The sequence below is a fragment of the Canis lupus genome, chromosome 4 (assembly GCF_003254725.2).
Source record: "Canis lupus dingo isolate Sandy chromosome 4, ASM325472v2, whole genome shotgun sequence".
Lineage (NCBI taxonomy): Eukaryota > Metazoa > Chordata > Mammalia > Carnivora > Canidae > Canis > Canis lupus.
Genome location: NC_064246.1, coordinates 57,773,578 through 58,061,935, shown reverse-complemented (window position 1 = coordinate 58,061,935; position 288,358 = coordinate 57,773,578). Strand labels below are relative to the sequence as shown.

Genomic DNA, 288,358 nt, shown 5'->3' with positions numbered 1-288,358 from the left:
GCTCTTTGGACTCATCAACAGACCCTCAGTTTTTCTCAGGGAGCTCTATGTCCAATCCCAAATGTTCAGCCTCCTAGGCTCCTTGGCAGTGCAGGGAGGCCGTGTGACCTGGTTCTGGCCAATGACTTGCAGCAGAGGTCAGTGGCTGGGGCTGCTGGGGGAGCTTGTGGAGGGAGAGAGGCTTTGCCCTTCCTTCTCAGATTGCAGACCTGAGACTAGAAGTGGAGGAGCAGGAGCAGGAAGCTGAACTGGGGAGGCTGACAGAGATGCAGCCACACCATTGATGGCTTCTGCTCTACATCATCCCAAGGTGGCCAGTCTGCTTTGCAATGTGAGATAAAAGCTTTTGGAGTCAAGTTTCTGCTGATTGCAATCCTTTTGTGGATACAGTCCTGCTTCTGGACTTCTTGTTAACAGGAGCCAATTAATCCCTTTATGCTTACGTTCTTCTGGGTTGGGTTTTCTGTTGCTTTCAGAAGAAGAAACCAGATGTCTGGCTCTGAGGAGAGCTCATGGTTATGCAGCAGACAGATAGCCATTTCTTGTGTCTGTGAGATAAGGTGAGCCACAGTCATACCTTTAAGAGAAAGGACATGGGCAGCTCCCGTGGCTCAGCGGTTTAGCGCTGCCTTCAGGCCAGGGCCTGATCCTGGAGACCTGGGATCGAGTCCCACATCGGGCTCCCGGCATGGAGCCTGTTTCTCCCTCTGCCTGTGTCTTTGCCTCCCCTGCCTCTCTCTGTCTCTCTCATTAATAAATAAATTTTTTAAAAAAATAAATAAGAGAAAGGACATGACATTTACGGCAAAGGAGACCCAACCCTCTGGCTCCAGAGACACATCAAAGCAGGCAGAGGAGAGAGGAAGAAAGACACCAGGCACGGAGCAGCCTTAAGGGGAGGAGAAAATTTGTTCCAGCTTTGGAAAAGGGCTGAAACAGTGTCTGGAGCTGCTGTCTGGGTCACAAGCATCATTTTAATGACTCTTCAGCCAAGCTATGTAGGGGAGGCTCCTCCAACTTTCAGCAAACTCTGGCTCTTACTCCTCTGAGGCATGTGAAGAGCTACATTCCTCCAGGGGCTGGGCCTCCTTAGAACTTTTCCTCTTTTCTAGAGAGGGTCAGGGAGGGGATGGGGAAAGAATATGAATTAATATAGAGGTGCCTGGGTGGCTCAGCCTGTTAAGCATCTGACTCTTGGTTTTGGCTCAGATCATGATTTCAGGGTTGTTGAGATTGGGCCCCCATGTCATTTGAGCTCAGCGCTGAGCATGGAGCCTGCTGAAGATTCTCTCTCTCCCTCCCTTCTCCCCTCTGCCCCTCTCTACTCCACTCATGTGCACGCTTGCTCTCCCTCTAAAAAAAGAAAAAAGAAAAAAGAAAAATTTATGTAAGCATCGACAAACTTTGGAATTAAGAAATCTGACTCTAGGGGATCCCTGGGTGGTGCAGCAGTTTGGCGCCTGCCTTTGGCCCAGAGCACGATCCTGGAGACCCGGGATCGAATCCCACATCGGGCTCCCGGCATGGAGCCTGCTTCTCCCTCTGCCTGTGTCTCTGCCTCTCTCTCTCTCTCTCACTGTGTGCCTATCATTAATAAGTAAAATAAAATAAAATAAATTTAAAAAAAATCTGACTCTACGTCCTATTTCTGCACCAAATTGCTAGAGATATTGAACAATGTATTTAATTTTTCTGGGACCCAGTTTCTTCTTATGAAAAATGATCATGAGAATAGTGATCTCATGGAGTTGTTGCAAGGATCAGATGAGCTATTAAAATGTAATAGGAAAGAATTATGTAAGATGTAACCATTGTGCGAGACTGGGTAAAGGGTACATGGGATCTCTGAGTACTGCTGTCTTTTCAACTTCTTGTGAATCCATGGCTAGCTCAAAATAAGAAGTTCTAAAGAGATGTTTTTTGAATTAATAGGAAGAAAAGAAGGAAGAAAGGAAGAGACAAAAATCCACAGGTCCTAGCTGTGGGGTTTTGCAGTTTCCTGGCAGTTAGGCACTAGGAGTGAGGAAATGAGGGAGTTTGATGGGACAGAAATAGAGTTTTGTATTGATTATTAATCAGGTCCCTTTTAATGCTCCTAGATATATGAAGTAAAGATCATAGAGCTTCAAAGTGACTTGTGATGGTGGGACTTTATTTTCTTCCATTGGGACGCTGCACAGATTGTGCCATGTGAAGCTCTGGCATTTTCCAGGGTTATGCTCATGACAGAGGCAGGTCAGCGATGCTGTTGGCCTTTCACTGTCCCAACCCCGCTGTCTGAATGGGCTACCCAGCATGCCCAACCCCCACCAACATTCCTCTCAGAAAGGTGGTCAGAATAGAGACCAAAACAATACCTTCGGCCCCTGGGCCTTTCTAGAACCTTCTCTGAGATAAAGTTTCTCAGGCCCATTAACTCATCCCATCCTTCCTTGGCCTCTGGAACAGATTAGAAGCTTCCTGTGCTGGAGGACAAGGAGAAACCCAAAGAGCTGGGGGTGAGCTAAATAGCTCAGGTCTCCCCAGCAACTTCATGATGCTCCTGGTCTTGAAAGCTTCCTGTTGTCCATTAGGCCAGACAATTCCTCAGCTCCTTTGCCCAGGGGAAAGGTGAGTGACAGCGGGCAGAAAGGCCTTGTGGCTATAGTGCCACTGTATTCAACACAGCAAGCTGTCACAAAGGAGGACCGGCTGCAGACTGCTTGGGCAAGGTCCAGAGACAGTCCAGAGATAGGGGAGGTTGTGAGATGTGCCCCCACAGCTAGGGACAGTACATTTGCAAGTTTTGATGCTCCATTTGGTCATCTTTGCATTGTTGGAGGATGGCCTCACATAGATAGCGTAGGGCAGATAGGGCAGGTGCTCATGGTAAATCTGAGAGATGCGCTAGCGGAAAGTTTGGTATGCACACCTCAGGGCATATTATTCCCTGTGCTAAAATATCTTGGATTAGGGGCGCCTGGGTGGCTCAGTGGGTTAAGCGTCTGCCTTCAGCTCAGGTCATGACCCCAGGGTCCTGGGATAGAGCCCTGCATCAGGACTCCTGCTCAGGGGGGAACCTGCTCCTCCTTCTCCCTCTGCTGCTTCCCTTGTTTGTGCGCTCTCTCTCTCTCTCTCTCTCTCAGATAAATAAATAAAAATCTTATTTAAAAAAAAAAAGACATCTTGAACTAGACATCAAGCAGCTGATGATGGAGCACAAATTTGGGGCAAAGGGTGGTCTGAACGGATGTGATACCTGATTGGCTTCATCCAGGTGATGAAGTGCTCCTGTTCCGTAGTGGTCTGTCCTCTTCACTCCAAGAGCATTAGTGGAAGGCAGTCGTTCTTAGCCTAGAGGTCAAAGTGCAGTCTCCACTGATGCACTGTCTAGGTTCATGTTCTGGTCCACAGCAAGTAACAGTGAGGTCTTGGGTAAATCGAAATTGCAGCTTCCTGGTCCATAAAATGACTTAAAAAAAGAAGAAAGGGGATGCCTGGGTAGTTCAGCAGTTGAGCGTCTGCCTTTGGCTCAGGGCGTTGTTGTGCCCAAGATTGCCAATCCGAGAAACCACCAAGGAGCCGACACACATGCAAACACACGAGGGTTTATTTACAAGCTCGAGCTTGGGTCCAAGTGTACCCAACACAGCGGAGCAGGGACTTGGACCCCGAGTGGGTTTCATCTTAGTTTTAAGGGCTGGTCTAGGGGACCTCCAGAAGGGCTGGAGGAATTTCTCAAGTTCTGTTTACATTATGATATGGGGCTTTCAAGGGCATTGAGCTCTGTTCTTATTCTAATAGGGGCTTCCTGCCCTTGGCTTGGGCTCTGTTCTTATTCTAATATGGGGCTTTCGGGATCCCTGGGTGGCGCAGCGGTTTGGCGCGGGCCTTTGGCCCAGGGCGTGATCCTGGAGACCCGGGATCGAATCCCACGTAGGGCTCCCGGTGCATGGAGCCTGCTTCTCCCTCTGCCTATGTCTCTGCCTCTCTCTCTCTCTCTGTGACTATCATAAATAAATAAAAATTTAAAAAAAAATAATAATAATATGGGGCTTTCTAGGATGTTAAGCTGTAAGCTGTTTTCTTCCTGTAACTGAAGTAAGGTAAAGTTCAGCTCTTATTCACAGGGGCCTGGGATGGCTGTACTTCTGCTAACACTGAACTTAAAGTGGAATGGCCTTAATTTTCTCGGCCTCCACAGTGTGATCCCGGGGTCCTGGGATTGAGTCCCACATCAGGCTTCCTGTGAGGAGCCGGCTTCTTCCTCTGTCTATGTCTCTGTCTCTCTTTCTGTGTCTCTCATGAATGAATGAATGAATCAATCAATCAATCAATCTTAAAAAAGAAGAAGAAGAAGAAGAAGAAAGTATGCCTATCTCTCAGGGTATTCATGAAGTGTAAATGAGATCTTGCATGTCATGTGCTTAACCCACGGCATGGCACATAGGACACATACATTAAATTAAACTATTGCAATTAATGTGGATGAAAAGCATCAGGACAAGTCAGCACATGGCCCTGCCCTGCTGTAAGTTGCTAGTGACTTCAGCTAATCTTCTCAACCTCTCTGGATCCACGCTTCTTCTTCTGAAAAATATAAGAATTGAACCAAAGGTAGGCCCTTCTACTGGAAAGAGCTTGAAAATCTTGCGGAAAGTCTGAGTTCCTCCCAGCTAAGACAGCCCCTGCTTTGAAATGCTGAGTCTTTTTCACTGCCTCAGTAAACTACACTTCCTCTGGGGAACTCCCAACCCAAGAGGAAAGGCTGCTGAATGACAGCTTTTCAAGATATTTGGCAAGGGTGTTGCCAGCTCAGAAGAAACAATGGTCACAATTCTCAGTTCTGAAGGTAACAAGAAGTCCCCTGCCAGTTCCCAGAGAGAAGGCCCTCTGCAAACTCATGGCAAGGGTCAGGGCTTTCATAGAATTTTAGAAGGTCAAAGCTGGAAAAGCTCTTTGGGAGTTTCTAGTTCAGGGGATTTAAGCTGTGTTTTGTGAGTGTATCTGCAGTGCCACAGACTATTACTATTCATCTCATTTTGTATAGCTCAAGCTGTATTTACAACTGTGACTGAAAGACAGCAAAGACACCCGCATTAGTCACCCATTAATTTTGACACATCAGAAACCATAATCCATTAATATATTGTGGCAGATCTGCTGGTTGTCCCCTAAATCTACTCTTCCTTTTTTACCTTTGTTGTAGACTACAGTTGGGTAGGGCCATGGCCACCCAGATTAAAGGCTACACACTCCAGCCTCCCTTGCAGCTAGGTAAGGCTTTGTCATTAAGTTTTGTCAATGGGATGTAAACTGAGGATGTGAGCACTACTTCTAGGGGGTAAAGTGAGAGACTGTGCCCTTCTCATCCCTCTTCTTGTTGGATCTAATGTGGATGTGATGGTGGAGGTCAGTCAGCCATCTTGGGCTCTGGATTAGAAATTTGTGTTGAGGTTGATGGACAAGAGAGAGAAGGAGCCTCGGGTCCTCGACGATCATTGAGCTCTAACCTGTTCACATTGAGCGCCTTACGTGGCTCACCTCAGACTTCATTAACATGAAGGAAACACAAACTTCTATCTTGTTAAACCACTTTTATTTTGAAGTTTTTGTCTTTTGCAACTAAACCTAATTGAACACAGTTGTGTTCTCAGTGACTGACTTTATAACATATTAGTAATATTTTAAGTGTTTACTGAAAGATTCTAGGAAAATATTTTCCACTTGTAACTCCCACTCAGGTCAAGAAGTTTGTAGCCACCCAAATGCCCTTTGTGTGCTTTGACCTAATCCCAACTACCTACTTGCTCCTAAAAGCACCTCTATCCTGACCTTTATAGTAAAAACTTCCATAATTTAATGATGTAATATTACCTTAAAAACACTTTGGTTAAAGACTGCTTTTATCTGTTTTACATGGGATGACTCTTAAGACTGTTTGACAGTAGTCTTCCTCTGATCAGAAAGTTAGAAAATGATTGAGAAAGTCTGACCGTCTCATTTTACAGGGGAAGAATGTAAGGCTCAGGGAGAGGAAAGACCTTTCTAGTATCAATCAGCAAATTAGCGGCAGAGTGAACTAAGACTCAAGTTCTCTCTAACTCTTTAGCATTTCATTTTCTAGTCCTTTCCAGGAGAAAACGACCCTTGATATAAGATACCAGCCTTATCCAGTGACCGAAAGATGGGAAAAGAATGCCAACACAGCCTCTTCTATAGGACGTTCCATCCTCCCACACTGAATCTGGTTCTTTCTGCATAGATCTCAGGGCAGAGAAGCTGTTAAGGAACTTGGCAGTGATTTTTCCTGGATGGCTTTGCCTTTTACCTAAAAAACAAATGTAAAAAATAATAATAATAATAATAAAATAAAATAATAAAAAACAAATGTACCAGCAAAGGTGGGAGTCACAGACAGAGGACACACAACGGAGATGATAATAGTGTGAAGTGGGCATCTCTCCCATGGTGCTGTGTGCACTAAGCCTGACACACAGGAGCCCTAGAGATCACTTTGGAGAAGTATGATGCTGAATCTCTGGGCCCAGCAGTGAGAGGCAGAGATACAGGCTGGAGCAAGCCCGAGCTCTTCTCCCACATTCACTCAGCTGTTCTCACTAGCATGGAGATGCTCCTAACTTAATTCCAGGGGAATCCTTTACATTCATGAAAGTCAGTTATTTTATCTTGTGAAAGATGCCCATTGCACGTTTGCGTAGGACACAGCAGAACCCGATAGCGCCTCATTAGCCAGATTCCACAGCCCTCTCTGTCCTAGATTCTTGGATGGTTTACAGGTAGGCCTGTTGGCTTTCCCATGGACTAGAATTAGCAAGCACCATTTAGTAAAGATGTTGTTACGTGTTCCCTGAAGGGGCAGGGGAGGTTCCAAGGACTCAATGTTTAGGAAACCATGTATACTTTATCTCCTTTTTGAAGAGTCAGGAAGTGCAGTGTTAGCATATTGAAGGCTCTGAGAATTCCCACAGTAAAGCATTTTACTTGATTTTGACTGACTTGCCATTTCCAGGGCTTTTTTTTGACTTTTGGATCTGGTGTTTCACTAGTAGCATCCTGCATAGAACATGTTGGCCAGTGATGCTGCAGCCCCTCTGAAGGATAAAGGATGCATTAATACACATGTATCACACATACCACGTAACTAGAAAATCACCTTTCTGGCCCAGGTAGCCGATCCCTTTGGAAAAGTACTGAATTATCCCATCCTCCTTATAGCCCCAAGAAGCAATTGTGGAACTGACCGAACCCTGCCCAGTCTGGGGTGGGTTCCCGGGGATAGCTGGCGGGGCTTCACCGCCTGGCACCAGGCTTGTTGTACCAAGAGCCCTGGCCAGCCGGCAGCCACCCAGTGTGTGTCTGGGCTTGTTTTTCCTTCCTTTCCCTGCTCATTTTGGAACACAGCTGAATGGCCTCAGTCTCTCAGGCCTACTCCTGGCCAACACTGGACCCCTCGAAGTCTGGCCAACTCCTCTCCCACTGGCCTTGATAAACACCCCCTCCGAGCTGGGAAGCACAGCACTGGCTGTTTTTCTCCCTCATGCACCCCAGGAAGCCTCTCCTGTGCCTGGGCTTTTTTCCCAGACCTTGGCTGCCAACCCATTTTAAACTCATCCTTAGCCCAGTCAGTCACCTGAAGAAAAAGAGACTCACAGAAGGCTCAAGATGAAAGAGTCTTTAATCTTGTGGCTTTCTGAGTTTTGTTTTTAGCAGGAAAGCCTTATTTTCCAAGCAAATTATTATGCAGAATTTACCAGTTTACAGAACAAATAAGCGAGGACATTTATGGAAGACTTGTTTGTTCCCACAAAACTCTAGAAAGAGACAAAATGTCCACTAGTAGGAAGCAGGCTTAATACAATTATATAGAGTCAAACACTAGAATAGACTCAGCCACCTAAAAGTGTGAGGCAACCCTCAACACTAGCAAAAGCCCTAGGAAAAATTCTTATTCCAAATCAACAATATGTGGTTAATAATTTCATTTTAGGACAAACGCGAAGAGAGGTTTTCCAGGACATAGGATTTTAAATGATAAAATCCCAGGCAAAGCCCAAGCCAAAAGATGACTTGGTCACCCTACACTGAAGAGAAATTAAGACTTTATTTTAGAAAGAAAAGCTTATTATGAATTTTAATCCCAGTTTGTTCACAAATGAAATTGAACTAGTATTTATACTATAAATACAAAAGTAAAACTGTGTGGATTGATAAGAAACATAAAACCACCTCGAGATATAATAAGGAAAAAAAGGCAAGGTACAGAACAAGTGTGCCAAGTGTGCTCTCATTTTGTGAGTTTTCTCTTTTTCTCTCTCTTTTCCCCTAAAGGTCAGAGCAAGGGAGCAGTGGAAGATTTATTCATGTAATAAAGTGAAGTTTGTGACTTCTTGTCTACTTCTGTACCATATCATGAGAAAATTGCTGGACTGATTTTTACTAAATTCTAACATGCTTGTGATGGTCTGACTTAAAATATGAGCTGTTCGGCATACGAAAATTTCATGCTAAGGAGCCTGAGGAGGATACTTCAGAAAGATAATCAGTCATTCTCCAGAGAGGTTGACCCTAGTTAATAAGAGAGGCCCATATATTCACCAATTGGGAAAGATACACAGATGGGTTCAGGTCCACTAAAAGAGAAAACAAAGAGTGGTTTCTAGTGAGTGTCCAACATAAAGGGTCATGAGGTAGACTTTCCAAATGGAAGGCTTCAGTGTGTTGGCCTGCTTCCCACATGGGTGAATAGAATTAGACATCCAGGTGTGTAAGTACATGGGTATGTGTGTATATATGGTTCCGAGTGGAGCAGCAATTCCAGACATTAAAGCTTGCATTTGCATACCCCTGAAACTAATAATACACTATATGTTAACTAACTTGAATTTAAATCAAAAAGAAAGAAAGAAAGAAAGAAAGAAAGAAAGAAAGAAAGAAAGAAAAGAAAGGAAGAAAGGAAGAAAGGAAGAAAGGAAGAAAGGAAGAAAGGAAGAAAGAAAGAAAGAAAGAAAGAAAGAAAGAAAGAAAGAAAGAAAGAGAGAAGAAAGGAAAGAAAGAAAAAGCTTGCTTTTGCAGACTACTCCTGCAGATACATATGAAATTGATAATAATCAGGGTCTCCAAGGAGGATCATAGATCTGAAATGAACGGGTATTTATTTATTTTTCATTATATAGCCTTTTGAACTGTTGGCAATATTTTCTATTTTTATATATAAGCTTTTTCTTTTAACTTATGAAATATTTCAAGCATACAAGGAAGGTATAGAGAATAATAAAGTTAATGTCTTTGTTTCTTTTCACTTGTTTGCTATTAAATTGCATATAACATCTTCATCATGGATTTTCAGAGGAGTTTATTTTATTTTATTTTTATTTTTAAAGATTTTATTTATTCATTTGATAGGAAAGAGAGAGTGTGTGCAGGCACAAGTTGTTGGGGAGGAGCAAAGGGAGAGGCAGAGTCCCTGCTAAGCAGGGAGCCTCATTCAGGATTTGATCCCAGGACTCTGAGATTATGACCCCAATCAAAGGCAGATGCCTAACCAACTGAGCCACCCAGGCACCTCAAGTTAATATCTTTGTATTGGGGCACCTGGGTCACTCAGGTGGTTAAGCGTCTGACTTTCTATCTCAGCTCAGGTCTTGATCTCAGGGTTGTGAGTTCAAGCCCCGCATTGGGTTCTATGCTGGGTACAGAGCCTACTTAAAAACAAAACAAAATGAAACAAAAAAACTTTGTGTCTACCTGCTAATTTTTACGAATCTTAATATTGTACCATATATGGTGGTACTGGAAAATCCTAGTTCCCTTCTTGTGTCTTTCTTCTCTACTTTCACACAGAACACTTTGGACACATCCGGTCATCAAGGGAGTAGGGGTGTTGTGTTTTTTGTTTTTTTCCCCCACAGCAAGCAATTCTGTGACACCAGCTGAGTGTCTTACAGTATAACTCAATTCTGACACCATCCTTCTGGAGATAGTGTCAGATCCTACAGGTGAAAGCCTCAGTCGCACAAGACACCCACCCTCCCCACCCCACCCCTGCCTCAGATGCCAGGCCCAAGTAGTACATCTGTTGTAGACCCTCAGCTACCCACAACTTCTAACTTGGCTACAAATTGGAGGTTCTCATTACTCCCTCCCCTTTGGATCTGATTGTTTCCCACAAAAGGGAACGCAGGGAAAAACTTATATTTGTCAATTGCAGGAAATGATAAAGGATGGATTTGAATAGCCAGATGAAGGGATACATAGGGTGAGGGCCAGGAGACTCCTAAGCATAGGCAATTTGGGAGCAGGAGAGTGAGGTTCTTTTCTCGTGGAGTTAAGCAAAGATACAGAAGAAGCTCTCAGGAGTGAAGGGTCCTAACAGGGTTGCCACTGGGGGCTTTTAGGGTTGGTCTTTTATTGAAAGCTAACCAGGGAACTTAAATCCTTTTAACATCTCTATTGATATCACCATTGAACAAGAATTAGCGTTATCACCTTTAAGGGCTTACTTCCTTTTTTAGAGCCTGCTCATTTTTCTTTGTCACAAGTCAATGTTATAATGAGACCTCATCTCTGACACCTAGGACAGGATGGTCTGATTTGTTTCCTTTTTGTTTGTTTGTTTGTTTTTTAACATTTTACTTATTTATTCATGGAGAGATGCACAGAGAGAGGCAGAGACATAGGCAGAGGGAGAAGCAGGCTCCTCCTCACAGGGAGCCTGATGAGGGACTCGATCCAGGACCCGGGATCAGGCCCTGAGCCAACGGCAGACACTCAACCACTGAGCCACCCAGGCATCCCTGATTTGTTTGCTTATTTCTGGTTTCCTCTCACCTCCACATTTTTGGGATTTTTGTGAACCTGATCCCATAGCCCCCTACCTATCTCTCCCTACCTAGCCCTATCTGTCTGTCCCTTACTCACTCCTGTCCCTGTGGAGTTGGGGTGCATCACCTTCCAATACATGGATGTGTATTGAGATACCTGGAACTCACCAACCTGGAGATACCTGGAACTCACCAGGTTCACCAACCTGAACCCCAACTCTTTGGATTTTCTACATGGATGATCATTCATCTGCAAATAGAGACAATTATATTTCTTCCTTCCCAATCTGTGTACCTTTTATTTCCTTTTCTTGCCTTATAGCCCTGCCATCTTTTTCCTGAGGTACTTGCATGTAACCTTAGATGTCCATAGAACATAGCTTAAATCACTGATCTAGATCATGAATTAACACATTTTTCTATGCGGGTCATATGGTCTCTGCTGCAACTCTTCAACTCGGCATGTGCAGTGCAGAAGCAGCTCAGATAACAGACATCTGAGATGAAGGTGTGTCTATACACAATTTAGTGAAAGAAGCTGGTTTATAAAACATCCCTACTAATAAAATGGTTAATGCTTGTCAAATGCCTACTACACGCCAGCTGCTGTAGTAAATGATTTACATGGATTACCTTGTTTAATTCTCAGAACTGCCCTGTGATATAAATGCAATGATCTCTAACTACCTGATGGAGAAACCGTTTATGTCTCCTTATATATACAGTTGACCATGAACAGCATAGGGGTTGGGGCACCGACCCCCTGTGTGCCCCAACCCCTTGTGCGGTTGAGAAAATCTTCGTATAACTCGAAGACTGATTTACTTATTTTAGAGAGAGAGAGCGCAGCAGGAATGGGCAAAGGGAGAGAGAAATTCAAGCCGACTCCATGATAAGCACAAAGACTGTTGCAGGGCTTGATTCCACCACCCCGAGATCAGACCCAAGCTGAAACCAAGTGTCTGATGCTCAACCGACTGTGCCACCCAGGCATCCCAAAAATTTTCATATAACTTTTGACTCTCCACAAACTTAACTACTAATAGTTGACTGTTGACCGGAAGGTTTCACCTCTCCCTCTCCATCCAGCCCTTCCTACCATCTCAATGGCTTTTCTGGCCTCTCTAATTACCAGGAACATAGAGGGAACCACAGCTTCTGTTTAGAGCAAAGGAGGAGTTAGATACCCACAAACGACTGCCTGGGTGAGGGCTATTTCCAAATTGGACCCTGGGAGGGGCAGTGACTGAGCACAGTCAGGGCCAGGTCTGTTGGTGGGTGTGGCCTGACTGGGCAGGCCCAGTCGTTTTACTGAGTGGTAGGATTCAGGGACACGTCCTCAAAAATGTAAATTTTGAGATGCATTGACTGACCGTCTATCACATGCTGGGCACTCTGTGAACATTACCTGTGAATTAGGTGCCACCTAGAGCCACATTTTCCAGATGAAGAGGGATTGAGTAACTTGCCCAGAATCCCTCTGTTTGAGGTACTTGTGCTTTCTCAATTCAGTCCAGCTTTTTCCATGCTGAGCCAGGAACCGTGTGGGCTGACATAGAATCGGTGGGGTTCCAGAACTGCTTGGACTTTTCCATGGTTTCTTAGCTCCCACTATTAAGAAGGCACCAACAAAGAGGCTAGTGACCAGGTGGTCAGATAAGTCCAGCTCTGTCCCTGAGGAAATGCTGAGGAGAGAATTTGGGTTACTCCTCATGAGGTAAGCCAGGGAGGGGCCATAGGGATTAGAAAGGGAAAGCATGTCTCTGAGGAGCCACCACAGGGAACTGTTAGACTGATGGCCTGCATGGCAGGACCAACATGGCCCCAGTCATGAGATGTGCCAGGGATATAAGGATGGGTTCAACACCAGAACCTTCCCTCACAGAGCTGTCCAGGGCAGAGTAAGCTGCTAGTGATGCTCCCTCCTCGGGGTGGTGGGCAGGCCAAGGCTTGGGGCCACGCATCAGAGGGAGTGGACATGGACGTTGGGTTGGATGACCACCTAGTTCTTCTCCTTCCCTAGGATCCTGCAATGATGATGATAGCCAAGCTGAGCACCCTTTGTGTGTGTGCATTATTCACGTCATTCTAAGAAAAAAAGATATCGTTATTATTGTTCCTATTTTACACATAGGAAAACTGAGATCCTGGGCAGTTAAGCAGCTTGCCCAAGTTCACACAGCTGATGAACAGCCAGGCTGGGACTGAACCCGTTTGTCTGCAGAACATGTGTTCATATCCAAGATATGAGATAGAGACTGCTTCTAGCTGTCTGAGGATCTACCTTAGAATAGTATTAGGATTAGAATGCTAGGAACCCATGTTAAGCAGACCAATGGGAGATAGATCTTCTTTCCAGAGACTCTGACATTTTATTTCAAGGCAGTCATGAGATTTGCAGAACTCCCCCATTTTAGGTAGCAGATTAGGAAACTCATCTTGTCCACTTAAACTAAGTAGCCATAGCCCCTAAGGACATGGAAATCTAAAATCAGCCCCGACAGACACTCCCTAGAAATTACAGACTTGAGGTTTTTAAGAGACTGGCACTAATTAAAGGAGAACACAAGAGAGGACCGTGACTCTAACCAACTGCTCACACCCACATGGAGCTATGCTGAGATTTCATTTTTACTTTTTTGTAGCCTGCCATGGTCAAAAGGACGTAGATCGGATGTTTTTCTTTTTCTTTCTTTCTTTTTTTTAAAGATTTTATTTGAGAGAAAGAGAGCACTAGAGAGGGAGAAAGAACAAGTGGGGGTCAGAGGGAGAGAGAGAAGCAGACTCCCTGCTGAGCAGGGCACCCAAGGTGGGGCTTGATCCCAGGACCTGGGATTCATGACCTGAGCCAAAGGCAGACAGACATCCAACCAACTGAGCCACCCAGGTGCCCCATAGATTGGATGTTTATCAAATTTCAGTTTCAAGCTTTAATTGTATAATGGTGAAAATTTTTGTTCAAACAAAAAGCTTCATTTGTGAAATGCTGTCATCAGGCATTTGGCATGTAATGTTCTTCCTTAAGGCTCAGAATAGCCACATGGGGTAGATACTACCATGATCCCCATTTTATAGATGAGGAAACTGAGTTGCACCAAAGAATCAGTATCTTTCCCAAGGCTCCACAGTTACTAGGTAGTGAAGGAAGAATTTGAATCAAGAGCTGCCTAAGTCCAGAGGATGTGGGGCTGGGCTGTAGAAGGAAGCCAAGCTGATAAAACTATCAATTGAGCTGCCTTAGTTCGGGTCTGGGTATTCTGGGTTGGAAGAGTCCAGCCCACTGAGATTCTCTCTTACGCACTGCAGGGCCCTCGGGAAACCATGCCAGCACCAGAGAGCAGTTTCAAAAACTGGAAACAACTCAAATGTCCATCAACAGGTGAATAAATAACCATTCAGGGCTTGTGGTACAGCCATGCAATAGAATACTTACTACTCGGTGTTAAAGAGAAAGGAACTATTGATACCCATATTAACAGATGAATTTCAAACTAATCATGGTGAGTAGGGAAAAAAACAGACAAAAATGAGTATATACTGTATGATTGGGTTTATGTAAAAGTCTAGAGCATTGAAACTGATTCTGGCAGAAAGCAGAATGGTAGTTGCTTGGGGTGGGGAGAGGAGGGGGAGGGATTGCCAAGAGACCTGACGAAACTTTCTGAGGTATCTAATCACTATCTTGATTGCGGTATCAATTCATGAGTGTGTGTTTGTGTCTTTAAAAATCACATATTTGGGACTCCTGGGTAGCTCAGTGGTTGGGCGTCTGTCTTTGGCCCAGGGTGTGATCCTGGAGTCCTGGGATCGAGTCCCGCATCGGGCTCCCTGCATGGAGCCTGCTTCTCCCTCTGCCTGTGTCTCTGCCTCTCTCTCTCTCTCTCTCTCTCTCTCTCTCTCTCTGTCTCTTATATAAATAAATAAAATCTTTTAAAAAATCACACATTTAAAATGTGTGAATTAATTGAATGGAATTATACCTCAGTAAATCTGTTTTTAAAAAAACAGTCAAAAATAAAAATCTTGTATTTAACAGGAGGCTGAGCCAGGAGGTGATTGGCTTAAGCTCACTCAGCTTGTGGAGGGGCTCACTCTGGGGCCCACACCACCGTGAGGGGGGGGGACACAGCCTCACTCAAGTCCAGCCCCCAGGCTCTACCTCCAGCATCTTGAGGGGCAGAGGGCTTCTCTGTAGCTGTGGGCTCTGTCAGCACTGGACAAACCAAGGCTCTGGCCACAAGATGGGTTGTTTGATAGAGGCAAAGCTGCTAGGAGCTTTACCCCATTAGTCCCAGAAACAATGACAATGACAATTATTGGGAACACCCCAGAGGTCACTCTAGGTTGCTGTACTCACAACCAAGGACCTATGACAAAAATATAAGCCTGCTGAAAGGATTAGACCAGGCAATCTCCTCTTCTGAAAGATTAACCCAACAAACATCTACTGTGCACCCAACACACACCAGGGTCTGTCCTCATTCACTGTCTTGTGAGGACCAAATAGGATGGAATGACATTAATATAAGAGCATGACACCCAATAAACACTCCCCAAATGGTGCCTATTACACAGCCATCAAATATTCCCTCAGTGCCTGTTCTGTGCTTGGCCTGTTCTGTGAGGATAGGAAAGACACGTGGACCAAAAGCTTTGTCTTAACACTGAAGCTGGTGGGACAGATGCTGTGAGGGCCAGGAGAAGAAATAAATTACTTCCAGTTGTGGACAGGTTTCATGGAAGCTGTGGTATGTAAGACAGGAAGGAAATTTGTACACGGAGACAGGGTGGTGGTGGAGAGGCAGGCAGAGGAGAACATTTCATTTACCGGGAGCAGCATGAACTGATCTGGCTGCGGGAGGGCTAGGTCAGGCTGGGTCAGGCTGGGTCAGGCTGGGTCAGGCACAGGAAGCCCTGAGAAGTATGTTGACACATGCCCCCCCACCCCCCGCTCCTACCCCCACAGAAACTCCCACCCCACTATGTAAACTCACTTGCTAAAAAAAAAAAAAAAAAAAAAAAAACTCACTTGCTCCATGGACGGCCAGCTGGGCTGCTGGCAGGCTCCTCTGGAGCCTCCAAGAACAGAACCAAGGGACTCAACAAGAAACTCAGGTGGGGGAGGGGGGTGGGAAAGAACTCCAAGGGCCACTTGTCCCAAGCAGCACTGGTGCCTCAATCCTAGGACATTCTGGATGGGCCAGCCAGCCTGAATCAGGTCTCCTGGGAGGCTCTGAGAATGGAAAAAACCCTCAGGTTTATCCTCCCAGAACCCACAGGACGGGTCCTTTTTTTTTTGTTTTTTGTTTGTATATAAACACAATTGATTTTTTATTGAAGTATAGTCACGGGACGGGTCTTAAACTTGTCCTGATGGTTAAACCCAGAGGACACTGCCATCTGGTGGCCAAGGAAGCCAGATACCATGAAGGTTGGGAGCGTCCCTGTGCTGAGGGCCACAATGGCAGAAATGGTTGAGACTTGTTTAATAATTTCATAAGGGGGCCAAAATTATGCTAGCACACAACTTAGAGTTGAAACAACGTCTGACTTCTGGATACCAAGCTCCCTGAGGTGCAGGCATCATCTGGGTGCAGAGGAGGAAACTGTCCTCCGGGGAGATTAGGTTGCTTATCTGAGGTCACAGCTGCAGAGCTGGGTCACATCCAAGCCCAGCAGCGCGGGTCCCCCTCATCAATACCCAAGAAATAGTTAAAGGGTCTCTCAACGTGTGGTACCCAAAACCCTTTTAGAAGGCAAAGAGGGAAAAGCTATTTCTATAAGGAGCCTTTTTCTTTCACTTACAATCATACGGTGAAATTTTCCAGAATCTAAGTGACATGCAATGGCTTCATCTAGACCCGATGGCTAATGGGATGCATACACGTATATTCTTGTGTTTCAAAAATTTGTTTTAACTTCTAATAAGGCACAACCTGCATAACCAAAAGCTCTTTTGAGATACACAGCAATAATTTTTTTAGTAAATTTATTTTTTATTGGTGTTCAATTTACCAACATACAGAATAACACCCAGTGCTCATCCCGACAAGTGCCCCCCTCAGTGCCCACCACCCAGTCACCCCCCCCCCCCGCCCCGGCTCACCTCCCCTTCCACCACCCCTAGTTCGTTTCCCAGAGTTAGGAGTCTCTCATGTTCTGTCTCCCTTTCTGATATTTCCCATTCATTTTTTCTCCTTTCCCCTTTATTCCCTTTCACTATTATTTATATTCCCCAAATGAATGAGACCATATAATGTTTGTCCTTCTCCGATTGACTTACTTCACTCAGCATTATATCCTCCAGTTCCATCCACATGGAAGCAAATGATGGGTATTTGTCGTTTCTAATGGCTGAGGAATATTCCATTGTATACATAAACCACATCTTCTTTATCCATTCATCTTTCGATGGACACCGAGGCTCCTTCCACAGTTTGGGTATTGTGGCCATTGCTGCTAGAAACACTGGGGTGCAGGTGTCCCGGCGTTTCATTGCATCTGTATCTTTGGGGTAAATCCCCAGCAGTGCAATTGCTGGGCTGAAGGGCAGGTCTATTTTTAACTCCTTGAGGAACCTCCACACAGTTTTCCAGAGTGGCTGCACCAGTTCACATTCCCAAAAACAGTGTAAGAGGGTTACCCTTTCTCCACGTCCTCTCCAACATTTGTGGTTTCCTGCCTTGTTAATTTTCCCCATTCTCCCTGGTGTGAGGTGGGATCTCATTGTGGTTTTGATTTGTATTTCCCTGATGGCAAGTGATGCGGAGCATTTTCTCATGTGCTTTTGGCCATGTCTATGTCTTCCTCTGTGAGATTTCTGTTCATGTCTTTTGCCAGTTTCATGATTGGATTGTTTGTTTCTTTGCTGTTGAGTTTAAGAAGTTCTTTATAGATCTTGGAAACTAGCCCTTTATCTGATACATCATTTGCAAATATCTTCTCCCATTCTGTAGGTTGTCTTTTAGTTTTGTTGACTGTATCCTTTGCTGTGCAAAAGCTTCTTATCTTGATGAAGTCCCAATAGTTCATTTTTGCTTTTGTTTCTTTTGCCTTCGTGGATGTATCTTGCAAGAAGTTACTGTGGCCGAGTTCAAAAAGGGTGTTGCCTGTGTTCTCCTCTAGGATTTTGATGGAATCTTGTCTCACATTTAGATCTTTCATCCATTTTGAGTTTATCTTTGTGTATGGTGCAAGAGAGTGGTGTAGTTTCATTCTTCTGCATGTGGATGTCCAATTTTCCCAGCACCATTTATTGAAGAGACTGTCTTTCTTCCAGTGGATAGTCTTTCCTCCTTTATCGAATATTAGTTGACCATAAAGTTCAGGGTCCACTTCTGGATTCTCTATTCTGTTCCATTGATCTATGTGTCTGTTTTTGTGCCAGTACCACACTGTCTTGATGACCACAGCTTTGTAGTACAACCTGAAATCTGGCATTGTGATGCCCCCAGCTATGGTTTTCTTTTTTGAAATTCCCCTGGCTATTCGGGGTCTTTTCTGATTCCACACAAATCTTAAAATAATTTGTTCTAACTCTCTGAAGAAAGTCCATGGTATTTGATAGGGATTGCATTAAACGTGTAAATTGCCCTGGATAGCATTGACATTTTCACAATATTAATTCTTCCAATCCATGAGCTGGAATATTTTTCCATCTCTTTGTGTCTTCCTCAATTTCTTTCAGAAGTGTTCTATAGTTTTTAGGGTATAGATGCTTTACCTCTTTGGTTAGGTTTATTCCTAGGTATCTTATGCTTTTGGGTGCAATTGTAAATGGGATTGACTCCTTAATTTCTTTCTTCAGTCTCAGTGTATAGAAATGCCACTGATTTCTGGGAATTGATTTTGTATCCTGCCACACTACCAAATTGCTGTATGAGTTCTAGCAATCTTGGGGTGGAGGCTTTTGGGTTTTCTATGTAGAGTATCATGTCATTGGCGAAGAGGGAGAGTTTGACTTCTTTGCCAATTTGAATGCCTTTAATGTCTTTTTGTTGTCTGATTGCTGAGGCTAGGACTTCCAGTACTATGTTGAATAGCAGTGGTGAGAGTGGACATCCCTGTCTTTTTCCTGATCTTAGGGGAAAGGCTCCCAGTGCTTCCCCATTGAAAATGATATCTGCTATGGGCTTTTCATAGATGGCTTTTAAGATGTCGAGGAATGTTCCCTCTATCCCTACACTCTGAAGAGTTTTGACCAGGAATGGATGCTGTATTTTGTCAAATGCTTTCTCTGCATCTAATGAGAGGATCATATGGTTCTTGGTTTTTCTCTTGCTGATATGATGAATCACATTGATTGTTTTACGACTGTTCACAGTAAGAATTTTGAAGAGTATAAAAGGGTCCTAAGACAATAAGTTTGAGAATGGCTGGCTTAAAGAAATATATTTCTTTTAATAAAATAAAGCTACACACAGTAAAACATTCCCTTTGTTTTGACATATTAGAATGAACTCTGCAAGACACTAATTTTTAGGCTGACTGGAATTATGTCATTTCTATAGACTGATGGTTAATGAAATACACACAAATGAGTGAATAAAGAATGGTTTACTGTTGGGACGCCTGGGTGGCTCAGTGGCTGGGCGCCTGCCTTTGGCCCAGGACATGATCCTGGAGTCCCAGGATAGAGTCCCACATCAGGGTCCCCACAGGGACCCTGCTTCTCCCTCTGCCTATGTCTCTGCCTCTCTCACGAATCAATAAATAAAATCTTAAAAAAAAATGTTTACTAACTGGTAGGCATGACTTGAGGTGATTTACATGTGTCACCTCATTTAATCCACACACCCACCATTTGCTGTAGATGCTATTGTTACATTTTATGTGTGTGGACACCGAGAAATTACGTGGCCCAGCTGGGAGATAACTGGAGCTTGGACTCTATCCCAAGCAGTCTCCCTTTTACCCACTATTCCAACTGTTATAAGATTTAACATCCCTTAGATGTGATGCACTTGATGACAGACAAGTTTTTCAAGATACTGAAAACAAAGGAGGGGGGGGGGTCACCCATGTGGCCCAACATCTTCACTTTGTAGATAGGAAAAGGAAAGCATGGAGAGGGCAAGTGACTTGCCGGAGATCACAGCCCAAAGAATCAGGATCTGTCAGGCCAGTAGCTCCCAGCTGGGAGCCCTTAGAACTCCAACCTGAGTAAGCACTGTAATTACTCTTTTATTGCAAGTGAGCAAGTAACATCCAGACATTGCAAGAGACGACACCTCCAGCAAAAGTGGCTCAACTTTATTACAGGGAAGCTAGGGAGGAGCGGGGCAAGTGAGGGTCTCTGTCAGGAACAGCCATCGCTGAGCAGGACTGCCAGGCCCCAGGTCTCTCTGGAAGGCAGGAGAGGATCAGCGTCCTGGAAGAGACGAGAAGTCAGGTGGAACAAAAGCACCATCTGCTGTGCACAGGAAGGCATTGCAAAAGCAGCAGGGGTTCACTAAAGGGCAGCTGTGGGAGGTGAAGTGGGAAACCCAGGTGCTAGAGTGGAACTAGCGCCCCGTGTTCAGCCCCACACACTACGCCCACCAAGTCTGTCACGATGGCTGGCACCCACTAATCTCACGCAAGCCAATCTCTGCCAACGCCTTTTTCTGGGGAACTTCCGGGGCTGCTGGGATGATACCCCTTGTCCTGTTTCAATGCACACAGGGGAGGCAATGAACAAAATCACAAGCAAACAAATCTGCCAATGAACAGACAGTCCTGGTGACTTTATTACCCAGAAATGCTCTATCTCTGATTCCCAAACCTGGCATCACATCAGTCATTGGGGAAGTGTCTTTTTTTTTTTTTAATTTTATTTATTTACTCATGAGAGACACACAGAGCAAGAGAGAGAATGAGAGACGGGGGTAGAGACACAGACAGAGGGAGAAGCAGGCTCCATGCAGGGAGCCTGACGTGGGACTCAATCCCGATCCCGGGTCTCCAGGATCACACCCTGAGCTGAGCCACCAGGGCTGCTCCCTGGGGAAGTGTCTTAAAACAGATTGAGATAGATGCAGCAGGGATGGGCAGGGTAGCTGTTTGGCAGGTGATTCTCACCCAGTGCTGCGCATCTGAATCTGCAGGAGCCTTTCCATACTACTCATGCTTGCAGACATGTGCCCAGATTAAATTAGCTGGTATCTAGAAATTGCTTCAAAATAATAGGGGGAGGCGGTGGCATGCATAGATGAAACAGTGATGGCAATGGCTGATCATTGGATCTGGGTGATGGGTACGTGGGGATTCATTTTACTACTTGTATGACTAAAATTTCCAAAATAAAAAAGCAAAGGTAAATAAATCAATTAAAAACTCTTGAGAATTATTCAGCCATAGAAAGGAATAAAGTGCTGATCCAGCTACAGCTTGGATGAATCCTGAAGACATTATGCTAAGTGAAATACTACGGTTCCTTTTATTTTATTTTATTTTTTAAATTTATTTATTTATTTATGATAGTCACACAGAGAGAGAGAGAGGCAGAGACATAGGCAGAGGGAGAAGCAGGCTCCATGCACTGGGAGCCTGACGTGGGATTTGAACTCGGGTCTCCAGGATCGCGCCCTGGGCCAAAGGCAGGGGCCAAAGGCAGGCGCCAAACCGCTGCGCCACCCAGGGATCCCCTATGGTTCCTTTTAAATGAAACATCCAGAAGAGGCAAATCAGAGGCAGAATGCAGATTAGTGGCCCCCAGGGGCTGGGGGGGAGGCAGTGGAGAGTGTCTGCTAAATGGGTTTGGGCCGTTTTTTTTTTGGGAGGGGGGGATAAAGCTTTGAAACCAGAGTTACACAACACCGTGAATGCAGTGAACCCGCTAAATCGTACACTTTAATGGTATGTTATGTGAATTTCACCTCAATAAATTCAAAGACTACTATGAGAAGAAGACACATCCAGTTACACATGGTTTACAACTGGCAGGCAGTACTTTTAGCTGAATAAGATGCACACGCTCAGGCCAGGAGTCTCCAATGCAAGGGGTCTACATTGGGGCTCCCCCGGGTGTTTTGCCCACTCAGAAAGTTCTGTCTCTTCCCTCCCTCCATCCTTTCTTGTGGAGCGCTTATATCAACCACAATCTCACAATCTTACATGGAGACCCAGTATGAAACAGAGCTACTACCTGGGATGGCTGGAGGGGCCCAGAGGGCCACGCATCAGTCTCCTCCAAAACTCCTCAGGGTGCAGGGACCATATGATGATCACTGATCCTCGCATGGTGGTAACATTATCCTCCCTTTGAGCATAATCCTTCCTATTCAGAGGGATTTCACAGGAATCCCCATAAGGAAGGAAAATAGGATAGAGGCTGTGGCCCCATCTTACAGATGAAAGGCCTGAGTCTCCAGGATGTAAGGAGAAGTATCCAAAGTCATAGCGTGACATGAGGACAGAGCTGGAATCAGAATGCCAGAATTCTCATTATTCATCCCAAGCTCACTCCTGATCATGGGCTGTGTCCATGGACGGACAGGGGATCAGGAAAACAGAGGCCTCTGACCCCTCATGATTTGCATGTGACATCACCACATACACAGGACACCGGCACAACCCAGCAGTCAGTTGGGAGAGGAGGGTCTCATGGGCCTGTTCCCAGGGATGAGGACACTGGCCACTACGGATTCCAATTTGGGATGCCCTCATCCTGTCTCTGCCACCCTCCTGGGTGGGGCTTCAGTCAAGGCACTTCCCCCCTTCCCAGGCCTCATGTTTCTCAATGGCATTGAGAGGGCTGATCCACATCAGGGATGTGGCAATCACTGTCATTCAAGCACCAAAAGCACTGCAAGGGCAGTAACAGCTAGGAAAGGCTGTGCCATGAAGGATTCTGAAGCTGGGGTTGTGCAGAGAGGGAAGGAGTGCTGGAGCTTTACATAAGGTCTATCCTGGTTCTGCAACCAACTGATTTTGGCCACCTATAAGCCTCTCTGGATTCTGTACAATTAAAGGATGTGAGGATTTGTTCTGCACCAGTCGGGAGCAGAGGGCATGCTCAGGAAGCTGATAGCAGTTCCAAGCAAGGAGAGAGGCCAAGCTGAATTAGCTGAACCTGGTCAGCACACAGGAGCATGAGGCCCAGGACATAGGTGTCCTTGCAGATGGGACAATTTATCAAAGCACTGCTCAGGCTCATACGCCCTATACTTAAACCCTGTTGGTTATGAGATGCGTTCCCCAAGTCATAAAAGGGACCCTGGGAGACATAACACAGTGCTCTGCGTATTCTCAGGGGGCTGTGAGGATTCCCTGAACTCATGATTTGCATTAGCTAATGAAATATTCTGTCCAAGGGCTGGGGCCTCACCCACCTGCTCCCTTTGGTCCATCATGGGCTCAGGGTCCAGGCCCTCACTACTTGGGGCCGAGGTAGGAAACGGCCTTTCCTGTTTTCTCCAGGGTCTCCAGCAGAATGTCCACGCTGTGCTCAGAGTTGATGCAGACCTTCTTGTTGGGCAGGTCAATGTCAAACTCAACTCCTGCAGGAAAAGGAAGTAGGGTGTGTGGGGAGGAAGCAGAGACCCTCCCAGTTGGGGCAAGAAAGAATGCTGGCTCCAGAATTCTTATTCACAACCACCTTCCCCTTTCCTCCATGCCAGATATCAGCACATTCTTCCTATAAAGGGCCAAAGTCATGTTTTAGGCATTCTGGGGCCAAATGTACTCAGCTACATATTCTTCTCTCTGTGTGTATTGCTTTTACACCCCTTTAAAAATGTTAAAAACCATTCCCAGCGGTACAAAAAAAGAATGTGGGCTAGATTTGGCCCATAGACTATAGTTTGCCAACCCCTGCTTGAGACTGGGGCTTCTTTTAAGTTTTCTCTTCTTTTTAATTTCAAAAGTAACAATACACACCATTGGGGGGAAAAAAAAAAGCAAACATTGCTGAATAAAACTGGAAAGTGGAAGGCCCCCTACTCTCTCCTATCTCCAGAAGTCACTATGAACAGCACAGCATCTACCCAGTCTTTCTCTCAGACAGACAAGTGAAAAGTAATTGTTGTGTGATAATAGAGCAAAATTCGAAGCAGCAACCTCAGTGTCCCTCAGCAGGGGATCGAGTAGATGTATGGGACGTCCACACTGCGGATTATCACACAATGCTACAGTAAACATACTTGAACACATCCTATAAAACTTGTGAAAATATTTCTATACCATGAATTTACAGAATGGAAATTGTGAGCAACCGATGGGCACATTTTAAATGTTGATATTATAAAACCACCCTAAAGGGCTATGTCAATTTCAAGCTTTTCCCTCCCCACAGACCAGTACATGGGAATAGCTAGAGATGCCATCTTGTGGAGACGATGGGATCCAGAGGGAGAGGCCATGATAGGTTCTAGGCCTGGCTTCATCACTGACTTGCTGGATGACCACAAGCCTGCCCAAAATGGGCCTCAGTTTCCCCATCTGTACATGAAGGAATTGGGGGTGGTCAGCACCTGTGATCTATCCGGTTCACACAGGCCATTAGCTGTGATTCCTCAGGCTCAGCACTGCTCATCTAAGGCCCCAACTCAGAAAGCCCTTCTGACCCACCTCAAAAGGCTACCCAAGTAGGGACAGTGGTAAAAGATGGGGCCATCTATCCAAGGTCAAAGGGAGATTCCCCAAACATCAAAGAGCCTTAAAAAGCCCACAGTACAGAATGTCTGAATTTGTACCTAACAGATACTGAGGGAGAAAAAAAAAACATAATGTGTCCTTACACACTGGATTTTTGTCTTTTGGTTCAGAAGTTTCTCCCTCCTTGGCACTTGATGGGATGAGCACCAGGTGTTATATACTATATGTTGGCAAATCAAACTCCAATAAAAAAAATACAAAAAAAAAAAATAGGAAAAGAAAAAGAAGTGTCTCCCTCCGCTTTGGAATAAATATTTTGGCGGCATCATAAACCTGGAAGAAACTCTAGGATCATCTAACCCAGTGGGTTTTAAACTGTGTTGCTTACAGCCCAGACTCCTGGTCGGGTGTTCTCAAGTCATCAAGAGTGAAAGCAGGCCCACCTGCACTCCTCACTTCATCCAGAATGTGCCACTTCATATTGGAGGGGCCCCTGAGCAGTTTTCCTCTTACGGTATCCACGTATCCACGGCAGAAGCTAACATAGGCTGACACGCCCATACCACAGCTGGGGAAATAGGCCCCAGGGAGAAGAGGCTGCAGTCACACGGCAAGCCAGCAGCCAGGTTTTCCCCGCTGCTTCAGACTTTCAAATTAAGATTATGATTTCCATGACTAGAAACCAGCCATTGACTCACTTTGGGCAAGTCACTTCCCCTCCTGGGCTCTGGTGTCAACACTCCCATTCCACAGACGGAAAGGCCAGCTCAGAGATTGAAGTGCTAATGAGATCAAGTCCATGTGGAAGGCCTTTGAAATCTGGGTATTATCTAGGGTTGTTTTTCTTCTTTAAAGATTTTATTTCTAGAAAGAAAGAAAGAAAGAAAGAGAGAAAGAAAGGAAGGAAGGAAGGAAGGAAGGAAGGAAGGAAGGAAGGAAGGAAGGAAGGAAGAAAAAAAAGAAAAAAGAAAAGAAAAGAAAAGAAAAGAAAAGAAAGAAAAGAAAGAAAAGAAAGAAAGAAAGAAAGAAAGAAAGAAAGAAAGAAAGAAAGAAAGAAAGAAAGAAAGAAAGAAAGAAAAGGGGGGGTAGGCCAGGTGGCTCAGCGGTTTAACACCGCTTTCAGCCCAGGGCCTGATCCTGAAGACCTGGAATCAAGTCCCACGTCAGGCTCCCTGCATGGAGCGTGCTTCTCCCTCTGCCTGTGTCTCTGCCTCTCTCTCTGGGGCTCTCATGAATAAATAAATAAAATCTTTATTTTATTTATTTTTTTAAGATTTTATTTATTCATCAGGGAGAGAGAGGCAGAGACACAGGCAGAGGGAGAAGCAGGCTCCCTGCGGGGAACCCAATGTGGGGCTTGATCCCAGCACCCTGGGATCATAACCTGAGCCAAAGGCAAACACTCAACCACTGAGCCACCCAGGTGCCCCCTATCTAGGTTTTTTTTTTTTTTTTTTTTTTAAGATTTTATTTATTTATTCATGAGAGACACACAGAAAGAGAGGGGCAGAGACACAGGCAGAGGGAAAAGCAGGCTCCACACCATGCTGGGAGCCCGATGTGGGACTCAATCCTGGGACTCTAGGATCATGCCCTGGGCCAAAGGCAGGCGCTAAACCGCTGAGCCACCCAGGGATCCCCGCTATCTAGGGTTTTAAAAGTGAAAATCTTAGCACTATCAGAACACTGGTCATATCTCAGTCATTACCTCTCGGAAACCCAGGGCCAGACCTCAGTCTCCCCAGCTGAGAACCAAGGGGGCTGGATGAGAATAATGATTTTCTAAATATGTCCAGAAGAGGTGCTTTAGGAGTTTTGCACATGACTCGAGTCAAAGTTTATTTCTTAAAATATTACAATTTTCTAAATGTTAATAGAAAATGACACTCAAATGTAGCATATGCAAAATTATCACACTGAAGATCACCAACACATTAACTAGTGCTGCCAGGACTCTGAGCTAGACTGTGGCAAATCCCAGCTCTGCCACTTACTGTGTGATCTCAGCTAAGTTGCTTAACCTCTCTGAACTTCAGTTCCTCTTGCTGAGGATGGAGATAGTCCAAGAAGCAACCTAAATGGCTGTGGTGAGGAACAGATGATGTGGTTCACAGAAACCACACCAGGCAGAGTAAAGGGCACATGCTAAGTACTCAATATATATTTTTTTAAGATTTTATTTATTTATTCATAAGAGACACAGAGAAGAGAGGCAGAGACACAGGCAGAGAGAGAAGCAGGCTCCTCATAGGGAGCCTGATGTGGGACTTGATCCCGGACCCTGGGATCACACCCTGAGCAGAAGGCAGACACTCAACCACCAAGCCACCCAGGAATCCCCTACTCAATACATTTTAGTTTTACTGTTATTAGCAGCTTTAACTCAAGCTTCTCCTGATCCATGTCTGCAAGTATTTGAACATGATTTAAGTGCCTCGGCCTCCCCAACCTCACCCCTAACCGAGGGCCACTCACTCACCTCCCAGCTTGTTGAGCACCCGACTGACCGCATTAGAGCATCCTTCACAGGTCATGTCCACAGAGAACTCGTGCTTCTAAAATAAACAAAGGGGACCATAAGCAAGTCCTTCAGCATGACACACACACTCCACCAGCATGCAGGCCCACCTAGAGGCCAAGACAGAAAGCAGAGACAGGGCAAGATCTGGCTGTCATCAGACTCACCAGTAGCTTCTTTCTGAGCCCCACTCTCTTAAACTGGAAAGTGGAGTTAAGTAAGGGTTTCTCCATCTCACAGGTTGTATTGAATGAGATAATCCCAGGACACCTGGGTGGCTCAGTAGTTGAGCATCTGCCTTCAGCTCAGGGCGTGATCCTGGAGTCCCAGGATCAAGCCCCATAATGGGCTCCCCGTGGGGAGCCTGCTTCTTTCTCCCTTTGCCTGTGTCTCTGCCTGTCTGTCTCTCATGAATAAATATTTAAAAATAAATAAATCAATAATAAAAATAAAATGTTGGTGTCTAGTCTGACCTTCAAAATCTTGATTCTTGAGCTACAGGGTTTGTCTCAAGACCACTGATAACTGTGATTTGAGTAGGCCCATGGACTCTGAGCAATGCTGATCTGGTGGTCTTATTTATGCATCAGAAGATCATCTTATGCATTAGAATCATCCAGGAACTTGAGAAAACTACAAGTTCTGATCCACAAGTCTGGGCTGGAGTGTCTATTATGGCTAATAAGTTTCTCTGGCATTCTGATACACAGAGATCACTGTTCTCATCCACATGCTGTCAGAGGCAGCACCCGAGTCCTGGGACGAGAAGGGATGTGCCAGGTCTCCCAGCGGGGTGGAGGCTGGGCCAGTAAGGGAACCCAGACTCCTGGACTCTTCGTACAGGCTCAACATCCTATAGTGTCCAAGGGCCTTAAGGCAAGCTTTGTTGAATTCACTGCTGCGACCCGATACTTGAACAGCGCCTGGCACAGAGTGGGTGCTTACTACATTTTGTTGAGTGAAGAGATGATTGACACAACTGGTTGAGGAACTCTGGGTCCTTCCTTTGCTTTCAGACAAAGGTTTCTATACCAATACATCTATTTTAAAATCTCTGGGGCAGCCCCAGTGGCGCAGCGGTTTGGCACCGCCTGCAGCCTGAGGTGTGATCCTGGGGTCCCAGGATCGAGTCCCACATCAGGCTCCCTGCATGGAGCCTGCTTCTCCCTCTGCCTGTGTCTCTGCCTCTTTCTCTCTGTGTCTATGAATAAATAAATAAAATCTTTAAAGAAATAAAATAAAATAAATAAAATAAAATCTCTGGAAATAAGACCGGCCTCAGTTCCCAACTCTGGCAAGCTGTATGACCATGAGTAAGTTATTCAACCCCTCTTTGCCTTGGTTTCTACATCTGCAAAACGGGGACGAGAGTCCTTTCTCTAGGTTAGTGAGTGGGATGAACATTGTAAGTATGGGAGCCAGCATGCAAGATGGCCCCAGTGACCTCTACCTCCTGATTTATGCCCTTAGGAAATCCCATTCCACAATGTCTCAGGGTTGCTCTGTGTGTCCAGTAGAATATGGCTTAAATTACATCATGTGACTTCTAAGGCCAGGTCACGAAAGACACTGTGGATTTTTCCTGGAATGGCAGAGTTGAGTAATTGTAAGGGACCACATGGTTCATGAAGCCTCAAGCACTTAAAGTATTTACCTGACCCTTTAAGAAAAAGTGTGGTGACTCCTGCTCTAGAATAACCAGCAGACAATCCAGATTTGTCAACAGTTTGCACCTGCATATACCCATCCAAAGCTTTTTTTTAAAGATTTTATTTATTTATTCATGAGACACAGAGAGAGAGAGGCAGGGACATAACAGAGAAAGAAGCAGGCTCCTCGTAGGGAGCCCGATGTGGGACTCGATCCCAGGGCCCTGGGATCATGCGCCCTGAGCCCAAGGCAGACGCTAAACTGCTGAGCCACCCAGGCGTCCCAACCCACCCAAAGCTTTAGAGGGTTTGTAAGACCAATATAAGGCCTAAATCTATTGTGTCTGAGTGCACCTCTGTGCCAAATGCTCAGTATATGGTATTTTAAATTAGTTCTCACTTGGCTTGGAAAGGGAGCTCGAGACCCTATTTTACTCCAAAGGAAATTGAAGTTCCCAGGGGTTCACTGAGCTGCTCACAGTTATGGAGCGAGTCTGTGCTGAGGATATGAACCCAGGCCTTCCTGGCTCGAGGGACATTTTGCTAGTTGTGGAGCAGCCAACAGCACTGCCAGCTGCCACCCTGCGACCCTGCCTCTCAGCAGGAGCTCTGGGAGTGGGACAGCTTGTGAAGAAATGCAAGTTTATGCTGCCCAAGAACCTAAGTCAACAGAATATGTGAAGCTTTCTGCCGCTGCCTACAGAGAGCGGGTCTCCTTTCATCCTCCATAGTACAGAGGTCAGAAACCAGGAAGCGGCGTCTGGGTGGCAAAAGTTACAATTCTGTGCTCTTCCCCTCAGACTTGCACAAGTCAATTTGAGGGTGGTAGAAAATCTACTTCATGGATAGAGTAACCCATTCTTTACAGAGAATCCCAATCCCCTGTTGCCTCAGCCCCTCAGAGCCTCAGACTGGTCTGTCACCTCTAAGACATGTCCTTTAAAGCCATGAAAAAGTCCAGTAAACTGCAATTCTTTAATAGAATCTCAGAACTGGAAGGGCAGAAATGCAGTGGGGTGGCTGTCCAGCCCCCTCCCAGAGAAGGAATTCTCAAATATCCCGGATATTTAATCTTTGACACAATGTCAGTCGGGTTTACTAATACTAATATTTGAATGTGGACTACATGCCAGATATTGTTCTAAACACTTTGTGTGCATTACCTGGTTTAATCACCACAAGGTTCCCATGAGATGGGTGTTATTATCCCTTGACACACAAGGGTTTGAGATTCAGAGGTTAGGGCACTCACTCAGGGTGACACAGCTAGTGAGGAGCCAGGGCCTATACTGAAAATGTCTCCGAAGCCTAAACTTTTAACCACTGTGGTCCTTGTTAAAATGGGATTAACACCTGCCTGCCTGTAGTTCTACACACTTGTCTTTGCTACACGAGAGCTAACATTTCTTGCGAACTAGCAACATCAGTGACTATATGCTACATATTTTACTGGCATTCTTCCAGATAATACTAACAATAGTCCTTTGAGATCACAGCTTTTATCCCCATTTTACAGATGATGAAATCAAGGCACAGAGAGATAAAGCAGCTTGCCCAAGGTCACCCAGCTGGCAAGCAAGGGCACAGATTTTTTCAAAGAGGCCTCTGAGATTCCAAGTTTTTGTCTGAGAAACCTCTCGGGTGACACACTGACCAGTTTTGACCACGGCCCTTGACTAATACCCTCCTTTCTTCAGTTGCTCATCTTGTGATATGGTGCCAAGTACCCTCTTCATTCTGACCATCTGCTCTGGAGGGTCTCTAGCTTGTCAATAGAGTGATCCTCAAGCTGGCCTTTGCTTCACTGCCACCCTCTACAAACACCTGGTGACTATCTCAGTCCCAGGGTGATTAATGTTGTCCTCTTAACATTGCCACAGGCAGATTTGCTCAAGGAGGAGGGCCGATTCTGTTAGGTTCTTTGTCCATACTTGTGTTGTCTGAGGATTTGTCTCAAGGCACCTGGCAAGCCCCAAGGGAAAGGACACCTGAGATGGTTGTGGGTTGGCCCAGGGGGCCACTGGCTTACGTGTCAGCTCCCCAAAGCTAGGCTGCTAAGACACAGGGCATCTGTGGAACACCTCTGGGTATCCCCTTGAATCAGAGCCATAAACTAGGCACTCTGGGGGAAATCGCTCAACACCACATGACCCCAACTAGGATCTACAGGATATACTTGGCATCACAGCTTACTTTCAATCCGGTATAACGACTTTTGTCTGGCATTTATTTCCCAAGTGGTCAGGCCAGAAGAGACTGGGAGCCTGAAGATAAGGGGCTTAATCCTAGCCCTACTCAGTGCCTCAAGGAGACCATGAGTAAGTTACTGGGCTTTTTCCTTTCTTATCTGCAAAAGTCCTGAATTTCTTATCTACAAAATGAGGTCCTGAGCAACCATGTATGTGCATTAAGCCTGAGTGAGCGGCAAAGGCGCCTAAGACCTACTCATTCCTCCCCAAACTCTGTCTTTGAGCAACTGGCAAGTGTGAGCAGGTCCCTTAACCTCCCATGGGCTCATAGGTTCAGGGTCGGAAAGTGATCGGTAGGAAAGGTTAAAAGCACTGTCTCCATTCAGCGTCGCCCAGGGCTGAAGTGAAAATGGGCCAGAGTAGGCAAGAGGAAGGAAAGGAAACCACGGGTCTCTGAAAACGTGCCCCATCCAGGCGGCGACAGCCACCCCACCCCTCCCCCACTCCCCGCTTCTGGCCGGCTCAGCCGACAGGGGCAACAGGGGCAACAGGGGCAAGCGGGGGGAAGGCGCAGGGACTGGCCGTCCCAGTTCCAGTTCGCCACAGGCTCGCTCCCCGGATGAGCTCAGCGACTCGGCCCTTCGCTGGGCCTCAGTTTCCCTCGTCTGTGCTGGGAAGGGCTGGGCTTGTAACCACTGGAGGCCCTGCCGCTCCGATGTCCGGAGGCCTGACTCCTACATCAAGCCCCTTTCGCATCTGGAGGGATTTTCTGGAGGGTCGCGGAAGCCGGGAGTAGACGGGGAGGGAGGGAGCGGGAAGAGAGGCAAGAGCTCCGGCTGCGGCCTGGGCCCGTGAAGAGCGACGTGCGGCCGATGCGCGGTGCAGCCGGGGCGCAGGCGGGGGCCGCGTCTGCGGGGTCGGGAGCGGGCACTCACCGGCATGGCTGTGGATGGCGGGCGGCGGCGGCGGCGGCGAAGCTTCGGCCGGCTCCGAGCGCTGGCGCGGCTGTGTTTCCGGGGCTGGGCGCGGGGGAGGGCCGCCCCCTCCCGCCAGGCCCCGCCCCGCCCGCCAGGCCCCGCCCCGCCCGCCAGGCCCCGCCCCGCCCCGCCCTCCAGGCCCCGCCCCCGCCCGCCAGGCCCCGCCCCGCCCTCCAGGCCCCGCCCCCGCCCCCGCGGGCGGAGAGCCACCTGACTGCCGCTGGCGGCCGCGCCTCCTTTCCCGCGGTAGGGGCCGGGGACTCCCCGCTCGTCCGCCCCGCGCTGGGCCGGCCTCCAAGGCCTACAGGCCATTTTTAGACCACCTGCTTCGTGCCAGGCGAGTATTAGAGGCTGGGAATGCCAGCCCCACCCCCACCCCCCGCAGTGAAGACGACAGACTCCGCCCCTCCCTAAAGGGACAATCCCATTTATTGATGTAAGTGAGTCCCAGCCTTGAGCCAGCACGGTGCTAGGTAGCCAAGATGCACTAGTGAAAAAGACCTCGCCTCCTAGGGAGCCAAGGAAGCAGGCGGTGAAAACGCTGTGTTAGAGGGGCTGTATCGTGGGAGCCGAGGAAGGGTCTCTAACAGACTGGAGTGTGTTGGGGCTTCGGGAAGAAGTAATCTGAGTCAAGAGTGGAGAGCACACGTTCATCTGGTGAAGATGAGCTACTGGGGAAGGAGGGAGGCAGAGGGAACAGCAAGACGGAAGATGAGAGTGGGCTTGAGAGGCAGGCACAGAGAGAGGTGGAGGAGGATATGAGATCCACAGCCTTGGGTGAAGACAGATGAAGGACACTTACAGAGACAGCCATGCGGAGACTCGGAACTTCAGACACACACACACACACACACACCCCTCTCCATACACACGAGCTTGGGGTGAGGGGGCTCTCCCCTTGGAACATCCAAGGAACCTGCCGGAGGGGTCCGGTCTGAGTAGTTTCAAAGATGTCCCTCATCAACAGAACTGCTTGGACATCTTATTAACAACCCAGACTTCTAGGCTTCACCCTAGATTCACTGCCCCTTATTCTCCAGGTATACTTTTAGTCCCCCTCCTCTGCTTGGTTTGGGGAACCACTGGTTGAGGAAAACTATAGTCTTATTACATGAAACTTCTTTAAGAAAGTGTGCTCAGGGATCCCTGGGTGGCGCAGCGGTTTAGCGCCTGCCTTTGGCGCAGGGCGCGATCCTGGAGACCCGGGATCGAATCCCACGTCGGGCTTCTGGTGCATGGAGCCTGCTTCTCCCTCTGCCTGTGTCTCTGCCTCTCTCTCTCTCTCTCTCTCTCTGTGACTATCATAAATAAATAAAAATTAAAAAAAAAAAAGTGTGCTCATGAGATCCCTGGGTGGCGCAGCGGTTTAGCGCCTGCCTTTGGCCCAGGGCGCGATCCTGGAGACCCGGGATCGAATTCCCACGTCGGGCTCCTGGTGCATGGAGCCTGCTTCTCCCTCTGCCTGTGTCTCTCTCTGTGATGTGACTATCATAAATAAATAAAAATTAAAAAAAAGAAAGTGTGCTCATGATTGATTTATTGTCTCACCTCCAATTCATCCTTTTTGTTTGCTCTATGAAGATGAATCTGGACTCTAAATTTTTTTTTTTCCTTTGCCTTCTGGCAGGATGTTAAAACTTCTCAGTAAAAGTTCTGGGAAGACCCTGAAAGGGGAACGGTTTTCCTTCCTGGTTCCAGTGTGCTCACTTGCCAGACCCTTGCAATGTGAGTGGTTGCCCCACGCCCATCTTCTGAGAACGGCTTCCTCAGCACTAGGCTCCTGCTGTGTTCAGGGACCGGCAGCACCTAGCAGCCTAGCACCTTCCTTGTGTCTATCCTTCCTTGTGTACTTTCAATAGCAGAGTGCCTTCGGTGAAGTGCCTCTCTGTAAATAGCTTTTTCCAGCACCCCAGAGGGAAATTTTCCAGCTGGAGGATGGATGTCTAGCAAGTTCCACCAGCCTGGCATCATAGCCATTTCTCTGCCATTCTGTGGGCCACAAGGCCTGGATCTCAGGCTAGCATGGGGCTTGGGGGATTCTTCTCTGTGTAATACTCTATGTTACTATCTTGGCCTTACCAGCAATGGCTGCTCCTTGTATCTGCTGTTTCTATATTCTTTAAAATTCTCTTTACTTCTTACTAGCCAATGCCTCATCACAGACTCATGATTTTTAAACTTTCCTTGTTCCAATTATGGTGTGGTTTCTTTCTCCTGATTAGTACACACTGATACAGGGAGTGACCACAAGCTGCTTGCTTCAGTTTAGGGAAGAGGGTAATGGATCCACCCTTGGCCTAGGTTCAAGGAACACGAAATGGAAGGAATAAATGTAGGCCAGAACCTGTCACTGACTCACACTGGCCCTGAGTGAAGAGGCCCATCTCCAGCATGGTGAGTGGAAGGAGCATGGAAATGACAGCCTGCTATAACAAAATATCACAGACTGGAGGGCTTAAAAAATATTTATTTCTCCCAGTTCTCATAGTTCTGGAGGCTGGAAAGTCCAAGGCCATAGTGCTGGCTGATTCAGTTCTTGGTAAGATTGCTCTTCCTGGCTTGCAGATAGCTGCATTCTCGCCATGTCCTCACATGGCAGGGAGAGCTAGCTCTGGTATCTCCTCCTCCTCTTCTAAGGCCACCAGCCCTATGGAATTAGATCCCAGTCTTATGACCCCATTTAACCTTTATGAACTCTTCAAGGCCCATCTCCAAACACTGTCACCTTGGGGATTAAGGTCTCAATGTGTGGATTTGGAGGGAACACATTTCAGTCCATATAAACCATATAGAGGGCAGCCTGGGTGGCTCAGAGGTTTAGCACCTGCCTCCAGCCCAGGGCCTGATCCTGGAGTCCCAGGATCGAGTCCCACATCGGGCTCCTTGCAGGGACCCTCCTTCTCCCTCTGCCTGTGTCTCTGCCTCTTTCTCTCTCTCCTTGTGTCTCTCATGAAAAAATAAATAAATAAACCATATAGAGCCATAGACACCAGAGTTTGAATTTTAGCCCTATCATTTGCCAGTTGTATAACCTTGGGCAGATCACTTTACCTCTCTAAACCTTAATATCCTCACTTTTAAAACCAGGATAGTTAGGGTGACTATACAATTTTTTATCAAACCTTTTGAGAGTAAAAGGGGTTGCCAGGACAATAGGCATACACCATGACTGTTCCAGGCAAACCAGGACATATGGGTTTCTCAAAGAAAACTATTTTGTGGTATTATTGGGAAGAACATAAATGATACTGTCTACAAACCCCTAGCGCATTACTTGGCACATGATAGGCATCAAAAAATACTAGAATTCTAATTGCTGGAATTGGTCCTGGCCTCCCTGACATGGCTCTTCCCCTACTGGCAAAATGCTCACCCCTTAACCCTTCATACCTCTTTGTGACCTGCCAAGCATTTCCTTAGGTCCAGTGAAGGCAAGGCTCAACATTTTAGTAGCACTGGGCACAACTGTATACTGGGGCACAACTGTGAAAGGGACGGGGGCACTAAAGGAAAGGCAGAGGAAGAGTGAATAGGTCAAAGAATTAGGGAAGAGGGGAGGTGAAGCAGAGAGAGCACAACTTAATGAGAGGCAGCATTACGGAAACGGAAACTCAGTGCACGTGACAAATGAGGAGAGGAAAATGTGCATGATAGTTCCTATACATAATCTGCATACATTCCAGTTATTTACATAACAACTCAGCCTGAAATGAACCACAGCAAATGTTATAGAAGTTATCTGGAATGGATGCAGGATTATAGGCTCTTGATGTACATACTATTTAAAAAATTCCAAACAGCACAGAAGGGTATATGGGGAAAATAAGTCTCCCTCCTACCCTGACTACCCCTTTTTAAACAAAAGGCAGGGCAGCCCGGGTGGCTCAGCGGTTTAGTGTTGCCTTCAGCCCAGGGCCTGATCCTAGATACCTGGGATCAAGTCCCACGTCGGGCTCCCTGCATGGAGCCTGCTTCTCCCTCTGCCTGTGTCTCTGCCTCTCTCTCTCTCTCTGTGTCTCTCATGAATAAATAAATAAAAATCTTAAAAAAATAAAAAGTTAAAAAAATAAAAAGTTAAAAAAATAAAAAGTAAATAAATAAACAAAAGGCATCTATATACAATTTTGCACCTTGCTTTTGTCACTTTACAAAATATTATAGTTTATTCTTTACTTGTGGATATCCCCTTCATTCTTTTTAGTGATACATAATGCTATATAGTATTCAGTTGTACCATAATTTAACTAGTCCTGGGCAGCGCCGGTGGCTCACTGGTTTAGTGCCACCTGCAGCCCAGGGTGTGATCCTGGAGATCCGGGATCGAGTCCCATGTCAGGCTTTCTGAATGGAGCCTGCTTCTCCCTCTGCCTGTGTCCCTGCCTCTCTCTTTCTCTTCTTTGTGTATTCTCATGAATAAATAAATAAAATCTTAAAAAAAAAAGTATAACTAGTCCTTATGGCAGAAACCATTGGTTGGCTAATCCAACCCTCACTCCCAGTCTTTTTATCTTGCTACTGTAAGGACCAGATCCCCAAATACCCTAAATGTTTGCTTTCCCATCCTCCCTTGCAGCCAAGAGTGCCCATATGACATGGCTATGGCCAGTGAGTCAGAAGCAGAATGTTTCTGGAAAGCTCTTGCTTTTTTCACAAGGAAAACAGATATTACTCCTTTCCCCTTCCTGCTGAGAATACTGGCATGGTACCTTGAGTACAACCATGAGGAAAATGCCAAGAGAATTACAGAGATGCTGGTTCTGACTGTGTGCTCACTGAACTAATGCCAGCTGCAGCTTGACTGCAGACTTGTTACATTACAAATATAAGCCCCTCTTATTTCGACTGCTACATAGACTACCTGTTACTTACCCCTGACATATTCTTGATATAGTCTCTCACTGATATACAGGTTGCTTCCAATCTCTTAATGCTAATAATGATGATGTAATGACAGTTCATATACATAGATCTTTGCTTAAATGTTTATGTAGAATAAATTCCTAAGGTGGAATTGCTGTTTGCTTTCAATTTTGATAATGAGATTGCCTCTCAAAGAAGTTTTATGAACTATGCTTTCATATCTTCAGATCTATGTGTGCTACTCTCACCCATTTCCAATATTATTGATTTTTCTTTCTGTTTTTTCCTATTTCTCTTTGCCATGTGTTCTATAATATGTATTAAGAATCTCAGGAGGGACGCCTGGGTGGCTCAACAGATGGGCATCTGCCTTCGGCTCAGGGCGTGAATCTGGAGACCCGGGATCGAGTCCCACATGGGCTCCCTGCATGGAGCCTGCTTCTCCCTCTGCCTGTGTCTCTGCCTCTGTGTGTGTGTGTGTGTGTGTGTGTGTCTCATGAATAAATAAATAAAATCTTTAAAAAAAAAAGAATCTCAGGAAAAAAATTTTTTTGAAAAGCAGATTTCAGGGCAGCCCTGGTGGCTCAGCAGTTTAGCGCCGCCTTCAGGCCAGGGTGTGATCCTGGAGACCTGGGATTGAGGCCCATGTCAGGCTCCCTGCATGGAGCCTGCTTCTCCCTCTGCCTGTGTCTCTGCCTCTCTCTCTTTCTCTCTCTCTCTCTCTCTGTCTCTAATAAATAAAATTAAAAAAAAAAAAAAAAGAAAAGAAAAGAAAGAAAGAAAAGAAAAGAAAAGCAGAATTCAGGAATTCTGAGTTCCAGACTACGCAGGAGTCTTCTTACTGGCCTTGTAAACTTGAGTAAGTAGATTTAGCACTAAACCAGTGGGCTTGGGAAATGAGCCGTTTCCCAGTGTTGTTATGATGATAGGAGTATATAGACTGTAGTCATGTGTAGATGACAAGTTCACAGACAAGTGGTGGGTATCTTCTTTCTGGTATATCCTACCTCTGGACCTCACCCTACTGGAGTGACCCTTTGGCAGATGCTGGGGTCAAGCTCTGCAAAGAAAGGCCTTTGTAGCTGTAGTCTACTCCCTCTGGAATACCAAGTGTCTGTTTTTTGTGTTATAGCAGAGGTACACGCTGGCTGCCTCACTGCTTTATCCATCAAGGAACCTTCAGATTAGGATCAAAGGTTCTGAGCTGAAAAGGCCCTCAGAAAAGCCTATGCATGGGAAGAGAAGGGCTGCCAAGCACAGGTGGCTTGGGGTGCAGGCTTGGTGCAGGCAGCATGGTATCAGGAAGAGTTGCGATTTGGCTGCAGCTGGTCTGCAGACATATTTTATTTAGTTCCTAAAATGCTCAAAATATTTTTTAATTAGTTGACAACATTTATAAACATGGGAGCTTGGTTGCACAACAGTGTGAATATACCTTTAACGCCACAGAATTGCACACTTAAAAATGGTTAAAGTGGTAAATTTTATGTTCTGTATATCTTACAATTTAAAATCTATTTGTAAAATAAATAAATAAATAAATAATAAATAAATAAATAAATAAATAAAATCTATTTGTAGGGCAGCCCTGGTGGTGCAGTGGTTTAGTGCCGCCTGCAGCTCGGGGTGTGATCCTGGGGACCCGGGATTGAGTCCCACGTCAGGCTTCCTGCATGGAGCCTGCTTCTCCCCCTCTGCCTGTGTCTCTGCCTCTCTCTCTCTCTCTCTCTCTCTCTGAATAAATAAATAAACCTTTAAAAATTAAATAAATAAAATCTATTTGTAGCATGACATGTAAGCATAGTTGTACCAATGTTACTTTTCAGTGACCAAGAAAAGCATTTTTTTTTAAGAAAAGCATTTTTATGAAATATATCAATTCCAAATAAAGTTTTAAAAAAGAATAAATTCGGGACACCTGGGTGGCTCAGCAGTTGAGCGTCTGCCTTCAGCTCAGGGCGTGATCCCGATCTGGGGTCCAGTCCTATATGGGGCTCCTTGCCGGGAGCCTACTTCTCCCTCTGCCTGTGTCTCTGCCTCTCTCTCTCTCTCTCTCTCTCTGTCTCTCATGAATAAATAAATAAAATCTTTTTAAAAAAAGAATAAATTCAACTATAGTCTTCTTAGAATATGTTCATTGTATTTTTAGAAGTAAGAACCAAGGGGCACCTGTGTGGCTCAGTTGATTGAATGACCTCTCTTGGTTTGGGCTCATGATCTCAGGGTCTTGAGATGGAGCCCCTAGTCAGGCTGGACATGGAGTCTACTTCAGATTTTCTTCCTCTTCCTCTGCCCCTGCCCTGCCACCTGCTTGCGTATGTGCTCTCTCTCAAATAAATAATCTTTTAAAAAAAGTGAGGACCAGACACTTTTATACCATTAATAAAATGTTAAGAAAGAACACTGAATGATCCAGATTTTGAGTGTCTGGTAAAAAACTGGAAGATCTAGAAACTTATCTGTAACTGGCAAGACAGGCCAGGTAATGCTATAGCAACAAACCATCACAAAACCTTAACGGCTTAAAACAACAGATTTTCTTCTTGTTTATGTCATATGACCATTGCAGGTTGGGCAGTTTGGAGGAGCAGCTCAAGGACCCAGGTTAAGGGAAATTCCCCAAATAGAATGATATTGAATATGGGGGCTGGTGTGGGGAGGGAAGAGCTCAGCAAATAATCACTAGCTCCAAAGACTTCTCTTCCTGGAGGAGAGATGTGTCACATTTGCTCACCTTGTTTTGGCCAAAGCAGAGCATGTGGTCATACCTGTCTATAGGAGGGCAGGACAGTATAATCCTGCCAGGTACTTGGAAGGACTGGAAACAGCTATGTCAGAAAAAAATACAATAAGTCATAAAAATGAAAAGTACAGCATAGGCAATATAGTCAATAATATTGTAATAATGTTGTACGATGCTGAGTGAAATGAGTCAATCGAAGGACAAACGTTATATATTCTCATTCATTTGGGGAATATAAATAATAGTGAAAGGGAATAGAAGGGAAGGGAGAAGAAATGGGTAGGAAATATCAGAAAGGGAGACAGAACATAAAGACTCCTAACTCTGGGAAACAAACTAGGGGTGGTGAAAGGGGAGGAGGGTGGGGGGTGGGGGTGAATGGGTGACGGGCACTGAGGGGGGGCACTTGACGGGATGAGCACTGGGTGTTATTCTGTATGTTGGTAAATTGAACACCAATAAAAAATACATTTATTATTAAAAAAATAATGTTGTATGGTGATAGATGGTGACTACATTTATCATGGGAACACTAATGTATAGAATTGTTTTTTTTTTTTTTAATATTTTTTTTAAGATTTTATTTATTTATTCATGATAGTCACAGAGAGAGAGAGAGAGAGAGAGGCAGAGACACAGGCAGAGGGAGAAGCAGGCTCCATGCACCGGGAGCCTGATGTGGGATTCGATCCCGGGTCTCCAGGATCGCGCCCTGGGCCAAAGGCAGGCACCAAACCGCTGCGCCACCCAGGGATCCCTAATGTATAGAATTGTTGAGTCATTATGTGGTACACCTGAAATCAGTGTAACATTGCCTGTCAACTATATCTCAATTAAAAAAAAAAAAATATATATATATATATATATATATATACAAACGACCACCAAGGACTCTTCAGATAAGGCATGAGCCCTTTGGCCACTGCAGTACTTCTCTAGGCATCAGGGATTTAAAGCTATGTGTAATGAGACACTCTAGACAAACCTGTGTTCAATTCCTAGCTGTGTTGGGCAACAAACCTCTCTGAACCTGAGTTTCTTTCCCTGTAAGATAAAGATAATAATTAGACCTATCTCATAACATTATTGTGAGAAATAAGATAATGTTCATAAAATATTTAGTTCAGTGTCTGACATACAGTAAATACTTAGAAGCCACGCTTATGGTTATGCCAGTTTTTTTTTTTTTTAAATATTTTATTTATTTGTTTATTTATTTATTTATTTAAAATGCGAGAGAGAGAGAGAGAGCAGGGGGAGTGGTAGAGGGAGAGAATCTCAAGCAGACTTTACACTGCATGTGGAGCCTGATGTGGGGCTTGATTTCACACCCTGAGATCATGACCTGAGCTGAAATCAAGAGTCAGATGCTTAACTGACTAAGCCACCCAGGTGCCCCCCAAGTTACTTTTTAAATTACATAATACAAGGAAAGTTTCTTAATGTAAAAATTTTTAAACAATCTAGATAAAGTGAGTTTCCTTCAAATCCTCATTATCACTGTTTTCCACAGAGGAAGTAACTATCAGATTGCTGTACATTCTTTCAGACCTTGTTCTGTGGTTTCACAAACACTAATAAATACATATGCATATATCGTTTTTGGTATTTTTTTAAAGCATGCATGACATACTGTACATAATTTGTAAGATGCTCTTTTTAATAAACTACATGGTCTGGGGATTTATATCTATGTATATTGTAATATATGTTTTTAAAATTTTAAAATCCTGCAGATTTCTAGAATTTGCCATGGTTATCAGAATTCTCAAATCACCTGGAAAGCTGTTTCTGTAGCATTACCTCATGGCATACTTGAGGCCCTGAAATAATTCCAGCCTTTCAGGGATTTCTGAGGAGGCCAAACCCCTTTTCTTACTTTGGGCTATATTCTTCTTCCCTGGGCAGTATTGAGAAGTAGGTAAATGAAGATGAATTTGAAGTCAGAGGGACCTAGTTTCCAACCTCAGCTGTGTGACCTTGGGCTAGTTGCTTACCCTCTCTGAGCCTGTTTCTGAGAAATGAGAAATATATATTTTTTGTGGGCATAAATGACATCATCTTTGTAGAGAATATTCACAAGGTTGCCTGGCTCATGATCAGCATTCCATAGAGTTTCAGGAAGTCCTATGTTTGCAGACAGTCAATGCCAAAAAAGGAGAAATCCAATTAGGCATGCGTTTCTTTTTTTTAAGATTTTATTTCTTTATTCATGAGACAGAGAGAGGAGACAGAAACATAGGCAGAGGGAGAAGTAGGCTCCCCGATGCAGGGTCGATCCCAGAACCTGGGATCATGCCCTGAGCGAAAAGCAGACCCTAACCGCTGAACTATGTAGGCGTCGTTAGGCATGTGTTTCTAAGCCAGTAAAGTGTCTCTTTAGATTTTTGTATGCTAAGGAGCAAAAGTAAAAGATGTTTGTAGTCTGGTAGGCAGGCTGATTAAAACTTTGATGTTCATTTTCAAAATTCCTCATATACCTATAAAAGGATAAGGTGTTTTTTTTTTAAATTTATTTCTATTAAAGATTTTATTTTCAAGTAATCTGCATACCCAAGGTGGGCTCCAACTCACAATCCTGAGATCAAGAGTCTCATGCTCTAGCTCTACGACTGAGCTAGCCAGGTGCCCATATTTTATGTTAATACCAGTGTAGTTAACATATTAGCTTTTGGTCTACAATATAATGATTCACCAAGTCTAGAAATTACTCAGTGCTCATCAAGATAAGTGTACTCTTAATCCCTATCCTGTTTTAAAGATCAAAGTTTCCATATTTGTAGTTCCTATATTTAACATCTGCACTTAACATTGAATTTCTTTTGAAAAATAATACATGCACATGTTAAAAAAAAATTATCAGTACCAAAGTGTACTTTGGATGAATGAAAACTAAGCTGTTCTCTTACAGGGCCCAAGTTCACCTCCCTGTTAGCAATCATTAACAGTTTCTTGTGATCCTTCCAGATGTAACCTATGCATGTACAGCAACACCATCCAGGAATGTGTAGAGATAACTAGAACAATCCAGCATACCTTAATAGAAATAACTGCCCCATGGATTACTGTCCCCCTTTTTTTACTCTTTCCATTATTCTTCACTTTGCAGATTGCTCTGTAACTGTACACATAGACCTGCCTCATTTTCTCTATGGTTGCATGACAGTCCACCATAAGAGTAGTTCCATATAGCTCCATTTTTGGGTTGTTTTCTATCTCTAGTACAAGCAGTGCTGTAATGAATATTATACTAGATCTTTGTTCACAGGTGAGAGTTTAATAAATGCAAAGGCACATATTTTTAAGCATCCTCCATAAATGATTAGCTGTTTGGGGAACACTGCATTGACATTCTTAGGATCATTCCTTACCTAGTAATCCCCCCACATGCCCCTCCCTCTCCCCCATACCCCCACTAAAGTGTGTTTTCTGGGGTTTTGGTCACATTTCTCCCTACCTTGATTCTCATAGCTTTGGGGAGAATTGGCAGAAAGAAGGGTCAAGTAGTGTACAGGAGAGGTATCCAGATTTTGCTTGCCAGTAGAGAGAAAGACCAGCAGGAGGCTGGGGACTCTCCCCTACACGACTCAGGAAGACAGATCAGGGTCTCTCTGAGAGGTTTGGCACTATTGACTTTTTTGGCCAGAAAATCCTTTGTCATGGCAGGGGTGTGGGTGTCTTTCCAGTGCATCTGTGCATCCCTCGCTTCTGCCCACTAGATGCCTGTAGTCCCTCTACCCAGTTGTGACTAAAGCCACAAGTCTCCTGGGGGAAAATCTCCCCTGACTCCCCTGCTTTAGAACCAGTGTTCCACACAATTCATTTGTAGTAAATTACTCACTGAACATTTACTAAGTATCCAGCACCTGAGTGCTGAGGGTTTTTATGATTTTTAAAAAATAATTTATTCACGAGAGATAAAGGCAGAGACCTAGGCAGAAGGAGAAGGACGTTCCCTGTGGAGAGCTGGATGAGGAATTCAATCCCAGGACCAAGCCAAGGGCAGTCACTCAACCACTGAGCCACCCAGACATCCCCAGTTTTTATGATCTGAGTGAGGAAGCTACCACAGAATGTCAACTTGCTCTCTCCTGTGGAAGATAGCAATGGCCACGTGAGGGTTCTTGTCTACCTTCTCCCTCTGGTAATCCAATTCCCCTTCTTTTCTTCCAACCTCCCATTATACAACACAGTACATGGACACAGTCTCATTGTAAAACTTTTGAATAATACATTATCCTCATCACTCTCAACCTGGGGGATTCTCTAGGGGAAATAACTATTGTTTTAAATTTAAAATTCTTCCAATGCATTTACATATTGATTTTAACATACTGAAATCAGGCGTTTTGACATAAATGGGAATTCACTGTATATTTTGTTGAACTTGATTTTTTTTCAGTTAATCCAAATAACAAAAGGAGACCCATCCATATCTGTATAATTCTTCTTTTTAAAACTACTGCATGATATTCTATATTATATGCATATCACTGTGATGTAGTTTTAGAATATAGGTTCATCAACTGGTTAACCAGTTTGTCAATTGATGAGCAATTACATTTTGGTTCATCAACTGGTTAACCAGTTTGTCAATTAATGAGCAATTACGTTTTCAGTTTTTTAAAAATGATTTTATTTGTTTATTCATGAGAGACAGAGAGAGAGAGGCAGAGACACAAGCAGAGGGAGAAGCAGGCTCCATGCAGGGAGCCGGATGTGGGACTTGATCCCAGGATCCCCACCTGAGCCAAAGGCAGAGGCTCAATCACTGGGCCACCCAGGTGCCTCTACATTTTCAGTACTTTCTTTCTTTCTTTCTTTCTTTTTTTTTTTTTTTTACATTTTCAGTTCTTAAGAGTTGTAACAAAGCTGACAATGCTGCAGTTCAACACCCTGATATACACTTCTTATGGAAAAAAAAAAGTGTGGCTATAAAGCAAGAAGTACTATTATTGTTTTGGATGATATACACAATTTTAATAGTTGACTGCCAAATAGCCTTACAAAAATAGCCGTATCACTTAAAATTCCCTCCAAATGTGATCCAAGAATAGCCTTGACTCTATCACAGGCCATCTGGGTTAAATTACTAATCAGCAAATTTAAAGTTTTGCAAATCTCTCATTAGCATTTCAATTTGGAGAGTCTTCTTGTAAAAGGAAATCTCTTTAAGAACCCTTTCAGGGGCTCTGCACTGCCCAACAGAATAAAACTCCGAATTCCTTAGCACAGCTGACCCGATCCTGGTGTGGGGCTGGGGCGGGGGGGGGGGGGGGGGGGTCCTTACTCTAGGAAACTTTAACGGCGTTTCTCCTCCGGGTTGGGTTCCATCCGGTGCCTTCATTGTCCTAGACGCCTGTTCCCCCTCCAGAGGGGGAGGGGGTGGGGGAGGGGGTGGGGGTGGGGGCTCCCGACCCAGCGAAGCGCCCCGGTCGGCCCAACAGGGTGACGAGAGCCGAGGCGGCGCTCAGTTGCTCTCCGGGCCCAGCCCTCGCTAGGAGCTTCCTAAGTGCGGAGTGAGCTGGGGCCACAGGGCAGCGGGACCTGCGGGGCCGGAGGGACGCGCTCGCTGGGTCTCTGGGGCGGCCGCGAGCCCTGTCTGGGGCCGGTCCCCGCGCGGGGAGCTAGAGGGGATGCGCCCGGGTCCCGGCAGGTGGCTGCGGGCGCCCCTTCTCCCCGAGCAGAGGCGCTCCGGGCGCTCCACTCCCAAACTGTCTGCAGAACTTCACGGGAGACCACGAGCCTGGAACGAGAGCCGGCCGGGGCGTCTCTGTCTCCTTACACACCGCTCATGGTGCCCAACAGAGGGCCCAACGAAGCCCCGAGAGACGTGGACAGGACCGGGCTGGCGCGCCGCCGAGCCCCAGCAGAGCTTCGGGAAGCCGCGGGCGGGCGGGCGGGCGGGCGTGCAGGGGTCTGGCAAGCCGCCCCTCGGAGACGCCAGGGCAGCCCCACAGCGCGGCCGATCGGAGGCCGGATGGCAGCGGCGGTGACGCGCAGGATGTTGCACTGAGCCCCGAGCGGGGCGCAGACCTCCCAGGCTGCGGCGCGTCGGCAGCTACGGCCGGGAAGACCTCGGCGAGCGGGGCCCGCGGCCGGCCTGGGCCCCCGGCACTTGCCACCAGCAGCCGGCGGCGCAGACCCGTGTTCTCGGGCTCCGCGGCGGCTCTCACGTGCGACCTCTCCAGCGACCTTAGGAAGGTCCCCTCAACTGTCCCACCGGAGTGCTGACTAATGCTGAGAGCCAGCCAGTGCCCTTAGGCCGCCACATGGAAATTAGAAAAAAAAAAAAAAAAAGTTGCCCTAAGAGGAAGAAAAAAAACCCCAAGCAACGGGAACTTTCGCACTTGGTTTCCCTAGAGCCAAACGGTGCAGAAAAGGCGGGAGAGGGGGACTCAGGGGCTAGACCCAACAAGCGAGGGAAAGAAAGGACAGAGGACTGGAGCCCGGGGCCGGAGCGCCTCGGAACCGTCCCCGGAGGGCACGGCGGCCCTGGGGCTCGGTCTCCTTGGCGCAGTCCCACCCCCGCGTCAATCAGACCCTTCCCGCTTTGCGATTGGCCGGGGGCTCCCTTGGCCTCCCCGGCGCCCACCTCCTAGCTGCTTGGGGTTTACTTCCCCAAAGTACACGGGCCCCACCTTGTGGAGCAACCGCTCCTGCACGGACAACGGATCTCCGCCCAGGGGAAACACATCTTGACGAATGGGAGCGGCCCCACGCATTCATTGGCTGCTCTGGACATCACTCAAAGGACTCCCCGCCCTCCTTTCGACGTCCCGTGAAGTGATTGGCCGCCCTCCGTGCCAATCCGTTACTAGGGAAACGAGATCCTCAGAGTCTCATAGGCAGGAGTCAAAGCCAATCAAGAGCCACGCCTTCACCCCGAGTCAGTGCCCAATCGCTGCTCGAAGAGCGCAGAGGACGCAGTTGGGATTGGTCAGCCGGCTGCTCGACCTGGCCGCAGCAAGTTAGGCTGAGGCACGGTTATATAGACCGGCGACGGAGCACGCGTGTGTGCGGACGCAGTTGCGTGAGGGGATTTCGCCTTCCGCCGTGCCGTGGAGCAGAGCTTGTTCCTCTCCCTCTCAGCCGCGCAGGTACGCCCGGGTGTGGGTGTGGGCGGGGCGGGGCAGGGCGGCCCCGGGGCCGAGACGAGCCGGGGCGCCTGAGAGAGAAGTCCGGGCGGCGGCGGCGGCGGCGCGGTGGTGGTGGTGGTGGCCTCCGCGCGAGGCGTGCGCACCGCCCCCCCCAACGGCCGCAGGCGGGCGCCCGGGCGCGCGGAGTTTCCCCGCCCCCTCCGCGCCGCGCTCTCACCGGTCGGCGCGCGTGGCCGTGTCCGCGTCCGCCGCATGCGCGTGCCACGCCCAACGGTCGCGCGGGCCGGGAGCGAGCGGCGGCCGCCGCCCGGGCCCCAGGGCCGTATCGGGAGCCCGGGGCCCCGCGCGGCCTGCTCGCCGGCCTCTCCCGCTGCCGCGCGCCCGCAGAGTCCCCGCCCCCCCCCGCCCCCGCCCCGCTCCCGGCGAGGGGCTGCGGCCCGGGCCGGCCCGGGAGCGCGAGGAGGCTTGGGCTTGGGAAGCAGAAGTGCTGCTGCTCCCGGGTTTTACAGGGAGTGGAAGGGGGGAGCGGCGAAGGCGCGGAGGATGCGTGGAAGGAGTAACCGCTCTTTTTTCTGAGCCGGGCCCTGTGCTGAGCAACTTGGGTGGCTCTCCTGTACTCCACGGCGGTCCGGCGAGGTAGGTGCGGCGAGTTGCCTTTTTTGCAGTGGATCCGGACGTCCAGAGGCGGAGAGACGCGGTCCCCGGCGCGCCGACGGTAAGGGGCAGGCAGCGGGGGCCCCCGGGCCGCGTGACCGCCGGGCCCCCGGCCTGTTTGCGTCCTGGAGCCGGTGCCCTCGGAGGGAGCACTGGTCCCCGGGGAGGCCAGCGCGGCGGCATCTGTGCTGGGGCCGCTTGTGGGCTTGCAGGGAGGCGCGGCGACAAAGGACACGGAGGGCTTTGGGCTTGCGGTCCGCGTGTGAGCGCACGGCCAGCTGATGGATGCGCCGCCCGCGGAGCTTCCGGAGAAAGGCAGCGCGGAAGTGCCGGCGAGCGCGGCCCGGGCTCCTGCGCAGATTTGTTAACTCGCCCCGCGACGGTGGGAAATCCCCGGCGGCCGCGGGCGTCAGGCTCTGCGCTGACACCTTAGACCTTTTTCGTCTTTTCTTGACCGAGGCAGACTTTTGAGAAAGACCGTCCGTGAGATAGTTCAAAACTTGCTCGTTTTGTCGTTGGACAACATGCGGGGCCGAGCGGGGGGTTTGTTCAGATGGGTGGGTTGAAATGTGAAGTCGGGGTGGAAAGGACGGTGCCCGGCTACAATATGAATTAAGCCTCTGGAGCTTATGCTCGGTGAATTATGAGTGATTGAGGTGTGTGAGGAATCGTGCCCTTGGGGCTAAAGTCGGAATCTTCTGTGGGTGAAAGCCTCTCTACATTCATTTCGTTTGTTTACCGTTTACTGTTCGGCTCCCGCGTGTAGTATATGCGAGTATGGAACACACCTTCAGAGGGGAGCTTATATATTTGCGATTTCTAAAAGCCATTATGCTCCCTGTCTTAATAAAATAGTTACAGGTCCAGACCATTACTTGACATCACAAACGTCTCTACTTGAGGTAAAACTAACAAAAGTTTGGGCATTGGCTCTAATGAATTAATTTTGCTTGGAATGGCTTTCAACCTCTTATTTGTTTTTGTTTTTGTTTTTTTAAATATGTATTTATGATAGTCACAGAGAGAGAGAGAGAGGCAGAGACACAGGCAGAGGGAGAAGCAGGCTCCATGCACTCCCTCTTATTTGTTTTTTAAAGCCTTTAGGATTAGACTTTGAATAAGAATTTTTTGCAGACAGAGGGAACTTTAGCATTTACATCCTCCTCAGCAAACTAAAACACTACAAGGAAGCTTAATATTTGTAAGTGTTTCCATTTACCCGTACTTTCCATGTTTCTTAACAGAAAGTAGCAATAAAGGATCAAAATATTGTATGGTCCAAGTTCTTAATGTTTAGTTGGTATTGCTTTAGACTGTAACATTGTTTTACTTAAAACGTGCCTTCATGTAGCAATTCTAGTTACCTTTATTTAGATGGTCTTAACTATTGAGTTAGCATTTTAGGTTTCAAATTTTAAAACATAATAACATACATTTAAACTGTTAACTTGGAGTCCAGCTAATGGTGTTAGTGCTCAGGGTAAAATAGATTAGGATGACATTTGCTTGTGCCTTAATTGAGGAAGAATTTTGTTTCCCTTTCAGATATTTCTTAGCCTGTTCTTTGCCTCGCCTCCGGCCTCCATTGGGTAGGAATATGAAAACTGGTAATTTACAAATTGGTAGCCCAGTGTCTCTCCATGTATGGATTTATTAAGAACAAATGAAGCAGATTGTAATAATATGAGAGTAGCGTGCCTTCCTTCTTCCCAGCCAAGTCAGGTTACTTCTGTTATTGCTAAATCCTTTCTGTTTAGGCTTTTGTATTTCTGATAGAAAAGTAGGCAGTTCTTTGTTCTTTATTTAACTCACATTAGGTTTGCTGTTCTCAGCTGACAGTCTGCTAAGAGTGCATCAGAAGATTTGGTAATGTTTGTTGCTGACCTATTTTGCAGTAGTTCTTGTAATTTTCATTATTTGACTTGTTATAGTACTTTGAATAGAAAGTAAAGGGTAGAGGTTAGTTTAAGCTTTTTTACCTTTGTGAATTGTATATGGTTCATAGGATGAATAGGGCAATGGCAGGTAAGAAATGAAATTTAATATAAAGCCTCAATTTGTAACTGAAAGCAGTGTTTTTTTTTTTGCCCGTTTAATAAAGTTATCTCTCTGATTTTTTCACATTTTGTAACTCATTTTTTTTAAATGATATTTTAGAATTCGGTTATGCATTGTTCAGCAGATGGGTTTAAAAAATGCCCCCCACCCTTTCAGTTAACAACTAGTGAGAAAAACCTTTAGTTGCAACACTGTCCTTCCAGCATGGAGTTAAATTTAGACTCAGCAATTGTAATCTCACTTGTAGTTGGTGATCACACACTGGTGGTTAATTGGGTTTATTATATTTTTATTTTTTTATTTTTATTATTTATTATTTTTTAAAAAAAGTTTTATTTATGATAGTCACAGATACAGAGAGAGAGAGGCAGAGACACAGGCAGAGGGAGAAGCAGGCTCCATGCACCGGGGGCCCGACGTAGGACCCGATCTCAGGTCTCCAGGATCACGCCCTGGGCCAAAGGCAGGCGCCAAACCGTTGCGCCGCCCAGGGATCCCCTTATTATATTTTTAAATCTCAAAAATCAGCTTTATACTTTTATTGAAGTATTCTTGGACACCCTGTTTGGCTTTGGCCAGAGAAGTTGAATTGCAAGCCAGGTAATACGGTGAAGAGCTAGGAATAATCTCCACACGAAGAGTGGGCTTTATGAAACAAAGTAATTCAAAAAATTTCACAGATTGTGGCCTTAGTAAATGTTTTTAGATGGCTTTGAATGCTAGATTTCTCCTTTTGTTCTCTGGTGGTCCGTCATGTGATATTGTTTAGCTGTTCACCTTGTTGTCTTTCCGTTACTTAATGATAATTTTTTAGAGATTTCTTTATTTTAGAGAGAGAGAGCATGAGCTAGTGAGCTGGTGGGGGCTGGAGAAGGAAAGGGATAGAGGGAGAGAGTGTCACAAGCAGACTCCACAGTGAGTGTGAAGCCCCACTGGGAGCTTGATGTTCCAATCCTGAGATCAAGACTTGACCCAAAACCCTAGAGTCCGATGCTTATTGACTGAGCTACCCAGGTGCCTCAGGTATTTAATAATCATTAAAGTAAATGTTAGAGCTGGTTCAGAAAAAGGGGCCTCCTAGATGGGACACACTTCTGCTTTGTAGGGATGTCATCCTTGGTGGCTGTTAACTTAATTGGCTATGTAACAGTATCATTGTGTGTTTGTATAGCCCTTTTATGTTCTAAAAGTGCTTTTACATAGCTTAGTGTTCTTATCTTTTTACTTATAAAAAGAACAAGCTCTGAAACCCAAATAGTTGTATATTTTGTAGAGCTTGTATATCTAGTAGGGCACTGTAGACTGTTCTATCTTAGCTTTTTCCTTACTCAAAAACGTTTGAAAGTTTCAGAATTTAGAAGGTGTGTGACAAATACTTGACTTTCTAGGCTTTTGTAGGCTATACCTCAAGTATACTCTGGACTCTGAGCTTGCTCTTTGCTTTGTGAGATCTGAAGGGTGGGAAATTCATGTTTTTAGGAATTTGTAGATGAGACAGTAGTATTAATTACAAGATAGTTTTACATTTCAGTCTATGAGACAGAACATAGACTGTTGCCTAATTATAAATCCATCTGACTGGCTTTTAACTTTGGAGTGGGGAATGGATGCTAAAAAACCAAGACAAACTAGTGAATTGTTAAGTTTTTCAGCTCTGTCTTGAAGTTTCTTCTTTTGAGTTTAAGATAGCTAAGAAATTGACATTGAATGAAATACTGTTAACTAAATGATTGCCCTTATTTGGATTTCCTTATTTTTTTTTCTACTAATGTCCTTTTTCTGTATCAGGATCCAATCCAAGATATACCCCCATTGCATTTAGTCCTCCTGTCTCTTTAGTCTCTCTCTGATATGTGACAGTTTCTGTTTTTTGTGATCTTGACCCTTGATCTCAGTTGGGCTACATCATGAGTAAGTAGACTGAGGTTATGAATTTGGGGGAAAGAATACCACAGAGGTGAGACTTAAGTCTTCTTATCACATCAGGGGGACATTAATTTACTGGTTGAATTTAGCCTTGGTAAGTTGAATAAAGTGGTACTTAAAGTCTGCCAGGTTAGGGTTTTTTCTCTTATTTTGTTTATTAAAAACCAGTCCCCAATGCCTGAGTGGCTCAGTTGGTTCAGTTGAGCGTCTGCCTTTTGGCTTGGGTCATGATGTCCATCCAGGTCCTGGGATCTAGCTGGCATCGGGCTCTCTGCTGTGCAGGGAGCCTGCTTCTCCCGCTCCCTCTGCTGCTCCCCCTGCGTGTATGCGCTCTCCTCTGTTGAATAAATAAATAAAAAATATATATTTTAAAGTTTATATATTTAGAAAAAGTCGCCCGGGGGAGGAGGATCTGAATTTGTGGACCTGTATTAGCTGTATATTAAAGCTACCATTGTAATTATTAAGTATTTGGGGGAGACACTTCGAAGCTATTCTAATACTGTTTCTTTAAAGGTTCCCTCCTTTCAGCATTTATTAGTGGATCTTGCTTTTGGCTATTTTTTTTTAAAAGAATTTATGTATTTATTCATGAGAGAGAGAGAATGGCAGAGACACAGGCAGAAGGAGAAGCAGGCTTCATGCAGGAAGCCCGATGTGGGACTTGATCCCAGGACTCCAGCCCTGAGCCAAAGGCAGACGCTGAACCGCTTGTGGCTATTATTTGTAGTGTTTTAATGGTGATTCTTTATTTCCTTTGTTTCTTCTGCCTTTGAAATTCCTCTGTAGGGCAGATTTGTTTCTTCTGTCCAGTTTATTTTATTAAGACTTTATTTTCTTACTCATTAATTTATTTTTTTTAATTTTTTATTTTTTCACTAATTTCTTTATATCACTATGGAGTCATGGATATTTTATTCTTTGGGTTCTTAATCCAATGTTATCTAACTTTGATTTTTTTTTTTTTTTTTACTTATTTAATTGCTCAGATTGTTCCAATTTTGGCCCTTGTGTCCTTTTAGTAGTCCCCTATGCTTTGTGTTTTTTGTTTTTAAAAGCATTTTCTTTATCAGGTACCTAAGGCTCACCTTGTATTTTGCCTTTCCCAGCCCTAGGGTCAACCATTTCTCCAAGGAGCTATCATGAAGAATTTTGAAAGGAAGTGACAGGTGGTAAATGTGAAGAGTTTAGAAAATAGATTGAATAGTAGATCCAGTGATGGTGATAGTGCTCTTGCTTTGAGCATAGACAGTGGCTTTTATATTAGAATTTCTCTAGTTCTGGGACACCTGGATGGCTCAGTGGTTAAGTGTCTGCCTTTGGCTTAGGACGTGATCCTGGAGTCCTGGGATCCAGTCCCATATTGGGCTCACTGCATGAAGCCTGCTCCTCCCTCTGCTTGTGTCTCTGCCTCTCTCTTTGTGTGTCTCATGAACAAATAAAATCTTAAAAAACATGAAATTAAAGTTTCTCTGGTTCTAAGAAAACATTTTGGTTTTTCTTAATACCTAAACCAAATTTCAAATGTTTGAATACATAGCATAAGCTTGCTACAAAATTTATGACAATTTAATATATACTCCTGTCAGTACATAAAAACCTTTGGTGTTTATTTTTTCTTATTGGTCTTTGATAAATTATTAAAATAGGATAAAAAGACCACTTCAATATCCTAGCAGTTAGAATTGACGATTAGCATTTTGCATCACTCTTTTAAGTAGGATTTCTTTTCTTACATAGGTTCCCATTCCACTCTTCTCCTAGGCTGTTTTTGTTGGAATTAAAAATATTTTAGGGGTGCTTGGGTGGCTTAGTCAATTAAGTCTCTACCTTCTGCCCAGGTCATGATCTCAGGGCCTTGGGATCAAGCCTGGCCCCTGGCTCTCTGCTCACTGGGGAGTCTGGTTCTCCCTTTGCCCTTCCCTCACTGCTTGTGCTGACTCTCTCTCTCTCTCTCTCTGAAATAACACTTTATTTTTTTTTAAGATTTAATTTATTTATTCATGAGAGACACGAAGAGAGAGAGAGAGAGACAGAGAGAGAGAGAGACAGACGGAGACACAGGCAGAGGGAGAAGCAGGCTCCATGCAGGGAGCCTGACATGGGACTCGATCTCAGGTCTCCAGGACCATACCCTGGGGTGAAGGCAGTGCTAAACTGCTGAGCTACCCGGGCTGCCCTCTCTCTCTGAAATAAATAAAATCTTAAATTTTTTTAGGGATGCCTGAGTGGCTCTGTGATTGAGCGTTTGCCTTTGGCTCAGGTTGTGATCCTGGGGTCCTTGGATTGAATCCTGCATCAGTCTCCCCACAGCAGCCCGCTTCTCTCTCTGCCTCTCTTTCTGTGTCTCATGAATAAATCTTTAAAAAAATTTTTTAAAAGCTTTTTTAACTGCACATATTTAAAGTGTACAGTAATTTTTGTCACTGTTTATATCTGTGAAACCTTCACTACAATCAATATAGTGAACATACACACCCATCACCCCCAAGTTTTTCCATGCCCCTTTGCATTGTCTCTTTCCTATTTCCTGTCTTTTCTGCCCGGAGGAATTTATTTGCTGTCACTGAAAATTGCATCTTATGCATTTTATGCAATCTGCAGTTTTTATGTAAGTGGTATCCTACAGTATGTGCTTTTGAATTTTTTTCTCCTGTAAGTACACCATAGTTTACTCATCTGCTGGTGGATATTTGGTTTGGTTCTAGCTTTTGGCTGTTTAAAGCTTCCTAAGAAACTGCCTAACTTTTCCAAAGTGGTTGTACCATTTAACATTCTCGCCAGCAGAGTTTTGAGGGTTATACTCTGTATCCTGGCCAATATTAGCATTTAAAATTTTTGTCGTTCTACAGGCAGACCCCGGTGGCGCAGCGGTTTGGCACCGCCTGCAGCCCGAGGTGTGATACCGGAGACCCTGGATCGAGTCCCATGTCAGGCTCCCTGCATGGAGCCTGCTTCTTCCTCTGCCTGTGTCTCTGCCTCTCTCTCTCTGTGTGTCTATGAATAAATAAATAAATAAAATCTTAAAAAAATAAATAAAATTTTTGTCGTTCTAGCAGGTGTAGTGGTACCTCACTGTGGGTTTAATTTGCATTTCTGTGATTACTAATGATTGACATTTTCATGGACTTACTTGGCATTCAGATAGTTTCTTTGGTGGAATGTTTCTTTATTTCTTGCTCATATTTTATAGGATTGGTACTCGGTTTTGATAGTTCTTCGGGAATCCCTGGGTGGCGCAGCGGTTTGGCGCCTGCCTTTGGCCCAGGGCGCGGTCCTGGAGACCCGGGATCGGATCCCACGTCGGGCTCCCTGCATGGAGACTGCTTCTCCCTCTGCCTGTGTCTCTGCTTCTCTCTCTCTCTGTGTGACTATCATAAATAAATAAAAATAAAAAAAAATAATAAAGTAAAACACTTCAAGTTAAATTTTTAAAAAAATTTAGAGAGTGTGAGAATGCATGTACAAACAGTGGGGGAAAGGCAGAAGGACAAGAAGACTCCCTGCCGAGGAGGGAGCCTGACTGGGGCTCTTGGGGCTTTATCTAGGGCTCTGAGATCATGACTTGAACTGAAGTCAGATACTTAACCACTGAGCAACCCAGGCATGCCATTGAGTTAAATTTTAAGATGATGCGATGCGTGAAGGGGGTTCATTTTTTTCTATATCTGAGTGTGTAACTGATCCACCATTTGTTGAACAGAGCTATCCTTTTTCTGTCAGATTATCTGCATTTAATATTGAAAATCCCAATTGTCCGTTTATGTGTGCATATATTTTTCTTTTTTTTTTTTTAAAGATTTTATTTATTCATGAGAGAGAGAGAGAGAGAGAGAGAGAGAGAGGCAGAGACCCAAGCAGAGGGAGAAGCGGGTTCCATGCTGGGAAAACCCAATGCAGACTTGATGCAGACTCCATCCCGGGTGTCCAGGATCACGCCCTGGGCTGAAGGCGGCGCTATACCACTGAGCCACCCGGGCTGCCCTGTGCATATATTTCATAAGTATTCTGTTCCTTGGATCTGTTTGTTTTTACGTCCATACTGTTTTAAAAATAAACGTACCTGTGAACAATATCTGATGTTTCTAAACACGTTTAAAAGCTGTTTTGCAGTACATATTCAGGTGCTGACTTTTCATTTTAATATTGTTTTTGAGATCTCTTTCATGCTGACTTTGACCGCTATAAATAGGATGACTTTGTCTTGGTTTCCCAGGGACAGCCCTAATTCACTCTAGTTAACCTGCTATAATTATAAATATAAATAGTACTGCTTTTCTATCTTATAAGTGCCCCATTTGATGATCTTAGATAAAGGAGGTTTGAGTAATAGGCATAAATGCAACTTAATCCATCCATTTCCCATATGACAGACACATAGGTGATTCTTAGGTTTTAGAAATAGGGTGGCAGTTAATTTCTCAGTTTGTCTTGTGCACATGAGTGACTTGTGTATATATCTAGAAGAGAGTTAATAGATTCATTGGAACATTTTTGATTTCTTTTTAAAGATTTTATTTATGAGAGACAGAGAGGCAGAGACACAGTCAGAGGGAGAAGCAGGCTCCATGCAGGGAGCCTGACATGGGACTCGATCCTGGTCTCCAGGATCATGCCCTGGGCTGAAGGCCACGCTAAACTGTTGAGCCACCCAGACTGCTTGACTGGTATTTTAATACTTCAGGATATGTTCCGTGAGAACTGGTAGGTCTTATTTAAAAAAAAAATTTTTTTTTTAATTTTTAGAGTTTATTTCTAAATATTTAGAGCACTTGTGAGTGTAGGGGTAGGGCAAAGGGGAAGGGAGAAAGAATCTCAAGCAACTCTGTTTAGCAGGAGACCTGGGCTGAACGCAGGATTTTGAGATCATTGACTTTGCCAGAGTAAGCTCTACTATTAAAAATTCAGGTGGATTATGACTGGTCTTCATCATGGTTCCCTGCTTTTGGAACAGAAATAATTACAGCTTTTTAGACTCCGTTAAAGGAAGCACATTTAACGTTCTTGTGAACTTCAGCAAAATTATTGATGGAAACTTCTTTAAAGTTGCCATGCAATCTAGTAACTTGGGGTTAAGTAGGAATTTTTTTTAAAGATTTATTTATTCATGAGAGACACACAGAGAGAGGCAGAGACACAGGCAGAGGGAGAAGCAGGCTCCCGCAGGAGCCCAGTGCGGGACTCGATCCCAGGACTCTGGGATCTCTCCCCAAGCAGAAGGCAAATGGTCAACCGCTGAGTCACCCAGGCATCCCCATGTACTGTACCTTAATCATGCTTTTCATTGTTTGCTCTGAGGGATCCAAGTGCCAACACAAAATGGTATTGTTGGAAAAATGATAGTATTACAGGCAAAAAGTGCATTCCTTCCTAAAATTGGAAAACTATTTTTTTTCTTAATTTTTATTTATTTATGATAGTCACACACAGAGAGAGAGAGAGAGGCAGAGACATAGGCAGAGGGAGAAGCAGGCTCCATGCACCGGGAGCCCGACGTGGGATTCGATCCCGGGTCTCCAGGATCCGGGATCGCGCCCTGTGCCAAAGGCAGGCGCTGAACCGCTGCGCCACCCAGGGATCCCGGAAAACTATTTTTTTTTAAAGATTTTATTTATTTATTCATGAGAGACACAGAGGCAGAGACATAGAGGGAGAAGCAGGCTCTCTGTGAGGAGCCTGATGCAGGACTCCATCCCAGGACTCCAGGATCACGATCTGGGCCCACGGTAGATGCTCAACCACTGAGCCGCCTAGGGGCCCTAAACTTGGAAAACTTAAACAGAAAGTATTCTGATACAATCTTCTAAAAAAGCAAAGTAAATAGATATTTTAAGACCAATTTGAAGGTGAAACTAAGAACTTTTTAGGAGAATGCTTGGCTCTTAGACTTTAGCCCTGAAAGTTGTGAGAAAGTAACCAGATAAAACTTACTGCACTTGAAAAAATTGAAATTGGATCATCCATACCTGCTGCTAGTAAATACACGGAGATGTATTCTCAGATTAGTGTAAGTATCCCACTCATAATAATAAAAATCATAAGAGTGGAGTTAGTTTATTTATGGAATATAAGTCTAAGCAGATTTTAGGGCAGCCCGGGTGGCTTAGTGGTTTGGTGCTGCCTTCGGCCCAGGCCCTGATCCTGGAGACCTGGGATCAAGTCCCACGCCTGGCTCCCTGCACGGAGCCTGCTTCTCCCTCTGCCTGTGTATCTGCCTCTCTCTCCCTGTGTTTCTCATGAATAAATAAAATCTTTAAAAAAAAAAAAAGCCTAAGCAGATTTTAAAGATCTGTTCCATAGAGCTAAAATATGTATGATTGCATACCACTAGTTTTACTGGATGTTGGTGGACCCTTTCTTGCATTTTTTGATTTTGAAAATGATGTATGTTGCCCTTAGGGCATTGTAGCAATACAGAGGTGTATGAATTTTACTGTTTTTAATTGTTCCATAGCATTTCATTATGTAAATTGTATAGAATATAACTTTCTGTAACACTGCAAAAGTACTTTTTATATCTTATGCTTATATGTTTTTCTACCTGTGTTTTTTTTATTTACACCTTTTGTTTTTTAATAATCATTTTTGCATGGACAGTTCACGAGTAATAAAGTTAACCCTTCCTGAAAAGAAAAAGTGATTACTATTCAGTTTTTAGGTTGCTAGTGTTGGGAATAAAGGGAGATGAATGTTTTGACTGTTATTTTCTAGTAGCTTTTCTCAAGGGAAATAACTCCTCTTGGCTTTGATGAGTAAAGATTAAGATTACTTCAGAAATCTTTCAGTTCAGCAAACTTTTTTACCTAGCATAAGACTAAAATAGTGTTGCTTATAAGAAAAGTAAAACTTAAATGCTTTAATTTTTAAAAAGAGCAGGAGTTTTGTTTTTTTTTTTGTAAAGATTTTTATTTATTCATGGGAGACCCACAGAGAGAGAGAGAGAGAGAGAGGCAGAGACACAGGCAAAGGGAGAAGCAGGCTCCATGCAGGGAGCCTGATGTGGGACTTGATCCCGGGTCTCCAGGATCACGCCCTGGGCTGTAGGCGGTGCTAAACCGCTGAGCCTCGAGGGCTGCCCAAGAGCAGGAATTTTTATACATAACAGCACACACATAAGTAAGACCATTGTAGATTCATGATGCATGTTTTAAAAATTAAGATACGTGTACACTGATTAGATTTTACAGTTTGTGCAGTTAAATCCTGTAGGCACGCAGAAAGTCTTCCCTATGTAACATTCATAGGCTGGATTACAACAATCATAAAGTCAGCTTAGAATTTCTCTGAAAAGTTAGTTTTACATTAAGTATTTGGGCTTCTATAATTCAAAGTACTCTGTACAAAAATTCTCAGAATAATCATCCAGTATTTTAGTACTGCTAGCAGAGTTCTTAAGTAGTCTTCTGGGAACAGAAAAGGGTGGGATGTGAAAATGCTTTCTTTAATTAGAGTTAGTTAATAATTAGAGTTAATAGTAACAGCTTACTTTCAGCGCTTGCTACTTATTTTTTTATTTTTAAATATTTTATTTATTTATTCATGAGAGGCACACAGAGAAAGAGACAGAGACACAGGCAGAGGGAGAAGCATGCTCCATGCAGGGAGCCCAATGTGGGACTTGAACCCGGGTCTCCAGGATCACACCCTGGGCTGCCCAGTGCTTGCTATTTAATAGACAGGTTTTGCAGTTATGATTTTGATTTTATGAAAGAACTGGGGTGCATAGAGATTAAGTTACTAGCCCAAGAGCACAGCAAGTGAATGGTATTGGAGATTTTTTTTTTTTTAGGATTTTATTTATTGGGATCCCTGGGTGGCGCAGCGGTTTGGCGCCTGCCTTTGGCCCAGGGCGCGATCCTGGAGACCCGGGATTGAATGCCACATCGGGCTCCCGGTGCATGGAGCCTGCTTCTCCCTCTGCCTGTGTCTCTGCCTCTCTCTGTCTGTGACTATCATTAAAAAAAAAAAAAAAAAAAAAAAATTAAAGATTTTATTTATTAATGAGAGACACAGAGGCAGAGAGAGGGGCAGACAGGAGAAGCAGGCTCCATGCAAGGAGCCTGATACGGGACTGGATCCCAGGACTCTGGGATCATGCCCTGAGCTGAAGGCAGACACTCGGCCTCTGAGCCACCCAGGTGTCCCTTTATTTGAATCTCAGTACTTTCTCAGTATTCTAAAATTGAGCACTCAGTTTTAGATTTGCTTTAGATTTGGATGGTTCAGTGAAAACCGGTAAACTGAAGGTCATGTTTAGTATTTTTTTCCTCAAGCATTTCTTTCTATTTTACTTAGAGACAGTGTGCACAGGGATGTACAAGTGGGGGTGGAAGGAGAGAGAATCTCAAGCCGACCCCTCACTGAGTGGGGAGCATGATATGGGCTTTGCTCTCGATCCTGAGATCATGACTTGAGTCAAAATCAAGAATCCGACTTTTAACCCCCTGAGCTATCCAGGCACCCCTGAAAGCATTTTTTATATAGAATTTTGGAGGCGCAGTTTACAAATAATTAAATTATAGAATTTAAGGATTCAGCTTGAAGAATTTTTGCATCATATATTTATAATCATCATCCCCAAACAGTTGATTTTTTTTTTTAAACAGTTGATCCAAAAAAAAAAGTTGATCCTTAAGATGAGTTTGAACTCTGTGGGTCCACTTGTAGACGGATTTTTTTTTTTTAAATAATACATAACGGTTCTGGAAATGTATTTTCTCTTTATGATTCTCAATGTTTTCATTGCTGTAGCTTGCTTTATTGTAAGAATACAATATATAATACATATAACATACAAAGTTTGTCATTTGTTACTGGTAAGGCTTCTGGTCAGCAGTAGGCTAGTAATAAAGTTTCTGGGTAATCAAAGGTAAACGTGGATTTTCAGCTGTGGTTGGGGTGGGTGTCCATTCCCTTAACTGAGGGGGGGGCGCGGTATTTGAAAATCAACTTTACATACATTTCTCTAACCCCCCCCCCCCCATCCCTCTCAGGAATTTCTGAATTGTAGCACCACTTTTCTTTTGTGTTTTTTCTTAGTCCTTAAAGAAACAGTGTTGTGGCTGTTATCTTAATCTAACTTCTGAAAAACCTGACAAATGGATGATAAAAAATCCATTTTGGTTGTATAAAATTCTAATCTTTTGTGTGAGAATGTAGAACCAAAGAAAACTTTATTCTTTGTCAGACATTCAAGTTTTGGGGCTAGAAAGTTACATAAGAAATGATCTCTATTAAGAAACAATATTTAGGAAGAAGCTTGCATTCTTTTTTTTCAAAATGTTTTATCTGACCATGACTCATGAGGAATTCTTGAAATCTTTGGCTGTTTTAATTTAGAAATCAGTTTTTTTTTTTTTTAAGCAGTGAAACAATCAATATAGTTTCTTTTCAATAAAATGTACATTATTTAGTCCCATGATCCCATGAAATGTTCCTTTTTTTTTTTATGGAGAGGTAATTGACAGGAATATTTTATTTTTTTGACAGGAATATTCTTTTTAAATAGTATTTCCATTTTCCTTTAAATTCATTGGTCCGTATTATAGAAGAGCTGAAAGGAGAGACTTCAGAGCCAGAGCTTCTACTGTAATGGAATTATATGGTGCTTGAAGTGTAAATATGAGCCCTTAGGAGGCTACAAGGGTATTTGAGGCAACACTGATGATTGACGTTAAAAGTTGTAACTTGAGTAGCAGAGTATTGAAAATTTGGTTTCAGCATAGCTATTGCATGTTTCTGAAGTTGAAAATTTCAATCTAAAATAAAGTACCACCTATTTAGAAAAAAATAAAAGATGCTAATTAAGAACCCAAAACATTCAATTATATTAAACCATTAAGCTAATAAAGAAAATTAATGTTGGAAACTTGGTAAATGATGTGGATTTTAGTATTGGCTTCAGAATTAATAACAAATCCACAAACGAGATGAAGTTTGATTTACCATATAAATATTTAGCTTTTCTTTTTTCTTGGTTTTAGGGGGATGACCTGAAATAAAACGTTGATAATGGTGTAACTAAACCAATAATGAACTTTCTTTATTCTTTTAATTTGAATTATGTAGGTAATCTCAACGAGAAAAGAGAAGCTTTAGTCTAGAGGTGGACAATAGATTATAATTTTTCTTACCTTTGATATATAATCTAGAGGATTTTCTTTATTTTGCATGGGGATATTGGATATCAGAAAAGTAGTTGCTAAAAAGATTTTTAGAAATTTGTTATAATGAGACTACTTGGCAGTATCAAAAGATGCAGTTAGGTTGATACTATTGGTCTAGTAATGATGACATTTATAATATTGACTGGGTAAGAAGATGAAACTTGAGAAGCAAGTGCAACTAGAATAGAAAAATAGGGGTTTACTTAATGTGTGCTGTTCCTCTATCCTGTTGTGAAAGTTCTCTTTAAATTGCCTTATATTGGGGATATATTGTATATTTTGGGTAATAGAGGGAAGCAAAACTTTCTGCTCAGCCTCTTACTATGCTAGAAAATATGCAAGTACAACCTAATGGAATGAAAATATTAACGACCAGTTTCTGAGGAATTGGGAGAGAATGGTCTTCTGTGAGATCTGGTGGATGATCACAATGATGGAATCACATTGGATTTTTCCTTTTATTTGAGATTTGGTCAGATGTTAGTGACTTTTGATGAGAGTAGCTAAGCCCTTTTAAGAAAGTAAAAGTTATGTAGGAACTGTAATAAAAAAAAAAAGTGCAGTTGCTCTGGCTTAAATGAAGTAATGGGAAATCTTAAAACTTGAAAACCATAGGCTAGATGACTGTTAAGATCTTCAATGTCGGGATCCCTTGGTGGCTCAGCGGTTTAGTGCTTGCCTGCCGTCCAAGGCATGATCCTGGAGTCCTGGGATCAAGTCCCACATCAGGCTCCCTGCATGGAACCTGTTTCTCCCTCTGCCTGTGTCTCTGTCTGTCTCTCTGTGTGTCTCTCATGAATAAATAAATAAAATCTTTGAAAACAAAAAAAAAGGGGCAGCCCCGGTGGCGCAGCGGTTTAGCGCCGCCTGCAGCCCAGAGCATGATCCTGGAGATCCGGGATTGGGATCGAGTCCCACGTTGGGCTCTCTGTGTGGTGCCTGCTTCTCCCTCTGCCTGTGTCTCTGCCTCTCTCTCTCTCTCTATGAATAAATAAAATAAAATCTTAAAAAAAAAAAAAAAAGATTTTCAATGTCCAACTCTGAAGTTCTCAAAAATTTAGGATCAGTGAGAACATCTGAAATTACTTTTTTTTTTCTTTTTTTTTTTTTGACTATGAGCCATGGAAGAAATAACAGCAATTTCTTGTTCTGCCTTTGAGTACATTAGTTTAGGACTTACGATCCAGATTCCTATTATTGATGTTCTCATAACTGCCTGCCGGTGAACTGCTCTCCATTGTGACTGGGAAGGTGTTCTGTATTGACCTCGTTCCTGTAATCTGGAGAAAATGCAGACCAACCTTGAACTAATTTCTTAGGTTTTGGTGAGATAAGTAGTAAATGGGACACATATTCAAGAATAATGCAGATGTATTAGATAAGGATAAACAAATCTCCACAAATTGTTCATAATTGACCGATCAAATTCATTCTTTCACCCATCCTTTGAGGAAACTGAAATAAAATTTCTTGCCTTTTGTACTGTAATTGATCTGTATATATATTTCTTTGTTTGCTTGTACGTTTAACTTCAGGATGATTTTATCTCCTGAAATGAAAAGTTGGATTGTCTCATACCAATGTCTTTTCAAAAAGTTTTAATTTGATCATAACTGACCATAATTGAGGACTTAGCTGTGTGTTAGTTGCCTTTCTTTTTTTTAAAAATATTTTATTTATTTATTTTTTAAAATTAAAAAAAAATTATTTATGATAGTCACACACACACAGAGAGAGAGAGAGGCAGAGACACAGGCAGAGGGAGAAGCAGGCTCCATGCAGGGAGCCCAATGTGGGATTCGATCCCGGGTCTCCAGGATCACGCCCTGGGCCAAAGGCAGGCGCTAAACTGCTGCGCCACCCAGGGATCCCAGTTGCCGTTCTTAATACTCAAAGATAAGTCATGATTTTGAGGTGTTGAAATTATTTTGTTGAGTAAGAACATTTTGTTTAACTCATTTTCAGATTATTTTTGGTTTCATCATAAACTAAGCATAGAATTTTTAGATTTTGTGGTTTCTCTATTAAAGATACTAAAAATTTTTCTGATTTAGTTTGACTAAAAACGTGATCATATGTTGTCTGTAGGTCAAAACTATATTTATCACCCTTGAATCTAATACTGCCACAAATAAGAATGTTTGGAATCTTAGAACTGGAACACTCTTAATTGGGTTTAAAAATATGGAAATTATGATAAGGTGCATGATGGAAAATGTGTACCTTTCAAGTTCTTATATTCATTCATTATAAAGAAATTGACTGTTGGGAATAATAATCCCCCCCCACCCCAAATTCATCAGATTGCAATAAATTTCAGTAAAAATCTCTCCTGGTGTGTTGTGTGGGTTTTATTTGTTCTTAAAACCAGAACTGTTGACATACCTTGTCTTACTTTGAGTTGATTTTATTTAAATGATTCTGTTTTCTCCCCTGCTACTTTCTTGCCTTGTAAGTTGACTATATTTGACTTTTTTTTTTTTTTTTTTTTCCCCAGGTTGAATTGACCAAAGCAATGGTTATGGAGAAGCCTAGTCCCCTGCTGGTCGGGCGGGAATTTGTGAGACAGTATTATACGCTCCTGAACCAGGCCCCAGACATGCTACACAGGTAAAACTTTTTTAAAAAAATTTTTATCCTGCATCATCTAATGTTTTTTAGCATGTGAGTACTTAGTACTTGATTCTCTTATGCATCATGCATAGTATATGCAAGTATGAAAGTCTCCTTCAGACAGTTGCATATATATTTGCGATTTCCAAAAGCCATTATGCTGTCTTAAAATAGTTGCAGGCCCAGACCATTCATTACTTGACATTACAAATGTCTCTTACTTGAGATAAAACAAAAGTTTTGGCATTGGCTCTTCTAAATTAATTTTGCTTCGAATGGGTTTGCTTGCAGTATTGTTGCATAATAGTGCTTTCTACCTAAGAGCCAGTAAATGATAGCTGCTAAAATTATAATTTTATTTATTTTTTGTTTAGAAGTTATTTTAAAGATTTATTTGTTTGCGAGAGTGATCATGTACTCACACAAGCAGGGGAAGGGCCAAAGGGAGGGGGAGAGAATCTCAAGTAGATTCCCTGCTGAGCATCTAACCCCTGTGAGATGATCCCAACAACCCTGAGATACGACCTGAACTGAAATCAAGAGTTGGACACTTAGCACTGACTGATTGGACTGCCTAAGTGCCCCTAAAATTAGAATTTTAAGTAGAACATACAAATAGAAGGAAATTAGACTAAGTTACCTAGACTTTCACATTATCAGAAAAATAGTGCCTGAAAACATAAAGGAATAGAATTTGTGCTTTTGTTTGTTTTTTTTTGTGCTGTTTTTTGGTGAATCCTGAATATTTGGTATGAATATGTTCCTGTGATAATATTTTTATGTTGATGTGCTTTTAAAAATTGGGGAAGCTTGGGACACCTAGGTGGCTCGATTGGTTGAGTGTCTGCCTTGGGCTCAGGTCATGATCCCAGGGTCCTGGAATCAAGCCCCATGTCGGGTTGGGGAGCCTGCTTCTCCCCCTCCTTGCCTGTGCCTTCTGTCGCTCTCTCTCTCTCTCTCTCTCTCAAATAAATAAAATCTTTTATAAGAAAAAAATGAAGAAACTTTAGTGGAAATATTATAGGCTTGTAAATAAAGTTTTTTTTTAAAGATTTTATTTATTTATTTATGAGAGACACAAAGAGGCAGAGACAGGCAGAGGGGGAGAAGTAGGCTCCCTGTAGATAGTCTGATGCAGGACTCGATCCCAGGACCCCAGGATCACAACCTGAGCCCAAGGCAGATGCTCAACCACGGAGCCACCCTGGTGTCCCATAAATAAAGTTCTTAAACATGGAAAGCTTTACTAAAACCATGTTTACAGATGTTCTTGTATGGACGTGCAAACATTTTAACATACTGTTTTCTTTTTACTTGATAATCTGGGGTCCTCTTATAACGATAGTACATGTATCGCATTCATTTAGTATCCACATAGTTAATTTATAGAGATGTAGCATATATTAATCCTCAGTGATGAGTTTGTCAGTTGCTTCCATTATTTCCTTTAACAGTCTTGCATTATATAGAACTATAAATATGTCTGTGTGGACTTGTTAGAATAATTTTTCTTTCTTTTTTTTAAAGATTTATTTGAGAGAGAGCGAGCATGCTCTTGCGTGCTCCACCCTCTCATGTGCTCTTAGCGACTGTGCCACCCAGATGCCCCTAGAATAATTTGAGATTTTGAAATATATATTTCCTAGACCAGACTCTTTTCCTCTATACTTTGACCAGCTTGTGTATTGGATATCATATGCTTATTGTGTGCAAAAGAAAATTTATAAATATGTTTTTTTGAGTCCTTGCTCTGAAAATACCCCCTTTTTTTTTTTTTTGTAAAAGATTTTATTTATTTATTCATGAAAGACACACAGAGAAGTAGAGACATGCAGAGGGAGAAGCAGGCTCCCCACAAGGATCCTGGCATGGGACCCTATCCTAGGCCTCCAGGATCATACCCCCGGCTGCGCTAAACTGCTGAGCCACCCAGGCTGCCCCTTTGACCTGTTATCTTTTGATCTTTACAAAAACCTTTAGTAAGGCACTGTCACGATAACTTTATTTTGCAGATAAAGATGGTAAGGAGTTAAAAATCTGGTGCTGATAGGACTATTAAGTGATTGAAAAGATTTGAAAAGTTTTCTTATTTTTGTTGTTTTATGTAAAAATTTGATTTTATGCCCTCAGGTTAGATAAGTTTGGAATTTGAAAAGGACTGAGAGTTGAAAGATAGCTAAATGAATTGATATATTTCTTGTCAATATTGATATTAATTGACTCAAAGACCTCTTTTTTCCACATTTTATCTCTGAAGTACAGCTTAGATATACAGGCATATCTTGTTTTGTGTTTTGCTTTATGGTGCTTTGCAGAAACTGCATTTTTTTGCAAGTTAGAGGTTTGTGGCAATCTTACATGGAGTGAGCTTATTGGTGCCATTTTTCCAATAATATTTGCTCACTTTGTGTCTTTGTCACATTTTGGTAATTCTTAGAATATTTCAAGCTTTTACACTATTATATTTATTGGTAATTTATGATCAGTGATCTTTTTTGTTATTATTTTGGGACTCATGCCCATTCATAGAAGACTGAACTCTTTTTTTTTTTTAAAGATTTATTTATTTACTCAGAGAGAGAGAAAGGCAGAGACACAGGCAGAGACAGAAGCAGGCTCCATGCAGGAAGCCCGATGTGGGACTCGATCCTGGGTCTCCAGGATCACACCCCAGGCTGCAGGAGGCGCCAAACCGCTGCACCACCGGGGCTGCCCCTGAACTCTTTTTTTAAAATTATTTTTTATTTTTATTTTTTAAAAAGATTTTTATTTATTCATGAGGGACACAGACAGAGGGAGAAGCAGGCTCTGCACATGGAGCCCGATGTGGGACTTGATCCCCGGACCCGGGATCACTCCCTGAGCTGAAGCCAGACGCTCAACTGCTGGGCCACCCAGGTGTCCCTGAACTCCTTTTTTTTTTTGGTAAAGATTTTACTTATTTGAAAGAGAACAAGAAGGTGAGCACAAGTGGGGAAGGGGTGGGGTTGAGGTAGAAGCAGACTCCCTGCTGAGCAGGGAGCCTGATGCAGGGCTCAGTCCCAGGACCTGATCATGACCTGATTTGAAGGCAGCTGCTTAACTGACTAAGCCACTCAGGTGCCCCAAAACCATGAACTTAATGTTAAATAAAGGTGTATCCTCTGAATTCTCCACTGACAGCTATCCCCCATCTCTACCTTTTTCTTGAAACACAACAATATTGAAATTAGGCCAGTTACTTAACTGTTAAAATGGCTTTTAAGTATTAAGTGAAAGGAATAGACTTTCCTTATAGTAGACTTTCCCTTAACATTAAAAGCTGGAAGTAAGCTTAGTGAGGAGAGAATGTTCAAAGTTGAGATAGGCCAAAAGCTAGGACCACTTAGCTAAGTTGTGAATGTAAAGGAAAAGTTAATGAAAATTAAAGTGCTACTTGAGTGAACAGACAAGTAATAAGCAGAGCAGCCTTCTTATGGTTATGGAGAAAATTTGAGTAGTCTGAATAGAAGAGCAAACAAGCCACAACATTCCATTAAGCCAAAGCCTCATCCAGAGCAAGGCACTTACTACTTACTCTTCGATTCTTTGAAGGCTTACAGAGGTGAAGTTGCAGAAGTAGAGTTTGAGCTAGCAGAGGTCGTTGGTTCATGATATTTAAGGGAAGAAGCTGTCTCCATAAAATAAAAGTGCAAGGTGAAGTAGCAAGTGCTGATGAGAAAGCTGCAGCAAGTTCTCCAGAAGATCTAGCTCAGGTAATTAATGAAGGTGGCTACACTACCCAAAAGATTTTCAGTGTTGATGAAACAGCCTTATATTGGAAGTGGTTTGTGGGAAGATGTCAAAATATCAAGATAAACAGGAGTTGAGAAGAAGTTGATTCAAGACTTGAGTAGAGGAAGTAACTAGAGGTAGAAATAGGAGAACTAGAATAGAAGTGGAGTCTGAGGATGGGATTGAATTGCTGTAGTCTCATGATAAAACTTGAACAGATGAGGAATTCTTATGGATGAGCAAAGAAAGTGGTTTCTTGAGATGGAATCTATTGATGAAGACACTGTGAGGATTATTGAAATAACACCACTAGAGGATATTATGTAGACTAGTTGATAAATTAATGGCAGGGGTTAAGAGGATTAACCCTCAATTTTGAAAGAAGTTCTGTGGGTAAAATGCCATCAAATGGCATCACATACTATAGGGAAATTTTTAGTGAAAGGAAGAGGCAATTGATGGGGGGAAAACTTTATGGTCTTACTTTAAGAATTTGGTACAGCCAATGCCTTCTGCACCCGCCACCCTGATTTGGTCACAGCCAAATGGAGGTAAGACCCCTCCACCAGCAAAAAGATGAGGACTCACTGAAAGCTCAGGTGATGATCAGCATTTTTTTTTTTTTTTTTTTAGCAGTAAGTGTTTTTTAATTAAGATATGTACATTATTTTTATAGAAATACTATTGCACACTTAATAGACTAAGTGTAGTGTAAACATAAATGCACTGGAAAACCAAGAAATCTCTTTTTGACTCTATTGCAAAATTCTCTTGCACTGGTTTGGAACTGAACTTAAAATATCTCTGAGGTATGCCTGAAATGAGAAGTGGATTGGCCAGCAGTACTGATTCAGTGGCTGACATACAGCCTTTTAATAACTTGAAAGTTTTCAGGGTACAACTGGGGTACCCGTGGGCCCCAATCTCCCCACTTTTGTGGGGAACAGGCAGAAACAGGATGTAGAGTGACATGGGGTTCATTTGTGGAAAATTGTGTATCTGTAGTATAGTTATCGAATTGTAATAGCAGTTCTATCTGTGCTGGGGCACTTTTGGTTGTATCTGTCAGGTTTTCCTGATCCAGTATTAAAATGAAAACAAAACATTTGAGGATATAGATGAATTAAAGCTATGCAGAATTAAAGTCTGAAGCTCTTATTGCATCAGCAAAAATTGCTAAAAATTACTCTTAAATTTCACCTGCATGAGTTACTGGGATTTTATTTCATTTCATTTTAATTTAAATAGGCTCCATGACTGGCATGGAGCCCAAGGTAGAGGGCCTGAACTCTTAGGACCCTGAGATCAAGACCTGAGCTAAGATTAAGAGTTGGACTTAAATGACTGAGTCACCCAGGTGCTCCAGTTACTGGGTTTTTAATGGAAACCCCTCAAATACATTCTCAGATATGTAAAAGGATTGGACTCCCCACGCCTGTGGGATGGTATAGATGTCCTCATCTGTATCAAAACTGCCTGTTTGCTTCTTGAGTGAAAATGGGAACTTCTGTTTTTCATTCTGAAGTAGCCTAACTGACAAAATCATCCTACTTTGAAATCTGGAGCTCAACATTTTATAAAATAAGTGTTCTGCCTCATTGACCAAAATCTTTTTTCCATTTGGCAAATACTGAGTGATATAGAGGGGGGAGATCTATGAATGCGTATGCACACAGAAATGAAAAAGAAAATACATTCTTGCTTCTAGGAGTCTGCCAGTGAGGCGGGTAGGTACCAAACATGAAAAATAAGTATCTAATCTAAGGATACTTGATACTGAGAAATAAATTCTCTCTCTGTTTTACAGATTTTATGGAAAGAACTCTTCTTATGTCCATGGGGGATTGGATTCAAATGGAAAGCCAGCAGATGCAGTCTATGGACAGAAAGTAAGCATCCCAAGCTTTCTGTAGGTTGTTACACAGCTAGAAAATAACCCATAAAATTGAGGCAGATACATATTTAATAGATTTACTGTTTAAAGATAAAATTTTTCAATTTCTTTTTTTAGAAATTTTGGTATTCAGAAGCTTCTTGGTAAATATGGTAGCCATTGATAAGCTTTAGGGTGTCACATTTCTTCATTTTGAGTAATGTATTCTGAAGATTTTTTGTTAGGAGATAATTAGTTTTAGTATAGGGATCATTTATTTACTGTAAAACATTTTAGGTATGTCAATTCAGGACAATTTAAAAAAGCTCAAGGTGGTCACTAGGGATAAACTGTTCTAAGGCAAATCAGTACAGGCTGTGTAGTTTGTAATTTAAGCATGCAAGTTATCTCTACCTGTGTTGTGTTGGAAAGTTCTTTGTTGGAGATTGTCTAAATTTTAAGTCATTAACTCTTGCCTTGATTCTTTAGGAGATCCATAGGAAAGTGATGTCACAAAACTTTACCAATTGCCACACTAAGATTCGCCATGTTGATGCTCATGCCACTCTGAATGATGGTGTGGTGGTCCAGGTGATGGGGTTGCTCTCTAATAACAACCAGGCTTTGAGGAGATTCATGCAGACATTTGTCCTTGCTCCTGAGGTATGAAAAAAAGAGACGATGAAAGGTCGTGCATACCTTTTTAGGAACTATTCATTTTGAAATTTCAAACATAAAAGTTGTAGTAATAGTACAGTAGCTCACACATACTCCTTACCTAGAACCACTGCCAACACTTGCCCATACGTTTGTAATTCTTTTTCTCTTTACCTGTCATTTTAATTCAAAACCATTTGAAAATAGGTTGGAGACATCATGCCTAGTCACTGTCATCCTTAGGTATTTCAGTGAGCATTTCATAAGTGTAAGGAATACTTTTTCATAACTACAGTTTTCAAATTCAGGAAGTACTGATATTAATAGAATTAGCAATCTGTAGCCCATATTTAAATTTTGGTGATTGTAACAATAATGTCCTATGTGGTATTTTTTTCCCCTGGTCCAAGAATCAGTCCAGGATTACACATAATATAATATGGTTGTCGTGTCTCTAGTATCCTTTAACCATCAGTAATTCTTTAATTTTATGTTTTTCATGGCACTGACTTTTTTTTTTTTTAAAGATTTTGTTTGTTTATTCATGAGAGAGACAGAGAGACACAGGCAGAGGGAGAAGCAGGCTCCATGCAGGGAGCTGGACAGCTGGACCTGGGACTCAATCCCAGGGTCCTGGGATCACACCCTGGGCTGAAGGTGGCGCTAAACCGCTGAGCCATCCAGCTGCCCGGCACTGACTTTTTTTTTTTTTTTAAGATTTTATTTATTTATTCATGAGAGACACAGAGAGAGAGAGGGGCAGAGACACAGGCAGAGAGAGAAGCAGGCTCCATGCAGGGAGCCCGATGTGGGACTCGATCCCAGGTCTCCAGGATCACACCCTGGGCCAAAGGCAGGCGTTAAACCGCTAAGCCATCCAGGGATCCCCAGGCACTGACTTTTTTGAAGAGCACTGTCAAAGTGTTTCATAGAATATCTCTGTTTGAATTGTCTATTTCCTTGTGATTAGATCTAGGTTATGCACATGTTAGTGTCCTTCAGTGCCCGCCCCACATTAGGAGGGCACTAGATGTCATTTAAGTCTTAGTGTTATTAACATTGATTACACGTTTGCCACTATGAAGTTAGTATTTTTATTTATTAGTAAATACATTGTGGTTCATTTCTTTGAGACTGCAGTTATCTTGTTCTTATTTATTTATTTATTTATTTTTATTTTTTTATTTTTATTTTTTTATTGGTGTGCAATTTACCAACATACAGAATAACCCCCAGTGCCCGTCACCCAATCACTCCCACCCCCCGCCCTCCTCCCCTTCTACCACCCCTAGTTCGTTTCCCAGAGTTAGCAGTCTTTACGTTATGTCTCCCTTTCTGATCTTTCCCACACATTTCTTCTCCCTTCCCTTATATTCCCTTTCACTATTATTTATATTCCCCACATGAATGAGAACATATAATGTTTGTCCTTCTCTGACTGACTTACTTCACTCAGCTATCTCGTTCTTCATCAAACTTTTGTGTATGCTAGTTTTAGCATGATTCTTGCGTAGTCAGCTGCTATTTCTGATGGCTATAAATAGTGATTATCTATTTCTGTCATTTGGTATTCATTAGTTAGCATCTTACTATAAAGTACTCCACCTTCTATCTGCTGTCACTTGTGGAGTTTATTTAATGGATTTAACCCACGATTAACTTAATGACTAAAATATCCCAGATCTGTTAAGTCTGAGCTCCTTCAAGCTGGCTTGTATTTGTCTTGGTGAGGGGAGTAAATTTTTTTTTGTTGCTGTTAAATATTTTATTTATTCACAAGAGACAGATGGGGGGCGGGGGCAGAGACACAGGCAGAGGGAGAAGAAGGCTCCATGCAGGGAGCCTGATATGGGACTTGATCCTGGGACTCCAGGATCACGCCCTGAGCCGACGGCAGAGGCTTAGCCTCTCAGCCACCCAGGCGTTCCAGGGGAGTACTTTTTAACTTCTGTGACACAAGATGTTTCAGGGTCATTTTGGACTCTTCCCTGCTCTAGCCCCGGCCCTGGAATCTGCTGTTTCTTCAAGGAACCCTGGTTCCTTTTAGTTATCATGCTTGTCATGAATGGGTGGTAATTTATGTTGGCAACTATATTTGTACTGTTGATAATTATATTTGTACTGCCTTCCTGACTGGTGCAGACTGAACACATTCAGGATGCCTATCTGCACAAGTGTGTGGAAGTGGCTCAATAGCGGCTTGCTGGCTAGATGTTTTCTCTAGCATTATCTTTAAGATAGTTTTCTGTCCAGAGTAATGAATCTAAAACCCTGTCCTTTTACAGTTTGAATAACTCGATTATCTTTTTGAAAAACTACAGGTTTCATTTTAGTCATAAGTTTCAGAGGATGGCTTAGATTATCTGTAGTATCAAACTTGAGGCACTTCTAACTATATAAAGAATCATGTGGGGATAGGATGACCAGTTATTTCCAGTTTGATTACAGTTCCTTTTACTATTAAAGAGGAAGAATCTGATATTACCGTAATAAGGTGCATTTTTACATGAATTGTCTCAAAGCTAATATTAATACTCAAAGCTGTAAGGTGGTATCGTTTCTTCAGATGAAGACAGTGTTAGAAACTGAATGACTAAAAAACTAAAAAAAAAAAAAAAAAAAAACCTGAATAACTGGTTGTATGCGTCTTCTACCTAGTGTGGGCAAACCTTTTCAGCTATACCACTATTGAGTGCTTTATCAATACTGTTGGATACAGGGAATTAAGGGAATTTTAAATACCTGCTGCAATTGGTAGTATGTATTTATTGTCCAAAAAATGATTTGAGATGTGTGGCATTGTACATACTTAGAGCTTTACCAATGTTTGGATATCCATTTGTTGGTATTTTAAGTAGCACTATATTTGAATGTAGTTTTTAATGGCTGTAATGTAGAGCAGGGTGTTTCATCTTTGGTATAACCATTTTGGGCCAAATAATTCTTTGTTGTGACTGGCTGTTGTGAGCATTGTGGGGTGTTTTAGCAGCATCCCTGCCCTCTTCTCCGTAGTTTCAGTTGCACTCCCCTGTGTGAAAACTGAAATCTCTCCAGACACTGCCAAATGTCTCTGGTGCAGTATTGCCCTTAGTTGAGAACCACTGGTGTAGGGTGATTTGGTTTTTTGAAAGTCTGCTGAATAAATCAAAGTTTTTGTTGCCATTGCAGGGCTCTGTTGCGAATAAGTTCTACGTTCACAATGATATCTTCAGATACCAAGATGAGGTCTTTGGTGGCTTTGTCACTGAGCCTCAGGAGGGTAAGTTACTTGTCTCAATTTTTTTTTTTTTTTTTGAAGGCATCAGGTTGACCTGAAGAGAGTATGGGTTTCTCGAATGTTTTCATTACACTCTGTATTTTCTTCATTAATAACTTCTAATTGTCAAGACGGAGAAAGGGTCTCAGTTTTTAACCTACTTAAGAGCTAACCTGTTTCATGGAAGACCCAAAACTTCTAAGTCATGAGTACATAATTAGTCACTGCAACATGATAATGTATTTTTGCCACAATTTCTTTTTTTTTAAATTTAATTCTTGTATTTCTTTTTTTTTTTTTTTTTTTTTTAGATTTTATTTCTGTATTCATGAGAGAGAGAGAGAGAGAGAGGGCCAGAGACAAAGGCAGAGGGAGAAGCAGGCTCCATGGAGGGAGCCTGATGTGGGAATTGATCCTGGAACTCCAGGATCAAGCCCTGGGCCAAAGGCAGGCACTAAGCCACCCAGGGATCCCTTTGCCACAATTTCCACAGGATATCCTGAAGTTCATATGATACCTGCATTGGAGTCGGGTGCATTATAGAGCTGGAACCCTAAGTTTAAGGAATCAAAATCTTTTGTAATGTGTGTAAACATGCCTGCTCTTTGCTTTAAAGGGAGACAGTATTTTCTGAGGCTGTTTGATGTTTAAATGTTCCTAAGAAATTTAGGAAGTGAAACAAAGGTTAGCCATTGCTTTAGTTGTAAGATGTGCAGAAACACAAACCCATGACGAATTGTCTCTAAACACCAATAATAATTAGTATATTAGTGTTTTCTATATGGCTGATTCTAAGGGCTTTGTATTTGTTGTGTAATACAGCAGGCCTATAGATAAGTACTATTCTCATTTAATGGATTAGAGCACTGAGATGGCAGAGAAATAATTTGCCTGATTATTGTATAGCTAGTTAGGTGGTAGAGCCTGCATTGAATTATGGACAGTATGACCTAGATTCCCATGTTCTTAACCCAAACACTCTCGTAGCCTTAATTCTGTCCTTAAAGCTTTTGCTATAATTTTACCAAATTGCTATAATTGACTTACATTTATATATATATGCTTATTTCATTACTTCTTTTTAAGTGTTTAAATTCCAGTTAGCGTACAGCATAATACTAGTTTCATGTGTATGATATAGGGATTCCATGCTTTAGTACAACACCTGGTGCTTATCACAATAAGTGTATACTCCTTTATCACCCAGCAGGTATTTAACCCACTCCTCCATCCCACCTCATCACTCCACCCACAGTGAGGATTGTGAAAGTGAATATAAAGCTGACCTTTGAACAACATGGGGGTTAGGGGCACTGACACCCTCCTCCCCCCCATAGTAGAAAATTCCCGTATAACTTTTGACTCTCCAAAAACTTAACTATTAATAGCCTACTGTTGACTGGAAACTTTACTGATATATAAACGATCAATTAACACATTTTGTATATGTATTTTATGTACTGTGTTCTTAAAAGTAAGCTAGAGAAAAGGAAATATTAAAATCATAAGGAAGAGAAAATATATTTACAATACTGTATTTATCAAGAAAAATCTGCATATAAGTGGACCTGTATAGTTCAAACCGTCTTCTTCAGGGGTCAGCTATATTTGACAAATAAGCACAAATTCCTTGAAATTTGTTTTCTTATGTAGAATCTGAGGAAGAGGTAGAGGAACCTGAAGAAAGACAGCAGACACCTGAGGTGGTACCTGATGATTCTGGAACTTTCTATGATCAGAGTGTCAGGTAAAGAAAAAATGTGTTCATCTGTCTAAGGCTGCATGAGAATTTGGGTTGTGTTCTCTTTGGTTGGAGGGAGTTACATATTCTCGCAGAATTATCTCAGAATATAAGTTATTTCCTAAAAGAAAGGCTTTTGCTTTTAGTATCTCTGAGCTAACAAAAATGTTGTAACTTGCTGACAGTAGGTGAAAAACAGATTCTGGGACTTCTTATCAAGTATTTAATGTAAGAAGGCATTGCATTAAGTGCTTTGGGGGAAGTACGTTGAAGGACTTATTTAGAGATCAGGCATAAATTGATAGAAATTCAGACATGAATTAAATGGCTTTATTAACTCAAGACAGTAAATGTGTGACTGTCTTAAGCTGCTTTTTTTTCTCTCTACATCCAGAACAGAAATGTTTGATAGGAATAAAAATTAATATTTGTTAGTTGCCACGTAATAATGAAACCTTTGGTGTTAGTATTTAGTGCTTAAAGGATATTTTCATGTATTTCTCAAGCTGTGGTGATGGACAAACCACACCACTCACCTGGGTTGCTGGTTGAGAATAATCTATTGTCTCACCACAGACATGAGCCAAATTAGATTTCAGGGGGAAAACACCTGCCGTGTTAACAAATATGTGATTCGTGTGGAAGTTTTAAGAGCTAGTATTCTGAATCGTAACTATTTTTTTCTTCTAAATTATTTGGGTGATTTCTTTGAGAGGCTTTTTTGATGGTAAAAACTGCATCATATGAAATTTAAGTGCACTGTGTAGTAATGTTTAACTCTATGCACGTAGTTGTGCAACAGATCTCTAGAAGTTTTCATCTTACAAAACTAAAACTATACACATTGAGTAACCTCTCTTCCCCTTCCCCACAGCCTGTCTTTTGTGAGTAAATTGTGAGTTTTTGGGATTGTGACAGAAAATCATGATTTGGTTCATCTTTGATCTGTTTTGATGTGTTTACTTATCAGACTTTAGCAAATCTGATTGCAGTAAGATTTGCTCATTGAGTGCTTCTTCTAAAAAGTCTTGTTTTAATATGCAGATAATGGAACTCCTAGATCTTTTTTTGGAGAGAGGGAGCTATTTTTTTGGTTCAGATATCTATAGTTAATAAAAACTTCGGAATTTCTTGCTAAATCATTTGAGGCATAATGATATTTCTTAAATTTTCCTGTGAAAGCAATGACTTGGAAGAACATTTAGAGGAACCTGTTGCTGAACCAGAACCTGATCCTGAACCAGAACCAGAGCAAGAACCTGTGTCTGAGATCCAAGAGGAAAAGTCTGAGCCAGTATTGGAAGAAACTGCTCCTGAGGATACTCAGAAGAGTTCTTCTCCAGCACCTACGGACATAGCTCAGACAGTACAGGAAGACTTGAGGGTATGCAATGTGTCTTTTTATTCTTACTCTATTTCTGATTTATTTTAAAAAATATCTCTTCCTTTATTAGTGTTTCATTGACTTTCCTAGGTATGTTTTTCAGTTCAGGGAAATTTCTTACATACTGAGCCATACCTCAGATAAGAAGTAAGATGCATATTTTATAAAAGTAACTCCCCTCCCCTCCTAAGGAAACTTTAATACTCTCTCTTTTTTTTTTTTTTTTTTTAAGACCAGAAATTTCAGGTGCTATTTTATTACCATGTCAATAAGCCCTCATTTTAAAAATATTTTATTTCAAATTATGACATGCTTGTTATAACCAACAAGTGATAATATATCTTTTTGAAAAATACTGTGGCATAGCAGACTTTTCTTTTTTCTGAAATCTAATTGAGGATAACCTTAAAGTAGAAGTAGAAACTACTGAAATAATAGCTACTCTTCTAATTAGAATACATGATTTCAAAAGTTTGAAGCTTTTCAGTTATTCCTGAGTCTCATTAGGCTGATGTTAACTGAAATCCCGGAACCTTTACATTTGATGCTCCATGAGGGAATATGTTTTAATGCTTTATTTATGTAGTCAGGATTCTTACATCATTTATCTAACAATTAATTCAAGTGCTTCTGTGCTAGGCATTGTTCTAAGTATGGGAACTATTGGTAAAACAGTTTTTGATCTGTCTCTGGCAGTGATTAGGTGAGTAGGAATGAGAAATGTGAAATAACTTTGCTTGCGGGTAGAAAAGTAGGTTGGCTGGATTAGGAAGGAATGACTAGTTAGGTGGCTATTGTAGTAGTCCTGGAGAGAAAACTGACACCTGGGATTAAGGTTGTGGCAGTGAAGATCTTTATGTAGTAAGTAGCAAGATTTGGTAAATTTGATGTGCATAGATTGAAAAGGTGTTCAGAGTAGTTCTAAAGTTGATGTAATTGGGTTGATGTTTACACATCAGTTGGAGGAATCATAGGAAGATCTGGTTTTGGAGGAGAGAATTTTATTAAACTTTTCATATTTTGCTGGTACTTGATGAGTAAGGGAATTTTAGTACTAAATTTCTAAGGAGGAGAAAAGGAATCTCGAGGTACTTAGAAACTCTATCCTATCTGAAAATGTGGTTCATATGTATGAGAAATCTAATAACTAAGAGCTTTTATATTGTTTTGATATGGTCAAGCCACTAATGTTGTTGTTCCCTTAGACATTTTCTTGGGCATCTGTGACCAGTAAGAACCTTCCACCCAGTGGAGCTGTTCCAGTTACTGGGATACCACCTCATGTTGTTAAAGTACCAGCTTCACAGGTGAGTTTCTAAGTTTGTGTATTAGGCATATTTGCTTGTATTTCATGTAATTTGGTTTCACACAGGTTTAGAGAATGTGGGAGCTGGTGCACAGAGCAGAGTCCAAGGTATTTTTTTAAATAATTTGTGAGAGAATTGTCATTATTTATTTGTCAGAAGAAGGAGTGCAATCTTGCACTGAGCTGGGGTGGGTGTGTAGGGTTGGGGAGGGAGAGGGACAAGCTGACTCTGCTCTGAGCACAGAGTATGACAGGCCTCAATCCCAGGACCGTGAGATCATGACCTGAGCAGAAACCAAGAGTTGGATGCTCAGCTGACTGAGCCACCCAGGTGCCTCTGTCATTTTTCTCTCTTAAACCTTATTGTTAGCGAAGAAACTTTTAAAAGTAAGCTTGCTTTGTTTTTAACGCAGTTGACTTATAAATTTTTCAGCCTCGCCCGGAATCTAAACCTGAATCTCAGATTCCACCACAGAGGCCTCAGAGAGATCAAAGAGTGCGAGAACAGCGGATAAATATTCCTCCCCAGAGGGGCCCCAGACCAAGTAAGAGCTCAGAAGGGTGACTTACCTAGTTTGGGGGAGTTTTAGGTGAGAGCTTGTGTCTTAGGGGTGGTTGATATTTTCTACTTTAAAAAAAATTGTGGAGCTGATGAAATTACCTGGTTTTAGGGGTGGAGAAAAAATTTATTAAATGAAATAGTCACTGAAAATTGTCTTTATCTTTCATTGCTGTTTTTGTTTCTTAAGTCCGTGAAGCTGGTGAGCAAGGTGACGTTGAGCCCCGAAGAATTGTGAGACACCCTGATAGTCACCAACTTTTTATTGGCAATCTACCACATGAAGTTGACAAATCGGAGCTTAAAGATTTTTTTCAAAGTAGGTTATGGAGTTATAAACACTAGATTCATCTAATGCAGTGCTGTCTAATAGAAATAGATGAGCCACATATGTAATTATGTTTTAAGTGGCCACATTTCATTTCTGTTTTTAGTGGTCACATTTTAAAACGTAGAAATGAGGATTTAATTTTAATATTTTATTTAATCCAATGTATCTAAAACATCATTTCAACATAGAAAAATAAGTTATTTTATGTTTTTCCATACTAAGTCCTTTAAGTCCAGTGTTTATTACACTTAAGGCATTTCTTGTTTTGGAATTGATACACTTCCAGTGGTCTGTATCCACGTGACTAGTGGTTATCATTGGATAGTGTATGTATGATATTTAAAGGAAATGTTCTCATACATTGAGAGTCTGTGTTTCACTTCCAGGTTATGGGAATGTGGTGGAGCTACGCATTAACAGTGGCGGGAAATTACCCAATTTTGGTTTTGTTGTGTTTGATGATTCTGAGCCTGTTCAAAAGGTCCTTAGCAACAGGGTAAGCAGTTTTTGATCTTTTTTTTTTTTATTTAAAAAAAAAAAACAAAACAAGACTATCTTGGATCTTGGAATGTATTCATCGTAAAACTGTCTTATAAGTAAAGTAGTATTCACTCCAATGTATTTGGTTAATATATTCATTCCATGGTGATTGGCCATTGTTAAAAGACTTGCCTGGGAGTTTAAAGTAACAAAACTTCTGTCTAACTTAATTTTGAAGACCTTGAATGAAGAGATTGAAATAACTAATAGTTACCAATGCACCGAAATTTATGCAGATTTCTTTTCTTGGTGAGGCCTCTGGTTTAGGAGATGAAATACAATGTACTTCTAGCTGAGTCAGTTTCCCCTGGGCAATTTTGATATAGGACTGTTATCTGGGTTTAACTATGAGGAGCTTCTCCTTTTATTCTATAAGTTGTCTAGGTTTGGAGTCACTCTACCTGGAACCACTTTTATTAACAGAACTCTTCTTACCAGTGCTTTCTAATAATAGAAGGATTTTGTAGAATCAGAATCTTACTATTGTGTAGTTCATAAGGAACCTTTCCCTTTCCCCGTATCTTTTTCTTTTTTTTAAGATTTTATTTATTTGAGAGAGCATGAGCAGGATGAGGAATGAGGGGAGAAGCAAGCTCTGATCTGAGCAGGAAGCCTGACCTGGGGCTCGATCCCAGGACACCAGGACCATGACCTGAGCTGAAGGCAGATGCTTACCCAACTGAGCCACCCAGGCGCACCTCCCCATATCTTTAATTAAGAAAAGATCCTGTCTTGTAGTAGTAGAGAATAACAAAAGTGTAATAATATTACTAATTCACTGAGGTGACTATGGGAGTTAAAAAAAAATCTCACTTTAAAAAAAAATGGAGGTGAACTTCACATAATACAAAATTAAACCATTTTATTTTATTATTTTTTAAAAGATTTATTTATTCATGAGAGACAGAGAGAGAGAGAGAGGCAGAGACCCGACAGGCAGGGTGAGAAGCAGGCTCCTTGCAGGGAGCCCGATGCGGGACTAAATCTCAGATCCTTGGATCACGCCCTGAGCCGAAGGTGCTAAGGCACCCAGGTATCCCAAAATTAAACCATTTTATTTATTTATTTTTTATTTTTTTAAAAATTAAACCATTTTAAAATGTAAAATTTAGTGGCTTTTAATACAGGTTGTGCAACCATCACCTAAGTACACAACATTTTTGTCAAAAGTAAGCCCTTTGTCCATTAAGCAGTCTTTCCTCATACCCTTTCTCTGCAGCCCTTGACAACAACTAATATTTCAGTTTGCTGATTAAAGCTACACGTTTTGTTAACCATGTAATAGAAATTTAGATTATTATTTCCCATGGGTTGTATAGAATCTCTGATGTTCTTTACAGTGTTGATGGCTATACTGTAAAGTTTAATGTTGTGGTCCTAATCTGCACATGTGTATTCTATTCTTTCAAACTATTTAACCACTTTTTATGAAGCTTCTCTTGCAAAGAACACAGAAATGAGGAGAGAACAGTGTCTAGTCTTAGCATAGCCACAGAATATTGAACCTGGAGATGTCCCATTTATGTGTAAATCCATCATTCTGTATGCAGAAAAGATCCAGTGGCCAGCATTTTTGGTACAGGCTTGAATTTATCCTTAGAGGGTAGGATATTCACAGAGGTCCAGAAGAGGTCAGATCTGATAACTGGCTTTTCATTGTCCAAGGTGTGAGGTTTTTTTTTTTTTTCATTTAATGCACATAGATAAACCATTAAGAATTCTTTGAAATAAAATTTCCTCAGAAAGGCGTTGTATGTTACATTTTTCTCATTCAAGTTGCTTCTACCCTTGTGATAACTCACATGTCTTCTGTTGCTACCTATTAAAACATCCCCCCCTCAAATTCTCTCCCCTTATCTTTTAGACCTTACTATGGTTTTGTTTTTCCCATTGTATATAGAATATTTCCTGGAGCAGGGCTTCATATTAATGTGTGTGAAGAGGTTTCTATAGTGTGAATATTAAAGTTATATAAATATTTTTAATATCTTAGTCTTAATGTATTTATTAATGTACAAGTACAAATACGTATTTAATCAGAATTTTAAATGTAAGTTAAAATTGTACAGAGGCCTTCTCCCCCCCCCCCCCCCCCCCCCCCCCAGGCAGGTTTCTTCATGTGTACTTTCATATCTCCCCTTTGTCCTCTGGGATTTCATAAGTAGCTTGCCTTTCCCTCTTCTTACTGTGTTGGCTCCTCTACCATATTCTCTTCAGTAATTCTTATAGCTTCTGTAAGACAGAGGACCATGGTGTTTGACATGCAGTAGTATAGCTTTGTGGTTTAAAGCGTATACTTGCCTGTCAGGATGCCTTTGTTTATATTCTGCTTCCATCGCTTATTCTGTTGTGACCCATGGGTTAGTTCCATAAACTTCCTGGCCCTTGGTTTGCTGGTCTCGGGTGTAATGACAGCTCTCAGGGGTGGCAGTGGACATTAAATGAGATAAGTGTGAAGTATACAGAACACTTCTCTGCATGGTAAGCACTGTTAGATATCTATTTAAAAAATATGTCACTTAGAAAACCAGTGTGTGCCAGTGAGGAGCATAAATTAAAGTCGTTGCTATCTCTAGTAACCCTTTGGTTTCTACTTCAGATCTATTGGGCTAAAAAGAAGGCCCAAGACTTAGTGTGGGTGTGTCTTTTTTCTTTTGCTAAGCTTTGTTATCTTTATTGTCTTCAGTATTTTCCAAAATTTTGTTAAGGCAAATAGCATTTTGTTCCAGTTCTGTTTAGATGAAATTAATGATGGTTTTGAGATGTATATGTAGTTTACGTAAATACTGTGCAGCACAGTCTTTCCACGTTAGGTGATGATGGAAGATATTCTAAACCTTCAAATCCATGGAGAAGGTGGCAATTATATATATTCTGTTTATGTAATTCTGTGGGGAAAATAACAAGTACAATGAGAGTTAGTTGTGCTGCTATGTTAATGTAAATTGTCTTTTTTTTTTTTTTTAAGATTTATTTATTTATTTATTCAGAGAGCAAGAGAGGCAGAGACACAGGCAGAGGGAGAGGCAGGCTCCATGCAGGGAGCCTGACGTGGGACTCGATTCCTGATCTCCAGGATCACACCCTGGGCTTCAGGCGGTGCTAAACCGCTGTGCCACTGGGGCTGCCCTAAATTGTCTTTGTTTGAACTAGCTTGTGTATCTAACTCCCACCTTTCCATGTATTTGTTAATCGGGAGAATTACGTATTCTAACTTGGAAATAAGAACTGAAGTGAGAATGTAGCTGATTTATAAGTTGCTGGTTCTTGATAATAGCTTTGTTTTATCTCTGGTAGTTGGTAGCCCATAAGCACTCTGTTAAGTCTGCTTACCTTGATTCCTACAGCCCATCATGTTCAGAGGTGAGGTCCGCCTGAATGTGGAAGAGAAGAAGACTCGAGCTGCCCGCGAAGGGGACCGGCGAGATAACCGCCTGCGGGGACCAGGAGGCCCTCGAGGTGGGCTGGGTGGTGGAATGCGAGGCCCTTCCCGTGGAGGCATGGTGCAGAAACCCGGATTTGGAGTGGGAAGGGGAATCGCTCCAAGGCAGTGAATTGCTCTTCATTGATCTTCACACAGCTCCTGCAGAATGGTGAATTTCTTACACCAGCGTTTGGTATCCTGGAGTTTGACCCTAGTCTATGATAAACTGCTTAAGTTTGTACAATTTTACTTTTTGTGTTAATGATGTGTGCTCCCTCTCCCGCCCTTCCCTCTCCTCACCTTTTAGTCCTTCACTTCCAATTTTGTGGAATGATATTTTAGGAAAAACAGATTTTTAAAGAAGAGAAAAAGACTGAATTTCCTTGCTTTACTTTTGCATATACAGACTGGATTTTTTTTTTAACAGCCGTTTCCCCAAAGGAATGTGTCTTGCTTATTACTGACATTTGGTATGTTTCATTCATTGGAATATTTCTTATTTTCTATGTGTTGCAAAAGCCTGTGAGAAACACAGGATTTGATAAACATTTGAAGGCAGGAAAAATCCAGATTGTTTGTTCTTTGAGAGTCATGACTACCTTCTGGTGTGTAGAAATTGCCATTGGAAAAATTGACAGTTCTGATTCTTGCTGGTATGGTTAAAAACTGAATAAAAGGTATTAGTAGAGTTTTTTTTTTCTTTTGATATGTGATCACCAAACAATTACAAACTTACTGTTTTTACCATTTAAATTGTGAGATAGGTTTTAAATGTCTAGAATGCAACTGATTGAGATTTCTTTTGAAGTAGAGTTTTTTCATGTTTAATTTGTATTTGTAAAAAAGAAAAAAAAACAAAAACACAAAAAGCCCAAAAAACAAAAAAGAAACCCCAAAATCCAAATAACATAAAACCAGAGCAAAACTGTTGTGCCTTCTATTTATCTTTGATTCCAGCCTTGGCAGTTAAAGGAAAAAAACAAAGTCTAGATTTGTTTTACCAGGTGTAGAGTATGTTGGGATTGAAGAATCCCTCTTTTCACCTAGTATGTCTTCTGTTCATTTGTTACGCCTTATTCTTAAAATTGAGTCTCAAACTGGAATGCCTTTAAGGACAGATATGCTTCTATGGAGGTCCTTTGACCTAAATAGTCCAGCATTTGTATTTTTATTTTGAAATCTGTTCAGAATCCTAATCATAGCCCCATACAAAGGAATATAACTTTATTATTGGACTTTGTGCTCTAGTGTCTGCCCGTTTTTTTTCTTTAAATCATAGCCATATGGTAAATTTTCTATTTTGTTATGGTTCTCTTTTATTGATGGGCATGCAGTGGGTGTTTCTTGGAAATGGCCAATTTTTATTAAAATATTTCTGGAAGAAAAATTAATCTGGCAATATAGACTAATATTCGTTTTACATAGTATGTTAATTTTTTGAGTGCTGTGTGTGAGGTGGGTGAAGGTTTTGTTTACACATTTGTGAAGCAAGCCTTTGATAACTTGTGAAACTAATTGAAGGGCAACAAGGTTGTCAAATTTAACTTATTTATTTTCTTAACAGTATTCATCATTAGGACTGTTTGAGGGTAGAATATGAGTAGAATAGGAATCTTTGTTTTGCTGTTACTGGGAAACTCTACTTTTGCTGAAGGGGTGTAGTCTTAAACTAAAATGAAGTTTGACATTATCGGTTCTCAGTACCTGAAATATTTGAAAATTGGCATATTCTCCTTCATAAAGAAACTTATATAACTGGGTCACAGGGCTGTTTTTGGGTCAGCTTAAATAACTATTTGGTAACCACTTCATTTGACCCAGGCCAGTGATAATTGGAAGAAATTCAGCTTGTACTTTTGTAGCTTATATTAAGCCTGTGGTGGAAATAAAAAATTTAGCTGAAGTTGTTTTTGGAAAAAAAAATACAGTTGCAGTAACAGTAGGGTCATAAATTAAGGATAACCTAGAAGTCATTTTTCACAAGTAAATGCTCATCTATACACCTCACTAGGCATTTTTTTCTTAGTAGTTGAAGGGCACCAGCTGGATGCAGTGATTCTCAGCTCAAGCTGTTGTTACATCCTAGAGAACATTTGGAAATGGATGAGATTTGGGGCAGAGGGAAGAGACAACACGCCTGGCATTTAGTGGATGGGGCCAGCAATGCCAAATGTTGTATAGAAGTGAAGCAAACCCCACTGAGATGGATATTCCTCATTCCCTATAATGCTGCATGGAGGATGGAGGGGTGGACGAGGACAGCCAGAGTGAAGACTCAGTCCTTTGAAAAATAATCTCAGATAAATTAATTAGCAACTAGAAATCTCTTTTCAGGAATTATAGTAACATCTACTGTAGGTAATTGATAATCTCACTTTATTTGTACCCATGTATGCTTTTAAAGAAATATTTGGAGAGGAAGTAACAATGTGTTAGATGCTTCTTGTAACTTTTTGCATAAGCTTAGAAAACAAAAGATTGCTTTAGTAATTTCAAGTCATCAGAATGGGATGGTTGTGGAGTTTTAAATAGCATTGGACTTTACGTCAGATTTAGCATCATGATTAACACTATGAAAAATCCCAGTATCATTGTTTACATTATTGCTGATAAAATAAATATGATAACCTAGTACCTACATACTCATACACGTAGAAAACGAAAATAGGTTAGGACAAGATTTTCTATAGGCAGCATCAGCTCATCACATTCATCTTTTTGGGTTTTAAAATAAGATTCCATCTGTAAGAATGGCCCAGTGTACAGTTATTTTCTGCTGAGCTTTAAATCCTTCACCCATGAGTATTTTAGCTAAGTAAGATTAGTTTGGTTTGATGGTCTTAGTTTTTGAAGGCCTGTTGAAAGTAAGCAGTAGATCTTGGGCCTTAAAAAAATGTATGTTTTCCTTTGTGGTGAGGTTGGGCTTACCTGTGTATTACTACGTTCTCAACTTTTTTTTTTCTTTTTTCTTACGTTCTCAACTTTTTGAGCTTTTGCTGGGAGCGGTGAAGTGGATAATCCAAAAACCATTATTTGGCTTTGGGTGGTGGGTAGGTTACCCCCAGAGTATTAGTTGAACTGCACTTTGGTTTTAGGTTAGAAGCTAATTTTCACAATTAACCCTGTGGATTAGGTGCTATTTTTTCCGAAAGCAATAGATGAATAAGAAATCGCGTCAGAGCAGTTAAATGACTAAGCTTCTAAGTCATCCATGTAGCAAGGAGCGCTGATTGGCCTCCAAACTGATGCTTTTTCTCTAGAACCCTGATGCCTACCTATTTCCATTCAAGTGACATACTGAAGAATAGGACATGGCCATAATAAATTACTACAGTACAGATACAAGCCTGTAACATTCAGAGAAAGGTTAGCATTCTCCATTTCCTTGAAGGTAAACGAGATAAGGAAACAATTGATTTTGCAGGGCTCCTTTTGATTTGTATAGACTGTAGTAACACAGTAACAATGACTTGTTCTTAGGTTATTTTTTCTCATCTGTTTTTTTTTTTTTTCATCTTTTTTTTTAAATACATGTAGGACAACCTTGAAATCTGAATGTGGAAGGTAACTTTTTATAATACCTTAATCCAGGTGGGTTTGTAGCAGTTATGTTTTGTGCTTATAACTGCCATCCTTTGATAGTTTTCTTCATCCCCTTATTTGAAATTCCTTGTAGAGTTTAATAATTTAGTGGGAAACGTGGCACTTTATAGAAAACAATTTGTTGAAATCTATATGGAAATAATCTTCCTATGAGGTTTAAATTTATAGTCCATTGTTTATGCTGAGTGGCTTATTTCTTTTAAGTAAATGATTGCATTTGTCTACTGATCTAAAGATAACTTATTGAAGTTTTATTTTTGTGTTACTTAAAAGAATCTTCAGGAACTGCATACAAACAAGATCATTGTTAACCTTTTGGTTCAGCAATTTTGAACCTTGTGGAAGAAAAAGCAACTTCAACTTTAGTTTGAATATGGGGTTTTAGCTAACAGTGTAATATACTACAGATGGGCAGTGGACAATTAGAGAGAGTCTTCCACAAATGTTTTAGAAACCTTAAAGAATGTATTAGAAACTTAGCAACATTTAGTGTGGGCAGTTGCTGATCAAGTAATGGCCATGTGGCAGTAGATAAGTAAATATTTCTTATTTTAAGGTAATACTTTTGGGATTTGTATTTGTTTACTGTGATATTGAGGTTCTGGGGACCATAGGTAGGCTTGTGAACTCTTAGACTGTATTACAGGAGAAATAGTGGCACATGTGAGATAAAACTTAATTACTTCTTAATAGATACGTTGCTAGCTCAGGATAATGGCTAAAATTAGTCTGCTTTGCTCATGATTTCATGAAACAGTTTCATTATGGCCTGTATGAGTAAAAATCTGATTAGCAATGGTTTAAAAAACCCATACTCAGTTTTGGTTTTGATTATACCTATGTATTGGCTTACAATCAAGCTTGTTTACTTTTTATATGACTTGTTTTGAAAACCTTGGACAGACTCAGCCTCTCCAGTTTCCACTTGAACCGGGTAGGTTTTTTTTTAGTTCCCTACGAGAGGAAAATCGTATTGGAAATCAGTACCACAGTTACTTCCATAGACCGTGTGACCTGGCCAATTATAGAAATCTGTACTCATTTGAGAACTTTGGAATATGGCCAGTGTCACAGATTCCTAAGGGACTTACAGCCATCCAATGTGTCTTGTCTTTTAAAAAAGTAAATTAAGGGATGTTTACCAGAAATTCACTATTGAATTTAACAAGTATTTATTTTTCAGAAACCTGCTTATGGGAAGTTTGCCTGTATTTTTGGTAGTAATTAGACAATTATATCTTGTTTAATCTGGATATAAACAGTTTTAACTATTGCTGTAATTAACCACCTTGGTTACTGATTTTCTCCCCCAAGCTTTGATGTCACCTGTTTGGATTTGATTTAAATTCTTAAATGTTCTTGTGAAGAGTATATTCACTGATTTGGCCCTTTTAAATGAAGACATTATACCAAAAAGCTGGCATAAGGGAGTTTTAGGGGAGAAGAACAGGTCTTGCTTTCTTGAAAGATACAGTGTATGCTTTAGATTATGTAGAACACATCATGTTACAAATAAGTTTATATAGGTAGATGTTAGATTTTGAAGAATGGGTGGATGTGGAACTTAGCTCATGGGATAAGAATCACTTGTGATTTATATGGTGAAAAATTTCTAAGTGAGAAACATAATATTTTAAGTTTTTCTTCTCATTCTGATTATTAACCATAAGAGGCAGGAGAGACTCCTAGAATTCATTGAATCGTAGTTAGTGCTGGAAAAGACTAACATCCCCTTCATTTTTCAAAAGATAGATGGCTCAGAGAATAGATTATTAGCACAGAGTCCCAAATTGGCTTATAGAAGTAACATGGAGCACCTCCAGAGTCACCACTCTGCCCTAGGTTCACAGTAGGAAGCCAGAGATGTTAAAGGTCAAGATGTGGGGAGAAAAGGGAAGGAGCCACATTTTATATGCTTATTCAGTTGCTACTATAGCTCGGTTTTCATACCCAGTTTTTCTCTATTTTCTTAGAACTGTCTTAATGCCCAGTTCTACCAGGGCCTATTGTCTAAGGATATTACCTTGTGCTCCCCTCAGGGATGGGTTTACTACTAGCTGTCAGAAAGCTATTGGGTATCCTAATGTGTTAATAGCTGAAACTCAGCTGTAATTTTCTCCTAAATCCTTCAGCATTTTGCATTCTGTACATTGTGGTGCTTTCCCCCACCTTGTATTGTTATAACTGTAAGCTCCTAAGGGGCAGCAATTTGGTCTTAGGCATGTACCCTGTTCAGTGCCTGGCAGCGCCATGTACATATCAGGGTCCTAATCTTCCTTTCCAGTGATTCTCCCATTCTTCATGGAGGTGATGCTCCAGCCATGATAATAAATTACTTAGGATTTTTCTAATAAGCCTGGCGTTGCTGATTTTGTGGCTTCAAGTGCCTTCTTTCTTCCCTGAAGATAGACTTGCATCTATATCCCCCTTCCCCAACTCTCTTGCCATCGAAATTACTTTTTTCAAGACCCAGTTCAAGAGCATTTTTCTTTTCCCTAAGAGAAAAGATTTGTGATGGGAGTGTGGAACCCCCCCCCCCTTTTGGGGTTAATTTGGCCAGAATTTGAAATGGGGGGCAAATTTATTCTTGTCTGATTCCTTTTTACATTGCCCTTCCTGTTGGAGATTCTGTCCCAACCTTCGTTTGTTAAAAATATGTGTTCGTAGAGCACTTTATACCTTTCTCCTAGCCCATAATTTACCCCTTCAACCTACAATTAGAATGACCTATATCTGTTTTACTACCTTATTAGACCATAAGCTCCTAGAGGAAAAGGACTAGGGGGTTATCCCTGTATTTCACCAGAAGGTACAGTGACTTCCATAAAAAGAATCCTTAAAAGATGACTCATTGAGTTGAATAAATTAACATATTTCTGTTTTCATTCTTACAAGTGAGGCATGCCTTAGAGATAGGACTTAATAAATTGTAGGCACTATGACGATTCATAGTGGAGGGAATTGTTGGGAAATTTTAAGGGGTGGGCAGAGGAGGGAGGAAGTCACTGGTCATTCAGCGGTACTTCCATCCTTGGTCTGGGTGATAGGCCATTTCTTTCTGCACCCAGCCTATCCTAGACACTTCGTTCCTATGCAGGAAAATTTTATGTGCCAACTTTGATTTCTTTTCACAAACTGAACCCATTGTTCTCTCAGTTCATGTCGTCACCCATGCCACATGTCTGCGTCCTCTGCTGCTTTTTTCCTTACTCAAGCTAAGTCCTGTCATTGCTACCTCAAGTCTTTCACATCTCCTCCACACTCAGATAATCTCAGTGGACTCTTGGCTTCTTTTACCTGTTCTGATCCCCCGCCTACCTTATACACAATATTAGGTTCATCTTACTGAAACATAGCTCTGACCATGTATCCCATGTATGTGTTCTATCTCCCCTACTAGACTGTAAGCTCCTTATGGGCAGGATCTGTGTCGGAGTCATCTTTGTATCTCCCATAGTACCTATCAATAAATATTTCTTGAATGAACAACATAAAGCCTTGTCTTAAGTGAAATGATGTTTTCCAGATTAAATGTAGGTTCCTCTCTGAGGTAATCACAGTATTTCAAAAGTTTTTTTTTTTACATATAAAGCGGGTTAAACAGTAACTATGAGTTAACCACAGAGAAAATTTCAGAAAACTTTTAATTTTTTTCCATTGGAATCAGCATGGATATGTGTATATGGATGGTTCAATAAATATATTTTTATATACATGTATCACAGAAATTTTACATTACATTTTCAAACTGCAGAAATAGATTTTTTTAATAAGCCAAAAAATAACTGCCATAACTTTTATGACTTCATGCAAAAATGGAGGTAAATGGAGTAAGGGGTAAAAAGGGAATCGGTTGTTTCAGGTTAAGAGTCCAGTAAGAAGTAAAAATGTTACATTAAGGAAGCGATTGCTTAACACGCTGCTTAAGGTGGTAGCCAAACAAATCCTTAACTGCAGCATTAAGGCCATACCAAGTTTATACATATATACAAAGGAATTTCCATATAAAAGACATACTATCATATTTTCTTCTGGGAAAGGGTGAGGAGCTTTGTAATTCTGACCCAATTTTCCAGGCCAATTAATTGTTTAAGATGTCCCCAGGCTCCTTCTAAATCTCTTCACTTTGGCTAGCTGTCAGTTGCTTTTCTGTGGGCTTGTGACTTTTGTAGTTTCTTATGTGGAAGTATGAATCATCTTGAACCTCTTCCATTATGGGTGATGAAACACTTTGTAGTTTAACTCACACTGCCCAGGCCAGCATATTTTTAAAATCTCCCAAAAGCATTGGAATCACAGTTGGAATTGTGACTTGCAGTTGTTTTACCTGTAACAGACTGACTCCACAGCCAATGCTGGCATTATGACCTGAAGAATTACACAGTTGGTTCTTCGGGGTTAAAATAACTTTTTGAGTAGTTAAAGTTTAATTAATCAAATTGTGAGGTTTCCAGGTAACATTCCTTGGACCTGTTGAAAATTAACACTTTTATCCCTTACATGACATAAACTTAGGTTCCTTTTTGGAAAAAAGGAAGTGTAAAATCATTCACAGGAAAATAACATGGGTTTTGCTCTTCTGTCTGAACATCAACTCAGGCAACTTTTAAGACAAAGGGTAGGTCTTGTGCAAATATCCAAATGTGTGAAATGGGGCAAGTCTAAGGGCAAGTCCTTTGGAGATGACTTCCAGTTAGGCAGAAGTCATCTGCTTTGGCAAGGTTGGGGTAAGACCCTTGAGAGTGCACACTCTGGCTCTATTGGCAGAAACTGGCCCATCTTAGTGGATGAATCTTAAATGAAAAATAAAGGTTACTAAGCTTTAGGTAAATTATGTAAATAAACCCTTTTCCCTTTTGATGGAGCCTTTATTTGATAATGTTCTAACTACTTTGGAATGTTGTAAATCAGTCTAATACTACCTTTTCATTAATGTTGCCTTGGCTTTGGATTGGAAATCACTAGTATTCCTATTTGTCCTATGTTCTCTATGGGCTGTTTTTCAAGTATGGCTCCAACATGTTTACTACAATTATGGCTGCAAGGTACTTCCATCTCCTATGGGTTCCCTGGGGCAGTCAGGGTTGAGAATGAGGTCTCTGGACATGGCCTATCTTGAGAGAACCAAAGAATTGTGGTTTGGAAGCCCTTTTGTTATGCTTGAACAGTTAAGAGAGTGAGCACTCCCCTTTCCAATCATGCACCAACTGCTCTTAATCCAATATGATGCTATTTACATTAACAATAATTTCATCAGGTCTAGATAAAGTGATTTTATTTTAGCCAACAGGTCAGTTTTGATGCTGATCTACACAGTGAGACATGGATGTCCTTTGGCTGTCTTGTTCTTACCTAGAGGGCTTAAAAGTGTTACGGGTTTTGTCTTGGTCACTTTGTGGTTCACTTTGTGTACATTTCAAGTCATTATAGCAGCTTAAGACATGTATTGTGTCCAGCTTTTCAAACATATTTGGAGGCCTCTGAGGTACCAGCTATATTTGTCTTGAAAGTAGAACTTGGCTGTTGAGCTTTTTTTCTCTTTAGATAGCTATTTTATCTGTGCTCAGTATACTAAGTAGCAAGAGGCACCCTTCGGGATTTAATTCATCCCATTTTAACTCTCATTAGTGCTGAAAATATAGTGGATTGAGTACTGGAAGATTGAACCATTAAAGTATGAAGTAATACGAATTTTAAATGCTCTGAAGTGCATTTTGGGACCATCAGTTTTTTAGCTTTCTGCATGGCATTCAGGCATGGGAGCATGCTACACCTTTAAATGAGGTAGAATAAATCTAATGTGGAAACCATGGAGTTTAGCAAACTGCTTATTTGATACTACTTTTCAACAAGATTTGAGGAAGTCTTTCATTTACTAGGGTAGGTAATACTGACCTATTGCCCCACAACATTCTTTCTAAAGATTGCCCAAGAAAGGAAAATGGTTAAGAAAAAAACTACAAGCCAGTGACGTTTTCTTTTTTTTTCTATTCATATCTGACTCTTCCCCTCCCCCCCCTTTTGTCTTTATGGACTTGATCTTATGGTTTGAATAGAGAAGTTCTGTAGGTTGGAAGGAGTCATTTCAGATACAGCTAACTAATAAAAGACATGCTAGACTGTATTTTCCTTCTGTTTACTATTTCAGATCAAAAGGTTAGTAGTATTTGGATCACAAGCTCTCCTTTAGAAACATGTGCATTGTATTAAGTATTGGCTTGATAGTTGACAAAGCTACAACTCTGGAAGTTTTTTCAGAATCACTGTAGAATAGTGAGCTAACTATAGAACTATGACTTTACCATACCTGTGTTATCCCTTTCTGGTGTCTACCTAGCACAACTAAATGCTTAATATTTGGGTTGATTGATGCCCTTGATGTGAATTTCTAGTGGGTACTATATTTGCTTCTGAGATGAAGGAAAAGATCAGTTCTCCCAAAGTAATAAGTACAGGGAAATCTGAATTAGGTTGGAAGTATCAGCTAATGGGAAGAAGATGGAATGAGCTGCTCTGCCCATGAAGGGATACTTTGTTGATTGGTCTTTAAGAACTGTCTTGATCCAGAGTCCTGATCCCTTATTTTATATTTAAGATGGTTATGATGTATTTCAAATCCCATCTTTCCAAACAAGCCTATTGTTATTACACTTTAGCCAAACAGGTCATCACTATACCATGTTTGTAACCCCTTGTTTTTTACCTCCATATTTTTACTCATGTTGTTCCCTTTGCTGGAATACTCTCTCCATCCATCACAGCCTCCTCTTTAAAGTACTTCTCAAATGGCCCATAAGCCTTGAAATGTTCCATGGTTTATTTTCTTCCTGCTCCATGGCACCCTCCTTTCTCCGTTAATATTTTCTGCACCCCATATTAGTGATTATTTTGGCACTTGGATCATCCCCTTCTATGTTGAAAGAAAAAAGGCTGTGTTTCATTCTGATGCTATGCTTTTAAGGTACACTGCCCTGCTATAATAGATTTAATAAACAGGTGGATGGGTGATAGGCAGGTGTAAGGGAGGTTAAAAAGAAAGCTGACAGACTGGAAAGAGCATACATATTCTAGTCCTGACTGACACTAATTTTTTTTTAAACACTAATTTTTTGAGACCTGCTCCCTGAGCTTCTTTGTAACTCAGACCTTGAAAGGCTGAGCTGCTTTTTCTCCAGGCTGGGACATTTCAAAAAGTCATCTAAAAGCAAGTCTGTAGAGTTACCTGAAGACTCACTGATTCTGACTCAAGGTGACTAAATAGGGTCCATCCAGAGTGCCCCTTTTCTCACCAGCATCCAGAACTGCACAGGAGTTGCTGCAGTAGCTATAAGCCATTCCTGGTGTCACTGCTACAGCTCCTATTCTGTATGCCTAAGGCTAAGCTTCTGGATACAACTGAAGGGACCCAGATGAAGCCAAGTGGGACCTAGGAATCGTGGTAAGCAGAGGCCTTGTCCCATGAACTTGTCTGGCTAATTAGCACACATCCAATTACCCAGGGGATTAAGTCAGGAACAAAAGGACTTGGAGGCAAGCTACGTTTCTACTTAGAATATTTTTTAGGGTGGAGGGGTCTTTCCATACATTTCCCTGTAATTCCATTTTCTCACTTTATTTCCAGAGCCTGGGGGCTGGGTAAGGGTTTTAAAGAAGCATTAGAAGGCCCTCCTTTACTGAAACATTGGTCAGCTTGCCATTTTTAATACTCTTGTTGCAATGGTATCTCATAGGAAGAGATGCTCCCATTTTACCTGAATACCTGCCTGAAGGAAGTGGTTTACCTGTGTTAACCCTTTGAAAGGTGGGGGAGACCACAATTACATAAATTCAGAATTAACTACTGTTTTAGAGACTTAGCTCACATGTCCTGTTGTCCAGGAGACCTTGGATTGTCCTTATGAGACACTTTCTCTGAATTCTGTCTCTGCCTCCTCCTCTGTCACCATATCTTCCCTTGAGTGAGTTCTTCATATCCATGTCCTATCTCCCAGCATTTTAAGTTCTTTAGTTAGGGATGGTGTTTATCTTTCGTTCCCGTGCCTTGGCATTGTTTGTAGTAGGTTCTTAGTCTTGGTTGAGTGAATGCCTTATAAAGGGATTCCAGAGTTTTGAAAGACTTAAGAAGTCTAGTCCTTACTCTTGCTGCTGGCCAAATCTAAGCCATTCCAGGCACACCCTGCTCTCATGCAGGACCACAAACCAGCATATTCTCACTATCCTCCAAATGGCATATATTCCCATCCTGCCTTGTTGCTCCACAATTCTACAGCCACTAAATGGCCCATAGCAACTCTAAATCCTTCATATGCCCAAAACTAGATTAGTAGGCTCTCAACTTTTAAGGTGGGCTGATAGATTTGCATTGTTTATATTCAAGTTCTGAGAAAAGGAAGGCTACAGCTTGTCCTGTTTGGCTCTTAAGAAGATTGATTTTGAGTCTATTACAAGATTGTATTCCTTGGTGTTTAAAAAATTATAGGAGCTTAGATGTTTGTGTAAGTAGACTGTACCAAGGCAAAAGGGTCCAGCAGTTACAAGATTCATTTAAGTTAAAATGAACTAATAAACATTCTTTTTTTTAAATGATTAAGTAAGTTATCACATCCATCACTTGGTTTTTATACTCAATAATTTGGGAAGCTAGAGCTTTTTACAGGGTGACTAAGGTCACAGTGGGCCAAATAAGTTGTTGAAAGTCAAAACGCAGGTAAGTGGAAGAGGTAAATAGATCATGCCTATTTCCAAAATTTAGCTTCATGTTGTCTATAGAATCATATCCGAACTTTGGTAAGACTTTGACTTGGGCTAATAAACTTTCTAAGCCTCAGTTTCCTCATGTATATATTGAGAAGATCAAGGCCATTGTGGGAATTATGTAATTTAAATTGATATATAGTGGTACCTGATAGCTGTATTGTGATATTGAGCATTCATTCACAATCTGTTACTAGTCCACATGTGATTGACACCTATTTGCAGAGCTATGTGTGCCTTTTATGTAGGTAGTATTCAAAGGATACCTGGGCAAAAGGGATGTGGGTGCTTGATAAGTGGAATCAGGACTAGAATTTAGGTCTTTTCAGTGTCTTTTCAAGCTCTGAGGTAAGCACTGAGGGGCTAGTCCTGAAATGTCACTGAATAGCCTGGTCTGTAGGACAGGTGGATTTGGTTTTTGGGGAGCCAGCCTCAGTTCTGAAAGCAAGCTCTTGGATGACCTCTTCTGGCAAAAGAGGAAGACCTAAGAATTTCAGAGAGTGAGACAATGACAGTGCTTTACATTGTTTACAGTGAGGGGGTGAGGTTAATACGAATTGTGTCATTCTTATCCAGACAGTGGACCTGTGATGTGGTTTTTACTGTCCCCAAATACATAAAGAAGCCAACTGCATGCCCATGGTAGTTGCATCTCCGCTTTCTTGGAAGCTAGTGCCCTTTCTGCTGCACTAGAAAACCACAAATGGGTATAGAGAGGAAAACTGAGAGGGTAAGATGAAGAGTGGGACCAGCTTAAGTCTGGAGGCCTTGTGTTTTTCAGCAGCTAAAAGACAACTGGAGAAGTGGCTTTAAAAGAAAACTTGACCGCTGGTGGAGGAAACCCTTCAAGCTCAACGAATTCAATACTTCTGTTGTACAGATAGGAAAGCTGAAGCTTGAGGGGGAAAATATGTAGAATTTTACAGGGACGATATGGTAACCACCTAGATTATGCAATCACCATTTCACTGTATTTGTGAAACATTTGTTATATCATGTATGTATCCCTTCTAGAGTAGGGTAGGAAATGATTGATTTACAGTATGGTTTCTATTTTATTATGGGAAATCTAAAATGGTCTTAAAAAAAAATTCTAAACCTTGGGAACAAGAAAAAAAGTTTCAGTTTGCAATATTCTCATTAATTCCAGGACCAGATGAAGAGAATGAAGATCATTTGTCATAATGTCAACCTATAAATATTTTGAAGAGATTCCATTGATATAAAGCATAAATATGTCCTTGCTGAGAAAGATAGGAGCAGTGTTTTCTGACTATAAGGAGTGTGTGTTGGAGCTACAGGAGTATGGAAACCATTTCAGAAACATCATTGCCTGGGTGAGGTTTTGTTTCTGGGTCTGGCATGGAGTGAGCTGGCCCAAGTCCAGCTACACCTGCTATAATATTTTTTCTTTATATTACTATAGTGTAGCTCAAGGTCTGAATTTAGATGACTCTCTAGTAGTCTGGAGCAGTCCCACTTTTTCTGCCTGTAACTGCAGGCAGCATAATGGACAAATAGGGGGAAATATTCTTAAATCTTGCTGGAAGTTTCTTGGTATGATTAAATTGTATGTGTGGGGAAACAGGCGGGGAGGGGAATTGGTTGGAGTCATTGGAGTTACTTCCCTAGGAGTATTTCACAAGTTCTGCTCTGATGTGTTTCTCTTTGATTCTTCCAGAGGTTCTGGCAGAGAGAACTCAACTGCCATGGGAAATGGGTTACAGCCTTCACAGGACATACATGCTAAAATACCAGAGTGGAATGTTGTCCTGGTGTTTGATGGGATTCTCAGGTGAGAAGCCAGTCTTAGAAGCAAGTTCAATAGTGCTGTGAAATACTTTCTTTCATGGCCAAAACAACAACAAGAAACTAAGATTGTAATCAGCTTGAGGGCCAAGACTTTCCTCTTTCTTAACCTCTCCCTAGTTGCCTACCACAAGGTCTGGGATGGGGTTCCAACCTTGACACTGAAACAGGGAAATAATGAAACCTTCTCTAACATACAGTATACCCTTTTCTTTAACCCATCAAAGTATCCAGTATTTGCCTTTGAAAAATCTCCTTCGGCTTCCTCTTTTTAACAGGGTAGTGAGCAGGCCAAGAAAGGCCAAGTAGCTTACCTGTGTTTCCATGGTGAGCCTGAGGGAGCACCAGAACAAGGACTCACTTCCTATTGGCCTCTGTCCACCTCAGAAGGCAGGTGTTTAAATAGGATACTGAATTTCTGAAGTCTTTTTAAGAAAACAGTGGAATCTAAAGAAAGGCAGGCCAAAACCAAGGCCATGCAGGGAATTGTGCGGCAGGGCAAGTGTGGGAATGGGAGACCGTTATGCTTAGATCTGTATGAGACAGCAAATGCCTTTTGTCCCCACATGAGGTGGCTGGTACTGCTCTGTAGCTGGTTAATGGCCTTATGTAGAACATAATTTTCGTCACTGGGCTCTTGAAGGGTATATTTTGGGCTTGCCATTCTCTAGACTCTGACTTTTTGACCCAATGTTCCAATGGAAATTTTCCAGAGCAGTGAAGTTTCAAAATGCACATACAAGAGGAAGAATAGACATTGCAGCCTTACAACAAACAAGACAGGAGCTACTATGTCCATTCTAGTCCTCCCCACCCCCCATCCCCTCAGAAATAAACCAGCATCTTCTGGAAGTGTTCGGTTTCACAAAATGAGATGCACAAACTGATGAGAAAGGAAATGCTGGCAGGGAGGCAGTGGGAGGGGCTGGGGGAGAGCACAAGAGGGAGAAGTAATGGTCTGGATGCTAGCTGAAGAAGCCTTAATGATCCTAAAAATTATTGGGCAATAATTTCTACTTTGGAACTCATTTTGCTGTTCTGAAGAATGATAAAGCACCTTAATTATTGCTTTAAATAACCACACAGCTCCATCAAAACAGCATGTAATAGCACCCATGTTTGAACAAACCTATCTCCTGCCATTGCTGTCTTTACAGCTTGAGAAATTCTAAAGGAAGCAACAGGATAATAATTTGGTAGAGGCATCATCTATTCTGGGCCCTCAGCATTCAAGATTACTTGGGTGGGGAGGGCAGCAGTTTAGGATTTTTCAAAGTTCTATATTTCTGCCAGGATTTCAACCTACCCAAGGATATTCTTATTGGGATTTCAGGGTACTGTGAAACCAAAGCCTTTCCAACATACACTTTTCCTTAACGCTGATAGCAAGTAGTTCAACAAGCCAGCTCAAACACAACAAGGCATATTTCTTTTACTCTTTCCTTTGGTCAGGATAAGCTATTTCTGGCATTGTAGAGCTGCAGAAAAAATAGAGGATTCTCAATTCAAGTTCCTGGAGTTGATTTCTGGGAGAAGGAGCTTAGTGGAGGAAGAACAGATAAATCATATTTTAAGAACATGTTTGTTTAGAGAATTTTTGGTCTGATAGTTTCCTGGATCAAAGACACTTTATATCAGAGAGTAGAGGTCCATTCGACCTTCCTCAGCAGACCATACCAGCCTCTTAGAGTGCAAGCTTTCTAGTCAGTCTGAGAAACAACAGCCCATAGAGAAGACCCTTTTCAGAGCTGGGGTGGAGGGCGGGGAGACCGTGCAGAAGGTACTTGTTGAGTGAATCTGGTAGCTTCCAGAAAGCGGTACTCATCATCTCTGGGCTGGGATTCCAGTCAGGCGGGAGAAATGTTGCCAGTCTCTGCTCTCGACCCCAGTCCTCAGGTTCATACAGATTGTACCACCAGCAAGCCCTTCACTTGCCAGCTGCTTTTACTAAGGAGGCAGCTACTGCCGACATGGTGAGAACTCTGCTCCCTTCAATTTCAATGCGTTACAGTTAACTAAGGAGTCTCATTTTCACAGAAGACTGACTCACCCGTGATGGTAGCAGCTTAGCTGGGACTGATCTCTGCAATCTAATATCATGGAGCCTCAAAAAGACACAATCTCTTTTTAATGATGCCCATAAAAATGTGTGCTCTTTTTTTTTTTTTTTAATGTGTACTTTGAAGGGAAGGGACCAACTCCTGTCATATTTCTCCCTAGTATGAAAAAAGTCTATGACAAATATTGATAGGCTTCTTAGAGGGAAACATTTCTTATTTATTGAAGCTTAGAAGAAGAAATAATTTGGGTCAGATCACCTTCTTTTTTCTTTTTCTCTCTGTCTCTGTCTCTCTCACATGCACACTCTGCATCTTTCTATTCACTCCTGTCCTTGGTCACTCTCTATAGCCTTAGCCAAGAATGGACTCTTGAATGTTTGAAAGGACCAGAGGGTGGCAGAGCTGAGCCATTTATTTTGGCTGTTCTTAAAACTAATCTAGGTAAGTTGCAAACTAAGGTGAGAAGTTATTAGTATTATTATCTATCTGCTTAGTTGATATTTCTTAATTTAGGTGTAGCTGCAGAATTGGAGGAGGGTGAACTTACCATCTGCTCTATGCCAGTATCCAGTTCAACCTTCCTGTATAAATACTGGTCTAACCATGTAGATGGTTTGAAAACCAGCAAACCACTTATTACATCTAAATAAGGTTTTCCCCCTCCCATAACATTTGGCATATGTCATCCCCAAAATAGAATATATCCTCTGTGCACAAACTGAAGAGGAAATTAAGAAGGCATTGTCCTACTTGTTGGAGCCAGCTAAAAAATGGTCTTGGCCTAAATTATCTAGTTGATTTTTTTTTATAATGATAAAATCTATTTTTGTTGATATGGTAAAGATCATATCATGGTAAAAACCATTTGATATGGTAAAAAAAATTACCATTTGATATGGTAAAAACCATGATAAAAACCAATTTATTGCTCAATCCTTACCTCATTATATATTAATGATAATACCTTCTCTCTGAGCATGCTCCATTTCTAATTCACGATGGTATTTTTGACTTTATAATGATTGTTCTTTTCCCACCACTGCTCATCTTTGACCAAGTGGAGCAAAAAGCAAAATGAATCTGCAAAATTTCCGAAGAAGAAAGGTGACAAGGATTGTGTGGGTCCATGTACGTGTGTGTGTGTGTATGCGCATCTGGAGGGTTCAGAAATCAGAAAGTGACATTAAACTTTTCACTGTGTAAACCTCCCGTAGTTCAAGCACATGGACCAGTTAGAACTGGAAGGGGTTAGAGATCTGTACCACTCTCCCCACTGTGTTTGTAGAGGAACTAAAGGTAAATCATTTACTGAGGGTTCCTCAACATATTAGTGGTCGGACTAAAATTCTGCTTCTTGTTTTCACTGCTATAATGTATTCACTCAGATTAATTTTCCATGAGGAATACTAAGTTTGAAATAGTTGGAGGAAAAATATCAGTGACCTTGCTCTGTGTCTCAAAAAGATGACTCTACTGTCTGTTAGATGCTGTCAACTAGCCCTGGCAGCTCCCAGAGGGCCTATAGGTTGGGTACGGTGGCAGAAGTTCAAGGACCCAGCAGAGGTTGGGCAAATGGCCTAGTGATTTCTCTCTTTCGGAGAGATTCCAGACACCTTGTACGAGGAGCCCAGTTTGAAATGTGCAGATACTGCTGTGTGAATGGAGGCAGAATGTCTTGGAACAATTGGTGCTGTCTTTAGTCCCTGATAGAGACCTAATGCCTTTGCTGCTTGATCACCTAGACATCAGACATTATGAATTTAGTCCAGTAATGAGTAAACTAGAGAAAAGGGCTGCTTTAATTTTTTTTAAATTAAAAAATGTTTTTCCCCTTAAAGTGAATAAAGTGCTAATGAAAGGGTCAAATAGCCTCTCCAATGACTCACGCGCCACTGCAGAATTGAGGATTTCCTCCCTTAATTAAAGTGAATGTCGTGCTAATATCAGTTCAGTCTGGAACTGGCAGTATTTGTTCAAATCTCTCTGTTTCACCCTTCCTCCTTTAGATGCAGTTTGTGGTGGGGAAAAGGATAGTCGTAGATGAGAGATTCCTACTCAGGATTCCGGGTTCTATCCCACATCATCCAAGGCTAGAATACAGTTTAACTTTCTGGTCTACCCAGGCCAAGAGAAGGGAAGGCAATGACTTACTGACCTTGAACCTGGATGTAAAAAGTTTTTTCATTCAAGCCTCAAAGCCAAATCCTTTTTTGGCTGCACAGTGCATTTTCTTTACCAAGATCACATTAGATCTTTGTCTTGGCTTGGTTTTTTGGGGGCCTCTATAGAGGTATTAGCTATTGTGCCACAGGGAATGGGAGAAATTTCCCTAGGGGAAGGAGTTTTAGGGAAGAGTTAGGCTCCCAATGTCTTCCTTCTTTCCTCCCCCACTCTGGGGATACTCTAAAGCTACACGTGAAACCCCAAGCCTCAGGACAAACTGATTGTCTGCTGTGTTCCACCATCTACCACTACTTTGATCCAGAGCCAAGACACTAACATGCAAAGGAAGAAATGTACCCAGTATTCTGGTCACAGGCCACAGCAGGAAGCATGCCCCGTACAGCAGTGCCATCATTTCAGGCATGATGCTGTTGGCAGAGAGGACAGAGGCTCCTGGAGGCTACTCCTATCTTTAATTCTATGGTCCCTTTTGCAAACCTTCCATCAGTGAACATCCATGTCCTTTAGCAGGCCCCCACCCTTACAACTTATTTCCTAGTCTCTCTCCATTTTTTCTGGAGTGCGCTAGCTAACCTGGGATAGTTCTGGCACTTCAGAGTTAGAAGGAAAGAAATATTTATCTAACTTTCCTAAATGTTAAAGCTAAGCAAAGCACCAAAAGAAAAACAAAAAAGACTTATAAAAATATAATGGGGTCATCCCCCCACGCTTCCCACATTATTTGTGGCATATGAAATGTCAAAATATAATGAACAGACTTTCTCAACATCACTATCTCTTTCCACCTGTATATATCTGAGTGTGGCTGCCTCATTACTACCCTTTCACATCTTAAAACTTCACTCTGTAGAACCACTATATAATAAATCTACTTCATCCCACGGACCCCACCTTCCCAAATATATATCCACTTGCAATTCCAAAGAGACTCTCCAAAAAAATAGATATTTGAAAAAAGTGCATCTGTGTATACTCCATCTATCTGCATATTTTTCTTGAGATTATTACTTTTTTTTTAACCATAAAAAAGATTGCATATTAGCAATATAACGGGAAAACCATGGCGGCCATTTCTAGGTGGCAGTGAAGGGTAAGTGGGGTGGGTGTTGAAGCATAGAAGCAAGAGGGCTCAGAGAGAGGCAGGTGTGGTCCTTAGCCTTGAGACCTGAGGACTGATATGGGAGTTATCTTGATTATCAATCCTTGGACCTCTGAGATTTCCCATCTCCTTAGTCATACCCTCTCTTCTCTCCATCTTTCCCTATTTCCACACCCATGACCAGGCCGCATAACCCTCTTGAAGCAGAGGTGGAATGGCTTTTTGGCATGTGTCCACCCAGGCCAGTTTGAAGACAGGCATGGCATTTGGAGGGCTGTGATATGGGACACACACCAGAGCAAGCTTATTTGTGACTATTTCCACTCTGGGAAAAATTGTCTGTCACTTCTGTGACTATAAAAATTTAAGCAGTTACTAGGCTGATAGGTTTAGAAACAAATCTTTTGTTCTTGTGTTTTGCATTAATATTAAGCATGAATATATATCATATATTACATTGCTTTCCTTCTGCTCTGGGGCAGACTGCACTCTTCTTCCAAATAGGAAAACTGCACAGCCCATGGACTCAAATTTTTGAAAGCTGTTATTCCCCCACTCCCTATCCCCCACCCCTAGCCCTCCCCTTCCTCCCGACCCCTCAGTTCTTATATTAGAAAAGCCCTTCCCACCCCCCTCCCACCAGCCCACCCGAGGTTAAATAGTGCCACATTCTAAGATTCATGCATCACTGCATTTTGCTATTGCACATAGTGCAGAGAAAGGAGTTTGTATGTGTGCCCCCTCCCTCTCCTTTTCTCTTCCTTAGGCTCTCGGATTCCTGTGCTATTCCCAATCTGCCCTCTCCCAGCCTCCCCCCACCCCTCCATCCCAGACCGTCACTGGTTGTGAACATCCTCCCTGCGGACAATCTTGTAGATGATCCAGTAGAACATGTTGAAGATGAGGAAGGCCATGGGGAAGCCAATGCGGGATATTTTGTCGATCTTCTTGGCCCTCTGGATGAAGAGTTTTCGCATCTCCTCTGGGGACTTAGATGGTGCGGGAGGGGGGTTGGTGGTATTGTTGTTGTTGGCTCCTTTAACCGAGATGCCATCTTTGGCCTGCAGACAGGCTGGGCCCATCCCATAGGCAGAGAAGTTGAAGCGGCCTTCTCCAGCCTCATCCTCCTGGAATAGATTCAGCATGGGGCTCTACTTAAAATAAGACAGGGGCTGGGCACCCTCCCTGCAAGGCACTCCCCTGGGGGCCAGGCCAGGCCCATCTGGTTCTCCCTGCCTCTATCATTCCAGGTTTTCTGAAGGCTTTTAAGCTGGCTGGGGAGTTATGCCTTATAGAGGGGCGCCACTTGCATGCTGAAACAGATGCAAACCAGGGGATAGGAATATGCCTAGAGTATGCAGACCTATGTCCAAGTCTGGCTTGGTCACTTGCTGGCTGTGTGGCCTTAGGCAAGTTACTTCTTTGAGTCTCAGGGGTTTTTACTTCATCGTTTCCTGTGAGGGAAAATATTCACCCTACTACATCAAAAGGTTCTTTTGATCATCAGAGGTTATACATGAGCAGATGTTCTGGATGCTGTTTTGTTAGAAATCAAGGGGAAAATTTGGAGAGATCCCCTGCTTTGCCTCTGTTGCCTCCTTGCCCTCTTTCTCCACCCCATTCCCCAGATGATGTTTTCTTAGGCATGGGTTGGAGGGAGGGGGCAGATGGCCTAGGAGAGAGCAATGCTATGGACCTCACCTGTTTACACGGCGGGGAAGCCATAGCTTCTTTCTCCCTCCACGTTCCCACAGCCCTGGCACTTGTGACCTCAGACGTACCTCTGGATTAAGTTATCATTCAAGGCCCTCCATCATTTGGCTTCAACTTACCTTTACAGGCTTCTGTCCTTCCCCTTGCTTTCTGCTTTGCATACCTGGCAGTTCGGTTGCACTTTGCAAGTCAGCCCTTGTGCATTTCTCTCTCCCTGCCTTATATGCTCACTACCAACATGCCTGCTGCCTTTATTCTTCTAATTTCTCCATTTCCCAGCTCCTGGTTATCTTTTACTGATCTGACTTATGGAGACACTGTTGTCTGCTCTCATCATGTCTGGCTTTATCATCTTCCCGGGTGAGCTCTGGTGGCACCGAGAGCCTCAGCTGAGCTGTTGATTCAGTGTGTAGCTCTGGGGAATTTTTATCAGCTCACATTGTGCTCCTAGGGAGTGAGGGTTCTTAGAGTAGGAGGCCTATCTTCTGCTTGTTCCTGTGTAGGACAGGGCTGACGTAAAACAGAAGACACAGTAGAGGAGCCCCTTTCCAGGTCTGTTCCTCACCCTTGCTTGGGCCACCCTAGGAGCAACTTGTGACAACTTCAGCCCAGTCTTCCTCCTGTCTCCAGTCCGGTCCCCCCAACCCATCTGAGTTGTCATAACACAGATCTTATTGGTCTTTTGTTTGAACTTCTTAATAGGCTGCCCCTGGCTTCAGGATAATTAACATCCTCACATGGTAAATGAGGCTTGGGTGACCTGAACTCTGCCTGCCTCTCCAGTCTCATCTGTGCCGTTCTCCGTCTGGCATTCTATGCGCCAGTCACCCTGAAATATGTACATATATTCAAAAGTGCCATTCTCCTTTTTCAGCTGTGGGCCTCTGTTCAAATTGTTCTGTCTTCCTGGCACATACTCCTAACCTCTGCTTCCAATGCCTTCTCTTTCACTGAACTAATGTCTAACTCTGAAGCCTTCCCTGAGGGCAAGGATAGTGAGGTGCTCCTGCTATGTGCTCCATGAGCTCCATGTACATCCCTCTCTTTTTTTTTTTAAGCTCTTATCAAATTATGTTTCTTTAAAAAAAAAAAATCTTTATCTCTTGCAAACCTTTTTATTTTTATTTTTTAGAGAGTGAGGGTGGAGCAAGGGCAGAAGGAGAGAAAGAGAATCTTAAGCAGGCTCCATGCCCAGTGCAGAGCCTGACATGGGGCTGGATGTTAAGACCCTGAGACCATGGCCTGAGCCAAAATCCAGAGCCAGATGCTGACTGAGCCACCCAGGCGCTGTACATTATGTTTCTTGATTCATGTCTATTTCTCCCATTAGACTCTAAGCTTTATGAAGGCAGAGTCTTACTCATGTTAATTGCACCCTCAACACTGAACATATGCACAGAGTTCCTGGACATATGCTCAAAACTCAGTAAATATTTGTGGAATAAATAAGTAAATGTTTACTAGTATATCTTCACTACTCCTAGTTTCCTTTTTTTTCTTTTTTCTTTTTTTTTATGAGGTTATATTCCTGGCCCCAGGGGATTTGAGACGTGAAAAATGCTCAAGAAATCTTTGGCAAATGGTTGAATCTGGTCCAACACCCTCACGGCAGAAAGGGGGAAAGAACATGTGCTTGGCAAATAGATCTCAATAAATATTTGTCTCTGAGTAGGGCAACAGTAGAAGGTTTGTGCCAGGGCCAAGGAACGGAGTTGGGGGCAGCTGTCCAAATTACTGGACCCTGCGCCTGGAAGGGGGTTTGAGTCCAACTCCATTGCTTACGAGTATAAATCTGCCCTAGCTGCAGGATGTGATGCTTGAAAATGTTTTCTCGCTGGGTTCTAGTTATGCAAGGGAAGCACCAAATTAATTTTATATACAGCTTTGGGCGAATTATTCTCTGCCTTCCTCATCTATTAAACATGGGAGTGGAAGGGGTGGAGGTGTGGCCTGGAGGCCCCATCTAGTTAGATGATCATCAATTTCACACTTTAGCTAGGAGAAAGGAAATTCGCTAGAAATAACTGGAGAGAGGCTTGCTATTCCTGTTCTCTCCAGCAGATGGCAGGAAATGAAAGCTTGGGGATGGAGCCGGGGGAAATCTGGTTGTCTCTTCTAGAACCCAGGGAGGTTGGGAGTGTGCCTGCCCAGTTGGGATCGCAGATTTCCTAATAATCTGACTAATGAGGCCAGCCAGGGAATTTGAGGACCAGATGTTTTGTGCCCAACAAATGAGGTAACATGGGAGGATGGTGGGAGTTGAGGAGCCTGGCCAAGATCACAGGCTCTGACAAACTCAGGCATGGAGCTAGTTACTTTTCACTCACCATCTGGGGCTGAAATCCCCCTCTGCACCCTTCCCACTGAAGGGAGGTTTCTGCAGCCCAAGCTTATGCACTGCTGATGTACAAGCCACATCCAGAGGGGGTTACTGCAAAGGAAGGGCTGCTTTATGCAATTCTGCATCCTTGTAGTTTCTGACATTTCAGCCAATTTCAGAACCCTTAGGAACAAGGTCACACTGATTCAGCCACACATAAGGGGCTGTGCAGGAGAAATGTGAGTGAAGATATGAGCCAGGGCTGAAAAAAATCTCTAGTCAGAAGAGACCATGGCAAAGCAGAGAATGTGTTCCTACCCACAGGCAGTTCTTATGACCTTGTATCAGATGGGACGTGAATCCAGTGGGACTAGAGGCTGTGACTTTTTGAGTGAAGATAAAAGTGTGATTTTTAAATGCTGGCACCTTATTTTAGACTTCTAAGACACTGCTAGTGAAAATACAGATAGATGCATGTTGGATTAGAACTCTGGCTGCTGGTTTTTGACCTTTGCCTTGGGATAAGTCTTGCTTCTTATTTGTGATCTAATAAATCTCAGGGTTATTTTTATTGGCTTCAGGATGGAAACATTGATGGACAGATAAGCAACTGATGGTATAGGGTCAGTAAGAGCCGTGGGACCTCAAGAACCTACCCTGCTTTTGCCCCTAGCACCTCTGTGATCCTAGTGACTTGCTTCTCCTTGCTGTTGTCACTTGCATGGGCAGAGTGGACAGAGATGCCCTCTAAGAACTCTTTCAGCACTACTAACATGCTGTGAGAGAGGGAGGAGGGAATGGAGCCCAGATTTCTGAACAAATCTGATAGTGGCTTTATTGACATTTCACCTGGCCCCAGAGAAAGTTTAATTTTCCTCTAGTGTGTAAAACTGGTAGGGAGTTGGTGAGGGTGGAGGCAGCCTTTGGAAGTACTGTAGGCCCCTCATACCGCACATTTGCAGGGGATTCCATTTACATTTAGCCTATGCAAATAGCATCCCCTGGAGTTGTGCAGTGCACAGTCTACTGGCCTGATGCTAGTCAAATATTTTGGACATAATCTTCCCAAATAAGTGTCCTTTTAACAAATATATTAACTCTCTTTTACCCGAGGAAAATGGAAAAAGCAGCTAGCCAGTGGGAAAAAAGGAAAAATAATAAATTCCCAAGATAGGCATGTTTGGTCAGTTCTTTGCTTGGATTATTTTTTTTGTTGTTGTTTTTTGGTTTTTTTTTTTTTTTTTTTTTTTTGCTTGGATTATTTTAATAGTCAAAGGCTAAGTATCCAATGGGCAGTAGGGTCTAAAACTAGAGGTCTTTTGAGAATGCCTGTCTGGCTTGCTGCACTGAAGATAGTTTTCTCTTCCTTTTTTTTTTTTTAGATTTTATTTTTTTATTCATGAGAGACATACAGAGAGAGAGGCAGAGACACAGGCAGAGGTAGAAGCAGGCTCCATGCCGGGAGCCAGATGTGGGACTCGATCCCGGGACTCCAGGATCAGATGTGGGACTCGATCCCAGGACTCCAGGATCACACCCCTGGCCAAAGGCAGGTGCCAAACTGCCGAGCCACCCAGGAATCCCGATAGTTTTCTCTTCTAATGCAGATTTAGAAGGATGGTTACACCTGAACACCCATAGATATTTTCTGTCTTGAAATGTCTGCCTCCTGCCTATGATAAACTACTAGAAGTTAATTGAATCAGATAGCTGATGTTTAAGAAATACACTGATGAAAATACTGTGTGCGTGTAATCATTTTATTCCCTGGCCCTTATGTGGCAGGAATCAAACTTAAAGCTACCTCATAATCTGATTTAATCTTCACCACAGTCCTCCATTGTGCCAATTCAGTCCATTTTACAGATGGAGAAACTGGGCCAAGAAAAAGGCTATCTTTAAATCACAGTGATTAAAAAAAAAAACAAAACAAAAACACAAACCAGGGATGGGATGCCTGGGTGGCTCAGCGGTTTGGTGCTTGCCTTCGGCTCAGGGCATGATCCTGGAGACCTGGGATCAAGTCCCATGTCAGGTTCCCTGCATGGAGCCTGCTTCTTCCTCTGCCTGTGTCTCTGCTTCTCTCTCTCTCTCTCTCCCTCTCTCTCTGTGTGTCTCTCATGAATAAATAACTAAAATCTTAAAAAGAAAGGGATACCTGGGTGGCGCAGTGGTTTAGCGCCTGCCTTTGGCCCAGGGCGCGATCCTGGAGACCCGGGATCAAATCCCACGTCGGGCTCCTGGTGCATGGAGCCTGCTTCTCCCTCTGCCTGTATCTCTGCCTCTCTCTCTCTGTGTGTGACTATCATAAATAAATAAAAATAAAAAAAAAATCTAAAATCTTTGAAAAAAAAAAAAACAGGGTCCTTTGACACAACACATTGCAGCTGAGTAGTAGACAGCTATTTGAAGCAGGTCAGTCTAAAGCTTATACATCTGTGGTGTATGGCAGGTATTGGTATGGCCTGACAGGTCATAGTGTATTATGGGTTCTTGTTTGCTCTAATCTAATCTATTGCTGGAAAAACTTCTGGGTAGGCTCTCTGACCGGAAGGGCTCCTCTTTGTTCATTAGGTTATCCCTTTGTCCATTTGTTCAGTAAATGCCTATAGTATATTCACTATGTGTCAGGCATTGTGTTGGTTACCAGAGACAGCACTGAGCAAAAATAGACCTGGTCTCCACCATTATGGAGCTTATAATTCAGTGGAAGAGATAAGCACAAAACAACTACATCATTGAATGTATAATTGTAAATCAAGATAAATGTTCAGAAGGAGGGAAACTGAGTTCTATTAGAGCTTGACCTTTGTTAGCTCACACAGCATCCTTGTGCAGATTAGAAAAAATGGCATCCCTCCTTTCTAAACATATGAATGGGAATCCCTTCCTTTGGCTGATACAGTCTATGCTGAGACAGGTCTTGGGGAAAAGTGCTTCATTGGCTAGGGACCTGTGTAGGATATAGTCTGCATGGCCATACTTGACAGCCTTGCATGAGAACCTCACTACAGGACCTAGACCTTGACTCAGGTATCAGGAAAGATGCCTCAGCTAAGAACCAGAAAATAAGTGCTTGGTTAACACTAAGCAAATGCACGGGGAGGGCATTCCAGGAAAGAACAAGACATCTAAAGTCCTATGTGTACGTTTGAGCAACAAGGGAAAAAATTAGGGTAGTTGGTGCTCAGAGATCAAAGGAGAAAGTGGTGTAAAGATGAGGCTGGAAAGAAAAGTGGATTCTCTGATATCCAGAGGTGAGGATTACTAGAGAGCATCTCCAGTTCCTCCAGCAATAGCCACAAATTCTCCAACTGTGAGACTGCACTCTCACCTTACATGTCACAAAAAGATGGATACAAATCTTTCTCTTCCTTATCTTAATGATGGTACTTTTTTCAATTTCTGGAAAAATAACAAGCCCAACTTCCCTTTTGACTACAGTCATCTTAAACAGATCACATCAATGATAAATGTCACCACTGTAAAAACTACTTAATTTGTAAGGAAATTCTGTTTCATAGTAAAAATAATTGTGGTTGGAGGAAAAAAAAAAAAGGTGAGGTGAGGTCTTTGGGGAAATATTTATAGACCAAGGTGTACTCCCAGTTTGTTCCCACAGACGGCACTCTCCCCAGTGGCATTTGCTGGTTGGAACACAGCCTCTGAGTTAGCAGAGGTTGGTGACTGTGTATAGATGGTCTGCCAAGTAGTTTTTTATTCACACCCTCATAAAGTGAGAGAATGCACTCTGGGGGAGAATCTTGCATGAGGCCCCTTTTATGGAAGTAGGAAGCAAAGACCTGGCACTTGGACATTCTACTCAAAGATCTTACCTTTTGTGGTGCAGTGCCCTTCTAGAACCAAACCCTTGGAAATAATGCAGCCTTGCAGAAAACACCAATAAAAATCTTTCAGCCTGCCACGCTTCAAGGTCACAGCTAGTTATTATCTTAGACCCTCAGTGTTTGCTCTATCACTTCTGTTTTCAGGTATAACTGGATCATTTCTATGTGTTATGGTTTGAAGAATAACTGCCTACAGACCCAACAAGGCATTATTTATGGGATGGGAAGTTAGGTCTTCTAGGACTTCAATCCCTATTTTATATCTGCCTTATGCACTGAGAAGGATGGTCCAGTCAAACACATATCACAAGACAAGGCTGCTTGGAACTCTTCTGTTTACTACCAACTCTCCCTCCTTAGGTAGTGATTCAAAGTCCTACCTTGTGATGTCTTCGCTTCCTCCTGAATCGGAGCAGCTCTTTGTGCTGCCGAGACACAAAGTTGACAGCAGCATACTCAAGCAGGGCTGAGAACACGAAGAGGAGGCACACTGCCATCCAAATGTCAATGGCTTTCACATAGGACACCTGAAGTGGGGATGAGAAGAACACAGGGGCATGAAGGTAGGGGAGAATGAAATATCTCAATATTTCTGCTCCTCAGTAACTCCCCCATCACCCACTGCTTTTCCCTCCTCAGCTGGGATATTAGGAAAGGTACAAAGGAAAACAGAAGAAAAATGAATCAAGAAGACTGTCTAAAACACTAGAGAAAATAGAATATGGTACCCAGAAGAGTAGTAAAGAGAGGAGGATGGGGTATCTAGCAACAAAATTGAGTGAAATGGAATGTTGTGTTTAGTCTAAGGGTGATAGGAACAGAATGGTATATATATCATTAAAAGTAAACAGATGATGTTAAAAAGTGTCAGAGTAAGATGTTCAAGAATTCTTTTCTCTATAAAAGGAATGAAGACAACAGCAGAAATGGTCAGAATCAACTGTCTCAGAAGCTCTGTTAACCAAAGGCTAACAGCAATCTTGAAAGAATTTACTTAAAAAGTCAGCTGAATGCCAGTAAGAGCATCAAACTTTGTAGCATTAAAAAAAAAAAACAAAAAAAACCAAAAAAAAAACAAACCTAGCTTCATTGAGATGTAATTCATATACCATACAATTCACACACTTAAAATGTATATTTCAATAGTTTTTAATACATTTGAGATATATGCAACCATCATCACAGTCAATTTTGGAATGTTTTCATCACCTCCAAAAGAAACCTAGTAACCTTTAGCCATCATTCTTTTCCCTATTCCGCCAATTCCTGTCTCTCCCCCTACCCCATCCCAAGCAACCATTAATCTACATTCTGTCTTTATAGGTTTCCCCATTCTGAGCTTTTCCTATGAGTGGAATCATACACCATGTGTCCTTTTATGACTAGCTTCAATTACTTAGCATATTTTCAAGATTCATCCATGTTGTAGTCTTTTTTCTTTTCTTTTCTTTTCTTTTCTTTCCTTTTCTTTTCTTTTCTTTTCTTATCTTTTTCTTTTTTCTTTTCTTTTCTTTTCTTCTCTCTCTTCTCTTCTCTTCTCTTCTCTTCTCTTCTCTTCTCCCCTCCCCTCCCCTCCCCTCCCCTCCCCTCCCCTCCCCTCCCCTCTCCTCTCCTCTCCTTTCTTTTCCTTTCCTTTCTTTCCTTTCTTTCCTTTCTTTATTCATGAGAGACAGAGACACAGGCAGAGGGAGAAGCAGGCTCCATGCAGGGAGCCTGACGTGGGACTCCATCCCGGGACTCCAAAATCTCACCTCGGGCCAAAGGCAGGAACCAAACCGCTGAGCTACCCAGGGATCCCCTATATTTCATTCTTTTAAAAAAAAAAAGATTTATTTGAGAAAAAAATAATGCAAGCAGGAGAGGAAGAGAGAATCCCAAGCAGATTTCCCGCTCAGCATGGAGCCTGCTGCAGGGCTTGATCTCATGACACTGAGATGATGATCCATGCCAAGACCAAGAGTCAGACACTTAACTGAGCCACCCCTATATTTCCTGTCATTCTTTATTATGGCCAAATAATATTTCATTATGTGGATATACCACATTTTGTTGATCCAGTCATCAGTTGATGGACATTTAAGTTTCAACTTTTGGGCTATTATGAATAATGCTGCTGTGAACATCTGTTGTACAAGTTTTTGTGTGGACATATGTTTTCATTTCTCTTGGGGCCTTGTGGTGTTTTAACCTGCCAAATTCCTGTTCTCCTGTCTCCAGTTCTGTGCTAGCCTTGAAAACCAACAGCCTGTAATCATTCTGAAAACCAGTATCCAGGCAATCAGTGGATGGGGTAGAACAGAGTTGGAGCTTCTTTAAAGCCCCATTCCCAGAGAACTGTCATTATTTAACTTGTCTTCCTTTCTGAAAGACCTCACTCACAAAAAAGGCTGTCTTTATTTGGCCTGACTTGGAGCTGGCCCAATGTGAACAGCCTTTTCCCTGGAGGCATCTGTTGAAAACAGTCAGTGGCAATTGTTGAACATCACATCAGCCTGAGGCAGTAGGTAATAGTTGAGGCAAACAATAGGTTGATTAAAAAAGCTTAAAAGGAAAATCTGGGGGAATGAGATGTCCATAGGGGGCTTTAGAAAGCTCTGACATATTTCTGGGAATTGCTGTGCATACTTAAGCCTGTGTTCTACTCAGGGAAGACCTGAGAAGGCCCCTTCGCTCTCAACTCTGTCTCACCTTGACACACTGAGCAAGCTGCAAGTGAAGGGTAAGGCAAAACTGTAAACTGCTTGGCTGAGTGTTGGAGGTGTGTTCTAATATATCTGTAGAGCCTTAGGAGAAAGTTGGGAGATTTCTAGGTTCCACACATTTAAGCAAATTTCTGTCCAATTTTAGCTAACCACCAAGCGGGGCAGAGACTTCACTGACCCTATACAACAAAGACCATATACAATACAATACAGACCTTAGAGAATTAATTCACAAGAGTTACTAAACAAACAGCAACAAGAATCTGATTTCCTGAGATGCCATTACATTATGTAAAATGTAGTTTTCAACCCAAAATTATAAGATATACAAAGATATAAAGGATGGCCTTGCAATGGACTAATGTTTGTGTCCCTGCCCCCCTCCCTTCATTAACTGAAATCCTAATTCCAACGTGATGGTATTTGGAGTTGGGGCCATTAGGATGTCATTAGATCATAAGAGTGGAACCCTCATGAAGGGATTAGTGCCTTTATAAAAAGATACCAGCTAGCTAGCTAGTTCTCTGTCCACCCTGTGAGGATATAATAATAAGTAGGCAATTTGCAACTGCAAGAGGGTCCTCACCAGAACCCTACTATGCTGGCACCTGATCTCAGGCTTCCAGTCTCCAGAACTCTGAAAAATACATTTTTGTTATTTATAAGTCACCCAGTCTCTGGTACTTGGTTATCGCAGCCCAAATTGACTAAGCCCCATACACAGAAAAAAAAAAAAAAGTAGTCAAAAGAAGCTGCCCCTGAGGAAGCCCAGATGTTGGATTTACTGAAGGCTTTTTTTTTCCCCCAAAGATTTTTAATTTATTTATTCATGAGAGACACATACAGAGAGAGGCAGAGACATAGGCAGAGAAAGAAGCAGGCTCCATGTAGGAAGCCCGATGTGGCACTCCAGGATCACGCCCTGGGCCCAAGGCAGACACTCAACTGCTGAGCCATCCAGGTGTCCCTTACTGAAGGTTTTAAATCAGTTACTTTAAATGTGTTCAAAGAACTAAAGGAGACCTGTATAAACAACAAAAGGAAAGTACCAGAATAAAGTCTTACCAAACAGAATAGGAGATAGAAATGATAAAAAGAACCAAATAGAAATTCTGGAGTTGAAAAATAACTGAAGAGTTCACTAGAGAGGATAAATAGCATATTTGAGCCGACAGAAGAATCAGTGAAGTTGAAGAATCAGTGAACTCGAGGTTATCTTGTCTGAAGAACAGAATGAAGAAAAATGAACAGAGCCTCAGAGATCTGTGAGGAACCATCAAATACACTAACATGTTTAATGAGTGTGCCTGAAGGAGAAAAAAGAAGCAAAATATTTGAAGAAATAATGGCCAAAACATCCTCAAATTTGAAGAAAAACACTAATGTCCACATCTAAGAAGTATGAACTCCAAGCAAAATAAAGAGCTCCACACCTACACACTTCATAATCAAACTGCCAGAAGACAAAGAGAGAATCTTAAAAGCTGCAAGAGAAAAGCAACTCATCATATACAAGGGATCCTCAATAAGAATGACAACTGATTTTTCATTGGATTGATTATATACTTTTAAGTTGGAGTGGGGGAGTAGAGATTATTAAAGCACAGAGATGACCCATGGGCATAAAGAACTGCATTGCAATTGTGAGGAATGAGTTTTCTTTCTTTTTTTTTTTTAAGATTTTATTTATTCATGAAAGACACACACACACACACACACACACACACACACACACACACACAGAGGCAGAGACACAGGCAGAGGGAGAAGCAGGCTCCATGCAGGAAGCCCGATGTGGAACTTGATCCCAGGATCCCAGGATCACGCCCTGAGCCAAAGGCAGACACTCAACCACTGAGCCACCCAGTCATCCTGAGTAGTGAGATTTCTCGTTAGAATTCAAGCAGTCTAATACAGATGGCTAACAGACACATGAAAAAATGCTCAACATCACTCATTATGAGTGAATAAAAACTAAAACCACCATGAGAGATAACACCTTACACCTGTCAGAATGGCTAAAATTAACAACTCAGGAAACAACAGATGTTGGTGAGGAGGCAGAGAAAGAGGAACCCTCTTACACTGTTTGTGGGAATGCAAAGTGATGCAGCCACTCTGGAAAATAGTAGGGAGGTTCCTCAAAAAGTTAAAAATAGAACTATACTATGACCTAGCAATTGTACTACTAGGTACTTATCCAAAGGATACAAAAATAGTGATTTGAAAGGGCACGTGCACCCCAATGTTTATAGCAGCATTATCAATAATAGCCAAACTATGTAAAGAGCCCAAATGTCCATCAACTGATGACTGGTAAAGAAGATGTGAGGTGTACACACACATATACACACACTGGAATATTAGCCATCAAAAAGAATGAAACCTTGTCTTTTGCAATGACATGGATAGAACTAGAGGGTATTATGCTAAATGAAATAAGTCAGAGAAAGACAAATGCCATATGCTTTCATGCATGTGGAATTTAAGAAACAAAACATGAACATAGAGGAAGGGAAGGTAAAATAAAATAAGGTAAAAGCAGAGAGGGAGGCAAACCATAAGAGACTCTTAACTATAGAGAATAGACTGAGGGTTGCTGGCAGGAGATGGGTGGGGGTGGGGTAATGAATGATGGGCATTAAAGAGGGCACTTGTGATGAACAATGGGTGTTATATGTAAGTGATGAATCACTAAATTCTGCTCCTGAAACTAATACTACACTATATGTTAACTTGAATTTAAATAAAATCTTGGGAAAAAAAGAAAAGAATCAAGCAGTGTAGAAGACAATGGAATGACCTATGAAATGAAAAGACATCCTGTGCTTATGGATTGGAAGACTTGCTATCATTAAGATGGCAACATTCCAAATTCATCCACAGACGCAGTGCATTTTTAATCTAACTTCCCTTTTTATTGTTGTTGCAGAAATTGACAAACAGAACTTAAAAATTCATATTCTGGTTCATATGGAAACATAAGGGACCCAGAATAGCCAAACCAATCTTTAAAAAGAACAAAGTTAGAGGACTCACACTTGCCAATTTTAAAACTTACTACAAAGCAAAAATAATCAACAGTGTGGTACTGACATAGGATAAGTATGTCAGTGGAATAGAACTGAGAGTCCAGAAATAAACCTATATATTTATGGTCAGTTGATTTTTGACAAGGTTATAAACTCAATGGAGGGAAAGGATAGTCCTTTCAACAAATAGTGCAGTAGTAACAGGACATCCACATGCAAAAGAATGATATCCCTCCCTCATACTATATGCAAAATGCAAAATGGATTAAAGCCTAAATTAGGGCTAAACTACCAAATTCTTAGAAAACAACATAGGTATAAATTTTTGTGACATTAGATTAGGCATTAGTTTCTTAGATACAATACCAAAGGCCAAGCAACAAAGAAAACATAGGTAAGTTTTACTTCATCAAAATTAATAACTTTTGTGTATTAAAGGACACAAGTAAAAAGACAACCCACAAAATGTGAGGAAATATTTGCAAATCATGTATTTGATAAGGGATTAAAATTCATAATGCACAAGGAACTATTATAACTCAATAATAAAAAGAGAAATACCTTTATTATAAATTGGTCAAAAGATTTGAATAGATATTTCTCCTAAGAAGTTACAGAAATGGCCAATAAACACATGAAAATAATACTCAACATTATTAATCACTAGGAAAATGCAAACCAAAACTACAATGAGATAGATACTACTTCACATCCATTAAGATGTTTATAATAAAAAAAGATGATAGAAGCATTAGTGAGGAAGTGGAGAAATTGGAACCCTGGTAAGATTATGAAGTAGTGTAGATACTTTGGAGAATAGTTTGGTAGTTCCTCACAAGTTTAATATGTAGTTTCCATATGACCCAACAATTCCGCTCCTAGATATATATATCTATCAGAGTTGAAAACATATGTCCACACAAAAACTTCTACACAGATGTTCATAGCAGCATTATTTACAATAGCCAAAAAGTGGAAATAACTCAACTGTCCCTCAACTGATAAACAGATAAGAAAAATGATAGACCCATACAATGGAAATATTACTCAGCTACAAAAGAGAATGAAATACTGATACAATGTACAGATGAATCTTGAAAACATTGTGCTAAATGAAAGTACATATATGATTCCATTTATTTATTATTATTTTTTTTTATGATTCCATTTATATGAGATGTCCAGAATAAGCAAGATCATGGAGGTGAAAAGTAGAGTAGGCATTGCCAGAGGCTGGTCAGAGAGGGGAATGAAGGATGACTATTGATGGGTAATGGGGGTTTCTTTTTGAGGTGATGAAAATGTCCTGAAATTAGATATCAGTGAGGACGTGCAACTTTATGGATATATTAATTGCCCCTGGATTTTATGCTCTTAAAAAAGTGAATGAGGAAGAATGTGAGGTTGAGTGCTAATAGTATATGGAGCCAAATACCAAGTCTGGTGTCAACAATGAATGGAGCAGAATGTTGAGTCTATTGTAAATCATAAGTGAAAGAGAATGTGTCACCAACAATAGACAGTGGAGCAGGATGTTGAGTCTAACATAAGGAAAAGGAAGCGGATACATATGTTGTTACAATTGCACAGAGCAGAATGTGTTGCCAAGTGGTAATAGTAAATGGGATTTGGTTTCAAGCATTTATCGTGAATCTAGCAGAATGCAAAGTCTAGTGTCAATAGTGCAAAGGGCAGATTATTGTTTTTTTTTGTAAGAGTGAATAAAGGAGAGAGTGGTGTGTAATGTTGATGGGAGATGAAGCAGAATGTCATCTCTCACATTAAAAGTTAATGGAACATCTGTGGTGCCTGGGTGGCTCAGTTGGTTAAGTGTCTGCCTTTGACATGATCTCAGGACTCTGGGATGGAGCCCTACATAAGGCTTCCTGTTCAGCGGGGGTCTGCTTCTCCCTTTCCCTCAGACTGTCCGTCCTCCCCAACCCCCATGCTTTCTTAGTCCCAAACAAACAAAATCTTTAAAAAGTTAATGGAACATGAAATATTATGAAAACAAAAAACAGTGGGCTGACTATTCTAGATTAAAAGAGTAACCATATACAATATGAATCGTGACTGGATCCTTGATTGGATCCCTCACCATTTTTACTGATGATATTTTTTGACAACTGGGAAAATTTAAATAAAGTTTCTGTATTAGATGATATTATAGAATTATTTCTAATTCAATAATTATATAAAATTGATATATGATATAAATATAATTATTGTTGAATTAATGTTAACATTTTTTTAATATGAACATTTTTAGATGTGACAAATATCATTGTGACCCTTATTCCTTATTTAGAGATGGCTTGTTATGATGTCTGTAACCATCAAATGATTCAGCAAAAATTGTGGCTGTCTACCTACCTACCTACTTACCTACTTATCTACCCACCCACCTACCTATCTATACAGAGGGAGAACTAAAGTAAATGTGGCAGGATTATAACAGAATCCAGGTGAGGTATATTAGAGTGATCATTGTATGTTCTTCCAACTTTTCTATATCAAAACAGAATGTTAAATGAGGCATTAATTGAAAATGGTGCAGAATGGTACATTTAGCATAAAGCTGAAGGAAGAATATGGAGTCTGGCATTAATGGTAGAGCTGAATGTTGTGTCTGCTGTTGAGTGATTAAAGCAGAATGTGGCTCAAATGATAGTAGTGAGTGTAGTAGAACGCAGTGCCTAGCATTAAAAGCAGAATGAGGCATCAAGCATTCATACTGAAGGCAGCAGAATGTTGTACCTCACATATGGGTGAATGGAGGAGTATGTGGTGTCTGGCATTAATAGTAAATGAAGCAGAACATTATGTCTAGTGTTAAAAGTGAATTAAGCAGAATATGAGGTCTGGTGTTAACAGTGAAAGGAACAGAATGTTGCATTTATTGTAAGGGTGACTGGAGGAGAATTAGTGGCTGGTGTCAGTAATGAATGAAGTGGAATGCTGTGTCTGGTGTTAGAAGAATGGAGCAGAATGTTGTGTCTAGCACAGAGTGAATGGAGCAGAATGTGTATCTGGCTTTAATAGTGAATGGAGTGAAGTGCTGTGTCTAGTGTTAATAGTGAATGGAGCAGAGTATGGTTCAAGAGTGAATAGTGAAAGTAGCAGAATGTCATGTTGAACATTAGAAACGTAAAAGAGGATTGAGGTATGTACAGAAAAAAATTCACGTGTGATTTTTCAGATGAGGCTGCTATCTTGCAAAGGACCTGCTTACAAGATTGGCCCTTGGTTGACATCTGGGAACTTGGATTTGGGGAATGTACCCACTTTCCCTAACGAATAAGGATGACTCACTGTGCCTAGACTGCCTATATAAGCAATATGGTGTATGCAGAGCGTCTGCTTTTCTTCTGGGAGTCTGGAGTTTTGGTATGTGCTCGGCAGAGGGTGCCTATGTGACCAGCACCCAATAAAAACCATCGATACCGAATCTTAAATGAATCTCAAAATAATATCTCTATCTCCCTGGGCAGAAACATCCCACACATGTGACTGCCTTTTGATTGTTAGGGTAAGAATGTGCTCTGTGTCGTCTCTCAATGGGAGGGAGAAAACAAGAAGCCTGCACACGGATTTCTCCAGACCCTGCCTGTGTCTTTTTCCTTTATCACCTAGCTGTGTATTCTTTTTAATTTAATTTTACTTTATTTTATTTTTAGAGATTTTAATTTTTTTCAAGGATTTTAAAATTTAATTTAATTTAGTTTTTAAAAAGATTTTATTTATTTATTCACGAGAGACACACACACAGAGAGGCAGAGACACAGGCAGAGGGAGAAGCAGGCTTCTTTCAGGAAGCCTGATGTGGGACTGGATCATGCCCTGAGCTGAAGGCAGATGCTCAACCACTGAGCCACCCAGGCACCCCTATTTATTCATTTTAGAGAGAGAGTGCATGCGTGAGTTGGGGGAGGGACGGGGGAGAGGGGAAGCAGACTCCTTGCTGAGCTCAGAGCCCCATGTGGGGCTCCATTCCGCGACCCTGAGATCATGGCCCAAGCAGAAACCAAGAGTTGGACACTCAACCGACTGAGCCACCTGGGTGCCTGCCTAGCTGTGTATCCTTAATATGACACTGTAAGAAATCTTAGCTGTGAGTACAACGTTTTGTAGAGTCTTGTGAGTTGTACTAACTCTCTGAACATGGGGGTGGTCTTGGAGACCCCCATCCCAAAGTATCTACTGTTAATGGTGAAAGGAGCAGGATGTTGTATTTAGCCACAAAAGTGAATGGAGGAAGTGGTGGAGTTGAGTGTGAATAGTAAATGAAACAGGATGTGTGTGTAATGTTGGTAGAGCATGGAGCAAAATGTGGGGTTTGGCCACTGTATACGACGTAATGTTCAGTCTGGAGGAGAGGATTTGACGGATCAGCATGCTGTATCCTGCCAAGTGTAGTAGATAAAGAAATAGTGACTAATGCCTTGTGCTCCCTTTCTCTCAGTCAGGGTAGGGAGATGAGTACAGGTGTTCTGTGCTCTCTGGCAGTAGGACTTACCTTGGGCAGGGATGCTCGGGAGCCAGAGCTCTGGGTGGTCATGGTGAGCACAGTGGTGATGCCCAGGCCCACACGGGCTGGTGCGGCATCCATGTTGATCCAGAAGGAAATCCATGAGAGAATGACAATGAGCAGGCTGGGAATGTACATCTGGATCAGGTAGTAGCCCATCTGTCGCTCCAGGTGGAATCGGGCCTCAATGCAGGTGAATTTACCTGCAAGAAATTATAGTGAGATGGCAAAGTAGCCTGGTGAGTAGGAACCAGATGTTGAGGTCAGAACAACCTCAGCGGGGGTCCTGGTTCAGCCTCACACTAGCTGTGTCCTCAGGCACGTGATTGAATCTCTATGTCTCAGTTTCCTCATCTGTGGAAAATTGGGGATGATGATGATGATGATACCTACCTCATATGGTTACTGTGAGGATAAAATGGGATGATGCCTATGAAGAACTTAGCACTGCCCTCACACCATGTGTGCTCAGTTGCCATCACCCTCATCAGCCATGTTTTGTTGCTAAGAGTGTGCCTAAGTGGACCATTCTTTATCCTTCTGCCAGTCATTTTCCCCAAACGTGGCTTGATCTTGTTACTTCCTCTTATGAAAACCTTTCTTTCCTTCCTTCTTTTCTCAAACCATAAAATCCCCATTATTTACAAGAAAAAGTTCAAACTTTTCAGTCTGGTGTTCGTAGTCATGCTGTGGCCTGGTTTTCCATCGCTTTTCCCTTCTTCCTTCACCCTAATCATGATGCCTTCGACTGTATCCCTTGCCTTGAACATGTCCTACACTTTGGCCTTTCTGAGCTTTGGCTCCTGCTAATCCCTCTGTCTGGGATAAACCAGGGACTCCTCCCCACAACCAGCCAAAGCAACCCTCCTGCTCCTCTGCGGTGAATGTGAAGTCTACCCAGGCAGAATGACTCTTCCTTGCAAGTTCCTTCAGTTCAGTTCTGTTCATGCAGTTATCTGGCCTTTAGGGCATAATACAGTGAGGGCATAGTCATGTCGGTGTCTCTCTCTCTCTCTTCTGCACTGGACTGGGGGCAGCTGGTCTTCTCCCCATCTGTGCTTGCCTGAAACTGGGACAGGGCTGTCTCATGGAGGGGGGCTGGTTCTCATCTCCAGCCCACTGCAGTGCAGTTACTAGGGAATTTCCTAGAGCTCCCTGGACTGTCTGCTGCATGTGGGCAGGGCCTCATCAGCCTCTGCCCTTGTATCCACAGGGCCTAGCACAGAACTCAGCCCTCGCTTAAGTGGAAATAGTGAAAAGCCAATGAGATAATGAATGAGAGAGTGGTGTTTCAAGTTATGGTATGCGAGACAGTGTGATTATGTGATTCGTGGGAAGTCCCTGCTCTCATGGCTGCTAATGGGTGTATCATTACTTCTCTGTGTCTCAGCATGCCCAGTGATCAGGAGAATATCTCTGGAGGTTCTGAGACATCTTGGAGGTTACCCAGGAAGGGGCATCTGTCCTCAAGAGACCAGAGACCAGGCTGCCTGCCCTTGGTCTGGGCCTCCTCCTTGTACCAGGGCACAGCGTGATTTCTCTCAACTCCCCTGCTTCACCTCCTCCCCTCCCTGGCTTCTGTCAGCAGCCATTTTTATGCAACCACCCTTTGCAGCTGGGCTAGGAGAGCAGCCTCCTACCCAATACTCCAGCAGGCATCCTAACTGCCTATCTTTCTTCCACTGTGTCTCTGTGAGCTCCTTTCCAGCTCAGGGTAGGGCAGGAAAGGCCAGTCTTGGTTTGATCTTCCACCAGAAGCTGTGCTGTGCCTGGAAGACAGCTGAGCAAAACAGTCATGGTTTCTACATCCTCTTGCAGTTCACAGTCTAGGGGACCCTTTCCAATTGCACTGTTTACAACCCTAGTGGCACTTCTCAGCTCCCTCCTGCTGTCTGATGAGAGCATTCTGTGTTCCTGTGCCCTGTCAGAAATGCCAGTTCCTCTGTGACAGACACTGTCAGATGCCCTAATATCAGCTCCTCCCTTCTGCCTTAGGAATAGGATTCATTTGGAACTGGGCATGCTGCTACCTGGAATGAAGACAGTCTCTCCTAGCTTCCCATTCAGTGAGGTGTGGCCTAAGCTTCACTTACTTGCCCCATGACATCCAGGAAGAAAGTGTCAGAGCCATTTTCTTGGTTTTAAAGACTATTCTCTTAACCACTAGGTAATAAACACATAACCATGTCCATCATAGGCACCTGAGAAGATCTGTTGAATCAAAGGTTGAATGAATATTTGGAATTACCTCTGACCCTAGTTTGGGGGTGGGACCTGAGGAGGATACCCTTGCACCTACCTGTGTTGTAATGTTTTGTGCAGTATCTCAAATCTTTCTCCTCTTTCAAGATAAACTGGGGTAGAGTTAGTCCATCTGCCACCTGCACAGCTCCCTGCTCCTGCCACTCGAAGATCAGGTCATTCATGGTATAGCCAACTGGGATGGGGGATCAGAAGAAAGAGCAGTCACCACCCAGAAGCACTTATTTGAAGCATGTCAGAATTGGTTTGGGTTGGAGGCATCAGGCACTAGATGGCACTCATGAGACCATGTTGCCTTACCAACCTCCTCTTCCACCCTGCCCCTTCCAAGGAGGTTAAAACTGGTTTGATTGTTTATATCTAACCCCCTGCCCTTCTACCTCGCTTCTTATCTCTCCCACCACCTTACATTAGCTTGTCCTTTTGCTTCCATCCTTACCCCCACGGCCATAGTTTACTACATCTGCTATTTGACCTTGCAAGTTCCTTCTTCTACTCACAGCAGCTTTTCCTCTGGGGAATGGCTCTATAGAATGCTGTTGTGGGACTATTAGCTGGGGGCCAAGGTGTTAGATAAGGTGTTAGATAATGACTCAACTAGACCAGTCAGATGGTCTGTCCCAGGACTTTGAATCTTGAGTCAAGTGACAAAAGATTCAGAGTTGTCTCTCTGAGGTGGGACTCCAAGGGACTGCTCCATTAGTTCCCACTGCCTACATCCTCTGCTGTGGTGCCTGTACTTTCAGCTTTTCTTCCAAGTCCATGAGGAACCCCTAAGTCCTTCCATCTAATTCCACCTTTTAAATTAGATTGGTTTCTGTTTGTAGTCAATGAAGTCAGCTACCTCCTACATAAAACTCCCTTCAGTACCCCCTCCCTTTCCTAGTCAGAAGAAAGCACTTTCTCTGCCATGAGGCCACCAACATTTGTACTTCCAACAACACACTTACCACTTGCTGCCCCATGTTAGAGTTATTTGTGCAGCTAGCTGTCTATCTCACCAGCCGCAGGGAGTAACCCTGTGAGTTCAAGGACCATGACTTATTCAAGCTCTTTTTCTTCTGTTCCTGGAGAGCATATTCACAAGGGACATGGAACAGTGCCTCTTGGGAGAATAGTGCTGACTCCAAAGCTAAGCCTCAGCGAGACAGTATAAAGAGGGTTGTGTTTCTAATGCATTTTCTAAAACAAAGCCCCTCATTTGGTATTTTGGGCTAGTACAGTAATCTCTTGGGGTCTAGCAGTTAGAAGCAGCTGTATGGGAATTTCTGTAGGTCCCATGGGTAAAAGGGAGCCTGGTTCTTTCTAAAGCCCTCATGCAAGGGACTCACAGCTTTCCAGTTGCATGATACACGTCTGGACGTCCATGGGGAAATTCTTCAAGTCCATGGGGCAGGCCAGTGTTAGGGTGATTCTGGGAAGAGAAGGGAGTTGAATGATGCTAGAGCCACAGACCAGGGAAGTTGTGCCTCCATTTTAGTTATTACCAGAAAATCACTTATCTTGGAGAGGTCAAGGAGGTCAGGGAACTAGTATTTATGGAAATAACATATGTATATTTCTACCTTCCAGATATGGAAATGGAGGTTCAGAGAGATACTTTATGTTGCCTAAAGTCACACACAGTCAGTGGAACTTCTGGTTTCTTGTGGAGTCTGTCTGGCTTCTAGACATCTGCCTTCAGCAAGTGGCCTGAAGGCCTGGAGGCCAGGGGTTGCCCTTGACCCCTACTCTTCTGCAGAGCCTGAATTTCAAGTTGAGCAGCCCTAGGGCTCAGGCATCCAGTACCTCTGCAGCAGGTGCTTCAATTTGTTCTTTGCTGCCTCCCTGCATACACTGGACTCAGCAAAAGTTATTTTAAAGAGGCCCTTGCCTTCTGGGTATCCAAATAGAGCTGGCTCACATCTGTGGGCCCATGCCAGGGTCAGTTGGGAAGTGGTGGGTGCCCCTGTCTTCTGGGAGAGCTATTTTGGGTTGTTCCACCGTGCTGAGGCTGAGCCTTAGAACTAGAGGGAGTCCCCCTCACAGAAGCAAAGTCCACAGCTCAGGCTGGGATGCAAGGCCTCAGCTTGAAAGGCTGTGCCCACATCTGAGCACTTGCTGCAGAGAATAGAGAAGAAAGACTCTCAGAGCTTAGATCATCAGGCCAACTCCCTCATTTGACAGGTGAGAAAACTGAGGTACAGAGAAAGATTGGTTGGGACTCCTGCAAGGTCACACAGCAAGTGATAGCTCAAAGGCAGGATTCAAAACTGTATCTCTTGGCCTTTGGATTCTGAGCTCATGTGTTTGCTTTCCAATACTATCCTGAAAGCACCTCATTGGTGGTGGTCTAGCGACACTTGGCTGCTGGCACGTTAGCTGCAGCTTCCTTCCTCATGCACACACCCACTGCTCTGGTTTTGGGCCCCATTTAAGCACAAGGTAGAAGCAAGAGGGGGAAAAGAGAAGGAAGCGGGAGGGAGATGGTGAAGAGAAAGTGAACACAGTTGAATTTCTGAAGATAAAAGCTCCAAAGTGGGGCAGCTGTCACACTAGGTTAATTTCCCGAAGTTGAATGACCTTGGGAACATCACTTTCTGCTGATTTGTCCTTCTGTCATGCTGCATGGGGCTTAGCTCTGTGGAGATATGAAACTAGCCTGGCAGCAGCAAAATCCAAGCAGGGTAGCCCCAGCCAGTCAGGGCACTGGCGGCCATCCTGAGCCCATCACCCTTCCATCTGGATGTACCCTGGCAGGATGGGCTCCAGGGTGAGGAAGGCTGCATCAGCCTCTGGCTCTTCCCACTCATCCCCTGCTTGGTGCTTCCTTTCCCTGCTAAGGTTCTTAAGTCCCCTCTCCCACCTGGACTATTCTCAGAAGACACCCCGGGCCCAGTCACATCTGAAGGTTAGGATGGTTGCAGCCTCTCTGATGGGCCTGGACATTTAAAGCTCATCTCCTAATGGAAACAGGAAGATTTATTTCCCCCAAAAGAACTGGAGGGTGAGGAGGAGTCATTTAGGGCCAGTGTACCTTGTAAGCTCTTTAAAATAAAAACATATTCATTCATTCATCAAATGAGTGTCTACTGAATGCCCTGGACTGTTCTGCCAAGCTCTGAGTGGGCATCAGGTGCACACAGATTAGAATCTGGGCTGTGCCACTAGGTTGCTGTAGGAACTTTGGCAAGTTACTTAAACTTGTAGATCTTCACTTCTCTAATCTGCAAAAATGGGTGTAATAGAAACTACTTCATGGGATTGTTAGAAGGATTACAAATAACATATGTAAAATACTCAGCCTAGTCAGTAAATTCTCCGTGAATACACATGTGTAAGAATCTAACATGGATATTGGTCATTTTCTCCATGACTTGGGGGAGGAAATTGGGAATTACATGGGGAGATTTGGCAGGAGACTCTGAAAGTTTGCCCCTAACCAGTATCTGCAGGGTATTTCCCAGCTGGGAAGGGGGTCCAGCTTCCTAGACTCAGTGCAAGGCATGGAGGATAGAAAGGGTTTATAGAAGGGAGGGAGCAGCCCTGGCTTATACCTGTGAGTAGCACCATCCACTTGGAAGGCCCATTTTTGTTGAAGTTGCTATGACTTTTCAGGCTTTGTGCCTTTGCTCCTGCCTTTTTTTTTTTTTTTTAATTGTGGTAAGAACATTTAACATGAGATCTAGCCTTTTAACAAAAGTTTTTGTGTATACTATAGTATTGTTAATTCTAGGCATAGTGTTGAACAGCAGCTCTCTAGAACATACTTACCATTTTGAGTCACTGAACACCCCTGCTGCTGAGCAGTGTCTTTGAATGCTCTTTTCCCTTCTTGTTTTATCAAAATGCTGGGTAAGCTTAGGGGCCTAACCTTAACGCCTCTCTCTAAGGTGCTTCCTTGGTTCCCCTGGTTATAAGGAACCATTGACTCCTAGTACTTTGCATGGTCTGTTATTCTTACTCCTGCGTGTAATTTACATAGCTGGCTCTGCATATTGTGCAGGGGTGTGGGATTGCCAGGGCCTGTTTACCCATGGTTGACCCACTGGTTAATGTCTCCTCCCAGGAGGCAATGGGACAAGGTGTGTTCTGAGGCTGACGGCAGGGGTGAACCTGTGAGGAATTCACCTGATGCTGTAGAGCACATTTCCGTTCCTGGAGATCCTCAGCAGTTTGTTGTCTGTGGTGATCTCGTGGAAGTGGGCCCCCTTCTCATTGGCGAAGAACAGGTCAGGTTTCCAGATGGAATCCAACATGGATGGGTCCAGGTCCAGAGAGTCATCTGGGTATTCATTGTAGGCCAGCCGGGGGTCATTCCACTGCTGCCGCAGGAAGATGTTAACCCTATAGTCCTATAGCCAGGAAATAAGGAGTTAGAGTCAGGGGGTTAGACCCTGGGATGTCAACTCTTGGAGGGCCCAGGTGCTTTCATTCAGTGCTCCGCGAAATCCCTCCTGGAGAATTATGAGTGAGGTTGCAACTTATGAAGTTCATGCATCAGGAAAAAGTCAGGGGAGTCATCCCTGAAAATTCTCTAAATGCCCTATTAAATATATTAAGTTCTGAATTGAGATTATTTAAATGTTATTCTTGTGAAAAATCTTAAAAATAAAGTTCCAACTGATGTAATAAACATCTATTGTCATCCTGTTGACATTTTGTCATGTTTGTTTCATTTTTTTGAAAAGAGAAAGAGTACATTACAGATAAAGTTGAAGTCAATCCCTCTTTTATTATCGAGGTCATCAGGGCAGTAATTCCCATGCACAGTGAAGTCTGAGGGTCGCTCTGGACTGAAGGAGCAAAAGGAGAGGCAAAAAACTGATGTCCGATCATTCAAACTGTTCTGTGTGAAGAGAACAATTAATTCCCAAGCAATGAAGGAAGGATGGGTGAATTCTGTGGTGCTCCTGCTGGCCGTAGGGTTCACACCACTTTGTTTCAATACCAGCCTTCTGCAACCTTCTATCATAGGTGTTGATTTATGTGTTTGGGGAGGATTTTCTTTTTAATTTTCTTTTTCTGATGTAAGCTCTAAAACCCAATGTGGGGCTGAACTCATGACCTGGAGATCAAGAATCGCGTCTTCTCCCAACTGAGCCAGCCAGGTGCCCCTGGGGAGGATTAATAGATGCTGTGGAGTAGTATCTTACTGGGTTCTAAACTCAGTGCTAAGCCTAATGCTTCTTTGATGGGACTGTTATGTAGTCTGCTGGAAAAAAAAAAAAAAAAAAAGGTCATGATCAAACCAATTAGGGAAATGTTGGACTAAACCAAATGCAACTGATTTTTTATTGTAGGACTTCTCAGAGACCTGAAAAAGCTAATTATTTCTATATATCTCCAAGAGGGGAACAGAATATACATTTCCTAGATTTATTTTGGGCATACAACTCTTGCATTTTGTGCATGATGCTTGCCTTTTATGGAATGTATGTTAGTAATTGCCATCCTAGTCAAAACTCCCTCTCCCACCCTCCACCTTTGTTTCTTTTCTGAATGGAGAATTTGAAGTCCAGAGAGTTAAGACTGATCCAGTTTCACTCAGAAGAGGCAGGTCAGAGCTGATTCTAGAGCGTGAGTCCTGACTCCCTAGCTGAGGATTTGTTCAACTGGTCCTAGAGTTGCTGACAGAGTCCATTCAGCTCCCATGCACAGCCTGAGAAGCAGTTAGTGGTTTGGGGAGGTCTCCATGCCATGAAAGTGGGTCATGAAGTTAAATATTTTCATGAAGACATGTTTTCAATTTTGTTAGGGAGGCATTGTAAATCTGGGATCCATAGTATCACTATAGTGCAAGTAGAATTGGGTGTTTGTGTTTTCCTAGGAAGAAGTGCATGGCTGTCTATATTAGATTCTCAAAAGGGTCTATAGCTCCCCAAAAGATTAATAACCTCAGTTCAAGTCCAACTCTGAATGCCGTCCTTCCAGGAATCATCTCCACACAGGAGCACCTGCTGCCATTTTCCCCGAAAGTGCTGGATAAATGAGATCATGCTACATTTTCTTTTCCTAATCACTCTTGATCTGTCATCAGCAGGGATGGACTAGGATAAATGACCCTCCTCGCCACCCTCACCCTTACCCCTGCCAGTTGCCCCCATGGTACATGCCTCATTCTACTTGCCTCCAGAAATATCAATAGCCTCATAAAATGTTCCAAAGTATTTTATAGGATTGTTCTATAATTTAATTGAAGACTCTCCCTCCAGCCCCATAGAAAATGACATTTGGTCTCATAATCTCATGTCTTATAAGTCCCGTGGTGGAGAGAGAACTCTGGGCCAGAGCTGGATGTTGATATTTTGTTTATCCTGCTCACAGTAATGGACAGCTCCCAATCTGGCCCCCTCTTATCAGGGAATTAGAAATAGCCTTTCTCTCTTGGATATTACATGAAGTGTGTGTGCGTGTGTGTTTGTTTGCATATGTTTGCGTGTGTGTGACGGGGCACTGGGCAAGTCATGTCAGAGGAACACAGACTATGAGTGGTTGGGCAGGAAAAGCCTTCAGTCCGCAAACCCAGCTGCACTTTTGATGTTCTTGCCAGTGACATGACAATCCTGTTGATGTGGCTGGAAGGAAGAAAAGAAAGTGGCATTTCTTAAAACAGTCTGTTAGGTACCAGGCGCTGTTCTAGATACTGTCACATATACTTATTCCTTGCAAAACCACCCCTCTGAAACTAGACATTCAAGTTCCCATAGTGAGTGGAAAGAGACTGAGGTTTGGAAAGGTTGTGAGACTTCTCCAAGGCCCAGAGCTAGTAAGTGGCCGAGTTGGGTTCTGAAAGCACGTCAGTCAGCCCAACCCGCTGTTCTGTCCCACTGGTGCACATGGCCAGTTCTGTGCCAGGGATGCTCCTCTTTCATCCTCACTGCCTCTGTGAATTTTGCCTGCTTAGCTGAGGCGCTGTCTCCTGCAGTAGCCTTGATGCCCCTAGGTGTCCACGGTCTTTTCCTTTTCTGATCTCCTAGCAAAATGGAATCACTGGAAACATGTCATTTAGCACTGCATGTGTCTTACCTTCTCGACTTGATTGGCAAGAGTTTGAGAGGATGAACCTGACCTACCCAATACCTAGAAAGAGGAGGAGGCAAAGCCAGAAAAAGAGCAGGAGGAGCTTTCCTCATTTTAGAGTGCAGAGACTGAGGCCTGGAGAGGGAAAGCATTTTCTAAGGTCACACAGCAATTCAGGAAAGGACTAAAATTTGGAATCTGAATTTGCTTTTCTAAGCCTCAGTGTTCAAAGGAGTTAGCACAGATGGTCTTTAAGGACCTCCCAAATCAAATAACTAATTGTTATTTAATTTTTTCCAGCAACATTTAACTGAGCATCTATTGAGTGCTAGGCATGGTTCTAGGCCCTGGAGAATCTGCCATGAACAAGAAACACATATTCTTGCAGCCATGGAACCTGAGTGTAATATTTACACCACATAGAGCTCAGGGCTTCCCTAGGGATTAAGTACAGGGTGCCAGGGAGATGTAGAAGACAGGTTCTCCAGCTAGACAGGGGCCTGGTGGTCAGGGAAGGCTCCAGAAGAAGTGATATTTAGTGAGACCAAATATGGTTGAGCCCAAGAGGAAAAGCACTCTGGAGCAGTAGGAGCCCCCATATTGGAAGGCCTAGAGGCAGAGGAAGGGCATGGAAAGAAAAACATATACATGAGTGAGGGGAGGATGCTTGCAGGGCCTCGCCAACTGTCCTGAGGAATTTGGACTTCATCCTGAGAGTCGTGTGGAGCCTTTGAAGAATTTTAACTAGGGGAGGGCTTTGTTACATTTTCATTTTGTGACTGATATTTTAAAAATATTGATTTTTTTCTAATTACAAAAGTAAATGCATGTACGTTTACATGTACATGTACAAAAGATAAAGGTACATCCCTTAAAAGAAGAAAAACGAAATAAATGTGATAGGGTCTCATTATGAAATGACTAATGAAAAGTGAGAGCAGGAGACCTGGAGAATGTATCTGGTGTCCTCAGGCAGCTTAACTCCTTCTCCCGGCAGCCCCCGCTCCTCCCCTTAGCAGCTGCTGCCCAAACAAGCTGTTACATCGATTTTCTCCTCCCTAGTTGGGAAACAGCAGTGGGATATGCAGTTCGGAGGCGATCAATGTAATTGGCATAATAGGCTGAAAGCTAAATGCAGTTTTGCTTACTTAGCCCTGCAATCACACTGGTCAGTGTTTGACATGCTGGGGGTCTCTGTTCAAGTTCAGGGGTCAAAGGAGCAACATTTGTGTTCTCCACCCTAGAACCTCAGGTTCCCCCTCTGGTAGTTGGCTTCCAGGTCTCAAGCTCTCAACAGTGGCCCATCTAAATCTGAGGTGGGAGGGATTTCCAGAGCTCTAGCTCAATAGTCTTTAGCATCAACTCACCTATCCTCTCTGTGAAAGTCCCTGATGGTCTCTTTTCTGGTAACAGGGCAACTACCTTGCTTATAAGACCAAGGTAGAGCATTAGTCCCTTCATTAACTCATTTGTCATTCAATAAATATTTATTGGCGGCTTCCTGTGTGCCACCTGCCGTGGGATCTGCCCCCGCCCCCCACTGCCACCCCTATTGCATCTAATTTCAGATTCTAATCTTTCCCAGTAAATTCCTCTAAACTCAGTACTCTGGCAAAATAGGAAGCATGAGTTGGTTTAGCAGGAAAGAGCCTGCATAAGTGTGGTGGTGAGAAGGGGATGTGGTGGGCAGGATGTTGCCCATTACAATCAGAGCCAAGAGACATCACCCAAGCCCTGGACAAAGAACTAGATTCTTATACCTTCCTAGGTCTCAGCATTCTGGCTGTCAAAGGGGTGTCTCTTCGCTCAATCCATTTCTATTCTATAAACATTTATTAGGCCTAGAATGGTGAGGATGGAGGCATAAGGTCTTGGTTCTACCCTCAGACAGTTCAAATTATCTGGCAGGTGAGGTTAAGAGATGGACACAAATATCTACCACATAAAACTGACAGTGATAGAGGTCAAAGAGGTTCTTAAAAATTGCTATTAGATATTGCTTTCAAAGCCATTGAGATAGCTTCTAGCTAGGTTGGATTATTCTGGAAAAGCTATCAGAGAGAAGGTGACATTGGAAATAGCCCCTTTCAGTTTGCTCCATCCTACTGAAGTTAACATCTCTGCTCTGAGATGGGAACTATATCTCATTTCAGCTGGAAAGGAAGCCAGTGATGTGTGAGGGGGACATCCAGGTTTGAAGAGTCAGGCTTAGAGCAGGAGGGACTTGAAGACTGTGGTGTGGCCTCAGGGTATTTAGATTAGGATGGATATAGTCAGGTCAAAGGAATCTTGTGTAGAAGGTACAGCACAAGCAAAGGTGTGGAGGTAGGGGCATTCAGCCCGTTCAACTTAGCTCAACCACTAGCCACATAAGTAATAAAAGGTCCCCCTTATTGAGGACCTACTATGTGCCAGGCATTGTGCTAAACATGCCATCATTTCATCTTATTTTTTTAAAGATTTTATTTATTTATTCATGAGAGAGAGAGAGAGAGAGAGGCAGAGACATAGGCAGAGGGAGAGGCAGGCTCCATGCAGGGAACCCGATGTGGGACTCCATCCCAGACCCCCCAATCACTCCCTGAGCCAAAGACAGACCCTCAACTGCTGAGCCACCCAGGCATCCCTCATTTTATCTTTAAAACAATCCTATTACATAGGTATTTTCAACCTAAGCTATGGACGAAGACTCAGAAAGGATAAGTAAATTGTTCAGACTTACACAGTAGTCAGTAGAGTCAGAATTCGAATCTGGATTGTCTGATTATACAAATTCATGCTCTCAGCTACTCTGCTGTGCTAAGGCTGTAAAATGGATTGATTTGAGACTCTGGATATCATTCACTGCCAAACCAAGGGGTTTGGATTTTATTGTGTAGTCAACTGGGCACCTCTGGGGTCTTAAGCAGTGGAGCAATATCTCCATTTGACTTCAGGAAGATCCGTGTGCCAGCAATGGCCATGAAGTCTTAGAAATGAGAGAAAACAGGTATAGGGAGATCCATTTTGAGGCTCTTGTGGCAGTCTAATTAGGGCCAGCTAAACTAAGATAGCAGGAATGGAGAGTGGCGTAAGTGAGAGAATCATACTTCTGTTACCACCATCATCAAATATTACAGTTAGAAAGAACCTTTGGAGAATTCTGTCTCAACTTCTTCATTTTACACATGGCCCAGAGAGGGAAAGGGACCTTCCTTGGGCCACACAGCAAGTCTGACTTAGGTGGGACTTGCATACAGACATCCTAACCCTACCCCACTTTTTTTTTTTTTTTTACGATTTTATTTATTTATTCATGAGAGACACACAGAGAGAGGCAGAGACATAGGCAGAGGGAAGCAGGCTCCCTGTGGGGAGCCTGATGCGGGACTTGATCCCAGGATCCCTGGATCACGCCCTGAGCCGAAGGCAGACGCTCAACCACTGAGCCACCCAGGTGTCCCCAAAGTCTGCTTTTAGGTAGTATACTGCGTTGGCTTTTTAAAATTAATAATGTGTCATATTTAGTTGCTGCTTTTTACTTTTCAAAGCACCTTCACATTAATTGTGTTCTATGACATTTGGCATAAAGAGAAGATTCTTTTCCCCATTGGGCAAATGTAGAAGCTAAGGCCCTAAAATCCTGAGTTCTCACCACTAGTTACTGGTAGATACAGAACTGATAACAATGGTGCAAATAATACTAATTTGTAAGATTGAGACTTTACCACATGGAAGGAATGATTCCAAGAGCATGATGTGTGTTATTTTATCTTCATAATAATCCTGTGATGTAGGTTCTAATATCATTCCCATTTTATAGTTAGGTAAATCAAGGCACACAGAGGTTAAAGTACCGTTTCTGACATCACACAGCTAGTTAAGGCCAAAGCTGACATTTGGACCCAAGTTGTTCATGCCAGAGCCTAAACACTTAACTCCTAGACTGCACTGCCCAGGATCTCCTAGAATTGCTCCAAGTGACAGTTTCATGACACCTAAATGCCATTGGAAATATTACTCAGCCATTAGAAATGGCAAATACCCATCATTTGCTTCGACGTGGATGGAACTGGAGGGTATTATGCTTAGTGAAATAAGTCAATCAGAGAAGGACAAACATTATATGGTCTCATTCATTTGGGGAATATAAAAAATAGTGAAAGGGAATAAAGGGGAAAGGAGAGAAAATGAGTGGGAAATATCAGAGAGGGTGACAGAACATGAGAGACTCCTAACTCTGGGACACGAACAAGGGGTGGTGGAAAGGGAGGTGGGCGGGGGGATGGGGTAACTGGGTGATGGGCCCTGAGGGGGGCACTTGATGGGATGAAAACTGGGTGATATGCTATATGTTGGCAAATCGAACTCCAATAAAAAGAAATTTAAAAAAGATGCCATTGGATACTCTCGCTGGCTGCAGGTATGTAGCTGTGGATTTGTAGATATCCACAATTATCAGGAAGTATTAAAAGGTCAAAAACAAAAAACTTCTGCCCCAGATCCAGAAGTCTGCTAGAGCTCCTGCCTCATTTCCAGTTTGACCCATTGTCTGCTCTACACTCAAGTTCAGTGCTGGTGGACGCCCCAGATCCTGATCTGTTGAATCCTTGGTTCCAGGGATCTGCTCTGTGGCTCAAACCTCTCCCAAGTCACCATTCCTGCCTAGTGCATTCTCATTTAGATTTCATGCAGTCAGAGATACATTTGTTGTGAAGAACTGTAGATGGTTTGGACCAGTGGAGCTGAGCATCTTTGTTTGTCTTTAGGGGATCACTAAAACACAGCGTGAGTTTAATAATTACATAAAAATGCTAATAGCAGCTACTTTTATTGGGAGTCTTGCATTAGCTAGAACTTTATATGCATTGTATCTCTAAACTTTCATCAACCTAGCACGTTGGGTATTATTATCCTCATTTTATAGGGGAGGAAACTAAAATCCAGAGAGGTCAAATAGAGGTTAAGTGTCTTGCTCAAGTTCTCATAGCTAGTAGGTGCTAGAGCAGGAATATGAATCCAGGGCTGTCTGACTCCCAATTTCACATTCTTTTGACACTTAATGCTGCCTCTCTAGTTCCTTTTTTTAAAAAAACAAGTTCCTACATGGGTAGATGAAAAATACAGCAGACATAGTGTATTGGGACCCCACTGAGCCTATGTGACAGGTTGGTTCATGCATGCCCTTATAATCAGTAGCAGTTGGAGAACTTTGGATTGAGATATTAAACAGTGAGGTGGCTTCATAACTGGTTGCCAAAGGGTGCAAACTGGGGTGGGGGGAAGTTAGCCTGAAAGAGGAAGGAAGACAGTGTTGGCAGTGCAGGGAGGAGTAGTGAGATATGCCACTAACACATTTAGAAATATGGAAACAAGGTTGCTCTGTGTAAATTAAACTAATAACAGGGAAGAATGTGCAGTAGAGGAGTTTGGCAAGGCCCAGCATCAATCACAGTGTCTTACGTGTAATCCTGATGATTTAGAACAGGCCTATGCTTGTAATTTAATAACTGAAACCCTAATTTACTGTACTGCGTCTCATTTAGGGAACTGTTTATAAACATTTGGGAGACATTCATTCAGTAGTATGAGAAAAGGGTGTTTGAGAAGCAGGAATTTGGCAATTGGTAATCTAGCATCATCTGGTTGGGGGAATACCAACGTTTTCATTCCTGCAAAGAGGGTTTCTGAGTGGTGACGCAAGGATGCTTTCTTAGACCTCTTTCTGGCCTACCTAGATGAAATTTCCCTCAAGACTATCTTCTTTTCCTTTAGTTCCAGATATGTCAAATGTGACTCCTGATTGGCTTCCCTGGTATTCGGAGACTGGCAAGGGAGTGCTTTCACAGAGGACATGAGCATTCCTATTACTTGAATAGAAAGCCGCATTGTAAATTAAATAACGTGGCAGTCTTATTTACCCACTTGAGTATTTTGTGGGGTTGAGTGTCATGAGTCAGCCTTCCTGAATCTGATCTGATAGAGGGCCAACTCTGAGCTGTCACGAATTCCCGATTGTTATGCCCCCCTTGGTGGTGTACTGGGGAGAGAGGCATCCAGCAGATGATATCAAGGCTGCCTACAGCCCCATTTTCTGTCTCTAACAGACTCTAATGGCATTTCTGAGCCTTCTCTCCTTGGCCTTCTTTTAGTATTCAGTTTACCGAGGCTTTGTAGAGTGTTGAGCCGTATCTAATTGGATGACATTTAATAGACTTTCTCTTGGATCCCCAAACCCAAGAGCATAAAAAATGACCTAGCATGAGCTGTGTAAAGAGACTGAAGTGTAATGGAAAAAAGCAACAACAACAAAAAGGATCTCATTCAAAATAGCAATCAACCTCACAAAGTGTCCATGAATAAACCTAACAAGAAATATGTGACTCCTAGATACTTAAAAAAAAACAAAAACAAAAAACCCAACAACTCTAAAACTTTACTGAAGGGCATAAAGGAATACCTAGATAAATGGAGAGACATATTGTGTTTATATAATATTGTAAAGATGTCAGTTCCTCCCAAATTAATCTATAAACTCAATGCAATCCCAATAAAAACCTGAGGTGATTTTTATCAGCCTCAACAAGCTGATTCTAAGGTTCATATGGAAGGACAATGGACTAGAAACATCAGTAAAATCTTAGGAAAGAAAAACAACAGAGAACTGTTTCTACCAGATATAGAAATATAATGTTAAACCATAGTAATTAGAATAGTGTGGTATTGGTGCAGAAACAGACAAACGAGCAGCAGAACACATGGAGACTGGAAACAGACCTAGGTATATATGGAGATTTAGTTTATGAGAAAGATAGCATTTCATATTGGTGGAGAAATACTGATCACTTAAGGATAATGATGGAAAGATTACTATCGAATTAGAGAAAAATAGAGGTAAACCACCACCAAATACTTTACAAAAGATGAAACCAACTACATAAAGGAGGTACACGTAAAAAGAGAAACCTATAATATTATTGATAATGCTCAGTATGCAAAACAATATGCAAAGATACTCGAATTCACTAGGAGTCTGGAGTGAAAATTAAAAATGATAATGAAGTACCATTTTAAAAATCCCATTTGGTAAAATGAAAAGGCTTGATAATATCTTGGGTTGGCAAGGATAAAGAGAGACAAACACTGTTGTCAGTGAATTAGAAGCTTCTTTGGAAGTGATTTGGGTAATACGTCTGTCAAAATTACAAAAAAGTTTCATGTCTTTTGATCTATTCATTCCTCTGCTGGAACGTATCCTGAGGAGACGCGCAGAGTTAGGTACAAGAATATTCTTTGTGGCATTGTTTGTAATAGTGAAAAGCTGCATAAATGTAAAAGGTCCATCAGGAAAAGAGTGGTTAAATACCACAAAATGATGGCCTGTTCCAAACATGGCATTTTTAAAAAGACTTATTTATTTGAGAGAGAGAGAAAGAGAAAGAACACATGAACAAGGGGAGGGGCAGAGGAAGAGAGAGAATCCAAGCAGGCTCCCCGTTGAGTGTGGAGCCAGATGTGATACGGGGCTCTATCTCACCACCTGAGCCTAAATCAAGAGTCGGGTGCCTAGCTGACTGAGTCACCCGGGTGCCCCAAGGAGCATGGGATTTTACAGGCAAGCCATAAAGTTTGGAAACAGATTAAAATTATTTGTCATATCTGGAATGTGGTAATAACAAACCACCTCTTATATTCCAAGTTGGTGTTATGCAAAGAGGTAAGAATGAGTTAGACCCATATGCAGTGATGGGGAGAAATTCCAAGACATAGTGAAGGAAAAGAGCACAGTCCTAGTTATATAATGGTTGTGCATGTGTATATGAGGGTATGTGGAACCAAGGAGGGCAGTAGGATATACACTGACTTATTTATTTGTAGTGATTAACTCAGGATAGGGCAGTAGGAATTGGAGGAACACGGGAGGCAGGGATATTTTTGTTTTCTTTCTCTCTTTTCTTTTTCTTTTTTTTTTTTTAAATTTTTTATTTATTTATGATAGTCACACACACAGAGAGAGAGGCAGAGACATAGGCAGAGGGAGAAGCAGGCTCCATGCACCGGGAGCCCGACGTGGGATTTGATCCCGGGTCTCCAGGATCACGCCCTGGGCCAAAGGCAGGCACTAAACCACTGCGCCACCCAGGGATCCCTCTTTTCTTTTTCATTAGACTTATTACAAAAGCTTCTTTTTATCTCTTACTTGTGTACTTAAAAGAATGTTCCAGAGTTTAGCTCTCTGTAGCATAGTGTGAGTCAACACTGTGATATGGCTACCTAAAGGAAATGTCTTTGAAGTGGCACGTGTAGAAATGATTTTAGTATTCTGAGAAGGTTCCCTGGGAGGCAGGGATTAAGGGAAAAACCGAGGGAATAATATTTCTGGCCTTTGCTCCACTTCGTCCAGAACAGCCTGGTTTGGTTTGGTTTGGTTTAATCAGTTTGTCAAAGTGCTACATAAGATTTAGCTTAAAACTGAACTGTGGTGGTAGAGCTGTTTTTAGAAGCAATGCTTTGAAGCCCACTAACCCAGAATTGGGATGGCAGTGGCCTTGCCTTGCTCTGCTCTAAGTACTCTTGGGGGCTCGGGTTCAGTTGTTGGCTTCTCATCTCAAGATGGAAGTTGATGGCCCTGGATGTACTTGGAGAGCATCATGATGGTAAAGGAACTGGGCACCAGGGGGGATGGTTGAAGAGTCCAGGTGTGGGCAGGGGGCAAGAGGACTATCTCAGTTATTTGAAGGGCTGTCAGGTGAATAGATTGGTTCTCTGTGGCCCTAGGAACAGAATGAAAACCATGGGTAAGTGGAGATTTCAGAGTTGTCCAAAGGCAAAATGGGCTGCCTTGGAAGATAGGGAGCTCCCTGCATCTGGAGGTATACAACAAACTACTTGGCCACAGTGTTTATGGTAGAGATTCTGATGACAGATGGCCGTTCAACTAGCAGACCTCCAAGGCTAATTCTTTCTCAGTATTGATTGAGTGCCTATGGTTCAGGCAATGTGTTGGGTGATTGAGAGAGACAAGAATCCCCTTCCAATAAAAAAGCAAACAAGACAACTAACAAGTGAATTTTTACATTTGAGACATTGCTTTAAGGATACTAGAACAAATGATGTGATAGTGACTGGAAGGGGGGTCATTTTTAGATAGGGAGTCAGGGAAGAGCCCTCTGAAGAGACATCTGAGCTGAGACTTGCAGGATGAGAAGGAGCCATTCACACAGAGATCTCTCTGGGCAGAGGGAACAGACCAGAGGAAGGGAAATTGCTGCAGGGTTTGAAGAAAGAGAATGTTGTGATCTGATTTAGGGCTTAAAAACATTCCTCTAGCCACTATGGGAGGGGAGAACATGAAGAGGGAAGGCACAGAGGCCAGTTAGGAGGTTGTTTCAGTCAAATAGGAGGGGGGTGATGTCAACTAGACCTGACAGCAGTAGAGTTGGAAAAAAGTAGGTGGATTTAGTTTTATCTTCTATGATTCAAAAATATCTGCTTCATTAAGTCACTTGACCCCAGAAGTAGGTTTGCACTGTAAAGTACTACTTTCCAAACGGTGTATTAACATTTAGGGTTGAACTAAGGGGCATTTAATCTTCTATGTGATAGCTGTTTTTGTGTATCTTGAGGTTTCATTTGTGAATATCCAAAGGGATGAATGGCCAAGGTCTTGTTGTGGTACAAGTTCTGATAGAATCCCACAATCCTACTGATTAACTAGACAACAGTGCGGAAGACCAGGATAAGGTCAGGTCCTCCCATAGCCCATCATCCTGTTGGCTCTGCCACCTTTCTTCTTGCCCCATGCTGTGTAGGTGGACCAGGCCAAGAGCAGGGCTCCAGAAGTCAGGCAGCCTGGAGATAGTAACTGGCGAGGACATTTATCAGCTGGAAAAGTGTGAGTGAGTTAAGTCTCTCTCAATTTTAGTTTCCTCATCTGTAAAATGAGATTGTTAGATTATATGGAATAATCCCCATAATTTGCTAACCACAGATGCCTGGTTTTCAGTAAAGCGATCAATAAATGACAAACACTGCCACCTCACCTTCTCTTCAGAGCAGAACTTTTTGGAAGAATTATCCTCTTACTGTCTTTGCTTCAGTTTGTCTTCTGCTCTCTCCATGCCCCTGAGGTTACATTTCTAATTTCATACATGTTCCCTTCCCGTAGCCCACACTGCTAAACCCATTGGATGCTATTGTCTTTTCTTACTCGACTTTCACCCTCTTTTAGCACTGTTGCACTGTTGAACACACATGGGTTTTTAAAAACCCTCTTGCTGTTGGGTCATTCCATGGTATCATTCTCTGCTGGAAGTGTTTAACCTGGAGAGTACCATGATCAGATTTACGCTTTAGAAAAATTACTCAAAATCATACAACAGCATTTTCATAGCACCTGGCACATTAGACATGTGGAGTGAGCATTGGCTAATACTGCTATTGGTCATCATTATTTGCTACGTCCCACAGTATCCTGGGCAAACCTCTGTTATCTCTCTCATCACTCTGCGTTGTTAGCTTTGGTTTTATTGTTCACCATCTTCAATAGAGAGAGCAGAGACCTACTATTTCCATTTACTTCTGAGGACTTGAGGGGATTATACTTTTCTTCAGGCGGCACCATAAGACATCCTTTGGAGAGTGAGATATGAACAGAAGTGGTCTATGTCACTTCTGGGAGGAAAGCGTTGACTAGCTGCAGCTCAAGCCTTCAATGCTTTGTTGCCTTGCATGGCAAATGTGAAATCACATATTGATATGGAGATGCCATGCTCAGCCGCGACATGGAGGACAGTAGTTTTAGAGAGTTCCCTGGATTTGTAGCAGATTTTAGATGAGTGACAAATCAATCTTTGTTGTTTTAAGACTTTGAAATTTGGGGGATTATTTGTTGCAGCAGGAAAGCCTAGACTAATGTGAATAAGACAGAACTCTTCCTGGAGCTTATTGTCATGTTCAGCACATATAGGATGTTAATAAATGGAGGTGGAGAGGATAAATGAATAAATCGGGAACAGAAGGGAAAAAAACCCCAAGAAGCCATCTCCTTAGGCTTGCATGTATTGGAGTCCTTGGCTGATTGGTTCAGTAGTTAACAATCCTTTACATTTCTGTAGCATTCACGAAAGGCTTTCATACCTCTTACTCGTGTGTTCTATACACCACTCTTAGAGCCAGATACCTAGGACGGACTGAGTCTCAGTAGCATCAAATGATGGCAGAGCTAGAACTCAACTCCCAGTATCTCGATTTCTGGGTCAGGATTCTCTCCATTGCTTCTTAATATCTACAAATGAGGCCAAACTTGTGGACTATATTTGGATAGGCTGTCACCAATCACTGGGGGTCCTGGACACAGTGTGCCTGTCTCTATGCCAAACTAGCCCAAGACTTGGCAAGAGAGTCTGGAGCACATGTCCTGGGATTCACGCCCGAAGGACGTCAATCCACATGCACTCAGACACACATACTCACACACATACATACACTCTGTCTCTCTCTCACATATATATATATATATCTGTCCTATATATATATATATATATATATATATATATATATATATATATATTCTACATGAATTCCAGCTACCAGGGTGTCCCCTTATGTGCACAATCACATATGATACACATTTAATTGTGTATCACTTATTCACATGTAATTGTGTGTATACATATTCACATACATGCATATACACATATAAATGTGCTTATTCAAATATTGAAGTATACTTAAATATGTGCTCATCTATTCACAAATACCCATATATAATTGCATAACTGAAAATAATATACTTCATTCCCTCTTAAGAACTTTTACTTATTCTTATGTATATGTGTGCACACAGATATCTGTGCATCCCCACTTACTTACTTGTACATGTAGAACCACAGAAGCAGACATACTTATGCTCATACCTGTACTTGGCCATAACATTTCTCTTTAAAGCTACCTGTTTCAATATCTTTTTAAATTTTTTATTTTTTTTTTTTAATTTTTTTTTTTATTTATTTATGATAGTCACAGAGAGAGAGAGAGAGAGGCAGAGACACAGGCAGAGGGAGAAGCAGGCTCCATGCACCGGGAGCCTGATGTGGGATTCGATCCCGGGTCTCCAGGATCGCGCCCTGGGCCAAAGGCAGGCGCCAAACCGCTGCGCCACCCAGGGATCCCCCTGTTTCAATATCTTTAAGCTACCATGTACATATACACATACCTATGTGTACATTTGCACAAATATACAAGCCCACAGTATACACATGTGCATAAACACTGCACAGAGATGCTGCTGCATAAGCACTTAATACACACTTATGTGTGTCCAGACAAGCTGGATGGATTCTTCTAGGTTCTAGCTCCAGATCCTTCTCTTGTAGCCTGCCACAGGGGCTGCTCTAGTTCAGGACCCGCTTCTCTCTTCTCTCTTTTCCATTCCCATTACAACCCTACCTTTATTTTCTGTGTAGACTCAATGAAAGTGTCTGGTAAGGTCAGATGAAGGGCTGGCAGCTTCAGCCTTCCCCTCATTGGGAATGGATAGAGACCCCTGTTGCTTTTCTGGCTGCCTCTCTGTGCTCTCAGGTCTGTTAGCTCCGGTGAATAAAGCCAGGCCCTGGGAGGCAGACAATCAGGCCTGGGGACTCCAGCTGTTTATAGAGCTGCTATGCACTCCTGCTGCTCTTGGAGAACAAACACAGCCTGGAAAGTTTCTGGCATTGGGACTATGTCCATATTACCACGGGCCCAGGAGGCACAGCTAGCTCTTTGCGTGGTTGGTGAGGTAGAGTCCTGGGCTGGAAGGCTATTCAGTGAAGTTGCCTTTCATCTCTGATTTCCTTATGATGAAAGGAAACAAGTAGAGGCTGGGAAATTCCAAACATCCAGGAATTAAATATTTATATTTGGCTCAAGAGAAGATGGGCTTTGGGGTGAGATAAGATCTGAGTTCAAATTCTATCTCTGCCACTGATCAGTTGTGTGACTTGATACAAGTCACTTAACCTTTCTGAGCCTCATATTACTTATCTATAAAATGGGGATAACATTTCCTGCCCCCTGGAGATTGTGGTGAGCTCGGAATGAGATGATATATGCAGAAGTGCTCCACACTCTGCCTGGCACACAGTAGCATTTAAGGCGTGGTGTGGCTCTTGTTTTTAAGATGAGTCCAGTCTTACTCTCCAAGCATATTCTGCACGACAAGAAAGGAGGTTTGAATGGGGAAAGTGGTTCAAAGGGTTTGGTGGGTGGGATCTAGGTGAGAAAGAAGCTGAGGGGGAGGGGAAGTGTTGGCCACTTGGAAGAGCGTCAGACCTGGGGTTTTGTCACACTTGCTCTGTACTTTGTGGCCTTGCTCAAGTGATGTCCCCACTCTAGCCGTCATATTCCCTCTCTGTAAAATGAAGGACTGCCTTAGACAATTTCTTCAGGTTTTCTTCTAGTTCTGAGATATTAGGTTATGTTTTTCTGAAATCATCTGCAAAGTAAATTAAACGCGTATAGATAACTAAGGACCCAGTGGAAAAAAAGTCACGGTATTATGGAATGTACAAGCTGAAAATGGTAACTCCTATTCTGAATTAACATTAAGTAATAAGGAGAAAACTGTGTCACCTGTGGACCACTCCCAAGGAGGCACATCATTGCCAATTCTTCATTCCTCGTCTGAGGATTCTGTATCTCCACCGCAGGGGGCCACGCCCTCCCCAGGCTTCCCTTGGGGCTCTTCCCATGTTCCATCTGTTCTGTTTTCCCCTGAGGTGTGCTAAGCCTGGCACGATGTGAGGTTGGGTTTCTACTTCTGATAATAGTTAGGTGGTTGCTTAAGTGTGCTGTGTGGGTCTGTGGTCTGTCGGCTTCCTGAGTCATTGCCTTTTGATGTTATGGCAGTGTGGGGCACTGCAAACACCTTCTATGGGTTAGGAGAACAGGATCTTCATCCTTGCCTGGTAGCTAACTAGTTCTGTGATACAATGTGTCCAAATCTATTTCTTTAGCTGGAAACTGGGGGACATAGTGTTTACCCTGTCTACTGTGTAGAGAGTGGTTGGAAGACCTAGTATTTAGTGAAGGAATCAGATGAGAGAGTGGGCATGAAATATGTTGAAAATTATGAGTAGTATTTAATAGTAATAGCTGACATTCACTGTGTGTGTACTTTGTTTCAAGCACCATGCTTGGCACTTTCTGCACTTTATTTTATTTTATTTTATTTTATTTTTTTACTTTCTGCACTTTATCTCTGAATTCTCACCACATGTGGCAAGGTGGATGCTACTGGTACTCCACTCTACAGATGAGGAGAGACTGACTCAGGCTACTCTGCCCCAGGTCATAGAGCTGAACCTCATGTTTTGCTTGGCCATGGAAAACTGTGTCCTAATTGCTACACTATCTCTCTAGAGAGCAAAATGTAGCGGGAGTGAAGTCTAGAAAGGTAGGCAGGAGACATGGGAGAGGGGAAAACGGAGATTCAAGGTCACACAGATGATTAGTGATAGCTCTGAGGTCACCATCATCATCTTCATCATCAGCATTATCATGGGAAACATTAAGAGCACTTACAAAAAGCATTTACTGTGACAAAAACTGTCTTGCACTTAATTTCCACCCATGATACCTCGATGAGGTCAATATATTAGTCACCATTGGGATTTTACAGATGGGGAAATTTAGGCTTAAAGACATGAAGAAAAGTGGATTCTCATATATAGTGGAGAATATATATATTCTCATATATAGTCTCACATAGAGACTATGTGATACCAGAGCCTGGCTGGTAACCACCACACAAAATAAAGGCAAACTGCTATTCTTTTTAAGAGAGAGAGAGGAGGGGGAGGGGGTAAAGAGAAGAAATGAGAGAGAGAATCTTAAGCAGGCTCCACGATCTCTCTCTTCTCTCTCTCTTTGACCTGAGCCAAAATCAAGAGTCAGATGCTTAACTGACTAGGCCAGGTGCCCCAAACTGCTGTTCTTTTAGGAGGAATCTGTGTCAAGGAAATAGATCTATGTGTGGCCATTGTAGGGAAACAGGTTAGGGTGGGCTGGAATGCTCTTCCAGGTGGTTGTGGTGGTTCCAGGTGGTTGGGGGTGGTTAGGGTGCTCTTCCTGCTGGAAGAGCAGGAATGTACACCTGTTCTTAAATAACCAAGTTCTTTACATAGCTGGGTGGTCCTTGACCTAATCTGATAACCATGTATCATTCTAGAAGAGTGCAAGTATCAACACTCACCACATAGAGAGTATGAATAATTCAAGTGTCAATGTGCTTCTGATTTGGGAGGAACAAGAAGAAAAGCATTAGGAGCTCTTAAGACATCCATTCAAAGTGTGGAAAAACTTGCCTTTTTGACCTGGATACCCAGTGAAAAGCAGTCATATTTGTTCCTAGTCAACAGGTGGGATCATCTCCATTTGGAGATAATAGACCTTTTCATTTTAGGGAATTTTTTTTATCATTTGTCCTTTGGATGTGAGCAGGGTCTACTTGACTTTATTAAGACAGGTCTCTTTGCAAAAGGACAGATTTTGGACCATTTGCCCCACAATCTATAGAGATCAGTGATTTTTGCTAGTCTGGGGCTGAAAGATTAGATCTACTCTCCATAAATGCTTAGGACTCAATCATTGTACGAATCAACAGACAATACACTTGATTTGGTTTATTTATTTAAAAAAGTTATTGAGTACTCATTATTAAATCACTGTTCCAGCTGCTGAGGTTACCACAGGAAATGAGACAAGATTCCACCCCAGAAATAACTTATATTATAGCAAGAGCAGGAATGAATAAGCAGACCATTAACCGTGTTACTTGTGAGTGGTAAGTGCTATTATGGGAACTGTAAAATGTGTCATGAGAATGGGTGGAAAGAACTCCTCGTAGCCTTGGGTCAAGCACACAGGTGAACTCACACACATACACACGTGTTTGAGTGTGCGGGCTGCTTCTGCAGGTAATTCTAGCATAGACTTAAAGGGGAATAGGAATCAGCAAGGGAAGGGGGGCTAGTGTGGGTGCTCTAGGCAGAGTCCTCAATGGCATCAACACAGAGACACACCTGTCTAGAGAACTCTTAGGCGTTTCCATTTTCCAGAAGAGGAAGTGAGCGAGAGAAGAGTTGAAGCAGGGCAGAATCACGGAGGACCTTCTAAGCTTTTCAAAGGAATTGGGGCTTAATGGTGAAGCTGAGGGGGAGCCACCAGGGAGGTGTAGAAGCTGGATGATGGTGGGGTTAGATCTGTATTTTAGAAAGACCAGCCTGTGAGAAAGAAGGATAGTAGTGGAGCAAGATGAGAGTTAAGGCTCTTTTGCAGTAATGTGAATAAGCCCCATGGAAGCCTGAACTAGCCAGGGGCAAGGGATGTCTAGAAATGGGTAGCTGTTTTTGCTTTTTTTTTTTTTTAAGATTTTTATTTATTTATTTATTCATTCGAGAGAGACAGACAGACAGAGAGAGAGAGAGAGACAGAGACAGGCAGAGGAAGAAGCTTCATGCAGGGAGCTTGATGTGAGACTCGATCTCAGATCCCGGGATCACATCCTGAGCTGAAGGCAGACGCTCAACTGCTGAGCCACCCAGGCATCTCTAGAAATGGGTAGTTTAGAGGATTTCCTGGCAGTAACATCTGTCTATAGGACTTGATGATTAGCTGGCTGCTCTCATTTGGCTCATAAAGAGATGACTTTAGGCTGCTTAAATTGTTTTCTCATGAGCTAGATCACTCCCTTCAAAGCAAGTACAATTGACTTTTGTTTTGTTTTGTTTTCAAGGATTGGGAAAAATTTTAAAGTATCATTGCATCTATTTATAATCACAAATGTATCATTTGCTCCTTGCAGAAATTCAAAAAATAGGGAAAGACTGAAAGAAGAAAATTAAAAATTATCCATAAGTCTGCAAGCCAGGGATAACTGCTATTAATATTTTGGTATTTTTCCTTCTAGTCTTTTTTTCCAGTATAGCTGGTTTATTTTAAACTTTTTACTATGCGAATTTTGAAATATACACAAAAGCTGAGAGAAGAGTTGAATCAACCCAAAAGACCCACTGCGGCTTCTGTAAGCAGTCTTCTGCTATTGCATAGTTGAATTGTAAACTTACATGCAGCTCTTTACATTTTCTTTTTTTTTTTTTTAAGATTTTATTTTTTCATGAGAGACACACACAGAGAGGCAGAGACATAGGCGGATGGAGAAGCAGGCTCCCTTACAAGGGGCTTGATGTGGGACTAGATCCCAGGACTCCAGGATCACACCCTGAGCCACCCAGGCAACCCTATAATTTTGTTTCTGCATCCTGGGTGTTTGGCGTGTGCTAGCCCTGCTGGCTCTTTGAGAATTTGCAGGTGTATGTCTTCACCCCAAACATTGAATAGGAGAGCAAAAATGCCTAAGTCGCATGGTATGTACTGGAGATCTGAAAAAACACCAGATTCCCCACCTTCTTGGGGAAACTCCATGCAGAGCGTACATATTTCTGGGAGAGAGATGTCCTCAGCAGGAAATAGCAGCCCATATTTTGATTCACTCACCATAGTTGTCTCAGCAATGGAACCAAAGCTGTTGATGAAAATGTTGCAGCTCACATTCACCGGGGGACCTGCCAATCAAGAGAGATTCCTGCTTAGCTCCATGGCCCAGAAGAAACCCACAGGATAGGACCCATTCCCAGAACAGTGACTTCAGGGATGGATTCCTCTTGGCAGAGGAGACCCTTGCTTGCCCTCCACACCAACCCTGAGCAGCAGGGACTCCCAGCCACATCACTATGCCAGATTCCCTGGTCCCCAAGTGAGCATCAGGTACAGAACACCAGAGGCTGAACTGAGATGTACTTTCATTAACACAGGATGATTCATCATCCTGCCATATGGTTGAAATCCCTTCTCCAAACCCCATCGGCTGCCTTCTAATTTGTGGCTGAAATGTATTTACGGCTCCAACATTTGGAGGCCATCTTGGGAATCGCAAGGAACAGCAAGTTCCTTGCCTTGAACTTATGAACCAAGAGATTGCCTGAAAGGGCGTTGATGGGAATTACCAGCTGAAGAATCCAGAGGGAACCTTGGGGGAAGTCCGTAAGTCTTTATTAAATACATTTCAGACAAACTTTTTAAATTCTACTGCAAAGGTTAGGAAAGAAATGAAGGAACATTTGTCTTTGGGATCCCATTGTTAGGGGGCCTCTGTCAATCTTTTCATTTTATACTGTGCTGTGCTAAGAGTGTTCTCGATACCATCTCTATATCCTCTCAACAACTCCAGAAGAGGACATGGTTATTACCTCCACTTTGCAGGTGAAGAAACAGGATCAGAGAAGCCACACAGCCAGCATATGGTTAAGCCAGAGTTTGAGTTCAGATTTCTCTAATTCCAAAGCTGGTTGTACTTGGAGGAAAGAGATTCAGAGAAATGAAGGGGCATGTTCAAGGTCACAGAGTGGCGGACTCCAGGATTTTAAGCACTGGGCTTCTACATGAACTGACAAGGGGGCTGAGATAAAATATCCACAGAGAAATGTGAGACCATGGGATAGATTGCTATAAGCAGGAGGAGTTTAGGTATAAGAGAGGTTCTGGGGAACAAGGCATTAGGAAAGACCTCATGAAGGTGATAAACCTTGAGCTGACCTTGAAGGCAGGTAAGACTTGGATAATAAATAGCTCATCATCCTTCACATGAAGATTGCAATGGGCAATCTGTGAATTTTTCAGGTCTGCTTTTTTGTTAATCCCCATGAGGTCCTGAGTGAGCCATGGCAAAATTACTGTCCCTGCTATGGAGCAGAGAGTTTTAATAACTTACTTGGGCTTATTTATCAAGCATGTGGTAGAGCCAGGACTCACACCCAAGTTTTCTGACAGTGGAAAGAAGGGAGCAGATGTCTTTGTGTCTTCTGTTACCTCTTTAAAAAAGTAGCCCAAACATTTTACCCAAACTCAGTCAGTTTCCTTCTTTTCAGAAATCTTGGTGTGGAGGAAGGGACTCAGTTTTAAGGTAGGATCCAAGTTTTCCCTCCAAGGTTGTGCCAGGCTCCCTGGGTTTTCAATACTCATTGGCTATTTTATTTAGGTGCGTCTTACTTCCTGTTTCTGGGTTACAATTTCCCCATAAGTCTGGGAGAGTAGTGCATGATCTTGGTAGACACTTTGAGCTCCTTTGGTTTGGAATTCCCGTATGGAAGTTATCCATGTGAATTACGTGGTTACAGTATTTCAGGGCTGGAAGGTTTCTTAAAGGTCACCTTATCAATTTCTTCCCAAAGTACTGTCTGTAGTAGAATAACCTGGGGCATAATTTAAACTGCAGATTCCTTGGCCCAACCCCAGACCCAGTGAACCCAGATCTCCGGAAATTAGCCCAGAATGTATTGTTTAATGAGCTACCCGGGTGATTCTCACACACAGCCAAGTTTAGGAACCACTGTTGTAGTGGCACCAGCTGCCCATTCAAGGCTGAACACCCCAGTGATGGGGAACTCATTTTGTCTTGAGTAGCTCTTTCCATAGTTGGATACTTCTGTCTGCTAAAACATTTCCCTTATGCTGAGTGAAAATCAGCCTCCTTGTCACTTCCACCTAAACAAAGACCCATTAAATTTTTCCCCTCATTTAGACTCAGACCCAGGCTTTTCTTTTCATTCAGTCTCATACCATTAAGATGCCCCAAAGAGTTACTGCCAGTGCCTTGAAATGACGCACTCAGAGTTCCCACCCAGGCCCTGCAAGCATCTGGTGCTGTGACTCCCATATAAATTAGATCCTGATTTATGTGTGTGAGAGGGCGCCAGCCAAAGGGACCCCATGGGGAGGTGCGGTTCATTGATATAAATCTGAAATTAAATTATCCTCGAGAAAATTACAATCCGGCCGCCTTTGGCAGCAGGATAATGTATATATTTCATTAAATATTAAAGTTTAATTTTGCTTTTGTGTATGTGTTTGTATTAGGCTGTGCCCCAATCCTGGGAGCCATTATCCTATACAAAGTCTTAAAGAAGATACAGACTATCAGAGCTAGAAGGTCTGAAGCCCTACTGGATCCTTCTGCAGATGCAGAAACAAAGGCCCAGATATGTCAAGTGATGTACTTCGGGTCACGCTATCAGGTCAGTGGTGGGAGGACTGGACTCCAGTGTTAGCATGCTTTACTTCCGTATTCTGATTTGCATTGCCACTGTGTTCTGCAGACTGAGCTTGCTGTTCCCTGCCATCCTGATCTTCAGGAGAGTCAAGAGCAGGCAAGATTTCTGGTGTTTGAAGGAAACTGCTGGGTGATTAATCACTCTGTGGAGTTTCCAAACAATGCAGACCTCTTCCTCTTGTGTTAGGGTTACAGAGGCCTTATGTGCATGGCCTTTTCAGGAACTCTGTGTTTGTAAGCTCTGTGGCTTTTGGAAGTCTTATTTGTGCCTTGAGTGGAAGTGTAAAAGGACCTTGGGACTCAGGGGCAGAAGAACCTTCATGCCAATGTTTCACCTCTTACCACAAGGCAGAGTGGTGAAACCTTGCTTCCCAGTTTTAGAGGGTAGGGTGGAGGGGGGGGGGGGTGTCCTAGAAGATTTACCTTGCTCAGGGCCTGACTTAGAGGAGACTGAAGGGAGTAGAGACACTGCAGGTTTGGGAAGTGACTAAGACATTATCTAGTGCTGTAGATTTGGGGACCAGATGTTCAAAGGAAGGCTCCCAGATGGGGATAGGGAGGAGAAGAGCCCTGATTCAATAATTTTATAGTCTGAGCAAAATTTTATTTCTTAAAACTGTCCATTGCTAAGCAAATTAACAAGTAAATAAATTAATGAATGAATAAACAAATCAACAAATCACTAGCATTATACCAAGAATTGAGTAAATGTAGCTGAGTGAAAATCCCTAATCTAGATGGCATCTCTTGGGAAAGTCACTTAACTGCCCTATGCCTTTGCATATATTTTGGTTCCTTCGTTCATTCATTTGTTTTTGAAAGGATTCCTGAGGGCCATCTATGTGCCAAGTACAGTGCTATGCACAAAGGATAACTAACTAATACATGAACGCTGTATGGTACACATGCAACGAACGGGATTCCTCTCTCAGGAGAGTTGGACACTCCGGATGGGGTTCCGAGAGAGCCCACCAGGGGGCGTGGTGAGCTGGAATTCGGGAAAACTGAAGGCAGCACTGGAGGCAACCTGGTTGGTCATTGTTCTTGACCATGTTTGGCCAATGGAGTTTCTAAAAGGTGTCATTTAGCTGCCAACTTGGAAGACTTCCTAGAAAACCCTCAAGTCTTATCTCGGAAGGTCTGCTGCCCAGGGCCTGTATTCCTACCTGGCAGCTACCTTAGCACCTGACAAGTGGCTGCCCTTAGATGAGCCTGTGCTTTCTGTTTTTTTCTTATCCCGGTCCCGCTTCACTCATGTGCCATACATGATCCCTCTGGGTGTTTGAGGTTGTGACCCTGGTGACAGGCATGGTCTCAGGCACTATGGCAGGAACACTGGTCATGATTTACCTGTTCTTGAGGGAACCATGGTCATGCTAAGGATGCTGGGAGATAGGGCCCAGGGAGAAGGGGTCAGAGGAGCCTAGAGGTAGAGAGCAGTGGGAGGTGGGCCCCAAAAAACCAACCCCTATGCATTTCACAGAGCACTTTCCATTTGCAGAGCACTCTGAGAAGGGTACTTGGAGAAGGGGGAGCCAGGTAAGCAAATATTAGGAAGCTGTCACTAGCTGTCACATCCCTTGTTTGGTCTTGGACTTGAGCCGAAAGGAACAGTGAGGAAGGGCATCTGGAATCAAGAATTGATTAGGAGGCTGGCAGTTGATCCTTGAAATAAGATTTTAAAGGGGTACTGGAAGGAAGGTCAGAGAGCTTGGGGTCCCAGGGAGCTCCTTACAATCGTACCTATAGAACTCTGCTTGGCAGTTTGGGATTGCTGCAACTTCTTTGGGTATCCACAGACATGACGAAGGGAACCTGTCTCCTCTGGTAGCAGACGTCAGGGTCTCGTAGAGCCCTTCAGAGCTGAAAGAAGCTTCTTAGAGCACGCTGGTGAGGATGTGTAAATTGGTCACCCACAGGGCATATCTGGCTCACAAACATGTTTTTTTTTGAATTCACATGTTTTAGGAATCAGGAAATTTTGCCTAAATCTTGATTTCTGGCTCTTCTTAGAGTACTGGATGATTAGGAAACATGAGGCCCTAATTCCTGTAGGGTAACTGTGGCCTGGGGCTAAGGAGAGGCTGTGCCCTTTCGAGGAGGAGACTGTACCTCTGTTTCTCCATAGTGGCTACAACTCCCTTTGGCCTCACTTTGGGCTCACCTTACTTGTTATCCCTGGAGCCATTTGAAATTGTGACTCTGATTTAGACCAGACCCCTCCCCCCCTTTTTTTTAAAGATCTTTACTTATTTATTTGACAGAAAGAGAGAGTGAGAGCATGAGTGCACATGTGCAAACAGCAGGAGCAGCAGAGGGAGAGGGAGACTTCCTGCTGAGTAGGGAACCCAAGGCAGGGCTGGATTCCAGGGTCCTGGGATCATGACCTGAGCCAAAGGCAGATGCTTAACCGACTGAGCCACCTAGGAGCCCCTAGACTGGACTATTTCAAAATTATATACTAATCCTTGGGAACTTTCAGCAGATGAATTTTAGTTGGAAGTTTCTTCTCTAAAACAAATAACAGTAAACTGCTTGGAGGAAAAGTGAGGGTGGGCTTGCTCATTATTCCCTGTGTCCCTTTTTTGGGCACATGGTGGAAACCTGAGAACTCCATGAAGCATAGTTTATTTATTTTTATTTATTTTTATTTTTTAAATTTTTATTTATTTATGATAGTCACAGAGAGAGAAAGAGAGAGGCAGAGACATAGGCAGAGGGAGAAGCAGGCTCCATGCACCGGAAGCCCGATGTGGGATTCGATCCCAGGTCTCCAGGATCGCGCCCTGGGCCAAAGGCAGGAGCCAAACCGCTGTGCCACCCAGGGATCCCTGAAGCATAGTTTATAACCCACAGATACATCCAACTCTATCACTGCAGAGATGAGGAACTGAGGCCCAGAGAAAGGAAGAGGCTTATCAAAGTTCAGAGTATACGTTTGCACCTGAAGCAAAACATGAACCCCTTTCTCCATATTCCATATTTGTCTGTCTATTACACCAGAGGGAGCAAATAGGTTTTCATTCACATACTAACTCCTGGCAGCCAGAGGTACTGTTGAGCTGGGTTCTCTGAAGCTTTGTTTGGGCTTGGTGGGGAGAAGACAGAACAATGTCTGCATCTGGGAAAGAGTCGGAGTCATACCATGTGTTTGCCATCTGCGTACAATACCATGCTGTTTGCTTCTGTAATTTAGGAAAGCAGATCCCTGAGAATCTGGAAGGAAAGTTTTCTCTACCTTTGAAGTTAGGCCTGATCCTGGCATCATATCCAGAGGTTCTCCCCATTAGCTTATCCAGGAAATCCGAGGGTGACATGGGCTTGGGTGCAGAGCGGGCAGCTTCAGCCTCCTTGGAAGCAGCAAGGCTAAGAAAAGAGAGGAAAGCAGAGGGTTAATGATGGCCTTGTGATCATATCCCAGCCTTGCCCAGATCCAAGAACCACCAGAGTGTTCTCAGCCTAGGAAATGTGGGTCCTTAATGAGGAAAGGCCAGGTTAAATTATTTGGCCAGACATCAGCCAACATGGAATCCTGTCAGGCAGCTGCCTGTCTCATGCTGTGGAGAAGCTGCTGCCTCTTTAGGTTGCATCTCTGGGGTTTTGTGCAATCATACTCGGCTGCTGGGCCTACCTGGGAGGAGATTGAAGGGTCAACTTCCCCCGAGGCCTAGCCCCGTGTTTTGAGTGACTGCACTGTCATGGGTCTGGGGAATAGCACATCTAGAGAGAATCTTAGAGATCTAATAGTTCAGCCTTTCCCCAAAGTTTCTCTTCAGAATCAGTCACTAATTAAAAAAAAATGTTGCCCAAGTCAAATGCATTGGGGAACAGAAATTTAATCAGGCATCTTTACCTCGAGTCTTCTCAGAAGCTTTAACAAGCTTAGAGGCCTATACTTATGGGACTACCATCTCATGAAACATATACTTTAGAAAATGCTCAGTTGGGAAAATTGAGGTATAGTTAGTGGAAGAGAACAATGTAGGTCCCAGAGTAAATCAGTCTGCCTCAGTGTATCAGGATTGGGGGATTCAAGGCTGCTGGAGTGCTTCACACTGTTTCTGTCACCAACCCCCATCCCCCACTCCCACGTGACACTGTGGTTTCGGGTCCTCATTCATGCCATAGCATGAATTACTGAGTCTAAGGACAGTGGCTGTCCCCCTGCCACAATCTCAAAGGTGGATAGATTTCTAAAGTAGTCAAGATTGAAAGCTGAAGGGTGAAAGAACAATCATTCAGGTTCTTTGGGCAACTGAGCTTTCCCAGTCCTGAAATTGTACCAGGAGATAGCTGGATCAAGTGCAACCCTGGGGTGTGGTGCTGTCAGCAGCTGGTAAGTTGAAGGATGTGCATGCATAGAGGGATGAGTGTGTGCGCATACACACACACACGTGTGTGTGTGTGTGTTGCATAAGATGGGAACTTCTGTCACCTAGCCAAGTAGGACATTGTGTTCCCCAAGGATATGCACTCAACCTCTCTTGTTCTTCACCTTGGTTTGTTTCTGATCTCACAGCTGTAATGGTTTAAGTGATCACCTTTAATGGATGACTTTCAAATCTGTATCTCTGCCTGGCTGCTCAGGAAGCCCCCTTTCCTCCTGTGCAAACACCTGCAGGGCATGTCTATCTAGACGTCCTGTGCCTCAAATTCATCTCCCAAACTGAATGCCATAGCTTCCTCTCTGAACCAGCTCCTCCAGAGCACACTTCCCCAGACAGCACCAGCGTCTGTCCACTGGCTAGGTCTACAAGCTCCAGAGCCATCTTGTCTCCTTGTCGCCTTTTCCTCTCATCCCCTCATTCACCAGGTCCTGGACTGTGCTACCTTGTAATATAGTTACTTGTGTTTGCATTTGAAGACCAGGAATCATGGTGGTTTTTTTTTTTTAAGATTTTAAAAATCTATTTATTCATTCATGAGAGAGAGAGAGAGAGAGGCAGAGACACAGACAGAGGGAGAAACAGGCTCCATGCAGGGAGCCCAATGTGGGACTCCATCCTGGGTCTCCAGGATCAGGCCCTGGGCCAAAGGCAGACGCTCAACCACCGAGCCACCCGGGCTGCCCAATCATGGTGTTTTCATTTATTGTTTATTTGTTCTTTTAATCTCCTGCTATATCTATCACGTATCTCAAACATAATTGGTGCTCAGTGATTGCACAGTGAATGAATGAATGAATACTATGCTACTTTAATTAAACAAATATTCTGGTTAGGAGGGTATTCATAAATATTCATGTATGGACTAACAATTTTAAAGTAATTATGCTATTATTTCCAGTAATGAAGAATACTGAAAGCAATCTGGTATTCCTGTGCAGGTTCAGAAGGCATTTCAGGATTATTCAGACACTCATGTTATGTCACCTGAAGATCCCTTACCCATATACTAAAGAGCTCGTTTTGACTGACAGGATGAAGGACAAATGCATTTTCCTGTTTTTTTTTTTTTTTCTTTTGTGTGTGACTCTGGATGTTTGTGAGTTGGTGTCATGTGTACAAGTGGGTAGACATGTATGGATGTGTGTGGGGATTGGGATGTGAGGTGTTTGTGGATGTACAGTGGATTGTGTTACATAGATACACGTGTGCAAACGTGAATACCTATGTTCATGTGAAAGTGCGTTGTTAAGTGTGGCATTTGTGTGTGTATATGTGGGGTGGATATATATATGAGCTATAAGGTATGAATATATGGAACGCTTGTGTGGATGTATATATGTGGTATGTGTAGTGCATATATGTGTTTCCAAAATGAACTGTGAGAGGTAATATAAGAAAGCACAAAAAGAGTGGAAAGAACAGATGATTGGAATTTATCTTGTCTCACTTATTTATAAGCTGTGTGACCTTGGGGAAGTTACACAACCTCTCTGAACTTGAGTTGCCTCCTAGGTCAAATTAGTTTTACGCAAGCAGTAATTGATGTAACCGAGGACGGTTCTTGGAACATAGTGGGCATGTAATACATTGTCTTGCTCTTGCCTTGCTGTGTGTGTGTGTGTGTGTGTGTGTGTGTGTGTGTGTGTGTGAAGCAGTTCAGAGCCAGTCTGGGGTCTTCTTTCTGGTCTCACTGCTGCTGTCAGTGGCACCATAGACTCCACATGGCTGGGAAGTCTTGCCAGATACCTTCCATGGCTCACAGTCCCAGCCTTTTCCCCATTCAGCACCAGACTCATGGCTGCTCTGTGGCTCTGGTGTGAAAAAAAGTGACCACAGGCATGCAACTGGTGATTTATGACTTTTCTGCTGCTATAATTCACTTCTAGAACCTTTCTAGGAGTGGGGTTATGAAGCTTTCATAAGTTCCTGTTCTCTCTGCAGCCGCTTCTCTCAGATAATAAGATTTGGGAACATAGTACTCCCTCCCAGCAGCTACTGGAGCACCAGCCATCTCTTAGCCCTTAGGCCTCTTTCATAAGCCTGAATCCTATTATGCTGTACAGTGAGAGAATGAATTTGCCCCAAATTATCCCCTACCACTTGCTATTAGCAAAATGTGCCGTTTAATACCTGAATCCTCCCCCAAGCTGAGGAGTCCTCTGGTCACCCTAGCGCTCCTGTATGCAGCACCTGGCCACTGACTCACTGCAAGCCCTGGCAGGGGGAGCTGAACTTGAGGGCATGGAGACTCTGAGAGGTTAAGTAACTGGCCTCAAGTCACAGGGCACTTTAAGGACAGAAGGTTTTAATTTTTTTTTTAAATTTATTTATGATAGTCATATAGAGGGAGAGAGAGAGGCAGAGACATAGGGAGAAGCAGGCTCCATGCACCTGGAGCCTGATGTGGGATTTGATCCCAGGTCTCCAGGATCACACCCTGGGCCAAAGGCAGGCACCAAACCACTACACCACCCAGGGATCCCGACAGAAGGGTTTAGAAATCAAACTGTTAAGGGTTGCTTCATCCAAAAGCTACAATGTATGGGAAAGCCTTGTAAATTGCCAAGAGTATCAATAACATAGCTGCTCTTGCTACTATCTGTTACATTCAGGAACATCAGAACATGAGTCTGACTTCCACCAATTCTGGAACAACTGCACTCACCACACTGTAAGGTGGAGAAGAAAGAGTTGTGGGTCACCACATGATCTGTTTCGTCAAGTGATTCACAGCAGAATTCTTTGAAATTCTGAGATTTGCTAGTCCCAACTTCCCCACATATCACATACCAGTGGGTTTTTGGATATCCCTTTCACATTTTTGGCCTTGTTTCTGCACCACCTCTCCTAGTCAGTTACAATGTTTCCTTAAATTGCCTCACTTCTTTCAAACTTACTCTTTTTATTTTTAAAAGATTTTATTTATGTATTGTACAGAGAGAGAGAGATTGATTGAGCACAAGCAGGGGGAGTAGGAGAGGGGAGAAGCAGGCTCCCCGCTGAGCAGGGAGCCTGACACTGGGCTCGATCCCAGGACCCTGGGATCACAACCTGAGCCAAAGGTAGATGCATCACCCCTTGAGACACCCAGGTACCCCCAAACTATTTTTAAACACTGAACTTGGTATTTCACTACTTAAAAATGAAAAAGCACTATTATTTGCCATAATAGACGTAACCCCAATAATGAAAGTAGTGAAAACAAAACAAAAAGAGAAGTCTAAAATTCTACTAAAGAAGTCTAAAAATCAACACGTGGTTGATCACCAACATTCAGAACGCAAAGCCTGCCGGGAATACCAGGGGAAGACCAGGAGGTATCACAAAAGTTTGGAGACATATTAACACGTGACTGAGACTCTTCTTGAGATAACGAGAAGAACCAAAAGACAAATATACAATAGTAATTCACTGATACTGTGGGTGAACCACCCCCAGCCATCCCCCATCTCTTTTTGCCCTACACCAAAATTTCTCTAATTCTTTTTCAAATACAAAGGCTCCATTTGAATGTCAAAGTAGCCATGCCCCTCCACTGGATAATCATTGTACATTTCTGTCTATATTTAGAAAGTACATTTTGCACAGAATTAGTTCAAGGGCCCCCTATAGTCAGCCTGTGCTCTGTGCTTGTGTGCAAAGTAAATACACATCAGGAACCCTTGGTGTACTTTTAGAACCACTACCTATTTTATTTTATTTTATTTTATTTTATTTATTTAAATAATAAATTTATTTTTTATTGGTGTTCAATTTGCCAACATACAGAATAACACCCAGTGCTCATCCCGTCAAGTGCCCCCCTCAGTGCCCGTCACCCATTCACCCCCACCCCCCGCCCTCCTCCCCTTCCACCACCCCTAGTTCGTTTCCCAGAGTTAGGAGTCTTCATGTTCTGTCTCCCTTTCTGATATTTCCTACCCATTTCGTCTCCCTTCCCCTCTACTCCCTTTCACTATTATTTATATTCCCCAAATGAATGAGACCATATAATGTTTGTCCTTCTCCGATTGACTTATTTCACTCAGCATAATACCCTCCAGTTCCATCCACGTCGAAGCAAATGGTGGGTATTTGTCGTTTCTAATGGCTGAGTCATATTCCATTGTATACATAGACCACATCTTTATCCATTCATCTTTCGTTGGACACCGAGGCTCCTTCCACAGTTTGGCTATTGTGGACATTGCTGCTAGAAACATCAGGGTGCAGGTGTCCCGGCGTTAGAACCACTACCTCTGGTGAACTTGAACGTTGGCCTTAGACTGTGAGCTACACTGAACAGAGAAGCTGGGGATGAATCTGAGAAGGGAAACATTTGATTGTTCGGATTTGCTGACCCTATGAAAGTATTTGGAAATGATGCAAATTGTTTCAGGGATTACTGCACTGTAATGCAGTGAATCAGACTCGATTGAAACAAATTGATTCATAGTAATTTCAGAAAGACCGTGAGAGCTTCAGGGACCAAGTGTTCTGTGCCTCGCCGAGAAGGCTTTGTGGCAAAAGCCGCACAGACTGGACAGAGTGCTAAACTCTCTGTCACCTTTTAGTTAGGAGATTTGTCATGCTGGGAGACTTTGGTACTAAAGCCCCTCAGTTTTGACTCCTAATGTAAGAGACCATGGAAAAATCCAGGAGTGGGTTTCCCAGCCAAGGGTGAGGGGATGGAGGCAGGGTGACATAGTGAAGTGAGAGCTGTGTGACTTTCCCTTTATGGCTTTCAGTTTCCCAAGCTATAAAATAAGGGGGTTAGAATAATCTCAAGGAGTCCTTCTGGCCCTAGACTGTCATTTTATTAGTCTGTAATATTCCTTTATTATTTTTTTTCTTTTTCACACATCTCATCTGGACATCTAAATTTGTCTGGACTCTTTTGGGGGAATGTGAGCATGTTTGTGACTTGGTTTTTCCCAACCCAGTCTCGAGATTTCTCTCCAATGGAACAACTCATTTTCCAGGGATTTGTTGCAAGAAAGGCCAGATCAATGCTCAGCTTCTCATTCTCCTGTTGCAACATCAATTGGAAATAGGGAATCAATATGGAGCTGTCCATCCGAATTTCAGATGAACTGGGCTTGGCAACAATACTGGGGAGAAACAGTTTTCAATTATACCCTGCATGACACCGCACCACCAAGAACCATTCTGGGTTGGCAGAGGGCATCCTCCCGACATATTGCATCTCCTTGGTTCAACACCAGTAGAGAAGTCAGGAGGTCAAGGATGGGAAAGGGGAAGGAAGGATAAAGTGAGGTTCAGAGGAGAGACTAAGGGGCAGAGGGTAGCCAAAGGAGAGGCAGGCACACTGCAGGAGAAGCTGCAGGTGCAGGCTGAGAAGGGAGGGGAGGTGGAGTGGGGAGCAGAGTGTGCAGATGTGAAGGTGCCTGAGCTGTGGCCAGTGCTATACTCAAGGGGCTCAGTGAGGACAGGGGACGAGCACTTGACTGCACATAGTGGGAGGGTGGGGGCTTCCCAGGGGACTTTGAGGAAAAAGCCAATTTTACAGTAGAGCTTGCAGGTTGGGTGTGGAGTTGGCCTGGAAGAAAGAGGGGAGGAGGAGTGTTTTCAGTAGAAGGAACAGCATGTGTACAGTCTAGAAGTGAAAGAAATTTAGTGTGTATGAGGGAGAGAAGAAAGGGGTGGAAGTGAGAGAGACAGAGAGAGAGAGAGGGAGAGAGAGAGAGAGAGAAGACAATGATAAGAGGTAAGGATGAAACACATTGAGTCTCTGTGGTTGGGAGTAGTAGAGATTGGCCCCCCACTGGTCTGTGTCCTTATGGTGGATCTAACAGTTAAGGGAAGATTGCCTGTCCCCTAATCCCTTTACATTAAAAATAAGCCATCCTGGTTTCTCTGCTCTTCCTGGTTGTACTGAACTATGTGGTTTGGCCAAGCTTGAGAAATGGGCCCTTCAAAAACAACTGCAAATGAGGGGTGTCCAATTTGGCTTCTAGGCAACTTATCCTCTGAAGTGGGCTGGAATATCTAGCCATGCTTTGCCTTGGAAGGGACATTATCCAATGAGCCAGTATTTATTCTGTGCAGAAAGTACCTGGAAATCTAGTCAAATGTTGTTTGAAAGTGTGCTCTGTGCTTCCACGGGCGTTTACTCACAACACAGTTTTGAACGTCACTGTGGGTATAGCCATCGATCTATCTCTAACTTTCTTTCTTTCTTTCTTTTTTTTAAAAGTATTTTATTTATTTATTCAGAGAGAGAGAGAGAGAGAGAGAAAGAGAGAGAGAGAGAGAGAGGCAGAGACACAGGCAGAGGGAGAAGCAGGCTCCATGCAGGGAGCTCGATGTGGGACTCATCCAGGGTCTCCAGGATCACGCCCTGGGCTGCAGGCAGTGCTAAACCGCTGTGCCACTGGAGCTGCCCTATCTCTAACTTTCTGTGTGGTCTCGGGCTAAATCTTTCTCATAGGTGGCCCACAGCCTCGTCGTCTGTGAGTGGCAGATTGGCATTAGATTGGGTACGATGAATGTTTTGTGTCGAGTGTCCACTCCATTCAAGGTGGTGGCTGCTTGGAGAGCAGCTCTGGGGCTTGACCCAGCAGGGAAGGTAGCTGGATCATCAGTCTGTCAAGGGACTAGATTGTGGAGTGCTAGGTCGTCTCAGTTTTGCAGGCCCTCTTGCTGTGAAATCCTGTGATCCTTCTGATGGATGAAGCACCCCCTATATGTATAAAGCGTGATGGGGGAGATGCAGATGAACATGTCACTGCCTTATAGAAAAAGCCCCTCAGGTGGGCAGAGTTTGTGTCTGTCTCATTCAGTGCTTGGCATGTGGTGGCAATCAATAATCATTTGTTGATGAATGGCCTTTGCCCCCTTGTTGCCCTCTGTTGCAGGTAGAACAGATTAGGTACATTAACAAATATCAGAGGCTGCCACCCAGCTTAGGTGACATAATTGGACTGCTATGGTGGTTCAGAGAAGACAGGCGGTGTTTAGGGGGTGGTGGGGACATGAATCAGAGAATTTTCCTGAGTTTTATTAATTTTAGCCTCTGCACTTTCAGAGAGAACCAATGTTTGCCATTGTCCACGTTGTGCATTTGGGGGAGAAAGCTTTCTTCTGCCTGCAGGCTGTCCTGGGGAAAGGAATGGGAAGAGGTACTGGGGAGCGCTCCATATCCTAGACTCCTGGGAAGAGGGGTGGCTGGCACTCTCTGGCCTTATGGACTGGACCAGTTTCCCGTCCCTGGCTCTGACTGCCAGGAACCTGGGGGTTGTTGTGCAGGGTGGCCCCTGCTGGTCTCCCTCAGCTTGGCCTGGGTTGCATCCTTAGGTCAACATCTGGCTTTTCATGGCCAGCTGTGCAATTCCAATTTTATTTGATTGCAGTGAGGGGCTTAGGCTGGCCAGGGAGTGCCTGACATCTTATTACTCTCGCTTCATGATCTGCTAAGCATCCCTGGGAGCAGAATGTCACAGTTGGCTTGCTCAGAGTCCAGTTCCCTCCAGGGACTTATGGAAAAACACTTCTTTCCCCCATCCTACCCCACCTCCCCCAGCTATATCTGCTTCCTATAAGAAAACCTTATCTGTATCAGAAAGCACAAGTATTTGAATACAATTCTGTTGTGAAGAAAGATCAAATCTTGGATCCTTGAGCTGGAAGGAACCTTGAGACTACATCTGGTTTTCCCTCTGCCCCTAGGGAAGTAGGAATCTCTAGGGATCTTTCATTTACCTTATCATTGTTTCTGGTCTGTTGCTCTGGATAACCTTCTATCTACAAACTCTTCTGCTTTATTTCATGTATCTCCACGAAACAGGCCAGCAGTAGGGCAAGGGGAGGAGGCTTCTTGGGAAATTGAAGGAGATACTCGCTCTCAGGGTTTTGGACATGCCAACCATGGGGCCCAAGAGTGAGCCCCTCTTTAAATTTGGTATCCTGGGTGCCTTGCTTGCCTCACCCTAGTCCTAGCCCAGCTATGGCATCACAGAGCCTCAAACCCAGTCCATCTAGGGTAGAATTTCCTGTAGGTAATCAAATCCCGCAGGAGAGGGAGTCTGTACTTCCCACAGCCTCTCATTTTATTTCCCAAAAGCTGTGTTTTTATTTTTCTTGTTTGGTGGCAACAAATGGCATGATATCTTTTATCTCATTTTATCCTGCCAATAGCCCAAGTGGTAAGATGTCTATCCTATTTTACAAGTAAGTCAATGAAGGCTTAAGATGTGCCCGGTGATCTAGCTGTGGACACCACATTTGCTTAAATGACATCTAAATTTTCCCTCCTCTAGCCCCTCTTCTTGTCCTCCACATGTTGGTCTCCAGGCTGGAATGACAGCAGCCCTTTGTGTTTTCTGGTTCAAGATCAACCTTCCACTCTATAGCCTTCCTTTTCTTCAGGATTGGGGGCAATCGAGGGGCCCTATAGGCAAGACCCTGAAAGAATGGTGTTTGCAAGTTTCTTTCCAGGCTCTTAATAAGTATGGTTTCCATGAAGCACAGAGCCTGGCATATGGTCAGGGCTCAATAGATGTTTGTTAAATGGGTAAGAAGCACCTGGTATCCCAGGGGAAGCAGAATTTAGCTGTGCAGATAACTGGGCCTCAGTGATGTGATTTGACTAGAGTAAAAATGACCCAAATTCTGGCTCTGATACCTTTAGTCAATCTCTGAGGAAAATGCTTGATGTCCTCTGGGAAAATCCAAGGCAGGAAAATAGGAGAAGCCATCCTTTTCTTTTGAGAGCATCCACAACCCTCCCATGGGTTGACTCAGGCCAGTGGCCTAGGTCAAACCCAGGTCTGTGCATAAACCTCACATTTCTCCCCACATACAATTTTTTTGGTTTTAATTTATTTATTTTTTATTTTTTAATAGGTATATAATTTTTTTACATATTTTTAAATTGAAGTTCAATTTGCCAACATATAGCATAACACCCAGTGCTCATCCCATCAAGTGAAGCCCTCAGTGCCCATCACCCAGTCACCCCCACCCCCCACCCACCTCCCTTACAACAACCATCTCACATTGTCAGTTCTACAACAACCATCTCACTGACTGTCCCTATATGTCTCACTTGGGTCAATTTTCCCATGCCTCTGACCATCTGTGTCATTCTGCAATCTGGTTCCATGGCAAAAGAACACTTGGCTTAAGCCTGTGGGTATCAAATAGCCCCCCACCCCAACTCTCCCATGAATTATAGTATGAAGAATCCAGGGGGATCCTTCAGAGACCTGAGTGCTAAAGAACAGGCCAATGGGGTTTGCTGTGCCAGAGTCAAAGCTCTTAGCAGGCCCTGCATAATCAGCATGCATCCCACGAGCTGGACAGGAGAGCAAATGGCTCTCATTACCTTTGATGCAGCTTTCTTTTTAATCAGATAAATCTCACTGGAAAAATATGTCTTTGCAGAGAATGGAGCTCAGGGCTTCTGGACAAAAAGTTTTGGGAGGAAAAATTGCACCAAGCAGGGTTTGGTCATTTGAGGTTGCTAAGACCTGGGAGTGTAAATATTGAGAAGAAATAATAAAAGGATAAAAACAGATAAATTCATGATATTAGCTCATGGTAGTGATAGCTCCCATTCACTTAGCACTTATTATGTGCTGGGTACTTTACATGTGTCACTGTATTTATTTATTTTTAAATTTTTATTTTTTATTTATTTATGATAGTCACAGAGAGAGAGAGAGAGAGAGAGAGAGAGGCAGAGACATAGGCAGAGGGAGAAGCAGGCTCCATGCACCGGGAGCCCGATGTGGGATTCGATCCTGGGTCTCCAGGATCGCGCCCTGGGCCAAAGGCAGGCGCCAAACCGCTGCACCACCTAGGGATCCCTGTGTCACTATATTTAATCTTCTCAACAATCCTATGAAGAAGACATCATTACTTAATTTTACAGATGAGGAAGCTGATGCTTGCATTTTCAAAAATGTGGCCAAGGTTGTATAGCTTATAAGGGACCTAGCCTCTAAAGCCCACACTATTAACTATTACACTCTGCTGACTCTTCCAAGTGGTAGTGATTGCAAAATCCCTCTGAAGAGCCACTGTGGTTCATGATAAAATGTTTGCATGACTCTCAGAATGACCGATGGGAATTCCTAGAATTCTGGGAATCAGGAAGTATGGGTTGAGAACAATATGATGGATCACTCTCATACAAATAATGCTTTCCATGTATATGGCACTTCCATATATGTCACTGCATGCCCGTGACAGCATCTCCGTATACTGGTGATGACATTGAGCCTCCACTGGAAGGTTGAGAGATCTGCTCAGGATCTTGGGTAGCAGAGCCATAATGTGACTAGGATCTCCAGATGTGGTCTGGGCATCCTGACTATTTGCCATTCCCAAAAGACTGGAAGGGGATGGGTGAAACCTTCTTGGCTATTCATTAAATTGTTTCTCAGAATATCTCTGTCATTAACTTGACTTTCATTTAATTTTTTTCCATCTCAGTTCACTCATCTTTAAATACAACCTGCCTTTACCACTACAGGTGTTGTTTGAATGGCCAAACGTCCCGTGCTTTTACAGATACAGTGGGAACAAGCTCTTCCTTTCAGAGGGCAGTCAGCCTTTTTCATTCACTAGGCACTTGAAGGTAATCATCCTCTCATTTGAGATAGCATTAATTTATTACTTCATCTGTTTACTTATTTATCTCAAGCTATTTATGCAGTGCCTACCGTAAGTCAGGCATTTTACTAGGTTATTAAACAAAATATGAATAACGTAATAATAACAGCTGGCCCATGTTGAGTAGTTATAAAGTACCAGGGATTACACTAAGAGCTTTATTTTCAATATTTAGTCCCTAATATAATCCTATGGGTTGGGGTTCATTACTCCCATTTTACTGATGAGGAAACTGAGGTTCAAAAAGGTTAAATAACTTTTCCAGGTACACCAGACCTGACAAACTTTTCTCTTAACTTTATCAGTAGTAAATATGCCCCAGCCCTGAGTTTGCACGAACTCCCAAACTGAAAGAGGAAGTCCTTCATGAAGACACGTAAGTGCTCGAATATCTGGGCCTATTAGAAAAAAACATCACTGTTTCCTTCAAAGTCTATACTAGTTCAGGCCTGTAGTGGAAAATAAGCCATGCTGCAATGAAGCCATAGGAAATGCTTCAACAAAAAAGGGGCTATTTATCCCAGAGAAAATAGAGGTTTTCATGAGTGGAGCTTGGATGTGTGTGGCCCTCAAGCATCCAGGAGACTGATTTCAAAGGATGATGTTGAGAAAATAAACAATCTTCGCTGGGCTCTGAGGAAGAATGACTTTAAATTGTAGAAAGAGCAAGTTGGATTCAAGTCTGAAGCTGCCTTTAATCAACTGAGTGACTGGTCTTCAGAAAGAGAACACTTCACTGTGAGTGGAGAGGGTTTAGTTGAAGTGGGGATTTGTATGTAAATACGGAGTTTTCCAGAAGCTCCAGGGCTCTAATACTTCTCTAAAGAGCCCTTGTTCATTCCCCTGAATCCTCTAAGACAGGGAGCTGCAGCTCTGCTCAGTGGGGTGGAACTTCTTTGTCTCACTCAGCAGGTTCCAAAGTCTTGGGGAAGACAGAGGAAGAGGAGTCATAGAATTATAGGACTTGGTCATCTTGTACATTAAAAAAAAAAAAAAAAGACAGTTATCGAGCACCTGCTGTAAGTTAATGACCGTATGTTACAGTTTTACAAAATCAGTAGGGATGATCATCTCTATCTCATAGAGAAGGAAACTGACTCAGAGGTTAGCTAGCAATAAATAGCAGATGCCATCAATGCTTGAACAGTTTCTGGGTGTCACGTACAGAGCCAAGAACTTTTCCATACAGGTTTTCTAATCTATCCAGCAACTCTAATGAAGTAGGTACCAGTTTCTCCTTCATTTTTCAGACGAGGAAACGAGGGTGTGGAGAGCTTAAATGACCTAATAACCAAGGTGCTCTGATGGTAGAATTGATACATGACTAACTGAGGTAGGATTTTGGCCTAAGTTTTGCAGCAGCTGTTCACATGTGCTAAAACAGCTCGCTCAACTGGAATATGCTTTGTGTTGAGTTTCCACTCCTCTATGGTTCAGTATAAGCTTCTGTAAGAAACATTGACTGAGGAGAATTCAGGAGAAGACATGTCCATGAAACCCGTGGGACCCAGTGAGGGGAAAAGAAGATAGATGGATGATGAAGGAAAGACCAGGTGCCCCTTCCTGGACTGAGGATGAAGGAGGCTAATGGCTGCAGGAACGCAAGGGTCTCTGCTGAATTTGTCTTTTCCTTTTGGAGTTTCTTTCCTTTCTACCCTGCAGGATCCTCCAGCAAGGTCACCTCTTTGTAAATCGTGGGGGGACCTTGCAGGGGGGTAGATTCCATTGCCTCCTGCTTTTTTTTTATTATTAAGATTTTATCTATTTATTCATGAGAGACACACAGAGAAGCAGAGATAAAAGCAGAGGGAGAAGCAGGCTCCCTTTGGTGAACCTGATATGGGACTTCAGGACCCCGGGATCACCATCTGAGCCAAAGGCAAATGCTCAACCACTGAGCCACCCAGGCGTCCCTGCCTCCTGCTTCTTGCTGTAGGTCTCAGAGACTGTGAGGAGAAGTAGCCCAGGGGATGGGACAAGCAGTGGATGTAGAGTCAGAAATCCTGGCTTTGACCCCTCCCCCCTTCCTTTCTTGTGTGATGTCGAGCCAGCCCTTCATCATCTTTAAGCATCAGTTTCCTCATCCATCGAGTATAGATACCTTCTGTCCTAACTTCTAAATTACTATTTGAAAACATGTTGAAAACATAAGGTGCTACCCAAGTAAGAACTCCCTTCTGAACTGAAACGGGAATGTTCCATGGACTCTGCCATCATGCTCACGCTCTGCTGTCTACTAGCTGTGTGGCCTTGGGACAAGTGACCCATCCTGTCTTTGTTTCTGCATGTGTAAAATAGGGGTAATGGTAGTTGTTGCTCCTAGGATTATTGTAAAGAATAAGTAATTCTTTCATAGTGCTTATTTTGGTACTTGGCACATTGTGAATGTCCAATACAATTTTTATTGATTCAGAGAAAGTCGGTTGATCTAGGCTCTATGATGAGGGATAAATAGATGAATTTCTAGAGGCTTCCTGTGCTTTGTGCTTGAATGTTCAAGGACCACCCACTGTCACACCTAAAGGAGCACTCTCTGGGGATCCTTCTCCCATGCTCTTAGTAATTTATCTGTTAAGTAGTAAATTAATAGTATTACTTTGGCATTTCAATCAATAGGATTAAGATGATCTGATGGTAACAGAGTAGTAATTGCTGCTGCACAGATGGAAACTGTCCAGTGGCAAAAACCGTTTTTCACAAGCTGGCTGGCTGCCCTCAGACCAGATTCTTTCAACCCTTTAAAAAATAACATTTTCCTCTGATGATTAAAACAATAAATGTACATTGGAAAAACACAAATTGCAAAAACAAAAACAAAAACAAAAAACAAAAAAAACAAACCACCTGGAAATCTCATTATCTAGATATCTACTGTTACCATATTAGTAAATTTCTTCTGGGTTTTCTTTTTTCCTCTACAGATTCTAATCGGTTTTGTTTCCTGCTTTTTTTTTTTTTAACTGAAGATTCTAAATAAGCATTTTTCTCTTGTTATTAAACCTTTAGAAACACGATTATAAATGACAGCCTATGCCAGTGTGTGGCGTTATTAGCATTCACTTAGCTATCCCTCTACTGATGGGCATTTGTATTATTTTCAATTTTTAGCTATTGTAAATGTTGCTATGAAAACTCCCCTTGGTCACAAACCTGTGTTCATGTCCTAGAAGCAAAATAACTTCCCTTGGTCACAAACCTCTGTTTGTGTCCTAGAAGCAAAATTGCTGAGTCAAGGAGTATGACTATTTCTAAGGCAAAAAAATGACACCAGTGTAAAGGAGTTTCCATCTCCCCCAACCCCACAACCAGCAGGCTCCTCATTGAAAATGAGACTCTTTATAAGGTAGAGTCTGCTAGGGGCAAGGGTTGAAGGAAATGGTGAGGCACTGAAAGTTAAAAGAAGAGAGATGACCACTTCTATCTTTTTCCTTTTTCTTCATTAACTCATATTACCAAGAAGCCCTAGGCATTGGAGTGTACTAGAAGGGAGAAGGAGAGACCTTTGTGACAGCATAGTTCAGAAGTTCAATGTTGTAGGTGCAATGCGTTTCTTTTTTTTTTTTTTTAAGATTTCATTTATTTATTCATGAGAGACACAGAGAGAGGCAGAGACACAGGCAGAGGGAGAAGCAGGCTCCCTGTGGGGAGCCCGATGTGGGACTCGATCCCTGAACCGGGATCACGCCCTGAGCTGAAGGCAGACACTCAACTGCTCAGCCACCCAGGAGTCCCCATTTCTTTTTTTTAAATATTAAATTGCCCCTGCCTATGTCTTCTGCCTGTATCATACCCAATTTTTTCTTTTATCCCTGAAAGTACTTAGATACGATAAGCAGTCCATAAATGCTTGATATGAGAGATAGGATGGCATGGTGGACTCAAATCTGCCACATAGTTATGTGATCTTGGGCAAGTCATCTAACCTCTTTAAATCTATTTCTTTATCAGAAAAAGGAGAGTAATAGTGTATTCCTAGGACTGTTGGGGTGAAGGAGAAAATGTGTGTCAGATGCAGATGTGGTGCTAGACACATAGCACACCACTTGGTGTGTTAGCCATTATTACAAATAAAACTTAAATTTTCTTGAAGATTCAAACATTCTTTGCTAAAATTTTATGCCCAGTCTAGGTTACACCTGATAATCCTGAAGAACTTCAAAAAAATATAAAGACTAAAAGAGGCAGGTATGGCAGGAAATAAGGGATGTGGGCTGCGCTTCCAATCTTGGCTAATTTATTATATTCCATTGTAGGCCTTGCATTTTAAGAAGGGCATTAGCAGGTTGGAACAGGCCCAAAAAGGAACAACTGGGCTGGTAAACAAACTTGAAATTGACCTGTAAGGAATAATTAAAGACTCTGTGGGTGTTAGGCTCAGAGAAGATTTAGGCAGAGAGATCTTTTTTTTATAAATCTCTGTTGGGTTGTCATGGGGAAGAGGGACTCAATAAAATAATGTTCTTGAATATTTACTGTTTGCCAGGCACTGAGTTAAGCCCTTTGCAAGCATTATGTCTTTTTTCTTCTCCCAAACACTAGACGTCATGCATATTTGTGTTCCTGTTGCACGGATGAAGAGACCGAGGCACAGATGGCGGAAGTGACTTGGTTGAGAGTGACATGACTGGGAGGTGGTAGGTAGGAATAGAACCAGATTTTTCTGAGTCCGTAGCCCAGATACCTTTTACAGCCCCCTGTCCTGTTTCAGGCGGCCAGGGAAGGCAGGTGGGACTTTCAGAGATGGAGGCAGGTGGCTGCCTGATACATGTGAGGGAAGACTGTATTGACCATTAGGGCCACCCAGTAATGGAAGAGGCAGCAGCATCAGGAGGTGGCATGTTTCTTGTCACCATAAGTATTCACGGATAGGCTGAACTGAGCAATGGGCTGTAAGGATGAACCGGTTAAAAAGTGGACTAGATGGGGCACGTGGGTGGCTCATACAGCCTTTGGCCCAGGGCGTGATCCTGGAGTCCCTGAATTGAGTCTGGTGTTGGGCTCCCTGCATGGAGCCTGTTTTTCCCTCTGCCTATGTCTCTGCCTCTCTCTGTGTCTCTCATGAGTAAATGAATAAAATCTTAAAACAAAAAAAGAGTGGACTAAAATTGTGACTTTACTACTTACTTTATGACCTTGAAAGTTGCTTAACATTTCTGAGCCTCAGTTTCTTCTTCTGTAAGCTAGGAATACTTAATTCTAACTGTAGGATTGTTAGGAAGAGTAAAAAATTCAGATAAATTGCTTAGACAAGAACCTGGTATACAGAAGTTGCTCATTGTTATGTTAAGTGAACAGTTATCCAAGATCTTTTTCTTTGCACCTGCGTTTATGTAGTGACGCTGTCTACTCACTTCTTCCCTTGGGTCAATTCCAGATTTGGCCCGTCACCTGCAGAGTCCGTACTCTACCTCACTTCTATAGAGGCTGGGCTCTGCCAGGTTCTGCCCTCTTAGGCAAATGACAGGTTGGACTTTGAAACAGGGGCAGTGGAATAAACAAAAGGAAGAATGTTTAGACTGAAATGTTGAGCAACAGAATAGATATTATTGGGAGAGAGAATAGAACCTATCACCTACTGATCAATTATTGGCGAGCCCACTGTGTGCCCAGCACCCTGCCCTGTGCATTAAGGGTGTATTCAATCAATCGGAGGTGCTCACGTCTTTGTCCTCAAGGGCCTCAAGGCCTGGGGTGGCTCAGACAGCTCTGCAAACTGGAGAATAGGACTGAGTGTCCCTCTGTGCTAACTCCTTTGGCACAGGGCTCTTAGGGAAGGGATGCTTAGAGGCAGGAGGTTGGAGAAGATGACCTTGAAAGATCTCTTGGTAGCCTGGGATTTTCTCTGTTTGGTGGTTCCCAGGATTGCATCCTTGCAGGCACGATGTGATAATGTTGCAGCTCTAGCTCCTTTGGGCACACTCTCTAGTTGCTTCCCGGGGACATCCCTCAGAACCTGGGAATATGCTAATCATTGTTGTCCATTGTCAGGCCCAGAGGAGGAGGGGCTGCCCTCCTTCCTAGACCCAAGAACCAGGCACCCCCCCTCCCATTTGCCTCCCTGGGCTGCTTCAGGGTCCTGTTCTTCAGACATCTGCCCTGGCCCTCCCCTGCCCAGCCATGACTCCCACGGCGGGGGAGGGGGGCGAGGCATTGGAGCTGACTGCCTGAGGATAAAGCTTTTATTGCTATAATTCTTGATACGAGAGTCCTTTCTTCTCTTTCAACAAGAAGGCAGACTCCAACTAATTTAGGAAATGCCTGTTGTTTTTCTTCCCTTGTTTCCTCCCCCTTTCATCATTCCTCCTTAGCATTTGCCTCTTTCCTTCCCTTCTTCCCCTCTAGTTTTCTACCTTCCTCCTTTTCCTTCATTTGTTTCTGAATCCTAGAATGAGGGAGCTGAGAGAGATCTTTAAAGTCAGCTAGTCCAGTCCACTCATCCACTTACAGAGGAGAATACTGGGGTCCAGAGGCGGGCGAGACTCACCCAGGATGGTCTTGGTTGAACCCGGGCGAGATTCTTCCCTCTTGATTACTCTGCTTGTCTCCCTTTTTCCCCCCACCCCTACACCTTGCCCCCTCTTTTATGTCTTGCCCCATATTATTTCTTATTCTCTTTTGTCTCTTCATGAATCCATGGTGACAGATGGAAAGGAAATTAGGACTTTGGGTGGCAGAACTGAGGGAACTGTTTCATCAAGTTCTCCCCACCTCCTTTCCTAACTGGGAAGGGCTATGAATGGGGGTGAGTCTCTCAGTTTTCTTCTTCAGAGACTCCCTTCCCTCCACTCTGCCCCAACACACCTCTGGAGAGGTTTGTCCAATGTCTTTCTGCATATGAAGACTTTGGACTGGATTGGCCTCAAGGTGTCCCAGATTGATAGAATCACTGCTTTGGCGTACTCATGCACAAAATAGGGGTGGTAATGATACCTACTTCATAGAGTTGCTTTACAGATTAAAAAGTTAATGCATATGGAGCTTTCAGAAAAGTTCCTGGCATATAGTAGACTCTAAATACATGTTATTTGATAATATTATAAACATCATTTATGGGATCCCTGGATGGCTCAGTGGTTTAGCACCTGCCTTCAGCCCAGGGCGTGATCCTGGAGTCCCGGGATCAAGTCCCACATCGGGCTCCCTGCATGGAGCCTGCTTCTCCCTCTGCCTGTGTCTCTGTTTCTCTCTCTCTCTCTCTCTCTCTGTCTCTCATGAATAAGTAAATAAAATCTTAAAAAAAACCTCAAACATCATTTAGAGGAATTTCTGTTCATAAGACAAAGGATTGGGAGTCATAGATATTAGAACATGAGAAGGGAACAGAAAACTATGAATACAGTTTCAATAGATACTTGCTGGTAACCTTGTCCCCACTGTGCTCTGTCTGCTGAATGCACCACTTTTTACCCAAACATGCCTTCTTTCCTCCAGCTATTTGAATTCATTTAACAGCCCATGTCCATGACTCACACTGAGAAGCTGTTTGAGATTTAATGATAGTTAGGCATTGCTCAGCACTGAGTGTCACTGTTTCTGATGTTTTCCATCTACCCCAATGGCAGTGTCAAAGATGAAATGGTAGAGTCCAGCATACTTTAAACTCAAATTGCCCACATATTGTATGACAAGTTTTGCCCAATTCATAATGTTTTTTTAAATTTTATTTTTTGTACATTTTTAATTGGAGTTTGATTTGCCAACATATAGTATAACACTCAGTGCTCATCCCATCAAGTGCCCCCCTCAGTGCCCGTCACCTAGTCACCCCTTCTCCCTGCCCACCTCCCTTTCCACTACCCCTTGTTCATTTCCCAGAGGTAGGAGTCTCTCATGTTCTGTCACCCTCACTGATATTTACCCTTAATTTTATTTCTTAGCTTAACAAAAACTACTAGCATTACAATGAAATTGCTAAATTCTAGTACCTAGTAAAAGAAAATTCATGATAAGTAAAATTAAAGAAAATTATCCTGTACCATTGAAATTTGTCTTGCACACTATCAGTGGAACAATCTTTAGGTTTAAGGGGAAAATGTCTTAGTGAGAAGAGACATAGAGTCCTCAGTCCTTGTCTGGGCTGGGCATTAATTCACAGTGGACTTTAGACAAATCTCTTTCCCTCTGGCTTCTGTTCCTCCCTGGGAATTGAAAGGATTGGGTCAGTTAATTCTTTCCATCTCTAAGTTTTTTTTTTTTTTTTTAATGACCAGGAGGATTTTATGAAATTACAAAAAGAATTGGGTAGGGCTTCAGTATCCTGATGAAAATATGTTGCATCCATCACTTGTTCTGAAGCTCAAGTCTATAACATAACTCTGGCCTCTCATTTTCCAATAACATCTTACTTCTAGCACAGTGATGGGGGGGGGGGGAGGAAGAAACTTCCATTTGCTCAGAAAATCCCTCCAAACACACCAAACAGTCTTTGCCTCTAGGCTCATTTTCATTTGGAGAAACCAATCAACTGGGCACTGGTTCAGACCACTCCAAATGTCTTTTTTCCCCTACCTGGTACGTGTGTCTCTTATTTAGGTGGGCTCCAAGTTTGATTGTGTTCCCATGCTCTCTGACAACCTCTTTTGACAAAATATATTTTTTCAGCTTTCAAAAGTAATATATATTGTAAAACATTCAAGCATTACCAAAATATTTAATGTAGGAAATAAAAGTCCCCCATAGTCTCATTCTCAAGAGATAATAACAACTATAAACAGTTTTGGGTCCATTTCTCTAGACTTCTTTTTCCCTATACGAGAACAATAAAACATTAAAAAAATAAAAATGGGTTCTTACTGTACATACTGTTTTGCTACTTGCTCTCCACGCTCCCCCTCCATTTTAATCTTTTGTCCTGGATATTTTTGACTTTTCTGCATGGAATGAGGTCACCTGCCTGTGGAACTTACTGGCCTTGAGATTTTGGATGAATCATTGCTCCTCTCAGAGTTTCAGTTTCCTCATCAGTAAAAAGAAAAGGGCTTTCCTCACCTGCACATCTCCCTATGATATGTCTTTCTTTTTAAAGATTGTTATTTTAGAGAGAGAAAGAGAACACAGTAGGGTGAGGGGAAGAGGGAGAGGGAGGGAGAGAATCTCAAGCAGATTCCCTACTGAGCACTGAGCATGGAGCCTGACACAGGGCTCCATCTCGTGACCCTGAGATCATGATCAGAGCCAAAATAAAGAGTTGCATGCTTTGTGGACTGAGCCACTCAGGTGTCCCCTGCATGATATAAGTCTAAGGGAGTTGGTGTTTGCATGTGCAAGTATAGGCAGCCTGGGGTGGATTCCAGTAGACTATTCTCTGTCCCATCATCTGATTTACTCAGGTTGTAGTTGTGCTCATGACCTGAAAATCTATAGTTTCTCAAGTTGTTTGTTTATAGACCCCTCTGGAAGTTAAGCTGCATGAGAGCAGAGACTACATATGTTCTGTTCATCACTGTATCTGTCCCCAGAACTTGGAACAATTCTGGCTTATAGTAGGACTTCAAGAAATATTTTTGGGATCATGAGCAAATTGCCCACTCTCAGCTGGGATTCCAGTTGATAAAAGGCCCCTTGGGAGGGAACAGGACGGAGCAGGACTGGGCTGAGCCTGGTGACAGTAGATGGCTGGCCCTCGCAGTGTCCTTGAGCTCCCCATCCTCCTACTTGCCTGTTCTGCAAGCCTTCTCCCTCTGCCTGCAATATTCTCTCTTGGCACTTGCTGCCACCTGGTGAATTAGTCATTCATTGTGGCCCAGTTTAAGTGTCCTGACTCCTTCAACTTTGTGCTGTCTCCCCACCTCTAGGTAGAGTTAATCAGACTCCTCTTTATGTTCTTACAAGGCTCTGCACCTATTCCCTTTCAGTAATAATAGTCATCATGGCTTTCCTGCTTTGCGTGGTCTCTGTGTGCCACATGTATGTCTAACAACCTATATACCATCTCCCATTTAATCCTTAGGATGATTTTTTTTAGGTGTGGGGGAGTGGATACTAATCATTGCCATTTTACAGATGAGGGAAACTGAGGCTTAGGAATCTTAAAAATAATCTCTGTCCAGGACATACAGGTATCAAGTGGTATAACCAGGATTCCAGAATATGTCTGACTGATTCATAAGAGTTTTTAACTGCTGGATCTTCTCTGAGACAACTTAATTAAAGAATTATGCAATGACAGATGGAAAGACCCATAGTCTTTACACAGTCCAGTCTTATTATAGGGATGGAAAAACTGAGACTCAGCTACAAAGTTAGAGCAGGAATTACAGGGGAAGGAAAATCTTGTTCTCATCTCCAGGATGTTTGATTTTGAGGCAACATGGGGGTTACACCTTTTATTGAATCTTGTCACCCTCTTTTCCAGGAAGCCTAGCTTTTTTTTCAAAATTTTAAAATTTTTATTTATTTATGATAGTCACAGAGAGAGAGAGAGAGAGGCAGAGACATAGGCGGAGGGAGAAGCAGGCTCCATGCACCGGGAGCCCGACGTGGGATTCAATCCCGGGTCTTCAGGATCGCGCCGTGGGCCAAAGCCAGGCGCTAAACCACTGCACCACCCAGGGTTCCTGGAAGCCTAGCTTTTTATGTTCCAAGGCCTATTCAACGGAATCCTCCAAGCCCCTTCTCTCTAGATGTGATGCAGTCTTTTCTCGGCTCCTGTCAAGAGTTTTTCTTTTCTACTAAATGTTTTAGGTCACACCAAGTAAACTATCTGTGATGAAGTTCATGCTTTCTGCATAATTGAAAACCATTTTAGGAAGTTTGTCTTGTCCCTATGGAAGGGGCCTTTCTGCAGACCTGGGTCATGGTGGGAAGCAGCTTCTTGATCTGTATTGGCTCAGATGTTTTGAAAGGCCTAGGGTTTGAACACGCTCATCTAGATGGCAAGGATAAAGCTGAGCAACTCACTGCAATGGCTACTGAGCCTGGGCTGAGCTGCCATGTCCTGCTCATTCTCACTGTGACTCATGTCTTGGAGCAAAAAGGGGTCACAGTGAGACACAGGAGTGCTTTGGGGTTGGCTGGTTGGAAGCCTTCCGGTCTTGGGCTTCTGCAGAGCCAAAAAGAAGATTCTGGGAGCAGGCATGGGGACCAAGCAATTCAATTCAACAAGCACTGAAACCTGATATACATGAACCACAGGGACAATGCTATGTATGAGGAAGGAATAGAACAAGTTGAAAACTCTGGGAAGCACCAGGGGGTGTGTTTTTGTCTTCTTGTTGTCCTTCCACATGTCCCACAAAATTCATTACGTTTCTAGACTTTTAAGGGCTTACAGTCCAATAGGGAAGTTAGAAGGGCACTCAAATGCACAGAAGGCCACTGTGAGTAACCTGAGTGCTAAGGGTCATGCCTACATCTCCAAGGGGACTTAGGAAAGAGAGTCTATGGCCAGTTGGGGGATGGTGGTCCAAGGGCTGCATCACAGAGGAAGTGAGGCTAGAGCTGGACCATGAGGCATGGATGGGATCTCAGAGATGTGGAGAAGGAATTGCCATTCGTTAAGGGCTTATGTGCAGTGTGGAAAAAGTGCATGAAAGATAACTTCATTGATCTATTGGTGAAGTTCTTATCTTTAGTTTTTAAGATGAGGAACTGGAAGCTTCAGAAAGGTTGAGTGCACTGCCAAGATCATACAGCAAGGAAGTGACAGAGGCAGGATTCAAAGTCAAATTAACTAGAATTCAGAGCTGGTTGGTATGGCTTTCAGGGCAAAAATGAGGGAGAGTTTTTTTTTTTTTTCCCTAGATCTACGGAGGGATAGGGAACAGTATGAGGACAGTATAGGGATGGGAATAACAGGTATACTGCAGAGACCAATGAGAAGCTCAGTTTGGGCTGGAATTTGGTTTGTGTGAAGGAAAAGAGCTGGACATGGAGGTGGAAGCTATACGGTGAAAGGCAGAATTGTGTCCTGCTAAAACTTGGCAGGCTCAGCAAAGGGCAGCACAAATGCAGAAAGGAATGAGATAAATCTGTATGCACACTGGCAACGTATTAGTGAATGAAAAAAGGAAGTTGCAGAACATGGTGTTTAGTATAATTTCATTTTTGTAAAATAGAAATGGCTCACTAGAGTAACATGGCGGTTAAAGTCCATCTGAAGCCAGACTGCTTAGATTTCAATCCAGCATTGCCATTTCCATGGTGGGTAACCCTAGGAAAATTATTTAACCTCTCTGTTTCCTCGTCTGTAACCTCATCTATACAATGAATGAACAATGCTTTATAGGAGTGCTCTGAAGCCTACGTGGATTAATACCAATTCAGCTTTTAGAAAGATGTCAGGCACATAGTAAGCACTCATGTTTTTGTCATTATGTTATTAAAATAATCTTGAATGCTGAATATCAAACTGTTAAGTGATTTACCCTAGGGGGTAAGACTTCTGTGGATTTTAGTTTTAATCATATTTCCCTATGTGGTTTAAATATTTTATAACAAACCTGTAATGCTTATAATGTAAACAAACCAGCAAGTTTATTTCAAGAGTTGATATTAGGAGACTTTGTTTTTATTGTATTTTTTCTTCTATTAGCAGCAGACCTGCTATGGATACACTTGGAGAAGTCTCTGGTGTCACTCAAAGAGCTCTTGAAAATGGATGTGTGAGAGAGCAATGTTCGGGCTTCCCACAAACCAGGCCTGGAGTGCCGCTCATGATTACAAGGAGAGCTGGCCTAGTCCTTGCTTCCTGTCCCCATTCTGCTCCTGCCATCCTTATCTGGCCCAGGCATGGTTTCCCAGACTAGAGATGTTCTGAGAAGCCCTTGACCATGCTTTGGGAATGGCAAATCTCGAGCCTATGGTGAGACCTCCAATGCTGGAGCTTGGGCTGCCTCTCCAACCTCCTTCCCTGGAGATTGGAGATAAAGGGAAACTGAGTATTCTCAGTCTTGTGTGTTTGTGGATTAGGAAGCAAGGCTTTGGTCTGAGGACTAAGGACTGACAATTAAAAAGATTTTTAGGGGCCCCTTCATGTCTCAGTTGATTAAGCATCCGACTTTTGATTTTGGTTCAGGTCATGATCTCAGGGTCATAAGATTGAGCCCCAAGCCAGGCTCTATGCTGAGTGTGGAGCCTGCTTATGACTCTCTCTCTCCCTCTGCCCCTCCCTGCCCCTGCTCACATACACACACTCTCTCTCTCTAAAAAATTTTGAAAAAAAAAATGTGGGCCACAGATTATGCTGCCTTTCTTCTCAGCCTCCCAGCCCATGCAGAAATTGTCTTACAGAACCCTCAACAGCTCTTTCAATTAAGCACTTTTGTTCATAAGGCAAGGCAGATGAAGAAGAAAGGTATTGTAGTGACCTGTGTGCCCTTAGAGCCCTCGCCACATCCCTCTGTGATGGGGATGGGGGTTAGTGCCATTCCCCTCTTATGAGAAGGGTGGAGATTGAAAACTCACATCTGATTATAGATGTACATTAACTTTATGATTATCTGGAACCATCTGAAAGAGATGAGCCCTTGGTTATCTAGAGAGGGAAATTAATGTCTTTGCTACCTTTGTCTTCATCCGGTTCGGTCCTCTCTTTCCTCCTCCTTAGTTCATTCTTGGAGTAATAATATCAGTGCAATGACTAAGAGAATGTTTTCTGGAGTTAGCCTAGTTTTGAATCCCGACTTTGCCTCTTACTGGTTGTCTTACCTTGGGCAAATTACATAACCTCTTTATGCTTCAGTTTTATCAACTGTAAACGAGAATATAATAGCACTCATGTCTGAGGATTTTTGTAGGGTTATGAGATGAAGCACATGATGTTGTGAGCACAGGACCTGGCTTTCAATAAATGCTCAATAAATAGTAACAACTATTATCAGTGCTTTGTTGCAGCCCAGCTTGAGAGGGAGCATCATGAGGAAGGAAGAAGGGAAGATTTGGGAAGAAAGGAACATTAGCCTGCAGTATCTATTCGCATAAAAGATGCACATACTCTGTGCCCTAGCAATTTCATTTCTTGTTCTTGTTATCTGCCTGGAAAAACATCACATGTGTTCACAAAGATGTTGGTACACTGAGATTATTGTAGCACTGATGGCAGTGGAAAATTTAGAAGAAAGTATAAATACCCATCAGTAGGGGGATGGCTGGAAAACAATGGGATACACATAACATTAAATGCTCTGCAATAGTTAAAAGAATGAGGTGGAGCTGTATGCCTCAACAGGTAAAGCTTCCCAAGACATGGTGATATGTGAACAAAACAAATTGCAGAATTATATAGGCAATATGATTCCTCAAAATAATAAGATATATATTTCAATAGTTGTACACATGTATGTATGTACCCATATACACATACATATATGAATAAAAATTATCAAGTACAACACCCCTTAAAGAAACAAAAGCTGGGACAGACCTGGAGAGCCTATCAAAAGGGATTCTTAGGTTGAGGTCTAGTATTAGATTTTTAAAAAGGAATGTATTCATATATTGTATCATTAAAAATGATCAGGAACAGAGAAAGAACTACCTATCTGGCTAAGAATCAGAGCAATATGGCTGTCAAACTAAAGGCTTGATGGAAATTCCCAGCTCTTCTCTTGTAGGCTTCTTTCCATCCTCCCACTGTGGCCCACCGGCAGAAGGTGGGGCTATTAGCCTTAGAACTGTACCAGCTCATTGGCCTGCAGCTTTAGGAATTTCATATATATGTGTATATATATATGTGTGTGTGTGTGTGTATGTGTGTGTATATATATATATATTCTTAGGCAAGTCACTTTTCCAAATCTCAGTTTTCTCAACTCTAAATGGGGATAGTAACCACTGTCTTGTATTTATTTTTTAAGGTGACTGGGATGCTACCATGGGATTGTGAGTGCGAAACACTCAGCAAACTGTCAAGTGCTCTTGTAAGAGAGTGCTGGAAGTCTGCCTGGCAGCCAGGGTTGCTGCAGCTGTGCCGCCTTTCTCTGGAGCTGGGCAGTGTTGCAGAACTGAGCACATAGCAATAAACACGGAGCTCTCAAAGGCCGAAGATCATAGCAGTTACTTTTTTTGATGAATAAGATAATAATGTGCTTTGTGGAAAGGATAAAAAGTCTAAGAAGGCAGAGAAGAAGGAAGGACGTGGTCCTGAGGTTAGACAGGTGGTAGCATGGGGCAACAGCCTCTGAACATCTGGGAGTCCTAAACAATACTCTAGTTATGTTGGGTTGACAGTGCAATGTGTGCAGGGGTGCTGGTCAGTGAGGTTACCCTTGGAGCGAGAAACCACAGATCTCCTTCTGATCACCTTGGTCTACCTCCTCCATCAATTCCGATAGATTCTCACTTCTGTGTCCTAGGGCCCCCTGCGGCTGGGATTCAAAGCATGGTCCTCAGGTGCCCCTTCTCTTTACCCAACATCATGACAGGAATTCCCAGCTGTGTAAATGAGAGCTCTTGTACTAGGACCTTAAGGCCCAGGCCCCCAGTTTGAGAATGGGGATAGCTCTCTGAGGAACCCTTCTTGTGGTGTGTGTCTGTGTTCATGAGGGAGGACAGTGTGTGAGAGTGCCAAATGAAGAAAATGCAGTGGTAGAGTTGAGGGCACACAGCCCTGAGAGATGACACGCAGGGCGATAAGTTTGGGGATGAATATAATTATGTAGGACTTGGGGAGCTCCGCTATTTCACTCTATAACCTTAAGGAAGTCATTTGTTCTCTCCTCATCTGCAAATTAGAAGGGTTGATCTATGTCAGGGGTCCCCAGCCAGAATCATTTAGAGCCCTACTATTGAAACCTTTGGTCCATGGAAGCATCAGCATCACCTGGGAGCTCTTAGAAAAACAGACTCTCAGGCCCTACCCAAGACGAATCAGCAGCTAAATGAGGTTCTCAAGTGGTTCATACTGAAGTTTAAAAAAGCACTGATTTAGAGACTCTTGCTAACATTATGAGTTTCTGGGTCCCCCTCCTGAGAGATTCTGATTCAGTAGTCTAGTATGGTGGCAGGAAACTAGATGTTTGACAAGCCCCTCACAGCTAGATTTGAGAGCTATTGAATTATAGAACTGCCTTAAGTCTCCCTGATTCTGTTGGTACTTAAAATGCTCAGAAGGAACGTGTGATTGTCTCAGGGTGAACGGGTGGGAAATTGAGGACTTTGCCATGAAGGGAGCAAAGGCTTATAGCCTAGGTGCCTGTGGGTTCCCCAGTATGCGAGGCAAGAGAGAACGCTGCCCATTTCACGGCTGGGATTAATGACTGTCAGCAGCTCCCTGTTAAGACGGTAAACTCATTTAGCAACGGACACTGAAAAACAGCCGAATCCAAAGGCAGAGAGTGGTAATCTAATTGCACTGAATTAGCCTCGGGAGACTCGGACAATATCAACTTCAGAAAACCACAAAGGGCTCTTTTATAAGGAGTTTCAAAAGCTTTGGGGCCTCAGCACCCCTCATCAGGGCTTACATTACAAAGCATAGGCACTGTGCGGATAAGCCCCTCTCCTCAGCATCCCAGGGTATTGTTCCCTTCCAATGTGCTTTCTGAATGAATTTGCTGGCTGGCCCTATGGTGTTTTCAGTTGTGTGTTAGGCTTAACAGAGGCTTGGTTCAGGAGGGACGGCTGGAGTTCAGGGTTGAAAGACCTTCAGCCATACAGGCCACCGTGCCCATGGACTTGTCTGCAGACCGGTGCACTACCTGGTGGTCTTTCTGGCTCTGATATGTTCTTATTCTGAGGTCCTTCTCATTTCTTAAAACCCGCCTCTTACATAACCAGGTGATTTCCTTTTAATAATCCTTTGTTGCATCGTGTGTGTGTGCGCGCACGCGTGTGCGCGATCATTTCCCAATTTATTCATCACCAATCCATTTTGAAGAAGGAAATGATTTGAGTGAATGCGTGTTTGTGGCACAACCAGAGAGCTTACAAAGATCGTATCGTAATTTGGGGGTCAGGAAAGGAGGGAATAGAAGTATTGTGAAGATTTGTCTCTGACCTGCATTCATTGACTTTAATGCAGAAAATTATAAACCTCAATCTACAAAAGCAGCTTGAATTTCTTCTACACCCTTCCTGGGAGGTGGATTTCTCTGCTTTCATACCTCCAGTGACAGGGACCTTTACTACCACCGAGGTAGCCCATTGCACCATTTGACAGATCCGTCATTAATTTCCAAATTACATTGAACTAGAATGTGAGTGTGTACATTAAAATAATTATCCATCAGTTTGCTCCATTTCTTCTCTTGGAGCTATATAGAATAAATCAAATTTAATGTTTCCCAAATGGGGTCCCTGGATACCTAGGGGGTTCATGAAATAGTAATGAGGATTCAGATTTCATTTTAAACATTTCAGAGACTCTAACAAATTGCATATTTACTTCTGACAAAGCTCTATGGAGTCACTAAAAAGCATCACATGTCTCTACTTTTGTTTTCTCTTAGGTCAACTCAGGGTGGTGACGTCGCTTATCCCATAATGTTCAGAGTTCCTGACAGTTATGTATGCCTTTGATTAATAAAGATGAGGAAAATAAGTTAATGACAAGTAGGCTTTGGCAAACAAAATTTTAGAAACAGATTTTATGGGGGAGGAAGAAACCCAAACAAAATCCCTGGTGAAAGTAGAGAAGTTTTTGGTCTCTTTCTTATGCCACTCTTCGGATCTATGGGGATACTAAATCAAGCACCCTGTTTTTTCATCATCCAAAGCACTTCCTGGGGAAACGGACATATTTATGCGATTTTTCAATAATTGTATCTAGAGTGGGATAACCCTCCAGAGTGAAGTTGCTTAATGAGGTCCTCAATTCTTTCAGACTTTTGAGCCTGAATATGATGCAACATTGCTATTTCTTATAACTGTTGAAATATGCCACAATATTTGTAAGCAAAACTTCTGTCATGGAGGATATTGGAAGAGATAATCCTTAACTGGCACAGTTAAAAATGATTTTGGAGAGTGATTTGTTGATTCCTTTCATTTTACAGCTGGGGAAACTGAGGGCCAGAAAGGTCATGGAACCCTCTCAAGGTCATGCCACTGGCTAAATTCTGGATCCCAGGTCTCATGCCCTTTGGGCCAACGCCGCTTTTCCTAAAGCAGCAGAAAACCTGCAGAATAGCATCAAGATGGCCAGGCAGGAGACAGTGCCATCCATCTTAAAAATCATTCTGGCTTCTGCCAGCTGATGAAGGAAATAAAGTTAATGACGCCCACATAAATGTGATGCTGTCGCAGGACGCGTACACAGGCTGTCTAGAGAGGAGCTCTACGGGCCTTCTGAAGGAGGAAAAAGGCTTTTAATGTAGCTTTAAAGGGAGCAGTGTCTCTCCTCTCTGCAAGGACAAGGACTGTGGCATCTGTTACCTTTGTCCCCTCCGCAGAGTGCCTAGCTTTGGACCAGGTGCATACATACATGATAAATAAATGCCTGGTGAAGAAAAGAAGGCAGTGTCGGCACTGAGGCAAATTCAGTTTGAGCCTTTGTGGGTACGGGCCTCTGTCTTTTATAAAGACCTTACCCCAGATTGGAGGGCACTTAAAGGTGCTGGAATCAGTCATTTGAGTTGATTGGTGAGCAAATTGAGTTCCCATGATGCAAAGAGACTTGTCAAAGCCATGCTGCAGGATAGGAGCAAAGCTGACTTTAGAAGGGGAGAGGTGGTTTTCAAATCATAGCCTAACTACTCTCTCCACCGCACCACATTTGCCACCTCTTTCATAACAAATTGGTCTCAAGAATAAATTTCCTAAATATCCCCAATAGGTCATTACCAGTTTTGCAAATATGCAGAAGCTATGTGTCAATTCATAATTCTATTTACCAGCCTAAGGTCCTTGTCTAAACTGTCCTTTGGGAATAAAAGACTTGATGTTTTCTTTTCTCTTACTCAACATTCCTAAGCTCCCAGAAGAGGGTAGACTGACATTTTGATTGGCCCTGGTGCAAACTTGCCCAAGAAACTTCTTTCCTTAGGAGAAAATCCTTGGCCCATTTCAGAAGCTCTTAGATACTTTTTGCAGTGCCCACAATACAGTGGGTAAGATTTGAGGGAAAATACAGTTATGCTACCAGGAGGAAAGATCGAGATGGTTATCTGCCCCTCTTGGCCAGCGTGGAGACTGAGAAACCAGTCAGGCCACCTCAAAGGAAGACTCATTCACCCTTCAACTTGGTGGTTTTCCAGGACCAAGATATGAAACAATATTTTTTCCATGTTCCTTTTGACCCTAGTGTGAATAGAGACATCTTTCCTTCAAGGTTTTAGTGACCTTTCTTAGTAAATGAGTGCCATATTCAGCACAAAACCCTGTGCAAAGAAGCATCTACTGGGGTGGCAGATGGAAGTGGCACATAAAGAAAAGCTGATCATCTTTTGGGAAAACCACCCATCTATTAGGCTTAGTTCATCTCCTATACCTTTATTCCCATTGCAAGCATAAGCTAGGTCCCTTTTTGTTTCATTGGGGTACTTTGTGTGTTTCATAAGGGACATTTTCTCAAGGAAACTAGACTTTTCTCCTCATTATAATTAGTATATCAGAACAGCAGATTAAATATTTGGTCATTCTATACCAGTGGTTCTCAACTGCAGATAATTTTTGCACCCCAACCCTCACCGCAGGATTTTTGGCAATGTCCGTAGACATTTTTGATTGTCATGATGCGGGGGCAGGAGTGCCACTGGGGCCATGGTACTGCTAAACATCTTACACTGTGCAGGACGGCCCTCCTAATAAAGATGATACAGTTCAAAATGTCGATAGTGTTGAGACTGAGAAACATGTTATATGCTATAAGTCTATTTGAATAGAAGATAAAAAATGTTGGGGTCTTCCTGGTCCCTTCCAGCCATAAGCCACTGGAAGGGCTCTGGGAATCAAAGCAAGTTCCCTTTGGCTTGAAAGGAGGTTTGAAAGGAATGTGCTTCTACCATAAAAAAAACAACAACAACATATCTTTGCCTATTATTTTTGACTAGTCTGGATATAAAGCCTCATCTCCGACTGAAAATAAAGAGACAAAATTTAGGTTATTGAATCCTAGAATGTCACTCATGGAATTTTAGAACCATAGGCTTTTAAAATACCAGAACAGGAACTTCAGCCAAATCACCTCATTTTACTTATGGGGTCATAGTTGATGAGCACTGCAATGCTGTGTGCCTCCCAGTACCCTATATCTCTCTCCCCCAAGCTCTGTCTAAGGCCTCAATTTGTTCTGTGTTGGCACCATCTGATATTTCTGGCTCACTTTGATTGTTATTTTGTTTTACCATCATTATTGCCATTTTGCTGCTTACGTACTGAGCCAGCGGTACTTCTGTTATTGATGGCCTTTCCTTTTCTAGCCCCTAGACTTCCCCAACAAGGTGAGCAGCTGGCATCATTTAATCTGAGGAGTACCTGGGTGCCTAAGATGCTTGGACTGGCTCATTCCAACACAGGTACCTGTCCCCTGGGGGAGAAAGAGTTATTCACATGGAATCTGCTAGGGAGCTGCCTATCTCTATTTACCCCCACATACAATTCTATTGAATCCCCAGATTTTAGTGCTTCTGTATTTTCACCTAAAATTTAAAAAATGAGAGAGTTAGAAATGAAAGTACCAATTACACAAAGACAATACTTTTCCTCCTTTTAACCTTTTTTTCCCCATCTCTCTGAAAAATTGCTAAGGGTATTTCTCTAGTTCAATTGCTAGTTTTATTATTTTATGTTTCAGAACATTTCTGAAACAACATTTACTCCTCGATGATGTAGCCATTCCTATATTTTGAAAGTGCAGTAGTGCCAACCCCTTCCCAGCTCTCCAGAGTCATGACTCTTCTTTCCTTATAAACACAGAATCCCATATACATTGTAGCTTAGATATGCCTTGACACACGTAGAGGAAGGAGATGTAGAGTGAGGCTTCTTGACGGGCCACCACCAGTTTACTTAAAGAATTAACACGGTGGATTCATCACATTATGAAAATGATTACAATGCAAACCTTTTAGACAGTGTCTCTCTTTTGTGAAAGACAATGTTGGAGAGAAGAAAATCAAGCATACTGTTGTTCATCAAGAAAAAAGGAATCCGATGTGTGCATGGGGTGGGTGATGTGCTTGGTCCTATTAATTTGCTCTTTAATCTTTCTGGTTCAGTTCTGTCTCAGTAAGCCAAACAGAGAATCAATTTGCATACAAATGTTACCAAGTACCCCACATCCACATCATTTTACAGTGCTATATGTATGGAAGGGAGAAAGGATTTGATATTGTTGAGAGGATACTTCTTGCCCTTTCCCCCATAAAGTAGCTACATTTCACTCCAATTCACAGGGCCCTGGATTGTTGCACTTTTTTCATTTTATCTTAGTCCCTGACTATTTGCATTCTGAGCTGTGGGAGGACTATGGCCTATCAAAGAATTATTTGAACTGGAGATTAGAAGCTTTAGCGCTGGGTATCTCAGGGAAGGAAGGGGGTCTTTTCTTCATCTCAAGAGAAAGACATGAAGAGTGATTCATATATAGACCCTTACAACCTGGGGTCTGAGAGAGGTGTCATTCATTTAATAAACCAACCGACAGGTTAATCAAATCAACAATTCATATGCAGAATTCTCTATAATGTTAAAAGGAAAACCAAGAATTAGTTGCTGGCTTATGATGGGAGAGAATAATATTTGATGGTTACTTATTTTTAAAAATAACCTAGAGTATTTTTTTTTCAAATGGCTGTTAATACAATGCCATGGTAAAACATGAGAGTCAGGTATCTAAAATGAGAAAGATTAATGATCTCTGTGGGTCATGGAAGAAGAAACATTTTTTTTTCAATTCATATAAATGGAATTTATCATAACCATCTCTGATGATGGCTGATTCACCCACTTACAAAAGGACTATTTCAATGCTTCCCGAAAAGGTGATTTTTCACTTTTCACTTGTACTAACATAGAATGCTAAGTCTGTAGGTAGAAAATTTTAACCTGGGAGATAATGGGTGAGGGAACTCAGCTGCAGACTAAGGAACAGATATAAATTAAACAAAACAAACAAGAATCGTCCATCAGTTCAGGATCTTCAGCTAACAAAGTAGAGTTTGGAAAGGTGAGTGGGTGAGAGGAGGGAGTCAAAGTTTCAAAAGGGAAATGCTTCCCAGGATCTGTTCCTAAGTAGATGCACCCAAGTTCAGGGCTTTACAACCTAAGGTCCTAACACTATTGTTTCCAAGCAGTAAACCTCAGCAACTCTCCCCCCTGCCCCATCCCCACCGCAGAAAAAGAAAACAACAACAAAAAATGAGAGAAAATTAAATGTTCTGTGTCCAGCGAGTTCGAGTGCAACCTTCCCCGTCACCGCTAGTTGTCACTTGGCTCCCAGACGGGAGAGCTGAGGTTTTCAGCACTGCGGTTAGAGAGAATGCAGTCCTAATTAAACTGAGTAACTCCTAAAGCTTCCCCTTAAAGTCCTCAGCCCAGTGAGAGCCAATATGCAGAGGGGCTGGGGGCCAGGGATGGGGCAGGGGTATAGCAGGTGGAAGGACAAACAAATCACAAAAAACAGGCAAACAGATGCCAGAGCAGAGACCGTCTCAGACCTCTCCACGCACAAGCCAGACAGCCTGCGGGCGGGGTGGGGTGGGGGGGGCGGGGGATGGAAGGACCCGATTGCAGCGGTATACAACAGCCCCCTCCCCCCAAATAGGGGGATCACGGACAGAGTCAGCCTCAGTGCTCCTTTCCCCCATTTCCATTACAGCGATGTGGTCAGTAGAAAATTGCATACCTGAAGAATACAATGGTCTCCCAAAGGTAGAGTCGGAGAGTATTGAAGCTGTACATTTTTCAGGTCCTTGTGCTTTGTAGTCCAGGAGTTATGGGGGCAAAAATGTTTCAAATTGGCACTTAACAAAACCAGCGAGCGCTACTGAAAAAATAATCCAGATGCTAAGGGGAGGTGGAGAACAGGGGTGCGGAGCAAGAGCCCCGGGGGAAATTGGAACGAGGAGGCTGTAGGTACCACGGACAGAGGCAGCCGCGACGCGTTTCAGCACCACGGAGAGCGTCCAGCCCTGCTTTTCAGGAGCGCGAAGAGTATTGCTGTTTGTTAAACTCCAGCTTGTCTGTTGGCTCCCTGCGGCGCTGGGGAGGCACGTTTGGGGGTGGGTATATTTTCTTTTTTACCCCTGTTTTTCTGTTTAAACGGCCAGGTCCATGCAAGAAAAAAAAATCTTCTGTGGCGATCAGAGCGCTGGCCTCGGACCGTTAGGTTGGGCGAGCATCTTGGGTAGCGAGAGCTGGGCTTTATGCCCCTGGGCTGGCCTGAGGGGGTTAGGGGCGAGGGCAAGCGATTGACGGTGCTGCCTTCAGTTAAATCCCGGAGAATGTGCCAGGCTGGCGCATCGCGACCGAGTCCCGGAATCTCGTTCCCCTGCCTGCGTGCCGGTCTGCTGTCGTCTTGCGATCCCTGTTCTCTGGTCCCCGCCGAATAAGTTATGATCGCTGCAGGAAAGGTGTCCCATTGCTCGGGGCTGCAGGCGTGAGAGAGCTCAGGGCAAGTTTCAGGGGCTGCCGGGGTCCATGGCGACCCCGCGGGGCTCAGGAGCCCAAGGCTTCAGATGCATCTCGATTTTCTGAGCTCGCCCATCTTCCTTTGGCCAGGACTCCTTCAGATCTTCAGACTTTCTTACTGCATTAATTTAACAAACTGGCGGCATGGGGGTTAGGAGGGGGGTGGCGGGTGAAGGCCGATGGGAGGGGGGTGGAGAGGGAAAAAAGGGGGGAAAAACTCCTTAGTATCTTCAAACCCTCCCACTCGAGGTGCTCATTGGCCCGCGGCTGCGAAAACCAGATCTTTTCTCAGTGTTTGGCCAATCGCGTATTAGACTCTGGGTTGAGTTTAACGCTTGAAGTGCTGGATGAGATCCGCGTCTCTCCTCCCCTTTGCAAGCGGGCAGTGGGGTGGGTGAGATTATGAAGTTAATCTCTTGAGGTCTCAAAATATTGCCTCGATATTTAAATTATGTAGTTGTATGTAAGTAAAACAAACACCACAGGTCCCAGTTCAAATCTGCCTCGGGGCTCAGTGTATCATCTTAAAAGGGAAGAATTGAACCGGATCCCTGGGTTTCTTTAAAGCTCTGAAGTTGTAATATTTGGTACAGAGGTAAAGGAGAGGTTTCAAGAAGTCTGGTCCATAAAAGTCTCCTCCTCTTCCCCTGGGCCACTGCAACAAGAAAATGCAGGAGAAATTCCTTGAGCATTGTCCAGGGTCAAGAGGGAGCAGTCCTGGCCTCACTGCTGGCACCCTTTGGGGAGATAAGGAAGATATGCCCTCTTCCGACTGGACAGGAGACAGTTTTTTACTTACATGTCACAAGCTGGGGCAACAGAGCCTAAGAGCTGTGTCCTGTTCCCTAATAATGATTGAGCCAAGCTGTACACACAGGTATCCAGTACTTAACCATTCCTACTCTCCCCAGCATCCTGCTTCTCTGTTTCCCCCCTTATTTGAGTCTCAGAAACCAGCTCTACATTTCACTCTAGAGCCCAGCTGGGAAGGTGGAGTTAATCAGATTTTCTCCAAGCTACCAGACTTTAGTGGATTAATAGCCTCTGCAGGATTTTCTGACTGATTTGAACTGGCTGGAACTCTCAGGTCTCTCCCTCCCAGTCTACTGAGCTGGACCACCCTTCCCTCTTTCTCAGCAGTGTTAGGAACTCCTTCTTTTGAGGTTTTGGAGGTTGGTTCTCCCTAGTATAGTTCTTAACAGCTTAGCTGTCTCCAGGCCTTCTCTCCAGAGAAGTCTGGAAAGCTTTGTTCACCAGCCTCCTACCAGCAGGGATCCTTCACCTCCAAACTCCATGCCACTGTTATGACACACCCCACATTACTCTCTTTTACTGGTGTCTACACACTGGAACAGTGATGGGCTGCTTAGAATTTCCATGAGATTCAGAGTAGTGACTGAAAAGCAAATTTTGCTTTGAAGGTAGTTATTCATATGAATCTGATACACATTTGTATTATCTATCCATATATATCTATTACTGGCCTTTATTACATGCCTTTTATGTATCAGGTACTAGTGTGCAGTTCACATAATCTCACTTACTTCTCATGGTAATACCTTGAGGTAAATATTATCTTTGTGAATGTGCTATTTGTGAGTAGCTTGGGCAAGACAAACATGTTTATTTCTATATATATAAATTGATTTGTGATTTAATTCTGAAGCGAATGGGCAGTGCATATGTGTATTTGTACATTTGTGTTTGTAAATGGGTCTCTGTCCACATGGGCATATATGTATGCATCTATTTGTGTCATTGTTGTACCCCTGAAGGTACTAAAACAAACTGTGATGTCACAACTTTGTCCTTGTTCCTTACCTGGCTAGGAAGCAACTGGATTCAGTGAGTACAAATTACTTTTTCTTTTCCTTCAAAGGATACTGTGTGTGTGTGTGTGTGTGTGTGTGTGTGTGTGTGTGTGTGTGTTTTGTTGTTGTTGTTGTTGCTGCTGCCGGTGTGACTGGCTTCAAGGCTTTGGGCTGTGCAGGAGATGAGAATACTTATTACCTTGGGGCCCCTGTTTTCTAGTAGGCTTCTCTTTACTCTGAGGCTGTTACTTTTAGTCATCGTACTTGAGTACGCCAAGCATTGGGGATCCAACAATATGTAAGATGAACAATACTTTGAACTTCTGGACATGAAATCACTTCAGAGGTTCAGTGGGAAAAGTTCCTTATTGTTGTGAATCTACACTTTTTTACCCCACGTCTCATATATTTCTTATGCCTCTAAGCATTATACTTGGATCTTTCTGTCTTCTGTAAGTCACTATTGAAAATATCTGCAGGCTTGGAGGTCAGAGATTTATGTTCTTATTTTATCTCTGCCTTAAAAAGGCTGGATGAAGGGCACCTGGGTGGCTCAGTGGGTTAAGCACCTGACTTTGGCTCAGGTCATGATCCTGGGGTCTTGAGATCAAGCCCCACATTGGGATCCCTGCTCAGTGGGGCAGCCTGTTTCTCCCTCTCCCTCTGCTGCTCCCCCTGCTTGTGCTCTCTCTCTGTGTCAAATAAATAAATAAAATCTTTAAAAAAGGCTGGATAATGTTTGGTAAATGACCAAATCTCTTTGGGCCTAAGTCATACAGGGAGGGTAGGATCTATTCTTCTTGTCACAAGAAACTGAATAAAATAAATGGCGTTCAGGTCTAATCTTATTATGACTACCATGCTATGAAACGGAAATCTCAATGGAATGGAATGGATTGGCTCCAGCAGATGGTCCCTTGTGTAATGGTGAGTATTTTGTATAGCCTAATTCCAATACTTGAGTGGCTCCTTATAGGTAGCCAGATTTGAGCTCTTCTAAGTATGAATACATTTTGACCTACACTGAGACTTATTTTATTCCCAGAGGTGACTCATTCTTTCATTTCATTCATTCATTCATTCATTCATTCATCCATTCATTTATTGAGCATTTACTATGCGTCAGTCACTATTCTAGGCACTGGGGTTACAGCAGGGAACGAGACAGGTAAAGATCTCTATTCTGATGGAGTGTATCTTCCAGTGGGAGGAGAGAGAAGCTAAAAAATTATGATGGATTAGGCAATCCTAAGGATTAAAGAGAAGAAAGCAGCCTGAGGGCCTAGAGGGATACAGAGGTACTACTTAATATAGGGTCAGATCAGAGAATGCTTTCTGAAAAGAAAACATTTGAACAAATGACTGAAGAAAGTGAAGGAACGAACCATGTGACATTGGGGAGGGGAAGGAGAGCTTTCCAGGCAGCGGGAAAGCAAATACAAAGATCTTGAGAGGTGAGTATGCTTAGAGTGTGCAAGAAACAGCCAGGAGGCCAGCATGCCTGGGTGGAATGAATGAAGGTGAGAGGGCGAGGAAAGAGGTTAGACTAGTGCTTGGAGGCGAGGGCATATACTACCTTCAGGGCACAGTAAGGACTTTGGGTTTTATTATGAGTGAAACTCTTTGGAGGGTTTTGAGTAACAAGATCTGACTTAACATTTTAACAAGATTAGTCTGGCTACTGTGTTTAGAGTGAAATTTGTAGGGAAGGGAGGGGCAAAATGAAAACAGGGAGACTAGTTAGAAGCTACTGAAAAAAGTCCATGTGAGAAATTCTTAGACTGTTCTCGTTCAGTACTTTTATTTACAGGAAAGGAAAATTATATCCTGAGAGGTTAAGTGACTCACCCTTTAGACTAGTAGTAAAGTTGGGACAAGAATACAGGTACCTAATTATAGCTAGAGGGTCTTTCCACTATTTTTTGTTCCAACTGAAATGAAGGGCATGGAGTGAGAAGGTAAAGTAAACCTACAATGGAAGGGACTTTTACTGACATATGTCTAGCACCTGGCACAGTGCCCGGCACATAGGAGGAGCTCAGTAAATATTTCTTGCAAGATGAATGAGTGAATAAATGAAGGAAGAAGAAAAAAATTCAGGCAGAGGGTCTGAAGGAAGAAAGAGGAAGGAATAGTGTTAATCAGGTGAGATTATGCAGGCCTGAACCTGCTAATGTAATTAACGCAATGCCAAGCCTCTGACCATAATGGCATTCACAGAGGAGAGTCCTGGATGTTTCAATACTGCTTTGACAGGCTTCAATGATATTTTGTAAAGAGAGATGGATAATTGGAGCAACTGAGCAGCTTGCCTAATTGTGCTGAAGTATTTTGATGAATATGGGTCTTCAAATGGTATTATGGAAGAGCCTTTTGTCCAAGGAGCAGGAGGCTTACTACCAGCCTTTCCTAACCCAGCCCAACTTAGAGAATGAACTTGTTCCTTTTTTTTAATTGCAAAGCAATGGTATGTCCTTTGTGCTTAGTTTTTTTCCCCCAAAGATTTTATTTATTTATTCGTTGGAGACACAGAGAGCGAGGCAGAGACATAAGCAGAGGGAGAAACAGGCTTTTGTGTGAGGAACCCAATGCGGGACTCCATCCCAGGACCCTGGGATCACGACCCGAGCCAAAGGCAGATGTTCAACCACTGAGCCACTCAGGCATCCCTGGATATCAAATCTTAACAAAGAAGACTAGAACTCAAGGGTGGAGAAGTTATTTACACTTTACACATCAGAAAATATTGTGCTTAGTTTTTTTAAAAGACTTTATTTATTTATTCATGAGAGACACACAGAGAAAGGCAGAGACACAGGCAGAGGGAGAAGCAGGCTCCTCATGGGAAGTCCAATGTGGGACTTGATTCTGGGACTCCAGGATCACACCCTGAGCCAAAGGCAAATGCTCAGCCACTGAGCCATCCAGGTGTCCCGTCCTCTGTGCTTTAAAGGAGGGACTTCAGAACTCCTTGGGACATCTCAGGGGCACTAGGAGAATTTTTAATCATAAGGAATGGGTGCTTAAAATATTGAGACACCTTTCCTCCCATTCTTCTGATTAGTCACCAGGAAGCCTGGAAATTTGAATGATTGGCTTAAGGTATCCCTACAAAGCTGAATCTAGAACTCCGAGCTCCTGTCTCTCCAGTCCTAGCTCCCAATACCTTCATTTGCAGACCTAAAATAAAAGAAGAGGAGGTAGGATAAGTGAGGAAAAATGCCTCATATCAAGACTGATCAGCCCCCAGCTTTCTGCCCAGAGACTACCCCAATTTAGTTTTGCAGCCACGTCTATCCTCGTGTGCTGGGCTCTAGCGGCTTGATGTCCATGTGAGACTTTTCATTATCCCCCTGTGCTGCTTTCCAATCTTTCCATCAAACCATCTCTGTCTCTTTTTTCCCACTTTCTTCTCAGTCTGTCCCTAACTCTTCTTTCATGTTTATTCAGTCAATTCCTTTTATTGGGTCTCTCACTGCCTCCACAAGGAGTTTTGGCATTAAGGTTTGGCAGAGGATATATTTTTTTTTCTTCTTCTGAGTTTTTACTCAGTGGTTCATTCGTTTAAAAAGTACATATATTTTGAACACCAGCTGTATGTCTGACACTGTGCTGAGGTTTTAGACCTCTAATAAAAGAGTTGTTCATTTGGTTTTCAACAAATATTTATTAGTTGCTTTCTCTATGCTGGGAACTATGGCAAATGGGTCATAATCAGTGTTGGTTGAAGGAAGGGGGTGGTGCAGAGAGATTCTTGTATTGCATATTTAAAAACCATTTAAAGTGGAAATACACATATATAAAATGTGTAAGTTTTGTTAAGTTACTTACAAAATGGGTGCTATGCATACCATGACATAGAACATGACCAGCACCCTAGAAACCTGCCTCATATCCTCTGCCAGTCATTATATGCCAAATGTATCGACTCTTCTAATGTCTATTACTTCCATTTTGCTTGTTTTTGGCAAAATTAAATAATCTTCATTCATGAGAGAGGTTAGCTCAGAATTTTCCTTTTTAAAGATGTCTTTTTCAGGTTTTGGTATAAAGGTGGTGGTGGCCTCATCACCACTGTTTTTTCTATTCTTTAGAAACATCTATGTAAGATCAGTGTTATTTCTGTTTTTGGAATGTTTGGAAGTGTTCATTGGTAAAGCCATTTGGGCCTGGAGATTTCTTTGTAGGAGGTTTTTATTTACGGGTTAAATTTATTTATTAGCTACAGGATTGTTAAGATTGTATATTTCTACTTGTAGTGATTTTATAAGTTGTTTTTTTCTAGGCACTTGTCCATATAAATTTTCACATTTATTTGCATAAAATTGCCATAATCCTCTTACTTTGTCTATAGAATCTGTAGTGATGTCTTCTTTTCTATTTGTCATAGGATAATTTGTGCTTTCTTTTTTCTTGATTGTTCTTTCTAGGGGATCAGCCGTTTTATTGGTCACTTCAGATAACTAGCTTTAACATTTTTTCTATATTATAAACTTGTTTTCTATTCTTTCTTTTCTTTTTCTTTCTTTTTTACTCTCAACTTATGCATTTTTTTGCTTGTTTAATTTGTGGATTTTTTTCTGGCTTCTTGAAGTGGATGCTTAAATAATTGACTTTTAACTTTCCTTATTTTCTTTTTTTTTAATTTATTTTTTATTGGTGTTCAATTTACTAACATACAGAATAACCCCCAGTGCCCGTCACCCATTCACTCCCACCCCCCACCCTCCTCCCCTTCTACCACCCCTAGTTCGTTTCCCAGAGTTAGCAGTCTTTACGTTCTGTCTCCCTTTCTGATATTTCCCACACCTTTCTTCTAATATATATTTAAGACTTTGTCCTTTCTCCTGAGCTTTACTTGAAATGCATCCCACCAGTTATGTTTTCAATATTACTCAGTTCAAAATATTTTCTGGTATCCTCTCTGCTTTAGATTTTGATCCTTAGAGGTATTTGGAAGTATTCTGTTGATTATGTCACTCCATTCTTTTCTGCCTGATATAATATCTTTGAAAAGTCAGCTATAGGCTTTATTTTTGTTCCTTTAAAGGTAATGCATCTTTGTTTTCTGGTGGTTTTAATATTTTACTGACTTTGGTTTTATCAGTTTTATATCATGTGCCTATGATTGTTTGCTTTTTTCCCAAGGAGTCAAACACTATTCTAATTAACTAGTTATTTTGTGGGTGTATGTGTGCATATATATTTTTTTATTGAAGTATAGTTGAAGCAAAAAGTTACGTTAGTTTCAAGTGTACAACATAGTGATTCGCCAGGTCTATATGTTATGCTGTGCTCAGGAGTGTAGCTACCATCTGTTACCATACAACACTGTTTCAGTACCATTGATTGTATTCCCTATGCTGTACCTTTCATCCTATTGAACGCTATTTTAGAACTACATAGGAAAGATTGAATAAAGTTTTATGTTAAACTTTGCTGAAAGACATTTTCTCATTAGGCTCTATGTAATGGATTATATCAGTCCCATTAACCACATTTGTACCATTCACAAACGATATACAAATTGTGTCATTTGCTTGAAGAGTCAGGTTTGAAAATAGCAACTTTCCATTCCTTTTGCTTTCAGAATAATTCTTAAACACATTTATTATGCTCCCAGCCCATAATTGTTCAATTAAGTGTTTCTTCTAAAAATAACTTAGAGCAAGAGAATCACTCGCTTTATACTTATTAAAAAATAGAACTCACCCATTTTCTCCAGTGTTCGATAGAGGGAAAAACTGGTTCAACCAAACAGAGTAGAAAGTATGATTTCCATTTTGGCTTCTCTCTTTCAATGACCAAAGAAAATCCTCTGTCATTTTCACCTTGTTTTGACACAGCGCTATCAATATCCTTTTCTTCCTCTGAATGTTTTTATTTTTATTTTTTTATTTTTTATTGGTGTTCAATTTGCCAACATATAGAATAACACCCAGTGCTCAAACCATCAAGTGCTCCCCTCAGTGCCCGACACCCAGTCATCCCCACCCCCGCCCACCTCCCTTTCTACCACCCCGTCTTTGTTTCCCAGAGTTATCTTCCTCTGAATCTTGATCTGGCATCGAACCCCGATATTTTACATCTGAAGAATGAATATTTCGGGATCCCTGGGTGGCGCAGCGGTTTGGCGCCTGCCTTTGGCCCAGGGCGCGATCCTGGAGACCCGGGATCGAATCCCACATCGGGCTCCCGGTGCATGGAGCCTGCTTCTCCCTCTGCCTGTGTCTCTGCCTCTCTCGCTCTCTCTGTGTGACTATCATAAATAAATAAAAATTAAAAAAAAAAGAATGAATATTTCAAACCTTGCGAGATCCTTCCTTCAAACACTGGTGATGGGATTTGCCTTCCTGGAGCCCATACTCCAACTGACGCAAGCAGGTGTCCAGGCCCTCCTCTAGGCCCCCTGAGCGCCACCTTCTGCCCCATCCTAGAGACCCCCAGACCCAGTCTCCCATCCACGGCCACCTCCACCCTCAGCAGCCACTGTGGACTGCTGAGGTTTGGTGTTCTTATGAATATCCTGCTGAGACTTACAGAGTTATTTCGAATTTGTGTCTTGATGTAGTTCATCAATAGTATTTCTTTCATTATTGCTCCTCCATTCTCTCCTTTCCACTTACACACATGCTAAGAATCCCAATCACACACATGCTAATACCTTTTTGTGATGTTTCCATGCCACTATATGCCTGTTTTTGCATTTTCTATTTCCCCCTCTTTCTCTGAGTCTTCTGGATCTTTTCTACTCTTTTCACTAATCGTCTCTTCTGCTGTGTTTAATCTGGCTTTACACTTGTATACTACTGAATTAATTTCAATTGTTTTAATTTTCAGGCTAGCATTTTCATTTCTTTTTAATTTTTTAAAAAAGATTTTATTTATTTATTAATGAGAGACATAGAGAGAGAGAGAAAGGGATATAGGCAGAGGGAAAAACAGGCTTCCTGTGAAAAGCCTGATATGCGACTCCATCCCAGGACCCCAGGATCATGTCCTGAGCCAAAGGCAAACACTCAACCACTGAGCCACCCAGGGATCCCTCTTTCTTCTTTTTAAAAATAGATTGCAGTACTCTGGAGAGATTTCCCATCTTTTCATCAATTTTCTGGAACATAATCATCACAATTATTTTAAAATTCCTGCCTAAGAATTCTAGAATTTGGGCTATCTGCTCTCTCTATTGCCTGATATTTTAAAAATTGGATTGTTTTTTTTAACTAATTTATTTATTTATGATAGAGATAGACACAGAGAGAGAGAGGCAGAGACACAGGAGGAGGGAGAAGCAGGCTCCATGCTGGGAGCCCGATGTGGGAATCGATCCAGGGACTCCAGGATCACGCCCTGGGCCAAAGGCAAGCGCTAAGCCGCTGAGCCACCCAGGGATCCCCTGGATTGTTTTTAATTAAAAATTTTTTTATTGGAGTTCAATTTGCCAACATATAGCATAACACCCAGTGCTCATCCCACCTAGTGCCCCCCTCAGTGCCTGTCACCCAGTCACCCCTTCTCCCCACTCACCTCCCTTTCCACTACCCCTTGTTCATTTCCCAGAGTTAGGTGTCTCTCATGTTTTGTCACCCTCACTGATATTTTCACTCATTTTCTCTCCTTTCCCTTTATTCCTTTTCACTAATTTTTATATTCCCCAAATGAGTGAGACCATATAATGTTTGTCCTTTTCTGATTGACTTATTTCACCCTCCAGGTCCCTCCACATCGAAGCAAATGGTGGGTATTTGTCATTTCTAATGGCTGAGTAATATTCCATTGTATACATAAACCACATCTCCTTTATCCATTCATCTTTCGATGGACACCGAGGCTCCTTCCACAGTTTGGCTATTGTGGACTTTGCTGCTAGAAACATCGGGGTGCAGGTGTCCCAGCATTTCATTGCATCTGTATCTTTGGGGTAAATCACCAGCAGTGCAATTGCTGGGTCGTAGGGCAGATCTATTTTTAACTCTTTGAGGAACCTCCGCACAGTTTTCCAGAGTGGCTGCACCAGTTCCCATTCCCACCAACTGAGCAAGAGGGTTCCCCTTTCTCCACATCCTCTCCAACATTTGTGGTTTCCTGCCTTGTTAATTTTCCCCATTCTCACTGGTGTGAGGTGGTATCTCATTGTGGTGTTGATTTGTATTTCCCTGATGGCAAGGGATGCGGAGAATTTTCTCATATGCATGTTGGCCATGTCTGTCTTCCTCTGTGAGATTTCTGTTCATGTCTTTTGCCCATTTCATGATTGGATTGTTTGTTTCTTTGGTGTTGAGTTTAATAAGTTCTTTGTAGATCTTGGATTCTAGCCCTTTATCTGATATGTCATTTGCAAATATCTTCTCCCATCCTGTAGGTTGTCTTTGAGTTTTGTTGACTGTATCCTTTGCTGTGCAAAAGCTTCTTATCTTGATGAAGTCCCAATAGTTCATTTTTGCTTTTGTTTCTTTTGCCTTCGTGGATGTATCTTGCAAGAAGTTGCTGTGGCCAAGTTCAAAAAGAGTGTTGCCTGTGTTCTCCTCTAGGATTTTGATGGAATCTTGTCTCACATTTAGAACTTTCTTCCATAAAAATTGGATTTTGATCATTTGTATCTGTTTACTATCATGCCTGGTGTTTTTGCAGTAAATACTTTAAATTATATATGAAAAATTACACTGGCTTTGAATCAGGTTATCTTCTAGAAAGGATTACATTTCCTTCAGGCTGGTAGAGTGTGGACAGATCACCTTCATTCAACCATACATTGAGATGAATTCAAGCTTTGTTTCAGGTTTTGTAAGAAGTGTCTATTTCCTCCCCCCTCTTTTTTTTTCAGTGTAACTTTTTTGGGCATAAAATTGGTATGTAACATTATATAAATTTCAGTGTACAACATTATAATTTGACATATGTATGCATTACAAAGCGATCACCACCAAAAGGGTAGTTACTATCTGTCACCATATGAGGGGTGTCCATTTCTGATTTGCTTTACTCCTTGGGCACAGCCCATCAGGGTCTCAGCTAAAAGCCAGAACATTCTCTTTGGTGGGTCCTGACAACTCCAGTTTTTGTTTCCACAACTCTATTGGACTGCCAGAATCATTACTTAGTGTTTTTACCTCTTCAGCTGCTTTTTCGAACATAATCTTTTTAAATTTTATTTTGTAATGAAGCCCCTCCCTGACCATCCTCCTTGAAGTACCACCTGCATCATTATCAGTCATTTTATTTTGGAATTTACAGAAAAGTTCCCATATACCCTTCACCTAGTTTTCCCTCATGTTAACATCTTACATAATATGATACATTTGTCAAGAGTAAGGAAGCAATATTGACATATCACTATTTGCTGAACTTTATTTGGATTTTTCCATTTTTTTTCTTTTTTTTGTCCTTTTACTGTTGCAGACCCCAATCCAGGATACCAGGATACACATTACTCATCATGTCTCTTTAGTCTCTTCTGCGATGTGATGGATTCTCAGTCCTTCCTTGTTTTTCATGACCTTATGGCCTCAGGAGTGGTGGTTAGGTATTTTATGGAATGACACTCAATCTGAGTTTGATTTTTTTTCTCACGATTAGACTGAGGTTATGAGTTTCTGAAAGAACACCATAGTGGTGAGGTCCCCTCCTTGTTATGGGATCTCAGTGGGTATGTGATATTCCATGACTCTTAATTTAGGTGGTGTCTGGCAGGTTTCTCCACAGCAGAGTTATTGTATTTCTGTTCCCATACTCTGTTCTCTCCATGTGTCATTAAGTCTTACTCTCACTCAAGGAGAGGGAAATCAGCTCCACCTCCTGGAGGAGGTTATCAGTGATGTTTGCTTGGCTTTTTAGACTCTCACCATCTGAGAACTTGGCAAAGGCACTGATGAGAAATTGCATGCGGATGTTGGTCTCACTTTTCTGTGATTCCCTTTTCTCTAGGGTCTTGGCTTCTCAATTTCTGGGTGCCTATAACTATAACTATTTTTTAATTTTTGGCCTTGTACCCCAGTGAAACTGCTAGTCCACTGTTTTCTATCTCTCCTTTTTGTTCTGCAGTGAGAATTATAAAATGTCCTGAGTACAGAAAGCACTGATTCAGGCTTTTGAGTCATGGCTGCCTTGGTGGCTCCCACATACCTTGAAACACTCAGTTTTATTTTTGATCCAGTTTTTTGTAGTTTTTCACAGTAGGAGAGTTTGTCAGACACAGGTTGCTTCTTCATAATAAGGAAGCAGTAAGGAGCCACTGAAGATTCCCACCACTACTCTGCACCATGCTCATGACTCCTTCAACTGGCTCCCTTAGGGCCCCTTTTTATCTCTGTCTTAGGCTTTCTTAAGGGATTGGCTGTTACTCTTTCACTTCTATTCTTCCATCAAGCATTTTTTCTTCCCTAGCTCTTATTTTTACATCCAACCATAGTCCATTATTTATACAGAAGCCAGAGTAATCTTTAAAATATTAAACCTTTGCGGACACCTGGGTGGCTCAGTCAGTTAAGCATCTGCTTTCTGCTCAATCATGATCCAGGGTCCTGGGATGGAGCCCTGCATTGGGCTCCCTGCTAGGTGGGGAGTCTGCTTCTCCCTCTCCCTCTCCTCCTCCCTCTCTGCTTGTGCTCTCTCTCTCAAATAAATAGATAAAATCTTTTTAAAAATAAAAAGTAAAATATTAAACCTTTGCATTTAATACCCTTTGTACTAAGAATGAAATATAATTCCTCACCACAGACTTATATGATCAGCTCTAACTCCCCTCTGTGACCATACCTCATGACACTCTCCCCTTATCTTACCAAGCAACCGATCTTCACATAATTAGTTCTTTTTGTCATTCATATCTCTGTTAAAATGCTACTCCTCAACAAAGACTTCTCTGATCATTTTCCCTGAAGTACCTCTCTCCCATCACTATCTTCCATTCTGTTTTATTTTTGTCATGACAACTATTCTTACCTAAAATTTTTTGTTCATTTATATATTTGCTTTTTAATTTTATTTATTCTTAAATATTTTATTTATTTGACAGAGAGAGAGAGCACGAGAGAGAGAGAGAGAGAGAGAGCACAAGCAAGAGGGGCAGGAGAGGGGGAGAGAGAAGCAGATTCCACACAGAGCAGGGAGTCTGATGCAGGGCTCAATCCCAGGACCTTGGAATCATGACCTGAGCTAAAGGCAGATGCTTAACCAACTGAGTCACCCAGGTGCCCTGCTTTTTCGTTTCAGAATATAAGCAGCACAATAATAGGAACTTTCTTCCTCATTGTATTACCAGTTCTTATAGTAGTTCTTGGCACATAGCAAGCATGGAATGAATGAATGAAGTCCTACAAGATTTATTTACTATGTGACATGCACTGTGCTTCATTCTTCTGATAACTCTTTTATTAAATGATCACAATGATCATGTGAAATAGAGTCTATTATTGTCCCCATTTTACAGAGAAATGATATTTAAGGCATAGAGAGATCAAGTGTTTTGCTCAGTTATAGCAGCCCATGTCATTTTTCAGACTTATGATGTATAGTGTATGTTTAAGGTTATTTGTTATAATCAGTTAGGCTTTCTATTAATTTTACATGTGACTACTTTCTCTCAACTAAAGAATGGTTTCCTTGATGAAAAAATGTAGCATTATTGTGTATTTCCTTTTTGGATTTCCACCAGAAGAATTTTGAGAGTAGACATCTGTTGTCTTTGCCCAACCAGCATCCATTTGTCAATCTTCTGGTAAAAGCATCTGGTTTTTCCTTGAGGAATACCCCTTACCTCACCCATTGTAAATCTAGGTGGTTGGATGGGATTAGCCCAAGATCCAGAGGTGGGAGGGTCTGACAGGACTGCTTCATCAATATACTCCAGCCCCTGAACATGGATTCAGGAATAAACGTATGACCCAAATCTACTAATTAGACTTCGTGCTTTGAGGATGTAAATAGGAGAGCCCACTCCCCCTTCCTCCCACCAAAACAAAACAAAGAAGATGGAGCCAATATGAGGAAATCAGAATCGAGAGTTGGAGAAAGCCAGTTTCCCGGCGATACTGTTTGAGTGTCTGCATCCAGCCAGCCTCAGATCATGATCAGCCTCTTTTTAGTTAAATGGACCAATTAATTGATTTTGTGCTTAAGCCAGTTTTAGTTGGATTTCTTTTTCCTTTGCACCTGAAAGAGCCCTGATTCATATATTGTTCAATATATGCCTCTTGATGGTTGGTTGACTATGTGCACATGCAACTTGTACCCAACCCAAGTGTGTGTCGGTGTAGCCTGATTAGAGGCAAAAGAGTATCTTGTGTGACCTTGCGGAAATTCTCACCATGCACCTCTCTGAGCTTTGGGCCCTTGAGTCTGAGGGCAGACTCTCCTTTCTCAGGTGGAGGTCATAACGAGCCAGGCAGTGGTTGCCAATGCTTGGATATCAATTAGTGAAGCTCTAACTGCAGAACCTCTCAGACATGTCCTAAGTGTCTTAATCTCTCAGTGGGTCTTCTCCTCCCAAGGCTTAGGTGGCTGATAATATGTTTGAGCTGTTGATCCTTTCTTTGATCATGCCTTATAGGATTATTCTGTAATGAGATGGTGCTGAGGAACTGAGGCTGTTATTTGGTTGCTTTGTCTCACACTCAGGCCATGTTGCTGGTCTCTAGATTTTGGTTTTCATTCTTCTCCTTCTGCTTGTGCTGGAATAGAAGCCTGTCAATACGCTGTCACCAAAGCAGGTGTCTTCTGATTCTTCTGGCTCTCACCAAACTGTGGAAGTGCCAGAGTAATCTCCAAATAAGAAAATATGGCTTACCAATTCCTTGCACACTTGGGGCATTTTGCTCTCATTATCATCTTATTTTAAAACCCTTGCACCTGATCCTCATGGCAACTTGGGGAGAGTCAGGGCAGGTACTGTTAGTTTCGTTTTATAGATCCTTGCCTGAATGAGGTATAGAGAGACAGATGCCGTGTAGTAGATCTGTTCCCAGCCCAATGCTCTCATCGTTATACCACCTTAGGACCCTTCGTCCACTCCGTTCTTTGCAATGGCAGATGGTCAGTAATGCTCCTCAGTCTTCAAGACCAGGCTCAAACAACATCTCTGGGTCATCTTCACATACACAGATGGAAAAGCTCTTCTGAACCCATACAGCCATTCTTCAGGTATTCTTACAGTTTCATAATTTTCCACCTTGTAATGTAATCATTTGTGTGCATTTTTATCTTCTCTTCTAGAATTTAAGCTCCATGGTTCCCTCGGTACATAAATAGCAGAGTGTTTGATCTGTGGTCGGCATTCTGGCAATGTTTATTGAGAGTATGAACAAGTAAATAAATGCTTTAAAAAATTTTTTTATATAGCTGTAGGGAGAGATGGGGGTGGTATATCTAAAGGGACCAGAATTGTCATTTTCAAAGTACCCAGAGGGCTGTTAGGTAGAAAAAGGGTTGAACTGGCTCTGCAAAATTTCAAAGGGCAGAAATAAGACCAGTGGGTAGACATTTCAGTGAGACATATTTAATTCAATGTAGGATTTCCTATAGTCAGAGCTCCTCAAAGGTGAAGGGCTACTGTGTAAGTTAACAATCTGTGTCATTGAAGATATAAAAGCAGGTATTGGGTGACCAGTTGGCAAGGATAGTGTAGAGATCTGAGGAGGGATGGGGCTGCTAGGCTCCCTTCCTTTTCACACAGCAGTATTCAAGGTCTTTAGTGTAGTTGGCTGTGGAATGTTCTTGGGAGCAAAGCTTATACCCAAGATGCAAATCCTCATTTAATATATACATAGGCAATGGTGACAGTGACTAAGAGTGTAGCCTGTAGGGTCCAAATTCTGGCTCCCCTACTTACTAATGTGTGACCTTGGCAAAGCTACTTAACCTCTCTGAACCTCAGTTTCCTTATCTGTAAAGTGGTGGTCACAGCACAGTACCTACCTCCTACCTCAATGGGATGTTGTGTAGTAATGTACAAGGAGCACTTAGCCTGGCACAAGGAAAGTGCCCCACTGTCCCCATCACCCATCACTTCCCTCTCTAGCTGCTGAGGTCCTATCTCTACTCATGGTATGTGACCTGCGCTTCCTGGGGGCTGGCTCTGTCCTCCCCTTCTGGTACTATCTCAGGTCTCAGGCAAAAGAGGTCTGAGCAAGCCCGCAGGGGCCCCACAGCCTGTGCCCCTTAGCACTCAGTGGACAGCTGACCGTGAGCCTGGAGATCTGAGCCTTTGAGCCTCCAGTTACCTTCCAAAGCCAACAATGTGAGATAAAAACAGAGTAACATTTCTCCAATCTCTTCTGGGATCCTGGATACTGGCACTCGTTAAAGGCAGTTTTCTCCTGAATTTCAGAAGCAAGAGGTCCCTTTTTTGTTTTAAAAGCTTAAAGTCTAACATTGGATTCCCACAAGATTGATGGCAGTTTCTTCAGTTTCCCCCCAAATCCCTGACCTGAATTTCCAGTGCCTGGGTTATTAGTGCATCAACAAAGTATGTTCCTTGCGAAGAGAAAATCCATTCTTGTCCTTTGGTCATTTAGAGAATGGTAAGAGGAGATCTCAAGTCCTCAGCCCACCCCTTGCTTAAGAGCAAAATTGTTCCCAGAGTAAATCTCTGTCCTGCAAGTTTTGAGATTTAATAAAAGTGGAACAAAATTGACTCAGACTCATATAAATTCTTTTATATAAGCTCCTTGATAAGAAATGATTACACATGGTAGGTACTTGAATATGTTTTATATACTTAATATCATCTCCATTTTAAAGAAGAGAAACGAGGTAATGTTTTCACTTCTGCTTTGAAGATAAACACAGGCATGCTAACTCCTCCCGCCCAGCTAATAAGGCATAGAGTTGAGACACCAAAGTAGATCCACCTGACCCCAAGGTTTGGACCATTGCTGGTGACTCCTGTTGCCTTCTGTTAGGAGGACTATAGGAGAGGACTTATTATTTATATAATAAATTTAACAGATTGACCAAACGTTGTAGATCTGACAAGATAACATGCATGTACAATGAGCCAATAGGTACAGCTTCACATTAAGCAGTCAGGCCAACCCTGAGAGGTTGATGTTCATATTCTTGATTCAGAGATAGGAAAACTAGGCACCAGGAACATAAGGGGTTTGCCCAAGGAACCCAAGCTGGGATGCAAACCCTTCTCCATGAGCAACTGGGGGATGTACCCTCTATCATCATGGTTGTTGCCTACAAGAAATATTTTAATTTTTTTTAATTTTTATTTATTTATGATAGTCACAGAGAGAGAGAGAGGCAGAGACATAGGCAGAGGGAGAAGCAGGCTCCATGCACCGGGAGCCTGATGTGGGATTCGATCCGGGGTCTCCAGGATCGTGCCCTGGGCCAAAGGCAGGCGCCAAACCGCTGCGCCACCCAGGGATCCCGACAAGAAATATTTTAAAAACCATGCTCAAATATGCCTTCTTTAATTTTTTCAAAACACAGTAAAGAATCTTCTTGGAGTCTCTCAGTGATTCAACAATCGTGGCAGGGCAGGCTTTAGGTACCCTGTTTCAGTAATGATGGGTCTGAGGCTAGAAGGTTTGCTTAATGTCAAACAAGGAGACCAGGCAGCAAGATGGGTTTGAACCAGCTGTTCTCACTTATGGGAAACTCTGCTTTGGTTCTCCTTTGTTTAGTGTTTTGTCCTGCCTGACTCCCTAATTCTTTGAATTGTTAAGTTTCTCTTGACCACTTAGGATCTCTAATCTGGTGCTCCTTAGAGCCTCCTCTTCCCCATCTTTCATGTAGTCCACACATTGTATGCCAGGTAGTTGTCAAGGGGAGAGTTGACCTGAAAAGGAGTCAGCCTGCTTTCCCCGTTGCTTCCCCACTCCTTCTTTCCCTGGGCCCCATTTACTGGCACCTGTTCTACCCCTCAGCTACCCCAGACTTCATGAACAAATTGTGTTTTATAAACTGTTTATGTAGCCCAAAGTGTGACTTTCATGTAGAAGTCAGTGTGAGAGTGGGAAAGGTCAGAGACAAATTCTTAGAGACAAGAGAGCTTGGTATTGAGAAACTAGTCTGATAAAGTGTGTTCAAGTGTCTGTTTGGTCCCTTGTTAGCCGTGTGACTTTAGGGAAGTTAATTAACTTTTCAACCTTGTTTCCTAATCTGTTAAATGAGCTAATTTATAAGGTTATTGTGAAGATCACAGGAGATAATTAATATGAACTGTTTAACACAAAGCATGTGCTCTTTTATTATGGTGCCAAATAAATGGGTAGATAAGACTTATATAAATTAATTACAATATAAAGCAGTGACTGTATTTTAATGACTGCTCAACCCCAGTGCCTATCTCAGGGTTTGGTATAAAGTCGAGGTTCTAGGTCTATAGCTGTGGGTGCCATCTGTTGAATGCTCTTCTTGCTCCAGGCGTGTGCTAAGAATTTAGCATGCATTATGTCATTTAACCTTCCAGCAACCCCTGGGGAGGATAGTATCGCTCTCTTACAGGTGTTACAGATGATGAAGTTGAGGCTTAGAGAATTTAAGTGATTCACCCACTGTCATGTGGGTTATTTTAAAGATGTGGAGAGTCTGGGTTTGAGGTCAGTTATAGCTGACTCCCAAGCCTGTGTTCACTTGCTTATTCCGTGAGTAATTCATTTATTCAGGCAGCATCCTTTGAGTATCTCCACAGGGAGAGGTCTTGGATTTAGTGCTGGGAATGCTGTGGGGATGATGACATAGTTCCTGCACATAAGGAATTCATCTGGGAAACAGAGCTCTCTAACATGGGGAGGGGAGGACGAGTGTCATGAGGTCACTCATGCAGGGACTGTGGACACACTCCAGAGGGACTTGTTGTCTCCTGAAGGAGGTGGACTTCAAACTTTGGGGAGGGCCAATGGTAGATCAAGGAGGGTAGAGTATTCTAGAGAGTAAGCTTAGGAGGAGCCAAGGGTTAGAAGAACTCCCTTGGAAGGTAGCCTATGGGTCTCAGCCAAGAATATGGAGGAGACCAGTGAGGAATAAAGCTGACAGGAAACATGAAATCCAAACTGTGGCTAAGGCAAGGTAGGCAAAGTTGAGTTAGCAATGAACCCACATTTGGTTCTATGGGAGCTCGCACCCTCAGAAAGCATTTGCCAGAACATGAGAAAGTTATGATGAGTTTGCAGTGTTTTTGTTTTTCATGAGACAATCTTTCATCCCAGAGTTGGAGGCTATGCATTTCAGGTAGGTGGGCAGGGTCAGAAAGGTCATTTAAGGCAATAGGAGTTTTGGGCTTAACTCACATCAGGTACTGGGACTCAGCTGTTCCACTTTCAGGAAGTTGTGAGCACAGAATGAGCTCACGAGGTGAGCTTTTTGCAAGCCCCAAAGGACTGTGTTCACTGGGGGTTGACTGTCACTAAGGAGATGTGAGGATGGGCCTGTTTCTCTGCTGTTACTGCCAGGGGACAGTCCTGCTGCTTCTGTGGAGCTCCTTGAAGAGGCCCTGCTGGGCATTTTCTGCAGCTGCATTGCAGCCACGTTGCCTTACACTGCTATTCTACTGGCCACTCAGAAGGTTATTGAGTTATCCAACACTCTGGGAGCACTGCAGGTAGGAAGCACCTCCCACAAAGTACATTTGCTTCTTGTGATTACATTGCAATCTATAAAGGAAGGACAGTTCCCATATTTATGTATGGGTTTTCAGAGGAATGTGAAAGCAAGCAATTGAACATATGCTATGTTTTCTGTTTTTTTTCTATTAAATATTTTTTAAAAATTGAAGTATGGTTGACATACAAAGTTATATTAGTTTCAGGTATACAAATAGTGATTTAACAACTCTATACATTAAACAATGGCTTACCGCTATAAGTGTAGTTGCCATCTGTCACCATACAAAGTTGTTACAATATTATTGACTATATTCCCTATGTTGTACTTTTCATCCCCATGAGTTATTTATTTTATAACTGGAAGTTTGTACTTCTTTTTAAAATATTTTTTTTAAAGACAGAGCAAGTGAACAGGGGGAGGGGCAAAGTGAGAGGGAAAGAGAGAATTCCAAGCAGACTCCCTGCTGAGCATGGAGCCGATGCAGAGTTTGATCCTAGGACCTTGAGTTCATGACCTGAACCAAAATGAAGAATCAGATGCTTAACTGACTGAGCCACTCGGGTGCCCCTGAACTCTTGTTCTTCTTAATTGCCTTCATCTGCTTCATCCATTCCCCTATTCCCCTTCTCACAACGAGTTCTCTGTATTCATGAAACTACTGTGTGTGTGTTTGCTTGCTTGTTTTGTTTTTTGGGTTCCACATATAAGTGAAATCATAAAATATTTGTCTTTGATAATTCACTTAGCATACTACCCTCTAGGTCCATCTTTGTTGTGAATGTCAAGATTCATGCTTTTTTATGGCTGACTAATATTCCATTGTGTGTGTGTGTGTGTGTGTGTGTATAAAGCATCTTCTTTATCCTTTTGTCTATTGGTATATATAGTTAGCATTCTTTCTTTTAAAAAATTACCATCAAGCTTGTTTCATTCCCTTTCTCATACTACTTCTGTGTGATATAGTATAATCAGTGGCCCTGGAGAACTGGTCCTGAATTCATATTCTGTTCACGGCATCAGAGCAGAGCAGTGGTGTTTGGTGTTGAAAGCACTTGATTTGGAACCAGCTGGTTTCTCACTACAGTCACACAAGTGAGACCATCCTGGTCAATTCTCCTGTTAGAATTCCCCCTTAACTCTGGCTGGAATTAGAGTAACTTAGTGTGGTCCAAAACAGTCTCTCAAGAGGATAATTGGTTAAGAAAACAGAGGACAATTATCAAAACTTAAACCATGTGGTTTAGGAAATTGAAGTATTTTGAAGCCAGGAATGCATGAAGGTGAATGTGAAATGGGTCCTCCATGGTATAAAAGTCAAGAGCTGCCAGGTCTAATTAACCTTTCTATGTGCATGAGCCTCCTTCAGGGAGCCTGGTCAACATGTCTTTACCTCCCTCACATAGAAGAGCCTAAAAATATAACCTTGCACATCTGTTGACTTGGGGAACATGTGAAGAAGTGGGGGAGATAATATCTAAAGCCCATAGTATAGATCGAAGTACATGGCATAAAAGTTATTCCCTCTTCGGTATTTCTAGTTACATCAAGAGGAAAGTCTCATGCTGGTGATGCTGTGTCTTTAACACCTTTTTATCCCTTTTCAGTTTCTTTTTTCAAATAAAGGCAGAGGGCAGGGCAGACAGAGGGCAGGGTAGGCCTCAGGCCCAGAGTCTTTGACAGTGGTTGTGGGTAGCTAGTCTTAATAGTGCTCATTTGATTGTATTGTTTTTCTTTATGTTAATTTTCTATTTTTTTTGACAAGTAATATGGGTTTTTCACTTATTGAAGTATTATAACATTGAAAGAGAAACTTAAGTCAAAAGGTGAGTTGGTGATGGAAAAAAGGTTTAAATAATAGAAGTTTCCCCACAGATATGACCAGTATTGTTGAAGTTGTAGTGTAATGATTGAAATGAAACTGAAGATAATTCTCTAGGAATAGAATTGGTTATGCCTCTCTTTCTCTCAAGTCTGTGAAGACAGGGGCTATACTTCCTTCCTCCTTGAGATATTTTGAATTTTTTTTTAATTTTTATTTATTTATGATAGTCACACACAGAGAGAGAGAGAGAGGCAGAGACACAGGCAGAGGGAGAAGCAGGCTCCATGCACCGAGAGCCCGATGTGGGATTCGATCCCGGGTCTCCAGGATCGCGCCCTGGGCCAAAGGCAGGCGCCAAACCGCTGCGCCACCCAGGGATCCCCTTGAGATATTTTGGAACAGGAATTGGGAAACTACTATCCATAACCACATCTAGCCTACTGCCTATTTTCATGTGGCTCCCCCTGCCCCACCCCATCAGGGTCTTACATTTTTAAAAGGTTGAAAAAAATTAAAAGAATAATATTTCATGAACATGCAAATGACATGAAATTCAAATTTCATTGTCAATAAAGTTCTCCTGTAAACACCGCTGTGCCCATTTGTTTACATATCGTCTGTGGCAGCTTTCGCTGCGCAACAGTAAATTGGAACAATTGTGACAGAGACACACAAACATAATGTGTTCACTCTTCAGCCCTTTGCAGAAAAATTTTGCTGACCTCTGCTCTAGAAGGTCATTGGGCTTGGAGTCAGGAGGCCTGAGGTTGACCCCTGGCACTCCACCTGTCACTGGGTGACCTTGGGCAAATCAAGTCTTCTCTCCAAGCTTCAGTTTTCCATTTAGAAAATGGAGCTAATAATAGTAACTACCACTGGGCCATTGTGAGGATTGGATGTGTGTGCCTCCACTTCATAAATGTGAAAGCATTAGAAAACCAAGATATTTTTATTTCCCTTAATAGTTCTAACCTTTGTTTTGTGAGAGACTGTGTGTAATCATAAATACCAGCTCCATCGAGTCCCTCATATTTTCTACTGGAATCTGGAAGCCTCTTCTATTTTTAAGGTAAGGAGAGATTATTCTCTCCTTGCTTTCCTGCTTCTAATATTTGTTATCTTGCTATTATCCACATTTTTCTCCTCCCCATCCCCAACTGGTGATGAAGAAGCGTTCCCTGCACACCTTTGCCTTTGAACATTGTCATCTTGGCCATTGTAACTGACTCCACTCCAACCCTAGGATTCTTCCTCCAGATCAAACTGTACTTAAGGAAATACCATCAGATCAGAAGCAAGAACATATTTTCTATTCGGTATTGTCCTAGATCTATTGTGTACTTGAAGAGCATACTGACTTCTCTTGGCTTTTCAAATAGAATTTGCTCTGGTCAAGGAGGGATATTGGAGTGAAAATTCAAATGTGTATGTGTGTGTAAGAGACCAGCCTTGGGTAAAAGATGCTGAAGGAAATTATTTGACATTTATTGAGCATTTATTATGTGCTGGGCACTTTGGTGAAGCATTTGACACTATCTCATTTAATCTCATTTAATCCTCTCAATAGTATTAAGAGGGAGATAAAGTTATTACCCTTACTTCACAGACTAAGAAACTGAGGCTGAGGGTTGAAGTCACTTGCCCCAGGTCTCCCAGCAGGAAAGAGATGGTGCTGCGATGTCTCTACATCTCACTGTACTGGAACTGCTACCCTTTCCTGGCTTTCTCTGAGCCCCGGTTTGTGCTCCTGGTGGCATGTGATCCCAGCTCCAGTCCTTGTGACACTACCTTGCAGTTGCCGTGTAGTGCTCTGTCTCCCCATCTAGCCTATAAGCCTGAGGAAGGCAGAGACCTGTTCATTGCTGTATCATGGCACCCGGCCCAAGGCTGGTCCAGAGTGGTTGCCCAAAGATGTTTACTAAATGGATGAATGAATACATGAGTATGATGAGCATTCATATAACTCAAAGCATTCACTGGGAGCTTAAAGGGAAGGAAAATGATACACTCCTGCGACTCACTAGCCGCGAATTCTGCTGCTAAGGAAGCCTGGGGAAAGAAAGGAGAAAGGAAGTGGGAGAGCCCAAATTTTCATTTCAGTTGGAAAAACGAGGCAACAGGATGTATTATTTCATGATTATTTAATTTGAGAAAGGAGGACAAAAGTTACACATCATCTACTCCTTTCCAGCTAAACCAGTGCTTTTCCAATTTTAATTTTTTGTGTACTATCTTTGTGATTTGTGCCAGCTATATTATTTACTTAATATTTAAAAAAATCAGCCCACTTTAAAAATCATACATATATTTACTTTAAAAAGGATTTTTATAACACTCCAACCAACGGGAAGCTTTTACCATTTGCTTTAAAAAGTAGATGATGCAAAAATTAATAAATAAAAATACAAGTAATTAAGTTCTAGCAGGTACTATTGCTTACTGAAGGACCTGGGCCAGGGCCTGCTTTTTGTTGGAAAGGATGATTCATAAGTGGGAGAACAGGGTGAAAGACACACTGGTACCAAGTGGAGGCTTTCTTCTTCATCATTAGAAGAATTTAAAGAGAGTTGGGAAGGAGATAACCTCCTTACTGAATGAGTCACTATGATTTAATGTTGTGTCCGCATCTTACCTAAAGTCATTTGTACCATGTGAAGTCAGTGTCATACTGGTTGGGAAATACTGAATCAGTGGAAGCAGGCCCCTCTTCTCGTGTGTGAGATCTTAGACAAGTCTGCTAAAAGCACCCTTCCTCCTGAAAAGAATCACAGTGGTTTATTTCTTCCTGTATCCATGGACAGCTCTGTCCCAAGGCAGGGAAGAGGGTAGAGGGCAGGCTGCCAATAGTCAGGGTCCTTCTGTTCAGGGCTACTTGCACTCTGGGTCTTCAGAGGCTCCCCCCAGGTCACATGGGAGGGCTTGGAGGACAGTTGCAGTCCCAGGCTGGAGCCCACAAACCAAGGGGGTCTGGGAGCCTTTGCAAACAAAGCATATCTACTTCAAGTCACCTCTTCAGCACAGAACATTTTATTCTAGTGAAATCCCTCTCTTGCCCCAATTCACTCACTGCAAAAACCAACATAATTTATCTTCTGGAGGGAAGGGTGCAGACTTCAGTTTGGTAGTGGTTGTGTTTTTTTGTTTTTTTGGCTCAAGCAAGAGCTCAGCCTAAGTCACTTGAAGAAAAAGACGGGGGAAAGGCTAGAGCAGGTTGCCAAATTGCAAGTCTGAAAATAAAAGGCAATGTGGGCATTATCTCAAAGGTTGGAGAGAAGATTGCCTTGGTATTCAGGAGAGGCAGGAAAGGAGGGTTCCACATCCATGTTTTGTTTGCCCTATTTTTGTTGGAATCCCAGACTTTTAACAATTTTATGAATCTTAGGATCAGGGGATCTTGGAATTCTGTATATCCCCTTAAGAAGGAGGGAACTAGTGTTCACGGAGTACCTATGTGCTTGGCAGGCAGCACCCCATGATTAACCAAAAAGGTAGAGGAAGGGTCAGCCACATTCTAAAGATTAGGAACGCTTTGCGCAAGGTCATTCAACCTCTAAATAGCAGAGCCAGGACTGAACTGCATTATTCTTATCCTAAAATCTATGCTGTTTATTCTACTGCCCTCCAAGAATCGACTAGAACCTGAGACTCAGAAGGAACTTCAAGGCTTCTATTTAGTGTTCTACCTGCATAGGATCTGCTACAGTGTCCTCTACAGATTCAGCCTCCACTTGACACCTTGTTCAGTAGAGCCAAACCATTCCATTGGCAAAAAACATTAGTTGTTAGTGGGCTTTCATTGAAGTCAGAATACCCTCCGTATGCTGCTTTCCCCAAAGACCTCCTTCTTCTTCACAGGCATCACATCAAAGACCCTTGGTTACCATCCTTAACTTCCATAGCAAAGGGATCCCCAAGGGACTGTGCATTTTAGAATCTCTTTTTGTATAAAGACAGACCAAGCTGATTGCTTTCCTTTCAAGCCTATAAACCCTACAAGATTTATTTCCTTCTTTTCTTGCTGTCAGGATTTTTAAAAAGTCTTTTCCTGACCAAGGAAGCTATTCATTACAGAGCAGATGAGAGGAGTCCAAGGTGATTTATTTAGTCCATAAAGGGGCTAAAGGCCTATGTTAGGTTAGGCCAAAGGTTCTCACTTGTTGGAACTAGCAAACAGCTTGGCCAAGACACCAAGAAATCACAGTCCTCTCGTTAAGGCTCTGTGCAGATGGTGGCACCCAACCTTCTTGTGCATGGTGTACTTGTCTATAGACTCTGGGGACATCTGGGGACAGAGGCCAGACGGCTGTGGTTTCCCAAGCCACCAGTCCAGCAAGTGATGGTCCCCTGTCCAGGGCTGCTGGGTGCTGTAGAGGGTGTTTCTATTGAAGAAAGGCTAATGGGAGGATCTCAGGGTTTGGTTCTTTGTGCTAATTTACTCTGTTGTCAACCCCTTCTCCTATCTGGGCCTTGGTTTTACTTTCTCTGAGAAGGGGATGACTGTGTTGGCTCTTTGGGATCATAGAGTTCCTGAAAAAGAGAAACACACAAAGTCTGTGTCCTTCATTGGATACTTAGAATGGGGAACCCTGAGCTACACAACAGCTTCATGCCTTCCACATGAGATGAACAGAGTTGTCAGCATTTGCTGTCCTGGGACCTGCCGCCTCCTCTTCCCTGGATCCTGACTTTGGGCTTTTGTTTCCTGGACACACTCTGGTCTCGTCCCTGGTCCCTGGTCATGGCCCATAACTACAGTTCTTTGGTACTGATTGTGTCTCTGGGAGATATTCTGGTGTTGGTTGTAAGTCTCTCTTAGCAGCCTGGCTGGGGGTCTGTCAGACTGGAGTCCTGGAGTGATCATGTTCCAAGTGTGTTGTTTTCGCAAGTCCCCTGGATGAAGCTTTGTTGCTCTCTTCTAAGATTCCTCCTTTTTTACATTTGAGGATGGTTGGAACGTGAGCTGGAAAGTGAGAGGCTGTTTGTAAAGCAGCATGGAAGCATGAGGCAGGGCAGCGGGGTGCTAGAGACTGCTAGCACCAGCTGGGACTGCCTGTGTTTAGGTCCCTTCCCTCTGTGGCTTGAGTTTGTGACCTGGGAAGAGTTGCCTGAACTTGCTATTACTGTAGGGAGGTGCTTCTGGAACTTACCTCACAGGGCTGTTGCAAGGATGACATTTTACCTCGGTGAAACATTGAGAACCGAACCTGACAATTCAATAAAAACCATTATTGTTGAGACTGTATTCATAGTTTTATTGTTAGGATGGGCTGCAAACTGTTTAAGAGAAGGGACTTCAAATGGGGACAGAGAGGGATGAATAAGCATGACTTCCTGGAGGAGGAAGACTCTAACTAGTCCTTGGAGCCTGGGTAGGGGAAAATTCTAGGCAAAGACAAGGGTGAAGTCAAATGTCAAAAAATGGAAATGGTGGTGACGGTGGAGAGAAGAAGATGCCCTAGAGGGAAACCTAGCTCTGAAATGGTAAATTGTTGAGGATATATGTTCTTCTGCAGCTTGTGATCACAGCATGTGTGTGTGCTTGTGCCTGCATGCCTGAGTTGAGAGGGGGTTGCCTTTTTTGTTTTGCTCAGTAAGGGCCAGTGGACCCCCCACTGAGGGAGATGTGGAGGAGGAGGAAGGCAAGGGTTTCTCATTCAGACAGGCCTGGGTTGATATCCTGGCTCTGCTTTTCATTGGTGGAGGGACTTTGAGCTGATTTATTTCACTCCCTTAAGTCTCAGTTTTCTTACCTGTAGGGATATTGGGAAATGACTTAAATAAAGAGCTCTGTTTTCTGCCCTTCTTCCCCTGACCCAATTCACTCTTTAGGGGAAGGGAATCTCTTGGACTGTTCCTACAGCTGCCTCCCATGATCATGTCAGTTGCCAACTCTGTGGCAGGGTGGCAAGGGGATGGTGCCATGGGAGAAAGTTGCAGGTACCACCAAAACAAGAAACAGGATAATTTTTTAGAATTAGAAAGGTCCTAAGTGGCTCTTTAGTGTGGCTCACAAGCAAGTAGACACATGAGAGTTTTGTTTTGCTGTGTTTTTGTTAGACCTAGAGTTTCAGTTGGGTGACGGTATAAGCAGCTCAGCACCATTGCCATCTGCCCACTCATCATATATATGGGTGTAAACTGCCTCCCCTGCACCAAAGCATTGAAATGTGTGCACCTCCAACTTTTTTTTTTGTCTCTTGGATAAACATTTTTATTTTTTATTTTTTTAATAAATTAATTTTTTATTGGTGTTCAATTTACCAACATACAGAATAACCCCCAGTGCCCGTCACCCACTCACCCCCACTCCCCACTCTCCTCCCCTTCTACCACCCCTAGTTCGTTTCCCAGAGTTAGCAGTCTTTACTTTCTGTCTCCCTTTCTGATATTTCCCACACATTTCTTCTCCCTTTCCTTATTATTTATATTCCCCAAATGAATGAGAACATACACTGTTTGTCCTTCTCTGATTGACTTACTTCACTCAGCATAATACCCTCCAGTTCCATCCACGTCGAAGCAAATGGTGGGTATTTGTCGTTTCTAATGGCTGAGTAATATTCCATTGTATACATAAACCACATCTCCTTTATCCATTCATCTTTTGATGGACACTGAGGCTTCTTCCACAGTTTGGCTATTGTGGACATTGCTGCTAGAAACATCAGGGTGCAGGTGTCCCAGCATTTCATTGCATCTGAATCTTTGGGGTAAATCCCCAACAGTGCAATTGCTGGGTCGTAGGGCAGGTCTATTTTTAACTCTTTGAGGAACCTCCACGCAGTTTTCCAGAGTGGCTGCACCAGTTCACATTCCCACCAACAGTGTAAGAGGGTTCCCTTTCCTCCGCATCCTCTCCAACATTTGTGGTTTCCTGCCTTGTTCATTTTCCCCATTCTCACCGGTGTGAGGTGGTATCTCATTGTGGTTTTGATTTGTATTTCCCTGATGGCAAGTGATGCAGAGCATTTTCTCATGTGCATATTGGCCATGTCTATGTCTTCCTCTGTGAGATTTCTCTTCATGTCTTTTGCCCATTTCATGATTGGATTGTTTGTTTCTTTGGTGTTGAGTTTAAGAAGTTCTTTATAGATCTTGGAAACTAGCCCTTTATCTGATAGGTCATTTGCAAATATCTTCTCCCATTCTGTAGTTTGTCTTTGAGTTTTGTTGACTGTATCCTTTGCTGTGCAAAAACTTCTTATCTTGATGAAGTCCCAATAGTTCATTTTTGCTTTTGTTTCTTTTGCCTTCGTGGATGTATCTTGCAAGAAGTTACTGTGGCCAAGTTCAAAAAGGGTGTTGCCTGTGTTCTCCTCTAGGATTTTGATGGAATCTTGTCTCCCATTTAGATCTTTCATCCATTTTGAGTTTATCTTTGTGTGCACCTCAATCTTATCCACATTTTTCTTATTAGATATGAGGAAACTGAGGTTGAGAGGGCAGAAGTGACTTACCCAAGGTCACACACTGGTTGGGCTAGACCATTTGGATCTACACTCTGAGCTCTTTCCTTTGCACAGAGAATGGTGTCTAAAGTTCTTAGTATGAGGAGATGCTTTGTAGGAAAAAAGGGAAGTTGTCGTATAGGTGAGGTCAGTTTTTCCTGGATTATTTGGACTGTTTAGACTAGAATGGGTGTTCCTTTTGGATCATGCTTGTAGAATCCTGCAGATTGGATGTTTCTCACCATCCTTTTAGGCTTGGTGAAAAAAGAAAAAAAAATGATCACAAGCCCCGAATTTCTCTGAGAACCTGCAGCTTTGGCTCCCCTGCCTCCTTTCAGGGCCCCTCCCTCAGGCAGGTTTTTAAACATGATGAATTGCCATGGTCAGCCATGGCAGTGCGCTGTGCCCAGGGGAGCCAGCCCTCGGCTCCTTGGCCAGCCTGCATCTCTCCAGCAGGCCAGCCCACTGCATGCGTCCCTGCGTAGACAATGTCGCTGCTGCTGCATTCCCTCTGTCCCAACAGAGGCGTCACAAATCATCGAGAGGGATGTGTCCGCTCCCTGGCCGGCAGAGCAGAGAGAGAGGTGGGTGTTGCAGAGTCGGGAGAAATTGCTTCTGGTCACTTGGGGCTGGAATGACCCCCACAGGACTCTGATTTTGCCGTGTTTCTTATAGGAATGAACTCAACTAGAGGCTGGGTTATGAACATGCCTGGGGCCCTGGACACTTGGTCCAAAAAAACAGCCAGCACTTCGCTGCTTGTTTAGCTATTTCAGCAAGCATGTGTTGAGCTTCTAATGTCATACTGCATGAAATGGGGGATACAGAATTGAAAGACAACTTCTGACCTTCAGTTTACATTCTAGTTGAGAAGCATGTATAAAAGTTAATGTTATAAGCCTGTGGGAGACACATTACCAGGTAGCATACTAATAATAGTGTAAATGTTTATGGAATGCCTACTGTATGCCAAGCATTGGCTTATTATAGTTGAAATTCCCTGGTCAATGAGCTCAAGGGGTCTGAAAGAAGGAAAAATATCAGTATGGTAAAGTGTCCTCATCTAATAGCAACTAATATTTATTTATCCCCTGCATGGTGTTATGCATGCATAACACATTATGTAGAAACTTATCATCCCATTTTACAGGTGGATCCAAGGCAAAGAGAGTCTAAGAACACCCCCTCCTTTCCCATAGGCCACTAGCTGGTAAGTGGCAGGGCTAAGATTAACCCCTTGTCTAGTTGACTCCAAGACCTCAATCCCTAAAGACTTGGCTCTCTGGAAATTGAAGACTAGGCAAGGCCAGGGAGGAAGGATTCTCATGGGTTAAGCATTTTCAGATGTTTACACTTTCCTAAATGTGTTAAGCTTCCTGTTCCAAAGATAAAAGAAAACTGGTACTAGTATAATCTTCTTAGTGGCCCCTGCACCTTCCAGGCTGCCCATTTGTTCAAATCAATGACATTAACTTCTCCATGTTTAAACTTACTCCTATAGAGGAACAAGCAACGAATGATTCCATCTTCCTAGGCACATTTTCTCCCTGTGTCCTATGATGGCCCTGGGGTTGCCTGGCTCCCACAGTTGCTACCTGCGTGACTTCAGATGAGTTACTTGACTTTATCAAGACTCAATTTCTTTATAAATGGGGATAATAACAGCTACCTCTAAAGGTTGTGAGGATTCAGTTAGGTAATATTAAGTGGACAGTTTCTAGAGTATGGGCTCAAACAAATTAGTTTTTTGTTTGTTTAAGAAGGAAGTGGGGCAGAGGGAGAGAATCTTTTTTTTTAAGAATTTATTTATTTGCGGTGGGGGTGGGGTGGGGTGGGGAGGGAGCACAAGCAAGAGGAACGGCAGAGGGAGAAGCAGACCTCCTGCTGAGCAGGGAGCCGCATGAGGGGCTCTATCCCATGACCCCGGGATCATGACCTGAGCTGACTTAACCGACTGAGTCACTGAGGTTCGCCAGAGACAGAGTCTTAAGCAGGCTACACATCCAGCCTGATGTGGTGCTTGATCTCATGACCCTGAGATCATGACCCAAGCTGATATCAAGAGTTGGATGCCCAACTGACTGAGCCACCCAGACAGCCCACAAGTAACCTTTTCTTAATTATTGTTTTATGCATTCTATTTTGCTTTAAGTTTGATTGTCTTACTAGACCTTCATCTCCTCAAGGTACTTCTCACCCCATAGAATCTAACATAAGGCTTGAAATATATCATGAAACAAAAATGAATGAACATCTAAAGAGATGTTTTCATATTTATATTGGGCAATGCTGGGTAAGGAGCTCATTTAGCCATAGCCTCCCATGCTTTCATCAGTTATATTTTTAATTTGCTTGTTCACTTTTTCACTCTTACCCACCCACTCACCAGTCATGGACTCATTTCTTACTAGGGACACACAGTAAGTGCCAGGAATTAAAAAAAATTTTTTTTTTTTTGGAATGGAGGTGTTTAAAAGTATAGAAAAAGTAGAGTGATATAATAAACTCAGTTCTGAAGTTATTGGTATTTTGCTAATCTTGTTTTAACTATCCCTCTACTTTTTTTTATTTTAATTTTTTTTACACTGGAGCATTTTAAAGTAAACACCAGAATCCTGTCTTTTTTTTTTTTTTGCTGTAAATGCTTCATATTTAGCTTTAACTGAGAAGGACTTAATTATTGTGCCTAGCATCATTTATAGTAACCCCTTAATATCATCTATAGCAAATCATATTTATATTTCCCAGATAGTCTCAAAAATGGCTTCTAACAGTTGATTTATTGAACTCAGGATTTAAATAAGGTTTACACTTTGTATTGATAATTACATTTCTTTTCTGATTGTGTCCACTTCTCCCCAGCTTTTAATACCATTGAGTTAGCTAGAGAACTTGGGTCTTTTGTTGATTATCTCACATTATGGATGTAGTTGATTACTTCTTCCTGGTGGTGTTCAAGTTGTTCTTTTATCTCCAGCATTTCCTATAAAGTGGAATTGGGTCTGTAATATAATTATATTCAGGCTGTTTTTTTTTTTGTTTTTGTTTTTGTTTTTTTAGGCTAGATGACCCTGTATGCATAGTGACAATGTTCTTGCTTTTCTGTCACATTTTGGGCGTGTCATGTTAGGCTGACCTAGTCTCCACGATGTCAGCCTGGTCCCACCATGATAACATTCTCCATCGACTTCTTACTTACTGGGTTTAACATCCACTGATCATCTTGTCTACATCCATCTTTTCATGAGTGGTTGCAAATGGTGACCTTCTAATTCTTTCATTCCTTCTAGGTCCTCTTTTGTATCTTTTTCCTACCCTAATCTTTTCAATAGCATCCAGCAATCGTCAAATGTGAACATGTATGGGGGTTCCCAAATTTAGTTAATAGATTGCAGTTGGGCTGGCTACATAAAAATCGACGGGGATCTTTATAAAAATGCAGATGCCATTGTTACACTACTGTGGTTTCTGAGTCAAAAGGTCTGGGGAAAGCTCAGGAAATGTTTGTAGTTTTTTTTTTTTTAATATATGTATTCTCAGATCAACTTTTTATTTATTTTATTTTATTTTTTATGATAGTCACAGAGAGAGAGAGAGAGAGAGAGAGAGAGAGAGAGGCAGAGACATAGGCAGAGGGAGAAGCAGGCTCCATGCACCGGGAGCCCGACGTGGGATTCGATCCCGGGTCTCCAGGATCGCGCCCTGGGCCAAAGGCAGGCGCCAAACCGCTGCACCACCCAGGGATCCCAATGTTTGTAGTTTTTAAGCAAGTTGCTAAGATGCAGCTAGTCCAGGGAAGGGGAGTTCTAAGTTCATCACCACTTAACATTACAAAGGATGAAATTTGCCACCATGTATGCCTGCACTTGTCTGATGGAGGGTAAAAGAAGCTGAAGTGAACCAGGAGAGTTCCAGGAGGTATTGTGGCTCTCCCACGCTGCCCCTCCCTTGGAATTTGTGGTTGTACTTTCCTTTGCTGATCCTGGTCTCCCTCATTGTATGAACCTCAGAAACTTCAAATTGCATTAATATATGATTCCTTTGTGCCTCTCCCCAGTCTAGATCTAATTACTCTGAGCTGTTGGGACTTGAGCATGATGACAGAGGATTTTCTAGGATTATGCTCAACATGTGACATTCAATTACTACTCCCCAGGAGGGCAGGGGGTTAGCCAGGCAGGGAGCTGGTAGGATGGATAGGATTTCCAGATAAGAATAGCAAGGGTCTCAGGTATCTGGGTGGCTCAGGGGTTGAGTGTCTGCCTTTGGCTCAGGGCATGATCCTGGGGTTCTAGGATGGAGTCCCATATTAGGCTCCCCACAGGGAGCCTGCTTCTCCCTCTGCCTGTGTCTCTGCCTTTCTCTCTGTGTCTCTTATGACTAAATAAATAAAATCTGAAAAAAAAAAAAAGAATAGCAAGGGTCTCAATTTCTGGAGGGAGTCTAGACTAGTGCTGCCTAAACTATAGAGCAAGGTTGTTAAAAAGTGCATTCTGGGATCACATACCAGACAATAGGTTTCAGTAGGTCTGGGTTGGAGCCCAGGAGTTAGCATTTTCAATCTCTCAGATGATTCTGATATTTGAGCCTCATGAACCTTGGAACCTCACTGTAGTGGGCCCTCAAAAACCTTGGAGACTGGAGGCTCAAAGTCATCTGGAAAAGCAGAGAGTAGTTTAGAGCATGTAGTGACCTGGACTTTAGGAGACCAAATGCTAACCTAGCTCTATCAGTGACACTGAGCAAGCACTCTTCTTCCCCAGGCCTAACTTGCTCTTGTATAAAATAAGGGAGTTGGTTGGATCTGTGATTTAATTTTTTTTAAAGCACTAGACTGTTTTTCCACTCTCAATATTTGATGGGTTAAATGGGGGCTACTCTGGTGGAAACAGGGGCTAGGTTAGTTCACTCAGCTTAAGCACTTGACTCTCTCATTAGACTCTGAGACTCCTGCCTGCCAGCATCCACACACAGCTCTAGATTTTGTAGATCCAGTTTGAAAACCACTGGACTGGGTGGATGGCTGAAGTTTCTTCTTACTCTAACATCTGATCCTTCTATAACATGAACACAGATCTAAATCCCAGACTGCTCTTATGAACTTCATAAGAGAGTAAGAATGCTCTCAGTGCTCTCTCCTCTGAAGGGGTGGGCAGGGAGGGACTTTCTGAGTTCTTACTTTGAACAAAGCAAGTGGTGCTCAGCATCATGGAATGAGGTAGACCTAGCTCCTTCTTTGAAAGAATTTTTATTTGGGAGGTTCTTTTTTTTTTGATTGAAAATTAGTAGGCACACAACATTGTGAAAACTTAAGATGTGCAACATGCTGACTTGATATATTTATATATTGCACTATAATTGATATTTGGAGATAATGAGTACCTCTATCCTGTCACATAATTATTTCTTTTTATAGTTGGAGTAATTAGGATCTAGTCTTTTAGCAAGTTTGATCCTTATAATACAATATTATTGTCTATATTCAATCCATAGTGCATTAGATCTCTAGAATTTATTTATTACTCACTGTGAGTTTGCACCCCCTTAAAAAAAGATTTATTTATTTGTGAGAGACAGAGAGAGAGGCAGAGACGTAGGCAGAGGGAGAAGCCGACTTCCTAAGGGGACCCTGATGCGGGACTCAATTCCAGGACTCTGGGAGCACAACCTGAGCCAAAGGCAGACCTGCTCAACCACTAAGCCACCAGGTGCCCCAAGTTTGCACCCTTAAACATCTCCTTAGTTCCCCTGCCCTCTCCCAACCCCAGCTCATGGTAACCACAATTTTGCTTCCTGTTACAAGTTTGGCTTTTTTAGATTCCACATATAAGTGATATAGTATTTGTTTTTCTATGACTTACCATACTTAGCATAATGTCCACAGGATGTCTGTCTTTCTTATAACTAAATAATATTCCATTTATATGTATTTATCTTTATCATCTTTATTCATTCATCTGTTTACAGGCATTTAAGTTGTTTCCATATCTTGGCTATTGTGAATAATGTTGCAATAAATGTGGAAGAGCACAGGATCTCTTCATACTGTGTTTTCATTTCCTTTGAGTGTATCTCCAGAAGTGGAATTGCTGGATTATCTGATAGTTCTATTTTTAATTTTTTGAGGAACCTTCACATTGTTTTCCATAGTGGCTGGATTAACATACATTTCCACCAGCTATGTACAAGATTTCCCTTTTCTCCACATTCTCACCAAAAATTCTCTTTTGTCTTCTTGATAATAACCATTGGAACAGTTATGAGGTGATATCTCATTGTGGTTTTGATTTGCAATTCCCTGATAATTAGTAACGTTAAACATCTTTTCATGTACCTGTTGGTCATTTGGATGTATTCTTTGGAGAGATGTGTATTTAGTTCCTCTGCCTACTTTTTAATTGGATTAACATATAAAAAACAAACTAATTAATATGTGGGAATATGGAGTACAAAATTGGTGCTATAAAATGAGAGAAGAGAGCTTTGAGGAATACACTGATAACTTAAAGAATGACTGGGTTCACTCTCATACTGTTGGTGGAAATGTGAGCTTGTACAGCCACTCTGGAAAACAGTATGGAGATTCCTCAAGAAGTTAAAAATAGGGCTACCCTATGACTCAGCAATTGCACTACTGGATATTTATCCCAAAGGATACAAATGTAGTGACCTGAAGGGGCACCTGCACCCCAATGTTTATAGTAGCAATGTCCACAATAGCGAAACTATGGAAAGAGCCAAGATATCCATCGACAGATGAACGGATAAAGATGTGGTACACACACACACACACACACACACACACACACACACATACACACACACAGAGGAATATTACTCAGCCATCAGAAAGGATGAAATCCTACCATTTACACTGACATGGATGGAACTGGAGGGTATTATGCTGAGCAACATAATCAAAGAAAGACAATTATCATATGGTTTCACTCATATGAGGAATGTAAGAAACAGTGCAGAAGAATCATAGGGGAAGGGAAGGAAAAATGGAATGGGAAGAAATCAGAAAGGGAGACAAACCATGAGAGACTCTTAACTATGGGAAAGAAACTGAGGGTTGCTGGCAGGGAGGTGGGTGGGGAGACAGGGTAACTGGGTGATGGGCATTAAGGAGGGCATGTGATGTGATGAGCACTGGGTGTTATTATATGCAACCGATAAATTACTGATTTGTACATCTGAAACTAATGATGCACTATATGTTGGCTAGTTGAATTTAAATAACAAAAAATGGTTGTGCTTATTTACCATTGTTCTTAAAAAGTGTTCTTAAAAAATGGTTAGGCTTATTTACCATTGTTCTTAAAAAGTGATATACACACATCTGGCTATTAGAAAACATACATGTTAGGTCTATTATGGAAATCCATTTCACTTGGTTTAAGAAGGGATCTACTGAATGACATGGTTAGGAATTTCAGGCATCCGGCATGATTGGATACAGAAGCTCAAATCATGTTATTAGGGCTCTTTCTCCATTTTTGGCTCTACTTTCTCCTCTGCCCTGCCTTCACTTTAAGGCATGGTTTCTCCCTTAAATATCACGAAAGCAGGAAAATAAGTCTCCCAGCAGTTTTTGGCTTATATGATCTTTTCAGCTTGAAATTCCAGAGGGAAGGCAAGCTTCTTTCTCCTACAATGTTCAGATACTAAATCTTAGAGGCTCACGCTGGGCCATAAGCTCTCTCTGAACCATCCATTATGTGCAGGGAGGCAGAGAACTTTGCTAACTTGAGTCATGTGACAGTCTTGGGGGTGGGGTGGTGATGCTGAGGGTGAGGGCAAGAGCACTATGATTGCCCTGCCACAACTGTTGGGGCAGGGTGGGTTGTTCCCCAAAGGAGAAGGAGAATGTAGATGTGCTAAATCAACATCTGTCTACCCAAACTATGGAAATAAGAAAGAGCAAAATCACTGGCAATTAACACTGAGGAGGTTCATGCACACAGATGTGTATGCATGTGCAGAAAGATGTTTATGCTACTCTAAGGGAAAAAATCATGATAGAAAACAGTTTATACAATAATATCCCATTTTTAATTTTTAGGGTGTGTGTATTCTATTTGTATATGCAACAAATGTATATGTTTTGACAGTATAATAAAATATGTTTTTGTTTTGTTTTTTAAAGATGTATTTATTTGAGAGAGAGAGAGAGAGAGAGAGAGAGAGAGAGAGAATGAGAGAATGAGCAGGAGGGGCAGAGGGAGAGAATCTTTAAGCAGACTGCCCACTGAGCACAGTGGGGCTTGATCCCAGGACCCTGAGAGCATGAGCTGAGCCAAGATCATGAATCCACCACTTAACTAACTGAGCCACACAGGTACCCCTGTTTTGTTTTGTTTTGCTTTTTAAAAGCATGAACACTATTCCTTGTCATTAAGTGTCACCCTGTACTATCCTTTTTGTGGCTGTATTTTGTAGTATGGTTGTAGAATGAGCCAGCTGATATCTGAGTTCTTTTTGAGCTGGACAGCATGTATAGAGCTGGCATTGGGATCTGCTGCCCCAGCTGTCCCTGCTAACTTGTGTTTCAGGTCAGAGAGTGTCTACCTAGCACCTCCTTTTTGAGTCCTTTCCAATGGGACCCAGTCACTTGGGTCCCAGGCAAGCTTGGAGAGTTGAGTGGAACCTTTAAGCAGGAATGTATCGACTACTTCTGAAATAGGAATGTCAGGGCACAGGCATTTATATATAGCCTTTGTCTCAGCAGCCTTGTGCAGAGCTGGCATTTTTGGGGTCAAAGCAGGAAAGGTCAGGGACAACTAAAAACTACAGGGATTGGTTGGTGGAAAGCAGGTTGTTCCAAAGCTGAGGTTTGGGTTTGGGCCTGACAGTAACTTAGCATGACCCCAGAGAAGTTGCATGCACATCTCACGTACCTTGTAGAACCATCGAAGATGAGACAGCTGGCTGCAGGTAAAGCAGGGGAAGGGAAGGGAAGCACAGAGTAGGCTGAGTAGCTGCCATTTGCTTTGAGCTCTCAGGAACCTGGCTGGATTTGGTGGTAGCTTTGGTGGCAGTGGAAGGTACCAGCAGGTCACTAGCATGTGTGAGGCTGGTAGAGGGCACACTTTTGGCGGGGATCTCAACAGGTGGCCCTGCAAAAGGCCCATCATTTCACTTCTGGGGAGAGGTGGACCTGTTATCTGACTGACTCACCCAAGATAGAGGTGGGAAGCCTAGAAAAAAAGAAAAGTCAGCTGCTCCTCCATCTCAGAGCAGGGCCTTTCACATTGTGGGCCTCTTTCTTAAAAGGAAGTGACACTCAGGAGAGCAAAGGGGTTGATTTTGGCTCTACTTCTTGCTGGCTGTATGGCCTTGAGCAAGTTAATTTTTCTAACACCCCCCCCCCCCCCAGTTTCCTCATGTCTAGGATGGGAATGAAAACAACAGTGATCCTACAAGCTCACTGGGAGTATTAAATGAGATAATGTATATAAAAATGCTTGGCATAGGACCTGGCACATAGTAAGTGCTCAATAAATATTAGCTGATGCTATTAACAGACATAGACATAAAAGTGGACTTGTTTTGATTGAAGCAGAGGTGGGAGATGTCACCTTCTAGAACACCGTATTTAACATCATACACATATAGTTAAACAGAAGCAAAAGAATGAGCAACTCAGAATGTTGTAGAAAGTGCACTCAGTTGGAATTTGTGATTCCTGCATTCTAGCCGGGATTCTGACCTAAGCTCACATTGAGACTCTGAGTTAGTTTGCTTCTCTAGGCCTCAGTCTCCCCATTTGTAAAATGGGCTCTTAGATGGCTGGCTTTCAGATTGTTCTCTCGTGTGTTCAGGTTTCGGAGAGGTGCTGGTGATTCTGGGGTGGGGTGGGGTGCTCCAACTCTGTAACGACTAGAGCAGTAGTCCAAATTTAATGAGTTTGACATATTGGGGTTCTACACAAGATTCCTTTTGAGAATAGGTTTCCACCACTGATAACCTGCATTGCCAGTTGCTTCCTGAGTGTCCTTGGAGCTCTGGCTAGCCTTGTGCAGCATGAGACTAGAAATCTAAGGGCAATTCCATCTAATTACAGCATTGCTATGACAGTGGCTCACATAACTCCTCATTTTAAAGATGAGCAAAGTGAAACTCAAGGATTTAAGCAATGGGTCCAAAGACTAGCAGCTGATGCCAAGGCCCCATATATATTCTGGGCTCTCTGCTCCTATTCCAGTGCTCATTTCAGTCCATTGCTCTGCCTTTCATAACCCTAGACACTGCATTTTATAAAATGGGATTTCCATAGGCTGGGTAAATTCAGTGTTCCTGATAAGCTACCCATCTTAAAATATCACCATCTCAGTATGCTCACATCTCAGACACATTTGTCACGAAAGAAGGGCAGATAGACATCCAGCCTTCATCTGACCTTTAAATTACCTCCCTCTTATCAGCTGTGGCTGATCAGCTGCTCTTTCTGAGAGCAGGTGGGTTGACATGAGATTGATTGGTTTTCTCTGCAGGATATGTGACTTGGCCCTCTCCAACTCTCTGACCCGCAGAGGTCCTCTGAGCTCTGAGAGCCTCAGCTAGAAACAAGAGCATGGATTAATAAAGCAGGGTGGCGGCGGTGGTGGGGTCCTCTGTGCCCTGCTCCAGGATAAGGAGCAACTAGCTGATGAAAGAAGAAGACCCATCTCTGGGACCATGAACAAATCCCTTGGTCTGTCCCTTCTCAGGATTTAAGATCCTTGTGACAATTAACTGAGAAGTTAGACAAATGGACAAACTCGGCAGCCCACGATGGACCAGTGCAGGAAGTTTGAACTCAGAAGCTGGAAATGTGAGAGCTTTGGTTCCAGCAGATCTGGATTTGAATCCCAGACCTGGTTCTTGTAAGAGACGAAGTGGTAAATTGGGCTGTGAAAACTTTGGGCTGGTTACTAAACTCTGTGGTTCAGTTTCTTCATCTGGAAAAACGGAAGAATCATGCCAAACTTCCAGGATTATCTGGAGTGTTAGGACAATCAACTGGCCTGGTGTCCACCTAATAATGCTCAAAATGGTAGTTTTGTTATTGATATGAAATGCTTTATAAAATAAAGCCCTCAGGGGCGATGATTAATTTATTAGTTAACAGGATGATCTGTTCCTGTTGGACCAACTGATAGCAATTAGTCACCTCACAAAGAAAAGTGATTTTGAGTAGGACAGAACACATGAGCTTCCTTGGTGCTTTTGTCTGGTGGGATGTTTGGTCACATTCTGCTATGCATCAACTAGTTATTGAACTAGTTGCATGAACTGAATCATGCACTGGCTACAGAAAGACTACTTTGCAAAAGACTCAGAGACATCTTAGCCCTTTGGGAGCAAGCCCATCATGAGCCAATATGTGATCTGGCTTCCAATCCAGATCATAGGCTCCTGGAGTACATGAACAGAAGGAGCACACCTAGAATGAAGGGAGAGATAGTCCTTCTTCATTCTCTTCTGGCTGGGATACACTTAGAAATCTGGGTTCAGGGATGCTTGGGTGGCTGAGCGGTTGAGCACCTATCTTTGGCTCAGGTCATGATCCCGGGGTCCTGGGATTGAGTCCCACATCAGGCTCCCTTTGAGGAGCTTGCTTCTCCCTCTGCCTATGTCTCTGTCTCTCTCTCTGTGTCTCTTATGAATAAATACATAAATGAGATATTAAAAAAATAAAATCTGGGTTCAGTTCTCTAAGAGTCTCACTGTCAAACTTGAATGTGTCCTGAAGAAGGCGGTTGAGATAAGAAGGGTCTGGAAATGTTGCCAATGGGGAACAAAGGAAAGAGCTGGAGATGTTTACCGTGGAGAAGAGAGATCAGAGTGATCAGTGACTTTAAATCTCTGAAGGCTACTGTGAAGAAAAGGGAGCTATATGGTTCTGTGGGAGGGTCACAGCGCTGGGGGTGAGAGGGTGGCAGAGTCAGTGTCTTTTGGATAAAGTCACAAGTAGGTATGTTCAGCTCAATTTAGAAAGCACTCTTGTAGTGAAGACGTGTCTACCATGGAATTGGGTCACTTCATGGGGTGGCGTGTATGCTGGCAATTAGAGACATTCAAACAGGTCAGCCTGAGTGAAGCGATATGGTGTAGAGTTTAGAGAACAAAATTTGACATCCGATCTGGGTTTGAATCGTGACTCTGCAATTTGCTTAGCTGGGCAAGGAAGTAAGTCTCACTAGGTGGAGTTTCCTTAGCAAAAAGAGGGAGACAGTGCTTATATTCTTGGATTGTGAGGATTAAATGAGATAATATATGTAAAGCCCTTAATTGTCGTCATTACTATTATTTGGTTACTTGTGGAGAATGTTGTACTCACTAGAGTTTCCTTCTTGCTCCAGAATTCTGGGCTTCTATGAATAAATAGGCCACTGCTTTCTCTTTGGTTGTTCTTTGTTCTCCACTTTGAACCAATTGCTGTTTCGCTGCGTTTTGCTAATAATATGATTCTAGTGAAAGCTGGCCTGGCATGAAAGTTTTTTTGTTTTGTGTTTTAGTGTTTCTTCCTCATTAATTTAGATCTTCTTCTACAGCTGATGAATATTTTTGCTTAGCAGAAATTCATTACCACTCCCCTCCCCCCACCCATTCTAGCAACACAATTGAAACAACATTAATCCGGTGTTTAGTGAGAAAATGGAGTTTTAAAATGGGAAACACTCACTTTGAGAGTTAATCTTTTTTTTTTTTTTTTCCCCTCAAACATTTTCTTCTTAATCCTAATTTAATGACAAATTACCATTGCTTGTTGTGGAGGAAGGTTCGAGAGGAGATAACATATGAAGGTTCTGGAATTATAGCGCCCCTCATCTTCTAGATGAGGAAATTGGGCCTCAGGGAGGCTGAGATATGGACTCTGGACCACCACAGAATAAAGGGCAGAGCGGTTGGGATGCGAATCTCCTCTTGCTGTATCAAGCTGTGTGTGTTTGCTGTGGTGCCCCAGCCTTGGATCCTGTTCGGCCACCGTGTAGCTGCACTTGGCAAGTTGTTTACTACACTGAGGCTCAGTGCTTTGATCCATAAACTACTGGTCTGGTGACAGAGCCTTCCTTGCAAGTATTAGGGGTAGGATCCTGCAAGTAAAGCTGTTACAAAATCGCTGATGCCTCATGTGGATGAAAGAGTATTTGTGGAATGAAAGGGTAATAATTTAAGGTGGTTACTATTTGTGCTTATTATTTACCTGAGTGCTTCCCAAAGCCTTGTTGTGTTCTCCAAATGCTATGAGGTAGGCTTTATAATATGTTTCTATTGTTGGGAGAACTCCGGAATTTCTGTTCTTATTCCCCATTCCTGTCTTGTTTGTTACTCCTCAAACTTCATCTGTTTCCTGCAGGAATTAACGTGAAACCCTTAACAAGAGAAGTTTCTTGGGGATTTGTTCCAGAATGGCAGAGAGGCAGCTCCTGGGGAGATGTCTCTTACTCCACAGTCCAGGGCTGAGCCCGCTCCCTGTGCAGGGAGGGGCTTGGCAGACCTGAGAAACAGGGGAGCAGAGGGAGGGAGGCAGGGTGAATTGTCCTCTGTCCTGGGGGAGGAATTTGACTAATCATACCTTACACATCTGGACAACCAGGGAGAGTTTCGTCCCCCAGGGGACATCTGGCAATGCTCAAAGACATTTTTTGTTGTCTCAGCTGACAGGAAAGGGGACAGTTGAGTGTGGTACTGGTGTCTAGTTGGGAGGACCAGGGATGTTGCTAACCATCCTGCAGTGCACGGGACAGCTCCTCACACCAAAGAGTTATCTGATTTCAAATGTCAGTAGTGCTGAGGTTAAGATATCCTTCCTTATACCCATGATATGACTGGATCTTCACAGCAGCTTGAGAAGTCTGAGAGGATGGAAGCTAATGTTGAGTAAGGGGAATGAGACCTCTTTGGTGCCAGGCATTGAGTCGGGCTAGAGTGGGGAACATAGATTTTATTTATTTATTTTTAAAATTCTACCAAACATTTTGTTTTTTTATTTAATTTTTTAATTTAAATTCAATTAATGAATATATAATGTATTATTTGTTTCAGAGGTAGAAGTCAGTGATTCATCAGTCTTATATAACACCTAGTGCTCATTATATTAATGCCCTCCTTGACGCCTATCACCCAGTTGCCCCATCCTCCCACCCCCTCCCCCGCAGTGACCCTCAGTTTGGGAAAATCGATTTTAATCTCCCTATCAGCTTGGTCAGTTGGAAGGCTTTCTTGGATCAATCTACCGACAAGGATTCTGAGACTCAGCAGGAAAGAAGGTTGTAATCAGTTGACTCCCATTTCTGCCACGATGTAGCTGTGCAACCCTGGGCAATTACTTAACCTTTCTATGCCTTAGTTCTCAGATTTACAAAATGTTATTGGTAATAGTATCTGCCTCATTGAATTGCTATGAGGATTAAATAAATTAATATACCTAGTATACAACAGTGCCTGCCATGCTGTTTGTTGTCATCAGTATTCATTGTTGAGGACAGAACAATTTTGCTGTATATTTACCCATTTTATTCAAATTATATGCAATATCTTATGTAGGTAGGCAAGACATGTATAATTGGTTCCGTTTTTAGGATGAGGAAGTTGTATTTCAAGTTGGTTAGAGAATTCAGAGAAATGGTTTAGAGTGTTAGAGAGGAGAGCCTTTACAGAGAGTGTCATCCTAATTCATGAAGTGTTTTCCTTAGCCAGCTTTATCTCTTGTCGAATTCCGAAATGTGTGTACAGATCCTCAGGGGCTAGTCTTGGCTGCCCATTTGTATTGTTCAGGTTTGTCATGAGCTGTGTTCTTGTCATTAGGCAATAAAGAGCACTCTGGCACTTATTGATACAACCTGTCTGTACACAGGGATCTTCCAGAAAAGGGGAGAAGTGGAGTCACTGAGACCAAATGTTGACATAAGCAGCCCACTTATAACATTATTTTGTCTCTCACAAATTTTCAAGCTTGAATTTGTGCCCAATATTTAAAAATTAAAGGAGAGTGCATAAAAATTCAAGTTCTAATGCTCTTGAAAATGAGAATATCTGGTTAAACTAAGCTTATATTACTGCACAGCAATACTTAGCTGGGGTAGGCACTCTCCTCCCTTCAGATGCCAAACTTGCTAATTTTCTTCACTTGTCACTGTGCTCATTGCTTTCTCAAAAGTGAGACTGTTCACACTCACACTTGGCCTCCTTCCCTGGGTTCCACTGCCTGCCTCCCCTGTACTGGGTACTGGGGTTTGTAGCTATTTGCACAGAGCTGATTATAACCCCTTATATTCAAAACACTCTCACATATGTTAGCCTCTACCACCTGGGAAGAATTCAAGGCAGGAAATTATTGTGCCCATTTTCTAGGTGAGGAAATAGAGACCCAAAGTTAAGCAACTTACCCGGATCACATAGCAACTCTAATGCTGAGGCGGGAGTAGTTTTATGGATGCTTAAGATTGGATTTGGTTTGTAGACTGTGAAAACTGTTGACCAAGGGAAAACAAAAATAAATGTATGCATTTATTTGGGGTCTTAGGGATTGCAAACCAGGAGATACAGAGTCAACCAAAATGGAAAGTGTACTCACAAGAGACAAAAGAGGTTAAGGTTTTTCAAGAGGAAAGAGGAAATTTACCTAAGTTGTTTTGAACAAAATGTGATTGGTGCTAGTTAAAATAATGCTGAGTTGTTAAGGATTTGATTGGATAGTCAAATTGGAAAAGGTTGGAAAAGCATCTTTCTGGCCTTCTGGCCAAAGTGCATGGATGTTTTCCAGGATTTTGTTTGCACAATCCTTAGGTGCAGGTTCCATCTGGGTGAGGATGTGCTGAAGAACTCCCCAGTGGCTCCCAGCTCTATTTTATGGCCCCTAAACATGTCTGACTCCATTTAAGGAATTTTCTTTCACAGAACATGATACATTTTATTTTTCTAAGGCCCTCTGGTCCCACAACTGTAAAAAGAGAAGTGGTATACCTGGTATACCAGGTCGGTGATTTTCAGACTTTACAGATTTCTAAAGTTTCCAAAAAATTGGGGTACCCAAGCACAGGGTTGTCAGCTTTGTTGTCAGTTTTCATTTTGCTGGTAAGAATATTAAAAACAAAACACAAACCAAGTACTATCTACTGTCAGCACTGTTTTATAAAAGCAGTGATATATAGTGACTATAAAGGAAAGAAGAGCATAGTCTTAGGATAAAGGATGGTATTTCTCAGGAAAGGTGTCTGTGCATACATACAAACCTCATTAAACATTTCCTCATTTTTTCACTTTGCTGTGGCAGACTCAGGGACTAGTTTTTGGAGAATCATGGGGCCAGGAGATCTTTAAGGTTATTTTCAGCTTGCTCATTCCAGAGCTGCCTCTTCCCCAGTGTTATAGGGAGGGCCAGTTCACCAGCCCAGCCTCCAAACATACATCAGAATGTCAGAGAGTATTATGGGTAGGTCATTTGGGCACATGCCCTTTGGTCTCTGTTCTGCTCCTGTTTCCAGAGTCTCTGGTTTGAATGACAGGAAAGAAATCACCTGGTCCTTGTGAAAAGGTTTTCAAGAGTTGAAAGTTAATTCCTAGTCACAAGTGGAGTTTCCACCTAGTAGAACCATGCTAAAGGCTCTCCAAGGGGGTGATATGCAAGAAGTTGAACATACAGAGCCTTCCTCAACTCAGAAAGAAACAACTCTGAGAATGACGAATACCCACCATTTGCTTCAACATGGATGGAACTGGAGGGTATTATGCTGAGTATAAGTCAATCGGAGAGGACAAACATTATATAGTTTCACTGATATGGGAAATATAAAAAACAGCGAAAGGGATTAAAAGGAAAAGGAGAGGAAACGAGTGGGAAAAATCAGAGACGGGGGCAGAACATGAGAGATTCCTAACTCTGGGGAGTTAGTGGAACAAAGGGTAGTGGAAGGGGAGGTGGGTGAGGGGACGGGGTGACTGGGTGACGGTTACTGAGGGGGCACTTGATGGGATGAGCACTGGGTGTTATGCTATATGTGGGCAAATGGAACTCCAATAAAAAAAAATATACAAAAAAAAACCCACCACAACTCTGAGAAAGCAGTCTTGGAGAACTTTAGAAAAGTAAGGTTTAGATCAGAGGTTGGGAGACTGCAGATGGAGTTCCAGTTTGGTACCAGTTTACTGTGCAATCTTAGACGAGCTACCACCCCTCTCTGTGCCTGAGTTTCCTTTCCTTTAAAACCAAGGGATTGGAGGGAATAATATTTAGGTTCCCTTCTAGTTCCAGTATACAATGATTCAATCCAATTCATAAAATCAAAATATATCAAAATATTTCAAAGGGCATCTAGTAGAAGCATTGATCTCTCTATTCACTGAAATGCAAAAGAAAACTGCTCAAGCCCTTGGAGGAGCCCCAGGCATCCCTCTGTCTCTCTGAGCAGCACTTGTTCTGGGAAAGGCAGGGCAGCAGGAGCAGTAGACTTGCTCTGGGGTGGGGGATTGGGGGCTGGTGGCTGAGGAGGAGGTAGGGGGGTGTTTAGGAGAGGACCTCCTTGTTTCACGTGCTTTCCTTCCTCACTGGACTGTTATGGTGCAGTGGAGTAGGGGGTCGTCTGCCTTTTGGATTGTGTTTGTTAAAACTCAAAATTATGACGAACATCGTGGGCTTACTGTTCTGCTGAAATGTTCTCTTTGGAGCCTCTGGGAACGAGGGGTAGGAAGTGGTGGGTGGGAGACGCCTGGGTGGCTCAGGTTGGGCGCTGCCTTCAGCTCAGGGCATGATCCTGGCGTCCTGGAATTGAGTCCCACATCAGGCTCCCCAGAGAGAGCCTGCTTCTCCCTCTGCCTGTGTCTCTGCCTCTCTGAGTCTCTGTGTCTCTCATGAATAAATAAATAAAATCTTTAAAAAAGAAGAGGTGGGTGTGTCCTTAGAATATCAGGGTTGGAGGGATGCAGAGGGACCATCCAGTTTGGATCCCCATCTGGAACACCAGCCTCTCCAGGTACCATCCTATCAAATGCCTTTCCAGCCTTTGTTTAACTGCCTAAAGGAAGCACTTTATATTTTGGAGTAATACTGAGTGATGGTCTTTTTACTGAGCTAAAATCTTTCTGTGATTTTTTTTTTTTTTAAACCGGTTGTTTCTGGCTCTATCTTCTGTAGCCACCCAGAAGAAACCTGTTTCCTTCTCAAGTTTCAGGTTGGCCCTGCATCTTTTTCTCAGCTCACCATCTTCTTAACATCACCCATTTCTCTTGTGATATAATTTATATACTTCTCATCATTCTTTGGCCACCCCCCCGAGCTACTCATTCAATTACTCATTCAACAAATAATTGCTAAGTGCCTGCAATGTGCCAGGCATGGTGCTAGGTGTTGGTGATGGAAGGGTTCAGAGGATCTGGTTCCTGGTTTCTGGAGCGTGGTGGGGAAAAACATGCATTGAGCAAATGATTGTGGAATTAGACTGGGTTGGTTTGAACTTGAGCTTCACTATTCACTATTTGGTAATGTTGGTCAAGTTGATTCATCTTTCTGGTACACAATTTCCTCCATCTATTAAATGGGGGAAAATAATAATAGCTACTTCATTAGGGTTATGATTAGGAATTAATAAATGAAAAGTGCTTAGAGTCAAGGGTGGCACAGTTTGAATGCTGAGAAAATGTTAGCTGTTGTTACTGCTACTATAGTGGAGCAGAAGAAGACCCTCTGGTGTGTAGCCTGAGGAATTGTGGAGTCACGGAAAAGTTTGGTAAGGAAGTAGCATATAATTGAGGCTTCAGAGTGAGCAGGGGCTGGCTAGGTGAGGAGGGAGAGGAGCAGAAACAGCACATGCAAAGGTCCTGAGGAAGACAAGGTGCTAGGTATATAGTTGAGGCTTAGTTAGGGAGAGAACAACAGGAGCCAGGGGCTGGAGGGGTGCTGGGACTGTGTTGTACAGGACTTCCCAGGTCACTAGAAGAGCTTGGGTCTTCCAACAACAATGAAAATCACTCTGGCCACTCTGGTGGACTCTGAATATATGGAAATCTTTGGGATCATCATCTTAATTTGTACCCTCTACTCTTAATGGAACAACCAAAGGTCACATTTACTTTTTAGATAGTTTTACAAAACTAGTGGCTCACATGCAGAGTCTCATTCCAGACGCCTTGCTTTCACTTACTGGTCTTCAAACTCCCCAAAGAATTACATGATAAAAGCTTAAAGTATTATCCCACACGAAAACTGCAAATCCTTTAGGCTGGAAATCGCTAGATTACAAGAGCACATTAGATTCTAATAATGTGGGTTCAGGCATTGCTGCAGGTGGTGGGGGCTACAGCTTTGGGCAGGGGCTCTTCAAATTGTCCTGAAATCGCGAGGCAGTCCTAGCCCCCCTGCTTCCCAGGCACAGACACCTACAATTCTGTGCCATTTAGGATGCCTCCAGAGTACAGTGAGGCCTCTGAGCTGACATTCAGGTGGGGAGACAATTCTTTTACCTCATTCCTTTCCAAGAAGCCACAGCTCTGCTCCAAGGATCTCTTCCTCCCTTTTGTCAGTGGCACTAAAAAAACAGGGCAAGACTTGGGTGGATTGTAAGTGACCTGCTGCCATCAGAGTGACAGATCAAATAATTTATTTTCTTCTAAATCCGGATTATGCTGCTGTAACTCCCAGGAACTATTTTTAGGGCCCATCAGTCTTGTTCTGGTTGTGAGCATTTGTTGAAGTATGCACACATACACACACGCACACACATACACATTGCTCAAACACACACACTCAGATGGAAGTAGGTTTGAGCGTATGTATGGGAGCGACCGCAATCACAGAAGTGCATGCAGGCCCCCGGCTCGCAACGTCTCAACGTCACCTATAGACCCACACCATGCACTGATAAATAGTCCCCCACAGGCCTGTCTTTAGCTCTGGAGAGGTCTTTGGTCATCCCTGCGGTTCTCTTGGGTCCAGTGAACTGCCCGATGAGTGGTTAGGCTCTTGCTGCTCATGGAGATGTTGGTGGACCAGCAGCATTGGCATCACCTGGGGCTGGTAGACATAGAGAATCTTGGGCCCTGCTCCAGGCCTCCTGAGTCAGAATCTGCCTTTTAACGAGATTCCTGGGTGACTTATATGCCTGTTGAAGTTGAGAAGCCCTGAGCTAAGATATTTGCCTTCCTTGGCAAACACAGCAGTGGCTCCAACCAAAGTAGCTCTCCTTTTATGTTCTATGTTAATGGCTTCCATAGAGGATTATACTGGAAGAAAGAGCTCCCCTACTAGGTGGGGTGTGTGTGAAAATAGCTATGCCCCATTGTGCTCAATTGGCTTTCAGGCTTGGAAAATCTGTCCTTGCTGTGGCCACATTTTTCCACCTGGGGCCTTCTTGTATACTTTTCCTATTTCTTTGAACTTTCTTTTCCACCTCCCATTTCTTTGCATGGCTAAATCCCATCCAGCTTTCTGACCTCTCAGCTTTAACTCTTCCCTCTTGGAGCCTCCCAGTCCACAGTGAGTGTCTTCTTCCTAACCCTTAGCACACTTGGAATTATGTGTTCAATATCTGCCTTCTCCAAGAGATTGCAAAGTCCATCTGGTAAGGAATCACTTGTCTTATTACCTACATAGGGACGCAGTAAGTATGCACTGAAATAATGAATGACGTACGTAGCTTACTCAAAGACGAGTAGGAGTAAAAGTCATTCATTCATTCATGCAGAAAACATTTTTTAAAAGCTTTTATTTATTTTAGAGAGAGAGTATGTGTGAATGGGGGAGGGGAAAGGGAGAAGGAGAGGGAGAAAGAATCTCAAGCAGTCTTCATGCTGAGTGTGATGAGGGGCTCGATCTCATGATGCTAAGATCATGACCTGAGCCAAAACCAAGAGTCAGACGCTCAACTGACTTAGCCACCCTGGTGCCTCCATGTCAAAAACATTTCTTGGGCATCTACTATGTGCCAGGCAGTGTACTGAGTCTTGGAGATACACACAGTTCAGGCCTGGGTCCTGATTTCAGTTGCTCGTGGTCTAGCAGGTGGAAATGGACATGTAAACTCCTAAGTACAGGTGGGAGTCCCTGCAAGTTGCCATGAGTCACATGAAGAAGGGGGTGATTATTCTTCATCTTTGAGATTATTTGTTAGTATCTCAGCCAGGACTTTGGGCTCCTCTGTTTCTCTCTCTGTGAGGAATTGGCTGTTGCAGGGAGCTTTCTCAGAAGAAACCCTTGGCTCGGAGGATATTCTGAATCTTGATTCTGAATTTTTCTTAATTTCTGTGGGACAATTTCTTATAGATGTTGATTTTTTTAAAGAGCAAATCTTTGATTTAGCTTCTCTTTTTTACAATGCTCCTTCATTTCAGTTTTTTTGGGGTGGTTCCCTATCCTTCATTTTTTTCCCAGAGGTCAGATAAAGAATAAAAACAAAACAAGAGCCTGAATAAGGAGAATTTTGGGTAGGAAAGGCAGTTACTTTTTCCTTTCCTGCCTTTTCTCCTTCCATTCCTCCTTCCCTCTCCTTTCTTATGTTCTTGGGATTCAGTATCATCTGTCTCCACACATGACTTAAACTAGTGGAGCAAACGGATAAACAAGCAATTGCAGCAAAGTGTAGCATATGCTCTGAAGGGAGGGAGAAGTTGCTATGGGAGCATGTAGTAGAAGTTTCTGTCCTGGCTTAGAGTCAGGAAAGGCTCCTAGAGGATGTGGGAGCTGAGAGATGAATAAGTGTAGGGGAAGTGTCAAAGGTTGAAGTCAGTGTGTGTGTTGGGCAGTCAGGGTGGTGGGAGTGTTCCAGATTGGGCACAACACATGCAAAGGCCCAGAAGCAGAAAGGGGCATAGGATGCTGGGAGAGCTGGGAGGAATTTGGAGAAGAAGGGTTTCAGGATGGGGGAGAGAGACTGTGACCTTACCACCAGCACTCCGTCAAGCCACTTTAAGTCGTTTAGACTTAATCGCGGGTAAATGGGGGGCTAATAAAAGGTTTTAAGCTAAGGAGTGGTACGATCAGCCTTGAGTAACATTGTTAGTGTGGAGAACATAACATGGGGTGTTTAAAGTCAGGGCAAGTCATTAGGGGGCAGTTGTAGTTGCTTAGGTAAAAGAGCACAGCAGGCTGTGTGCCCCTGGAGACTGGGTCAATGATGCTACAGGCCATCTAGACCCTGACTGCCACACAGGGAGCCCTTATTTGGCATCATGCCTGTGTGAAATGCTTCGTAATTTGGCTTCATTCAACCCTTGCATATTCTTGCCAAGCATTTTCACCTTCACCTGTCAAAGGGGACAAGAATCCATGCCTTGTGCTTCTCTGGGGGGGTCTGGCAGCTACCAAAATAAGATGCTCTTTAGGAGAGGGCTTTGAAAAATGTAAGCTGTACTTATATGGAAGATTATAGCTGGGAAGTGAATTAGTGATACGTTGTGACTCTTGTCCCGACATGGGCAAATTGGGGGTGAGTGATGTGTAGGGATTTCAGAGACCTTCAAAGGCCCTCAGCAGCAAACTGCTTTCTCTGACACCAGCAGATATCCAAACCATGAGCACTCAAGTCCAAAGGAAACTCTGAAGGGTCAGTGAATATATTTATGTTGCAGAAGAGCACTGTGCATGCATGACATCAGTACTGATGTCTTTCTCTGGCCTAAATTTCTTTGTCCTGAAATATGAATTTTCATGCATTTTGTTTCTTTTTTTTTTTTTTTAAGATTTTATTTATTTGAGAGAGAGCATGAGCAGGGGTAGGGGGAGGGGGTGGGGAGCAGACTCCCCACTGAGCAGAGAGCCCGACAATCCCAGAACCCTGAGATCATGACCCGAGCCAAAGGCAGACGCTTAACCAACTGAGCCACCCAGGTGCCCCTACATGCATTCTCTTCCATTCATCTACAGTCCTAAAACCCACAAGAGGCAGGAGGAGAGGTCTGGAATTATTTATTCCCACTTAACAGATGAAGAAACAGAGGAAGCACTGGAAAGAAAGTGACTTGCTCGAGGTCATCAGCGGCACTTACTATGGAGCCTGGGGCCTTCTCAGCACAATGCTACCTCTCTGCTGCTGGTGGTCTAAGGTCCAAGTCTGCCTTAGCTGAGGCAGGAGGTAGGCACCAGCAGAGGGCTTGGGAGAGAGAACATGAAGGCAGGAGGGCATAGGTGTCCTCCTGGTGGGAGCCCACCTGAGATTTCCTGACAGTGCCTTCGGCTGCAATCTGTTTGGGGTGATAGGCTCTCCCTCTCCGAGCCCCAGGGCTGTCCTGTGCGCTCATTCATCATATTTGCCTTCTGCTTTGCCACCGGGACAGGAAAGTCACGAAGCATTTGCTTTCATTTTGCATATTTACTTTTTAGATGAGTGAGAAATGGAAGTGGATCAAGGGGCCGTGTCAGGCCAGAAGAGGGGAGGCGGCAACGTCACTGATGCAGACCCTCTTCACCAGGCCTGTTAGTTAAAGGAGGCCAGTGATGATGACATTAAAGATATTTTGTGTAAGGAGAGTTCTCAGAAGCTCAGAAAACGCTTCTGGTTCCATCATCTCACTTCACTGTTTTCTGGCACTTTCCTGGTAGGTTTATTGTAGGGACAATATTTTATAAAGTATGTGGAAGTGCCCAGCTATCAGGAGCAACTCCTGTCTTCCTTTCTGTCCTTCATCCTTCCATTGTCTTAGTAATTACTAAGACTGTCTGGGTACAGTCTTAGTAATAATGCTCAAGACTGCTTGCATATAAGGAATTGGCATTCACTAGAATGGCACTTGGCATTCACTAGAAGCCAAACACTATGCTAAACTCACACAGGCAAGTCATCCCATGTAACCTTCAGAACAACCCTTCGAGGAAGAGAATCTCACTCTCCTTTTGTAGGTGAAAACCTAGGCTGAGAGAAGTAAACTCATGAGATGTGTAAGAGCTAGATTTTAAATCCAAGGTGTCTCTAAACCCCTTGCTACTGCTCAGCACCCTCTAAGTATCATCTTTCTCATCCTCAAATCTTTCCCCTAACACAATGGCTCTCAACCTTGGCCACACATTGGAATCACCAGGGGAGTTCTAAAAACATGACTGCCCGGTCTTACCCCAGATGTGCTGAGGTAACTGGTCTGGGCCTTGGGATTTTGAAAAGCCCTCAGGTGATTCCAGTGTTCCACCAGGGTTGGACATGGAGCTGGAAAGTGTTAGTAGCAGCGCATAGCTCCCCTACTTTTCATAGCTCAGACTCAAATACCTACAGAGACCAGGCAGGGAATGTAAGCACAGTTTAGTTCAAAAATATATATTAAAAAAAAAAAAAACCAACAACAGTGATAGTGTGCTTATATAGGTAATTGGATTTGACCTCAGTTATTAGGACATTAGGGAGTGGTGGCGGCAGTTGTAAACTCAAGAGCTCTTGCCCGTCTAGGGAGGAGTCACTCTACTACAATGAGTTACTGCCATCTGGGCCCAGTGTGGCCAAGTCTTTTTTTTTTTTTCCTCAAGAGAAGATGAAAGTCAGTATTTATTATGGGAAATTTCCCAATTTTTAAATGTTGACAATCACTTAAAAATTTTTAAGACACCATCTGGATTAAAGAGGCCTAGGATTCACATGTAACTTGTGGGCCTCCAGTTCATGTTCTCTGCCTTAATGTTTTTTTTTTTTTTTTTTCCCCCCTGTCAATTCTCAGGAGTATGGTCCTTAGAGCTTCTTTATCTGACCACAAATCACCTCGTGGTTACTTTACATTAAACTTAGAATTTTTAAATTGACAATGCAATACATGTATTCATTATAGAAAATGCAAAACATGAACATAAAGGATTAGTAAATATTATCTACATCCTTTCTACCCAGAAATAAATATGTTTTATATACTTTCATTTTTGATTTCTTTATCATGAAATGGAGCATATTGAAAATACAGATTCCTGGGTCCACACTCAGGCTGATTGAATAGGCCTGAGTGAGGCTTGGGAATCTGAATGTATACTATGTCTGGATATAATTATGTTGCACATCTAAAATTATGATGCTCTTTCTTGGAAAAGAAAATGAGGTTTAAAAACTTAACCATGGGGTGCCTGGGTGGCTCATTTGGTTAAATGTCTGACTCTTGGTCTTAGCTCAAGTCTTGATCTCGGGGTCATGAGTTCATCTTCCTACCTTGATAGAAGCACAAACTCTTCTCACTGTAGCATTCCAGCTGTTCTCTCTTTAAATCTCAGACTGAATTTGTAGGTTTTCAGGGTGATTTGAAAGTTATCTAGGTAAGTTGTTGGGGACAGGTGACTTGGGGACCCTACTCTTTCACCATCTTGCCCTGCCTCAGGGTCATGAGTTCAAACCCCATGTTGGCCTCCATGCTGGGTGTGGAGCCTACACAACTATAAACAAAAACAAAAAACAACAACAACAAAAACAAAATTTAAGCTGTAATAAAACTTTTTTTATTTTATTTTATTTTATTTTTATTTTTTTTAATTTAATTTTTATTGGTGTTCAATTTACTAACATACAGAATAACCCCCAGTGCCCGTCACCCATTCACTCCCACCCCCCGCCCTCCTCCCCTTCTACCACCCCTAGTTCGTTTCCCAGAGTTAGCAGTCTTTACGTTCTGTCTCCCTTTCTGATATTTCTCACACATTTCTTCTCCCTTCCCTTATATTCCCTTTCACTCTTATTTATATTCCCCAAATGAATGAGAACATATAATGTTTGTCCTTCTCCGACTGACTTACTTCACTCAGCATAATACCCTCCAGTAAAACTTTTAAAATAACATTTAGGATTCTATATAATTTGTGCTTATGGACATATCACGTTATTCTTTATCATTGGACATTTACAGGGTAAACAATATTTTATATAATAAATAGTAGTGACATGAACTTTTCTCTAAATACTTTTGTATACCCATTTCATTAGGATAAATTTCTACAAGTAGAATCATTGGGTCAAAGGATACATGTATTTTCAGACTTTTGATATAAATGGCCAAATTGCTTTCCAGAAAGGACTTAAAAAAGTTAAATATCCATTTTTGTAGAGTCTGTCCCTCCTCACCTCTATTAAACCTGGGAATTATCATTTAAAAGATTGGTAGAGGCAAATAGATCTTATTTACACTTGAATTTGTTTGTTGCATGCCAGAGAGATTGAACATTTTTTTCTTTGCCATTTATATCTGTTAATGATTGTCCCTTTCTTATTCTTGTTTATATTAAGGATATCATGTCTTTTTCTGTCATGTGTGAAGCTACTTTTCTCAGGTTTTAAATTTCCCTTTTAATATTAAAGATATTATACTGAAATTCTAATTCAGTGTAGTCAAATCTGCAGATTTTTTCTTTATACAGATGTTTTTTCCTCTATGTAGATTTTTTTTCTGTATGAGGGTTGATACAATTTCAAGTTAAAAAACATTTTCTTCTACTTAGTTACAATTTAAATTCCATTCTTAAGCCCACTGCAAGTTATTTTTGGTATATAATGCAAGATGAAGTTCAAATTTTTATTTTAGTTTCTTCCTTTATTACTGGAATAGTCAAGTTTTTATTTTATTTTTATTTATTTTTATTTTTTAAAAGAGTTTTTATTCGAGAGAGACTGAGAGAGAGAGAATGATAGAGAAAGAGCACACACACACACAGGCATGAGAACAAGGAGGGACTGAGAGAAAGGGAGAAGCAGACTCCCGATGAGCAGGGGGCCTGACTTGGTTTCCATCCCAGGACTCCTGGATCATGAGCTGAGCTGAACGCAGACACTTAACTGACTGAGCCACCCAGGCACCCCTGGAGTAGCCAAAATTTTTAAATAGTCACTCTTTTTGAGTGAATTTTGTTGATTTATTTCTTTCCTAGAAAATTACCTGTTTCAATGAGATTTAAAAACTTACTAGCCTGAGTTATAAAAAATGTTGTTTATAGTGAAAAAGAAAATCTTTCTCATTTATAATATTTTACATTTAAAATGCTTTAGCTTTTGTCTCAGATTTTCTTGAACTATATTTTATTTAAAATGTTTTTTAAGTTTTTATTTAAATTCCAGTTAACATACAGTGTAATATTAGTTTCAGGTGTACAATATAGTGATTCAGCACTTCCACACATCTCACCCAGTGCTCATCAGAAGTGCCTTCCTTAATTCCCATCACCTATTTTATGCATCTCCCCACTCATTCCTCTCTGGTGACTATCGGTTTATTCACTATAGTTAAGAATCTATTTCTTGGTTTGCCTCTCTCTTTTTTTTTTCTCCTCCATGCTTGTTTCCTTTTTAAATTCCACATATGAGTGAAATCATATGGTATTTGTCTTTTTCTGACTGACTCATTTCACTTAGCATAATACTCTCTACCTCTATCCATGTCATTGCAATACAATTAAAAAATGGGCAGAAGACATAATCAGACATTCTCCAAAGAAGATATCCAGATGGCCAACAGATACATGAAAAGATGTTTAATATCACTCATCATCAGGGAAATACAAAACTACAATGAGATATTAATTCTAGAAGTGTTTTAAAGACATTTAATTGTCCCTTAAATCATTATCAAGTCACTTTATTAATCAATTAAATTTGTTAGTTTTTGTTTTTATATTCTTCTTACCTAGGTTTATTCTTTTTCTAACATCTTGTCTTCAATGCTTAATGTATTCATCTCCACCTTTTCTTGTTAAATAATGACACATGTGAAGTGATACATTTTATGTGTATCACTTTGGCTGCTGTATCTCATATATTTCAATATGTAGAAGTATCAAATTTTATTATTTTTGAAATACTTTGTAGTGATGATTGTGGGACTTTCACTTTGATTCAAGTTATGTAAGGGAATGTTAATTTCTAAGAAGTTGGTATTTAAAAAACTTAAAATTCTGGCTTCTAGTTTTATTGCTTTATAATCTAGAATGTGTTCTATACATTTATTTTTGCAGCTTATTGAACTATTCATTGTGGCTTAAGAAATGATCAATTTTTATGACTTTCTTGAGTGCTAGAAGGAAGCTGCATTCTCTTATTGTACCATACACAGCTGGTTAAATCAACACAATTAATTTATATTATTCACATCCTTCTTGTCCTAATTTTTGTTCATTTTTCCAGTCAAAGATTTAAGTGTATTTAATTACCTTATTACTCATTTTTCTCCTCAATATTTATATAACAATTTACTTCAAAGAAATGTCTTGGTGCATAGAAATATAATATTTTTCATTATGCATCATCTTATCCTTTATTACATGATTTGCTTTATCTTCTTGAAGACTTATTTTTTGAACTTTGAGCTGCTACTTTCCTGGTAACAATATTGTGATCCTAATTTTTTCTTAAGTTGCCCATCCTGTATTTCTCCATTTCTTTCATTTTAAAAGTTTTTTGGGTGTTTCTTGGTTTTAGAGAAATCCCTTTTCAGTACCATGGAATTTAGTTGTGTATGGGAGAAAGTTTACTCATTGTTGAGAGTTTTTGTCATTAAGAGAATTGTTAAACTCACTTTAATTTAGTTTTTAATGCCTGTCATGATATTTTATTTTCTGTTTTTTTATACTTTCTTATTGTTTTATTATTTTCTGCATTCTATAGAGTATATGTTACTATTTGTTCCTGGTGTTTTGGAACAGTAATATTAATTTTTTTTTTGAGAGAGAGTGAGAGAGAGAGAGAGATGGTGCATATGCGAGCCGTGGAGAGGAGGTTGGCAGGGCGAGGGCCAGGAGGACGGAGAGAATCTTAAGCAGGCTCCATGCTTAGCTCAGAGCGTGATTTGGGGCTCGATCTCTTGACCCTGAGATCATGACCTGAGCTGAAACCAAGGGTTGGATGCTTAACAGGCTGAGCCACCCAGATGCTCCTATATTAATTATATTTTATTTGTGATTACTTTAAATGTTTTTGAGAGCAATATTGAATCTATATTTATCAAATTTTGTACAGAGCAAAATTGTATTTACTTTAAAACAGTATGCTTTTATAAACCTCTGAATTCCTACATCTCATTCCACTCTCTGTTAATGTAATCTTGGGATTTAGATCTAGATTACTTATGCCATCATAGTAATTTTTATATTCTATTCAATAACAATTTTTCACATTATTTTATCTGGAGTTAATAATTCCTGAGGTTCATGTATTATTCCTGGATTTCAGTGTTTATTGTCCATCAGTTTTCTCTGAGGTCTCTTTTTTTTCCTTTTCATTACTTTTCTCTTTAGGGTATAACCTTAAGCAATTTTCTATTTATTTAATTTATATTTTGGAGAGAGAGAGAGAGAAAGAACAAGTGGGGGGGGGGGCTGTGGGAGAGAGACTCTTAAGAGGCTCTGTGCCCAGTATGAGCTCAATGGGAGGCTGGATCTCAGGAATCCTGAGGTCAGGACCTGAAATGAAATCAAGAGTGGGATGCTTCACTGATTCAGCTCCCCAGGTGGCCTGCTTTAAGGAATTTTTTTTTTTAAAGATTTTATTTATTTATTCATGATAGTCACACACAGAGAGAGAGAGAGGCAGAGACATAGGCAGAGGGAGAAGCAGGCTCCATGCAGGGAGCCCGATGTGGGATTCGATCCCGGGTCTCCAGGATCGCGCCCTGGGCCAAAGGCAGGCGCCAAACCGCTGCGCCACCCAGGGATCCCAAGGAATTTTTGAACAGAAGTGAACATGGGGCATGGAGACACCTGGCTGGCTCAGGTGGTAGAGTGCATGACTCTGATCTTGGGGTTGGGAGTTCAAGCCCCACATTGGGGGGTGGAGATGACTTAAAATTAAAATCTTTAAGAAAAAAACAACAAAAAATAAGGGAAGTGAATATGGATAGCATGTTTTTCTGTTTTTTTCTGAGCCCTTGTCTAAGTATAAATGGGCTGAGTATATTTTTTTGGTTTTAACTCATTTCAGAGCAGAAATATAAGAACTGCCTGATTTTTGGTCCTTCATAAGAACTCTATTTTTCTTTCTTTTTAAAGTCACTGCATACATGTAGCCCTACTCTCTCTATGCATAAAATTTCTAAAAAGATCACACTATTTTTTTTTTTAAAGGGTGGCTTTTAACTGAGTTGATCTGCAAACCAGTGGACTTTTTCGGTGTATATATATTACTAAATTGGGGCACATTTAATTTTTATTTTATCTTTGGCTATTGCTTCTTTTTTGCACTTTCAGAAGTGCTTACTATCTGCACATTCACCTTTTATATTCTTTCTCCCAATTTTCTCATGATTTTTGTCTTTTTTCTCTGGGCAGTCTGGGATAGCATCTTACATTATTGTTATGATTTTCTGCTTTATCAGTTCTGTTTACTGACTGCCTTACCTGTGTATTTTAATTCTGTGATGATGTTTTCAGTTTTTGTTAAATCTTGAAAGAAAACTCATCCGTTTATATTTTATTCTATCTTTTTATATCATTGGACGAGATCATATTTATTAACTTCCCATACCTGTGTCTGTTAATGGCTTCCTGCTTATTTCGTGGACGACAGATCTTTGGGCTCTCTATCAAGAGCATAAAACAGTTTTATGAAATTTTCTTCTGTATCTTGCAGTGGATCATTTCTGGGGTCATTTAGTTGTTGTTCTGCATTATTTTTCTTCCCCTAGAGCTCATAACTCTTTTCCACACTAGTTTCCCACACTTAGTTATCCTTCCAAGTATCTCCAAATCTTCAGTTTATCAATATTCAAGGGTACGGTTTTCTACTGGCTTTCGTCCAGGTGTACTGGTATGGTGACCCAACAGATTTTCAACTCGTGGGCAATGTAATGTGAACAGCTAAACATACAGTTTGTAGTTCCTTAAAAATTTATCTGTGACACTTCTTAACTGATGTTGACTTTGTCTCCCAAGGGACAGGTAATAATGTCTGGAGACATTTTGGTTGTTGCAAATTGGGGAGGGGTGTGTGTGCTACTGGTTTCTAGTGGACAGAGCCTAGGGGATGCTGCTGAATATCCTGCAATGCGCAAAGAACTCTCAGAAAAGAATGATGTGGCTTCCAGTATTAAGAGTGCCCAAACTGATAAATTCCAAGTTAGGACACTCTGTTCAGCTAAAGGTGGCATTTCACCCCTAGTCCCTCTGCCTTTTTCCCCCTGATACTCTGAATCAATGGAACACATGTAAAATCCAATTTTCAGCCTATACTGCAACCAGAATTTTTTTTTCTTTTCTAGACTGAATTACTTTATGTATAAGAAAGACATGTTCTAGGATGCAGTTTACTATTTCAGGCTCTCCCTGCTTCAAGCCCCCAGAAATGCTATATCTAAAAGATGGTAGGACTCAGGGCATTAGGAGTAGCAATGTGAGGATGGATGGGTCGGGCAAGGGCTTGTTCATTGACTCAGTCATCGTGCAGATATTTAATTACTGTGCACTATGTACTAAGCACTGCGTGCCAGTCTCCTCAGAGGCAGTGTCCGTGTAATAGCAAGGTGACTATTTGGTGATTTACTTGAGTCCTGAGTGAGGCAGATAGTGGGGAGATACTTTTTAGGGTTTCTTGAGAAGATACTTGAGTATCTTGAGGCAAGACTTTGGTATATTTTTGTTTCTAGCAACATCAGCTGCCTCACAATTAGTAAATCTGTCTGTCAGATTCTGTTTTTTTTTTTTTTTTTCCTGCCCTCTTTCATGATGAATATTTGTATGTTTTCCTCGGTCTTCTGGGCATTTTAGTGGAAAGTTGACAAAGGTTGTACTAGGGGCTAATAAGCAGATGCATTTTAGAGTTTAGTTTGATCTTTAATGAGTACTTATTATGTGTCCCCAAAATCTAAGCTCCTTGAAAGGAGGAGCTACATTTTATTTGTCTTTGCAACCCTTATGGAATCCTGTAATGATGTTTGGCAATGACTTGTTCAATGATTACATTTTATCTGCATTCATAACATAAGGACCAGAGAGAATTTACCGCATATCTCTTTGGAATTTATAATGTGCCGAAGTGAGGGGTTAGTGGTTTGGCTCTGAAGGTCGGGTTTGCAGAGAATCTGGGCAGTGTTGCCTGTAGGTCTAGTGTGTGTACATTTTGACGGTCATGCCTGCAGAACATTTTAAGCTGCTTTCCCCAACATCATCTGCAGAAATGCCCGTATGAGCGCCAACAGCAGCAGCAGTGAGAGCTGCTTTCTCTTTGTATTTTATTGGATAGAAATTGACTCCAGGACCATCTGGCCAATAAGAAAGAGCCAAAGCAGGTATCATAAACATGGGGATAGATCATCTTTTGATCGCCACAGAGTAACCTTTCTCTTTCCCTAGTAGCTGTTTCAGAAGCTCCCTCCACCGCTTTCTGGGTGAGCCCTGCAGCGATTATACTGATGACATGGACATCTGGAGCCCCTCGGAGAAGCATGGCATGGAGACATTATATAATTCAATGGGCTAGACAATCTTTAGGGAATGTCTGCAAAGCACTGGGGCACAGAAACTGAGGAACAGAAGCAGGAAGTGTGAAGGACAGATAAGTCTCTCATCCAGATGGAGGAGACCACACCTGGTCATTCCAAACACCACTCTGCTGAGCATTTCCCTCTAAGAAGGCCTATTTTAGAGCCTCTGGGTCCCTTCCCTGTGTTATCGTTTCCATGTCTAAGCATCTGGCCTAGCAGAAATAGTCTTGGATTTGAGTTGAGAAATCCCGGTTCTTGTCCTGACTGCCACTCATCAGCTGTGTGATCTTTTTTTTTTTTAAATTTTTATTTATTTATGATAGTCCCAGAGAGAGAGAGAGAGAGAGAGGCAGAAACATAGGCAGAGGGAGAAGCAGGCTCCATGCACCAGGAGCCTGATGTGGGATTCGATCCCGGGTCTCCAGGATCGCGCCCTGGGCCAAAGGCAGGCGCCAAACCGCTGCGCCACCCAGGGATCCCCAGCTGTGTGATCTTAAGGAAGCTCCTTTCCCTCTCTGGGTCTCAGGTGCCTTGTGTGTAAGTAAGGAGGTTGGATAGAGAATGCGCAAAATTCTGATTCTGTGACATGGCGATGCATTTCTTATCCTTACATGGAAGTGAGTTTTTTGGTCAGCAATGCTGGCTGGCTGTTGGGAGCTCTGCTATACAGTAAGTAGATGCAAGCAGGGGGTCACTCCAGCTGCAGAATTCATGTAGGATGGCCTACATGAATGTAGAAGAAAAATGTCTCTTTCTTTCTGTGTCTCTTGTTTCAATTTCCTTCCTTATTTCTACCCCCAGCTGTTTTTTTTTTTTACCCCCAGCTGTTGTACACATGTTTGATTCTACCCACCTCTCCCTAAGCACCGCCCTACATGTCACTGAAAGTCTTACATATGCCTCATTCCTAACCTGTCCCTTTCATTTTTAAGGACCAGACTCCTTCTCACATGGCAAGGTGGCAGGGGCATGGAGATAATACTACAAGGATGAAATTGTTTTATACTTGGATATTATAGCAATAATCCTCATTTATTGAGTACATATTATGCATTAGGAATGGTACCAAACGCTTTACTTAAATAACAACACTAATAATAGCTAATGCTTATTAATGCTTATTTGCCAGTGCCAGGTAGTATTGTAAGTACTTTACATGTATGTTAAATCACTGAATTCTCATAACTATCAATCGTAATACATGTGATAGCATTTCATAGATGATAAAGTAAAGCACAGAGAGGGTAAGTGACTTCTCCAAGGTCATGCAGCTAGTTAATAGCAGAGCTGGCCTTAAACCCACATAATCTGCATATACAGCCCATGCTTTTAACTACCATATTATACAGGCTCCATTGTCCTTTTTTAGTTCTCTCAGCCCTGTGGAGCATCTAAAATTTAATTGCCCTAGTATAACAGATGGACAGGCTGGGCCTGAGAGCAGGTACTTTGCTTTAGGCCACACAGCTAGAGCTAGTACTTAAACTCAGGTACCAGTGACTGAAGCCCAGGTTTCTAACCACTGGATCTTGTTAAATTCTTTTTGGATGAAACAACCCCACAAGATAGCTCTGTCTGGTCTTATCATGCTCCTTGGTCAGATGAGAGTGTGGAGGCTCAGAGAAGTGAAGTATCTCTTTCAAGGTCACACAGGACTCCATACTTCCTTCTCTGGGCCCTGGTCATTCACCCGCACCTCATCGTATTGCCCCCCTTTCCCCCCCAAATGACCACCTTCCATTCCACATTGAGAGATGAGGCAAGAAGTGGAAATATTCAAAGCAGAGAAAACACAGTGACTGACATTCTCTCTCTGCCGGAAAGGACAGCTAGGAGATGTCTTCTCTGAAAGCAGTCTTTGATAAAGGGAGAGGAGGAAAACATGAAGCTATCACGTCCCTGGGTGGGAGGAGAGGGCATGATGGATTGCGGGGAGTTCGCACCGAAGCGAAGGCGGAGGCTGAGGTGGTTGACGCCAAACCTGCAGCCTCGCAATTTTAAGTGGAACTGGCTTCATTTAATGCACACCTTTTCTGCATTGAATCAATTTTCTCTCTGTACATTTGGGTTGCGTGCAGCATAGATACATTTCCAGCCCAGCCACCTTGCCAGGAGTCCAGCCTCCATCCGGGAAGGGGGAGGGGGTGGCCCTCCACGCGTGTGGCTGAGGGCTAGCGAGCCGCGGGCGGCAGCGCGTGTGCGGGAGGGCACGCGTGGCCCGGGGGGCTGCGGGGGTGCCGCAGGTGGAGGTTGCTGCGCTGCAGTTGGGGCCGAGTGGCGGGCTGGGTCCGCCCCAGCCTTGCCTGGCAGCCCTGTAGCCCTAGTCCGGGCGCCGGGAGCGCTGGGCACTGCGGCTCCCAGTGATGCGCGGACGGGAGAGGCGGGAGGACCGCAGCACTGCGGAGGTCTCGGGCCGTCCTGCTGGGGTGGAGGGAGGTGGATCAGGGAGGGTGGGTGACCTTTCAGGAGCTGGACAACTGGTCGGCAAAGGCAATCGTTCAGCTCGTTTTCTTTTATGGGGTAGAAGGCAGGTGGTGGTGGTGGTGGGGGGGTGTGGACAGAGCATTCTTCCCGGAGATCTGGGATGACTCAGAATGAGGCAGAGGTCAGGGATCAGGCAAGAGCTGAGGATGTCAGGAATGGGTGACTCCATGACTTAGGTTATCAGGGCATTTTGCAGTCACCATAGAGACCCTGCGGTATTTTAGACCGAAGAATGGAGGCGGGGGGGCGGGGGGCGGGGGGAAGATCCTTTATGTTTGGTGGCTGGGAAAATAAAGAACTAAATTTGGAATTAAGAGAATGGGGTTTGTCTTTTTGCCACTGCACTAATTTGCTCTGTGACCTGTGTGATCGCATCCCTGGGCCATCTGTGATGGGGATCCTGGTTGCTCTGCTTCCCTTGCAGGGTTAACGCAAGGATCAAGCAAAATGCATCACAGGGATTTGTAATAACCTCACAAACATGCCAAGTCCCATACCTTGCTTTCTGTGGAGACCTGTAAAGTGGGTGGGGGTCAGAGGAATTTCTCCAGTAGAGAGTGGGGTCAGAAATTTCACATCTCCCCAACTTGGCACTCTTCTTTGCACCCCGCCCCCCCCCCCCCATGTTGACTTGCATGGCAAGTCTTATATAGGTAATGGCAGAGCTGGAGTAAGTTGTCCAGGTCATACGTTGTGCTGGCAAGTGACCAGAATCCAAACCTCCAGTTCTTGGTGGTATGGCTGTACCTGCTCTTAGATGATATTGCCATCCTGAGCTTTTGACTGGGGTGTTCTACTTCAAGGCAAAAATTTCCTTGCTGCTCCTGACACAATCAGCAATTTCCCTTAGATAGCAGTCTGAGCACATGATTAATTATCAATGACAGTTGAGGGGGATCCCTGGGTGGCGCAGCGGTTTAGCGCCTGCCTTTGGCCCAGGGCGCGATCCTGGAGACCCGGGTTCGAATCCCACGTCGGGCTCCTGGTGCATGGAGCCCGCTTCTCCCTCTGCCTCTCTCTCTCTCTCTGTGTGACTATCATAAAAAAAAAAAAGACACTTGATGCTGATCTACAGTTGACAAACCTGATTGACCAGAAAATGGGCAGTAGACACAGAGAAGAGTGGAGCTGGAGACTTATAGGTCAGCTGGCCCAAATCTCTCATTTTATCTTAACACTGGCTTCTGTAACTTACTTTGTCCATGTGCTGCTTGTATTCTTTTCATGGATTAATCTTATATAATTCTGCAAAGTAAGACCTTTATTCTGTCTACCTTGGAGGGATTTGAGTCATAAAAGAGGTTAAATAGAGCCAGAGGTCACATAGGTAGCAGAAGAAGAGTCAGAATTTGAGCCTGGGTGAGGGAAGCTGGTGGCCACAGTTAGGCAGCCAGTGGGAGAGCTGGGCCAGAAGCACAGGATTTCAGTACTAGAAAGAAAAGTAGGGGTCCTCAGCATTAATCTCTTCCTTGTGTGGCTGTAGAGATGCTACATGTAGAGAGGGTGAGGCTGTCCCACATATCCCCTGTGGGTCACAGCAGAACTGGGACATGACCTCAAGTCTCCTAACTGCCAACACTCTTCCATAGTCTCTCCAAGTCCAGATAGGTCCAGAATCAGGGACTTCTCCAAGAAACTAGGGAGTGAAAGAGCATTTACAGATTCTCCCTTATAATGACCCATTGAGGCAGCTCATGAAGGTGACTTTTAAAAACAAGCCAGTTCTGTGAGCACAAACCCATAACCTACTCTATCAGTGTGGAATTGCAGCAGGGATACTGCAATTCCACAGTTTCTGTTTCGTACCCAGAAACATGTCTCTCCAAAACCGAAGAACTCAAACAGTAACAAGAGAGGCATGCATGAAAAAACAATTTATATTATAAAGGCATTTCTGCCTACCATTCCCTCTTAGGGTGGAAAGCTCCAGAGTAAACACGGGATGGGAGACCTGAAAGACAGGGGCTCGGTTGGTCTCGATTTCTGCAATGTCTTTTATTGTGAACATTTTTGTCACACCGAGCGATATGCTGGTATTTTAAGATTTGAATTTTTACACATAGCAGGGCTGCTGTCTATACATATTGCCCTCCAGTGTTGATACAAAAGATCATGTTTACTATATTCTACTTGTGAAAGATTTATGGGCTTTTCAAATATAATTTTGATTAGGCATCATTTTCCCTCTTTGCTCTGACTTCAGAAATTAACTGCATCTGAGAATCCCTGAAAGGCTTTTCTGCTGCCCAAATGGATTCTCAGCCAGACCATCATGGTGTCTGATATTACTCACTTGCTTAAGGCAGTGAAGACTCATGTGAAGAAAAACCTCAGTCAGTCATTAGTACTTTAGCATGGACAAATTTTTGAAAGAACTCAAAGGTGGCGAGCATGGGATATGGTACAGATATATTTTGATTATGGGGGATGAATAAAAAAGGAGCCACCCTATGACCCAGCAATTGCACTACTAAGTATTTACACAAAGGATACAAATGTAGTGATCTGAAGGGGCCCTGCACCCCAGTGTTTACAGCAGCAATGTCCACAGTAGCCAAACTATGGAAAGAACCCAGTTGTCCATTGACAGATGAATGGATAAAGAAGATGTGGTGTATATATATGTAATGGAATCAAAATCAGCCATCAAAAAATGGAATCTTACATTTGCAACCATGTGGATGGAACTAGAGGGTATTATGCTAAGTGAAATAAGTTAATCAGAGAAAGACAATTATCATGATTTCATTCATATGTGGAATTTAAGAGACAAAACAGGATCATATGGAAGGAAGGGAAAAACAAAATAAGATGTAATCAGAGGGGGAGACAAACTGTAAGACACTCTTAACTCTAGGAAACAAACTGAGTTGCTGGCAGGGAGATGGGTGGTGGATGGGGTAACTGAGTGATGGGTATTAAGTAGGGCACATGGTGTGATGAGCACTGGGTGTTATATGCAACTGATAAAATCATTAAACTCTACCTCTGAAACTAATGATACAATATATGAAATTAATTGAATTTAAAACTTAAAAAAAGGGGATGTTGGAAGACTAGATCAAGCACAGTATACTGAAAGATTAGATGAATACAAAACCAGTGTCCCCCATCTCCTAGTTTCCCCCAGGGCAGCCCTCTCAGTGATCCCTCCCCTAAATACTTCATTTATTTGTTTTTCCTTCTGTCTCTAAAACTAGTAGCTGATATATATATATATTTTTTTAGATTTTATTTATTCATGAGAGACAGAGAGAGAGAGAGAGAGAGAGAGAGAGAGAGAGGCAGAGACACAGGCAGAGGGAGAAGCAGGCTCCATGCAGGGAGCCCGACGTGGGACTCGATCCTGGGTCTCCAGGATCACGACCTGGGCCAAAGGCGGCGCTAAACCGTTGAGCCACCCCGGCTGCCCCAGTAGCTGATATTTGAGTCCAGCTTCTTTCTGCCATTCCTTCTGTTTGGGGAACCAAATTACTCCCTGTTGCAGGCAATGATTTTTAATATTCATTGTCTATTCTTTTGAGTGTGTAATGAAAACTGTGAAACCTGTTCTGGGAAGTATGCACCTATTTCTCAAGTTTTACCTAGAAATTCAGAGAGTCCTCTGACCCTAAGGTCAGATGCCTCTGGTCCATCTAGTGGAATGTATCATGGATGTGAAGTGAGGAAGGTTAGGTATTTAGAGAAGTTTCTTCTATAAGCTTGAATTTTGTCATTTACAGGATTGGGGGTGGGGTGACCCGCAAGATAGACCGTGAAGTTCAAATTCTAATCTTCAGAAAAGCTCTGGGAGAAGGAATTAGGGCAGAGGTAGACTGCTAGTGGTGATGCTTGCTCTCCATTCTTGAGTCCGAGCAACCTCTGACCAGTAGAGTTCTCTTTGATTAACACTGGCAATCCTAAAGGCTCAGTGTTATCTGGCTGGTCCTCTTGGCTCCTTATGGAGTGAGAGTGGGTAGTCATGCTACCCACTTGGGTAAGTGGGGTAAGTGACTCTCAGTGCCCCCGAACAATGCTTGAATATTCATGTGCTTCCTTCTGCCCACTGCATTTGGGGTAAGTGGGGTAAGTGACTCTCAGTGCCCCCGAACAATGCTTGAATATTCATGTGCTTCCTTCTGCCCACTGCATTGTTCACTCTTCCCAGCTGGCTTGTCTCCTGAGTCTGAGCCCCCTCCACTCTTTTAGAAGGTCAGGCTCTATTACTGCTGAGTAGAACAGCTTGGTTTTGTTTGACTCCTAGAGAAGAATGGTGCCCAGGTTGAAGAGGCAGGAGGCGGGGAGAGGCTGGGGGAGGGGTGCTCTAGCTCAGCTGTAGCTCTTTTGAGAGGTGAAAGGAAGATTTATGATGCCATTTGTCAACTGAAAGATGGATGGAGGTACCCAGACTGTGAACTCCATGTTTGAAGTGGGAGGTTATGGTAATAAATGGGGCCCCTGGAGATAGAGCTGTTGGTAGTGGGGATTGCTTCTCTTAACAGAGATGGTTCCCAAGTCCCTCCTTTCTCTTGCTCCCCTAATGGGTATTCTTTGTTCTTGCTGAGTCTGTCACTCTGTTTTGAGCATAGTCAACTACTGATTGATTATCTGTGTTCATGAAGGGGAGTGTCATCGTGCTGAGAAGAAATCTTTCATGTTGGTGTCCTGGGAAAATGAAACAATGGAAAATGCAAAAGCAGCTTATTTTTGGCTTCAGAATTCTCATGCTTTGCTTGAACTATTGGGAACAGCCTATATGCATATGATCCTCCGTATTTTATGTCTACCTTTGATCTACCCTCATTTAGCACCATCCAGGGAGCTGCAGGACAAGGAGGAGGTAGAAATGCTCTCAAAAAATGCCCCTGCAATGCTCCATGCATTACTTCTCCTGGGAAAAGGTCTTTGAAAACCAGGACTCCGTGATCAAATACTTTTGGAAAATGCTGTATACATATCATGGCCTTACAGAGTTAAAATTAAAATGCATGCTGACACATGAAAAGGTTGGGACAGTTCTGTAGTAAAGAATACAGTTTTTGTTTTAAAGTTTTCCATCATTTTTGATCATAGAACTTTTAAAAAAAATTACATAACACTTCCCAAACCCCTACAGACTTGGTGTTATTCAGAACTTACTTTGGGAAGCCTCGATGTTGAAAAGGGGAATTGGCAATAACTAATGTCCAAGGCAGCTATGGAGCATAGATTAAATGTTTTTCAGCTCAGCATTGGTGCAGACTTGATGCATGACTTTTGTAAACTTTCCATATATTGTCTGTCTGTCTGTATTTATTTATTTAAAAGATTTTATTTATTTATTCATGAGAGACAGATAGAGAGGCAGAGACATGGGCAGAGGGAAAGCAGGCTCCATCCAGGAAGCCCGATGTGGGACTTGATCCCAGAACTCCGGGATCATGCCCTGAGCCAAAGGCAGATGTTCAACCCCTGAGCCACCCAGGCATCCCCGTATATTGTTCTTAAAATAATCTCCGTATGTATGGTTGATCCTGCTTAAAATGGGCCCTTACTGAAGTATGGTTATAAATGGATTTGTTGTGGTAAAACTTTTGTTTAAAATTTCTTTATTGAGGTATAATTGACATTGAATAAGCTGCACATATTTATGTATTCAAAGTGTACAACTGGATACATTTTGGTATGTGCACACATTATAAAAGGGTACTGAAATTTCTGACTAATTAATTTTTCTCTTTATCCTTGCAGTTCTGTTTTTGCTTCTTGATCTTTGGAGCTCTGTTACTAAATGAATAAACATTTAAGATTGTTATGTTCTCTTAATAAATCTACCCCTCTATCATGTTGAAGTGATCTTCTTTATTCTTGCAAATATTCTTTGCTCTATGATATGTTTTGCCTGATGCTAATAATCATTCCAGGTTTCTTTTGATTCATATTGGTGGGATATATTTTTATCCATCCTTTTACTTTTAACCTATCTATGTCTTCATATTTAAAAAGGTTTTCTGTAGGTAGCATATAGTAGGTCTTGCTTTTTTTTTTTTTTTTTTAATCCAACCTGATAATTGCTGCCTCTTCATTGGGAATTCAGACTGTTTGCATTTAATATGAATATTGATCTCGTCAGGTTTAAATCACTTTGTTACTATTTGTTATTTGATTTGTCCCATCTGTTATTTGTTCTCTTTTCCCTGTTTTTTTTTAATCTTCTTTTGATTACTTTTTTTTATTATATTTTCATTGGTTTGTAAGCCATACCTCTTCATTATCTTAGATGTTGCCTAGGGATTATAGTATACATCTTAAACTTTTCATAGTCAACCTTCCAGTGAGATTGTGTTAATTCACATATGGTATAAAACATTATGCTTCTGTTTCTCCCCTCTCAGGCTTTGTGCTGATGTTGGCATATTTTACTTTTCCTTGTTATAAACTCCACAATTATTTTTGTTTGCAAAGTTAATTATATTTTAAAGAGATTTAAATAATAAGAAAAATAACTCCTTTATTTATCTACATAATCACTATTTCTGGTGCTCTGTATTATTTAATATTAACCCATTTTTCCATTTTCTATTACTGTCCTCTCGTGTGAAGGACTTGTTTTAACATGTCTTATAAGAATGATCTGTTGATAAATTCTTTCAGGTTTTGTATGTCTGGAAAAGTCTTAAAAGATCTTTTTGCTGGGATTAAAATTCTAGATTGGACATTTTTTTTTTCCTCCATCACTTTAAACTTGTTGATATACTGTTGCCTTGTTTACATTGCTTTTGGGGGAGAAATCTGCTGTTATCCTTATTTCTATTTCTGTGTATGTGATGTTTCTTCTTCCCTTTGACTGTGCTAAGACTTTTTATCATCATTTGGGCAATTTGATGTTGATGTGCTTCAGCAGTTTTCTTAATTTTTTTTTTGTACTTGGAGTTTGTTGAGGTTACTGGGGCCTATGGGTGTTATGGGTTGAATTGTATACCTCCAAAATTAATAGGTTAATTGAATTTGTTAATTTGTTAAGTTCCTAACTCTCAGTACATCAGAATATGACCTTATTTGGAACTAAGGTTGTTGTAAAGGTTATTTGCTGTTGATGTTATGAGGGTGGGCCCTAATAATATGACTAGTGTCCTATAAATGGGAAAAATTTGGACACAGACATACATACTCAGGAAAGATGTCATGTGAAGATGAAAGCAGAGGTTGACATGATGCTTCTGCAAGCCAAGGAATGGCAAAGATTGCTAACAAAGACTAGAAGCTATGAAAGAGGCATGGAACAGATACTTCCTTAAGGCTCTCAGAAAGAATTAATCCTGCCAAGAACCTGATTTCAGATGTCTAGCCTTTGGATCTGTGAGATAATAAATTTGCTTTTTTAGGTTTATTTATTCATTTGAAAGAGTGTGGGAGGGTGGGGTAGAGGGAGAGGAAGCGAGGGTCTTAAGCAGACTTGGTGCTGAGTGTGGAGCCCAATACAGGGGTCAATCTTGTGACCCTGAGATTATGACTCCATCCAAAACCAAGAGCTGGATGCTTAGCCAACTGAGCCACCCAGGCACTGCTAAATTTATGTTGTTTAAGCCACATAGTTTGTGGCTTAGTTTGTGGTATTTTGTGGTATTTTGTTTGTGGTATTTTGTGGTATTTGTGGTATTTTGTGGTATTTTGTTGTGCAGACATTGCAAACTAATATAGCAAGTTTATAGTTTTAATAAAATTTTAGATATATTTTGGTTATTCTTCAAAATTATTTTCTATATCCTCCATCCCATCCTTCTTCCAGGACCCCTTGACACATGGATGTTAGTCCAATTCAAGTTTTGTTTTGTTTTTTGAGTCTTTTTTTCTGTGCTTCATTTTGAAGTGTTGCTAGCAATATATATGTTTGCTAATATTTTCTTCAGTGCCTGATCTACCATTAATCCCAATGTATTTTACTCTCAGATATTGTAGTTTTCATTTCAAGAAGTGTGATTGTTATTCTTTTAAACATATTTTTCCCACATGATTAATTAACATCTTCAACTTTTTCTCTAGTTTTGTGCACATATAAAATATAGTTATAATGTTTCACAATTCTGGTCTGCTAATTCTGGCATCTGTGTCAATATAGGATTGGTTTTGATTGGTTGATTTTTCTCATTATGAGTGATGTTTTGCTTACTTCCATGTCTGGTAATTTTTTTTAATAATAAATTTATTTTTTATTGGTGTTCAATTTACCAACATACAGAATAACACCCAGTTCTCATCCCATCAAGTGTCCCCCTCAGTGCCCATCACCCACTCACCCCCACCCCCCGCCCTCCTCCCCTCCCACCACCCCTAGTTCATTTCCCAGAGTTAGGAGTCTTGATGTTCTGTCTCCTTTTCTGATGTTTTCTACCCATTTCTTCTCCCTTCCCTTCTATTCCCTTTCACTATTATTTATATTCCCCAAATGAATGAGAACATATAATGTTTGTCCTTCTCTGATTGACTCATTTCACTCAGCATAATACCCTCCAGTTCCATCCACATCGAAGCAAATGGTGGGTATTTGTCATTTTTAATGGCTGAGTAATATTCCATTGTATACATAAACCACATCTTCTTTATCCATTCATCTTTCGATGGACACCGAGGCTCCTTCCGCAGTTTGGCTATTGTGGCCATTGCTGCTAGAAACATTGGGGTACAGGTGTCCCGGCGTTTCATTGCATCTGTATCTTTGGGGTAAATCCCCAACAGTGCAATTGCTGGGTCATAGGGCAGGTATATTTTTAACTCTTTGAGGAACCTCCACACAGTTTTCCAGAGTGGCTGCACCAGTTCACATTCCCACCAAGTGCAAGAGGGTTCCCTTTTCTCCGCATCCTCTCCAACATTTGTGGTTTCCTGCCTTGTTAATTTTCCCCATTCTCACTGGTGTGAGGTGGTATCTCATTGTAGTTTTGATTTGTATTTCCCTGATGGCAAGTGATGCGGAGCATTTTCTCATGTGCATATTGGCCATGTCTATGTCTTCCTCTGTGAGATTTCTGTTCATGTCTTTTGCCCATTTCATGATTGGATTATTTGTTTCTTTGCTGTTGAGTTTAATAAGTTCTGTATAGATCTTGGAAACTAGCCTTTTATCTGATACATCATTTGCAAATATCTTCTCCCATTCTGTAGGTTGTCTTTTAGTTTTGTTGACTGTATCCTTTGCTGTGCCAAAACTTCTTATCTTGATAAAGTCCCAATAGTTCATTTTTGCTTTTGTTTCTTTTGCCTTCGTGGATGTATCTTGCAAGAAATTACTGTGGCTGAGTTTAAAAAAGGCCTGTGTTCTCCTCTAGGATTTTGATGGAACCTTGTCTCACATTTAGATCTTTCATCCATTTTGAGTTTATCTTTGTGTATGGTGCAAGAGAGTGGTCTAGTTTCATTCTTCTGCATGTGGATGTCCAATTTTCCCAGCACCATTTATTGAAGAGGCTGTCTTTCTTCCAGTGGATAGTCTTTCCTCCTTTATCGAATATTAGTTGACCATAAAGTTGAGGGTCCACTTCTGGATTCTCTATTCTGTTCCACTGATCTATGTGTCTGTTTTCGTGCCAGTACCACACTGTCTTGATGACCACAGCTTTGTAGTACAACCTGAAATCTGGCATTGTGATGCCCCCAGCTATGGTTTTCTTTTTTAAAATTCCCCTGGCTATTCGGGGTCTTTTCTGATTCCACACAAATCTTAAAATAATTTGTTCTAACTCTCTGAAGAAAGTCCATGGTATTTTGATAGGGATTGCATTGAACGTGTAAATTGCCTTGGGTAACATTGACATTTTCACAATATTAATTCTGCCAATCCATGAGCATGGAATATTTTTCCATCTCTTTGTGTCTTCCTCAATTTCTTTCAGAAGTGTTCTATAGTTTTTAGGGTATAGATCCTTTACCTCTTTGGTTAGGTTTATTCCTAGGTATCTTATGCTTTTAGGTGCAATTGTAAATGGGATTGACTCCTTAATTTCTCTTTCTTCAGTTTCCTTGTTAGTGTATAGAAATGCCACTGACTTCTGGGCATTGATTTTTGTATCCTGCCACGCTGCCAAATTGCTGTATGAGTTCTAGCAATCTTGGGGTGGAGGCTTTTGGGTTTTCTATGTAGAGTATCATGTCATTGGCGAAGAGGGAGAGTTTGACTTCTTTGCCAATTTGAATGCCTTTAATGTCTTTTTGTTGTCTGATTGCTGAGGCTAGGACTTCCAGTACTATGTTGAATAGCAGTGGTGAGAGTGGACATCCCTGTCTTGTTCCTGATCTTAGGGGAAAGGCTCCCAGCGCTTCCCCATTGAGAATGATATTTGCTGTGGGCTTTTTGTAGATGACTTTTAAGATGTCGAGGAATGTTCCCTCTGTCCCTACACTCTGAAGAGTTTTGACCAGGAATGGATGCTGTAGTTTGTCAAATGCTTTCTCTGCATCTAATGAGAGGATCATATGGTTCTTGGTTTTTCTCTTGCTGATATGATGAATCACATTGATTGTTTTACGAGTGTTGAACCAGCCTTGTGTCCTGGGGATAAATCCTACTTGGTCATGGTGAATAATTTTCTTAATGTACTGTTGGATCCTATTGGCTAGTATCTTGTTGAGAATTTTTGCATCCATGTTCATCAGGGATATTGGTCTCTAATTCTCCTTTGGTGGGGTCTCTGTCTGGTTTTGGAATTAAGGTGATGCTGGCCTCATAGAACGAATTTGGAAGTACTCCATCTCCTTCTATCTTTCCAAACAGCTTTAGTAGAATAGGTATGGTTTCTTCTTTAAACGTTTGATAGAATTCCCCTGGGAAGCCATCTGGCCCTGGACTTTTGTGTCTTAGGAGGTTTTTGATGGCTGCTTCAATTTCCTCCCTGGTTATTGGCCTGTTCAGGTTTTCTATTTCTTCCTGTTCCTGTTTTGGTAGTTTGTGGCTTTCCAGAAATACGTCCATTTCTTCTAGATTGCCTAATTTATTGGCGTATAGCTGTTCATAATATGTTTTTAAAATTGTTTGTATTTTCTTGGTGTTGGTAGTGATCTCTCCTTTCTCATTCATGATTTTATTAATTTGAGTCTTCTCTCTGTTTTTAATAAGGCTGGCTAATGGTTTATCTATCTTATTAATTCTTTCAAAGAACCAACTCCTGGTTTTGTTGATCTGTTCCACAGTTCTTCTGGTCTCAATTTCGTTGAGTTCTGCTCGAATCTTTATTAACTCTCTTCTGCTGGGTGTAGGATCTATTTGCTGTTTTTTCTCTAGCTCCTTTAGGTGTAAGGTTAGCTTTTGTATTTGAGTTCTTTCCAGTTTTTGAATGGATGCTTGTATTGCGATGTATTTCCCCCTCAGGACTGCTTTTGCTGCATCCCAAAGATTTTGAACAGTTGTATCTTCATTCTCATTAGTTTCCATGAATCTTTTTAATTCTTCCTTAATTTCCTGGTTGACCCTTTCATCTTTTAGCAGGATGGTCCCTAACCTCCATGTGTTTGAAGTCCTTCCAAACTTCTTGTTGTGATTTAGTTCTAATTTCAAGGCATTATGGTCTGAGAATATGCAGGGGATGATCCCAATCTTTTGGTATCGGTTCAGACCCAATTTGTGACCCAGTATGTGGTCTATTCTGGAGAAAGTTCCATGTGCACTTGAGAAGAATGTGTATTCAGTTGAGTTTGGATGTAAAGTTCTGTAGATATCTGAAATCCATCTGGTCCAGTGTATCATTTAAAGCTCTCATTTCTTTGGAGATGTTGTGTTTAGAAGACCTATTGAGTGTAGAAAGTGCTAGATTGAAGTCACCATATATAAGTGTATTATTATCTATGTTTGTCTTAACTTTGGTTATTAATTGATATATTTAGCAGCTCCCACATTCGGGGCATATATATTGAGGATTGTTAAGTCCTCTTGTTGGATAGATCCTTTAAGTATGATATAGTGTCCCTCTTCATCTCTCACTACAGTCTTCGGGGTAAATTTTAGTTTATCTGATATAAGGATGGCTACCCCTGCTTTCTTTTGAGGACATTTGAATGGTAAATGGTTCTCCAACTTTTATTTTCAGGCTGTAGGTGTCCTTCTGTCTAAAATGAGTCTCTTGTAGACAGCAAATAGATGGGTCCTGCTTTTTTATCCAATCTGACACCCTGCGCCTTTTGATGGGGTCATTAAGCCCATTCACGTTCAGAGTTACTATTGAAAGATATGAGTTTAGTGTGATCATGATATCTATTCAGTCCTTGTTTTTGTGGATTATTCCACTGGACTTCTTAAAGGGGAATTTTAAGAGTCCCCCTTAAAATTTCTTGCAGAGCTGGTTTGGAGGTCACATATTCTTTCAGTTGCTGCCTGTCTTGGAAGCTCTTTATCTCTCCTTCCATTTTGAATGAGAGCCTTGCTGGACAAAGTATTCTTGGTTGCCTCTTCTTCTCATTTAGGACCCTGAATATATCCTGCCAGCCCTTTCTGGCCTGCCAGGTCTCTGTGGAGAGGTCTGCTGTTACCCTAATACTCCTCCCCATAAAAGTCAGGGATTTCTTGTCTCTTGCTGCTTTAAGGATCTTCTCTTTATTTTTGGAATTTGCAAGCTTCACTATTAAATGTCGAGGTGTTGAACGGTTTTTATTGATTTTAGGGGGGGATCTCTCTATTTCCTGGATCTGAATGCCTGTTTCCCTTCCCAGATTAGGAAAGTTTTCAGCTATGATTTGTTCAAATACATATTCTGGCCCTCTGTTCCTTTCAGCGCCCTCAGGAACCCCAATTAAATGTAGGTTTTTCTTCCTTAGGCTGTCATTTATTTCCCTTAATCTATCCTTCTGGTCTTTTAATTATTTGTCTCTTTTTTCCTCAGTTTCCCTCTTTGCCATCAACTTGTCTTCTATGTCACTCACTCGTTCTTCCACCTCGTTAATCCTCGTCGTTAGGACTTCTAGTTTGGATTGCATCTCATTCAATTGATTTTTAATTTCTGCCTGATTGGATCTAAATTCTGCAGTCATGAAGTCTCTTGAGTCCTTTATGCTTTTTTCTAGAGCCACCAATAGCTGTATAATAGTGCTTTTGAATTGGCTTTCTGACATTGAATGGTAATCCAGATTTTGTAACTCTGTAGGAGAGAGGACTGTTTCTGATTCTTTCTTTTGAGGTGAGGTTTCCCTTCTAGTCATTTTGCTCAGTTCAGAGTGGCCGAAAATAAGTTGTATTGGGAAAAGGAGAAAAAGGAGAGAAATAAGGAAAGAAAAGAGAAAAAGAAAAAATACAAAAGGAAGAAAAAAGAAAAAAAAAGAGAAGAAAAAGAGAAAGAAAGAAAAAAGAAAGAAAAAAGGGTGGGGGAAGCAAACAGAAATCAAAAAGAAAAAAAAAAAACCCACGGGGGAGTATCTTCTGCTTCTGTATACTTTAAGTGCCTTGACTTCCCCTGGAACTTGTCCGTCTAGCTGGTCTTCTGGGGGAGGGGCCTGTTGTGCTGAATTTCTGGTGTTAGCACCGGGGGAGCTGCTCTGCCCCCTGCCTGGTGCAGGTTTCAGTGGGGGTTGTTTACCCCATGAGGCCCCAGGAGGAACAACCCCAGTGGCGGGGCCAGCTCTGGAGCCCTGGAGTCAGCTCCCACAGTAACTCCGGAGCTCTCCGTCTGCAGGGCCTGGGGGCTCCGGGGCGGGGCCGCTGATCTGCTCAGCTCGGGTCAGGAGCGTCCTTGCTGTCCTGGGCCCTCCCGGCCTCTGCCTGTCCCATGTGGAGGCCGGATCCCGGGCTGTGTCCCGGCGCCCTGTGCTCCGGGGTCTGCGCTGTTGGATTCGGGCTCCCGGGGCCAAGCAGCCCCCTCCGCGGATCCGCCCCCGAGCGCCCCCCGAGCTGCTCCGGGTCCCGCCGTGCGCGCTGCAGCCCTTAGGGAGCTCAGGGCACTCCCCCCGGGGCGCAGGTGTCTGTTACCGTCCCTGGGAGCCCGAGGGCATCCTCGCCCTCCTGGGGTCCTGCTCCAACTCCCTGCGAGCCCCTTTCCGCCCAGGAAGGTTGGTGCAGCTCCTGCTTCTCCGGGACGGGGCTCTCCTGTCCTGGGGACACTCGCCCCGGCTCCTCGTGGGGCCCCTCCCCGTTGGAGGCCTTTGTTTCTTTATTTCTTTTTTCCCCGTCTTCCTACCTTGATAGAAGCACGAACTCTTCTCACTGTAGCATTCCAGCTGTTCTCTCTTTAAATCTCAGGCCGAATTCATAGATTTTCAGGATAATTTGAAGGTTATCTAGGTAATTTGGTGGGGACAGGTGATTTGGGGACCCTACTCTTCTGCCATCTTGCCCCTCCTCCCCATGTCTGGTAATTTTTGATTGGATAATAAACATGGTGAGTTTTACTTTAAGTGCCGAATATTTTTGTATTCCTATAAATATTTTGTGTTGGGAGACTATTAAGTTACTTGGAAACAGTTTTTGATACTTTCAGGTCTTACCATTGACATTTGTCAGGTGAGGGATGCCTGGGTGGCTCAGTGGTTGAGCGTCTGCCTTTGGATCAGGGCCTGATCTCAAGGTCCCGGGACTGAGTCCTGCATTGGACTCCCCACAGGGAGTCTGCTTCTCCCCTTTGCCCATGTCTCTACTTCTTTTTGTGTGTCTTATGAATAAATAAATAAAATCTTAAAAAAAAGATTTGTCAGGAGAGACCAGAGCAACTTTTAATCTAGGACTTTTTTGTCCCCACTAGTGAGGCATAACTCTTCTGAATTATTTACTCAATGCCCCATAAATTGTGAGCTTTTCCAGTCTTTTCTTTAAATTATGAGTTCTTTTCCAGAATGACTCCATTCTAAGCCCTCAGTGAAAACCTTTCAGGTGGTTCCCTGGCCTTCCACAGTTTCATCACACACATGTGCTAATCAGTATTCTGTTGAATAATTTAGGAGGGCCATCTGTCCATCTTTGAAATTCCCTCTCTCTAGCTTTCACCTTTCCAATTCTCTGACCTTTGAACTCTATGTCTGCCAGTTTCTCCACTAAGTTTCCTAAATCAGGAAGCATCCTGGGTTCTACATGCATTGCCTATGACTTGGTCTAGAAACTCTTCAATGCAATAAGCAGGGATAATTATATGGATAACCTTGTTTTTCATTTATTGAGGATCATTGTTCTTCATTGCTTAATGTTCAGTGTCTTGAAAACTATTCTTTTCATGTATTTTGTTAAGTGTTTTGGTTCAGGTAGAAGAGCAAATCCAGGCTCTATTACTCCATCTTGGATGAAAGCAGAAGTTGGTAATACTTTTCAATCAATAATAATCATATCTTGAGTGATTATCATGGTCTAGGGCCTGGTCACTGCCCCCAGACTCATAAGAAAGATGATTTCTTAAAAAATAGATGGCATTAATTCTGGACTAAAGACTTACTGATGGCACAAAGATGTTGAAAAAGTTGCCATAGATCTTAGATTTATAACTTTAATATGAAAGGCCAATATACTTGGCGGTTTGGGCACGAGATATAAGTGAATAAGGTTATGAACTGAAGTCTCATCTGGCATGGGACTTTTCTCACTTTTCTCTCTCCATGGAAGTGGACTGTAGCCTTGACTCCAACTGCCTGTCTCAGTTGAGTGAATTAGGGTAAACCAATATGTTGTATTACAACAAGAACAAAGCAAAGAATTGTGAGTCAGAAGACATGATATTGATCCCAACTCTCCTACTTAGTAGCTCTGTGACCTTAGAGGAGCACCTTATCATTTGCTGAACAGTTTGCTTATCTATACGATGGGAATATGAATTTCAGCTTCTGTAATTCTCAGTTGATAATAGCATCCTGTGGGACAAAGTATGTAAAAGTTATTTGTTTAAAGTTATTTGTTTGCAATAAACCACAAATGATAATGATATGTTATCATTAAAATCAGAAATCTGAGTGCATCCTACTTGCATAATAAAGCTCAAAGGCACAGTCTTTTGATAGAGGCACAAGCCACATGAGTCATCTTTGAATCCCTCCACTGCATCCAGCATGATGCTTTGTACACAATACATTTCTTCAGTGAGAGCTCAGGCTCATTTTCACAGTACAGTGCTATGTAAGAATGAAAATTTCAGAATAACCCTGGATAGTACTCATTTTCTACCTCAAACTTAAGAAGTTCAGATGCATGTCAGAATTGGAGAAATTTTAGAAAAGAAATTACAAACTTGCAGTCTGTTAGCTACATATTCACAGACATTTTTGGCTTGGTTTGTATGGTTATTTTATTTTCTTCCAGTCTGAGATATATTGACATATAATACTGTGTAAATTTAAGGTGTATGGCTTACAGTGTTTAGATATAAACCTATATCAAAATGATGACCACAATAAGTTTGGTTAATATCTATCACCTCATATAGTTACATAAAATGTTTTTCTCCTTGTGATGAGAACTTTAAGGATCTATTTTCTTAGAAATTTTCAAATATACCATATAGGATTGTTAAAGTCATCCTGTTGTACATTATACCCCTAGTAATTATGACTGGAAATTTGCTCCTTTTGACAATCTTCATCCAGTGTACAGTCTTAAAATATTTGAAGCATTTGATAGTGTTTTAAAATTGGGAGATTCTTTACAAAAATACAGATTTCTAGCCTCTCTTGCTAAAACAAATCAGAACAGGAAAGCTTTCACTGGAAATAAAGAGAGCAGCTGCTCCTTTTGGATGAGTTAGGTAGGGACTCTGCTCCGTTTGCCTCCATCTTCAGTTTGGTCTTGCCAACATTGAGGCTGAGTGGAAGTGACATTTATTATTTTGCATGTGATATTTTTTTCTATTAGAGTTAAAAAGAAAATAGCATATTTCTTTCATGTATTTCTTTACCAAAGTGGGAAAATGAATGCTGGGCTTGGGAGGGCCTTAACTTTTAAGAATAATGGGAGAACATACATACTTTGTGGAAACACAGAGAAAATATTTAATTTGTATTGAAAAATATATAACTTAGATGTCCTTGCAATAAAACTTGGCTACTTTATTCATGTATACTACTTAGGTATCTGAGTTTGAACCATGCACTTTAGAGATATCTATAGTCCTATTTCCTTATTCTTCAAGGAAAGAAACTAAGCTCCAAAGTCCATGAAAAGTTGAGACTGAGGTTCAGTTATGGACTTTTAAAACTTATAAAATATGTTGAATATTGATGACTATCATGTTTCTAATATTTTCTTTTTTTAAATGTTCTTAGTTTATTAATCCTCTCATGAAAAATCTGCACAATAACCACAGATAAAGCCACTGCGGAATCTTTACTCCTTCTGTTGTTCAATCTCCAGCTCACTTCTTTTTGCCAGCACCAGTGTTGGCTCTTGCAGTCCTCCTGACTTTCTTCATTCTGTTTTTGCATTCTTTGTGCTGTTTTCTTGAAGTCTTTTTCTTCTAATATGGGCCATGTCTTGCAAGTCTATGTTTGGGTTCATTTTTCTTTGCATAATCCAAGGAATCACAAATCATGCCAAAGCCAGTTGTCTTGCCACCACCAAAATGGGTTCTGAATCCAAATACAAATATGACATCTGGTGTGGTCTTGTACATTTTGGCTAGTTTTTCCTGAATTTCTGTCTTAGGTACTGTTGCCTTCCCAGGGTGAAGAACACCAATGACCATCTGTTTCCGCAGAAGTAGTTGGTTGGTCATGAACTTCCTGGTCCAGATAATTACTGCATTATTCATGGTGGTGGCCGAGCTTCAAGCAGCCGGGGAGGAAAAGAGTATCTAATATTTTCAATCTAAATATTCATTAGTAGTAATGACATTCCACCTTGTAAAAGGGAACTGAACCACAGAATGGTATAACCGTTAATAATAAATACAGGAATAGAAGCTGTTTTCCCACCAAGGACTGATACACCCATGTTCTTTGCTGGTCTATACTTCTATGCAGGCAGTGTTTATAGGACTTCAATTTGTATTTCATTGGAAGTGCTGGACAATATGCTCAGCATTATGGAGGATTTAAAACATAAGACCTCACCATCAGAAAGGATGAATACCTAGCATTAACATCACTGTGGCTGGAACTAGAGGGGTATTATGCTAAGTGAAATAAGTCAGTCAGAGAAAGATAATTATCATATGGTTTCACTCATATGCAGCATATAAGAAACAGTTCAAGGGATCATAAGGGAAGGAGTCAAAACCGAATGGGGGAAAAAATCAGAGGGGAATACAAACCATGAGAGACTCTTAACTCTGGGAAACAAATTGACAGTTGCTAAAGGGGAGGTGGGTGGCGGGATGGGATACCTGGGTGACATGGTGGAGGACATGTGATGTGATGAGTACTGGATGTATACACAACTGATGAATTATTGAAAACTGCATATGAAGCTAATGATGTACTATGTCGGCAAATTGAATTTACGTAAAAAAAAAATAAAACATAAGATGTGATTCTCTTCTTCTAGGAACTTGTGTTTGGTTGAGAAGAAACAGTACATGATGAGTGCATGATGAATGGAGCTGACCTCACATATTGCTCTGAATGGAGAAGCTGTCAATGAGCTTAAGTGGGCTGGCAAGGCTTGCTGTAGAAAGAGGTAGATATATACGCAGAAAAAAGAGAGTCACATGAATAAGTGATGGATGGAAATTTTTGGGATAGTGAAATGATCTCTTATATAACCTAGTTTAATATGTTCAATTTAGCAACAAACCAAGGTCCAGAGGAAGTAAGTGTTTCTTATGGATTAACAGTAAGTTAATGTCAGAAACCAGCTCTCCTTATTCCTGCTTCAGACAAAGTCATGCATCATTGCAATCACAGAAACTGCCAGTCTATGTTCCATTTTTATTTTTGTCCTTTTGATTTTCTTATTTACCATGCATATTCTCTGACAAAAGGAACTTTGTTTATCTCAGTTACTATGTTCCCAGACCCTCAAATACCCTCCTTCCCTGACCCCAAGACACACTTCTTAAGCCTCAAAGGCAAAATCCAGAGAACTAAATTTTCATTTGATAAATTCTGAAATTAATATGTGAAAAGGCTTAGCTGGGAATAAAAATTTTAGGGAGAAGAGACAAGATAGATTTTAGATCCAGTAGTGCAGCTCAGTTAAGGGACATTAATAGCCAGTCAAGTTGTCCTTTTGGTATACAACCAACTAATCTCATTATCTTGTGTATAAGATACAAGGAATCAAGATTTGTGAGTACTTGTTGAGAAAAAAATCTAGCCCATGAAATGATGAATCAAAATGATGAAATTGTCTATAGAGAAGCCTTGGTTAAAGGTCAATTGGTGATGGTAAATATAGAATGAAGACTAAGTAACCAAAAATTGTGATTGCAAATTAGAACGGAAATATTGTACTCTTCGACAACATGAAAGGACAAGACTAACAAAAAATTTGAATGTGGAGGGAAAGAATAAAATATAAGGGTATGGATTCTAACTTTTTAATCATAGAAACCCAGATGGCACTATCCAATATTAAACATGGTAGGAAAAAAAAAGACTGTAGCTGCTGCTGCTGCTTCTTAGCAAAAAAGCATCTGAGTAGAGGGTGGGGTGGAGAAGGGAGGGAGGAAATCTTCAGCAGGCTCCACATCTGGTGTGGAGCCTGACGCAGAGCTCTACCTCACAACCCTGAGATCATGACCTGAGCTGAAATCAAGAGTTAGATGCTTAAGTGACTAAGCCACCCAGGTGGCCTGACTAGCTTCTTAAAGATCTTTCATACTTTCCCTTTTAAGAGTTACTATTTCTTAGAATAAAAAACCTGTTACTTATTACATTTAATTTTAAAGGTGGATCTATATTATAATCATTTTTGTTATATACATTTTATATGTATATACAAAGTCATACACATGAAATATCTGGAATTATGTTAATTTAATGTTAATGATAATATATTGGAATAATGGGGTGTAGGTGACTGTTTTTTCTCTAATTTATATTTACAACATAACTTAAATTTTTCTTCATTAAATTGTTATTTTAGTAAAAATAAGTTATTTTTAAAACTGCAACACAGAAAATTAGAGTATTTCCTACCATTATCATTTATATTCTTGTACATACATCTTCTACATTCTGAATCTTACCATATGTACGTATACCCTTTTATTTTTTTTTCACATACTCATTTTTCCATGTGTTACTCTATCATACTCATATTCTGCTATTATGATTTTAAAAATACAAATATTCCTTTTATATACAGAGATTTATTTGTAGGCATGTACATTGCTTATAATATTTTGCTATTGTAAGTACCCATATTAAACATACATATTTGCCTACATATTATTTTTTAATATAAATTCCTGGAAGAAAGTTTATTGGGTAAAAATGTATGAAGATATTTCAGGCTCTTGAAATATATTATTGAATTGTCTATAATGGTAGTAAAGAGGAAGTGTCTGGAAGTATATACATAAGAGCCTTTTAGGCAGAAATTAATCAGGTAAGCAATATCATGGGAGTCAAAATACTAGGGCTTTACACAGGGGTCAATTCTATATGGCTAATTATATTTTTGGGAAAATAAAATTTTGATAGAATGGAGACATGTATTCATGAAGGACAAATCAAATGATAACATCTAAGATTGTTCATTTGCTCTTCACCTGGGTGAAGTCAGTCAATCAATATGTGTGTATTAAATTCACTTCCCCCAGAACTTTGTGTATCTTCTGACTTCAAATGGTGCTTTAGTCTTAATGGGTTTGGGATTCTCCATTCATGTCTACATTGGTTGGATTTAATTTTGCATTAATTTTTTTCAAGAACTTTTAGATTTTGTACTCCCTGAATTCTTTCATGTTAAAAAAAATGTTTCTCTGCTGGAAAGATGATTTGGTAGGATATAGTATTCTTTGGTCATATATTGTTTCTCTTAGAACTTTGTGCATATCCTTTTGTTATTTTTTGCCAATGGATGTCACTGAGGAACACTATTAGACCAGCTTGACTTTTTGCGTTAGAGAAGAAAAAATATAGAAAATATTATGTATTACATAATACTATATTTTATATAATTTATATATATGCATAGACACCTGTACATTAACACCTAAGTTTTGCTACTTATGGATCAGTTTTTATTTTAGTATGGTGTACTTTTTTATTATACAGATAAAATTCATTTTAAAGATAGTTACTGTTTTTACTGTGTTTCATAGTTGAGTATTTTTGTAGAGAAACCAGTTATCTTTAAGTTATCTTTGTCTTCCGTATTGATTATCTTTAATTGTTTTGATTTTGTTGTTTGTTCTTTCACCACAATTATATTAAGCCTGTTTCATGTCAATAATTCATTTTACAGCTGTGTCTATCTGATTTCTTTTGTATGTAATTTACTTGGTTTTTTAATAATGTTATCTTGGCTCTTAATTGCTTTTATTAGTTGGCATCTGAATTCTTATTTTATTCTTATTAAAATTAAAAAGTAAGGGGAATTTTCCTTTGTTTTATGGAGCATCTTTTCTTCCAGATGGGGTTCTTCAACTCTCTCTCTCTTTTTTTGCATACCACCTTTGATTCTTTTAATATTTTACTAGAGCATGTTTTCATTCTTGCCATACTTTATTTTATTTTTTAAATTTTGCTTACGCTTAGAAAACTTAGTTAGTCTTCTGGTGGTTTGATAGAATATGAGTGAATTTTCCATGATTTCTTATAATCTATTTGTCTGAGTAGTGGTGGAACCAATATTTCTAAATTGAATTGGCTTAGGTGTGACAGAAGTTTGGAAGCTGAGGCTAAGGGAGTTGCTAATACTTAGTTTTTGTGTTGCAAATAAATAAATAGGGTACTTAAAGAAAGAAGTACAAAATAAATAATTGCCATAATACCAAATAAAGCCAATATTTGCTTGATACACATAATATGATCATATAATGGCTACTGATCACCATAAAATGAAACTAGATCCTAATCTCTTTTCTGAGATTATGTTAATTTCATTTGTGTAGTGTTTCTTATTTTCATGGCGGGGGGTGGAGATAGCAGAATATACTCTTGAAACTGGAATTGTTTCCCATTTCCTCATGGAAACTTGAATACCTGTTTCTGGAAAAGGAAGTTAATCCAGTTTCATCCTCACTTTCCATCAATCCTTTATATTAATTTCCTCAACACAGTTTAAATCTGAAGGAGGAAAATAAGAATAATCGTCCACAATTTACTGCCCTTCAAATTGGAGATATTCATGAGAATTATTGGGATTATTTGTTAACTCTTCTAGAATTATTTGTTAACTCTTCTAGAGCTTGGACTTAGATGTCATAGGATGTGGGGATTGGAATTTTTTCTCTTTTCTACCATTTCACAGGCCTGGATACTACTCGTATCTTTCACATTTTAATTGATTTTTACAATAAAAATTTGAAAATAAAATCTATTTTAAAATAAAGTTTTGGAGGACACGTATTAAGTATTGGGAGAGAATGTCATTGAACCCTTTTACTGCCATATCCATTTGGACTTGTTAGTGGTAATATTTATGAATAATTTAAACATGAACACTTTTATGTATCTAATTGTTTCAAGATAAGCTTATATTTTATAAGTAAAAAGTCACTCATAAATTTTATTTTCTATCTTTTTTAAAATTTCTTTTTAATTTTCTATTTTTGAAGGTCTATTTCAATTGCCACTTCTCAGAAATCTCCTCTGATATCCCTATTCAAAATAGCTTCTCATTCCACTGTATTTTCACAAAATCTCTCTATTTATTAAAAAAAAAAATTTTTTTTTAACTGTTATCATGGGCCAGGCCATTTTTAGGCTCTTGTAATCTAGTATGTAGAATACAATTTTTGTCTTCACGATACTACTATTTCCATGATTGGAGGTGGTAGGGGGACTGATCCAACATCTATTTGAATTATTTGGTTCCATATATTTTAGCTTACTGAAGTTAGAGTATTTTATTAACTGACATATCCCGCACAATCTCATACAACATATGGTGCACAATAGGAGCTGATAAATGTGTGTTGAATTAACAAATGCAAAATGAAGGTCTTCTTAGTTGGGATGTGGAAAGACAATGCTTAGGAAAGAAAGGCAGGGGCAGCCCAGGTAGCTCAGTTGTTTAGCACCGCCTTTGGCCCAGGGCGTGATCCTGGGGACCCAGGATTGAGTCTCACATTAAGCTCCCTGCATGGAGCCTGCTTCTCTCTCTGCCTGTGTCTCTGCACCTCTCTCTCTCTCTGTGTCTCTCATGAATAAATAAATAAAATCTTTAAAAAAAAAAAAAAAAGGAAAGGCAGGTATGATTTCAGGCCTATTTGGCTGAGAAGATGTTTGTGAAGGCAATGTTAACAGCCTCTCAGTGGTTCAGGCATGTGAAAATAACAAAGCTACGCTCAGGTGGGTGGTCAAGGCTAAGAAATGGTGGGCACAGAGAATATCAATGATTTTTGGAGCAGGAGGAGCCAGCCCAGTATCACTGAAAAGGTCCCTGGAACCTGGAGTAGTATGGTTAATCCCTATTTCAGTGTTAAATTCCCCCTCCATGCTGTGAATTTTTTTTTACCACATTACTCAGTACAGGAAGTGCAAAATCATTTATAACTAACTCTCATGGGGAAGGCATGAGCGCCCAGAGACTTAGAAAGAGTTGAATTCTCACAATTAATTTCAATCTGGAAAGGCTGAGCTGGGGACTTTTTCCTTTTCTTGTTATGAGGCTGCCACATGACAAGCTTTTGGCAAGATGCAGTTGACATTTTTCCAAAATAGGGATCTTCACAGGCATCTTATTTAGAGCCTTAAGTAATGAAACATCACTCTTTGTAATTGTATGATCAAGAGCTAAAAGGTAACAGGCATGGGAACTAAAGAAACCCATGAAGCTAGGCTAATATAAATGTTTCCTTATATTTTGCTTAAAAAATAGTGTCTAGGCTTTATGTAAAGAAGTTTTATGGAACCCAGAATATAGTTAGTGTTCAATAAATGTTATTTTTTATTGTTAAGGAATCTGAGTGTTTCATCCTTTGGGATTTGTCAATATAGAGAACAGAGAAAGTTTAAGGGAAAAAGACCTCAACAAGACCTTGAAAGAAGTGAGGTCTTCTGGAGTGAATGTGATTTTGAATGAGCTAATATATTTTGAAGACTCTTTGACCACAGAGTTAGAAGGGTCATCTAGTCCAGTGTTTTGACAAATGTGGTAATTTTCGTCTACAGTCGAGTAACATTTTAAAAATTGTTCATGTATTTTTGAATGTATCAGGAGAAAAATCAACTCCAAATTTATTTATATGAAAAAGCAGTCTAATGTAAAGGAAATATTGAATAAATAATATTGGCAAAATTTGAAAGTGAGTCTTGAATTAAATGTAAAAAATATGATCTAGACCAAAATCATGTTCAACGTAGGAAGATGGTAAGCAGAGAGTGAAGCGGTGTGGATGGGGGGAGTAAGCTCAGTTCCCTACAATACAGATGGTCTTGACAACTCTAGCCCTTGTTACAGCAACTGATTGTGTTTTCCCTGTTTGGATCAAAGATTCCAAATTGTCACTACCATTTCTCATTTGAAATTGTCCTCGTCATCATCTTCCTCTTCTTCTTCCTCTCCTCCCCCTCCTCCTTTCCCAACTCTTTCCCCTCCTCTTCCCCTCCCTCACCCCCTTCCCCTCCTCCTCCTCCTCCTTCTCCTCTTCCTTTTAAAAAAATTCTTTGTATAATTCTGCAATTATAAGAGATAAGGACAGAGCTTTCCTGTTTGGAGGGGGTGATGAGGAAAGCTGAGAGCCTACAAGTCCAGCTACTTCCCAGCAAAGGTTTTCCTGGGAATTCTATGGTTCTACCAATCACAGTCTGAAAAATATGGGTTTCAGTTATCTCTTGCTTGTTATTTCTGATGGTATATAAGCCATTCAATTTTTAGTAGCTTCAAGCAATAGTTTATTATTAACTCTTATATTTTTCTATGTTGACTAGGTTCAGCTGAGTAGTTCTTATTTGAGGACACTCATAAAGTTGAATTCTGATGACATTTATTGCTGGACTTATTGGAAGACTTTTTCATATCCCCTGCCTGAGCTATGATGGTGTGAGGCAGTGGGGGTTGGTAAGATATCTGTCATTTATCCTGGCATCTCCCTATGACAAGATTGTGCTTCTTTACAGCATAGTAGTCTTATATGGTGGCCCACACAGTGAGCATTCCAAGAGACCCCGATAGAAACTGCAAGACTTCTAATGACCTATCTTTAGAAGTTAACATGATATATATTTTTTAAAGATTTATTTATTCGAGAGAGAGAGAGAGAGAGAGAGAGCGAGAGAGCAGAGACACAGGAGGAGGGGGGAGAAGCAGGCTCCATGCCTGGAGCCCTATGCGGGACTTGATCCTGGGACTCCAGGATCACGCCCTGGGCCAAAGGCAGGAGCTAAACCGCTGAGCCACCCTAGAAATTAACATGATATCGATTTCACCATTTCTGTTTGTCAAAGAATTAAGAGACCAATTCAATTCAAGGAGGGTGGTGATGGAGGTGGTGGAGGAATAGATTCCACCTTTCAATGGGGGAAATAACCTGTGTATAAGAAAGGAAGGTATCAATGGCAGACATTTTGAGGTAAGCTATCACAGGTAATATTCAGCTCAGAGAAGGCAAGGACTTAAGACCACAAAGCCAATGATGACAGGCCCAGGATTAGAGCCCAAAATCATAAAGGTGAAATCCATCTTCTGAGAAAGTTTCAGTTTCAAATCTTCCTGCCCAATACTGAAAATTAAAAACTTTCCCTTGCTGATTATAGTTCAATCAGGCTTTGTATAAAAAACTGTCATTATAACTGGCATGAATTTAGATTTTTAAAAAAGTTATTAAAAAAACTAATAAAGAGAAAAAAAAACATTTATACTTGTATTAGAGAATACCAAGGGCCTGGAAACAAATCTAACAAAATATGTGTAAGAATTATAAAGAGAAAATGTAAAACTTATTAAAGAGATAGGAAAGAATAATATTTATTTAGGAGAGATACACAACATTCATGGATAGGGATTCTTAATATCATAGTCTTTCTCTTAAACTTGTTCTATAGATTCAATGGATTTCCAATGAAAATTACAACGATTATTTTGCCCCCAAATAACTTAAGGTAATTCTAAAATTTATATAAAACAGCAAAGGGCTGACAACAACTAGGATAATTCTATAGAATAAGACAAGAAAGATATAAAGTATGTTCACAGCAACACTGTTCATAATGGCCAAAACCTGGAAATGGTCCAAATGCCCATTTGAGGGAATGTGTATGAGTAATTGGTGTTATATTCACACAACTGAATTTTATTTTATTTTTTAAAAAGATTTTATTTATTCATGAGAGAAACAGGGAGAGAGAGAGGGGCAGAGACACAGGCAGAGGGAGAAGCAGGCTCCATGCAGGGAGCTTGACCGCGGGACTCAATCCCAGGTCTCGAGGATCACACCCTGAGCTGAAGGTGGCGCTAAACCGCTGAGCCACCCAGGGTTCCCCATCACAACTGAATTTTATACAATAGTCAAAGTAACGAAGTACAGAGACATGCAAAAATATGGATGAATCTTAGCAACTTAGGATTTGAAACACAAGTACTCACATTTCATCCAACTTGATAATCATTTTATAAAATAAAAACGACAATAGAAAACTTTAAAATAATTCATATAGATATAGCAATGCTATGCAAAAAAGGAAAGCAAATGACTTATAAACAGAAGATTTAGAATGTTGCTTATTTCAGATGGGGAAAGCAGTGGAATGAAATGGGGGTTCATATGATTAGAAGTGAGGTATTATTAAAGGTGTATCTGGAAATAGCCTAAGTGTCCATGGACTGATGAGTGTATAAAGGAGATGTATGTATATATATATAGTTTTGTATTACTCAGCCATAAAAATGAATGAAATCTTGCCATTTGCAATGACATGGATGGTAGGCAAAATAAGTCAGAGAAAAACAAATACTATATGATTTCACTTATATGTGGAATTCAAGAAACAAAGGGGCAAATGGGAAAAATAAAGAGGCAAACCAGATATTTAATTTAATTTAATTTTCTTTTCTTTTTTTTCTTTTCTTTGTTTCAGAGGTAGAATTTAGTGATTCATCAGTTGCATATAATACCCAGTGCTCTATTACATCAAGTACCTTTCTTAATGCCCATCACCTAATTATCTTTCCACATCACCCACCTCCCCTCAGGTAACCCTCAGTTTGTTTCCTAGAGTTCAGCGCCTCTTATGATTCACTTCCCTCCAAGAAACATATTCTTAGCTATAGAGAACTGATGGTTACTAGAATGGAGGGAGGGTGGAGGAGTGATGGATAAAATAGGTGATAGATATTAAGGAGCACATTTGTTGTGATGAGCCCCAGGTGTTGTATGAAAGTGTTGAATCACTATATTGTACACCTGAAACTAATATTACATTGTATGTTAGCTAACTGGAATTTAAATAAAACCTTAAAAAAATAAAAAATACAAAAAATAAGTAACCAAATATTGGCCCTCTGCCTATGTTAAAATTGAATTTCTTTCTATTGAGATGTAGGAGTTCCTTATTATGTTGGATGTTAACTCTCTTATTAGATATATAGCATGCATATAATTTCTCCCATTCCTAAATAGACATTTTTCCAAAGAAGACAAACAAGTGGCCAATAGGTATATGAAAAGATACCCACTAATCATCAGGTAAATGCAAATCAAAACGACATCACTTCACACTGTCAGAATGACCATTAACAAAAAGACAAGAGACTAGTGTTGGTGAAGATGTGGACAAAAGGGAACTGTTGGTGGGAATGTAAATTGGTGTAGCCACTATGGAAAAGAGCGTGGAGATTCCTCAAAAAATTGAAAATAGAACTACTTATGATCCAGCCATTCTATTCCTAGATACATGTCCAAAGGAAACAAGATCAGTATCCCAAAGATGTATCTGCACGCTCATATTCCTTGCAGTATTACTCACAATAGCCAAGATATAGAAATGACCTAAGTGTTGCTAGTTGAATGGATAAAGAAAATGTGGTATACATACTCAGTGAAATATTCAGCTATAAAAAAGAAAGAAATCCTACAATTTGTAACAATATGGATAAATGTGGAAGGAATTAAGTTAAATAGGCCATAGAAAGACAAATATTGCATGGTTTCTCTTACATGTGGAATCTTTTTTTTTTTAACGCTACTTTGATAGAAGTAAATAGAGTGGTAGTTGCTGGGGGCTGGAGGTGAGGGAAACATGGGGAGATGTAGGTCAAAGGATACAAAGTTTCAGTTTTAAGAAGAATATTTCTAAGGATCTACTATACAGCTTGGTGGGCTATGGTTAATAATATGGTACTGTATACTTGAAATTTGCTGAGAGAGTACATCTTAATTGTTATCACCACATACACACAGAGTTAACCATAGGAGATGATGGATGTGTTAATTATCTTGAGATAATGATTTCATAATATAATAAATATGTATATCAAATCATATTGTGTAGCTTAAATATATACAATTATATTTGTCAATTATTCCTCAATAAAGCTGGAAAAAATTTACCAAATACACAAAAGCAAGTCATGCTAGGGCCAATAATGAAATCAGGTATTAGATTAATTCTTTACACTGAAGTCCAACCAACCAACCAACTTAACCTTGATAAGTATTGCTCAACCTAGGTATTCCATTGCCTGAGCTGAAGAAGGTGAGCTGGCCTTTGGAAAGTTATGAGACAGGATAGGTTTCTCTTTGTTACCAGCCCATTGGCAGAGATGGTGCTTCTTTTTTTGTATCTCACAGGATGTAGAATGACTGACATTTGGAGCTGGAAATCTTCCAATTACACTCCTTGTTCTTATGAGGAGTAAACCAAGGATGGGGAGAGATTATGTGGCAGTTATGAGGCAGTCAAACCAGGAAAAGAACATATATTATTCCCGGTTTCACTTCATTGCTTTCTTATTAATCAAGTTTTAAGTCAATGGCATACTGTCATACAATTAACCCTGTCAATTCTATGTACTTATTTGTAGTAGATAATGACTTTATGTGTTGGAATACTTTCTTGGGGTCAAATTCTAGTGTATCTTTAAAATTATAATTGGAGAACCTCAATTTTCATCCACTCTTTCTTTACACACACACATTAAAGTTTTATTTTTGAGAGAGAGAGCACAGGGGGAGGAGCAGAGGGAGAGAGAGAATCTTAGGCAGGCTCCACACCCAGCATGGAGCCCAACACAGGGCTTAATCTCATGACACTGAAATCATGATCTGAGCTGAGATCAAGAATCAGACACTTAACTGATTGAACCACCCAGGTGCCCTGTCACAATACACATTTTCAAGACTATTAATTACTTATTTGAAAGTTTCAATGCAAGCACAATCAAACTTGATGGGACTTATATTAACTCCTCTCCCTTCCCCCTCCCCTGCCTCCAGCCCCTATTTAAGGAGGTGATAAAATTTAGTAGCATAGCTGTTCTGTAGAGATCGAGATGTTATCTTTTGTTCATGATGTTCCTTAAAGCATGATACTGCATGATTTCAGTTATATGTGGAATTTACGAAAAAACACCCCCAAACCAGACTCCTCTCACTACAGAGAACAAACTGGAGATTACCAGAGAGGAGGTGTGTGTGTGGGTTGGATGAAACAGGTGAAGGGGATTAAGAGTACACTTATCATGATGAGCACTGAGGAATGTGAAGAATCGTTGAATCACTATAGTATATACCTGAAACTAACACTGTATGTTAATTATACTTGAATTTTTTAAAAAAGCATGATTGTGATCTAAAAAAGAGACGGCCAATATTGGCCAAACTTGTGTTGAAACTTCCAGTTTATTTCTAGGTTTTGTCAATTTGGAAGTAGAGTCAGGTTTTTATTTAATAGAAGGAATCTGAGAAATACTTTTCTCCTTCTGTAACTGAAGCAGGCCACAGAAGGAGGAAATAACTTAGGGTTAGTCTGGATATAGCTTTAATCAATCAATCATGGGAAGGATGGTGGCCTGAATTGCTATGACAGTTATGTGTGTTGAGGCTCAATTTGTGTGTCTATTCAGTTATTGGCTGGGCCATAATACTCAGTTATTTAGTCAAATGCCAATTGAGGTGTTGCTATGAAGGTATTTTGTAGCTGTGGTTAACTATAATCAATTGACTTTAAGAAGCTTTGACAGTGTAAATGGGCCTCATCCAATCAGTTGAAGGTCTTAAGAGCAAAAACAGGTTCAGAAGAGGAAAAAAACTCTAGTTTTAAGAAAAAACTTGTAGACTCAAGACTTAATTTCTGCCTGAGTTTCCAGCTTGCTGACCTGTCCTGAAGATTTGGGACCTGCCAACCCCAATCAATTACACAAGCCAATTCCTTAAAATAAATCTTTATATATTTATAAATATATGTAAATATATATATATGTAAATATATATATATGTATATATATATATATACACACACACACATACACATGTACAAACACACATGTCCTATTGGTTCTATTTCTCTGGATAACTTGGAAAGATACCCTTTCCTAGCAAAGTGAGAGTACTGGGAAACTGGTGTTTTCCTGTCTTTGCTATTAATCAATTGGGTGAAGTTGTTCCGCCTATAGATTCTGGAGTGCAGAGACTTCATTTTCCTGACACATGTTTCCCTGCCCCTGATATAGTGCCTGGCATACTGGAATGGTCAGTAAATATTTGATGGGTGAATGAATGAACAAATGAATGCCCTTTTCTGGGGTTCAGTTGTCACTTTTATAAAATGAGGAGGTTTGTCTAAGTTCTCTGAGATTCTACCAGAAATGTAGAGAGGCAGTTAAGAGCCTGGGCTTCTGGATTTAGGCATAATGGGGTTAGGTCCTAGCCATACCACTTAATGACCTTGGTAAAGTTATTTTAATTAGTCAGGATCTTCAGTTCCTTATCTGGAAAATTGGAGTTTTATTTTTTTAATTTTTAAAAAATATTTTATTTATTCATGAGAGACATAGAGATAGAGAGGTAGAGGCAGGCAAAGGGAGAAGCAGGCTCCCTGCAGGGGAGTGGGATCCAGGACCCTGGGATCATGCCCTGAGCTGAAGGCAGACACTCAACCACTGAGCCACCCAGCATCCTGAAAATTGGAGTTTTAACTATGCATATATCCTTAGACTCGTGGTGAGGATTAAATGAGGTAATACTTAGTGCTGAGTGCTATGCCTGGCACAGAAAATATTTCACTAAGCTGTTAGTCTAACAGTCCCACCACCACCACTGTCATCATCACCATCATGCCATCTACCCATGTGATTCACCATCTTTTAGGCATCTTTACGCAGGTCTGTGATTCTCTGGAGAATGTTCCAACTGGCATAGAATTGGTATATATACAACTACCAAATGTTGCAAATTGGGTCAGAGGGCCATTATGAAGCAGAGCAGCCCAAGGAAGCTGGCACTCAGTGTCTTAGAAATCTGGAGATATATTCTGGTAGAGTCAGATTTATTTATTTTTTTTACATAAGCCACCTGCTCTAGAAGGGATTCAACTCACAGTACAGTCGGCTCTAAGCCTGCAAATACAGAAACATCTGGATGAGGACGAGTCAGAATGACCTCAGTGGTTTACAGGGGAGATTGGTGTGACTGAATTGAATTTACAGAGCATGCATAACTAGACCTTGCAGTCTCAGGGAAGTCTCACCATAGTCCCTAGCCACTTCTATGTGAGGTAGAAAACCCGGGTATAGAGCATCCTTGCCTGCTTCTAGTTACACAGCAAGGGCAGCTGGGGCTTTACATACTCTGATTGCTTTGGTTAGCCTGTGCAGCTGAAGCCATTCACCACAAGGCTGGGCCCTCTGTCTTTTTGGAGAAGTTCTAGGAAGGGAACCTGGCATGTAGGAACCAAGGGTGGAAAGTTTTTCTCCTGGTTCTCCTCTTGGCTACCTCTGGCTAATCCTTTCCCATCTCTGCGCCTCAGTTTCCCATCTATTCAGTGAAGATGTGGGAAATAAGTATTCTGTAAATTTCTTTCTAGCCTCAAAAGTTTAAGCTCTTGGGTGACACACATGTGCTCTGACACTCTTAAGTGCTTTAGATGTATTGTTTTACTTCCTTCTCTCAGCAAACTGTACAGAGTAGGGATACATATTAGTCCCGATACATCGTTAAAGAACTTAGGTTTAAGGAGTTAAATGATTTGCTTGAGGTCACACAGCTGATTAATGGCAGGGCTGGATCTCAAACCCAAATTTGATGTCCCAGTCTATATTTATAATTTTAGTTACCCCAGAAGATTTATCTAATAAAGGTGTGAAGAACTCTGGGGCAGGGTTGCTTGAACTGTTCAGGGTGGAACCTGATTATGTTTATTCTCCCTGGTGCCCATCCTGCTCTATCCCAATATACTGCAAACTTTTCTGGGCAAAGCAGGTGGACGGGGCAGGAGCATGTGTGAGTGTTCAACACAGCAGAGATGTCAGTGTCTCCTCCTGTCCTGACTGGTCTGGGTCACACAGCCAAGTGTGCTACCAGAGTCATTTGGCTGACTAACCTCCAGTTCAATTAGGTATATAAGAGTAAGTCAATAGCTCAATGGGGCAACATAACAAGGTCAAACATGTGGGTTTTGCCCTCATAGATATGTATTGCACTCTGTGCAGTGGGGTTTAGCATGAAATGGAGTCAGGGATGTAATGGGGAGTCACAGGTAGGAGCTAGGCCTCAGGCTTGGCTTCTTGTCTATGAAGTGAGTCAAATTGGATTAAAGCATTCCAGTGATTTCCCATGAGGAGGCACAGAGCACTATTCCAGGGGGAGAACCATAAAATCTGTCTAGATTGGAGACTAAGTCAGAACCAAAGCAGGAAACCAGGTTCTGAAATTCAATCAAAAGTCTACTGCTGTCTCACTCAGCTGCATACTCTGTACCACATTGTCCTGTTTTATTGTCTTCATACCATCTAACATCACCTGGCATTATTTTGTTCATTTATTTACCTATTTATTATCTCCCTCTCTAACCAGAATGTAAGCATTTGAGAGCAAGAATTTTATCTGTTTTTTTTTTTAAAAGAATTTTATCTGTTTTACTCACTGTTAGATCATCATCTTCTAGAATAGTTGGTTCAATATGTATTTGTCAAATGAATGAACAAATGAAAAATAATCTTTTCTGCAGAGGACATCTGAAAGGCACCAGGTAACTGGTAGAGATGTAGATTAGTTTTGTTCTTGCTCTTGGCCACTGACCAGACACATCTCAAAATCATGAACTTATAGGGGAAACAGGGAAAGTTGGATTAAAATAACTATAGTCCCTTCCCAATCTAAGCTCCAATACACTATGATTTGCCTTCTGAAATTTCACTTCTTCTGCTGGTCAGTAATTTTACATGCTTGAAGTTTCACGCTTGGCTTATGGAGTTAAGGAGAGTGGCCCAGGAAAAGAGGGTTACAGTGCTCAATTAGTAATTTAAAAATGAGCATGGATGGTTTCATTCAGCCTACCCATTCCTCCCCCTACATAGCAGGACACAAAATCAATTTTGAGCGTGTGGTTAAGAAATTTGAGCTCGATCCTTGTTTCTGTCAAACTTTCTGGATGGGCTTGGGGAGATTTTTTGCTTCTCTCGATCTGGGTTTATATTCATCCCATAAACATTTATTAAACACTTACTAGATGATGTACTTCAATCTAGGTGATTGGGGAATACATCAATGTGTGTGTGTGTTGCAGGGGGCGAGGGGACCCAGTTTTGCCTTCATTGGGTTTACCTGGTCAGGTTTGGGGATGGGTGAAATAGAAAGTAGAAATGTAAAGAAATAAGAAAATTTAGGAAAATGATGATAGATAGATAGATAGATAAATAGATAGATAGATAAACCAAGATAAGAAACACATAGGCTCGTAGGGAGTAGACTTGGGAATGCTTCTCCATGGAAGTGTTGTGAAAGCTCTGATATTTGACAAGTCAGTCATAAAGTCTGAAAGAAGATCTCCCCAGGCGAGTCCAAAGCTTCGAATGAAGAATGAGTTTCACTTATTTTAGGGACATGATGAAGTCCCTTGTGGCTGGTGCTAGGGAGCAAGGAAGAAAGCAAGGGATGAAGTTGGAGAGAAGGAAGTAGATTACCTAAGACCTGTAGACAGGGTGTTGAGTTGTTTTCTACTATGTTGGGAAGTTATCCATCTTCATTCTCATTGATTCTTCTTTTCCTCAACATCTCTTTAGAGTATCTGTGAAACTCCTTCTCTTTTCTAGCCTGACTTCCTCTCCAGGTGATTTTATTCAGTCCTTTGACTTTAATTACTACCCCTGTACTAATTATCCCCAACTTTATACCATACAGCACACCTCTTCCCTGCATTCAGGACTTGCACACACAATTGCCTACTCAGTATCTCCATTTCAATGTCTTAAAGGAAACTCAAACTTAATATGTAAATCTGAATTCCTGATCTTTTCCTACTGTCCCAAAGATCTACTTCACCCAGTCGTTCCTAGGAAGAGTGAATCTGCCTGTCTAGTTTCTTGGGCCAAAATACCTGGGGTTGTCCTTGATGCCCCAGCCCCCAGACATCTACTCTGTCAGTAAACTCTGATGGTTCCACCTTCAGATTATATCTAGGGTCCCATTGCTTATCACTCTTCTTATAGCTACTCCTTAGTTCAAGCCTCATAGTTCATCTCTTGCCTGGCTTATTGCACTAAGCTGTTACCTGATCTTTCTACTGTAACTTTTCCCCACTGTATTCTCAACACAGGAACCAGAGGGTAAGCCAACCATGTCACTCCCAATTAGTAACCTCAGGTTCTCCCCATCTCACTTGGGGTAAAGGCCAGAGTCCTCACAATGGCCAACGTGGTCTCATGAGACTTGGTCTTCTGTTACCTTCCTAAGCTCGTGTCCTACTGCTCTCTCTGCTTTGCTTATCCTGCTCCAGCTACATTGGGATCTCCTTGCCCTTTTTGAATATGCCACACATGCTCCTGCTTCCAGACTTTTGCCCTGGTGTTTCTCTCAGTCTGGAGAGCTTTCCCTGGATATCTGCATAGCTCATTCCTTTTTTTTTTTTTTTTTAAGATTTTATTTATTTATTCATGAGAGACAGAGAGAGAGAGAGAGAGAGAGAGAGAGAGAGAGAGAGAGAGGCAGGCAGGGACACAGGCAGAGGGAGAAGCAGGCTCCATGCAGGGAGCCTGACTCAGGACTTGATCCCAGGACTCCAGGATTACACCCCAGGCCAAAGGCAAACACTCAACCACTGAGCCACCCAGGCGTCCCCACATGGCTCATTCCTAAACTCCTCCACAAGTTTTTGCTCAGATGCTGCCTTCTTATTGAGGTTATTCCTAACTGCCCACATAAAAATAATTCCCCCAGCATGCCCTCTTGTGTTTATTGTACACCTCCCTGAGTAGGTTGTAAGCCCAAGGGCAGGCATGTTTGTTCAGTGTGTTTGCTATTACTATATTCATAATAGCTCAGACACTACACCCCAAATGCTGACTGTTGAATGAACTAGAGGGTTTTTAAATTTTCTGATTATTAATTTATTTTATTTTTTTATTGGAGTTCAATTTGCCAACATATAGCATAATACCCAGTGCTCATCCCACCAAGTGCCCCCCTCACCAAGTCATCCCAACACCCCACCCACCTCCCTTTCCTTTTTTTTTAATAATAAATTTTTAAAAATAATTTATTTTTTATTGGTGTTCAATTTACCAACATACAGAATAACACCCAGTGCTCATCCTGTCAAGTGCCCCCCTCAGTGCCTGCCACCCAGTCACCCCCACCCTCCGCCCTCCTACCCTTCCACCACCCCTAGTTTGTTTCCCAGAGTTAGGAGTCTTCCATGTTCTGTCTCCCTTTCTGATATTTCCTACCCATTTCTTCTCCCTTCCCTTCTATTCCCTTTCACTATTATTTATATTCCCCAAATAAATGAGACCATATAATGTTTGTCCTTCTCCGATTGACTTATTTCACTCAGCATAATACCCTCCAGTTCCATCCACGTCGAAGTAAATCCCACCTCCCTTTCCACTACCCCTTGTTCGTTTCCCAGAGTCAGGAGTCTCTCATGTTTTGTCACCCTCACTAATATTTTCGCTCATTTTCTCTCCTTTCCCTTTATTCCCTTTCATTAATTTTTATATTCCCCAAATGAGTGAGACCATATAATGTTTGTCCTTCTCCAATTGGCTCATTTCACGCAGCATAATACCCTCCAGTTCCATCCACGTTGAAGCAAATGGTGGGTATTTGTCGTTTCTAATAGCTGAGCAATATTCCATTGTATACATAAACCACATCTGCTTTATCCTTTCATCTTTCGATGGACACTGAGGCTCCTTCCACAGTTTGGCTATTGTGGACATTGCCACTATAAACCATTGGGACGCAAGTGTTCCAGCGTTTCACTGCATCTGCATCTTTGGGGTAAATCTCCAGCAGTGCAATTGCTGGGTCGTAGGGCAGGTATATTTTTAACTCTTTGAGGAACCTCCACACAGTTTTCCAGAGTGGCTGCACCAGTTCACATTCCCACCAAGTGCAAGAGGGTTCCCTTTTCTCCGCATCCTCTCCAACATTTGTGGTTTCCTGCCTGGTTAATTTTCCCCATTCTCACTGGTGTGAGGTGGTATCTCATTGTGGTTTTGATTTGTATTTCCTGATGGCCAGTGATGCGCAACATTTTCTCATGTGCTTGTTTGGCCA

At 42.1% G+C, this 288,358-nt stretch overlaps 3 protein-coding genes, 2 long non-coding RNA genes and 1 pseudogene across 9 annotated transcripts; 3 read left to right on the top strand and 3 right to left on the bottom strand.

Annotated features, from left to right (window-relative positions):
- Window positions 1–20,054: 20,054 nt before the first annotated feature.
- On the bottom strand, window positions 20,055–32,058 carry ATOX1 (antioxidant 1 copper chaperone). Of its 3 annotated transcripts, none has more exons than XM_035714855.2 (4): window positions 31,942–32,058; window positions 26,878–26,953; window positions 23,135–23,302; window positions 20,055–20,193 (listed from the first exon to the last, which is right to left on the bottom strand). In XM_035714855.2, the coding sequence occupies exons 1-3, from the start codon at window positions 32,041–32,043 to the stop codon at window positions 23,178–23,180; spliced, it is 303 nt and encodes a 100-aa protein (XP_035570748.2). In that variant the 5' UTR covers window positions 32,044–32,058; the 3' UTR covers window positions 20,055–20,193; window positions 23,135–23,177. The 3 variants fall into 3 exon arrangements, with proteins under 3 accessions (XP_035570748.2, XP_048965180.1, XP_048965181.1); XM_049109223.1 differs by lacking the exon at window positions 31,942–32,058 and adding an exon at window positions 31,690–31,851; XM_049109224.1 differs by lacking the exon at window positions 31,942–32,058 and adding an exon at window positions 31,690–31,851 and having other exon boundaries at window positions 26,878–26,950.
- Window positions 32,059–46,295: 14,237 nt separating this feature from the next.
- Window positions 46,296–84,066, top strand: G3BP1 (G3BP stress granule assembly factor 1). 3 transcript variants are annotated; one of them, XM_025435075.3, is made up of 12 exons: window positions 46,296–46,434; window positions 63,736–63,848; window positions 69,412–69,493; window positions 69,967–70,140; window positions 73,303–73,393; window positions 75,044–75,137; window positions 76,314–76,515; window positions 77,721–77,822; window positions 78,255–78,366; window positions 78,571–78,699; window positions 79,098–79,207; window positions 82,599–84,066. In XM_025435075.3, the coding sequence occupies exons 2-12, from the start codon at window positions 63,754–63,756 to the stop codon at window positions 82,803–82,805; spliced, it is 1,398 nt and encodes a 465-aa protein (XP_025290860.1). In that variant the 5' UTR covers window positions 46,296–46,434; window positions 63,736–63,753; the 3' UTR covers window positions 82,806–84,066. The 3 variants fall into 3 exon arrangements, with proteins under 3 accessions (XP_025290860.1, XP_025290861.1, XP_035571465.1); XM_025435076.3 differs by lacking the exon at window positions 46,296–46,434 and adding an exon at window positions 46,932–47,070; XM_035715572.2 differs by lacking the exon at window positions 46,296–46,434 and adding an exon at window positions 47,128–47,149.
- A 14,948-nt stretch (window positions 84,067–99,014) lies between these two features.
- On the top strand, window positions 99,015–119,254 carry LOC112651771 (uncharacterized). Its single transcript, XR_004815441.2, has 4 exons — window positions 99,015–99,342; window positions 110,426–110,628; window positions 118,108–118,264; window positions 118,999–119,254. It is a non-coding gene; the product is annotated as an uncharacterized LOC112651771 (long non-coding RNA).
- On the bottom strand, window positions 102,835–188,408 carry GLRA1 (glycine receptor alpha 1). Its single transcript, XM_025435078.3, has 9 exons — window positions 187,448–188,408; window positions 152,958–153,085; window positions 147,109–147,176; window positions 126,700–126,923; window positions 123,921–124,003; window positions 122,627–122,764; window positions 120,316–120,530; window positions 110,446–110,592; window positions 102,835–103,335 (listed from the first exon to the last, which is right to left on the bottom strand). Exons 1-9 carry the CDS (start codon window positions 187,501–187,503, stop codon window positions 103,021–103,023), a joined length of 1,374 nt encoding a protein of 457 aa, XP_025290863.1. The 5' UTR covers window positions 187,504–188,408; the 3' UTR covers window positions 102,835–103,020.
- On the top strand, window positions 146,162–169,758 carry LOC112651772 (uncharacterized). The gene is made up of 5 exons (XR_003131028.3): window positions 146,162–147,654; window positions 149,527–149,684; window positions 164,585–164,689; window positions 165,030–165,100; window positions 169,264–169,758. It is a non-coding gene; the product is annotated as an uncharacterized LOC112651772 (long non-coding RNA).
- An 80,431-nt stretch (window positions 188,409–268,839) lies between the features above and the next one.
- On the bottom strand, window positions 268,840–269,341 carry LOC112651668 (40S ribosomal protein S24-like; annotated as a pseudogene).
- Window positions 269,342–288,358: the final 19,017 nt, after the last annotated feature.

Coding starts and splice junctions, on each gene's coding strand:
- ATOX1 (XM_035714855.2), bottom strand. CDS start 32,043: ATGGCCTGTAGGCCTTGGAGGCCGGCCCAGCGCGGGGCGGACGAGCGG. Junction 26,954..31,941: donor CGGCCGCCAGCGGCAGTCAG/GTGGCTCTCCGC, acceptor TGTTTATTTTAG/AAGCACGAGTTCTCTGTGGA. Junction 23,303..26,877: donor GGTGCTCAACAAGCTGGGAG/GTGAGTGAGTGG, acceptor CTTTTCCTGCAG/GAGTTGAGTTTGACATTGAC.
- G3BP1 (XM_025435075.3), top strand. CDS start 63,754: ATGGTTATGGAGAAGCCTAGTCCCCTGCTGGTCGGGCGGGAATTTGTG. Junction 70,141..73,302: donor CATTTGTCCTTGCTCCTGAG/GTATGAAAAAAA, acceptor TTGCCATTGCAG/GGCTCTGTTGCGAATAAGTT. Junction 78,700..79,097: donor GCTTAAAGATTTTTTTCAAA/GTAGGTTATGGA, acceptor TTTCACTTCCAG/GTTATGGGAATGTGGTGGAG.
- GLRA1 (XM_025435078.3), bottom strand. CDS start 187,503: ATGTACAGCTTCAATACTCTCCGACTCTACCTTTGGGAGACCATTGTA. Junction 147,177..152,957: donor GATCAGGCCTAACTTCAAAG/GTAGAGAAAACT, acceptor CTTGATTGGCAG/GTCCCCCGGTGAATGTGAGC. Junction 110,593..120,315: donor CCCGAGCATCCCTGCCCAAG/GTAAGTCCTACT, acceptor TCCCCACTTCAG/GTGTCCTATGTGAAAGCCAT.